This window comes from Pogoniulus pusillus, chromosome 18 (assembly GCF_015220805.1).
Source record: "Pogoniulus pusillus isolate bPogPus1 chromosome 18, bPogPus1.pri, whole genome shotgun sequence".
Taxonomy (NCBI): domain Eukaryota; kingdom Metazoa; phylum Chordata; class Aves; order Piciformes; family Lybiidae; genus Pogoniulus; species Pogoniulus pusillus.
In genome coordinates this window covers 14,301,837-14,548,694 of record NC_087281.1, presented here as the reverse complement: position 1 = coordinate 14,548,694, position 246,858 = coordinate 14,301,837, and the positions used below count along the sequence as shown (strand labels likewise).

The 246,858-nt window shown below is 43.2% G+C and overlaps 7 protein-coding genes and 2 long non-coding RNA genes across 15 annotated transcripts; 5 read left to right on the top strand and 4 right to left on the bottom strand.

The window, feature by feature from the left end:
- Positions 1-643: 643 nt before the first annotated feature.
- LOC135183471 (uncharacterized) lies at positions 644-6,501 on the top strand. The gene is made up of 3 exons (XR_010305575.1): positions 644-733; positions 1,805-1,897; positions 6,283-6,501. It is a non-coding gene; the product is annotated as an uncharacterized LOC135183471 (long non-coding RNA).
- Positions 6,502-41,747: 35,246 nt separating this feature from the next.
- Positions 41,748-63,652, top strand: COG2 (component of oligomeric golgi complex 2). 3 transcript variants are annotated; one of them, XM_064158500.1, is made up of 18 exons: positions 41,748-41,937; positions 42,675-42,836; positions 43,553-43,618; positions 44,587-44,667; positions 45,640-45,743; positions 46,933-47,041; positions 48,425-48,604; positions 49,990-50,114; positions 51,373-51,499; positions 52,293-52,432; positions 54,734-54,795; positions 55,589-55,740; positions 56,236-56,436; positions 57,254-57,326; positions 58,209-58,351; positions 59,847-59,986; positions 61,463-61,661; positions 63,225-63,652. In XM_064158500.1, exons 1-18 carry the CDS (start codon positions 41,866-41,868, stop codon positions 63,324-63,326), a joined length of 2,238 nt encoding a protein of 745 aa, XP_064014570.1. In that variant the 5' UTR covers positions 41,748-41,865; the 3' UTR covers positions 63,327-63,652. The 3 variants fall into 3 exon arrangements, with proteins under 3 accessions (XP_064014570.1, XP_064014571.1, XP_064014572.1); XM_064158501.1 differs by having other exon boundaries at positions 41,751-41,937; positions 61,463-61,643; XM_064158502.1 differs by lacking the exon at positions 41,748-41,937 and adding an exon at positions 42,293-42,569.
- A 356-nt stretch (positions 63,653-64,008) lies between these two features.
- AGT (angiotensinogen) lies at positions 64,009-78,353 on the bottom strand. 2 transcript variants are annotated; one of them, XM_064158503.1, is made up of 5 exons: positions 78,268-78,353; positions 71,821-72,640; positions 67,026-67,290; positions 66,419-66,563; positions 64,009-65,870 (listed from the first exon to the last, which is right to left on the bottom strand). In XM_064158503.1, the coding sequence occupies exons 2-5, from the start codon at positions 72,611-72,613 to the stop codon at positions 65,679-65,681; spliced, it is 1,395 nt and encodes a 464-aa protein (XP_064014573.1). In that variant the 5' UTR covers positions 72,614-72,640; positions 78,268-78,353; the 3' UTR covers positions 64,009-65,678. The 2 variants fall into 2 exon arrangements, with proteins under 2 accessions (XP_064014573.1, XP_064014574.1); XM_064158504.1 differs by having other exon boundaries at positions 71,821-72,637; positions 78,268-78,349.
- A 9,462-nt stretch (positions 78,354-87,815) lies between these two features.
- CAPN9 (calpain 9) lies at positions 87,816-126,016 on the top strand. 2 transcript variants are annotated; one of them, XM_064158211.1, is made up of 22 exons: positions 87,816-87,867; positions 88,568-88,717; positions 88,816-89,041; positions 94,236-94,305; positions 94,705-94,823; positions 95,615-95,748; positions 96,928-97,096; positions 98,811-98,894; positions 99,810-99,895; positions 101,747-101,824; positions 102,694-102,854; positions 103,533-103,690; positions 104,833-105,041; positions 105,667-105,703; positions 107,875-107,955; positions 108,458-108,515; positions 109,615-109,679; positions 112,325-112,393; positions 115,300-115,378; positions 116,144-116,260; positions 117,370-117,428; positions 125,948-126,016. In XM_064158211.1, exons 3-22 carry the CDS (start codon positions 88,829-88,831, stop codon positions 126,002-126,004), a joined length of 2,103 nt encoding a protein of 700 aa, XP_064014281.1. In that variant the 5' UTR covers positions 87,816-87,867; positions 88,568-88,717; positions 88,816-88,828; the 3' UTR covers positions 126,005-126,016. The 2 variants fall into 2 exon arrangements, with proteins under 2 accessions (XP_064014281.1, XP_064014282.1); XM_064158212.1 differs by lacking the exon at positions 125,948-126,016 and adding an exon at positions 118,215-118,548.
- Positions 126,017-129,064: 3,048 nt separating this feature from the next.
- On the top strand, positions 129,065-143,677 carry LOC135183467 (uncharacterized). Of its 2 annotated transcripts, none has more exons than XR_010305574.1 (5): positions 129,065-129,154; positions 141,783-141,896; positions 142,363-142,461; positions 142,665-142,928; positions 143,015-143,677. It is a non-coding gene; the product is annotated as an uncharacterized LOC135183467 (long non-coding RNA). The 2 variants fall into 2 exon arrangements; XR_010305573.1 differs by having other exon boundaries at positions 142,360-142,461.
- Positions 137,027-162,378, bottom strand: C18H1orf198 (chromosome 18 C1orf198 homolog). Its single transcript, XM_064158498.1, has 4 exons — positions 161,965-162,378; positions 153,919-153,969; positions 142,298-142,849; positions 137,027-139,528 (listed from the first exon to the last, which is right to left on the bottom strand). Exons 1-4 carry the CDS (start codon positions 162,310-162,312, stop codon positions 139,472-139,474), a joined length of 1,008 nt encoding a protein of 335 aa, XP_064014568.1. The 5' UTR covers positions 162,313-162,378; the 3' UTR covers positions 137,027-139,471.
- Positions 162,379-169,311: 6,933 nt separating this feature from the next.
- TTC13 (tetratricopeptide repeat domain 13) lies at positions 169,312-211,225 on the bottom strand. 2 transcript variants are annotated; one of them, XM_064158496.1, is made up of 23 exons: positions 211,009-211,225; positions 206,901-206,995; positions 205,019-205,094; positions 203,371-203,441; positions 200,923-200,988; positions 199,728-199,820; positions 197,532-197,648; positions 196,096-196,206; positions 195,468-195,550; positions 191,926-192,067; positions 189,805-189,979; positions 189,271-189,427; positions 188,031-188,161; positions 187,570-187,702; positions 186,850-186,942; positions 181,947-182,030; positions 179,829-179,913; positions 177,998-178,107; positions 177,049-177,184; positions 176,069-176,148; positions 174,579-174,657; positions 172,707-172,786; positions 169,312-169,469 (listed from the first exon to the last, which is right to left on the bottom strand). In XM_064158496.1, the coding sequence occupies exons 1-23, from the start codon at positions 211,223-211,225 to the stop codon at positions 169,346-169,348; spliced, it is 2,538 nt and encodes an 845-aa protein (XP_064014566.1). In that variant the 3' UTR covers positions 169,312-169,345. The 2 variants fall into 2 exon arrangements, with proteins under 2 accessions (XP_064014566.1, XP_064014567.1); XM_064158497.1 differs by having other exon boundaries at positions 177,998-178,104; positions 211,009-211,221.
- A 77-nt stretch (positions 211,226-211,302) lies between these two features.
- ARV1 (ARV1 homolog, fatty acid homeostasis modulator) lies at positions 211,303-219,588 on the top strand. Its single transcript, XM_064158495.1, has 5 exons — positions 211,303-211,579; positions 212,973-213,092; positions 214,422-214,575; positions 216,423-216,647; positions 218,205-219,588. Exons 1-5 carry the CDS (start codon positions 211,325-211,327, stop codon positions 218,309-218,311), a joined length of 861 nt encoding a protein of 286 aa, XP_064014565.1. The 5' UTR covers positions 211,303-211,324; the 3' UTR covers positions 218,312-219,588.
- Positions 219,589-227,438: 7,850 nt separating this feature from the next.
- Positions 227,439-234,511, bottom strand: FAM89A (family with sequence similarity 89 member A). The gene is made up of 2 exons (XM_064158494.1): positions 234,177-234,511; positions 227,439-229,405 (listed from the first exon to the last, which is right to left on the bottom strand). Exons 1-2 carry the CDS (start codon positions 234,426-234,428, stop codon positions 229,247-229,249), a joined length of 411 nt encoding a protein of 136 aa, XP_064014564.1. The 5' UTR covers positions 234,429-234,511; the 3' UTR covers positions 227,439-229,246.
- Positions 234,512-246,858: the final 12,347 nt, after the last annotated feature.

Below are 246,858 nucleotides of genomic sequence, written 5' to 3'. Positions count from 1 at the left end.
CTTAATGGAACACTATCAACATAGTTTCTTTTTCTCCTTAATCACTTACATTCATGTTTAGGTGCTAGAACATACCACTGCAGTAAATGAACTTTTGTGTCCATAGCAACCTGTATATCCACTTTTAATTTGTCCTCATTCCACTGAGATGGAATAGTATTTATTCAGGTTAAAAAAATAATATTGTCTAATTCTCTGTTATGCAAGTGTAGCCCAGAATCTGAATTTCAATCTGTCTTCCATGTCAATGTCTTCCTAAAAGAAATCTGTAGAGTCAGAGTCAATTGTTCATCCAGCATGAGGCCAACAGGTTCCAGTTCCCTTTTATGTTATTGCACATCCTCAGATAAACAGAGGAAACTTGAGAAAGAGGCTTCACCAAAACTGAAAGCAGCAATGACTTGGAGCCAGCACCTGGTTTCCTCCCAAACCCCTGAGACAAGGCAAGGAAGGGCTGCCCTGTCCCTGATAGAGAGTGTGGATAAGGCTGTTCCTCAGCACATAGCCATGTGATGTCCTTACTTAACAAGGCAAGAGATCTATACAGCCACAAGCAGTCATGTTACATTAATCTCTGCAATAAAGGCTTCTGTTATGTGCATGGCTGCATGGCATGGGCAAAAGCAGCTGTAGGAGTTGATTTGCCACTCTGCAGCCCTGCTCCTCACAGAGAGCTGTGGAGCTTTTTCTCCTCTTCCTACAATTCTCCTGTTGGAAGTAACATTTATAATAGGTGAGGCATTTTTCTTTTAAATTCATCAGGTATTTACAGAATATAAGATATTGGCAACAATAACAATGCTTATCTAGATATTTCCTTCTTGCTTTCTGTTTTTCAGCTTCTTTATAGTGTTTAAACCTCTTTCTTGGACTGGTATTTTATGTTGCTTAAATATGATGTTAACTCCAAGCTCAAGGGAAAAAGCAAGTTGCTGTTTTCAAGTGAAAGAAAGGGAACTAGTATGTTTTTCTCATAATGTAAAAGGGAGAGGTGATTTTTACACTTCTAACACTAAAAAGTGTGTCAGCTGAAATTTCAAATTTAGCAGAGAAATTAGTATTTTTCAGTTCTGATTTGCTTGGCTTAAGAGGCTTTGAAAAACATGTTTTGTGTATACAGAGTACATTTTTACCAAAGGCAAACCTCACCTAAGCTCCAAAGGGAAAGATAAGGTGTGTTGCTCATGCATGCATGGAAGATTAGCTGTTTCATCCATAATTTATGGAGATACTATAGGGTATGCTGCAACAGTCTGCTAAAGCCCTGTTTTGCTCTCTGGTGCATGCATGGAGCAGAAGCTGTATTGAGTAGACTCAAAACACTGAACTGAGAACTCTAATGCTGCACTTATTTTTCCACTGAAAAACATTCAGTTTTGAAGGGTTTCCCCCCCTGCATACACTTCACAGTAAGGCCTAATCCAGTAAGGCAGACTCTCATGGGAGAGCTGTTAAAGGCTGCAGTCCCTAAGCTTAAGCTCTACAGCAGCTTGTGTCTGCTTTTAATCAACATAGGAGTGGAACCTAGAAAGTCCTTGGGATTGGGAGTGTGGTAGCATCTGGAGGCTCTTTGTCTAGTTAATTCTATCAAAACGTACTACAGGATCATTAAGTTTACAGAGCATCATGGCCAAAAGTAGTGAGAGGAACTTTGATCCTCGAGACACACAGCTCGCAATCAGATCTCTTATAATACATGTTCACTTCTTACTCTAAAAGTCACGTATTCAAACATGCCATCTACACCCTTGTTTGCTGTAAATGATAAAATTGGGTATTCAGTAAAACATATAATCTTTTTCAGAGAAAGTCATGTTGGGGCAGTACATGAAGGAGATGCCTCGAGAACAAGATCCTGTGGGAATGCAATGCAAGCCAGAATAATAACAAGCACTGTGTGAGCATTTAACCTTCATTGCCATAACTTCAGGATGCCTCCCATGGGGGAGGAAAGATAGTGGGACATCTGGCTAAGGAGAAAAACAAAGTGTGATGTATGTAAAACACTGGGCTGTACTCTTCTAGAGTATGCTAATGTGTAGGTGTGTGATCTATGCTCTAGACTGTATAAATAGAGTCAGAACGAACACTAAAGGTCTCCGGTGGATTCACATTGAATCGTGTGGAGTCCATGTCATGCCCTCGCTAGCAGGATCCCATGTGGGTTTGTTGTCTTGTATAGCATTCGCTTTGCTGTAGCTGTCCTTAGTTTACTTAGTCTGCAGATTTCCAACATAAACCTTCTTGAGACCATACTGGAAGGATGCTTCAGTTGCCATTTGACCTGTCTGCCTAAGTGCATGGGCACAGCCAGATTATGGCTGCTTGCTCAACAGGCTACACCAGCATCTACTGTTCCCATTGTAGCTCAAACTGAGGGCTCTTGAGCTGCAGAATTTGTTCATTCATTTTGTGTATTGGCCTAGCGAATTTACCTCTCCAACACAGAACTATCATAGAATCAACCAGGTTGGAAGAGACCTCCAAGATCATCCAGTCCAACCTAGCACCCAGCCCTAGCCCATCAACTAGACCATGGCACTAAGTGCCCCATCCAGTCTTTCTAGAACACCCCCAGGGATAGTGACTCCACCACCTCCCTGGGCAGCCCATTCCAATGGCAAATCATTCTCTCTGTGAAGAACTTTCTCCTAACATCCAGCCTATACCTCCCCTACCACAACTTGAGGCTGTGTCCCCTCATTCTGTTGCTGGCCACACTGTTCCCGATACAGGCCAGGATGCCACTGGCTCTCCTGGCCACCTGGGCACACTGCTGAGTCATGTTCAGCTACTATTTACCAGTACCTCCAGGTGTCTTTCTGCCTGGCTGTTCTCCAGCCATTCTGTCCCCAGCCTGTAGCACTGCTTGGGGTTGTCATGGCCAAAGTACAGAACCCTGCACTTGGCCTTGTTAAATCTCATCCCATTGGCCTCTGCACACCCATCCAGCCTGTCTGTATTGGAAATTAATAATATGTTATTAATTATCACTATTAATTTCTACATGAACATTAATTTTTATTATTAATATTACAAAATTGGAAAAAATCCCTGAGATTCTTTGGATTTTTGGTCAACAGGAAGCAGTTGCACAGAACTAGACTGTTTAAACAATCAGAACTTGGAAAATAGGAATGCAAGAACAAGAAAAATTCTAACTATGCCTATGGAGTCTTGGCATTCACTCCAGCAGATGTACTCACGACTCTTTTGGTCCTTGAGTCTCCTGTATCAAAGACCCTTTCAAACTTGCGATGATGATCCCAGGGTAGAATAGAAAATATTCCAGGCAGAGGGGAGAGCTGCTGCTAAGCTGGTGGCTGAGCTGCATGCACCTGGCTGCCTCTAACAAGCTGCAAATGAGGAGAGGCAGGAATGCTCCCTGCTGAATGCAGGAAGGCAGGTGCAGACAGGCTGATCTAAAAAAAGTTTGGTTTTCTTAATCATTCCCCTTTAAATACTTCTGTTTGCAAATCCAACTGGCCAATAGGCACTAGCACCATTGTTCTGGCCAATGAATTCAAAGCTTCCTGCCTCCTTTGACCATGCAGGCACGGTGAGGGCAGCACAAGACACCTGACACGTGGTGCGGAGCCCCCTAGCCCCCAAGGCTTTGCTGGGGCCAAACCTTATTGTTTGCTCATCTAACTCACTCTCAGACACACAACAGGAGGAGGACAGCAAGGGTTAAACTGTCTTGGCAGGATTTGTACCCTACCAGGACACTGTCATGGTCCCTCTACAGGGCCCTCCAACGGATCAACACATGCTCCTAATTTAGAATCATAGAATCAGTCAAGGTTGGAAGGCACCACAAGGATCATCTAGTTCAAATCCCCCTGACATGGGCAGGGACAACCTACCTAGATCAGGCTGGCCATAGTCCCATCCAGCCTGGCTTTAAACACCTCCAGAGATGGGGCCTCAACCACCTTCCATTCAAGGCTCTCACCACTCTCGTGCTGAACAACTTCCTCCTCACGTCCAGCCTGAACCTACCTACCTCCAGCTTTGCTCTACTCCCCCTAGTCCTGTCACTCCCTGATATCCTGAAAAGTCCTTCCCCAGCTTTTTTTGTAGACCCCCTCAGATACTTGGTGTCATGGAGTGGTAATATCATTAAGTATTGCAAACATTCATAATTTACAACAAAATGTTGATAATAATGATTAGTTGATAATTATGCTATTATTATTAATAATAATAATAAAAATGTAGAATAACAATATGATAAAATAAGATGTTATTGAAAAGTGGCCAACATTATGAATATCTCTTCTTTGATAATGTAGCCCTTAAGTGACTCAGACCAGTTCCTTGAGTTGTCTATCCTTGCCATATGCTACTAGTTTGCTTTTCTTATGCTGAAATGCATTCTGGGCTTTAACATCTTTCTCTAAAACACCCTTTGAAGGCATCAGGGAAATACAGTATCCCTTTTGGCAACTGCCAAGATGCCTTGATTGGTGTTATCTAAATAGGCTCCAATCCATCAATAACCTATGCTAAACCTTCTCATAAGAAATAACCTCTTTATTTTCATGCAAGCAATTTGTCAGTTCTAATCATGCTGAAATTAGTAGTCTTTGCAAAGCTGTTAGCCCAGTAAATTTCAGCTGTGGCTACTGCATTTCATCAGACACTAAGCAGATTTGTTTATGTTTTGGTCGAAAAGCTGCCTCCTCCATTGCATTTTTCAGGAGATACAACTTCTCTCCAGAGAGAAGGTAAAGGAGACAAAAAAGACAAAATATCTTCTGTATAGGATGATCTGAATTGCTTGAGGATCTGAAATGGAATCACATCTTCCCACAAAAATTGAATATTGTTAGTCATAGAATATGGCAGATGGTTGTTAGTCACCATTAAATTCAAAGAGTTTGCCCAGTCTGCTCAATCAATGCAGCCACAAAAGAGACCAGTTCCCAATTAGCTCCTGCTAAAGAAGTCTTTTAGAAGTCAAAATGTGATCATAAAAGGGAGCAGTGTGGAAGATGTGTGAGGTGACATGGAAGAAGAAGGCAAGAAAGACTGCTTTCATTGATAAAAATAATGATTAATCTCAAAAATACCTTCTGTTTGACATCTGTTACCCCTTCAGAGATAATTTATTTTTCCAAGCAAAGGCTGAAAGTTCAGACGTCACAAAATAAGTGGGCTTTGCTTTTCAGGGTTATTGAACATCCTCAGCAGTGCATGCAATCATAGAATCATAGAATCAGCCAGGTTGGAAGAGACCTCCAAGATCATCCAGTCCAACCTAGCACCCAGCCCTATCCAGTCAACTAGACCATGGCACTAGGTGCCTCATCCAGGCTTTTCTTCAACACCTCCAGGGACTCCACCACCTCCCTGGGCAGCCCATTCCAAGGGCAAATCACTCTCTCTGGCAAGAATTTCCTCCTAACATCCAGCCTAGACTTCCCCTGGCATAACTTGAGACTGTCACTGGTTGCCTGGGAGAAGAGCCCAACCCCCACCTGGCTACAGCCTCCCTTCAGGTACTTGTAGACAGCAATGAGGTCACCTCTGAGCCTTCTCTTCTCCAGGCTAAATAACCCCAGCTCCCTCAGCCTCTCCTCATAGGTTTTGTTTTCCAGGCCTCTCACCAGCTTTGTCGCTTTTCTCTGGAATGTACAAACACTTCCTAGCTCTCAACATTTGGCCCATGAAATGGTCCTTTCAGGGCACATCAGTGGCTGCTGGCTTGGCACACTCAGAATTTCTGTGCTGAGGTGCACCCCTGGAAGCTACCAATTCCAGAAGCTGTAGTCTCTAAACAGCTTGTAACAGTATTTTACAGAGACATCCAGAAAAAAATACTTGTGATCCTCTGTCAGAAATGGTTTATGTGCATGCCAGTTTTTATCCAAAAGAGCAGTCAGGATTTGAAGGGGGAACATTTTTGAAGAGCATTTTCAAGACACAAGTCAGACTTCTTGGTACTGTGAGATGAAGAAAGCTATTATCTGAAAAGCATTTGGAGAAATTCCTTCTATCTGATGCTAAAAGTAATTGTACAAAAAATAATACAAATCACCATAGACACCATTTCCCCCCCCTTTTCTGTAGCTTAGATAATTTGGTTACTTTCATTCAGATGAACATGCCCTAACAAAATCCTTTGCTTTTTCACAGTTTGGTGACCTTGTTGTGTGTTGGGTTGATTACATTTTGAGGGAAGCTTAAATAAACAAGCCTGTTCCCAGTGTTTTAAGAGAACATGTAAAGACATTCTCGTGTGATGAAATCCTGTTCTGATCCTTTTATTTTTTTCAGGGAGAGGAAGTAGTCAGAGAGGCATTAAAGCAACGCTGGTGACTAGATGCAGCTACTTCAAGCCAGATCCCCACTCTTCCATGGATACCATATTATTGCTGTGTGATGGACTGCTGAATGAATCACCATTGCAGAGAGCTGCAGGCAATGCCCCAGCTATTGCATTCGTCTTCCTGACAGTGCCAACCAACAAATTAAATCCAACACATGAGTTATAAAGCCACTGTTTCTTGTTGTATCTCGCTTTATTGCAGCACATTCTCTCATAATATGGAACTACTTGCTGCTCACTTGGACTCAGACCTTGGAACATTTCCTAGTAGCTTTGCTTGGGGCTCTTGGCAGAGACTCGGCAACGAAGCTGGTGAGAGGCCTGGAACACAAAACCCATGAGGAGAGGCGGAGGGAGCTGGGGGTGTTTAGCCTGCAGAAGAGGAGGCTCAAGGCTGACCTCATTGCTGTCTACAACTACCTGAAGGGAGGCTGTAGCCAGGTGGGGTTGGTCTCTTCTACCAGGCAACCAGCAACAGAACAAGGGGACACAGTCTCAAGTTGTGCCAGGGGAGGTCTAGGCTGGATGTTAGGAGGAAGTTGTTGCCAGAGAGAGTGATTGGCATTGGAATGGGCTGCCCAGGGAGGTGGTGGAGTCATTGTCCCTGGAGGTGTTCAAGCAAAGCCTGTCTGAGGCACTTAGTGCCATGGTCTAGTTGATTGTCTAGGGCTGGGTGCTAGGCTGGACTGGATGATCTTGGAGGTCTCTTCCAACCTGGTTGATTCTATGATTCTATGATTAAACTGCTTGTAGGGATCACTTCAATCTCTATAGTCATTCTGCCACTGGCCAGACACTTGAGGTGAAGTTTATCTAGAGTATTACCACTGTGTTTGAGTTAAAGCACTGACCAGCTACCAGAACTCTACAAAAATCATGCACCAGCACAATAATCTGGAGTTGAACAGACACCTTCACTGCCATCAGAGAATCAGCCTTATCTGTTGTCTACTTTCTCAAAAAAGAGGCAAAGAAAATAATGTTGTTCATGTTCTTATTGGAAAAAAAAACAACTAATATTCCTGCTAGGTAAGTACTGCTTTGAGATTGGAGGGTTTTGGCAAAGCTATGTGTGCCAAAAGCAGCAGAATGTTCATGCAAATTCAGCTACTGCTGTAAATCTGACAATACTGTGTATGTCATGTCCTAGTCTGCTTAATTTCATGAGGTAAATGAGAAGTCACAGTGTGCAAAGACACAGAGCCTTCACTAAATTCTGGAGTGATATTGGTATTTCATAGAATCATAGAATCAGTCAGGGTTGGGAGGGACCACGAGGATCATCTAGTTCCAACCCCCCTGCCATGGGCAGGGAGAAATTACCTTAGATCAGGCTGGCCACAGCCTCATCCAGCCTGGCCTTAAACACCTCCAGGGGTGGAGCCTCAACCACCTCCCTGGGCAACCCATTCCAGGCTCTCACCACTCTCATGCTGAACAGCTTCCTCCTCACGTCCAATTGAACCTACTTACCTCCAGCTTTGCTCCATTCCCCCTAGTCCTGTCACTCCCTCATAGCCTATTTGTCAGATATTTTACTGTTAGACCTTCAACGTTTCTCTGTAGTGATCTAGTAAAATAGAAAAAGAAAAGAAACTCTCTGAGCACCAATTTAGTTACCAAAGCTTAAAACTGAGAGTATGAAAAATGTTCCAAATGCTTGTTGGCAAACCATTCATTTGTTCATTGCACTTAACTTCCCCTTCCCTGGGTCACCTGCCTTTTCAAAGCTCTGTCTAGGATCAGTCCCTGGAGGAGACTGCAAATAACATACAGACACATACTGTTGCTCTCCTGGTTTACACAGCATCTGCATGTTTCTTCATTTTCCCCACTTCATAGAATTGTTGCTTGTTCCTCTGTGAAGTGTGCCAAGACAGATGACTGTGCCTGACAGATGCCTTCACAGTCTGTAGGCTGAGGACACGCTGGTTCCCTGCATTTCCCATACAGATAGACCTGAATCATTCTCTCTGATATTATCAGTGGGGTTGGACTAAATGACCTTAAAAGGACCCTTCCAACCCAGTGCATTCTAAGATACTATGTTATGTACCACCCATCTCATCAGGACCAGCAGGAGTTTTGTCACTGGTTTATGTTTGTGGAGTTCACTTTTCTTATAAGGTTCTCCTGGCTGATTTTTTTATTTTAGGAGTCTTTTCCTCTTCCTCTCTTTTTTCTCATCCTTTCCAAGCTCAAAAAATAGAAACGAAATCACAAATGAAGATTGCTGCTTGGTTTCTATTTGATGTCCAGTGTGGAATCAGTTACATTATATTTAACTGACTCTACTGGCACTAAAGTATCTTGTGGTTATGGGTTTTTTATTTGTAGTGACTACTCTGAATAAAAGGATTGCATGGCTTGATTTTCATTCTGGTCATCCTTATTAGTGGATTGCTACAGAGGGAACACTGTCTTTCAACTACGGTTCACAGAATTAACCAGGTTGGAAAAGACCTCTAGGATCATTGAATCCAACCTATTACTCAACACCATCTAATCAACTAAACCATGGCACCAAGTGCCACATCCAGTCTTTTTTTAAACACTTCCAGGGCCAGTGACTCCACCACTTCCCTGGGCAGCCCATTCCAATGGCAAATCACTCTTTCTGCAAAGAACTTCTTCCTAACATTCAACCTAAACCTCCCCTAGTGCAGCTTCAAACTGTGTCCCCTCATTCTGCCACTGGTTGCCTGGGAGAAGAGACCAACTCCTGCCTAGCTACCTCTTTTCAGCCTTCTCAACAACCCCAGCTCCCTCAGCTGCTCCTCATAGGGCTGTGCTCCAGCCCCCTCACCAGTCTTGTTGCCCTTCTCTGGACACCTTCAAGCACCTCAACACATTTCTTAAACTGAGTGGCCCAGAGCTGGACACAGTACTCAAGATGTGGCCTAACCAGTGCTGAATGCAGGGGCAGAATGACTTCCCTGGTCCTGTTTGCCACACTATTCCTGATACAGGCCAGGATGCCATTGGCCTTCTTGGCCACTGGGCACACTGCTGGCTCAGTTTCAATCGGCTGCCAACCAGTATCCCTAGGTCCCTTTCTGCCTGGCTGCTCTCCAGCCACTCTGTCCCCAGCCTGTCGTGCTGCATCAGGTTGTTGTGGCCAAGGTATAGAACCTGGCACTTGGAGTTGTTAAAATTTATGGCATTGGACTCAGTCCATCTATCCATTCCTTGCCCATTAAAGCAGGAAAGAGCATGCTGCTTTGTAGGCACAGCTGTTCTGCAAAAGCTGTACTGTGTAAAAGTTTATTCTTCTCACAGGTATGAACTGAATAGCCACCAGGTCACCAAAGCATGTCATGGGTATGCTGTTAACCTAGTGATGTACCTATCTATATTCCCTGTAGCTTTAATCCTGCCTCCATCCCTGGATATCTCCCTTCCTGGGGCTTCAATTTGCTATGTTTTCCTATATAACCCATGTCATTACCTTCCAGAGACAAGACAAAATTAAGTTCTGAATTCCATCTTATCCTCTTATCTACTACTAGGTGTCTTTAACCACAGATCTCCAGGAAAACTTCTCAACTCTTTTGCATGCTGCATTGCTCCAACACTTACTAGCAAGGTGGTAACTCAGGAATATACTGCCAGAATTACTCCCCACCCCCAAAGACAACTCATCTTAGCAGTACTTAAAGATCAGTATGGAAATTACATTTCTCTGGAGCCTTGAACTCTGTAGTAGAATAGCCATTTGCTGCAGGCAGCTGCAGTACAAGTCAAACCAATTTATTTCATGTAGATGAATAATTTGATACAATTCTTTTTCAAGGACACTTATAGGGCTATTTTTGAATATTCACTCATTTCACAGCTATAAATCTGTGTCTGATGAACGTAGCTGTACTTACACTTCTGAGTCAGCTTTCTTTAATTTCAGCTCCTTCTTTCTAAACAGAGACTCTACAAAGCTAAGCAGAGGTCAGTTCATCAGCTGTTGGTTGTAACACTGTTCCCTTTCTCCCTTCCTCCTAGTTCAGTGAGCTCAAATCCCATACACCTCCTTGAGCTTGAAATGCACAAGAGCACAGTGAAAGCTGAAAGGAAAACCTGAGCATTTGGCTGTGCTGGAAATGTGTTTCCATATATATATAGTGCAAGATTTACCTTGCAAACCTGTTAAACAGATCTACTGGGCACCTCTCTTTCAGAAAGGCTCTTTAGATACAGTGTACAGCTGTTGGCTGGATGAGTTGTTTCATCAGTAAGAGCTAGCTCCACGTGACTGGTTGTATGCCCACCATGATAAATAAAGTATCAGTGCTATCCTTCTCTGGCATGAGCATGGAGCCTTCTTTCCATGAAGACTTTGATGGGCAGAATTTCAATAGTCTCCAGCACTGTCCTAAATTCTTCTGCATTAACTGAGAAGGAAAACTCAGTCCCTTGATCAATGCATTTACAGAGTGCATCCACCCCTCCCTCTGTCCCTCCCTCCCTCCCTCCCTCCCTCCCTCCCTCCCTCCCTCCCTCCCTCCCTCCCTCCCTCCCTTCCTTCCTTCCTTCCTTCCTTCCTTCCTTCCTTCCTTCCTTCCTTCCTTCCTTCCTTCCTTCCTTCCTCCCTCCCTCCCTCCCTCCTTCCCTCCCTCCCTTCCTCTCTCCGTTTTCTCCCTCTCTCCCTTTTCTCCCTTCTCCCCCTTCTCTCCTTTCTCTCCCTTCTCTCCTCCTAATTCTGTTTTTCTATTGACCTCTGCTATCACAGAAAGCTCTGTGAATCGTGGCCATGATATTATGAAGCCAGAAGACTCAGTGACATTACTTCATCTCTCAAAGTATTCTCAGCAATCTGCAAATGTTATTTTGATAACTGATCTCAAACCCCATTGATGTTTCAGTTTAGTTTGTGACATATTGTGCTACTTTGAAGCTAGCTAGAATGTTTTGGTGAGAAGAACTATATTACAGGCTGTGAAAGGGAAACAATGGTGATGCCTACTTCACCCACAGGTTTGCTGAGATGTATAAGAACAAGAACACAAGCACAGATACGGGAGTTGCTCTCTGTCTGGGCTTTGGGCTGCATTTTTTTCCTCTCTAACCTAACCTGCCATCTCTCTGCTTAATCCACCTGCTTCCTAATCCCCCTGGCTGACCCTCCAATCTTCCTTGGCCACAAGGCAACGTCTGGGGTAAGGTAGAGAGAGGTGGGAGAAGGTGGAAAGGCAGTTGAGAGCCCTTCTGGGGACTCTGGTTTCTGGGAGGGCTGTTGTGTTTCTGTATTACCTTTTAACTTGTATATATCTGTATATAACTGTATATATATTGTAAATACCTGCATGTGCATTGTGCTAAGCTGTAAATATAAAGCTTCATTCCATTTCCAGAGCTACTGAGTCTAGTCTGGGCTATTTCCAAAGTGACAAAGTGGGGGGGGGGGGGGGAGGCAGGTAACACCCAAACCATCACACATATATACTAAAGGTATAAAGCCAATTGGAATTTCTGGGAAAGGAGATGTAAAGATGAAAGATGAAAAAATGTAGCTATTCAGCACACAACTACATAGAGTCATAGAATCTAATTCCAACCCCCCTGCCATGTCCAGGGACACCCTACCCTAGAGCAGGCTGGCCAGAGCCCCATTCAGCCTGGCCTTAAACACCTCCAGAGATGGGGCCTCAACCACCTCCCTGGGCAACCTACTCCAGGGTCTCACCACTCTCATGGTGCTCCTCACGACTAGCTTGAACCTATCCATCTCCAGCTTTGCTCCATTCCCCGTAGTTCTGTCACTCTGTGATACCCTGAAAAGTCCTTCACCAGCTTTTTTGTAGGCCCCCTTCAGATACTTAGTGCCATGGTCTAGTTGATTGGATAGGGCTGGGTGCTAGGTTGGACTGCATGATCTTGGAGGTCTCTTCCAACCTGGTTGATTCTATGATTCTATGAAAGACTCCTAGGCAGCCTCCATACTCTGCACCAGGCTGGTGATGCTGGCAGTCTGCTGCCCCAAACAAAGCTCAAAGGGCAAAGTTTGAGACTTGAATGAAAAGCTACAGACTCTTTGTCTAGGTGTCTGCATGACTAGAAGAACAGAATCAAGCACAGACACAGCTCTGTAAATCAGGGCCTTAGTCCCTTTGCCCTACCCAAAAAGGAAGAGGTGATCCACTCTAGAAGCCCCTTCTTAACCTGCTGAGTCTAACCTGGAAAATGGCAAGAACTGTCTTAGAGCAGGAGAGACTCAAACAGGTGGCTGAGCTGAGACAGCATGCATTTACTACACTGCCTTCAGCTCAAAACAGAACTGCTCCCACAGATTTTATATGTCCTGGCCTAAGGAAAGAGCACTTTCTCCTTTCTCTCTGTGAGGAATTTTAGAAGTTTAAAACCCTGCCTTTGTCTTGTACCACCAACTACCCTTTATCTCCTTTCCTAACTGTCAGCAATACCTATAAATAAGAACAGAATAGGAGACTCCTGCTGGAGTTGGGTCAGATCATCAATGCTCAGAAATATCTTTGTAATTTCTCTCCATTTCTTCTTTGCTTTGTCCTCACTCCTTCTTGTCCCATTCACTGCCACCCCACACATTTCCTCCTTGTCTGTTGACAGAAGAGCAGAGCAGGTGGGCAGGAGCTATATGAGGAGTGTGAGGAGGGAGGGAGGAAGAGCTCCAGTGCTCAGGTTTGCTAGCTCTGCTGGCAGGATGAGTTATTTTTCAGATCCAGAGACATTTGTGAAAGAAACACTGGTGGCCTGGGAGACCAGTGATGCTTGACAGCTCTTTTTAATGCCCTAGATATTGCTAGGTCTCTGGAAAAGGACTCTGCTCCTTTCACCAGTAAACAGCCTTGGCTTGTAAATGGAGAAGGAAAGGGATAGCAGGAAGGGGATATGATATGGCAGTCCTCTCTGCATGCTGCTTCCTGGTCATGGTGGCATATGCTCCTCTATTGTACACTTTGGTCTGAATGAGTGTAGCAGTTCACTGCTCCCTGGAAAGCAGCCTCGCCAAAGACACTGCACTCCCAAGCCTTAGCTTCAGAGTACAGCAGTGCCCTGGAGACATGCAGCTCATCCGGATGAGCCTGGTCCCTTCTGCTGATCTGAAGACGAGATGCTAAGAGCCAATCAACCAGTAATTAGCACATAGGAAAAAGGCCTCTGTACTGAGCAGCCACCCTGCTCTCAGTGGGCACAATTATGCCAGCAGCGCAGCACGCAGCCACAGAATCAAGTGCTCCATTTACTACCCCAGTATTTATTTTTGCTTTACCCCTACTTGCTGATCTGGGCACAGCACTGTCACCTGGCTGTGCCATGCCCCTCAAGGTGAAGCTACAGGCAGCCAGGAAGCCATTTTTTGGCTAATATGCAACAAGAGCAGCAACTCGACAAGCTGTTTGAGACTGCAGCCCCAGCTGCTACCCAGTCAGTGAGATCCAGCACTCCATTTGGCCAGACTCAGATAGGTGTTTTACACCAACACCAGCCAGCACATCTCTGGCTCAGCCAAGACTGTGGTCCTGCAGCACTGTGTAATACAGCTTTGGACATAGCAGTGGTTGCTCCCTTTCCAACAAGTATTATAGTGAGAAGCAGGCTGAGCAGTGCTGCAGAGTCACAGAGAGCACTGGTTATGGCTCTGAATCCACATAAGTGCATGATCCCAGCTCACTAGGGGAAGGCACAAGAGATAATTACAGAGCAACCACTGCGAATGTTCTTTCAGCCACAAGCAGTCTGCTTCCTTAGACATCATAGAATCATAGAATTAACCAGGTTGGAAGAGACCTCCAAGATCATCCAGTCCAAAGTAGCACCCAGCTGTAGACAGTCAACTAGACCATGGCACTAAATGCCTCAGCCAGGCTTTTCTTCAACACCTCCAGGGACAGCGACTCCACCACCTCCCTGGGCAGCCCATTCCAATGCCAATCACTCTCTCTGGCAACAGCTTCCTCCTAACATACAGCCTAGACCTCCCCCAGCACAACTTGAGACTGTGTCTCCTTGTCCTGTTGGTTGCCTGGGAGAAGAGACCACCACCTACCCAGCTACAGCCTCCCTTCAGGTAGTTGTAGGTTCCAGGATGAGAAGGGCAATTACAAATGGAGATTAATTCAGTCTTGGTTAGGTATTTCATCTCTCTGCTATGCTCATGGAGTTGCTCACTTCAGAGTAAAATTTCTTTTTCAGCCAAGAGAAATGAATCCTGCCTTGCAGGCTGTAACAGGAACACATATGTGACTCTCATATATATCTGTCATATATATGTCTGGATTTTACACCCAGAGTTCTCAGGACCAGGAGATGCCAATCCAATAAACAGCAAAGGAAGACCACAGCCTTTTGCTCCTAGAAGACAGGCCATCTTCTGGAAGACAGATGAAAATTAGAGCCAGCTCTAGAGGGGCTTAGTCTGCCAAAGTGTGAGAGTGTGTGGAATGCTGATGCTACTTTGGAACCTGATGCTACTTTGGAACAGAACACAGTTGAATGACACAAACTGATCTTGTGATTGCCAAGATGAGGATGTGATCAACATAAAAAGAACTTAGAATCATAGAATCAACCAGGTTGGAAGAGACCTCCAAGATCATCCAGTCCAACCTAGCACCCAGACCTAGCCCATCAACTAGACCATGGCACTAAGCGCCTCAGCCAGGCTTTTCTTCAACACTTCCAGGGACAGTGACTGCACCACCTCCCTGGGCAGCCCATTCCAATGCCAATCACTCTCTCTGGCAAGAACTTCCTCCTAACATCCACCCTAGACCTCCCCAAGTACAACTTCAGACTGTGTCCCCTTGTTCTGTTGCTGCTTGCCTGGGAGAAGAGTCCAACCCCCACCTGGCTACAGCCTCCCTTCAGGTAGTTGTAGACAGCAATGAGGTCTGCCCTGAGCCTCCTCTTGTTATTAGTGGGTCATTTATTATTAGTGGGTCACTTATTATTAGTGGGTCATGTCTAGTCAGTGAGATGTCCATACAGTATGACTACAGATGCTTATATTTAATAGTAGAACCTGAGACTGGTCTTGAAGCTTTTAGCTGCAGAAATTTCCATGGTGCTAATTTTTGCTGGAGGGCTGAGAACAGCCTGTAGAACTCACACTGGAATTTTTAGACTTTTATTGTGTTTTTCAAGCTACAGACCAACTCCTGTCTGTTACAAAGTCTCTCATGGGCTTGATTCACCATCTGTAATTTCCTTATGGTGCTGAACTTTAAGACACTGGTTTCCTTCACAACTTAATCAGGCTCTTTTGGGGGAAAAAAAAAAAGAAGGTACAAATGAATATATTAGTCAGTGTTTTGAAACTGTTGTTCTGGCTTGCTTGTGTACTACATGTAGTTATATTCACTCAGGCTTTTCAAGGAAAACTAAAGATCTGTGTTCCAGGCCCCTCACCAGCTTTCTTGCCCTTCTCTAGACACGTTCCAGTATCTCAACATCTCTCTTGAATTGAGGAGCCCAGAACAGGACACAGCACTCAAGGTGTGGCCTGACCAGTGCTGAGTACAGGGGAAGAATAACCTTCTTGTCCTACTGGCCACACTGTTCCTGATGCAGGCCAGGATGCCATTGGCTCTCTTGGCCACCTGGGCACATTGCTGGCTCATCTTCAGCTACTATCTACCAGTACCTCCAGGTCACTTTCTGCCTGGCTGCTCTCCAGTCACTCTATCCCCAGCCTGTAGCAGGGGTTGTTGTGGCCAAAGTGTAGAACCCTGCACTTGGCCTTGTTAAATCTCATTTCACTGGCCTCTGCCCACCCATCCAGCCTGTCAGAGTCCCTGTGCAGGGCTCTCCTACCCTCCAACAGATCAACACCTGCTCCTAGCTTGGTGTCATCAGCAAAGTGACTGATGCTGGACTCAATCCCCTTGTCCAGATCATCAATAAAGATATTGAACAGGACTGGGCCCAGCACTCATAGATGTTGCTGCAGAATTATTAATATCAAAGTTAGATACTATCTGCATATTGGACTCACCATTCCTGGAGCTATCTAAAAGACATACAGATGTGGTGCTGAGTGACACAAAAATACTGGGCAATATTCTTGAATGCAGCAGCTAAGATGTGGACAATATTTCTCTGCTGCTGAGACTGTCATAGGTGGCTTCAGTCTCCCACATAATTCAAAGCAGCTCATGGGCTGCCCTGCCTTTCCACTTCCTTGGATCATCCCAGTTCCATTCCATGCACACCCTTCCTTCACTGACAAGCCCCAGCAGAGGCATCCCTGGCTGATGACAAACCCGTGACCATCACAAGGGGAATGGCATTGCTTACTGCAGTGCTTACTCCAGTCTGCTTGCCCTGCTCCGAGTTCTCAACTGGACTGTGGTGGTTGCAGCCCCTGGGATGCCATTACTGGCCTGTATGTCTTGTTGCTATTTGTGTGACTGAGAGGAATGACTCTAGCCAGGAAAAGGCATTAGCAGGGGTCATTAATGAAAGGTTCTGTGTATTCTTAGAAAATCACAGCATTAGTGGGATGACTTAAAATATTTATTAACACGGGGAATTACATCAGTTGGCCAATTTCTCTCCTTTTTAGCTTGTAGCAAGGCTACCAAGCAGCCCTATGAGGAATCCAGCAGTGGTATCTTCAATCATAGAAAGTGCTTTTACAAAACATTATGGTAATGCTCAGCACTAAATGCTGCTTGCCCCAAAAAGTAGAAAAGAGTCATGACAAAGAAAACACAGAGAAAACAGTGTTTGCTGCAGGAAAAGTACTTCTTCACTCTATCTGCAAATGTCTTTCAAATACAATATCAAGATAGCTTCAACCAACAAAATTCAGATGGCGAATAGTTCCCAGGCATGAACACAGGTAATGGGCTAGGCAGATGAGAAGACAACAATGTTGTTTTCATCAGTTCTCCTTTTGCTTACCAGCAATGTTTCAAAAGAAAGCAGGTAAGCATGGTTAAGGAACCAATATCTGGGGCAAATTTTGAGCTAGTTTTAAAAATTAATATCTAATATTCACTTGCATTTATCTGTAGGTACTGGTGAGTAGATGCCACTCACTTAAGATAGTTTACTGACTTTTAAGAGTCTTTCCTAACTACTTTCCTTAGCATCATTTGGAGTCATGACATCCTCTGCAGATGCAACTGATGCCTACATATAACTATAGGCTGGAGAAGTAGAAAATGTTCAGAGTCATGTTAAAGGAGAACCTTTTGAATCTGCATTCTCAAGGTCCATGTAGAATCTGCCTCCCGTAGGAGAACTGCCACCAGAAAAATCCTCTTTAAGACTTAAACCCATTCACCTAAACCCACTTGGAGAAGAGGAGGTTCAGGGGTGATCTCATTACTGTCTATAACTACCTGAAGGGAGGCTGTAGCCAGGTGAGGGTTGGTCTCTTCTGCCAGGCAACCAGCAACAGAACAAGGGGACATAGTCTCAAGTTGTGACAGGGGAGGTCTAGGCTGGATGTTAGGAGGAAACTGTTGCCAGAGAGAGTGATTGGCATTGGAATGGGCTGCCCAGGGAGGTGGTGGAGTTGCTGTCCCTGGTGGTGTTCAAAAAAAGCCTGGCTTAGACACTTAGTGCCATGGTCTAGTTGACTGGCTAGGTCTGGGTGCTAGGTTGGACTGGATGATGTTGGAGGTCTCTTCCAACCAGGTCTATTCTATTCTATTCACATGTCCACCTGAGAACAAGTGCCCACTCATAGTGATCTAAGTATTGATGGACAAGTGCACTTGTTTAATTGTTGTTGAAGCAATGGAGAGGTTTGTAAGAGTAATCAGACTAAAAGAAAAACGATGATAGTCTTCAAAGTGGTGAGAATAGTTTAGATGATTGGCACAAATAGGCAAAAGAGCATTTGTCATCTGTGCATGATGCCAGGCAGAAATTGCTAAGTGGTTTTGTAGTTTCACATATGTTGTTTTTTTTTGTGGTAATCTTAGCTTAAGTCAGTAATTTTGTTGAGATAAACACCTGAAATGCCAAAGGTAAATCAAAGAAGGAAAAGGCAAACATCAAAACTCCAAAACTGGAAAAAAAAAATCCCTCAGTGTAATATCTGCAGGTTACAACCTATAATGAAATAGTCAGTTCTGAGAAGAATGTGACTTACACTGAAAAACTACCAAAATATAAGAATCAACTACACAATAAAAAAAAAAAATCAAAAGGATTAGATCTTATTGCTGTTTTCATCAATCAACATAATGATTAATCATTTTCCTTTTCTGAATCTAAAAATATAAAGGTAATAGGGATTGAACAGAGATGGAAATAGTTGCATGAGTGTGGACTTCAGAAAATTTCTGTTAAACCCATTACATCCATTCTTCTTGTCAATGGGAGAGCACAGTGAAGAAGGAAGCACAGTATGTAATCATCATTATCATAATCATCAGCGTCATCCTAAAAGGTAAATTAAGGACCACAGAGCCTACAACATGTATCAACTATTTGAGTCATTAAGGGAACTCCAAAGGGCTCAGTCAGAGGGAAAAATACAGACTCAGGATTGCAAATCCATGGTAGGTTTGCACTAATACAAGCACAACCATTTCATTACTGATAAGTAGATTGTGTTCTATATTAGTAGCCAGAGTCAACACAATGGTTAAATTAACAAATCTTCACTTCAGAAAGTGTTTACAAAGCTGGACATGTCACTTATGTACAGATTGGTCAGCCACCTTCTTCAGTTAGAGAAAGGACAAAGACATCAACTGGACATGTCACTTATGTACAGCTTGGTCAGACACCTTCTTCAGTTAGAGAAAGGACAAAGACATCAACTGGACATGTCACTTATGTACAGCTTGGTCAGCCACCTACTTCAGTTAGAGAAAGGACAAAGACATCAACTGGACATGTCACTTATGTACAGCTTGGTCAGACACCTTCTTCAGTTAGAGAAAGGACAAAGACATCAACTGGACATGTCACTTATGTACAGCTTGGTCAGCCACCTACTTCAGTTAGAGAAAGGACAAAGACACCCTCTGATAACATCCTCATATAACATGTGTCATTAACTGTGGAGGCACAGAAGTCCAATGCTATTCTCTCATTCATTTCAGCAGAATCCCTCATGTGACTAAGTGCTCATCAGAAGGAATAAAGATTAATAAAGCCTCCTGCCCCTAAGAGATCTTCATGCTATTGTCAGACAGATTGTAAATTGTCAGACAGATTTTATTCTTGTACAATTTATTAGAAGTAAAAGATATCTGAAAGTGGAGCACTGCTGCCTAGGTTTAATTAGATATTTATGTAACACGGTAGATAGACTAGAAGTATATCACTTTTAGAATCAAATTAATAGAGAAATTATTCCTTTGTATAAGCATAAAATGCATTTTTTTCCCTTTTGGCTTATTATTATTAGTTTTGTTGTTAATGAAAATGTTCTGCAGAAAGTTTTTTTCAATTGAAACTTCCTGCACTATTTTTCCAATATAGATTTTATTGATTTACAGTGTATAAGGAATGAAAAAGTTTTAACATAGAATCATAGAATCAGCCAGGTTGGAAGAGACCTCCAAGATCATCCGGTCCAACCTATCACCCAGGCCTGTCCAATCAACCAGACCATGGCACTAAGTGCCTCATCCAGGCTTTATTTTGAACACCTCCAAGGATGGCAACTCCACCACCTCCCTGAGCAGCCCATTCCAATGGCAAATCACTCTCTTAGACCAGGATGCAGTCCCACAAAGGAAGTGAGAGCACATCTTGTAAGCATCTGTGCTTGGTCCAAGCACTGACACAACAGAGCTACTGGTACGTTGTCTATGAGCAGTCCCGTAAAACTCCAGATGTCTCTGACAGTCAACTCCCACTGACTGATGTTGCCTTGTGGCTCAGCATGTCCTCTTAACACATACTAAGAAACAAATTCTTCATCCTATTGATATAATGTTGCTGGTCGCCTGGGAGAAGAGACCAACCGCCACCCGGCTACAACCTCCATTCAGGTAGCTGTAGACAGCAATGACACTAAGCAAATTAAAAAGAGGGCCTAGAGGCAGCACTGTGGTACAGGTAGAGTAAAACTCAAGCTCACCACTTCCTGCAGGGAGTTTTGGAAATGAGCTGTTATGCTCTGTGCAGCTGAAAAGGTGAAACACTTCTCTTTTTGTTGCTTAATACTTTACTTTTATACCTTATGCCAAAAAAATCTTTCAGAACTGTTGCTCCTATTGTCCTGCACAAAATCCTGCAGCCTCAGGATGACCTCCCCTCTGAGTGGCCTCTAGGAATAACAGAGTACTCAAGTGTCTAAACTGAGTCCAACTGAAATTCATGTTAAAATGCCTTCCCCAGAGTCTTCACTTCTGAAGAACAGCACTTTGCTTCAAAGAGAACACGTGGCATTTTTCCTTACCTTTTACAAATATCTATTAACACTACAGAAGGAGCAGTTTGAGGAAGTGGAATTCTGAGCAATAGCAATGCATTTGATTGAATACCACAATTTTACTGCAGAGAAGGACAGTTTGGTAGCAGCAAGCCCCATGCCCCTTTACACAGATAGACTGGGCATGCAGCACGTCCAAAAAGCCACGGCTGGGGAATGAGAAGGTATTCCAAATGCCTCATGACTCCAAATTTTTCCAAAATCAGCTTTCAAGCACTCTCAAAATGATGTAATGTGTATAAATCAGCTAGGTCAGAGGTAAACTGTGGCATAAAGAGAAAACAGTAGGCTGAGTGAAGGATCTCACCAACCAAAAGTTGTGTCTTCAGTCATCAGTACAAGCCCATCAGAAATGAAGGAGTTTTTCCTCCTATTCAATCAGTCTTTGATTTCTCTGCTGGCAACCTTCATCACTAACAGAGAAACCAGTTTTGGGCTCTGAGTTGGTTGTGGGACAAGCTAAGACCTGTACCTCCACTATTTCCTTGACGAGCTATTCCCCCTCTGAATTAATCACCACCCAAAGAAGAGGAGTTTCTAATATGGCGTTTTAGGACAAAGTGTCAGTCTGCGTGATGCAAACTAGCCCAGGAACACAGTGGATATCCAGAGGAAATTCTATTTTGTCCCCATTTGAGTGAGTAACAAATGGAGATGCATGCTGTACTCAGATGGGCCACAAGATACTAATAAGTCTTGAGCAGCACAGCCTGATAGGGATTTGATCTGACAATCAAATAGGAATGAGACATGCAGCCTCTCACTCAAATCATCTAATCCTTTTTCTGTGACATGATTTTAATATGATTCTTTGCATTCACATAGCACAGCTTAATCTGAATTAGCTTTCTTAGCAAGACCTGATACAGGCTGATCATTTAGCCTCCCCAGTCTGTATTCTCTCAGCCATACCTAATTTTAGGTCTCCTTAATATCTTCTCCAGTTGTTTTGTCATGACTTTCAGCAGCTCTACCTCTCTGTGGCTGACCCAGATGCTTTACTGCTGTCATTCTAACCCTCAAATTTCAGATATCACCCCTGCTCCACAGCTGCTTTCTAATGTTTCTATAAGCTTCAATAGAAAGCTCTTATATGAATATATTTATCACTACATGGAAAAAAAAAGAACTCTTATCATTAAAATCTGCTTCAGTTTTCATAATGAAGGGAAACTAACAATTTTAATCTCAAAGGTTGTGTGCTGGGATTTGTGAAACAGTTACAGGTTACGGGGAAATAAGGTGCATGTAAACTTATTGTGATGATAAAAAAATGCTTTGGTAAAATCAGTTCTAAAGTTGACTGCAAAAAGTGGCTGAGGGATTTCACAACGCTGAATGGCTGCAAGATAAAATGGCAGATGAAACATAGGGTTAAGATCATTGTACCTCATAGAGGGAATACACTTCTAAGTATACATGAAAGTGAAGTGACTAATTCAGCTATTGACATTAGGGGAAAAGAATAGAAATCACAAATAGAAGGCATCATTAATTAGGCAAATAGACTGTGTGTTCACATTATTTCAAAGAAACTTTTTTCCAGGAAAGATATGGACAAGGGAAACAAGTCTTTTCAAAGCTGTGAAAATAGCTGAGAGGTTTTTTGCTTGCAAAAGAGATGACTGAGGGGAGAATAGGATTAAAGTCTATGAAATGATAATGTTTTGGAAAAGGACAGCAGATCTGCATCGCTTCTCGTAATGAAAAAGTGAAAGCACAGCACAACAAAATGTATCTCAGCAAATACAGGCTGGCTCTGGCCAGCCTGATCTAGGGTAGGGTGTCCCTGCCCACGGCAGGGGTGTTGGAACTAGATGATCCTCGTGGCCCCTTCCCACCCTGACTGACTCTATGATTCTAAGATTCTATGAAATAATACAAAAAGAATTGACTTTTTGCACAGAAGGTAGCTCAGCCATGGAACACTTTGCCATCAGTGTTAAGGAGACTAAAGCACGAACGGGTTAAAAAAATCTGCTGACATATTCATGAACACAGAAGTCACTCAAAGATTATTTATCATATACTCCAGTTAAATCTTTGAGGTGACAAAAATGCACTTGCTGGTGTCTTCACAGCTGAGACATCAAGAAATAGGATCATAGAATCAACCAACAGGTTGGAAGAGACCTCCAAGATCATCCAGTCCAACCTATCACCCAGACCTATCCAATCAACTAGACTGTGGCACACCTCCAGGGATGGCGACTCCGCCATCTCCCTGGGCAGCCCATTCCAAAGGGACATCACTCTCTCTGTGAAGAACTTGTTACGTGTCTGCCCTTTTTCTTACTTTCTCCTTCTAAGTTTCTGCTACTGGCCAATATCAGACATCATGCTGAGTTAGAGGAGTCTGTGTTCTGACTCATTGTGGACATCATACTGCAATTAAGGAGCAAAAGCTGTAAAGAAATTATTGACCAAAAGCACTTTTATACATTCACTGAAGAGAAATAAACATAGTGCCCAGCTCGGGTACTTCAAACAGGCAATCAATACAGCCTCCAAAGAGATTACATGGATAGCAATGATATTGGAAGTGTAAAAAGTGCATTTCCAAAGCAGAACCATCAAAGGAAAATTGTAGCCAAGGAAGAATTCTGTTCAGTTCTTGTGTGGCCCAGATACTTGGATGCTGGCTTTAATGTAAGCTCCTGTGCAAGCCATCCTGCTCAGGGTAAATTTTGTGAATCAACTTCAATGATCGGATACTCTGCTGCAAAAGAGATGAGCTGATGATGATTTCAAATGAGCTATAAATAAACTGAAGGACATTAAATAAACAAGTCACATGATGGATGTGATTGAGATCAGCTATTATGCAGAACAATGACAAATTCTCACAGAGGAAAAATAGAGTGCACACAATGATGATTTTGCTACTAGGCAAGGCTTTATATCAGGTGGAGAAAACAGATGGAGACAGAAGGAAATATGGGCTATGTGTATTTATTGCCACAGGCATGCTCTGAATGCAGCAAGTCAAAACCACCATAAGAGACAGGAGAAAATTTGTTTACATAACTACAGGGGAAAGGAAAAGGAAGCAAGAAATGATCCAAACAGGATTCTGCATTTCAGGCCATAAGGTGTGAAGTGTTAGTCACAGCACCAGGCATACATGTCTTCAGTCCAGTGAGAGGTGTGAAGGCACTGGCTCTGTTTTCCATAGCTATCTGGTACAGTGTGTTTTGAATGGGTGCAGTGAAAGATCATGAAACGAAACTTTGACTAGTGGGGCACATCAGATGGAAAAGTTCATCTTCCCCTTTGCTGCTGAATCACAATGAACAATCTCTCTAAAGTACCGCAGAGTCTCCACATTTCACCTCCTTGCGAAAACTGCATTCAATTCGCTTCTATTCAACCAGACTCAAGAAGTCACAACTTGCTTTTCCATTTTTTTTCCTTCTTCTTCTTCTTTTGTTTCCCCTCCCCCCTGAAAGGAATGCTACACAGAAGCTTGGGAATTCAGGAGATTTCTAAGCACCAAATAATTTCTTTTAAAAAATTATGAAAATCCAAAAGTAGCTGATATGTAAACCCAGGAAATCAGAGTGTCTGTGCTAGTTTGAGCCTAGCTGGGATATTTTAGTGAGAGGAATTAGATTACAGGCTGTGAAAACGAAACAATGGTGATGTCTACTGCACTCATAGGCTTGCTGAAATGTGTAAAAACAAGAACACAAACACAGATAACAGAGTTGATCTCTGTCTTTGGCTGCCTCCCTTCTCTCTCTAACCTGCTGTCTGTGTAACTAATCCCTCTGCTTCCTAATCCCCCATGACAATTCTCCAAACTCACCTTGAACATAAGTCAAAGTCTGAGATAAGGTAGAGGGGTGGAAAGGAGGTGGAAGGGTGGTTGGGAGCCCCTCCTGGGGACTCTGGTTTCTGGGAAGGCTGTTGTGTTTCTGTATTACTTTTGAACTTGTCTATTTCTGTCTATAGCTGTAGATATTGTAAGGATCTGTTGTATCTGCTTCTATAATTTCTTTTCTGTATTTCTCCAAACATAATTCTGTGGGTTTTTTCTCCAGTTTGAGAACTTCATTTCTGTCGTTTCTCTTCAAAACCTCGACACAGAGTAACAGATTATTGTTTTAAAATCATCTGTTTCAAGGTTTTTATGACCCAAAGTTCAGCATCAAATTAATATTTGAAAGCAAAAGCCACAAAATTATTCAAAATCTGGCAGCTCTTATCACTAACAGAAATTTCAGCTCAGGGTTTATTTATAGACCAGCACTCTGAATTCAGATATGACTGACAGATTTCTCAGCTTTCCTTAGCTGAGTTTGTAGAACTGACAAGAGTATCCATATAAGCTAAGTTTCCCTACTGTATGTTACATTAAAAATGTTACTTTCACCAGGATATCAGAACTCAAAAAGGAAATGTTTTCTGCATCACACAAGGACAAACCTGAGGGTTTTTTTCACTTTCAGTTGTTGTAGAAGTCCTTGAGAACATAAAAAGAAGGCTCAGCATTTCTTTAGCTTCAGAAGCCATGCTTAGAAAAAAAGTAGTGCTTTAGTGAGTTCATTTGTGTCATGACTAACTTTCTCAGTGTTTAATAAACCAAGGTGGGAGCATTTATTCCAAAGGCAGTGTGTCCTTTACACATTTGTACACCTTGTAATCATGTCAAAGAAGTGAGGACCAGTCCCTAAGGCCACTGTGTCTTATCTCCATGTTGCATGCCTCAGCTGGTTCATCATGCATTCCTCCATTCACTGTAAATGCAGTCTAGGTCTGTCATATGTTGCAAAACTGAAATTACCCTGCCAAGATCACAGATGCCTTGGGCAAGTATTCTTGTTGTTCGCTTTCTGCAGAAGGAGCTGGAACATTTACAGCAACAGAAAGGTCCATTCTTTGCAATAAATCAAAAGTGAGTGTTGAACAAAAGGGTGAACATGAACCTTAATGAGCTTTCATCAAGGTCAAGTGCTGAGTCCAGCATTTGGGTCACAACAACCTCATGTAATGCTGCAGGCTTGGGGAAGAGTGACTGAAAACTGCCTAGTGGAAAAGGACCTGGGGTGTTCATCAACAGCTGACTGAATATGAGTCAATAACGTGTCCAGGTGGGCACCAGTAGCATCCTGGCCTGTGTCAGAGACAGTGTGGCCAGCAGGATTAGAGAGCTGATTTTCACCCTATTCTTAGCACTGGAGAGACTGCACCTTTGAATGCTGTGTTCAGCTTTGGGACCCTCGCTACAAGAACGACACTGGGGTGCATGAGTGGGTCAAGAGAAGGGCTAAAAAGCTGGTAAAGGGTACAGAGAACCAGAAGCATCTGAGGGAACCAGGATTGTGTCTGACCAGTGCTGAGTACAGGGGAAGAATAACCTCCCTTGTCCTAAGATATAAGGCTTGATCCCTGTTCTAGCAAGTTTTAGAGTAATTGTATGTTTCTCTTGCCTATTGGTCACAGCAGGGATGAGGAATTAAATGCCTGGTAGACAAGTTATGATAGATAAATTCATTTAGTGTAAAAGGACAATTTTCAGAATCATTTGCAGGTTTCAGGAAAGAAATATCTTGTTCAAAAAAGCCCAAAATGGAATGGGTAGTGTCATCCAGGAAACACCAATACAGCTATACTATAACGTTGAGAAAGCCTGGGTGTTAAAATTAAAAGAGCTCTGGCTAATTCAGAATGGGGAAACATACATAAGGCCTTCTGATGGACTATATCTCTGCAACGTTAAAAAACAGCATATGGGACAGAGCTGCTAAATTCTAATGTGTGATCTGTCCTTTGGAAGAAGATACTGGATATGCCAAGCTCCCGTTCTTGTTGTTCTATTTTTGTCCACAGCTGCAGTGGAGAGATTTCTCTTGGTTAAAATGGGTTTTAAACCTATCTAAGCTCATTATTCATAGGATCTATTGGGCTGCCTGGGATATTCTGGGAATGTTGAAGAGAAGAATTGGAATGGAAGAGTGGAGAGAAAAGGGAGTGAAAACTGTTGGAAAGGAAGAAAGTAAATGAGACAGCTAGGAAATCACCAAAGATGTATGTCACCAAGAGACAGACATTCCACACACAGATGCTGAGGTACTGGAACACGTCCACAGAACAGTGATGAAGCTGGTGAGGGGCCTGGAACACAGATCTGTGAGGAGAGGCTGAGGGAGCTGAGGGTGTGCAGCCTGGAGAAGAGGAGGCTCAGGGCTGACCTCATTGCTATCTACAACTACCTGAAGGGAGGTTGTACCAGGTGGGAGTCTGTCTCTTCTCCCAAGCAACCAGCAACAGAACAAGGGGACACAGTCTCAAGTTGTGCTGGGGGAGGTCTAGGCTGGATGTTAGGAGGAAGTTCTTGCCAGAGAGTGTGATTGGCATTGGAATGGGCTGCCCAGGGACGTGGTGGAGTCACCATCCCTGGAGGTGTTCAAAAGCCTGGCTGAGGCACTTAGTGCCATGGTCTAGTTGATCGGCTAGGGCTGGGTGCTAGGTTGGACTGGATGATCTTGGAGGTCTCTTCCAACCTGGTTGATTCTATGATGTGATTCTATGATTCTAAGTGGGGGAAGGCAACAAACTGAAAGAAAAGAATCGTTCTATTCCCCTCTCTCTGTTTCCTGATAATGTCAGCAGGACAAGGCATTAGTCCTGGTAAGACTGTCTTACGGTTGTAGAAGGGAAGTCTGCTGGTACACCTCAGAAAACAGGCAAAGAATGACTGCATGTGTTTTGCATGGTTTCAACAACTGATTGATAAGAAATACTGGAGATACCCAACCAGCTATGTATTAGCTTTCAGGGCAAGGGAAACAGAAATAGAAGTGATAAGTTTTAGAACAGTTGCAGTTCTGAGTGTCATGAAGTTCTGATACAAAGACAGGACTGTAATTTGTCAAAAACGTGCTCCTGTCTCCTATGTGGCAGCATCCTATCAGTCACTGTGGCAGTGTTAGGACTTCTGTGTGCTCCTACAAGAATGCCTTGTCACAGGATTGCCATGTGACTTTGAGGAAAGGACAGTCACAAAGCAGGGATGCTTTTAAGGAGATTATATATAAACTTCAGGAATTGTTACCTTAAAACCAACCCTTATCTCAAAGAAGGGGGTTGAAAAACATGAAAATTGTAAATAGTAGATTGCAACATTAGTTAACAAAATATATTATTTTTTTTTTCACTGTGGTTGGATTTTTTTTTCCCCTGAATTATTTTGTTACTAAGATAAAACAGAAAGCTAACAAACTGGTAAAGCTCTGTGATACCACAGGTCAGTTCTTCACTGTACCACTTATTCTATGCTTAGTCATACACAGATATTATTACAATTTCTGTGCCTTGTTTTCCCTGTAAGGTAAGGAATAAGCAGGTACTCCTGCTAATAGCATCACAATTACTTTATGAGGCTTAAATGGCATTAGGGGTTTTCAGATCCACTGAGTGTAAAGATTAAAAAAATGTATTTCCATAGAAGACAATAAACAAGCTGCAAGAAAACAATACATGACAATGCTCTTGAACAACAACCTGACTTCACTAGATACAACTCCTTTAAAGTATGTTGGGACTGGGCTTTTAGTTTCTCTTGAGTTAGTATTCCTTCTCATCTTTGTTGCTGCACACATTATATCCAGACTCTTTTAGCTGCATAACCAAGAGGGTTGCACATGTCACACAAAACAACAATATGCCAGCTGGTACTATCTGGGCAGCTGATATCCTTTCATCTGCAGTGGTAAATCTGTGCTTTCTTGCTTTGTATTCAAGCTGTGGAGAGGCAGAAATAACTGGGGCAAAGTTCTTAAGGGTGGGATTTTGCAGCTTTTATTCCCGTGTTGCATAAGATGTTATATGAGTGCATGAAACATCAAGTTAAGACTTATCTAGAATTTAATGATGCAATTGTCCCATTCCATAGCAAACTGCAGGAATCACTAATTACATCTCTTAGAGGCCAAGCTAGTCAGCTCATGAAAAGACAGGCTGGAAAAAATAATTACGGTTAACAAGTGAACTGAAACTATTATGCAGACTTCCCCACCGTGCAGAAGAAGAATCTGAATGAGATGGAGAATAACAAACAGCAAATGTTGTTAGAGGACGTGGAAATTCCTGTGTCCTCTCTTTAAAAAAGTTTAGAGAAAATCTAAGAGGTCAATGGAAAAAATGTGAGCACAGACTTCTGCCCTAGGGTCACAAAGACAAATTGGGATGCAGATGAGACACTGCTTTCTGCAGAACCATTGAGCTGAAGGAACAAATTAAATTATTGCCATCAGCCAGGACAACTGAAGACCAGTTCAAAGTCTCCTTCCCCTTTCTCATTTATCTGCTTCCAGCTGGTACTGTCAGCTCAGATGTTGTGAAAAGAATTCTCCTTCTCTGGTGAGAAGTGAATGTGTGCTGTAAAGACTGTCTTGAAATAAAACTGGGCCACCTGCCAAACTTGGATTCAGAGCTCTAAGTTGTTCCAAAATAAGCACAAATACCTTCCCCTATGTGATGAGAGCCCAGTCCATGGCTGTCTTAATCTTTTCCACCTCTCCTATATTCTCTTTGCTCACATCCAGTGCCTCACCCCGTAACTGTAGCTTCCCAATAAGCTGGTCCTAACACTGGCTCAGTCTTTGCACAGGATTCTATAAAAGAGATCTGGGAGCTACAAACATACCATCTCCCACAAGAACATATCTACTGCTCCAGCACTGCTATCTAGTGCCACAGTGCACATCAAGCTGTTTTTCCCTCAACAGAAAGCCTCCAACTATCTTGTATCAAAGCCTCTATATCAGCAGCTGTTCTAAATGGGTGGCTGATAGGATGCAGGACTGGGAAGGGTAGCACATGGCAAGATCCTTACAAGCACGTGGTTATATTTGTCATTGGAATATTTATACCTGAGGCTGGATCTAACTGTAAGCCCAAAACTTGGTCTTTTGTTTCATTAATGGGGACACTTTGGGGGAAAAGAGATTTTTTTTTGACAGCTCAGTTATTTTGTTTGCTTTGAGGCATCTGAGTCCTTTTCAGTATTAGCTTGGGAGAGATTTCAGTAGAGTATCTTTAAGAGATTCAGTAAATATCCTTATTGGTTTTAGACAGCATCAAAGACAGAAAGCAGGACTAGATGAGCTGTCAGACAGACTTTCTGTAGCAACTGCTATCATTTTAAAAGATAAAAAGAATCCAAAAGCTAAACTGGCAGCATTTTTAATTTACTGAGTGGACTAGAGCAAACATTTTAGGAGAGGGATGTTGCAGAACAGGAGAAAGCTGGAACAGTAAAGCAGAACTGAAATCTCACTTGCCATGCTTTATGAGACAATGGGAGAAAATAGCAGTGAGTTTTACTGCTAGCAAGGTGACCTAAAGTGCTTTCACGGTTGAACTCACGACTTGCACAAAATAGTCATGGTTTAGGGCCTGTGAGACAGAAATAAATCTAAACCTTGTGGTTTTTTACGCTGCCAGCAGTACTCCTTTCTTTCTTCTGTATTCTCCTATCCTTGCTGAGTGTGACACTTAAAGCCTGTGATCTGCGGGACTGTTAGAGAACAGAAGCAGGTGTGATGATAGCTTTAGTCTATTTATATCTACACAAAATGCACTTCAACCTTGAAAATTCTCCCAGGCTCTTTTCTCTCATTTTCAAACAATGTCATTATTGTGGATGGCAACATAACCAGTTGGGACTCACTACAGCCATATGAAATACAGCTTCTGATGGACGCAGAGCCAATCAGGCAATCAAGGTAGATCTGGAGATACCTGGTCAAGTGGAATCAAGCTGTGAACAGCAAGGGAAAGCCATTGCAGAGCATTAGATGACACAGCACTGCCAAGAATTTTGAAGGCAACAACTTAGAGGTGGGCTTCAGAAAGACTTAAGAGTATTACAGACTCACTTTTTTCCTCATGAGCTTCTCCATGATTCAAACAGGAGCTATCCCTTTCCTTGAGTTCAGTCCACTTTCTTCAGCATTTCCCAATGTCCTGAACTCTCCCAGGTTCATTTCATGTGGTTTCTTTAATTCAAATGCTTCATGCAGCACATGCAGATAGGTTTACTGAGCAAGCTCAGACCATTCTGGCTTCTTCATTATACTTCTTCCACTGTTTTTGCTCACTTGCTTCCCTTAGCTGAGACACAAATATGCTAAAAACACTAAGTAGTGCCTAGTACGTTCTGAGGCTTTACCAGTGCCACGACATTTTTAAGAGAGCAACCTAGAGAGCACTCTCAAAAAACACCTCTCAGCCTAGCTCTGGGCTGCATCCCTATCTGGGAGATGTGAAACTGACCTGAAGACAGAAAGTTCTCCCAACTTCTGGAAGTGTCCATCAAATGTCTTCCTGTACATGCCCCTGGAGATTCATTCTGCTTCTGAAAAAAAAGCTCTTATCCATTCTGCTATTTGACTATTGCAAAGGAAAGTTAAACAGGAACTGAAGAAAACAAGTGCTGTGTTGTGGGACTTACAATATAAATTGCCAGCAAGTAGCATGTGTGGGAGCACTGGCTGCAGCTGACATAAATGCCTCCATCACACTGGCAATTCCTTGACAGTGAGGTGACTCAGGGGTAGCCACCGCTGTTGGATTAGCAGATAGGGCCACAAGTATTGTTGTGTGCACCCTCATACCCTGCCCTCCACCTCTGCATTTAATATGGGTGTGGGGAATCCTGGCAAGAGTACACCCTGTATCTAAAGCCACTCGTGCAAAATTTACAGAGTAGGACCACACATAAGCTGAGAAAGTGGAGAATGGCCAGTGTAGGATACCTGCCTAGCTTATTGTGGGATGGGAATGCAAGCTGATTTAGCACACTTTGGGATCAAGACCATTTACAATCAGCAGGTGCTTGTGTTAAATAAGATCCATGAAGCTGATCTGCCAACAGCTGAAGTGGGAAGTCCTGTGAAGATAAGACAGCCCTACTTTGGCTAACACTGATGAAGCAAAGCTAGATCAACAGAAACACCCAACTGCACAACAGATTCTGAGGGCCAGCATGCCTGAGAAAAGACCTTTGCCTAATTAACTGCAATTTTAATGTTAAAGTTATCACCTCCAGTATGCTAATGAACAAAATGGAGTACATGCAAAACATGTATGACTATGTTACTCAACTCTCCTCCCAAATCATGCTAAACATCATATAGAAGGCAGAGACAGATAGGGCTAGGGCATAAAACCCACATGAGGAACATCTCTTGGTATGCAAGTTTCGTGGTAGGCCTGATAGGCCCAAAATAGTCTGGATGGCCAACCAGACCCTGGGCTGCATCAGAAGTGTGGCTAGCAGGTGGAGAGAAGTGATTCTCCCCCTCTACTCCTCTCTGCTGAGATCCCACCTGGAATACTGCATCCACTTCTGGAGCCCCCATTACAACAAGGATGTGGAGATGCTGGAGCGTGTCCAGAGAAGGGCCATGAGGATGCTCAGAGGGCTGGAGCAGCTCTGCTATGAGGACAGACTGAAAGAGTTGGGGCTGTTCAGTCTGCAGAAGAGGAGGCTCCAAGGTGACCGTCTTCTGGCCTTTCAGTATCTGAAGGGGACCTACATAAAAGCTGAGGAGGAATTTTTTACACTATCAGGTAGTGATAGGACTATGGGGAATGGAACAAAGCTGGACATGGGGAGATTCAGAGTGGAGGTGAGGAGAAAGTTGTTCAGCATGAGAGTGGTGAGAGCCTGGAATGGGTTGCCCAGGGAGGTGGTTGAGGCCCCATCCCTGGAGGTGTTTAAGACCAGGCTGGCTGAGGCTGTGAGCAGCCTGCTCTAGGGTAGGGTGTCCCTGAGCATGGCAGAGGGGGTGGAACTGGATGATCCTTGTGGTCCCTTCCAATCCTGACTGATTCTATGATTCTATCACCCAGCCCTATCCAATCAACTAGACCATGGCACTAAGTGTCCCATCCAGTGCACTTGTTTCTAATTCATCTTTTCAGAAAGTAGGTCAGACTGGGCATTGTCTTCTTTGCAAAGTGATTTTTTTTTTTTTTTTGTTAATAACAAATGTTGATCACTTCATCAAGGCAAGTCCTTTTAATTTGTATGAAGAAGTCACATCTTGCCTCATGAGGAATTTATCTGAGCAGTGTTCTTTATTGCAAAGCAATTATCCTGCTGTGAAGGGATGGCCTTCATGACCAAACAGGTAATTTCTATTGCTAATTTCTTTGCTTATACCTCAGGAGGGAGCATGCTAAAAATTCTTTTTAATAAAAGGAGCTTTCTTAACCTAGTGCACATAATTACACCACTGGTAAAGCACACATACGTTCTACTTTTTAAATAAATGACTCATGATTTAGCTTGCCTTGCTTTTCAGGTCTTGAGTGTGATCCATCTTGTAGGGATCTGATTCTTAAGAAGCCTCAGGCACAGCATTCAAATATGTGGTCCCTTTGAAGTGGTATAATCTAAACAAAAAGCACCATAAAATTAGCTGATTGAAAATTCCATCTGCAATCACAATATCTTTCCACATTACAGCTGTGGTCAGGGGAAACAATTTTAGCAATGGTGTTTGGCTGCACAAGATCCATTCATTTACTTTAGATGGCAGAGAACAAGATGAGAATGGAGGAAGGACCAGAAAATATGAGCTCATGTCCGGTCATTTATTGCCATGTGTAAATTAACCAGTAGCCTAAGAGACAATCTGACAAAGCTGGCCTAAGGACAGAATGGGGATTGCAAAATCATAGCCTTGGGTTTTTTCCCTCCAGCTTTAACTGTACAATGTAAGACAATGACAGTGACTCACAGCCTCATGTGTAGTTCAGGTTCCATATGTCTCAGATACAGTCTCTTTCCATTGAAAAATTTTGCCTGGGCAGAATAAGTGGATCTTTCACATTTGCCTGTAATTTCTAAGCAGCTGGCATTATTTCTCACTAGGTCTGACCAGATCATTATTTGAAAGGATGAGATATTTCTTCACATCATCAATAAATGCTGGAGAGCAGCCAGGAAGAAAGGGGTACTGCTAGACAGTAGGCTGAACATGAGCTAGCATCCTGGCCTGGGTCAGGAACAGTGTGGCCAGTAGGACAAGGGAGATTATTCTGCCCCTGTACTCAACACTGGTCAGGCCACACCTTGAGTGCTGTGTCCAGTTCTGGGCTCCTCAATTTAAGAGAGATGTTGAGATACTGGAAGGTGTCCAGAGAAGGGCTACAAAGCTGGTGAGAGGCCAGGGGAGGTATGGTCAGGGCCTCATGGACAGAAAATGCTGATCAGACACCACATAAAATCATGATAAACTCAGACCACTCCCTTTAAAAATTGTCCTGCTATGCCATGAGAGGGCTTTGTGTAGAGAGACGTCATGCTCTGCTCAGACATCTGCTGTTCTGAACAACTTGACATGCCACAGTCATTGACCAATTCCACAGTGAAGTTTGCAAGAAGGTTGATATCTGGTAGGTTAGGTAAGTGGCACAAGTGGACCTGTGGCAGGGCAGTCACAGGTCCAGAGATAGGTGTTGCCAGGTATGGCCAGGGAGCAGTGGAATGCTTTGTCAGCATTCTTCCCTATGAGCTATGCCAGTGGAAGAGAGCTTTAAATCACCTTAGGTAGGTAGCCCTGCCCTGCTGATCCTCTTTAATTTTTGGGCTGGCTCCCAGCACCCTTCAGCCATGAGAGGCTGACAGCATTTTATGATGTTGCTCCCACTCCCCCAGGAGGAGATGGGAGCCAGAGGAAGATGAGGTGAGGAGGACAGGTTGGCCTCTTTGCATACAGAAATAAAATTGCAGACTTGGCAGGAACAGGAAAGATCTTGCCAGGAGGAGAGTAAGAAAGCTTTTTCATTTTTCATTTCCACTTTGATTCTGATCACTTGCTCTGTTACAGACTGAAGTGCCAGTGCATACTTCAGCACAGAAAATGGGAGGCTGAGATGGAGCCTGAACTCAGTCGTTGCTAAGAGAGTAACCTAATTTGGAGCAGATGGTGTTTATTGTTACTTCCCATCTGCATGGGGATTAAGAATTCTTCTCAGAATAAAACGATGCAGCCTGACAGCACTCTGGTAGGAAGGGGCAAAATTAATTCCAATTAAATACAGCTTTTCTCATAAATACATTTTTTTCCCTGATGTTTCAGGTAAGCTTAACTTAGAATTTCGGATTTTCTTTTTTTTTTTTTTTTTTCTTTTTTTAATAATATTCTTCTAAGTTTCTAACTCTGCAGGGTAATTTTTTGTTTTAAGTACAGGAATGGAGTCAAATAAAGGTTAAGCACACTATCTTTGATCAAAAATGAACTTCAGGTCAGAGCTGAGATTAAAGTTTCAGCTCTTCAAGGTCTTAGACCAGGATACAGTCCCACAAAGGAAGTGAGAGCACATCTTGCAAGCATCTGTGCTTGGTTCAAGCACCAATAAAACAGAGCTACTGGTATGTTGTCTATGGGCAGTCTCTTAAAACTTCAGATGTCTATCTTACGTTCAGCTCCCACTGACTGATCATAGAATGACCTAGGTTGGAAGAGACCTCAAGGATCATCCAGCTCCAACCTCCCACCATAGGCAGGGACACCTTCCACTAGAGCAGGTTGCTCAAGGCCTTATCCAACCTGGCGTTAAACACCTCCAGGAGGAAGCAGCCACAACCTCCCTGGGCAATCTGTGCCAGTGTCTCACCACCCTCACTGGAAAGAACTTCCTCCTAACATCTAGTCTAAATCTCCCCTCTTCCCTCTTCCAGTTTAAACACATTACCACTCATCTCGTCATTACAAGACCATGATGCTTCCTTGTGGCTCAGCATGTCTTCTTAACACATACTAAGAAACAAACTCTTTGTCCTATCGGTATAATCCATTTATTGATGATCTGGACGAGGGGATAGTTCATCATCAGTAAGTCTGCAGATGACACCAAGCTAGGAGCAGCTGTGGATCTGTAGGATTCTCCTACCAAGGGACCTTGCCAGGCTGGATGGGTGGGCAGAGGCCAATGGGATGAGATTTAACAAGGCCAAGTGCAGGGTTCTACACTTTGGACACAACAACCCCAAGCAGTGCTACAGGCTGGGGACTGAGTGGCTGGAAAGCAGCCAGGCAGAAAGGGACCTGGGGGTACTGGTAGATAGTTGCTGAACATGAGCCAACAGTGTGACCAGGTGGCCAAGAGAGCCAATGGCATCCTGGCCTGGATCAGGAACAGTGTGGCCAGTAGGACAAGGGAGGTTATTCTGCCCCTGTACTCAGCACTGGTCAGGCCACACCTTGAGTGCTGTGTCTAGTTCTGGGCTCCTCAGTTCAAGAGAGATGTTGAGATACTGCAACATGTCCAGAGAAGGGCAAGAAAGCTGGTGAGAGGCCAGGGGAGGTATAGGCTGGATGTTAGGAGGAAGTTCTTCACAGAGAGAGTGATTGGCATTGGAATGGGCTGCCCAGGGAGGTGGTGGAGTTGCCATCCCTGCAGGTGTTCAAGAAAAGCCTGGATGAGGCACTTTGTGCCATGGTCTAGTTGACTGGACAGGGCTGGGTGCTAGGTTGGACTGGATGATCTTGGAGGTCTCTTCCAACCTGGTTGATTCTATGAGTTATACTAAGGTGATTAGTACATTTAGCCTCATTATAGTCTGTCTGGGTGTTTTTTGTGTCCCATACTGTGAAACTCACACCCACCACTATCACTTTTGGTTGTGGCTGGGCTTTAATAAGCACACAAACATTAACAACTACGACTCAGAAACTGATGAAACATTAAAATGGAAATTCAAGCAACTGGCAGCAACAACAACAAAAATCCAAAACAGAGAGTGCAAAAGAGCATAGAATGAAATGATAATGTGAACAATTATGTGTTGGTGTATCAGGGCAATTTGTCTTAACATATGTGTCAGTTCCAAGAATACAACAGTTATCCTGTATGTACAATGTACTTATGCTTTCTGTATGCTTTCTTATAGATTAATTTTTCTGACTGGCATGCCCTCTTTACCTTCCTGAAGTTTGTCCTAGAAGAAAAATCAAATTTTGGCTAATTTTCTCTTGTTTCTAGAAATCAGATAGCTCTTGGAAAATAGCTGGTGGTGCATGAGCAGGTTGGCTAAGTATGTTAGGAAATTTCTGTCATTCCAGGCAACAGAGATGTGTCTGAGGCCAGTGGACCTGCCTAGACTGCAGCAGACAATCATCCCTTGTATTACAGCTGCACAGTTGATCTGTACATTCACAGCAAATCTAAAGCAGCTGGGATATGTCTGATATCTGGCATATCTGCTACATAAATATAAACCTCTGTCTAGGATTTCTTGAACAGAAGTCTGGAAGTCCTACACACATGTGTAGCAGGTATTGTAGTGGTTGCTAATTTAATGCAAAAATCACATGAGCATTAAGTCATTCACTATGTTGTCTTCTTGAGACTTGCAGTACAAAAGGATCAGCAGCAGTGGCACCTACATGGTGATGCTGGTGAGAAGTACATTTATGGAAATCTTCAGATGTGTATTTTTCCTCTTAACTGGTTTAGACAATTATGACACATCTGAGCCCTTTTCAGTACTTCCTCTTTCAAGATGTTATTAGGTGGAGTCTCTGTCTGAGTGTACATTTAAGTGCAATATCCATCATACCTACAGCACAACTCAGATTTTTTTTCCATGTGGAATTTCTCTCCCAGCTTGGTTATTCTCATGCCTGTTAACTGAGTTGTGCAAGAAACTGCAGGCTTTGTTCCTCAGCATCTTGTGTGCATTGATTTGCTTACATAAAAAGCGATCAAGTTCAACAAAACTGGGTGACCCCAACTAGATCTATGCTGATTCCACGCTGATAAAATGTTTTTCTATTTCGCACAGAAATGTTTCGCATCCAAACCTCGTGCTCTGCAAGTATTTTTTCCCTGTTTGGAAACTGTGCAGAGACTTTTATGCCTCTGCGAACCATTCCTGACACCCAGTGGCTACCAATGGAAGTGCTAAAAATTCATAACCTTTAGTGCCAAGGGGCACCTAAACTTCCACCTCTTTCTCTTAACAGATAGTTTTAAGAAAAAGGAGGAAGGCAGGAAAAGCGACTGTAGGCTTTAGATATGTGGTGCTATGACGCCTGGAGAAGGGAGGCTCAGGGGTGAGCTCACTGCTGTCCACAACTACCTGAAGGGAGGCTGTAGCCATGTGGGGGTCAGATCAGAAAGATCTGATCTACAGGAGCTTCTTTCAGATAAGGAATTGCCAGCACTGCTGGGGAAGGGGGTAGGTCTCAGTAAAATATGTGACTCCAGTCTAACAGTTGGAAAGGTACAGCACCCATCACTGACATCAGAAAAATATGCCTCCTGCTCAGTTTCAGCCTCCTTAACTGTATCAATTTACCTAGAATAAAACACTCAGAGCCATTTGGATGCTGAGATACTGGAACGTGTCCAGAGAAGGGCAATGAAGCTGGTAAGAGGCCTGGAACACAGCCCTGTGAGGAGAGGCTGAGGGAGCTGGGGGTGTGCAGCCTGCAGAAGAGGAGGCTCAGGGCAGAGCTCATTGCTGTCTACAGCTACCTGAAAGGAGGTTGTAGCCAGGTGGGGGTTGGTCTCTTCTGCCAGGCAACCAGCAATAGAACAAGGGGACACAGTCTCAAGTTGTGCTGGGGGAGGTCTAGGCTGGATGTTAGGAGGAAGTTCTTGAGAGAGAGTGATTGGCATTGGAATGGGCTGCCCAGGGAGGTGTTGGAGTCACCGTCCCTGAAGGTGTTCAAGGAAAGCCTGGCTGAGGCACCTACTGTCATGGTCCAGTTGACTGGCCAGGGCTGGGTGCTAGGTTGGACTGGATGAGCTTGGAGGTCTCTTCCAACCTAGTCAGTTCTATGATTCAGGAAAATGATGGCGTAATTATACTAAACATCATCTGTCACATCATTTCACATCCTTTGAACGTTCTTTGTTTGAGAACAAGAGAGTATGCTGGAATCTTTAAAAATCAGCACCCACACAAGAGTTAAATGTAGCTTTCTTACTCTCTGTCACTTATATGATCCCTATTCAGATTACAGAGACAGGCTTTCAGATGCCCTCTCTTCATTCATCTATTGGGTCTTTAATGACACACTATCAAAAACCTGCAGATTAAATAGTAAGTGTAGTTTTCACAAGAAATCATTGTGTTTTGTCTTCGTGCTTGGGAAAGGTTGATGGGAAAGGAATTTAAAACTGTATTTTCTAAGCCTGGAAATTTTGCCATGACAGTGATGAGAGTAAAGGAAAGGGATGAAGGGGTTTGTACTACAAATTCCCTAAGTAATCTGAGTGCAAATATAATAAAGAGAGCTTCATGTGACCCTTTGGAATGGCTAAATCCCTCATGGATTTGCTTGTCTCTTCTATCTTGGAGAAACTACTTTATGCACCACTGTCCTAGGTGAAGATGGCTGTTCAGAGATAGTGTGTGGAAATAACCCATAAATAACTCTTTATAGTTTTACTGTTAACTTACCTTCAAGTTCTTTAGAAGGGCTAGAACAGGGTAATTTCCTACCCAGGGTGGTTCTTTATGCTCCCAGTCTCTTTGACTTCTGTGACTTCGATGGTGTGGGTGGAGCACTTGCCATGGAAGATGGAGGTAAAAAAGTAATGGAGTACAACATTTTCTTCATATTTCAGGTAAATATGTCTTCCATTTCCTTTCATGGAGGGAGCAAATTTTCCCTAGTCTTTATCACTGACGTAACTGTAGAAGTTTTTCTTGTTGTCCTTTACGCCCCTACTTCAATACTATCAGGGCTTTAGCCTTCCTAACCTGATTCCTGGCTGCTTGGACAATTTCTCTGTGGCATGGCTATTTGTCCTTGCTTCGTCATCAATAAATCTGAAGAATGTAGAGTTCATCAGTAAACAAATTCAAGTGGAGGCATACTTCTCATTTCCTGAAGGATCTTAGTAATTAGAGCTTTGTAAACATAATCATAAATGGCAACAGTAAGTCTTTTCAGAGCAAAATTTGTCTTTGTTACTATACAAAACCTTAAAAAGGTAGGTGTAACTTCTTTGTTAAAGAACTAATGTTTAAAAATTATTAGTTTTAATTTTAAGCATCTATCTCATTGAATTAAAAAGACAGCTGAGCAGTAATGTAGTTTTGGTCCTGTACTAGAATGCAGACATTTAAACATCACACAATAAGAAAACCTTTTCTTATCCAGAGCTATCACAATAAAGCGCCAGTGTGGATTTATGTCGTGGGTCTATCTATTGTCCTCTCTAGCTGACAACACATGGAGGCAGCCAACATTTAAGATCTCTGAAAGGGCTGGGCACTGTGAAATATGCCAGTCTTGAAGAGCTTTCCTAAAGCATAGAGTGAAATCAAGCAGTGGTAATTAGCACGCATGGAGCCAGCCAGCATGTGCTAGTTTGAAGCTAGCTAGAATGTTTTGGTGAGAAGAACTAGATCATAGGCTGTGAAAGGAAAACAATGGTGATGTCTACCCCTCAGAGTCTTGCTGAAGAAGAAACGAAAACATTAGATAACACTCTCACCATTTTTCTCTCACTCTCTGGCTGGGCTGCTCTGACTGAGCTGCATCTCTCTAACACACTCTCCACTCACCTTTGCTTCTTAACCTCTTGGCTGAACCTCTATTCTTCCTTGAGACTGGCGTAAGGTTGAGAGGGGCAGGGGGAAGGTGTAGGGGTGGTTGAGAGCCCCTCCTGGGGACTCAGGTTTCTGGGAGGGGAGTTGTGTTTCTGTATTTACCCTTTACCTTGTATATTTCTGTATATAACTGTATATACTGTAAATATCTGCTTGTATACTGTGCTAGCTGTAAATAAACAGCTTCATGTATATTCCCAGAGCTGGCTGAGTCTAGTCTGGGTAACTTCTAAAGTGTGAGGAGGCAAGGAACACCCAAACCATCACACAGCAGGTGAACATGCCCACCATGTCCTTCACTGAACTGTTCATCTCTTCACAGTTCTAACAACTCAGCGAAGCCCTATGTAACGCAGCACCAACTGTGAGCCACTGGCATGGCTGGTTACAGGCCAGCCAGGCTCTGTGGCGGTGCTGGGAGAGTTACTGTATGCACTGGCTCTGCTAAACACTGGCTGCTCGGGATGGCTGCGATCTCTGGCCCAGCGTATCACTGCAATGCCACTGAACCTGTATCCCTCGGGCCCCAGGAGTCTTCTCTGCCGCTGCCCACTGGCAGCACTACAGTAGATGCAACCTTACAACTGTTTAGTAAGCACTACACTCATTCCTTATTTGAGCTTGCAGAGCTAAAATTAAATCCCTACGATGTGTGTGCAAGGAACAAGATCATTTGCTGTCTTCCATCCTGAGGTGGCAAACAGAAATGCAAGTGACAGCAGGGAGCCTTTCTAGAGCTAAATTTGTCTTTGCTTAGGCATAAGCAACCTTGAACAAAAGATTTGGAGACAGGACTGTAACAGAAGAGCGCTGAAAAGCAGAAGGATGGAGGAGGGTAAATTATGCTCTGACTCAATTCCTATTACTCAGGACCATCTGGGTGCAAATTGCAATCCATTTAAACACAAGGAAAAGCTTTTATGGCTGTTAATAGCAGTCAGATCCAGGCACAGCTTGCCTAGAAGAGCTGTGGGGCCTTCAATCCTGGTGATACCCAAACCCTAAGGGTACATGGCCTTGGGCCTCCACCTCTGGGTGACCCTGCTCAGGTGTGGGAGGCTGCACTGTACCATCCTTTGGATTCCCTTCCCACCTCCACAGCCGCGGGTCTCCACGGCTTGTGACACAGGCCTAAGAGCCAGCCCCTGCAGCTTCACGTTGCTGGGTCAGTTTTCTGTGCTGGCAGCCCTCCACAGAGCACAAAGCAGCTACTTGAAGAGCCCAGTCCACCTCCTCTGACTTCACAGAATGATAGGAACTAGGGACACTCCCCTGAAGAGCCTGGGTCGCCCAGCTTTGCAGGCCTGCGCTCAGCAGGCCGGCGAGCCACGCAAGCCTCGATAGCTACTCCTGCACGCCATCTTGAGCCGCCCCGGGCTCCCCTCGGCCTGCTGCCTCCTGCAGTGCCGCTCGGAGCCCTGTAGGGGGCGCTGCCGCGGCAGCAGGCGGCCGTGGCGCCGCTCGCACACGCTCTGCCCTAGCCCGGCGCTGCTGGCTGCTGCTGTGCTGGCGGAGGCGGTGGGCCGGTGGCGCCGCGTTGCTGCTGGCGAGCCGCGGCCGGCCATGGAAGCGAGGAAGATGAACCTGCCGCGAGGCCCCGAGAACCTCTGCTTTGACAAGGACGAGTTCATGAAGGTGAGTGCGGGCTGCCGAGGCAGTGAGGCAGTTAGGGCGCTGTGGGCCTGAGTGGCCTCCTGTGGAGGGGAGTGGCGGCAGTAGTGTCACTGAAAAGGGGGATCCGGTCCACTTGCAGAGCCAGGCGGCTCGCTTCTCTACGGCAGGGGTCAAAAGGGGGGGTTGTGCAGATCTGCTGGGACTAAAACGGAGTCTGAGCGGCGGAGCGGAGAAGGGAGGCCTGCCCCGGGGTAGACAGTGAGCAGGCTTGCAGCTGGGTGATTGGAGTGACGCCGTCCCGGGCCGGGGCCAGCTGCTGCAGCTCACCCCTTTAAACAGACCTGAGTCGTCTTTCCTGCCAGTCATACTCTGCGTGCTTTGAAGCCAGGTTGCAGAGAGACTGACGTTCAGGCCTCGTTTCTTGGAGAATTTAAAGTAGCTCTTAATACTATATTGCAACTTCTGATTGATTTTTTTAAATATATATATATTTAAGGTGTACACAGGGAATATACAGCCCTATGTTTTGGAGACTTAGTCTGTTAGTTACTCTAACCCACGACTTTGTGTGCTTTCGAGGTTAAAGACCAAGGCTTTGGAACGTTGGAAACTGCTCTGTTAAGTAGCCTTTTTGGCCTTAGAGCTTTAGTTTGGTGAGCTCACTGGCATGTGGAATACTTCGAGGAATAAGGGGAAGGGTGTGTTCCTGGTTTGAACTTTTTATTTACATACTTCTCTCTTCCTTGTTTAATTTTCAGCCAGATTTTGATGTTGATCACTTTGTATCAGACTGCAGGAAACGTGTGCAGTTGGAAGAGCTCAGAGAGGATCTGGAGCTCTATTACAAACTCCTTAAAACTGCTATGGTAGAACTCATAAATAAGGACTATGCAGATTTTGTTAATCTCTCAACAAATCTAGTAAGTGTTATTAAGTTATACTGTGTACTTCAGACTTCATGTAGTTTGGTAAGATTGTTATTTTTCACATGAAAAATATATGACTTTATTTTGGCATTGTTGGATCCAAGAAATCTTGAAAGTGTGACCCATTTTACAGAGAAACTGGAAGACCATTTCTGTAGAAACTAGTTACTGTACAAAATTGTAGTTGGCCTGTAATAAATGTTTTAGATGTATGTTCTTTGTCTTGGAAAAATAACTGATTATGAAATTAGACTCAAAGTATGCTTTTTTTTTTAATGAGTAGTTGTCACAGTGAAGGAAGTAAATCATTAGAATAATAATGATACAAATAAGGGCATTCTGAAGGATTCTTGTAGGAATCCTTAAGCTTACTATACCATCAAACTGTAATAATTTTCGTATTAAAATGTTTTGTTTCTTCCTGCATTTGCTTCACTTCAGGTTTCAATTGCACAGGTTCAAAGACTGACATTCAACATTTATGGGAGGAGAAAAATTTCCATAGGTCAAAGCTCTTTAATTTTTGGCTTTGTGTGACAAACAGTCTGATATGTTCATGCCTGAATTTGAGGTGACACATTTTTGCATGACATTTAAAATGAGACTGTAAATGGGAGGCACCTTTCTTAGTTTGTCTTCTAGTATCTGTAAAATGTTAGGTCTTGCCAGTAATTCACACATGAACTTACTCTTCATGGTATTTGCTTTAGGTTGGAATGGACAAGGCACTTAATCAGCTTTCAGTACCCTTGGGACAGCTAAAGGAAGAAGTGATGGTATGCTCAAAACACTCATAAGCAGTTTAGTAAACTTAGCTCACTTTTGTGTGACCTATAGAATATCTTTTACTCATGTTAATAATTGCTGTAATAAACTTCTCTTTGAAAGTTGGTGACTTAGAGTAGTAGTAGGAAGAGGCTTTTTATTTTCAACTACTTGTAGTAGCGGTAAATGTACTTTTTGTTTGTTTGTAGTACCTTTCAGCCAAGGGAAAGGATTCCCTAAATATGATGAAGGAATGGACACATCTGTGGTGAAATATTGAAACTGTTTTAATATCTGAGTAACTCAGTTGTTGTAGCAAATAATTCAGATGCACCACAGTCTCATTACAGGAATTTTAGATCAGTTGTGTGGTTTAACCATAAAAGATCAACCCTCTGGAAGGTGGATAGGTTGGACTGGATGATCTTGGAGGTCTCTTCTAACCTGGTTGATTCTGTGATCTCACTGTGAGTCTTCCACAGTGACTTGGTAGTTAGCAAAGGGCAATTTTTGATGATCCTAGTAGCCTATTCAAAAGAAGTGTTTGCTGCATAAGTGTGCCTTTAAAAATATCACAACCTTGGTGTCTAAACATAAAATAGGTTCATTCAGCATAGAAATATTTTTATGTAAAAATGATACTTAAATCTTATTTCTAACTTCTATTTCAAGACCTAAAAGCACATTGGGTTTATTGCCTATTTCTGGGTGAAAAGTGCTTTGTTCTCTGAAAGATACTAAAAAATGCTTCTGGTTGAAGTAATGGCACTTGTGATTGCTGTACTTAAGGAGCAGGTTATAATTTTTCATTGAGTTAGTCATATTTCTGGCTTTCATGTAGAGGGCAGTTAATGTACTGTAGGTTGCATTGGTCTTAGATTATTAATTTGTCTCCCGTTTTAATTTTACATTTTTGAGTTCAGATTTTTTTGAACCTGACTGGGCGGCCAGCTTTACATCCTGACTTTCTTTCTTGCAGAGTCTGAAGTCATGTGTCAGTGAGGGGATTCAAGCTGTAGATGACCGGATGACTAAACAAGAAGATATTAGAAGAAAAAAGGTAAATCAGATAAATTATTACCTTGAAAAAAATCCTCCTTAGGATGACTTTTTTTTTGCCATCAACCCAGAAAAAAAAAAATTTAGGAATTCCAGGCCATCTAGATCTTACCATAAAATCAGTCAGGGTTGGAAAGGACCACAAGGATCATCTAGTTCCAGCCCCCCTGCCATGGGCAGAGACACCCTACCCTAGAGCAGGCTGGTTCTCTACAACCGCCTGAAGAGAGGTTGTTGTGGGGTGAGCGTATTCCCAAGTAACTAGTGATAGAACAAGTGGGAATATCCACAGGCTGCACCAGCAGAGGTTTCAGATGGACATTTGGAAATGTTTTTTTCATTGAAAGGGTTGTCAGGCAGTGGAACAGGCAGCCCAGGGGGGTGGTTGAGTCACCATCCCTTGAATTGTTTAAAAGCCACGTAGTGGTGGCCTTGGTAAGAGGGTTGATGCTTGGATTTGATGATCTTGAAGGTGTTTTCCAACCTAAATGATTCTGTGATGTACACTGCAAATTTTATACTTATAAATTTATTACTGACATTTAAGTTGGCAGACATTGTTTTTTACAATGTCTAGTTGGTCATAAACCTTTATTTTAACCTATTTGCCAAAAATATATATTTGGCTGGCTTTTTTCACATCATGCTCTTGTTTCTGATGGTAGTAGTACATAAACCTGCTTATTATGAACGTAGTTGAAATACAGGAGTTTAATTTTTAAGTGGAAGAGACACTAACATTTGTCTCTGTGCTTAACTTGGAAAAGAATTGGGAATTTGAACAGCTATTCTACATCTGTGACAAACTTTTTTTGTGGGATTTTGCAGATGTATGTGAGCAGTACTTCAGCTGAGACCTAAGTAGTAAGGTGGATTAAAAAAACACCATCAAAACATCAAAGTATTGTCAGACTGCCTAGGTTACGTAGATTGGCATTGCGGTCACATGTGCAAAATGTTTCTTTAATTACAGATGTGTGTTTTGAGGCTGATTCATGTTATTCAGTCTGTTGAGAGAATTGAGAAGATTCTGCATTCCCAAGGAACTAAAGAATTGTCCTCATTAGAGGGAAACAGGTAAGAAAAACATGTAACGTTCAGTTTTGTTTGTAAGTGATGGAGCTGGCTTAGTTTCATGATACTCTTTAGAAATGTAACTGAAGAAACTATTTTCTCAGTTTTAATCTTCTGCAAACTGGTTGCTCACAGAACATGTAACTCAGTCTCCAAAGTAAATATGCTTTCTTGAAGTTTGCAAGCAATAATTTTTTTATTTTGTTTTCTTGGAAGTCACTCATCCTGTCATGTCTGAAATACTCTTTACAGTGCAGTTTATTCCAGTATCATTTGGAGGCAAAGTGAGAAATAACTTTAATTGTTTTCTTCGCTCACATACAACTGAAAGGACTGCAAAAATAATCTTAAGGCAGGAAAGCCACATGTTGTATTTCTGGTACAAGGAAGGTTTGTGCAAATTCCAGTCATGTCCCTAATTTCTGTTTTCATGGGAAGTGTCATCATCTGCTTTTGCTGAGGGTTGGAAGTTGTCTTTCAACCAGATTTCAAACTAATGCACCAGCCACATCACTGAAATATTTGACTGGGATGCAAGTGCAACTTGTTGGATTAAAAGAAGGCATTTTCATGAGCCTTTTTGAACATGAGACTCTCTCTTCAGTTTAGTATGCTGGATCACGTGACCATGTTTGAGGAGATAGAGTAGACAGCAGATAGAAGAATAGGTTGGTATCTAGAGGGACAAAGCATCTGTAGATGTTTTCAGTCAGAGTGAGACACTTTGCAGAATTACATTTGGAAGAAAGATTGTACTTGAGTGACTGAAAATTCAGCTAATTATTGGGACTGTGGACCTGAGGAGATTAGGGCTGTTTCTCTAGGGATGGCTATCATTAGTTCTACCACAGTACAGAAGGGGGAAGCAAGCAACAAACTGAACAGTGAATAGCACTTTCTGCAGTTTCTGAACTCTGTAAGACTGACTTTTCATGTGACAGCAAACAGCACTGCCATATGGAAAACAGTGTTTCATACTGCTAAGGTAAGATCTTATGTCCCTTTCAGCTTCTGCTTCATCCACTTTGTGGTTTTGTATCTTCAGAGCAAGTCTGATGTAGCCTGTGCCAGATTTATTGTGTGATTGCAGTAATGGTAGTGGTACCTATCAAAGTTCCACAGATTTAGATTAAACCAGAGTAAGTTGGTTTGAAAGAACCTAACTACATATTTTCTATCTTCTGTCTTTTAGCCCACTTTTAACTGGACAAGTTTTAGAAAGAATTGCCACAGAATTTAATCAACTACAATTTCATGCAGTGCAAAGCAAAGGAATGCCCCTTTTGGACAAAGTGAGACCAGTAAGTGTTGCATGATGGCTGGCTTAACACTTGTAGGACCAAGCAAAACCAGGATACTTGGCAGACAGGTGCCTGTTTTCACAGTTTTATTGAATTAGTTTGTGAGAGAGGATGGATTTCAAGTGATCATTTTTATCAGTTGACTAGAAACATTGCTTCTAGTTTATGCTTTGTTTGCTAACTTCCTTAAGATAAACTACATAGAATAGGAAATGCAACAAACATTTTGTCATGGTAGTGTATGTTGCAGTTTACTTACTGAGGCCTGTTTCCTGACAATTATGTTGGTTTTGTTAGGGTACAGAACAGATATAAATGGAATGTGCATATGGAGTGGCTGCTTGAATATATTTCAGTTTGTCTTTTGCTGAAATTTATTACCTAACTGGCTATTCAGGCTGACATGCTAATCTTCCTAATAACCTGTTTGTAGTAACTGTCTACTTGAAAAATATTAATTGATGTTTCGGTGGGTTTTGATTCTTTTGTTCCCTCTCTTGGAGAGAGAATAAATGAAAAACTGTTCCTTAAAGGTAGACATGAATATGGAGGTGGGGTAGTGCTTTAAACTGATTAGCATGGAGTTGTCATTCTCCTTTTAAGCTAGTGAGGTAGTTCATAGTTCCAGTTTTTCACTATCCACGTATGCCTATCAGCAATATAGGCATGTTTCAGGTCAAGATTTCCATAGTACCATGTGGATTAATGGACAGTTTACAAGACTCTTCTGGTCACTAATTATCAGACGTGGATAGTGATAGGAGTAGGCACAAGCAACAGAGTAGTTTTCACGGTGGGAGAATATTTACTACCTTATTGTGTGTTTTCTTAATAATGCTCACCAGGACTTCTGTCCTGTAACTGTTGTTGCTAACTAAGGGTTTCATGCCTGGTTAGCGGTTTGGTTACTGAGTTTGCATGTTCAGAGCAAATTCTGTGAAATCATTTCAGAATGGATGGACACAGTACAGAATGCAGAATGGCACGAAGGACATTTGACTGATTAAATTAGTAGTTCAGCTGTGGCTACATCAATGTGCGTTGCTGAACTTGGTTCAATTACGAATCATAAAGGACCGTCTTGGGCCAGGAGTGTATCTGCAGATAGTGTAACAATGAGTTGGATCTAGTGAAAGAGCAGGAGATCAGAAAAAATAGCAAAAGGAAGAACATCTGTTGACTGAAGCAGTTTGTGTTAATATTTGTTTAATGCTGACAATTATCAAAACATAGTGCTGACAATCACCAGAACTTGTGCACCTTTCAAATGAAGATGGAAAGCTGAAGTATTTATGGAAGAATTTACTTGGGCAATGACAGCAAGGATTTGGTTTTTGACTGTTTGGGTTTTTTTCTATTACTGTGCTTTGCTTGTTTTCCTAGCGTATAGCTGGAATAACAGCTATGTTGCAGCAGTCTCTGGAGGGGCTGCTCTTGGAAGGCCTTCAGACTTCCAATGTTGATATAATACGTCACTGTCTTCGCACTTACGCAACAATTGACAAAACACGAGATGCAGAGGCACTAGTTGGACAAGTGCTTGTAAAACCTTACATAGATGAGGTAAGATAAAATTAAGATTCATAAGAAAAGTAATTAATTTGCAATTTTTCCTGTTAACTTCCAACTTTCATTAGTAGCTTCAAAATGTGTATGTGGAGAGAGCAGGCAACCTGAGTCCCAGCACAGCGTCAGTTTTTGTTTGCTATTTGAGAAAACAGTGTGAAGGAATTCTCTGTTTACCTGTCACCAACTTCAGGTTATATCCAACTGGTACTCTTTCTTACTTGCATTTTTCTTGGAGCAAGGAATCAAAAATCTAAGAGCCTACAGTTATGGTAATTCTACTTTAAAACTTAAAGTAAAAATCTAAGAATTCATTTTATAAAGGTCTTTGATAGTCTGCAGTGTTTGCTTCCTTTTTTCATGTAGTAGCCATTTGCCATGGTATTACCAAACAAGGCAAGTGAAGAGTTAATCTGTATAACCATCAATGAAGTTGTTCTTCTAAATCAAGGAGGAGAAAACAGATTACTTTTTTTCACTCACTAATGTGTTCAGCAGCCAAGAGGAGATGGAATTATTACCATCTGATAACACCTGAGCTGCGTGTCATTATCAGTGGGATATTTCTTTTCTACTCTTGGGAAGGAAATATGTTAAATTATTCTGGTTTAAATCTGTACACATACAAATTTGAAAAGTAAACTCAGCTTTGGATGGGGCAGGAAGTCAAAGACCTCTCCACCTATGGAGAAAATTCCTTTGGATGCTTGCTAATTCTGTGGCAAATGCTACATTGAGGGTCAGGTTGTCTTCCTATCTCAGTTTTTGCTGTGTCTGTGCTCTTCCCCCTTCTGCACAAAAGTGTTCTGAGAGATGGAAGAATACCAAGAAACAGAAGCTATTGCTCTTCTCCTATATTGCCCAACTGTTGTCCACCTTCTCTTTATAACAGAGTTTATCCCGTTTTTATTGACTGAGATACTGTCTAGACAAACTGCTTTAAAGCTGTGTTAAAAGCTTAGCACTGTCACAGAAGTTTCTTAGCTATTGGCTTACCTGTCTTTGGGATTGGACCAACAACATCTACATTTAGAATATTTGTTTTATTTTATTCTGAGGTTTCACTAGCTTTTGCCAGTCACTTTTATAACTTCACAGACTGTCAGGTGACAATGAGAGATTCACTGGCTTGGGAACTAGGCACAATAACTACTATTTTAAAAGCAAAGAGCTCATTCTCATTCCTGGGGTCACTCTTGTCAGTTAATGCTGCGTTAAGGGAAGTAATAATGCCAGTTGGCAAGTTATACTTGGAAACTCTTGTATAAGAGAAGTAATGCACTATTCCAGTGTTTGAGGTTATAATGTTAGGAGCTTTGAGTGAGTAGACTGTGAGTCCTGCCTTACAGTAGTTGTTCACTATTCTGAATTCTTCCTGGTAGGTCATTGTGGAACAATATGTTCAATCTCATCCTAATGGCCTCCAGGCTATGTACAATAGACTGTTGGAATTTGTTCCTCATCACTGTCGTCTCTTGCGTGAAGTAACAGGCGGAGCTATTTCAAGGTAAATATCTTGGGGTTTCTTTTAGTTGCAGCCAGTTTACAGCAAGCCTCACCTACTATTAAATTATTTGCATAATTAAGTTCCATGTACAAAAATTACTTCTGTGGCCTTTCCTGAAGATTCATGGTCAAGTTTGGTTTCTTTCTGATGTCTGTGTTTCTCAAACAAAAGAGTGAATAAACTTTTTTGGTCCTGCAGTCCAGGCCTTCAGAGGATGAAAAGAAAATCCTGTATTTCAGTAGTACAGTTGAGTACTGTTCTTAATGTGTTGGATACCTCTTTTTTTTTTTGAGTCTGTGAAATACTACTGTACAATTCATCCAAGAAAAAGGGCATAATAGAGCCTTTGAAATATATGTGTTTAAAATTACTGGGTTGTTAGTGCACATTAGAAGAGTGGAGAAGGTTCCAAGAGGTTTTGCTGATTTAATGTAGGTACTAGAACTCCAGGTTTAAATAATGTGTGCTTCCACTGTATTCTCCGGAAGGTACTTAATTCCTTATGCAATTAAAATGCTTGGTTTGAGTTTAAATATTTCAAGTCTACTGAATTGTATCCTTTTATTCATCTGTTTGCAGACTGGTTAATGCAGTAGACTGCTGTAATTAGCAGAACTATGAATGTAGCCCTTAGGGACTGCAGAATTACTTTTCTAATTAGTCATCCATTGCTGAGCTTTTTGTGACTCCTAAGTTTTACTAACATTTCAGTTCTTTTAATTCCTCAAAAACTTTAAATCTTTTGTCTTAATAATGGAATGTTTCTACTTTGTACTGTGCTATAATGAACTGGAATTAAGTGCTTGTATCTGTTCTGCTTTCAATTTATGACTTTTCATAATCTAGGTAGCTTTTAGTCTTCTGCTTTGAAGCACAATATTGTGTATAAATACAGCTTGGAAAAGTTCTGTTTCTTTCCATTGCAGTAGTCAGTCCTCCTACTTGGTGTACCTCTCTGAAGTGTGGAGCTATTAAAATTTGAAATATATAAGTAAGAATAGGAGTTCTCTGATGAAATGTACAGTTTTCTAGAATGCTTTTGCAAATACATAACTGATAGATTCTTAGAAAAAAAGACCTTGCATTTGAGACTGTGGGATCAGGTAAGAAACCTCAGAGGAAAAAGAGTTTGAGGGAATTAGCGCACCTACTTAAATTATGTTTTGTGTAATGCAGTGCCCGTCTTTAGTTATCCCTACATCCAAACAGAAGCCTGGTGGTAAAGGATAATCACAGAATAATTGCAATTTTATTTCAGTGAAAAAGCTGATATTGTGCCTGGATATGACTTCCTAGTGAATTCGGTGTGGCCAGAAATAGTACGTGGTTTAGAAGAGAAATTGCCGTCACTGTTTAACCCTGGAAACCCAGATGTATTTCATGAGGTAATTGATTTTGGGTTTTTTCCATTTCTGATTCCTTCAACATACACATAAGAATTTAAGAGTCATGCTCTAGCACAGGTTTGTCCCTGAGTTATTTCTCTTGTGTGCCCGCAGTTCTTAGTACTGTGAATCATTGTTCCATTCTAGTGATTCAGCTTCGAAATACTGGTGCATCTGTACAGTTCTGCTTGTTCACTGAATCACAGAATCATTCCAGTTGGAAGAGACCTTTAAGGTCATCTAGACTAACGAACTGTGCCAGGGCAGATTTAGGCTTGATGTTAGAAAGAAGTTCTTCACATAAAGTGATTGCCCATTGAGGTGGTTGCATCACCATCCCTGGAGGTGTTTAAATGGAGGCTGGATGAGGCACTTGTCATGGTTTAGTAATTAGATGGTGTTAGGTGATAGGTTGGACTCAATGATCTCAAAGGTTTTTTTCCAGCCTGGTTAATTCTGTGATTATCTCACTGTACCAAGTCTGTTGCTAAACCATGTCCCTTAGCACTGCATCTCTGTGCCTTTTAAATACCTCCAGGGATGGTGGTACCTTCAGGGTACTTGCACAGTTTTATGGGTTTTAGAATAGTCTTGCACTAGCTTTATTAACAAACCCTACTAATTAATTGGTTTGGGTTTCACTGCAATCCAGGATTTTCGCCTTGTATGATTAGGTGATGGGGCAGTGTCAGTGCCCAGTCGGTCTGATACCACAGTTCTGCTGGATCAGTGGTGGCCTTCCTTGTTTGCTGGGACCCTGTGCATGATCAGAAGGCTCCTTCTCTATTTGCAGAAGTACACTACTAGTATGGATTTCGTACGGAAGTTTGAACGACAATGTGGCTCCCAGGCCAGTGTGAAACGGTTAAGGTCTCATCCCTCTTATCACAGCTTTAACAACAAATGGAATTTACCTGTATATTTTCAAATAAGGTTAGTCTGCATTTTTTGTTCCCTCTTAAAAGCAGTGTTCGGTGACAGCAAGATGATCTGGCTTAGGGCCAGTTCTCACTGTTTGAAGTTTCACTTGCCAGTAGATCAGAGCAGAAGTCAAACTAAGAATTTAATCACTAAGTCAAGTAACTGGTTGATAAATCTTTCAACAATTTAGCAAAATCACAGGAATCTTATGAATGTTGAAGCTAGTTGAAGATAAAGTGACAGGATCTGGGAGCAAGGTTTTAGTGGTTCACTGTGATTTGTAAAATGGTAGTCCTAGACTCTGACATCCTGGTTTCATTGGTTTTTGCTTGCACATCTGTTCACGCAGCTGTGTGGTGACCAGATAGGAGGGTCTGTTACCCAGGGCAAAAAAGGCTACCATTCTGCTCCAGTCTCCAAAACTGTACAAATATTTGTGCTGACTGAAGGTAAAAGGCAGGAGTACTCACTATAGCAATGCTGAGTGCACAGACTAAAGCTGTCTATGGGATTATGAACCTTTTAACAGATGTATACCATTAATAGGTCTGTGAATCTGCCCTTTTTTGAGGTACAACTTTCCTAATAATTGACCACTTCATCAAACTTTGTTGCTCATGAAATGGAAATGTAGCTTCAGCATGTTCTTCCTGTTCAGAAATGTTCTTCACTATTAAGTATTTTGAGCTCTGATTGATTAAAAACAAAAAGATCCAAAACATTCATTTCCTGTTAACCTGAGATTACCATACAAATAAATAACTCACTTTTTCAGTAAATGGTTGGATAACAACATAACAGCAGCTGTTTATTTTCTCACAGTATCTGATACTTTCAGAAGTGCCTGTGAATTCTTTAGTGCAAAGCTGTGAAAACAATGCAACATATTCATTCTATATATCAAGAAAACCTGTTTTTTTTTTTTGGAGTAGGTTAATAATATCCTTAAGTCATACTGAATTTTTGTTGATGTAAATATTAACTCACACTATGGCATTTATAGTTAGAATTGCTGGATTTTTTTTGTTTTTCAGTTACAGAAAGTATCCAGAAAATTCAGTCTTCACTAAAGCCTTTAAAACGATCCTTTGAGGAACAGATGACTGTACAGGCATTTCTCCTGTAGCAGAGCTGTTACAAATAGCTCCTGTAACTCTCTTCTTTGCCATTCAGTGCAACTGATTGTGGAGCTGTCACAAACCCCATGTTGGGGAAATTCTTTTTCCTATGTAAGAAACATTAATCAAAAATTGTCACTGTTTAAAAATTTGATTACATTCTTTAATCCTTCTCACCATAAGACTTTAGAACGCTGCTCTGATGGTGGAAGTTGTGCATAGGCAGGAATGAGGTTCTGAAACTATTTTTCAAGTGTTTCTAAAGCACATTTAGTTACTAAACATGTGTTTAGTCCATGAGCAGTTTGAACTAGGTGGGCCCTGGTTCTAATGTGGTAGTGATAGTTAAGGGACTTTGCAAAGCTATAGGGCTCCTCTTAATGAGTAAGTTTAATAGAAAGACTTAGTTAAAAAAATGTACATAAAAGCAATGAAGAGGAAACTGATAAAAGTAAAACTTCCTGTAGGGGAGCTCTACAGGGGAGCTCAAAATTATAGCTTCATTTGAGCATTTAAATGGAAAACCTGGTTTAAAAAAAAATTCCTGCAGCCCTTTCCTGACATTTTTTAGATGAGAGAAATGCTGTGTTGGTTATCCAAGGAGCTTTAAATACGGAAAAGTATCAGAGGTTATAATGTTAACTTTGCTGTTACAGCTAAAAAATCTGAGGAGATGGGATTTGGAAAAAAAAAAAGGGCTTTTTTTTTTTAAAGGTCAAAGTATTCTGTGAGGAACTATTGATTTTTATCATGTACAGAATTGTTTGCAGAACCTTATGCTGCAGTTTGTTAACAAACACCTAGAAAGCTGAAGCCTCCAGTGTCACATGACATATCTGAAGGTCAGCTAAAGCAAGTATGAGGCAATGGGTTGGCTTTTAGTTTAAAAACAGTAACAAAAAACTTCCTTCCTCAAAAGTGACAACTTGACACTTTGTGAGTTACCATTTTGATAATGTTTGCAACCATGACTTTAATTATTTTTCCAAAGTATAAGCTTGTTTTCTGCATCTGGAGTGTCCAAGGATCTCTTTCGAGTATTTGAATGTTGGTCTGGTTTATATCCCAGTTGTTGGACAGAAGTAAAGCCACATGTGAAATCTGAATATGTATATAGGTAGCACATTGAAAAATGTTTAGACATCAATTTAAGCATTTGTTGAATTGTGATATTCAAAACTTTTCTATCTCTCAGATTCAGAGAAATAGCAGGGGCCTTAGAAGAATCACTTTCAGATACACTAGAAGAAGCACCAGGTAAACTTTTATTGCAAGAAACAATTTCTCAGTTTTGAAGGAAATGGTGATATAAGTAGCTGTGGTTACTCTCTATTTAGAGTGCTTAGTAACATTCATCCCAGAGATTCTTGTGAGCTTTGTTTTCTGATGAATTGATTAAACAGTGTAATACATTATAGAGAAGTCAGTATGAGAGTTGTTTAGAATCATAGAATCAACCAGGTTGGAAGAGACCTCCAAGATCATCCAGTCCAACCTAGCCCTATCCAATCAACTAGATCATGGCACTAAGTGCCTCATCCAGGTTTTTCATGAACACCTCCAGGGATGGTGACTCCACTACCTCGCCTTAGCCTCTCCTCATCAGGCAATGCTCCACTTTAGTGTCGCTGTACTTAATAAAAACACCCCTTTTGGTAACAGCTGTTAACATATTTCTGATACTGTCCCTTCAGTGCAAGAAGGAATTCAATGGACATTTGGCGTGCTCTAAGTGACAATGAAAAGGTTATGCTGTGTTATTGGGGCATATTTTTCTTAGTCATTGTAGAGCTATGTAAATGTAAAGATGGGTGTCTGTTTGCAACATTGAAGCTTGCAATGGTTTATAGCATTGGTGGCTGCCCCAAAAGTATACATTGATTTATGAGCAGATGAGGAGGTATGCACAGGAAGGATTAGAGTAGAAGGAAAAATCTGGTGTGTTCTTTAGACCTGTACTGTAATCAGAAGAATTTACTTCAGTTAACAAAGTATGCTGGTGTTTAAAAATGTGCTTAGGAACTTGAGCTTTTTTTCTGTTTGATTCTAGCTGGCAGTGCATACTGTCTTTTGGCCACTCATATGGTCTGGATGAGCCTTCTGAAGTGCTGGTCAGATCAGATGTTTTTACCACTTCTAGCACATCGTCTGTGGAAGCTTAGTCTGCAGATTTTGGCACGCTACTCTGTGTTTGTTAGTGAGGTAAGAGAACACCAGCTAATGATTTTGGTGATCAATAAGAGATCTTTTTGGAACAAATATGTGACCTCCTTTTAAGCACCTTTTTTCTCAGTGATGAGTGAAGCATATGCTGACATCAGAGAGCTTGAGGAGGTGGGAGAAATAGTTTGTTTGACAAGGGTGAGGGGTTGTAACTTTTGTACCCCAGCATATGAAGGTAAACTGTGTTTCTGTGAAGCAAATAGCAATCACTTTTTTTTTTGGCGTTGCACATTTCCTCTGGTGCAGTAATTCATTTGAATGACACAGGTGAAAATTGCTGTAGGACTGGACTGCCCTTTGCTACAGGGTTTTGCTCCAAATCATCCTAACTCCTTAGGGAAAAAAACCCAAACCTTTTGAAAATACCTTTTCTAGTGCAATTCAGGAATACTTGCTATCCCTTGTAAGTGTGACACTGTAATGGTGAGAACTTGCAAATCCTTTATACACTGTCCAACTTTAACTGCCTTTCAGGTCTCTGTAAGGCCCATTTGCGGTGAGAGTACAAAAGAAATCAAAAAGTCTGTGCCAGTTCCTAGAAAGGAATCTTCTTTAAGCCTCAACCCTAATGAGGACCAAGGGAATGAGTCTTCTCCAGAAAGTCAGACATTGCCTTCTATATCTAGCGCTCAGTTGGTCTCTGTTGCTGCAGATCTGGAGAGACTTCAAGATCAGGTTCGTGCTGGTGACTTTGCTCAGTAGAGAATCTTTATTGATCTTTGGGATGTTATTGTTTGGCATATTGTTAAGGACATTAAATATTTTAAAGCAACATATATTTTTTTAATCTTAAATGCTAAAACTGGAGTAGCCTGATACAGAAAATATCACCTGTAATAGGTAGTCTAAGTAGTATTTGGAATAGCAAATTACATAGAATCCACTTGAGGTATTTCCCAGGTACTTTTCCCATCAGTAGCTGCTAGCCTTAACTTTTAAAGTAAAACTTCTCTTCATTTTCAGTGCAAAGCATCACTGTGCCAAAGTCTTACCTTTGCTAATAAAACCTTTGTTGCAGCTTGGAGTGTAGTGAAGTATTTAATGTCATGTTCTTTTTTAAGTGTTTACTGGTTTAGTCTTTGAGGTTGAAAATGGTTTTATCATTGTGATTGTGCTTTACTAATGATACAGATTCTTGAAAAGAGATGTGTGGTGTTTCTTCCAGTAGTGAGGACTTCTGTGTCTGTTTGCTCAATAAAGCTGAAATTCTCTAGTTTTGTGAAATTGTAATTGGGTTGATAATATTTTGTTAATAGCAAATTATTTCCCCTTAAGAAAGATAGTAAGATAGGGAAGTTAGTGCACAGGCATTCATTCTCTTGTACTGGTTACATTTAAATCCAGTAAAAATATGGAAAAGATTGAAGAAGTCTCTAAATGCACTGGAAACTTAAAGAATGTAGAAAAAGTAATTAAGTTAGGTTCATAGCATGGCTATATCTCTTTTGGATTTGAGTTTTTTTGGTTTGTGTTTTTTTTTTTTTTTCCCCAGATTCCTGATATCTTAGAAATGGTTAAGCCAAAACTTGAATTGATTGGCTTCAAGAATGTATCTTCTATTGCAGGTAAAGCTAGTGGACAAATTCAGTCTCTCCTCTTTCTCCCAAATCCTCTGTGCCAACCTAACAGAATCAACTCTTACACACACTTTCATTAATTACAATGAAAAAGTTTTTCTCTCTCTGGCCTGATCTGTCATCTAAGAAGAAGAGTTGGCAAGTTTCATAGTTAAATGCCATACATTCAGAGGACAGAAGCAATTAAATACTTGAGCCTCCTTTTTTTCTGTTGTTGGTTGTGGTTTTTTGTATGGTTGGTTTTGTTGGGGGGTTTCTGTGGGTTTGTTTTAATCTGATCATTCTTCATGTGAACCATGAAGTCTCTTTTGGTTTTTTGTTTTTGTAATTTAAAGCCAAGCCTGTAGCTGGGTGAGTGAACCAATCCCTATCTCTTTGATAGTACCAAAAGTTCTGCACTGTAAATTCCACTTAAATCTTCTAAATCAGGATTATTGGTAGATGTCTAAGAGAGGGAGGAGCTTGTGCACATCCCCACTCAGTAGATGGTCTGTTGTCAATCATAACTTTGAATTGAGCATGTTCCAGTCACTCCATAGGGAATTTAGATAATGTGAGAGAGACTTGATGGGTCAGAGCCTTTTGATTCAAGCCCCTTACTACATTCCTGATACTGATCAAGCTGTGATCATGGGCAGTGTTACCTTATCCCTTCTTTCTTTCCCTCCATCTATTTATCTGGCTGAGGAGTGGTTGACATTACTGGTGATATTTTATAAACAGCTGTGCATGTTTGCTCAGTAAGCATCCTGGTTTTGACACCAGCAGCCATTTAGATAGTGAAATTGGGGTGATGAGGGGATTCACATAATTTATGTTGTCACTGGACAGGGTAGCTCAGTTTAAAATTTAGCATTTTTACTTCAATAGGAGCCTTGGAAGACTCGAAGACTTCTTTATCAGCCTGTGTGCCTACCTTGAATAAGAGGATTATCCAAGATCTCAGTGAGTCCTCCTTCACTTACCTGAAGAGTGCACTGGAAGTTCCAAGATTATATAGGAGAACCAATAAGGTCTGTGCTGGTTGCAGATGGCAAAGTAAATCTCAGGAAGGCCTATACTAAGAATGTTAGCCAGTCAGTATATTTATGAGCTCCCAAGGCTTGTCCATATCTACTTGACAGTCAAGAAACCTAATAAATACCTTGAGATAACTTCATCATTTACTGTTTACCCCATTGCTAAAGGGGGGAAAAAAGGTATTTTAAATTTTAGGTAAGATAGCAATGATGAGAGTACAGACTTGAGATAGAAGGAGGGGCAAGGATGTGAAATGTGGAGATGCTGGAGTGGGTCCAGAGGAGAGCAACAAAGCTGATGAAGGGCCTAGAGAATAAATCTTATGAGGACTGACTGAGGGAGCTGGGACTGTTTAGTTTGGGGAAGAGGAGGGTGAGGGGAGACCTCATTGATATCTATAACTACCTGAAGGGATGTTGTGGAGAGGCTGGTGCTGGTCTCTTCCTGCAGGTGATTAGAGACAGAGCAAGGAGGAATGGCCTGAGGCTGGGTAGCTTTAGATTGGACATTAGGAAAAAGTTTTTCACAGAGTGGTCAGGCACTGGGATGAGCTGCCCAGTGAGGTGGTTAAGTCACCAACCCTGGCTGTGTTTAAGGGTTGTTTGGATGTAGTGCTTAGGGATATGGTTTAAGGTGAATCTTGTAGATAAGGTTTATAGGTTGTACTTGGTCTTCCTGAGAGTCTTTTCCAACCTGGATCTTTCTGTCATTCTGTGAAAACGTCTTTAGTTTGGGGAGGGTTACAAACAAAACCAGAAACCCTGCACTGCTTAGCTCAGTTATCTGAAAGCAGACTCTGTGTAGCAAATCGGTGGACTACCACCATCTCTCAGTTGTCCCTAGGATATTTGTTATCCTAAGAGCCTTCTTCTGAAAAATACATTGAGTATGCAGGACGATGTAATCATAGAGTGGAGGTTTGGGTTGGAAGGGATCTTAAAGATTATCTAGTTCCAGTCCCCCTGCCATGGACAGGAGCACCTTCCACTAGACCAGGCAGATGAAGGCCACATTCAGCCTGGCCTTGAACACTTCCAGGGGGTAGCTACGTCTTCCCATAATTGCAGAAGGAACAATGTCTTCAGTTTAGTGAAGTGTGATACACGGCAGTAGATACCTTTAACAAAGATGTAATGATTTGCTGTGGACACTGAATCTGCTCAGCTTTCTCCAAACTAACATGAGCAGAAAGTGTCTTCAGGGTCATGCTCTGGTTATATAGGAGTGGCTGGCTGGTGCATCTTGAGTTGTTTTGAACTTTGTTCTGTATTATATCACATAATATAACACTACTGAGTGATTTTTGTGATGGTATCTTTCCTATGCATGATGACCTCTTCATTGATTAGTCATGGATGGAGTGTGTTTCTCTTTGCACAAGTGCAGGCTTAGCATTTTATGCATGTGCTAGAATTCAGTGTTGGTACTTTCAGAAAGTAAATTACTTGTTCTTTTTCCCCCCAACCTTATTTCTCTGTCATCTACCAGGAGGTTCCAACTAAAGCTTCACCTTATGTTGACAGTGCTCTTAAGCCTTTCTACCGACTGCAGAATGAATATAAAGATAGACTGAAGCAACCCATGATACATGGGTGGTTGGAAGGTGCCCTCTCTGAAAGCACACAAAAGTAAGAGAACCATACAGTACATTCCTTGTCTTAATTAAAAACAACAATGTCCATCGAATGGGCACAGGAAAAAAGAAAACTACTGTGTATTTAGATGCCTCTTTAGGCAGGGTTTTATTTCTTCAGATTTCCTCTAATGATGTGCATCCAGAGAATTTTCTGTTGAATCCTGTTTTCATGATTTTTTGTTACTACTTTTTTACCAGTTTGTTTTTAAAATGTCTTATCTTTACCTAACTAAAGAAGAGATAAAGAAACTGTATTTCCTAAACGGAGGAACATTTTAGTGTCTTCCTTGAGAATACAGATTCAGGTAATTAATTGAATCTCCTACTGTGACAATACTTAGTGACAATCAAATTAGAAAGCCAGAAAAGCATAATCTGATAAAAAAAAACAACTGAGGACTAAATTTGCTTAAATGACAGAACTTTGAAGTACAGTAGAAGCAGAAAGACTTTACGAGACTTTAGTCCTATGGTACCTTGAAACAGTTTCTGTGACACTAGCAAGCACTTATTTCTTTAGCCATTCCTATCCTAATTTTCCCTTTAAAAACTTGACTGCTGTCTGTTGCCTCCCTGTTTAAGAGTGAAGATCAGGAAGGTTCTTTCAACTTCTTAATTGTTACAGTACTAGTTTGATCACTGTCACAGAGAGCCTTTTTGAAAATTACAGATTTTGGCAAATTAGAGAATATAGCTCAATCTGGTCACTTCTCTCCTAGCTCCTCTAATTTGCAGTTTGTTGGCCAGTTTGGTGTCCCGGGTATCTGTTAGTTATTTTTATGTGTCGTTATGCCCTTCCAATTTAAGCAGGGGGTTTCAATCCATAAGGCTTTTGTTCATTTGTTTACCTTATTTGATTCTATGCTTTCTTGTAACATGGATCCCAGTATGTTCAACGTGGTGTTTTATTCCATCTCTGCCATTTCCAACTTGGCTTTAGTGTTCCTCTGTCTTTTTCTGCCAGCTTCCTGAGAGTCCTGTTTAGATCTATTTCTAAAATAGATAAACTAATTTCTGGCTGATGTGTGTTTGCACATTATATGAATACATGTACACATCTAAAATTTGTCTAAAGCTATGTATTTTTTGGTTTGTCAGGCTGTTGTTCTGTCCTCTTAGTAAAAGGAATTTTACTTAGTGCTGTAAATAGAGACTGATTCATGCTGTTTGAAATTGAGCAATGGTATTCCTTTGTCTCTTTAATGAGTGCAAACATCTGGAGTGGGTCAGAAATGTTGTAATGAAAGGAGGCTTCAGTACTGAATAGTAATGTTCAGATTGGCCTGTAGAACTAATGATGGAAATACTGAATAGCTGATAATGATGGAAACATCAGTAGCTTCTTCCTTGCAAGTGAAAATATTCCTGACAGCATTGTTCGCAGGGTAGGTGGAGTGCTGACGTGTATCAAGTAGGCTTTTCTGTAAAATGCAGGCTTTTCCTTTCTCATCAATGTCCCTTAATTTAGGTATTATGAAACTGTATCTGATGTGCTAAGTTCTGTTAAGAAAATGGAAGAGAGTCTAAAAAGGTTAAAGCAAGCCAGAAGAACTACAGCATCAAACCCTGTGGGTACAAATGGGGGCATGAGTGATGATAACAAAATCCGACTGCAGCTGGCCCTAGATGTTGAGTATTTTGGAGAGCAAGTAAGTTACGAGAAACAGGTTTGTTTACTACTATTATTGTTTTTTTGGAAGGGAGGGAGATAGAGGAGGAGGACAGGGAAGCTTGACTTATTGTTTTGGTCCTGAAAGCTTGTTTGGTCCACTTTTGAGTTCTAGGATTTCTATCTTATTTTTGTCTGTATAACGGAGGTGACCTGAGACCTTGGTGCTTGTTGGTAGCATTTGGGCAATGCATGCTTTCCTGTCCTTTCTTCTACAAATGCAAAGTTTATCTTTCTGCTTAAAATTCAAGTACCCATAGTGCATAGAAGCACGAAAAACAAATTCTGTGTGGACAGATCAGAGGGCAGGAACCTTCCTGATTTCTGATGGAAACATCTTTTACGGTTGTGCTTTTGTTTGCCTTCTCTGGATTTTTCCAGCCTTAGCTTGCTGTATAGTCAAGGATCTCTTCTTAAGAGCTTTGAAGATGTAAGCCCTATTTTTGCTGCCTAACTAAATTCCTTTCAGTGCAATGTACACAACCTTAAAAGAATGAATTCCAGCAAATGTGTGCAGTGTCTACATCGAATTGGAAAAGCATATTCTTATATGCATCATCTATGCTCAGCATACTGAACATTATACCTAGGAGTAACCAAACTTAGAAGTGCAAGTCCCTATTACTAATTGCTAAGCAGTTGTCCTCAGTCTTGTTTATGAGCAGATGCTGTTGATGCATTATAACGAGTAGCTAAAGTCTGCCTGTGTGTGAGCAGATGCTTTTCTTGTATCTGAGACTTAATCAGAGAGAAAGATTTGGGTGGAAGTACATAAATCTTACGAACACAAATTACTTGGCAGGTTTTGGCTGGGATTGGGGTTTTGTTCTTTTATTCCTGTTGCATGAACTAAGATTACTGCAATGTGAATTTTAAGATGAAGTGGAATGGATCCATCCATAATCATTTAGGAGCTGTTTTGGTACATGTGAGCATTACACGCTTGTTCCAGCAGCAAACACCTTTTCTGAGTCATTTCATTCCAGTTTTATATAGCTCCATGTTTTTCAGTTCACTTCAGTTTTCTCGTGGCTGTATTTTTCTAATTGTGAGAGCAATAGATTTCCTGGGTAAGAAATGACTCGTAGCAACTTCTATGTTTGTAGAGTTCTTTCCATCACTTTAGAAGTTTGAGGCTAGAACCACAGGCTCTGGCAGCCTATTGAAATGCTTTCATCATCATGCTGTTGGCTGTCTGTGGAAGTATCCATATTTATCTGTGAAGTTTTGCCCAGAAACCTCATTTGAGGTTTGAAATCAGTGCATTAAAACCAGACTTACAGCCAAACTTCTCTTTTACTGTTTCACTGGAAAACTTCCAACTGACTTTAATTACAAGTTGACCTAGAAGACTGTTAAATATTTCCCTGCAAGATACTACATTAATTGGAGAGACTTAACAAAGTTGGATACAAATTCTCTACTGTATATGCAGTTGTGTGGTTTTTTGCCTGACATTGATGCAAGGCAGAACATGAGCTTTGCTAAATGTTTAAAGGAGAATAATTAGTGAGCTTTTGATGTTTTAAAACACCCTAATGTTTCTTCTATGTCTTTTTAGATACAAAAGATGGGACTGGAAACAAGCAGCATAAAAAGCTTTTCAGCCCTTACAGAGCTGGTTCTAACTGCCAAGGATCAGGCTACAGCAGAACAATCCTAGATATTTTCGAAGGCTTAAGTTTGAAGATAAACAATGTCTCTAAAAGAAAGAGAGAATTTAACACTTCTTTATTTTACCAAATAAGTAGAAACAGAGTGCTTCCTAATGTATCTTGGGCAACACATGGGTGCATCTTCTGTCAAGATAGGCTTGTTTCACTAGAAGACTGGGAATTTACCAGTGTTTGCCTTTGTATGGAAAGCAGTCAGAAGTTCTAAACTTTCTACTGTAGAATAAAAGTGTCTTTCTATTTTTGTTGTACATCTGAAAATGTAGATGAATGAACTTATATGATGAAAATAATATGTAATAAATTGTCTTCCTAATTTTTGATGTTCTGTATGTTTTTCAATCAAATACATTCATTGACTGTCAAAAGCTTCCAAAGGGTCTTTGTTCCAGCTCCTCTGGAATGAAGAAAGTGCTCACAGGAGTAGGAGTCTGTTTCTTGTTAGTGCTTGCACTTTATTGCTTTCCCTCATCATGGCTATGGCTTGCTCTTGACTTGGTGTTTAATATTTTCATTTTACTGATTTTTGTTCTTTTGTGGGCTGTGTTGGGGTGAAGTGATGCATAAAATAAGCTATTGAAGTACTTTTAAAACTAAAAAAGTCTATGGACAGAAGGAGCAAATTTCAGAAGCCAGTAACAGGGATGTAGGTATGGATGGACAAAAGCCCAATTGAACCATTGCAAAGCAGTTTGGAAGATACTTTTATTTAAATGCTTCCATCTCTGCATGTTTATTTGTAATTGCTTCTGTGTATAACACAAGTACAGAGCATCTGGAATACATACAGTAGTGTCACATCAATCCATGGGTGGTCTATTATAGCACTTGAAATCCCACTATTCTCAAGACTTGTGTTCTTTATTAGTGTTTTCCATTAAGCTAAAAGGATCTGTCATGTATCTACATCATTACTAGCAGGCTGCTGGCATTAGGGGTTATGGATTAGGCAGACATTTGGGCCCCTGTGGGTGGCAATGAGTTAGCATGCCCTGTAGGATACATCTGCTATCATATACCAAAGAGATATGTAGTTATCTTCTAAATGCCACCCTTGCTAAAGATGAATCTAAGGATGAGAGGTGAAAATCCTTGTTCCACTGAGAGGTTTTCCTTAGTACCAATATTTCACTCCCAATTCCTCACTTCCAAATTCAAGAGCTATCTCATAATCTATTCCTCTGTTTCAAACCTTTATAACTCTGCTAAGGGTTGGACTGGACCACTGAAACCTTTCACGTGTAGCAACACATCCACTGTTTATATTAGTATAGATATCTCCATTGATACTATTTTTTTAAGAACATATGTTTTAGATATGTTTAAGTTTACAGATCAGGGCTGTAAGCAGTAATGTGTTTGAGATTTGGGTTGGTTTTTTTCTGCGGGGGTGGGGGCGGGGAATTGTCACTATAAAGCTGTAATAATGACTTCTTGGGTTGAAAAGTAATCCAAGGAATGGAACTGGGTTGGAATAATAGACCTTTTTTAATTACAGCATATCTGATGTAATGCTGTCAGGTTGTGAGGATTTATTCATCATGGTTCATTGATGTTACTGAATCATATTTTTAGCTGTCCCATCAAGTTAAGGAATTAACATATCACAGGATATTAGGGGTTGGAAGGGACCTAAGGAGATGATGGAGTCCAACCCCCCTGCCAGAGCAGGACCACACAATCTAGCACAGATCACAGAGGAACACATCCAGACAGGCCTTAAAAGTCTCCAGAGAAGGAAACTCCACAACCTCTCTGGGGAGCCTGTTCCAGTGCTCTGGGACCCTTAATCTGAGCTGCAGAAAAAAATTCCCTCTATCGTGTTTTTCCTTTCAAGACAAAAAATCTTGCCTCACCAGGACAAGCAAAGCCTGCCTATGCTGTTGACAGCATTTAAAAGGAAAATCTTGCTGACAAAGTTTGATCTCTGTGAGTATCTGTAAAACATTCACTGTAATGTAAAAGTGAGGAGCCTGCCTTGCAAAACTGACCAAACTAATAATTTAAATGTAGCTCCTTTAAGAATGAAGATGTAATTTTTGGCTCCTTCTTATAGTAAATGCTGCTTATGCTTTGTTCTTACTATGCTGAAAATGAGCTGAGAGCAGAAGGGAGGCAGAGAAGAGGAAGAGAAGCTTGAGTCAGCTCAAGTAAAAAGAAGAACAAGGATGAAGTGTTGTAGTATTTTAGCCTCAAAACCTTTATGTTTCAAACACTACTCTGTGCTTCCTCTCGAAGCTAAGCAGAGCACTCCACAAGACCATAAAAACAGCCAATGAATAAGAAAAAGCTGATGGGAAATATGTATCATTGTCCTCCCTCCCCATCCCCTGGGTTTGCATTTAAATCCCAGGCAGAGGGTTTGTTACTCTGCCAAGGAAAAGCATTGCCCTTGATTTCTCTTCAAAAACAGCTAAAAGGAATGGTTTGTTCACTCTTATATCCAGGAACGCTGCATCTTGCTTCTGGGCTGCAGGGTCTTCCAGCTGGTCCGTTCCATCACCGCTCAGCTTGAAAAAGGCTTTATTTATTACCTGCAAGGCAATAACCGTGAGTAACTGGAGTCATCAGAGCATGGTAGTGAGTCTGAGTAGATGTTAAAGCACTTTACAGCTGTTAGCAGCACAGGAAAGACTCTATGGATGTTTAAAAGTAAACAGAAAGCTGGAGTACCTGTTCTATAATGTGTGAAAAGGACTTTACAATTGCTTGTACGTTGGGCTGTCTGAAATCCTGCCACCCTGAAATCCCCTGACAGAATCATAGAATCAGCCAGGTTGGGAGAGACCTCCAAGATCATCCAGTCCAACCTAGCACCCAGCCCTAGCCAGTCAATTAGACCATGGCACTAAGTGCCTCAGCCAGGCTTTTCTTCAACACCTCCAGGGACAGCTACTCCACCACCTCCCTGGGCAGCCCATTCCAATGCCAATCACTCTCTCTGGGAAGAACTTCCTCCTGACATCCAGCCTAGACCTCCCCCAGCACAACTTGACACTTACTCCAGGTAAACTGATAGAGTTAAGGAGGCTGAAACTGAGCAGGAGGCATACTTTTCTGATGCCAGTGATGGGTACTGTACCTTTCCAACTGTTAAATTGGAGTCACTTATTTTACTGAGATCTGCCCCCTTCCCCAGCAGTGCTGGCAGTTCCATATCTGAAAGAAGCTCCTGTAGATCAGATCTGTCTTCTACTGTTAACTTTGGCAGTGTTAATTTGATTTCTCTGCAGAAAGAGAGAAGAAAATGAGTGTTAGCTGTCCACTATAAAAGCATCACATTTAGGTAGCCCTAGGAAATGTACATATGAAAACAGGCACAAGAATTGTTGGTTATGTGGGGACAGACAGCTGCCAATGGCTGATGTGTGACATGTCACTGTTCCTAAGTGGGAAGTCACCCTAAGTCTGCCTTGGGTATGTATTCAACCCCACTTCATGGGTCACGTGCTGTCAGCTAGACACTTGCTCCTTTCCTTGAAATATCTCTAGATAAAAAGCTGATCCCACTAAAGTTGAGCTCCCTCGGAGCTGAGCCCCTCTGGATTTGCAGGTGCATCTTCAATTTGTGCTCAAGGGTGTTAAACCCTCCCTTGGTAGGATCTGACCTTGGTCAGGGAGCAGCAGGCCTGTGTGGTGCACCCTGTCTCATTCATTCCTATTGGAGGGTGCATGTGCCCGAGCCCTACCTTGGGGACAGCTCCTGAAGCCAGGCTGAGGACTGCAACGACAGCTGGGACTCCACATGCTCCAGGTCGCTGCCATTGATGGGCTGCAGCAGCACCAGCAGCATGGTCTTGCTGATAGGGACTTCCACCACGGAAAAAGTCCCACTGGCATCAGTTTTGTACTTGAATGTCCCCGTGACTGACAACATAGGGACCAAGACCTTCATGTTTGGATCCACCCAGAACTCCTGAGGCTCTCTGAGCTGGGAGACTTGCTTAGCATTCACTGAAAAACAGATTGAGAAAGAAGAAATTTATGCTCCTCTCTTCACTTCTCTGCCCATTACCAGTATGTGTGTTTAAAAACAACACACAGTGCATTAGACAAGGGCTGTGTGCATAAATTCATGTCTAGCTACTGTAAACATTTATCTTGCTTTTAATGTGCCTCTGGTAGCATCAAGCAGAGGCTGGTGCAGGTTCACAGCACAAAGACTGTGACCATCAGGACTGCAGATAAAGCTGCCTTTATTTCTGCTGGCTTTGTGGCCTTTGCTGGGCACAGTATTTCTGCTTGCTCCGTTGCCTGCCTCCTCACAAGCTACCTTGTGGCACACAGGCCTGTGCCTAGGGTCTACTTGGCTTTCCTCCTCATCTCTTACGTGGCAGCGATGGCACATTGCAGAGCACATGCATCAGGGCCAGCCCTTGCTGCAGCAGTGCTCTCAGGCAGCTGGGTGGGTTCAAGAGAGGGAAGGCAGCATGAGCTCTGGCTGAGGTCTCACCCATAATGATCTTATGAACCAAAACAATGGGGAAGACAGTAAGCATAGCTAGCACTAGGAGTGAGCCAAGGAGGTTAAAAAGGACATACCTGAACTCTTGCTAAAGCTAAATACGTATTATTCACTCAGTTCTCAAGTAAGGAAAGCCTTGCTCTCACCTCACTTGCTTCTGTGCACCTTTGCTTTTCACCATGTTATCTGCCACTGCCATAGAATCATAGAATCAACCAGGTTGGAAGAGACCTCCAAGATCATCCAGTCCAACCTAGCACCCAGCCCTATCCAGTCAACTAGACCATGGCACTAAGTGCCTCAGCCAGTCTCTTCTTGAAGACCTTCAGGGATGGCGACTCCACCACCTCCCTGGGCAGCCCATTCCAATGCCAATCACTCTCTCTGCCAACAACTTCCTCCTAACATCCAGCCTATACCTCCCTTGGCACAATTTGAGACTGTGTTTCCTTGTTCTATTGCTGGCTGCCTGGCAGAAGAGACCAACCCTCACCTGGCTGCAGCTTCCCTTCAGGTAGTTGTAGACAGCAATGACGTCAGCCCTGAGCCTCCTCTTCTCCAGGCTAAACACCCCCAGATCCCTCAGCCTCTCCTCACAGGGTTTGTGTTCCAGGCCTTTCACCAGCTTCATTGCCTTTCTCTGGACACTTTCCAACATCTCAACATCTCTCCTGAATTGAGATGCCCAGAACTGGACACAGCACTATGTACATAGATCAGTGTTGCTGCACAGTTAGGCTGTTAATCCTGGGGGCATTAAAGGGACTATTGCCACCAGTAAGAAAATCACAAATCTCAGAAATTGCTGTTTGCTGGAGTTAGGGAATTAGGAAAAGAGATGTATACATTGTGGTAAAGAAAGGAACTCCTTGCATTAGAGTAATTAATGTTGGTATAAAATAGGAGCTGATCTTGCTGTGCTGTTAACTAGTCTATTCTCCAATCAATCCATAAAAATGATGGACCCTAACACATTTAATTTGTAGTAAGAGATTTTGCATAAGAAGGCTTGTGTCTTAAATGAGCTTGCATAGGAAGAGCATTTAGGCTCTTTCAACTGCTGTAACTTCACCAAAAAGCAGCAGCATGTAGGAGATATAGAAGGTATAAACAAGACAAAGAATAAGGAAGTAGAGTTCATCCTCTTCTTTTATTGTGTAAGAATAGGGAGTGCAAGCAGAAAGCAGTAAGGAGCCACTACCATGGAGTCTGTATAACCTGCAGAATTTATTCTCACAGGACAGCACAAGTTAAGGCTGGAACATATAAAAGGAAAATAAGAACTGAGTATTCAGCTAACTGAATGCATCAAGGTGGAATAGCATTTGGTTTTAAATAGTCTTGAGAACGGTTCTGCAACATTTCAATGATTTGGGACTGAGTCCATTAATATTTTACTATTATTGAACCATCAGAAAACAGCAGGTTTGAAATTTCATGTTTGAAATGGCTCCCTGCTAGGTGAGGCTCTGGACATCCATGCCCTTGAAAGTGTAACTCGGTGTGTACTCCCCTGAAAGCACTATAGAAAGATGTTAGTAGACTTAATATGACTATTTGTTTCTTGCAGCACTTTTTTAGGACATTGGAGAAATCTATTTACTAAAGAAACCCTCCTCTTTTAATCTTTTGGGGTTTTGTTTTGTCACAGACACCTGGAACATAAAATGAGGAAACCTGAAAGATGATGAACATCCCTTCTATGGAAGGCACATTGGCAGAATTTGTTTCTTACAGTGAGATCTCCCATATCAGGGCAAAAAAACCTTCCATCAACCACATCAGAGCAGACAAGAAAGCTGTATCTACAGTAAAGGGAAGATAACTGAAGTGAAAAAAAGTCTGTCAATCACAAAGCAAAGATGTAGCCTGGGACAGTAAAAGGAAACTCTGCAGTTCTGACTTGGGAGTGCGGCAAAGAAATGTTGGACCTCTCTGCTCCAGGTAATGATCTCCAAGTTGTGTAATGCAGGTTTTTATGCCAGCCTGACAGTGGGATGATGACTTTCTGTGGAAAGCTATGACTTTTCACTTAGAAAACCAAAATACAGCAAAAAACATCCTAATAAATCTCTAGTTAAACCTGAAGCTGAGGGTTGTTGGTTCCAAAGAGGATTTTGATGAGAGATAGTAAGGGCCCTAAGATCAAGCAGTTTCATGGTGCTGTTTCCACTCACTACTTTGTATTTTGCATCTTCACAAACTTGAGTCTATCAGTAGAATTGGCACCTGATGCTCTGCACTGTGTTATGAATGACAGTCCCTGCTTGGCAGCAAATGTACAAATGTGAAACCAACTGTGGGCAAACAAAGAACAGTTGAGAACACTGAAATATTTAGCTGTTGTTTTGTATCTACTCCTCTCATTTTATCCATAATCACCTGTGGGCAAACAAAGAACAGTGGAGAACACTGCAACATTTAGCTGTTGTTCTGTATATATTCCTGTCATTTTATCCATAATCAACTGTGGGCAAACAAAGAACAGTTGAGAACAGAGAAATATTTGGCTGTTGTTTTGTATCTACTTCTCTCATTTTATCCATAATCAACTGTGGGCAAACAAATAACAGTTGAGAATAGAGAAATATTTGGCTGTTGTTTTGTACATATTTATCTCATTTTATCCATCTTGCAGGTGTTGATAATGTATCAGGAACACATTTAATGTGTCTCAGAGAAAAAAAAAATGTACTCTTTTCTTTCTACAGCTGTGGGGACAAGTTCAGCTGCTATCTACCAGCATCCCCAGGTCCCTTTCTGCCTGGCTGCTCTCCAGCCACTCTATCTCCAGCCTGTAGCACTGCTTGGGGTTGTTGTGGCCAAAGTGCAGAACCCTGCACTTGGCCTTGTTAAATCATAGAATCATAGAATCAACCAGGTTGGAAGAGACCTCGAAGATCATCCAGTCTAACCTATCCCCTAGCCCTATCCAGTCAACTAGACCAATCTCATCCCACTGGACTCTGCCCATCCATGCAGCCTGTCAAGGTCCCTCTGCAGGGCTCTTCTACCCACCAACAGATCCATAGCTGCTCCTAGCTTGCTGTCATCTGCAAACTTACTGATGCTGGGCTCAATCCCCTGTTCCAGATCATCAAAAAAGCTATTGAACAGGACTGGGCCCAGCACTGATCCTTGGGGAACACCACTAGTGACTGGCTTTTTACATTAGAGAGAAAGGTGGTGCTGACAGCTCCCTGGGGAGTTGGGATCAATTAATAACAGCACCTGCTTAGAAAATTGTGGCTCCCTGCAAATTACCTGAAATACAGGCAGTGGCAGGCAAACTGTCCTAAAGTGCACAGTCTTTGGTAGTGTATTCAGTCACAAGAACACTGAAAAGCTACACTTAGAAGAAGGTACTCAGTTGTGGTACAGGAGAACGTCTGGGACAGCAGCACAGAGTGACTCTAGGTGGTTAAGGGATTGCCTTACTTCTTTTAGTTTTATATATACTCCCTGTTTCTATAACTGCAGCTTGTTTGGTTGCTTCCTGAGCCAGAAGTTGCCTCCACAGTTCTGTGTTTAAGAGCCACTAGAGGAGTAATTTTTAGCCTTAACTGAATCTGTATCTCCAGCCTGTTAGACTCAGCTTCCCTGTGGATATACAGGTTCTGGGAAAGAGAAATATTTCATAGGTTTGCTTTAAACCTGATTACTTTTCCTGGAGGCTCCTCATGACTTCTAGTTCCTTTGTAGTCAGAAATACCAGGCAACCCTTTTTAATTCTCCTTTCCATGACTTTCTGAATCATTAGCTTCCTGAACAAGGAAAATTTCTTGGAGGACATCTCCCTCCTCCTTCTCCTTATTGCTCTTGCTGACATGTGTCAGAGTGCAGGCAAGACCCCTAGCACAGTGGTGGGGAACAGAGCATTACACATGGAGTAGTATTCCAGCCTTTAATTTGAACCCTTCCCTCTCACTGCTGGCCATGTTTGGTCTTGCTTTCTTTCCAGAATCAGGGCCCCATCCTCCACCCAAGCTGCCCCTGAGATGAGCGGCGTTGCCTCGTACCTGCCAAGCGGACGTCCACTGCAAACAGCAGGTCAGCTGATGGATCAATGTCTGCCAGTAAGCACTTGCTCTGGCCCTCGCTTTTGGCCTCCACAAAAGCATTTATTTGCTTTGCTGCCTCGCTGGGGTTTGTAAAGTCAACGGCTCGAGCATAGAGAGCATCAGCAGAGGGGAGCAAGTCCTGTATGAAGAGCTGGGATAGAGCTACGCCAGGGGCAGAGAACAGGCAGAGCATCTTGGCAAAGAGCAGCTCCTCATCCCCGCTCTTCACAAGGTTTTCAATTATCCTCAGGCTGGATAGGACTTTATGTCCATCCACTCTGGAGGTGCAGTCAGGGTCTCCAGATGGGGGAACAAATCCCAGCAAACCTTGCAAATCAGCAGCTGTCTGGTTTGAGGCACCCAAGTAGAAGGATACCAAGGTGCCATAAAGACTGGTTGGAGACAGGAGCAAGTTTTGGCCCCGGCGTGCTTCCCGCAGCACGCTGTAAAACCTTGTGCCCAGCACATACAGAAAGTCCTTCACATAGCTCAGTTGCTGCCTCCTCCGGGCATTCAGGCTTGGGGCTTCCAGCTTGTCCTTGTCATTCAGGTCATCTTCATAGGCAGGTGTGGTGTGGGACTCAATGGAGATAGGGAGAAAAGTTTTCTTTCCCTCCTGGACAAGACTTTCCATCTCCTCACAGGTACTCTTGTTGAAAGAAAACAAATTGAAAGGGTGGACATAGACTCGATCAGAAGTCACTGCAGTGAGGCACACCAACAAGCAGAGAAGATCTGCTACCAGGTTCATGGTGAAAAATTGATTCCACAGTGTCTGCTGAAAGAAAAAGTAGGGAAGAAAGAAGACTGGTCAGCCTGTTGTGCATACAGATTCACTTAGTCACAGAGTCAGGTGCTAGTGCTGCATTGGAGCTACAAAGGCAGGAATGTCAGTATTTAGCACTGGCTGCTCTGATTCTGCTCCCTGAAAAGCCCAGGATGAGCTAGCCACCAGTTTGAATGATAACAAGTAGGGAAATGCTAAGCACAGGCTTAGCTCTGTTACCCCCAGCAGTACCCCAGTGATTTAGCACAGGAGGCAATGTAGTTGTGCATGCCAGCTAGCTAAGTTTGCTTATTAGATGCAAAATATTCTAATAATGCAAATATATTGCTCCTGGGACCTGGTCACAGCTATCCTTGCACACTACTACACTAAATTGTGCTGAACACAGGGATAGGGTAAGTGATTTGCCTGCTGTGATGCAGGAAGTGGGTTTGGAAACCAAGTTTCTAAACGTCTGATTACTGAATGACCCCACTCTGTCTGTCTGTCTGTCTGGGCAGCATAATACTTGGCACTAGCAGAGCATTCTGTGTTTTCATAGCCCAGCACAAACATTCATTCTAACTTCTAGGAAAACATATTCAAGTCTCCCTTATACAAATGTGTTAACTCTGAAACCATTCTCATAGTACCTGAATCAGTCAAGGTTGGAAAGGACCACAAGGATCATCTAGTTCAAATACCCATGCCCAGGGACACTCTGCCCTAGAGGAGGCTGCCCACAGCCTCATCCAGCCTGGCCTTAAACACCTCCAGGCATGGGGCCTCAACCACCTCCCTGGGCAACCCAGTCCAGGCTCTCACTTCTCTCATGCTCAAGAACTTCCTCCTCACCTCCAGTCTGAACCTACCCATGTCCACCTTTGCTCCATTCCCCCTAGTTCTGTCACTACATGAGAGCCTAAATAGTCCTTTCCCAGCTTTTTTGTAGGCTTCCTTCAGATACTAAAAGGCCACAAGAAAGTCACCTGGGGGCATCCTCCTCTCCAGACTGAACAGCTCCAACTCTTTCAGTCTGTCCTCATAGCAGAGCTGCTCCAGGTCTCTAATCATCCTCATGGTCCCTCTCTGGACACGCTCCAGCATCTCCACATTCTACTGTTCATTTCTTGATTATTCTAACTCTGTTCACCTTCTCTTGACCTTTCCAAGTTCTGCAGAGCCCATTGGGTGGGCAAACTGCTAACAGCCTTGTCAGCCAAGCTCTGCTCTCCACTCCTTTCTCCAAGATTTTTGGTATTGTGCCAGACAATTGCAATTCTGGTATCCTGAGCCTTTGGAGAGGATGCAGTGCTGTCTCAGCAGCACTTTAATTTACAGCATGGAAGTGTCTGGGTTTAAATCTAGCTGGTCAAGACCTTACACATTTCCAGCATCATTTATGAAGTATAACCATATTAATTTCACTGCAGTGTCATTATTCCCTTGCAAATACAAAAACAGAGACTTGCAGGTGCTTGGTAACTAGGCACACCCTGCTAAGTGCATCTGCCTGCACATGGCTGTAGGCTCACATCCAAGAGCTTGGTTTGCAAATCAAATCAAATTTCTGCTGTTATGAAGGTCCCTCAGGATGTCTAAGCATCTTCCTAGTGGATGCATCCAGATCAAACCTGAAACTCCTTGCTTTGTGCCTCAATAACTCCCACCCCATCCTCCAAATGCAGATAGCAGCATTCAGTGCTGTTATCTCCTCTGCTCCCTGTCCTTTCTTTGACTCTCCAGACCCACTGGCAGCAGATGATGTGCACTGCAGAGCTTCTTTGTCCCTTGTGACCAGTTTAAAAATTATCTTGGGAGGTGCCTTCCCACCTTCATACTCACAGCTCAACCAGCTGCTGTGCCAGTGCATTTCTAGACTATTCACTGCATTTTCCACACTGGGAAAACTCAGGAAAACAAACCAAAGAGACACAAATTGAGGCAGTGCCTTTCATAGAATCATAGAATCAATCAGGTTGGAAGAGATATCCAAGATCATCCAGTCCAACCCAGCACCCAGCCCTGTCCAATCAACTAGACCATGGCACTAAGTGCCTCAGCCAGGCTTTTCTTCAACACCTCCAGGGACAGCGACTGCACCACCTCCCTGGGCAGCCCATTCCAATGGCAAATCACTCTCTCTGGAACATCCAGCCTATACCTCCCCTGGCACAACTTCCCACTCTGTTCTTTCCATCATACAATTCTTTTGAAGCATTCCTAAACCTTTCCTGTAGCAGCAGGGAGATTGACTCTTGTGGAACCCAGCCAGGCTGTGCCATGAGGCTTATTTTGTGCCCGATGGCTACTTCTCTATGGCTGCCAGAGCCACCATGCTAGCTCTTCTCCCAAGAGCAGAAGCAATAGGAGCAATTCTCACCAATGCTCACACTAAGCCACATCTGTGGAAAGCCAATGTGTCTTATTTCCCTGAAGAAGTCAGCCTCAAGCCTTTCAGAAAAACATGAAAACCTGAGCTAAACAAAAAGGCTTTCAGAGCAAATCCAGAGCGTGTTCTTACTTGCCTCTGTCCCGGTGTGTGCCGCCCCTCCAGCGCTGTCCTGTCTTGGGCAGGCTCCTCACAACACCTCTTCCCCCTGGACTGGGGTGGTGTGATTGCAGGTGGATTTATGCTCTTTCCACAGGAGGGATTTTTCTACATGTCTGCAGCAGCATTGCGCAAAGCTGCTTGCTTTACATCACAGGCTGGGGGCCCAAGAAAAGTTAGCTCAGGCCAGACAGGTCCCAATGAAACCTGAACACAGCTTAATATCAGCTGCATAGAAAGTTCCAGGGGTGGATACAACCTTTAACCCGACCCAGCACATCTGCATAGCCTGCAGTTACACATTTACTGAAACAGACACGGGCACTTACTGTGCAGAGAAACTCTTCATAGGAGCTGAAAACGATTCAGCTCATTTTCTGCTACACTGAGAGGAATGCAGACTCCTTTGAACCTGTATTTATTGTACAGTTGGACTAGAATTCGTTTTTCTTCTCAGATAAATTTCCTTTAATCTCTTCTTTGCAGACCAAGTACCCATCAGTGGGTGAGACATGTACCCCACTGCAGAGTAAAATGGTTAAACTCCCTGTTTTTACCCTTTCTTTCCCTCTTGATCTATCCAAAGATCAAAAGCTTTATTTTTTCCTCTTCAAAACAAAATGGGTTGAAAAGGAGATAATGAAAGCTAGACGGATTAGGTTGCCAGAACTAGATCACAGAGGCTTCAACCCTCCCAGTCTCAGCTTCCCAAGTCCTGCTTGAAGGCAGGCAACAAGATTTGGAGATCTTTCTGCTGCTATTGAAATAATCCTCTCACTTTGATGAATCTCTTCTTCCTCTTTAAGCAAACAAGCATTGAATTAAAATAGAGATGATGCAGCTGAGTCATACTAAGTCTTGTTCAGTGCCCCTTTTAGAGTTAGCATTTAAAATGCCACCATTCTAATGGGAGTAGGGCTGGTTTAACATGTGCACCCTGCTTTTAGAGGTCCATTCAGGTGTGGTTTCTACTGCACTGTCCAGTTACATGTTGGGTTCAAGGAGAGAGCTGCGAGAGATGGATGCTTTCAGTGCACATGACAGTCAGAGTGGTAGAGCTGGAAGTGGAGAGAGGGTCAGGTGAATCTTGCCAGCCTGAGTTCTGTGTCCCAGTTGTCTAACAACAAAGAGATGGGAAATTTCTGTCTCTGCAGCCCTACTTTTCATTGAAGCTGATTGTTTTAGCTCTGACAGCATCTGAAAGTCATTCTCAGCACAGACCCATATGACAAGCTGTCATGCACACAAGGCTTAAATAAACAGCTTGAAATATTCAAGGTGGTTTTTTGTGCTCTTACTGCTTGAGCATTTCAACTGAAGAAGCATCTGGCAACAGAACAGTCTCCAAGTATTTGCAGCACCTCTAGACAGCTATATAATGCATGCAGCCCAGCCAGGCAATTGGAGAAGCATTTCCTCTATTAAAAATTAAGAGAACAAGCTAGGGTTTGAGTTGCAGTACACCTTCTTTCCCATATCCCTCCAGAGAGTTGTTCCTGTAGGCAAGATATGTGAGAGTTGGCCCCTTAGAGGTGAGTGAAGGTACAGGTGGGATGTGTGACAGCTTAGCCCAAATCTACATTTCCTGCACCACTACCCATTTGAGTCCCCACAAGACACTATGCACCAGCAAAGTGCGTGAGAATCCAGTCCACACTGTGTGTAAGAGCTATAGCTGGTCTGCTACATCCTCTTAGGTGAGACTTGAACACAGGGGAAAAGCCAACCCAGCCTGATACTGTCAGTATTGAGGACATAAACCCCAACAGTGCTCTATAAAACTCTGAAAAGTATCCTTATGAACAAGAATTACTGACTTTGGTTATTCAGCTGTAAGTGATGCTCAGAACACGATGGCAGCCAGACTTCCATGTTTCCTATGGACAACAAACACTGGAAGGCAAAATCACACAGCCCACAGCCACTACAATCTTTTTCTTTAAGGTTTTATGTCTCTGTTCTGTAGCACTAGCAGGGTGTCTTCTGCTTGCAGCTCCCCCCCCCGGGCCATGACCAAGTCTTGCTGTAGCTGGTAGTCTCCATTTGCTATAGGCACCAGCTGTAAGTCAGGCATCCCTGGCAGCAGAGGATGCTGTCTCACGGAAGAGGACAATTCCAATGTGGTGCTCTGTCACATAAAGAAAGTTCAGCTTTTATTTGAAAGTTCTCAGAGTTGTCTTCCAAGTGACCTTTGGGACTCTTCTGGTGTTTGTGCAATCATATCTATCGTTTTCCTTCTACTGAGTATTGTCAATGTCTTTCAGTGGCACAGGAAACTCCTGTGCTCCACTCTTTCTGAGCAATTAAGTAATTGGATTAAAATACTCAGCTGTCTCCAGGAAAAAGGTTTCACCAGAAAATGTTCAATGACCTCTTTCTCCCCAGTGCTCCTCCTGCTTTGAACCACCAGGAAGTTGGCTGGCCTCAGTAATATAGGGAGAATCTTTGATTTCACCTTACATTCACATTCTACTACAAAGCTCAGACACAACACCCCACACACACCCCCTAATTTGCCAGTCACTTATGCTCCTTCAATTAACATTCCCCTATTAAGAAGAATCATGTACTAGCATAGTTCCTAGACCTTTGACTTTTATCTGCTCACAGATAAAGGAGAAGCTTTCATGTATGAAGACCACAGACTGCTACACCTGGAATGTGTTTTATCCTAGTAGGAGTCAACTACAGTTAGTCTGTCATTTTACTTCTGAGCCATTTCTAATCAGCAATGCATGAATATTTCTCCAATTACTGTCTGTGGAACCTGTTGTCAGGCTTTTTCTCTTCGTAGGTTGCCATGGTTTTAGGATGAAGTATGTGCTTAAAGACAGAGCTGCAACTTCAGACAGAAGGAAGTCTCTGTCCTGCCTTTCTGTTCCATCATCCAAGGATTTTTCTGTTCCAGAAACCCTGTTTTGAGCCAAAGGTAGTCAAAAAGCTTTCTTAACAACTATGAACGTAATAGGGTGAAAGCAAGGCAGTTCCTACAGGGATCCCCTGTGCAAAGTAAGCCCAAGGCCCATAAATGTTTCCTAATGAACCTCTCCCTGCAACAGCCACAGTAAAGGTACAAAGAAACACAGACCTCTCAAACTTGCTCTTCGGTGAAGATGTTCTTGCTCTCCTTTTTTCCCCCACTCTTCTCGATTTTGGAGGGGCATTTGACTCTTGGTTTTATACTCCCTCTTGCATAAGCAAGACCCTCCCTCCTCCCCCTCACTGCCCTCATTTCTCTTCAAAACCTGCCTCTGTTTTTCCTGCTTGTTATTCATGGTCACTGCTGAGAGAGAGAGCAAAAGGGGTGGAAAAACACTGGTGCTGCCGTTACAGGTTCTCTCCCAGACACGCTCAAGGGAATCAGATCTCCTGGTCAGCCTTCCTCTTCTGAAGCACTAATGGAGTAGCATTTCTCTTCCCACCAAAATTTCTCGGTGCTGCTGATGCTAATGCTTCATGTAAATACCATCCAAAAGGATTCAGAAACTTTAACCCTTTTACAGCCAGCAGCACGTAATTTGGTCTGGAATGGGAAAACCATTTTGTCCCAACTTGCATGTTGATTGATTGCCCAGGTGGCTATTCTTTTGCTGAAGAGCATCGAGTACCCACTCTGTCAAAAAGTGATTTCATTGATCCAGATCATTCTAGGGAAAGTATAAAACGAATCACTTTGTGCAGAGACAACAGTAAACATTTTATTCTGTTTTGTTCAGTTTGTTTTCCAGCCTTCCTAAATTCTGCTCTGGCATTGAAACTCAGAGGGGCTAGATGTATTCCTGTGATGATGCTCTTGTTTCCTGCAAGGCTGTGGTAAGTGTCATGGAAGAAGGATAACCAATTACTCTGCCCACAGCCTTGGAACTGTGTTTACACAGTTTATTTGTATATATATTATGCTAGTTTGAGCCTAACTGGGGTATTTTAGTGAGAGGAATTAGATTATAGGCTGTGAAAAGGAAACAGTGGTGATGTCTTCTGCACTCAAAGGCTTGCTGGGGTGTAAAAAACAAGAACACATAGATAACACAGTTTGCTCTCTGGCTTTGGACTGCACTTCTCTCTCTAACCTGCCATCTGTCAAACTAATCCTTCTTCTTCCTAACCCCGCTGGCTGCTCCTCCAAACTCACCTTGAATGTAAGACAAAGTCTGGGGTAAGGTAGAGGGGTGGAAAGGAGGTGTAAGGGTGGTTGGGAGCCCCTGCTGGAGACTCATGTTTCTGGGAGGGCTGTTGTGTTTCTGTATTGCTTTTCAGCTTGCATACTTCTGTCTACAGCTGTATCTATTGTAAATGCCTGCTTGTGTATTGTGCTAAGCTGAAATGTGTCTCTGTCACCCGACAGGCCTCTGGGCTGTTTTCACTTCAGCTGAGAGCTTGGTGACTTTTTCCAGAGTTAGTAAGCCGAGAAGAAGGGGTACAGCTCTAACAACATTTCAGGCAAGTGTTTTATACATTAACCACTTTCCCCACCATTCCCTGAGAAGGGTGGCAAGCTGCCATGGGCCTGATTTTGTTTATTTTTGCTATCTCTGGGCAGGAAAGGCTGTGCAAGGTGATTATTTTTTAAGTGGTTTAATAAAACTTTGATAAGAAATAAGTTTGCCTGTGTTTTTCCCCCCCCATGTTTTCTGTGTACACTTGACCTCTGTCCTTACTGGCTGGAACCACTTTTCTATGAAAGCAGCAGCTTAACATGGGGGACGTACTCAGCTTGCCCAATTTTTTTGTGTAAAGAGGATTGCAAAGATATTTTTTCAATAACAGCATTCAAAGTACAGATGATGAAACACAGAGAGTTTTCTAATTCTCCTGCAGGTTCTCACGGCAAGGAGCAATGGGGGGGGGAACGGATAATGCTGCTGCTACACATCCTGGTAAGATGTGTGCCCCCCTTGGACTGGGATGGAATGACACAGCGTGCCACCCTGGATGATGTCAAAATGCACTCAGTGCATGGAGAGTTCACTCAGATAGCTGGGGGCCTCCTTGAAAAAAGCACATGTGGCACAGTGCTCCCTCCCCACAGAAGGAGAAATGCCCTGGCTGAGCTGGCTGCCCCAGCAGCTGCTGCCTTGGCAGTGCTCAAATCCACTGTGGTGGAGGAAGGATTCCTACCGTGGCTGCATCGCATTCACTGTCTCAAGAAAATGCACCCTTGAAGAAGCTTTGTGCACTGACAGTCCCTTGTCTGTGGAGCTCTTCTAACAATTCAACATCCAAATGAGTTTATACTGACACTGGCATGTATTGTTCCAGCTTATAATTACATTTCAGTTGTTATGACTTCTGTTTCTGGGCCCCAAGTGTAGAAATGGTTTTAAATTTTTGTAACCCTGGGGTTTGGGGTTTTGAGGGTTTTTTTGTGTGTTTTTTGTTTGTTTGTTTGTTTGTTTGTTTGTTTGTTTGTTTGTTTGTTTTTTGTTCTCCTAGTGTGAAGAGTGAGAGACAATCCCAGACCGAAGCATCCAGGACAGAGCGAGCCTGTCCTAAGAGAGAAGGTGGACTTGTGATTCACCTCCACTCCCACTGTGGGTTGGCAACATTTCAAGGACAAGCAGCCAGGTTTCTCAACCTCCAGCCCAGTGTGCTACCTATTTGATCATGCTGTATTTTCATCCCTCCCATGGGGGCTAGAAGGCACAGCAGCAGGAATGACACTGCATGCACAGCAAGATGCCTACCTCAAAGATTTGGAGGCAGTTTTCTTATCAGAATTCATACAGTTTTCATTATACTCTCCTGATGGATGCCTTTATGTCAGGGAGAGCCTCGTCACTGTCCCAACATGTCCCAGATGGATAGGCCAGTGAAGTGTTCGAGCTGTTCCCCAAGGTAAGTGAAGGAAGCAGCCAGGTGATGGCTGGCTGGGAGGTGCCACAATATTCAGCTCCAAGAGGCTCTGCTAGCAAACATCCTGCTCCTCTCAATATTGCAAGGATGCTGCATGAAGCTCAGTGAAGATTTACTCCCTAAGGATTGTCTAAGTGAGGCCTTGGGAGGCTATTCCTTGCTGGCATTACTAGACTTTTGTGGCATCCTGGCCTGCATCAGGAATGGTGTGGTCAGCAGGAGCAGGGAGGTCATTCTGCCCCTGTACTCTGCACTGGTTACACCACACCTTGAGTACTGTGTTCAGTTCTGGGCCCCCCAGTTTAGGAGGGACATTGAGATGCTTGAGCGTGTCCAGAGAAGGGCGACGAGGCTGGGGAGAGGCCTTGAGCACAGCCCTACGAGGAGAGGCTGAGGGAGCTGGGATTGGTTAGCCTGGAGAAGAGGAGGCTCAGGGGAGACCTTATTGCTGTCTACAACTACCTGAGGGGAGGTTGTGGCCAGGAGGAGGTTGCTCTCTTCTCTCAGGTGGCCAGCACCAGAACGAGAGGACACAGCCTCAGGCTGCGCCAGGGGAGATTTAGGCTGGAGGTGAGGAGAAAGTTCTTCACTGAGAGAGTCATTGGACACTGGAATGGGCTGCCTGGGGAGGTGGTGGAGTTGCTGTCCCTGGGGCAGTTCAAGGCAGGATTGGACACGGCACTTGGCGCCATGGTCTGGCCTTGAGCTCTGTGGTAAAGGGTTGGACTTGATCTGTGAGGTCTCTTCCAACCTTGGTGATACTGTGATACTGTGAAACTTATACTGTGAAACAGGACAGCACTATTTTGGCTGCTCTTTAGTATTCCTCTGAGAAGACTGTCTGTGCTGGTCTCCTACCTCTCTCCAGGAGTGGTTTTAATCCTACAGAATTCATGCAGTTAGGCCAGCAGCAGCAGCAGCAGCAGCAGCGATTTTCACCCCTCAAAAAGCAACGTATAGTGTTAAAAAGACAGACCCATTTATGAGCCAAGATAAGGTTGTGGCTTTCACATTCACTGTCATTCGAGGGGGTGCACAACTGATGATAGCAAAGTTGTTGGCTCATTCCTGCTTTCAGATTCTGATAGAAAGGTGGAAAGGTAGAAAGCAGAGAGAGAGAGAGACTAAGCCAGGCAGCAGGACGTTAAGGCCGCCCTTGTTGCTAGAGCTCCACAGAATCAGGGCTGCTGTGCACACCCACGGCCTGCTTCAGCCACACCACACAGAGGTGGAAATCAGCTCCCCACACCCGGCCCTACACAGCACCACCCTCAGGTGGAACTTCAGTGAAAGCAGGTGAGCAGCCTGCAGCAGCAGTGCAGGGCTGGTGGCAGGTCATCTCCTACCCAAAGCTGCCTCCATGGTGGCAGGTCATCTCCTACCCAAAGCTGCCTCCACGGTGGCAGGTCATCTCCTACCCAAAGCTGCCTCCATAGAGGCAGGTCATCTCCTACCCAAAGCTGCCTCCATAGAGGCAGGTCATCTCCTACCCAAAGCTGCCTCCATGGTGGCAGGGCATCTCCTACCCAAAGCTGCCTCCATGGTGGCAGGTCATCTCCTACCCAAAGCTGCCTCCACGGTGGCAGGGCATCTCCTACCCAAAGCTGCCTCCATGGTGGCAGGTCATCTCCTACCCAAAGCTGTCTCCATGGTGGCAGGTCATCTCCTACCCAAAGCTGCCTCCATGGTGGCAGGTCATCTCCTACCCAAAGCTGCCTCCATGGTGGCAGGGCATCTCCTACCCAAAGCTGCCTCCATGGTGGCAGGTCATCTCCTACCCAAAGCTGTCTCCATGGTGGCAGGTCATCTCCTACCCAAAGCTGCCTCCATGGTGGCAGGTCATCTCCTACCCAAAGCTGTCTCCATGGTGGCAGGTCATCTCCTACCCAAAGCTGCCTCCATGGTGGCAGGTCATCTCCTACCCAAAGCTGCCTCCATGGTGGCAGGTCATCTCCTACCCAAAGCTGCCTCCACGGTGGCAGGCCATCTCCTACCCAAAGCTGCCTGCATGTGGGGAGCATTTGTGGTGCCACTGCTGGTGGCGCCTGGGCCCTCACGTCCGAGTGCCAGCAACAGCTGGAGAGTTCCCCAGAGCTTAGTTTTGGAGCTGGTTCTCTTTAATACCTTTATTAATAATCTGGATGAAGAAATTGAGTGCATCCTCACTAAGTGTGCATATGACACTAAGCTGGGAGGGAGTCTTGATTTGCTTGAGTGTAGGAAGACTCTGCAGAGAGACCTGGGCAGGCTGTCTCAAGGGGCCAAGGCAAATTGTATGAGATTCAAAAAGGTGAAGAGACTGTTCCTGCACTTGGATCAAAACCCCATCCAGTGCTACAGGCACGGGTGAGAGTGGCTGGAAAGCTGCCTAGCAGAGAAAGACCTGGGACTGTTGGTCAACAGGTGGCTGAATATGAGCCAGCAGTGTGCTCATGTGGCCAAGAAGGCCAACAGCATCCTGGCCTCTGCCTGGAACAGAGTGACAAACTGGACCAGGGAAGTGATTGTGCCCTGTACTCAGCACTGATGAGGCCACATTTTGAATGCTATGCTCAGTTTTGAGCTGCTCACTATGAAGAAAGACATGGAGGTGCTGGAGTGGGTCCAGAGATAGGTAATGAGGCTGGTGACGTGTCTGGAGAAGAGGTGTTGTGAAGCTGAGGGAACTGAGATTGTTTAATCTACAGAAAAGGAGACTGAGGGGAAACATCACTTTCTAAAACTACCTGGGAGCAGTGAGGTGGAGGCTGGTCTCTTCTTCCTAATAACAAGTGATAGGAAGAGAGGAAATGGCCTCAAATGGCAGCACAGGAGGTTTAGATTGGCTATTAGAAGAAAGGTCTTCGCTGACAGGGTTCTCAAACACTGGAATAGGATGCCACGGGAGGTGGCTGAATCATCATCCCCAGGGATGTTTCAAGGACACACAGATGTGGTGCAAAGGGTCATGGTTTTAGCACCAGACTTGTTAGATAATGGTGGAACTTGATGATCTTAAAATAACTTTTCCAACCAAAGTTATTCTAGGACAATCTAAAATGATAATGAATATTCACCATCATTTTAGGATCCTCCTTTGAGTGAGAATTTTATATCCTGAAATTTCTTCAGGTTATTTCTTTTTTTCTTTAATCAGCTCAGGGCAAGACCTAAGGAGGTTTCTTAAAGCCCCTCCCTTGGTTTTTCCCAGTACCCATTTTCTCATTGCTCTCTGGCATTTTTCACTAGGCACTCAAGAACCTTTTGTAGGGCTGTTCAGTCCCGGGGCATGGCTTGCAGTCCTTGCACAGCCCCTAAAGCCCTGCATGACCTTTTTCACATGACCTCCCTCCACTGCACTTCTGCATTTGGTAGTGAAGGAGAGAAGGATGCTCCAGTCCCTCTGTAGCAAACCCTGGAAATTCCAGAGAAAGCTTGTGTTACCCTTTTGCTGGAAGCAAGGGAAAGCTCCCTAGAAAAGCAACCCCAAGATAGGTTCATTTCCATCTGGTCTCAGTTGGTTCTTAGAGCAACATAACATGTCCCCAGTTAGCAAAAATGTCTGCAGGAGCATGTGCAAAGCCCGACAGGCTGCAAGTCACTGGGCAAAAGTCCATGCTCCTCCCTGAGCCAAAATAATGGGAAGTATAAAAACCAGCATGGTTTCATATGACTGTGACTGTGGCATTTGGACTCAGATCAATGCAAGGTTCAGAGGGCACCAAGCAATTTGAAAGGACACTAATCTCAGAGACAGAACAAAGATGTTTTATATAACTTCATATAAATTCAGAGGGAGAAGGAAAGACAGAGAGAAGCTCAGCTTTGCAGCTGGCACCTCAGTCCACACAGTAACATCTACTCCTGAATCTTTGCAAATATAAGGAGAGTTACAAAGGGACCACGATAAAATCATTCATCTCTCTCAAACCCCTGGAAAAGGAGTGCAAGAGAAAACAATCTAGCCTAAACCAGTCCCTTGAAGAAGGTCAGATGACACTGAAGGGGCTTAGCCAGCAGGCAGCAAGCGCTGGAAAACATAGGATCAGTCAGGTCAAAGGCTATGGATAAACCATCCAGTGTTAAACTGGTGATAGGGCATGAGGTGTAATGACAACAAGGTTATGAAATCATGTTGCTGTGGTTTAAATAACCAACTTTAAATCCTGAATTACCAGGGTCCACCTGACATTAGTGAGGAATTACATAAGTGTGACTCAGAAAGCACTTGCCAGATGCTGAACAGTAAAGGCTGAACGCCAGAGCTGTATCATGACGCAAAGCAAGGAGATCAAGAAGTGGAAATCATAGTTTCCTACTTTATCTACTCCATGAATTACAACTGGGGAGAGAAAGAGTTTCTCCTAGATTAAATAGCATCTGAAAACAGAAAACCAAATCAGATTTTCTGCCTTCTCGACAAAAAGAAGGTCTAGGGAAGTCTGCACTAACAGCAGTGATGATAGAAAAAGAAATTACATAAGTTACTCTGCCTCTGTACCTAGTATTAGTAACTAAGGCTCTGCTCTTGGCAGAGGATGCTTGCCTTCTGCCAGTGCAATACCCCCCCAGTCTCCTTTGTGGATGTCATGGGATGAGCAGCGTGGCTGGGTAGAGGAGCAGTGTCTAGACAGCTGCAATTACACTGGTGTTCACACTCTCTGTGCGTTGTGGATCCATGACTGAAAGTAACAGATAAAGCTTTGGTTGTTTCAGGAACAGGCATTTAATGATGGTGCCTGGAAGAAAACAGCACTCGGCTTTAGAGCAAGTTGCCATTCCGTGCATCACCCATTCTGCTACACTGTCTCTTTGAAATCTTGCCTGGTGATACGACTCAGAAAGAGATCTCTGCGGACCACAGGACCTTAACGGTGCCTAGAAGTGGTTTGATGTGAATTAGTTGCATTTGATCTGACATCTATCTCTTGGCTGACTGCGCCTTCACACACTGACAGGCACTCACTTCACAAGGAAAGGACAAACCTGTCCTATTGCACCTTCTAGGAGAGGGCTGGTGGGCTGGAAACCTGCTGTGTCCAGCACAACGTAACTGTGAAAGAAGGGCTTCATTGCTCAGGGCTGACTTGTATTGCGCTAATGTTACAATATATCTGTTGCAGCCAGATGCTGAATGCAAACGTACACAGCCTGGGGTCACAGCTTCCTATCTCTGTGTTCACCTGTTGTTTCAGGGAGTGTTACAATCTACCCAGCTTTTACTCAGGGAACCAGCACACCTAAGCTGTAAAGCTGTTCTAAGTTGGTCGTTCAAAGCCTGCCCCCTGCTCTTATGAGCTAGTTAACATGTTGCTGATGTCTGTCTATAACAGATGACCTGTGTTTCACTTTCTTCTCACCTGAGAACCTGCAGAGAGCACCAACCAGCAGCAGCAACAAGAGCCATCGTAGGGGAGAAATGCACTTCTCACTGCTCAAAAGGGATTTCATTACTTCAAGTCCCTTTCCTTGTAAAGCACTTCACTGTGGCAAGTCAGTGATACATAAGTTTATATGTTTCTGCCCTTCCAGACCAGAAAACCTCAGCAAAGAGCCCATGATTCTTAACACAGAACTGGCAAAATTTTGCATTGTAATGAAAACTGAATCTTTGTTAGTATTTCCTGCTTATCTCTGCTCTCCCTAGGCACCACCTCTCTTGGGAACCTTCAGTGCCTTGACACTGAGGCCGAGATATATCAAGGACATTAAGTTTCCTTGCAGAGTCATAACTTGAAGCAGCAGGGTGAGGAGAGGCAAGAGCTGTCCCTGTCCTCTGAGAGAAGGGCTGCAGCATGAATACATCCCTTACTGCACACCAGAGAGTTCACATCAGAAACCTCACAACTTCTCCTGCAGCAGCATGCATACCCATGAAGCTCAGCCTGCAGATTTTTGTATGCAGCTAAACTCTGAAAAACAGAAATTCCCTGAAATGACATATGGCCTTTCTTCTTGAGTCATAGAAGGTATGGAGGCTGATGAACATCTCCTTCCTCTGTCTGGTGTATGAAAACATGTCTTGCCCCACATAGAGGTATTGTAGGTAAATTAAGTTCCTAGCTTTGCCACTGACTGAATGTGGGATATTAGATTCATAGTTTCCCTGATGTTGTGTTGGCACTTGAATCCCTTTCACCTGTTCTAGCTCCTGGACTGGGATTCCTCTCACTTGGCTACATGCGTTTAATAGCTGAGCATCTATTCTAAGCTAGTCAAAGAGAGTTTGTTTATAGGCAAATAAAAGACACATTCATCTCCAAAGGGATCTTATGATTAAGCATACAGTGGATGTTCCACACTGACTGTAGAAAAAAAGCTGGTGTGAGTAGCTTGGACATCAAGTTTGGTCAAATGATTGCCTTATTTGGAGAACCAAATCTTCCTCTTCTTGTATGTTTGAACAACATCCATGCATCTGGACAATGCAAACTGGATCTCAGCAGGGAGCCTGCAGGCATCAACAATAGAAGTAATTATGCAGGATAGATATGGGAATATGTGCTTGGGGGAAAAAAATAGCTTTCCTCACAACACTACTCTGAAAAATAGCAGAACAAAATGGAACTAATTCACCTAATTGTTCTCTATAAATCATCTCTTGGCAGCAAGCTCAACTGGTCCACCAAGGGCCAGTTAGAGCAAAAGGAGCCTGAGTGCCTTTTATACTTATACTCTTGTACTACAAGAACTGTAAATAGCTCCAGGAGGGTAGCACTTTTTCACTTTCCAAGGAGAGAAGAACATCCATGTTCATCTGGCACTGAGCCCTGCCTTCAGAGCATCCACAGCAGATGGATTGGTGTCTTCTTCAGCCCAATGTTTTACTGCCCACTAGTGAGATACATTGCTACAGGTAAAAGCTGGGCAGTGCAAGAAGCACAGCAACAGATGACCACAGTCATGAAACCTGGAAATCAGTGGCAGATACATGTGAATCTGATTTTTAAATCTCATGTTACAAAGTGCACAGAGCTCCTTCAATGTGCAGTCCACTAAAATCCCTTCCCGGGGCACATTTCCTGACACTTTGCCTGGGTTTGCCCTGCTGTGCCCTCCCCAATAGCTACTACCAGCCCTCCTGCACATGTCCAATCATTGCCCTGTGGCCAGACTTCTGTTGGCAGAGTGGCCTTGGCCACAACCACCTCTCAGCCCTGCTGTTCCTCCCCCATGTCATCCAGTGGGGACATCTACTAGCCAAGATGGCCCTGCCACCAGTAATGCCAGGCTGTTCTCCCACATGTGAGAGACAGGGCAAACTCACACAGCAGCTGCACCCTACTGTGTGGCTCTGGTTTCTTTCCCAGGTCTCACCACCCTCGCATGATTCAAGGGCTCTGGGTGGGTGGTGCATACCTCAAAGCCATCCCAGGCCAGATGGCAACCTCCCACTCCACCCGTGCCCACTGGGGAGTGGTGCCAGGTCCTGTGCACACCCTTACCCTCCAGGCAGCTGCAGAAGCTCTGCCCAGGGGAAGGACAGGGCACCACCAGCCTGCTCCTGCTTCTGGTGTGGCCAGGGCTAGCCACCTTTCTTCCCTGTTTACTTTCAGGGTGTTCATCTCTACTGGTGTTCAGGGCAGCTGGCAGATCATTTGCACGCTGCAGCTCAAGGAGGTACAACAGAGAAGGACTTGGAGGACATTGCTGACTCCCCTACAGAACACTCCTTTTGTCTCCTCTTCCTTCACAAGTTGCTAGAGGTATTATTTCACTCCCTCTTCTTTTTCCTCCTGTTCCCCCAATTCTTCTGCCCCCACTGCCTGCTAAACCTTATTTCTCTGGAATCTCTCTGTGGTAGGCAGGAGGGAGCCATGCCCTACCTGTACCAGGACTCAAAGCCGAGGCCACCCGTGCTGCCCGGGACAGCTCGTGCCACCCACAGCTCAGGCAAAGCCTATCAGGAGTTGAAGCAGGAGTGTCTGCTCAAGGGGGTCCTCTTTGAGGACCCTGATTTCCCTGCCTGCAACTCCTCACTCTTCTTCAGTGAAGAGCCACCTATTCCCTTCATCTGGAAGAGGCCCAGGGTGAGTATGCCATTGTGTTTTCTCCTTTCATCCCACCAAAACTCAGAATGTGCTTTGGGATCCCTCCAAACACATGGCTTGTTCAAAGAGATGCAAAGTGCAAGTGTAACCCTTCTTACTCTAGGGGCAGCAGCATGGGATGGGGGTGTCAGCCACAGAGAGCTGGAGCAGCGGGACTGGAAGGTTCACCCCATGTTTTAGATGTAGGTCATTGCATAGCCATGCTTGCTGCACATGTATTTATGAATATGCATAAGCAACTTGTAACCAACCTTCTTTTTTTACATCAGTACCAAACAAAAGCAATGTTAAGATGAAAATTGAGACAGCATGCAAGGAATTAAGGGTAAAATACACGATGATGACGCTCTATGTAAAAATCAAGTGCTGTTAATGTCAGCAGTTGGTGATTACAGTTAAACTCAAAAAAATTAGAGACTTCCAGCATTTAGAGCATAAGAGTCTTGTACTCAAGAGACTGGCTCACTTCTTCCATGAAATACTGAGAAATGACAGATACATGCCATGGTTACTGAGCCATTCAGCAGTAGCCAAGGGCTTGGTGAATATTGTTTAATGCATCTTGCATAACAATCATAAACAACATAGTGAGAGCCTGAAGCTTCACTAGCTGCATGCTCTCAGATCACAAACCCAACACCATTTCAGGTCCCTTCTCCTCATTTATTTCACAGCAGAAAAGTTGTGGCTATATTTTTTTTAATTGCTAATGACTGATGTTTACTTTCTTTTTCTTCATAGTTCTTTCTAATAAGCTTCTCTCTTAGTAGAAATCTTTCTTTTGGTGACACTGAGAAAAATTCACAATGATAGGCACTCAAATACCTCAGTGTTTGATAGTTAACAGAGTGCCACTACAGAGCAGAGTTAAAGCTATTACTTCTGGTCAACTTTCCACTATTAGAAATAGGAAATCCCCACACGCTGTAAGTGCAACTACTGCAGGCACTTCGACCTGCCTTGCCTATGTATATCCCAAAAGCCAGGTGGGCTGAGAGGTGCCCAACAGCACAAGGCAGGTGTGTAGAACTGAGAGGCTTTTAATGTAGTGAGTCTGGAGTGCTGCAGGGCATGAAAAATGCAAGTGCCTGTGACAGGAGATCAGAGAAGAACTTTGTTCCTTCAGACAGTTGGACAGCCACTAGGTGCTAGTTTGTCTCTTTTCCATTTGGGGTTTCACAACAGGTTTTCACATCTTGAGTGCTGTGTCCAGTTCTGGGCTCCTCAGTCCAGGAGAGATGTTGAGATTCTAGAACATGTCCAGAGAAGGGCAACAAAGTTGGTGAGAGGCCTGGAGCACAGCCCTGTGAGGAGAGGCTGGGGGAGCTGGGGGTGTGCAGCCTGCAGAAGAGGAGGCTCAGGGCTGACCTCATTGCTATCTACAACTACCTGAAGGGAGGATGTAGCCAGGTGGGAGTTGGTCTCTTCTGCCAGGCAAGCAGCAACAGAACAAGGGGACACAGTCTCAAGTTGTACTTGGGGAGGTCTAGGCTGGATGTTAGGAGGAAGTTGTTGCCAGAGAGAGTGATTGGCATTGGAATGGGCTGCCCAGGGAGGTGGTGGAGTCACTGTCCCTGAAGGTGTTGAAGAACAGACTGCCTGAGGCACTTAGTGCCATGCTCTAGTTGATTGGTTAGGGCTGGGTGCTAGGTTGGACTGGATGATCTTGGAGGTCTTTTCCAACCTGGTTGATTCTATGATCCGATTCTATGATCTGATAGTTAAATTTTACTGTAAAATATGGCCAGGAACAGCTAAGAGCTTGTGTGTCCTTGTGTGTGGCACCCAGGGACAGTCAAGAGCAATCTGATGGTTGTAGTTGTCACAGTCTTCTTCAGGATCTTTGTGCGCTGAACCAGAAACCTTTCCAGGATGAGTAAGTTACCTGAAAAGGAGTCTGCCTTTACACTCCAGTTCTTAATGTCCTAAAAGGTGAACCTTCGTGAGCTGCACAGTGACAAATAGAGCTCAAGGAGGCTGAGAGGACGTGCAAGGACAGAGATTTAGTTATGCACTTCTCCAGCTTCTTAGCATTTGAACTAAATCAGTTTGATCTGTACCATCCATCAGGAGCATCAGCAAGATGGAGGCACTGCAGCACCATTTCAAGTAAACACTTTTTACTTTGCAAGTGGGATACAGGTCTGGTGCTTATACAAGGTTATCTGCCACAGCTCAGCTGGCAGAACTGGAGAGGTTGAACACAAGAGCATAGCCCCTGTGCAGCATATCTGTGCTTAAACTGTTTTTCATGCTGATTGTTTTTTACTGCCTTTCTTACTAATATTTTATAGTAGCTTTGAAGTGTAGCACAATACATGTGGGCAACTGCAGGGCCAAATTATGTCTCTCCTTATCTCTCCCTTTTTCTCCCGTTCCCCTCCCTTTCCCCTCCCATTCCCCTTCCTTTTCTCCTCCCATTCCCTCTTCCCTTTTCCCGTTTCCTTTTCCCTTTTCCCTTTCCTTACTGTGTTAGTTGAAGATCTAGCAATATCCAGCTCTGGGTTTTGTTCTTTAGCATGCTGAAAGCCCTAATATACATTATTATACCATTCAGCCTGAAACCCCCCATAACAATATTCTTTCTACATCATTCACTCAATAACCTTAGAGAGTGTGTGTGTGGAGGGGAGGGAAGCTGTGTAGCAGAGAATGTGGCATAGATCCAGTCAACATTTTTTCCATTCCTTGTTATTTATTCTGTTTCATTATTTGTGTTTGCTTTAGGCGTAGGAGACTGAATATTAGTTGTAGAGCTGTGCACTAAGCAATGACCTATGAATCTAATGTTCAGACTCATGTCAGTGGAAAGGTTTTTTTATGTCATCCCTTGCTAACACATGGAGTTTCTTGGTAACAGCTAAATACAGGTCTTGGTAGCAGAATTATGCTTCCCAGAAGCAATGAAGCTGAAACAAGGCATCAATGATGCTAAAACAAGGCACATTATTAAAAATCAGGTGCATTATCATCTGATTTATGTGTAAAGGCAATGACCTGTGTTTTTTATTGTTCACATCCAGTCCCAACAAGGCTGACTGTATTTAACAAGCAGGCGGGCCAGGTAAGGAGGAGCTGCTGTTTGATTTCCCTTTGCTCCACACAATGGGAACATGATGTACTGTGGTGCACCTGCGGATGAGTGACAACCTGGGTGCCACTGCCTCCCCTGCAAATGCAAACAAAAACATAGGCAAGCCAGCTTCCCTCCTGAATATTATCACCTTTGCAGAGTGAGCTTCACAGGAGCAGTGCCTAGTCCCCGAGGGAGGATGTTCTGTCTGGCTCCAGCAGTGGCCAGCAGTAGATACTTTAGTAATAAGTTGAGGAAGCTAAACAAAACTATCATTATCCTACCCTGATAGCCTCACAAAATGCAGTGACATGAACCAAAAAGCAACTCAGTTTCCTTCTAGGCAAATGCAGGTGTTAAATGACTGAATATCTTACATTTTTCCCCTCTTAATTTTCATACTTTTTGCCCCCACACATTTCTGCCACTTAGGCAGAAATGTCTTCTTCATGCCATAGAGTCTGCAATTACAGATCAGATTTAACTACAGGCATATTCCTCTAGTAGTATATTAGATACCCTCCTACATTAGGTATCCTTCTCCTCCCTTTTTGGTTCAATCAAATCAAATGCACTGTTAATGGGAAAGGAAAGAAGAGCAGGGAATTCATAGAATCATAGAATCAGCCAGGTTGGAAGAGATCTTCAATATCATCCAGTCCAACCTATCACCTAGCCCTGTCCAATCAACTAGACCGTGGCACTAAGTGCCTCAGCCAGGCTTTTCTTCAACACCCCCCAGGGATGGCAACTCCACTGCCTCCCTGGGCAGCCCATTCCTGACACATTGGTTGGCTTAACACTGTAATTTTTCTCTCCAGCTGATGAAAGTGGTCAAATGAATGCTTGAGAATTGCTTTAATGCCACTGTGAGCTCCAGTCTCTCAGAGCACACAAGGGTGGGTAGTGTCAGCTCGTAATAAAAATGACCTCTGTAAAGCAAACAAGGCTGGAGTCTACCTTTGTTGTTTGCTTATTTGAGGAGGAAATGGTCTCATGGTTATTATACACTGTATGTTCAAGGTATTATATGCAGGTAAAGAAAAGGCTTAATAGTGCATTTAAAGGTAAATTGCCCATTCTGCTTTTCTACTCATTGAAGGTAAACAAGCAAGCAAACAAACAAATAAACAAAAACTCTACTAACCAGGGTTGTAACCTGACATGGAGGTTCTGGACAAGGTTCATGAGGATGATCAGAGGGCTGGAGCACCTCTCCTATGGGGATCAACTGAAAGTGCTGGGGCTGTTCAGTCTGCAGAAGAGGAGGCTTTGAGGTGACCTTCTTGTAGCCTTCCAGGATCTGAAGGGGGCCTGCAAAAAAGCTGGGGAGGGACTTTTTAGGCTCTCAGGGAGTGACAGGACTAGCAGGGGATGGAGCAATGCTGGAGATGGGGAGATTCAGACTGGACATGAGGAGGAAGTTGTTGAGCATGAGAGTGGTGAGAGCCTGGACTGGGTTGCCCAGGGAGGTGGTTGATGTCCCATCCCTGGAAGTGATTAAGGCCAGGCTGGATAAGGCTGTGGGAAGCCTGATCTAGGCTAAGGTGTCTCTGCCCATGGCAGTGGGGTTGGAACTAGATGATCCTCGTAGTCCCTTCCAATCTGACTGATTCTATGATTCCAAGGTTGTGCTCTGGTGTTTTAACAATTGCCTGTGGATGACAAGAAGAACTCTAGAACTCTAGCCTTTTATTAGCAGCCAACTCATTCTGAGAAACTGAGAATAGCTGATTCTTTAATTGCTCTGCGCTGCAATTCGTTTGCAAAGATTCACCACTTGTGCAATTAGCACAGATTTGCCAGTTTTTGTTGTGGCTATGCTGCTGCAGGATAAATTAGCTCATGGCACACACCTCCCCAGAGAGGTTATGGAGTCTCGTACTCTGGAGACTTTCAAGGTCTGCCTGGATGCGTTCCTCTGTGATCTGTGCTATATTGTGTGGACCTGCTCTGGCAGGGGGGTTGGACTCCATGATCTCCTTGGGTCCCTTCCAACCCCTAACATCCTGTGACCATGCTGCATGTCTGGGCTCAGTGGTGGTGATTTTTATCTGGTCTGTTCTAAGACATTCCTGTATCTCTCTCCCACTCCCACAGGACATTGTCAAAGACCCCAAGTTTATTGTTGGAGGAGCCACAAGAACTGACATTTGCCAAGGGGATCTTGGTGAGTAATGTCCTCTGGATGGACATGTTCATGTCTACACCCCTTGTGGAGCAGGGGTTGTCCTTCCTGAACTTCTGGAAACAGTGAAACTGGAGGTATCACCCATGCTCACTATGTCTGCAGCCACTGCTTTGATGGCAGCCTCCCACCTGTGTCAGGGACCATCCTGGCACAGTGAGATTCAACACCAGGGAAGGATTTCCACATGAGGGTACTGTGAGCCCAAGGAAGTCTTTCATCTACCAGTGTGTCCAAACAGAAGCACACTCTGCAGACATGCTTCTTGGGGTCCCATGATCTGTCTTTTGGATTTCAAGAGAGGTGGCAGCCCCTTTACCACCTTCTACTCTTCCTAAAGTGAAGAAAATGAGGGTTTTTTCTCCACTTCTCCATTCACAGGTGACTGCTGGCTATTAGCAGCCATAGCTTCTCTTACATTGAATGAAAAAACACTAGCAAGAGTGGTGCCACTGGATCAAAATTTTGGGCCAGATTATGCTGGAATATTTCATTTCCAGGTAAGATGCACATCTGGCACAACATGAACACATTTCTGTCATAACATACACCATGGTCTATTTTGCAGAGGGATTGCCAGTTACAGCAAAGGAAACATTGAGGGAAATAAAAAACAACACTATTGTTGAGCTTACACTGTCGTTTGTGTTGAGAAACAGCCTAGAGGGCTATGACAGCCTCCCACAAGCATCTGCAGAGCAACTTCTGCCCTGTGAAGAAATACATGGCTTTAGAAATCATTTCATATTTTCCTAGGCACAAAAATCCCACTTATTAAGGCTTTAAAGGAGTTGGACTGGGATCTGTAAAACATGTTTGTCTTAAAGATCTCTTGATTCGCATGGTGACTACTTGTGTGTAGCTGTATGAGTGATGTTATTCCCTCAAGCAGATACAGTACAGCTCTACATTTTCATTCTTAAGATAGATGACCCTTCCTTCAGAGCAGTCTAGCATGCTATATGAATGGGCATGGATGATTTACATAGGATTTAAGAGAGTTGCCATTGGAGTGGGCTGCCCAGGGGGGTGATGGAGTCACCGGACATGAAGATGTTCAAGAAGAGACTGGATGAGGCACTTAGTGCCATGGTCTAGTTTATTGGCTAGGGCTGGGTGCTAGGTTGGACTGGATGATCTTGGAGGTCTCTTCCAACCTGGTTGATTCTATGATTTCTAATCAAGCCTGTGATAGCCACTAACTTGCAATTAGAAGTGTTGAGACACCAGAGTCCAGTGCTCAAGGAATAACATGAAGTCAGGAGACTCATGGCCCCTCCCTTCTCACTAGTTTTGGCAGCACAACGAGTGGCTGGATGTCGTGATTGATGACAGATTACCCACCTTCAAGGGCCGCTTGGTTTTCCTGCACTCAGCTGAACACAATGAATTTTGGAGTGCCCTGCTGGAGAAAGCCTATGCCAAGTAAGTCACACCGCGCACGCAGAATTCGCTGTCTGTGCATGTATTATTCACAACTCATACATGCATTATTCACAGCTCGACTGAGCAGCTCCTCTCCAGTGTGATTTGTTGCTGCTGCCACTTGGGTGGTTTGGTTTGTTTTGGTTTTAGTTCTTTTGTTTGGAGTTTTGTTTGTTTGTTTGTTTTACATTTGCTGCTGCCCTAATCTAAGGACATTGTATCTATTACTTCTGAGCTGGGTCAGCTTCCTGCACTGGATTAGATACAGTCCTTGCTAATAGCAATAGAGTTGGATCAAAGCCTATATCCTGCCATTTGTGTTTCTGCTGTGACCTCCATGATTTTGGCTAACTTGGTCTTTTAAAACTATTTGGCAGGTAGTGAGCCACTGGCACACATCCATATTCAGCCCTTGCTAACCTGACAACTGACAGTGCAGAAAGAAAAGTCTTAGGCCTTAAGAATATGAATGAATCAATTAATTAACACTTCAATTAATAGGGAAAGTAGAATGATCACATCTTTGAGTACTGTGTCCAGTTCTGAGCTCCTCAATTCAAGAGAGATGTTGAGATACTGGAAGGTGTCCAGAGGAGGGTGACAAAGCTGGTGAGGTGCCTGGAGCACAGCCCTGTGAGGAGAGGCTGAGGGAGCTGGGGGTGTGCAGCCTGGAGAAGAGGAGGCTCAGGGGTGACCTCATTGCTGGCTACAACTACCTGAAGGGAGGCTGTAACCAGGTGGGGGTTGGTCTCTTCTGCCAGGCAACCAGCAACAGAACAAGCAGACGCAATCTCAAGTTGTGCTGGGGGAGGTGTAGGCTGGATGTTAGGAGGAAGCTGTTGTCAGAGAGAGTGATTGGCATTGGAATGGGCTGCCCAGGGAGGTGGTGGAGTTGCTGTCCCTGGAGGTGTTCAAGAAGAGACTGGCTGAGGCACTTAGTGCCACGGTTTAGTTGATTGTCTAGGGCTGGGTGCTAGGTTGGACTGGATGATCTTGGAGGTCCCTTCCAACCTGGTTGATTCTATGATTCTATGATCTCAATACTCCTTCCATATATCCTGGGTACATTCTGGGGTACTTCTTTTGGCTTCAGTGTCATTGCTGTATTTTCATACCCATGTAAGAAAGCTCTCAATCAAGGGTATCCTCAATGTCTCACAGCTGCCATGTGTTTTCCAGGCTGAATGGCAGCTACGAGGCTCTGAAAGGAGGCAGCACAATAGAAGCCATGGAGGACTTCACTGGGGGTGTAGGAGAAATGTATGAGGTTAAAAAGGCTCCTGACAATTTCTATGAAATCCTAGAGAAAGCTCTGAAAAGATGCTCCATGGTGGGCTGCTCTATTGATGTAAGTAAGAAATCCAGTCCAAATTTCTTGGTTTAGCTTTGTGGTTTCTCTGTTAGAAAAAACTACTTTTAATGACAAGTAGATGGACATGCACTTAACTCCAGAAATAATAGGTATGAACTGATAGTTATGTATGATATTTATGTAGATTATGGTCCTGTTCTGGCAGAGGGGTTGGACTCGATCTCTGGAGCTCCCTTCTAACCCCTACCACCCAGTGGTCCTGTGATTCTGTAATACTGATACAGTCTTAGAGCAGTTGTTTAAAAGAAAAGGAAAAGATTCATCAGTTTTCAGCAGGTGATGGCCTCTGTATTGAATGCAATAGTGACATAAGTATGAGCACTCAGTGAGTGTGAACGTTCCCAATTGGTATGGTCACTTTTAACATTAAAATCTGCCATACTTTTCCAAAGACTTACTGGTTACAGAGAATACAAAATTTGGGTTTCCTTCAGCCCTGAATTCTGTAACAAACGGGATGCAGCACTCCAGGTGGGGTCTCACCAGAGCAGAGGGAGAGAATCACCTCCCTCCACCTGCTGGCCACACTTCTCCTGATGCAGCCCAGGATCTGGTTGGCCCTCCAGGCTGCAAGAGCACACTGCTGGCTCATGTTGAGCTTCTCATCCACCAGCATCCCCCAAGTCCCTCTCCTCAGGGCTGCTCTCCAGCCACTCACTGCCCAGCCTGGATTTGTGCTTGGGATTGCCTCAACCCAGAACTTTCAGAGGTTCCTTACACTGCTCAGCCAGTGTCAGATCCAGGGTAAAAGGAGCCATCCTTGTATTCTTAGACTTCTAGTGAAAAATGTCTAAACCTCTCAGCAGGAAGAGTGAAAGCCCCATTGCTCTTCCTTGCTGGCTGTGCTCAGTGGGAAGGGCAGAATGGAAACTCCCCCAGAATGAGCAGCTGGAGGAAAGGGTTTCAGAGTAAATGAAAAATACCACCAAACCCAAAAGACTCCTTTGGGTGCTTGTAATGAAGGCAAAGCAAGTGCCCAGGCTGGAGGAGAAGGAAAGAGGCTTTTTGCACTCTGCCCAAGAGCCTCATCATTTAATATGTGGCCAGGCTGAGGGAGACTTGTCTCAAACCCAGCATCTGCCTGTCTGAAAAGAGGCCTGTCTCACAAGCTCTCTCTTTTACTCAAGACTGTGCCCTCAGCTTTAAAGACTGTCATTTTCTGACAAATCAGTTTCTCTTCTGATGAAGCTTTGCTGCTTGCAATGATGAATTTTTTATTGAAGTAAAAAGAGAGCATGAAACTCATCTGGCTAATGGGAGCCTTCAATGCCATCACTGCTCCATCAAAGTCTTTTTTACAAGAAATGAGACTATATGAACATCTGATCTCAGTCTGAAATCACCTTTTCCCTTCCCTAAGCTGACACAAACTGCATTTGAGCGGGAGTTAAAACTGAGATCCTGGAAGTGTAGATGATGTTGATGTAAAATCACAGTGACAGAGAAAGTATTTCAGGATGGAACCATATTATTTTCCCTCCTAAAAAAAAGACTACAAATCCTTTTCTTTCCTCAAAGGATGCCATTGCACCATCACTGCTTTGAGCAGCCAGGTTAAGTTCCCTGTTCACAGTACATAGTTCATAGTCAGCTAGCTGCCAACCTTTAACCTGATGCTTGGAAGGAAGGTGGCACCACTTGTGATCTCACTCTGAAGAGAAAGATTCATACTTTTCCCTCCTTATTTCAGACCAGCAGTGCTGCCGAGTCAGAAGCCAAGACGCCCTTCGGCCTCATAAAGGGCCATGCTTACTCCGTGACTGGCATCTATGAGGTATGCTCCTCAGCGTGGGGTAAGGAGACACCTGGGGGGAAGATAAGAGAATGTCCCCCAGGTGTCAGGTGACAGGAGGAGTTATCCTGGGGGATTTATACAAATCCCACATGTCCTGTAGCAGTCTGCACCCTGGGGACGGAGTGGTTGGAGAGTAGCCAGGAAGAAAGGAACCTGAGGGCACTGGAAGATAATAGGCTGAACATGAGCCAGCAGTGTGCCCAGGTGTATCAGGAACAGTGTGGCCAGCAGGACAAGGGAGGTTATTCTTGTTCTGTACTCAGCACTGCTCAGGCCACACCTTGAGTCCTGTGTCCAGTTCTGGGCTCCTCAATTCAAGAGAGATGTTGCAATACTGGAATGTGTCCACAGGAGGGCGACAAAGCTGGTGAGGGGCCTGGAGCACAGCCCTGTGAGGAGAGGCTGAGGGAGCTGTGGGTATGCAGCCTGCAGAAGAGGAGGCTCAGGGCTGACCTCATTGTTGCCTGCAACTACATAAAAGGAGGTTGTAGCCAGGTGGGGATTGGTCTCTTCTCCTGGGCAACCAGCAACAGAAAAAGGGGACATAGTCTCAAATTGTGCTGGGGGAGGTTTAGACTGAATGTTAGGAGGAAGTTCTTCCCAGAGAGAGTGATTGGCATTGGAATGGGCTGCCCAGGGAGGTGGTGGATTGCCGTGCCTGGAGGCATTCAAGCAAAGCCTGGCTGAGGCATTCAGTGCCATGGTCTAGTTGACTGGCTAGGGCTGGGTGCTAGGTTGGACTGGATGATCTTGGAGGTCTCTTCCAACCTGGTTGATTCTATGACTATGATTTTGCCCAGCTGTTACAGCAGCCTGGCCAGTCTGTGCACACTGGAGAGGTGTTGCTCTACAGCTACTGACACTTGTTCTTCTCTCAATTTCTTTCTTCCCCAGGTGAGCTATCGGGGCCGGCGAGTGCGGCTTATAAGGATACGGAACCCCTGGGGACAGGTGGAGTGGAACGGCCCTTGGAGCGACAAGTGCGTACGCTGAGCCATACACACTGGCCTCACAAATGCCAAACCCCACAGCTCTGCCCCACAGCCAGCTTCCTGCTGCCCCACTTACCCACAGAAAATGAAATCAAGGGTATGAAGATGTATCAGAGTCTGACTGCCCTACTAATGTGTCACCCTCCCTAGTGTCAAAGCTGGTCAGTTATGGGGACACTCTCAAAATTGTTTACACCCCATCCCCTGCCCCCAGTCTAACATCAGCCAAAAAAGCATTTATTAATATAGAAGAGGTAAGTGAAATTTAAGACACTCCCAGATGGATAAATTATACATTTGGAGTGACTTACTTTATTTTTTGCAAGAGTGTTTCTGTAGTCCTTGTAATGCAACATCCGTACTTTGTCCTACTGCAGATGAGATGGAAACTGATATTTATAGAATCATGGAATGATTTGGGTTGGAAGGGACCTCAAAGATCATCCTGTTCCAACCCCCCACTATAGACGGGGACACCTCCCACTAGCACAGGTCGCTCAAGGCCCCATCCAACTTGGCCTTGAACACCTCCAGGGAGAAAGCAGCCACAACCTCCCTGGGCTACCTGTTCTAGTGTCTCACCACCCTCACTGTAAAGAACCCTTTCCTAACACCTAGTTTGAATCTCTCCTCTGCCAGTTTAAAAAAAATGTGGATATTTGACATGCATAATGAGTGATTAAATCTAAAGAAAAAACAGTGAGATTAAGGTAAGAAAGAACAGGCATCTGGCAATTTGAGACCTGAGCAACCAGCAACAGAACAAGGGGACACAGTCTCAAGTTATGCTGGGAGAGGTCTAGGCTGGATGTTAGGAGGAAGTTCTTGCCAGAGAGAGTGATTGGCATTGGAATGGGCTGCCCAGGGAGGTGGTGGAGCTGCCATCCCTGGAGGTGTTCAAGCAAAGCCTGGCCGAGGCACTTAGTGCCATGGTCTAGTTGATTGTCTAGGGCTGAGTGCTTAGGTTGGACTGGATGATCTTGGATGTCTCTTTCAACCTGGCTGATTCTATGATTCTATGATTATGAATTCTGCACTTAGGATGTTTTCCATCCCACAGGGGCCCACAGGTCAATCAATACAAGAATCTATGCTAACATTTCGCAGTGGTTACTGGAATTAAAACCTCAACGCAATGTGCCTTCTACTCCCTGATTATTATATTGGATCAGAAATGTAGTAGGACATCTCCAGCTTTTCCAAAAAGTTTATAACCAGGTTTTTGTTTGATTTTGACCTGCTACAACTGGAGGTGTAGGGGCGAAAGAAAAGTTCCTGAAAGTACCTGAAATCCCAATTACTTCAGCAAATCTCCCTGTGCAGGAGAAGGAGCTTATTCAGTTCCCATTGACTCCAATTTGAAGAAATATCTGGCCCTAAACTACTGACAAACAGAAAAAAGGAGATGGTGCTACAAATGGAAAAAGTGTGAAACTCCTGAGGCTTGCCAACAGCCTTACTCTACCCAACATCAACACTTGAGAGCAATCCCAACTCTCTATTGCAGGCAGTAACTTACACAAAATCAAGCAAAGACTGGATGGGACACTTAGTGCCATGGTCTAGTTGACTGGCTAGGGCTGGGTGCTAGGTGGGACTGGATGATCTTGGAGGTCTCTTCCAACCTGGTTGATTCTATGATTCTATGGAGCAGCCTTGGGATCTTTGGCCCTGTACTGCTACCAGCAAGATTAGCTGGGTCTCTGCAACCATAAGTGATTTAGGAAACCTCTTAAATGCACCTGTGTTTATGTGACACAGGCAAATAAAACACTTCTGGAAGAAGACCAGCCTGCTGCTGTGTCAAGTTGTTCTGAGCCAGGGTTTGTTTGCTTGCAGCTCTCTGGAATGGCGTTCAGTAAGCCCATCAGAGCAGAGGCGCCTGTCTCAAGCAGCGCGGGATGACGGAGAGTTCTGGTAAGCCACAGGTTTTTAACGTGTCAGAAACCAAGGTCTAACTGGCCAAAATGAGCAGCAAGGAAAAAGCTCAGCTCCTGCCTCAGAGAGGGCAGGTAGAATATTCCCTTGGATTTCTGAGGGTTTCATGTCCATCCATGCCTATTTTAATAAGAAAAAGCACTTTAAATGCCATGTTAGAGAGGAAGGAGAACGTCCCTTGATCTGCTGCACACACTCTTCCTAATACACTCCGGGATCCCATTGGCCTTCTTGGCCACAAGGGCACACTGCTGTGCCATGGATAACTTGTTATCTACCAGGACCCCCCAGGTCCCTCTCCACAGGGCTGCTCTCCAACAGGTCACCCAGCACTGATCCCTGGAGGACTCCACTGGTCACAGCTCTCCAACAGATTACCCAGCACTGATCCCTGGGGGACTCCACTGGTCACAGCTCTCTAGCTGGACTTAGCACCATTGATCACCACTCTTTGAACTCTATCTTGTAACCAGTTCCTAATCTACCTCACTGTCTGCTCTTCCATCCCGTACTTTCTGAGCTTGCTCACTAGAATATCATGGGAGACAGTGTCAAAGGCATTGCTAAGGTCAAGGTAGACTACATTCATTGGTCTCCCTGAATCTACCCATTTGTTTATGTCAGAATCAGATGTCAGAATCAGACTTAGACAATAAGGGTGCTTGTGTTTTACACCACTGTGGGTGACAGATGAGATCTGTCTTCTCCCCTTGTGTACAATGGAGTATATCCACAGTTACTGAAACTATTCTGATTCACACAAGTTAGTGATCAGGTACTGGGGCCCTGGTGAGTGAGTGCTTCTGCTGGATAACCTTCACATGTTCTTTCCCATGTCTTTCACTCAGGATGAAATTTGAAGACTTCAAAGTGCATTTTGATAAAGTTGAGATCTGCAACCTCACTCCAGATGCCCTGGAAGACAGCACTGCCCACAAGTGGGAGGTGACCATCCACCAGGGCAGCTGGGTCCGGGGATCCACTGCAGGAGGATGTAGAAATTTTCTAGGTAAATAGATACTGCTTTGAAAATGAGAAGCAGGCACTGAAGTCTTTACTCCACCCTCAGCCACCTCTCCTGTTGTCTCATAGCCAGAATTGTGTGTGCAGGCCAAGCCAGCTGAGTCTCAACCAGCAGAAACCAGCCAAGGGGACAAATATTCATACGGTCACAATTGAGACTTTGTGGTGAAAGAACTGTTTGCTTTGCTCTCAAGTTCCTTGGCTCTGATTAACCTCTCATTTACATCTGCATAAGCAAGACTGGCTCAAAATAGGCTGCTTAAACTGCAGCAGTAAGTGTAAAATGAGACAAAAATCCATCTCAGCCAGCATGTCGGTGTGGCTCTGAAGTTGCATGATGGGTCTAAACTGTGTCACTCCAGACTGGCACCATCACTATGGGAACACTGTAGCTAAGTACATTTAATAAAAGCTTCATTTAAGCCATGGAAAATTTAAGAAAATATCATGCCTAAAATCTTTTTTTATACCTAATTCCATAAAGGATTTTGGGATTTGGCTTATTTTCTGCAGAGCTTAATGGAAAGAAGCATGACAGAGGATGGAAAAACCTAAATTTGAGTAGAAGCTCAGCTTAAGTGTCCTTTTTGTTGTCTCTCTATTTTTCCTAGTAGTAGTGTTATTATCCTGAGGCAAGACACTCTGGTGTTCTTTACATTGGCAGAGACTTTCTGGACAAATCCACAAATCAAACTACATTTGACAGAGAAAGATGATGGAGAAGATGACTGCACATTCATAGCAGCACTGATGCAGAAGGATCGCCGCAGACTCAGGAGGCTTGGAGCTGAAATGCTGACCATTGGCTACTCTATCTATGAGGTACTCCCCTGCTTTGATGGCACAGCAGCTGCACTCTCAGTATCAACAGCTTTCTCTGGGTTTGTACTCCTGCCAGTCATCATGGCTTTTTAGGGCTCTTGCATTTAAAATACCCTTCTCAGTTACATCAAACCCCCAAATCAATTTTCACTTGGTTGGGATGAAGTCCTCTCAGAGAAGGATTTAGGCATCCTTAAATGTGTTCCCAGAATGGACTCAATAGCCCCATGAGTCTATAATCCTCTGCTTGTCTCCCAGAGAGAGAACTTTACTTCCTATGAACCTCTTGGGGCACATCACACACAGGAGTGCCAGTCCATGAGTGACAAATTTGTTGTCACTGCTCTGTGATATGCTTCCTCAGATGATGGTATTTAATGGCTTGGAATGTTAAACACAAAGGCAATGTCTCAGAACATGCTAGATTGAGCCTAGCTGGGATATTTCAGTGAGAGGAATTAGATTACAGGCTGTGAAAAGGAAACAATGGTGATGTCTACTTCACTCGTAGGTTTGCTGAAATGTATTAAAACAAGAAGACAAAACCAGATAACACAGTTGCTCTCTCTGGCTCTGGCTGCATGCACTTCTCTCCCTAACTTGCTGCCTAACTAATCCTTCTGCTTCCTAACCCCCCTGGCCGATTCTCCAAGCACACCTTGAACATAAGGCAAAGTCTGGGATAAGGTAGAGGGGTGGAAAGGAGGTGGAAGGGTGGTTGGGAGCCCCTCCTGGGCACTCTGGTTTCTGGGAGGGCTGTTGTGTTTCTGTATTACTTTTTAACTTGTCTGTTTCTGTCTATAGATGTAAATATCTGCTTGTATATTGTGCTAAGCTGTAAATATAAAGCTTCATTCTTTAATTCCCAGCCACTGAGTCTAGTCTAGATTTTCTTAAGTGTGGGGGGGGGCAGGTAACACCCAAACCATCACACAGAATCATCTTGGACTGAGTAGGAAAGGACTGCCAGTATCTGGTCTTTGCCATAAGGTGGGAGGTAGGCTGCAGTGAGCACCTGAATGAAGGCATAAGAATTAGTGTCACAGCCAGGGGTGAACTTTGTGGCAGGCAGAATTTGGTTCTGTGATTGTGAAGGGAGCATGCCCCAGCCAGCACAGAATTGCCTTTTTTTCCCCTCCTAGAGCCCCAGCAGAGACGGACACTTGGGCAAAGACTTCTTCAGGTACCACCCCTCCAAAGCCAGGAGCAAAACCTACATCAATTTAAGGGAAGTATCTAACCGATTCAAGCTGCCACCAGGTGACTACATTCTTGTTCCGACCACATTTGAGCCGCACCAGGAGGCAGATTTCTGCCTGAGAATCTTCTCTGAGAAGAAAGCCATCACTGAGTAAGTCAGAAGCAAGCCTCAGGCTGTCTGGTGCTTGTCTGCATGTGAGGCTGCTGGGGAGAGTCTGGCTGCCAGGCACCCAGCCCAGCAGCAGGGCCCTGGTATGGAAAGTTCCTGGTGGCTTTTTTGCATTTGCCCATTTTTGCTAAACCTGACTTTTCTTGGAGAGGAGTTTAGAAGGTGGGCAAATAAGATTTGCCATGGTGAATGTGCTGAAAGCTTGACAAAGAGTTGCTAGCTACCTGATACTGTTTAGGAATTTGTGAATGCAGAAGTGTTTGTTTCCTGCTTATTTCCTCACAAGTTTGACAAATGACAAGTCTGTATTAAAACGAGTATGGAGGGGAAAGTGTGTGCACAGTGAATAAAAATGAGACTCATTCTTCAGCAGAGAGCCCACACAGCTATGCCTTATCCGAGTCCAGCAGGAAGTCTGCCTTAAGAGCTTCTGACAAAATTTAAACAGTACAAAAATTTGATTATCTGATGAATTTTAGCTAAACTTAACCTGTCCAGTAAAAACTCACATTTTATCTTTAACCTCTGGAAAATGTAGTAAGCAAGCTTCCACTACAAGCAGACGTTGAATGTCTTCAGCTACTAAATAAGTTTCTCTTTTCTCCAGGGATCTAGATGAAAATGTTGCCATTGATCTCCCTGAGGTAAGACTGCAGAGTTAAAAAGGCAAGAGAGTAGTGAGCAGCAGTGTGCTCAGGTGGCCAAGATGGCCAGCGTCATCCTGGCCTGTATCAGCAATGGTGTGACCAGTAGGAGTAGGGAGGTGATCATGCCCCTGTACCCAGCACTCGTGAGACCACACTTGGAGTACTGTGTCCAGTTTGGGTCACCACAGTATAGGAGGGACACTGAGGTGCTGGAGCGGGTGCAGAGAAGGGTGATGAGGCTGGGGAGAGGTCTGGCAAACATGACCTATGAGGAGCAGCTGAGGGAACTGGGGTTGTTTAGTCTGCAGAAGAGGAGGCTGAGGGGGGACCTTATTGCCCTCTACAACTACCTAAAAGGAGGTTGTAGTGAGGCTGGAGCTGGTCTCTTCTCCTGAATTACTAATGATAGGACAGAGGAAATGGCCTCAAGTTGTGTCAGGGGAGGTTTAGGTTGGATGTTGGGAGGAAGTTCTTTCCTGAGTGGGTGCTCAGGCACTAGAACAGGCTGCCCAGGGAGGTGGTGGAGTCACCATCTCTGGAGGTGTTTAAAAGGTGAGTGTATGTGGTGCTCGAGGCTATGGTCTAGTGATGAAGGATGCTGGGATGAAGGTTGGCCTGGATGCTCCTGGTGATCCTTTCCAGCCACAGTGATTCATAGTGATTAGGTGTTGTGCTGAGGGATTTGGTTTAGTGAAGGACTTGTCAGTGTGAAACTGATGATTGGACTCCATGATCTTGAAGGTCTTTTCCAATCTAAGAAATTCTGTGCTTTTGTAGCTCAGCAGAAGCCAGCACACTCTGCTTTTGCTGTCTTTGGCCAAAGCAAGTTCATTTCACAGGAATGTTACATAATCACTGTCTTTGTGTATGTGACTGAAACAATCAGTTCCGCTGGGTATGGTAAAAGAGTCGTAACAATCAAAACAATAACCACTCCTTCTTCATCCTCTTCAAGGCTGTGTGCATCAGAGGTGCCTACCAGACACCCTTCAGCACATATGGCCAATCATAGCTTTTAAATTTTTATTATTAAAAAAAAAAAAAGAGGCAAGAGATATCCACTAAGCTACATTCATTTTGCATACAAATATCTTTAGTTCACTTCTGAATATCTGCAGGTCTTGATCCGAGCATATGGTTACTGAAATGATTCAATTCTTTTTGTTTCTCAATGGCCTGATCTGCCTGCTAAGTGCTAATTGCAGTCTGAGTCTGAGTCTGAGTCAGCTCCTGTTTAAATGTATCCCTGCTGCAAATAAACCATTCATTGTGGTGTGCCTTCCCACGGAAAAAAGCTAAGCCAGGATCTCACATGTCCATCTTTAGCAAAACTCTCCTCCAGGGATGAGCTAACAAGTGCATCTCCATTTTTGGGATATCAGGGCCATGCTCAGTAGAAAAGCAAATCTGTCCATTAAGTATCATTAAGGCACTGCATCCAAACTGGAGCAGAAGTGGGGAACATACCTTTGGTCAAAGAAAGTCAGTGGGCAAGCAGAATCACCAGGGCCACTTTCATTGCATCTTCTGTGGGTGGAGAAAACAAAACCAGATCCTTTACTTTCTGTGCTGTTGCCTTCTTTTTCTCTGATTTTTTTTTGGCCCAAGACCTCCTCTCTATTCACATGGTCACCCCAGCTGTTGCTGTGGTTCTACACTATTGCATGTCTCTGCTCAGCACGTACTGAAGCCTGGACTCCACCCCTGTGTCTACATTGAGCCACATAGCTGGCAGACAGCTGAAAGAGCCTTCAGGCTCAATACGGTGCTGGGTAATGTGTCAAAGCGCAGGCAGTTCTGGCTGGTGCCCTCAAGAAGAGTGAGAGGTTCCTGGATGACACAGTTGAAGAGTGCTCAGTAGAGATGTGGTTGTTCAAGGACAAGGGAAGCAGAGTGGTGCATGGGTGGGATGAGAGGGGAGATGGGAGGCACTCTCAGTTTTGACATAGCCAAGGCAATAGCACTCTACGCAATTGCAAAGGTGAAGGAAATGAAGTGATGAGACTCCCTCTGAGCAGCTCAATAGTAGGGAAGACTCGGGTCTAGCAATGTTCAGGAGCATGTGCACCCTTATTGTAAGATATATATCTGATGCACAGAAGGGCTACATGCAGGAGAAATGTCACGTTTCACAGTTCTTATAATGACTTCCATGGTTGGTGTTGCAGCCTATAAATCCAACCCCAACCTCACAAGAAACTGAAGAAGAAAAGCAGTTCCGGGCACTGTTTGAGCAGATTTCAGGAAAGGTGAGTGCAAAGCCTTCATGTGTGACAGCAAGGTGCAGAAAGGAGACACTTGTGCCTCCACCCAAGGCCAGGTGAAAGCAAAATGACGTGTTTGGGGAGCAGGCTTGGTTGCAGTGCGTTGTCTGGGCACCAGATGTCACCATGCCTTATGTCTAAGCGGAGATGGGCGCAACCCGTGGTGAGCAAGCAGGAGGACCAGCGCTAGGGCTCCAGCTCTGGGGAAGCCTCTCGGGTTCAGTGTCAAGCTGCAGTTTGTTTTCCTTTCAGTCAATGGTTCCTGCTTTGGACCTACTTCAGACAGCCATGTGCGCTGCAGCACTCCTGTACTTTGCCAGTCCTTCAGTTTTTAGCCTTTCCTGCATTTTGTTTGGTTCTCTTTTCCCAGGTTACAGCTGAGTGCAGATGGGTGGTGGTTGTGTTTTCTGAGGATTTGGGTAGGTCTGATTACAGAAACATTCAAGTAACCAATGCTGCATTTGTTTGTTTGTTTAATTTACTTTAGGACATGGAGATCTCTGCAGAAGAACTCCAGTATGTTCTGAATGTCGTGTTAAAAAAAGGTAACTGCTATCAACCTTAAACATAAGGGTGGTAAAGATCTCTATAAAAGCTGCCATTAAATTCATCTCTTGGTAGAGAAATATAGACTGTGCTGAGAGTTCTGCCTGGTGTATTCCAGCCAGCTGGGGCAGAAACAGAAACCATCTGATTCATGATCCAACAACAAGCTTGCCCTGCCTCCAGCATGATCCATGTCAGCTCAGTAAGGCCATCTCTCCAATGCACTGCTGCTCTGCTGGGGAGAGACAAGCACTAGGCTTGAACTTGTAAGACGTGGATGTAGCTCATGACCCTGCTACAGACCCTTTATGCAATGGGGAGCTTATTACTCTGGATCTCATCTCATGATCTATGAATTGTCTTCAGTGTTGGCGTAGGGAGAAGAGGTGCCATGGGCTGGCACAGGTGCTGGGACAGGGACATGGGCTGGTGGGGGATGGAGAGGTCATGGTCTGGTGGATACAGGGAGATAATGGACTAGTGGGGATGGAGAGAACATCTGTGGACCAGATGTGGACTTCTGGAGCTGGCAGGAACATTGTTTATGGCAGCAGAGTCAGGACATGGATTTAAAGGGGCTGAGGTCATTGGGTGGTGAGGATGGAACATGCACTTGTGGGGCTTGCACAGACATGGGATGGACAGGATATGGACTTGAGGGTCTGGGGAGCAGGAGGGGCATGGACTGCTGGGGATGGAAAGGGTGTGAAGCTACAGGACCAGGCTGTAGGACTGGATGAGACATGGATTTGTGGGGCTGTCAGGAATGGATCTATAGGGCTGGGGGGGACATTGGCTGTTGGGAATCAACCAGACATGGACTTATGGGACTGGCATCGAAATGGTCTGTGGCAGGATGGACAAGAGGTGGACTTGCTGATCTTGGAGGTCTTTTCCAACCTTAATGATTCTATGATACTTCCATCTGAACTGTGACTTCTCTATAACGAGGGCTATCTTCATCTTCCAGTGCACAGCTTCTCCTACAATGGGGACTACAGACCATCTATCTCTGCTTATGAAATCCTATTTACTACTTTCAGCTTCTAAAATGCAGATTTACTCAAAGACTTCTTTCCCAACATTGTTCTTTTTCAGCAAAGCACATCAAATTCAAGAACTTAAGTCTCATCTCATGCCGAAATATAATTTCTCTTATGGATGTATCCTTTTGAATAAGTGCTTGTGAGGCTAAATCAATACTGAATATAATCACCCACAGCATATTATGTCAATGTGGATGTGGCAGTGCCATGGCAGAACACTACCAAAAGAAAAAAAACAGTAATTGTGTGACAGTTGTATCCTGAATTTTATTTTAGAAGATTTGTGTTAGGGGCTTCGTAGAATCACAGAATCAACCATGTTGGAAGAGACCTCCAAGATCATCCAGTCCAACCTAGCACCCAGCCATAGACAATCAACTAGACCATGGCACTAAGTGCCTCAGCCAGGCTTTTCTTCAACACCTCCAGGCACGGCAACTCCACCACCTCCCTGGGCAGCCCATTCCAATGCCAGTCACTTCCTCTGGCAACAACTTCCTCCTAACATCCAGCCTATACTTTCCCTGGCCCAACTTGAGACTGTGTCCCCTTTTTCTGTTGCTGGTGGCCTGGCAGAAGAGACCAACCCCCACCTGGCTACAGCCTCCCTTCATGTAGTCATAGGCAGTAATGAGGTCATCCCTGAGCCTCCTCTTCTCCAGGCTAAACAACCCCAGCTCCCTCAGACTCAGCCTTCAAGACAGACCATTTTCTGATGCAGATTTAGTGGCAGCTGCTCTAAAGTTCAGCACTTTTAAATCTCAAATTACTTCTGGATAGAACAATGCATTTTTCGAGCCACAGTTTTAGTTGAAAAAGACTTAGAAGCGATAAGCCAAGAAAAGTTTATTGTCTGAAGAATTAAATTCACCAGACAGAGTTGTGCATGCAAGTTATGGGTTAGAAATGAAGGATGGTTAGAGTGGTGAAAATTACCAATATCAAAGCTTTGGGGTTTTTGACAACTAGACTAAACTGGAAAATCTGGTCTTTCAGCTAGGACCTGGAGCTCCAGGAAGCAGACATGTGGGCGTGAGTTGTCTGCCCAGATTTAGGCATTTGTAGTGTAGGTGTCTACATCTAAACTAGCTTTCCAGACTTCCTTTGTAGATAGTGAGAAGGATGGTGTAATTATGCTTGTTCTGGATGCACCTGTGAGGGATGCTAGATGGCTCCTCAGCTATTAGGTGAGATTTATCACAGCTGTGCTACTTTCCCACCAGACTTCTCCTTTGCAATGCTCTGAGTTTGCTTTAGCATGACTTCTCAGGTAAAGCTGTTTTTTGCAGTACACTTTCCTGACAGACAAATTTTGTTACAAGTATGACAAAACAGACATAGTCCTAATAGGGAGAGCACCTAACGTTTGGTATGTCTTGTTTGTTCAGCTGAGAAATTCTTATCTTTTGCTTATGCTGATCCAGCACATGACAGAGGTAACATCCTCTCAAGCTTTTGTAACAGAAAACCTGGCTACAACTACCTGAAGGGACATTGTAGGCAGGTGGGGGGCGGCCTCTTCTCCCAGGCAAGCAGCAACAGAATAAGGGGACACAGTCTCAAGTTGTGCCAGAAGAGGTCTAGGCTGGATGTTAGGAGGAAGTTTTTGACCGAGAGAGTGATTGGCATTGGAATGGGCTGCCCAGGGAGGTGGTGGAGTTGCCATCCCTGGAGGTGTTCAAGAAGAGACTGGCTGAGGCACTTACTGCCATGGTCTAGTTGATTAGATAGGTCTGGGTGCTAGGTTGGACTGGATGATCTTGGAGGTCTCTTCCAATCTGGTTGATCCTATGATTCTATGTCCATAATGTAACAATTCAGCGCAGATTAGTCACTGTGTATATGCAATGAGAAATGGAGCCCTAAACTTCCTCCCTTAAAACCCAAACTTCAACATTTGCATCTCATCCTTACATGGCATTGGAAGAGAGCCAGGGCATGCACTCGACCCAGGAGCATGGCAACAATCCTAGGTTTACTATTTAGGATATAATTGAATAGTTTCCATGATGTGCAATGCTTCTAAGCAAACCTCTGCTTAGTTCTAAACAAATGGGGAAACAACTCTTCCTCTGCTCTGGAAGCACAAGGAATGCAGAACAATCATCCCACTCTGGACATGGTATTTGGAGCACAATGGAAGAGCAAAATGACATAAATGTAAACCAAACTCAGTGCTGGCAGAGCTCCTTCTGTGTCATACACCACCAAATTTCCTGCCCTACAGTCTCCACACAGTGGCACAGAGGAGGGAAGATTTTTAATTCATAGAAGCCCAAGGAGAATTGTCAGGTTGGAAAAGACCTTAAGAACATAGAATCCAACCATAACCTAATATCTTCCTGTAAACAGCTGTTAGACCACGTGTCTAGGCACCTCATCCAACTGTCTTCTAAATACCTCCAGGGATGATGACTCCACCACTTCCCTGGGCAGCCCATTCCAATGGCAAATCACTCTCTCTGGGAATAATTCATACTCCATTTACATTTAAAACTGTTCTTGCCTTAAAACAGCTTGTCTTTTTTTTCCTCCTGTGGAGCCTGCATCGCTCAGCTGTGGTTTTATGCCACACAAGGTTCCCCAAGTACCACAGTCACATCCATGGTTATAACTGCTGGAGATGCAGCTCCTGAGAAATCCCAATATTCAATTCAGTGGCACCACAGGATTTCCAGACAACTTAACATTTTCTGATGGTAAATACAAACTGAATTGGGACCATCATGTAGCAAATAATTTTCCTTAATTCAGATTACCAGATCAGTGGCAATGGGAAACTGGAGTTTCTTGAATTCAAAGTTTTCTGGGAAAAACTGAAGAAATGGATAGTAAGTGACATTATTCACTGTATTCCTTTCTCCACTTCATTAGCTAGTTCCTGCATAGTTTGTTGTGTACTCAGAGACAAAAATGGGGACAAGAGTGTTTATAAGCCACAAAATTTAATGCAAAATTTAAACTATAGGGGTTTGTTTTGGATAGTCGAAGGCATTCTTAGCTTTCCATGATGCTAAACCATAATTGTTTTCTGGAAATAACAGAGATTTTTGTAAGAAAGTCAACTATGTTTGGATAAAGATTGCAATGGGTACTAATAAGTAAGCCTTAAGTAAACTTAGGGAGTTTCCATTCCTGTTGTACAGAACAAGGTGATGATTTATGACTAGTAGGAAACAGTCTTCTATTAAGTCGCTGCATTTCCATTATTGATCTCTCTGGAGTCATAGAATAATAGAATCAACGAGGTTGGAAGAGACCTCCAAGATTACCCAGTCCAACCTGTCACCCAGCTCTGTCCAATCAACTAGACCATGGCACTAAGTGCCTCAGCCAGGCTTTGCTTGAACATCTCCAAGGACAGTGACCCACCTCCCTGGGCAGCCCATTGCAATGCCAATCACTCTCTCTGCCAACAACTTCCTCCTAACATCCAGCCTAGACCTCTCCCACCACAACTTGAGTCAACTGTACCAAAGTCTGGGAAAGTGCTGGTTCTAATTTTAAACACATTTCTCTGTCACTCTATATGGCAGTAAGAATGAGCAAGGCTGCAGAATCAGGCCACAGGCTGAATATTCACATAAAGGCATCATAATTGTTTCCTCGTGGTCATTAATAGCTTTTTGTGAATTCATACTTCACACAAGCATCCAAAATATGCTGTTCTCTGCTTCTTGTCTAGTCTTTTTCTGGGTACTGATGCTAGATCTCTTTTAACAAAGGCTGCATTACACTTTAAGAAGGGTGCTTGAGAAATTCCTATATCTTGTAGCAAGATTGTACATCTATTTGGTGGAAAATTTTAAGCTGAACATAACATAGCTCTAAACATGTCCCAAGCAAGAATCATGTTTGTCATCTCACTAAGAGGATGGAATTTAACTCCACCTTAATCATTATTTAATATTTAAACCAATATTTAAACTGTTTTAATATTTAAACCAGATGTCTTGTCTGTATCATGAACATGATGTAGAGAAAACTAATAATCGGTTATTAATTATTACTATTAATTTCTCTATGGAAATTAATTTTTTATTATTAATATTCAAATATCCAGAAAATTCCCTGAGTTTCTTTGGATTTTCAGTCGACAGGAAGCAATTGCACAGAATTAAACTGTTTAAACAATCAGAACTTCGAAAACAGTAACATGAGAACAGGAGGTGGTGGAGTCGTCGTCCCTGGGGCAGTTCAAGGCAAGGTTGGATGTGGCACTTGGTGCCATGGTCTAGCCTTGGGCACTGTGGTAAGGGGTTGGACTTGATGATCTGTGAAGTCTCTTCCAACCTTGGTGATACTGTGATACTGTGAAAAATCTGTGCCTATGGAGTCTTAGCATTCACTCCAGCACACACTCATGACTCTTTGGTCCCTGAGTAAGTCTCCTGTATGAAAGATGCTTTCACACTCGTGATGATCTCGGGGTAAAATACAAATATTTCAGGCAGAGGAGGAAGGAGATGCTGCTAAGCCACTGGTGTGAGCTGCATCCAGGTGGCCACCTGTTAACGAGCCGCAAAGGAGGAGAGACAGGACGGCTCCCTGCAGACACAGGCTGGATGTAGACAGGCAGGGTGTAGAAAAGGCTGGTGCAGAAAGGCACGGTATCTAAAACATCTCCCTTTATATACTTGATTTTGAAATCCAACTGGCCAACAGGCACTGGCACCATTGTTCTGGCCAGTGAATGCAAAGCTTCCTGCCTGCTTTGACCATGCAGGCATGGTGAGGGTAGCACAAGACACCTGACACGAGGTGCTAAGCCCTCTAGCCCTCAAGGCTTTGCTGGGGCCAGACCCTTACTGTTTGCTCATCTACTCGCTGCCGGACGCCAGCGCGACAGGAGAAGGAGAGCCAGGATTAAACCTGCCGGGCAGGATGTATGCCCTACCGGTACAAGTGGCTCTTTAGAGGTTTTATACCTAAAAGCAAATGAGTAAGTAACAATCTTAACTTTATATTAAACGATTAGTCTCTGGTGTTCAGGATTACAGAGGAAAACATAAAGAGAGGTTAAGAGAATGCATCAGTTAAGAGTTCAAAGACAGCCTGGAGAAGAGGAGGCTCAGAGGTGACCTCATTGCTGTCTACAACTGCCTGAAGGGAGGCTGTAGCCAGGTGGGGATTGGTCTCTGCTGCCAGGCAACCAGCAACAGAACAAGGGGACACAGTCTCAAGTTGTGCCAGAGGAGGTCTAGGCTGGATGTTGTTAGGAAGTTGTTGGCAGAGAGAGTGATTGGCATTGGAATGGGCTGCCCAGGGAGGTGGTGGAGTCACCATCCCTGGAGGTGTTGAAGAAAAGCCTGGCTGAGGCACTTAGTGCCATGGTCTAGTTGACTGTCTAGGGCTGGGTGCTAGGCTGGACTGGGTAATCTTGGAGGTCTCTTCCAACCTGGTTGATTCTATGATTCTATGAAGAAAAACGTGTCCTTACATATAATCACTTAAAAAAAAAGATTTTTTTTATGAAGGGCAACTCATTATTTTTGATTGCTTGGGTTTGGCAGTACTTGTTTAAGTGTCACAGCACCCTATTCATATGAAAAAGAAAGTTTAGATCCAGATTGCCTCCTCAGTTACAAAATCAGGCCAGGTCTAGAACAAAAGTCTTGTCAGCTTTCTTAAATACTATGCTACACAGTCAGGGATAAATACCTTGCTTTTTTATTCCATATCTGTGCTCCAGTTCATATGCAAATACTGAACTTTTTATCTGCTCCTTTCATAACAGAATATCTTTCTTCAGTTTGACTTTGACAAATCTGGCTCCATGTCCTCCTATGAGCTTCGCAGTGCTCTTAAAGCTGCAGGTAAGACAAGCATTGCATTTTATCTGGGAAATCTGTTAGACAGATGACTGTGGGCAAAGAGGGCTGCAGGCCAGTGGTCACTGAAGAGAGAGGAGGTCTAAATCCCAGAGAGGAGCTGAGGTGGATATTGAGTAGACTGATTTTTGCCCCAGGTACCCAACACCGCATGTTCCAGTATCTCAACATCTCTCTTGAATTGAGGAGCCCAGAACTGGACACAGCACTCAAGGTGTGGCCTGACCAGTGCTGAGTACAGGGGCAGAATAACCTCCCTTGTCCTGCTGGCCACACTGTTCCTGATCCAGGCCAGGATGCCATTGGCTTTCCTGGCCACCTGGGCACACTGCTGGCTCATCTTCACCTACTCTCTACCAGTACCCAAAGTCCCTTTCTGCCTGGCTGCTCTCCAGCCTCTCTGTCCCCAGCCTGCAGCACTGCTTGGGGTTGTTGTGGCTGAAGTGTAGAACCCTGCACTTGGCCTTGTTAAATCTCATCCCATCAGCCTCTGCTCAAATCATTTTTATTAAAGCATCTAGTTTAGCAGAAATCCCTCCAAATTTCAAGGAGACAGAGAGGTCCCTCACACATCAAAATGTCTTGTTCAGAGTTTGTTAGTCATTGTGAGATTATGGAACTTTGATTTGTTTCTAGATGGAGGCATGCCACAGGTTTAACTGGTTTGTGGATTAGTTAGTAAAGGTCTGTATGCTCTCCCCTGGCCTGCAAGGTTGCTCACTATTGCTTTGCACACATGTCTTTGAAAAGGATACCAACTCAACAATTACCTGTTGCAACTGATTGTCCTCCGATACTCTGATGAGCAGTTCCAGATTGGATTTGATGATTTTCTGAACTGCTTAATCCGCTTAGAGAATGCAAGTCGTGAGTATCTCCTTCCTCTGGAATTTCTTCCTCTTGAAAAAAGATAATCTTCTGCCTGCAGCTGTCATTGATCATGTTGCACAACATCTGAGATCAAATGTGTAGATAGCTAACAGAATGGAGCTGTGTGTAGCATTTGTGTGTAGGGTGCCTCTTCTCCTGGAAAGTGAGAAACGTTCTGCTGCTAAGGAAGGTTTATCCACGTGAACAGAGACTGCTTCATAAACTTTGCTGCACTGTAAAAGACATGAAGAATGTTTGCAAAGTCCATGTTAGAGCTTTTCTTTAACTTGGCATTGCAGAAGTTCAAGATATGAGTATTGCTTATGCCTCGTGAAAACTGGCACACATTTGGGCAGGTATCTCCTGTATCTTCTGCTGAACTTGTCCACCTTGGGCTGAAGATATGGTTCCCTGTACATCAGGGCACACTTTATTTGTGTTCAGGGTCAGTCATGGTCCAGAGCAGGAGTAGCAGAGATAGAACAGCTGCATCAATGCCAGAGTGATCATTAGTGTGGCTCCAAATTCAAATCAAACACAGTTCTGTGAGGAGCAAAATAACTTTCTTGACTGATTTTCTTTTGGTTGGTAGGTTTAGTTTTGGGGGGGTATTGGCTTTGTTTTCTTCTTTACTTTCTGGTTTGATCTGTGGCAATAGAAATATTGAACTACTGAGAGTGTAAAGTTAAATAAGATGCATCAAGAAATGCAAAATGGTTGACTTCATTCATAGAATCAACCAGGTTGTAAGAGTCCCCCAAGATCATCCAGTCCAACCTATCCACCAGCCCTATCCAGTCATCTAGATCATGGCACTAAGTGCCTCATCCAGTCTTCTCTTGAGCACCTCCAAATCAAATTGTTTAGAACATCCAGGACATGCCCCTCTAGTCAAGTCCTGAAGCTTTAAGACAGGAGGATATTTTCTCTTTCAAAGGCTTTGTTTTGTCAGAGCAGCTACCACCAACAAGTAATCCTAAGCAAGCTGCCTCTGTGCCAGACTTCCCTCTCCTTGTCATGACCACTCATCATTGTGGGATGGGGAGCTCATGTATGAATATGAATGAGATGTATTTATAGAACTGGTGTCCTGTTTTTCATTTCAGGAGTGTTCCAAGCACTGAGTGTGAAAAACAATGAGTTCATTAACCTGAATATAGGAGAGGTATGAGCTTCATAAACACTGAGACATTGATGGGGCTTCTCTAGAGCTTTGTCTTCTTGTAAGAACTGATGTATTTCTGCATGACACTTCATATGATACCTCTGTCTATGAGACTGCAACAGGCATCTGCCATAGGTTTCAGTAGGGCTGGGATTTTACAGCACATGGGCTGATTACGTCTCCTTTGTGCTATTTCTTTCCTTCCTCACCCTGTAGCACATAGCTTCCCAACCCCCTTTCTTCCTTGGGTGCCAGTTCTCAATAGGAGAAAGGGGAAGCAGCAGATGGGGACAGGAGGGGTCTTTTACTCTCTCTGAGTCCCCTAGGAGTTCAGATCAGCCTCTACTGTTCATGTCCACCATCTGCTTCTCACACTGCTCAGCACAGGCATCGTTTGCTTGTGCTCTCTTTGTTTCCCTTTTGCATATATGAGCTGTCTCTCATTTTACACCAACCCAAAGCTTCTTGGGGCAAGGCAGAATGAATTCCCTGGCATGAAAGCAGTGGGAGCCCATGTGGACTGCTGGGATGCAAACAAAATCACTGTCGTTATCGGCATCTAGTGCTTGCAGAGCTCTGTCTCCTTCCCCCCAAACACAGAACTAAATGGTGTCTGAGATCTCTCCTTAGTGACAGCCTAGTAAACACAGATCATCTTCCCTGTGTGGGATCAGTTCAGAGCAAGGCACTTCTTTTGAACCTCTCTCTTTCATTTGGGGAAAGTGAGGAGGAGAGAGATGGGCTTGAACTAATTTATTTTAAAATTGATCTTTCTTCCAATATTAGTTTATCAACCTGGCAATGAACATTTGAAGAAGCCTGACTTGGATGCTGTGAATTTCTTGTGGCATCGTTGCTGAGACTTCTGTTCCCAACGGCTGGGGTCCTCTTCTCACGTGAACTGTGTATGCTGCCCACTCTTTCTGGTCCCCAGCCCCATTGATGGGTTCAAAGGCCAGACCATATTTCAGTTTTAATTTTGGTAAAGTTTTATATTGGATTTGCTGCTCTGAGAGGCATCTGGATGAAGCACACACACCTCTCAAGCAGGCTGAAACTGATGTCCCTGAGCAACCACAGGCTTTTATCAGATAGGATTGTATTTAGTTTCAGTACAACATAGACTACACTTAATAAAAGTCTGTATTGTTGCTTCACTACTGATTGCTGTCAGGTGCTCTGAAAATAGGAAGCTGTTAAAACTTTGCTCAGTTTGGAACTTATTTCCTGGCATGATGTGTGGCAGCATAACAAGTGCCCTGTTGCAGCTACACGAACTGCTGTCTGGTGGATTGTGAACAAAGGAAGACTACAGAATGTACAGACGGAAGTTCACCCTTGAGTAGTTATTTCCACTCAGGAAGGTCCAGGCTTCCTTAGAAAGATGTTTAAGCTAAGGTGGTGCATTAATCACAGATTTAATTGATGGGAAAATCATGGAATCATAGAATCAACCAGCTTGAAAGAGACCTCCAAGATCATCCAGTCCAACCTAGCACCCAGCCCTAGCCAGTCAACTAGACCATGGCACTAAGTGCCTCAGCCAGGCTTTGCTTAAACACCACCAGGCATGGCAACTCCACCACCTCCCTGGGCAGCCCATTCCAATGCCAATCACTCTCTCTGCCAACAACTTCATCCTAACATCCAGCCTATACTTTCCCCAGCACAACTTGAGATTGTGTCCCCTTGTTCTGTTGCTGGTTGCCTGGGAGAAGAGGCCACCCCCCACCTGGCTACAACCTCCCTTCAGGTAGTTGTAGACAGCAATGAGGTCAGCCCTGAGCCTCCTCTTCTCCAGGCTGCACACCCCCAGCTTCCTCAGCCTCTCCTCATAGGTTTGTGTTCCAGGCCCCTCACCAGCTTTGTCACCCTTCTCTGGACACGTTCCAGTATCTCAACATCTCTCTTGAATTGAGGGGCCCAGACTCATCATGTCTAACCTTCCCTTAATCTTTCCTCTGCTACCAGCAAAGCTCCTTTGCGACTTGCTTTGCTCTGTGGAAGCAGAATGACAGAGTCTCTGCAGAGTTGCACACAGCTTGCCTTTATCTTCAGGGACACTCATGTCCCCTGGGACACTGGGCTCTTGTGCGGGGCCATTTCACTCCAGGCTGTTTGAGATTGCGTCCCACATCAACCATGCTCCAGAAGAGCAAATGTAATCACTTTAGATGATTTAAATGTACTCATAGTGGGGCCCTGATCTCTGCAGCTATTGCTGTTTCATGTCTCTGACTCACATTGTGATACTCATGATTCAAGTAGCCAGTGCTGACTTGAAAAATAGCAGTAATAGCAGCCAGGGACTTAGCAGGTCTTCATAGGATTTGTTTCCATGATTATTTTCATAACTTATGTCTATCTTATAATGAATCAGCTGTCTAGATTTGTTTTCTAAAACTTTTCTTGCAGTGAAACAGATGGCCCCTGAATAGCCTTACATTCCCTCCTGTTCAGGATCACTGACACAGCCAGTTTTGGTGGGCTTTGGGTGGTTTTGGTTGATTGGTTTTGCCTGGTTGCTTGCTTTCTTTTGTTTTCTCTAGCTTTAGACCTAGAGAGCAATTCAGGAAGTGTGATGGTCTGAGTGTCACCCATCCCCCCACACTTAAGAAAATCACCCAGGTTAGACTCAGCAGCTGGAAATTAAAGAATAAAGCTTTATATTTACTGCTTAGCACAATATACAAGCAGGTATTTACAATATATACAGCTATAGACTGACATAGACAAGTTCCTTTCTGCCTGGCTGCTCTCCAGCCACTCTGTCCCCAACCTGTAGTGATGCTTGGGGTTGCTGTAGCCAAAGTGCAGAACCCTGCACTTGGCCTTGTTCAATCTCATCCCATTGGCCTCTGCCCACCCATCCAGCCTGTCAAGGTTCCTCTGCAGGGCTCTCCTACCCTCTAACAGATAAACATCTGCTCCTAGCTTGGTGTCATCTGCAAACTTAACTGATGCTGGACTCAATCCCCTTGTCCAGAGAGATTTTGAGGTACTGGAACATGTCCAGAGAAGGGTGACAAAGCTGGTGAGAGGCCTAGAACACAGCCCTGTGAGGAGAGGCTGAGGGAGCTGGAATTGTTTAGCCTGGAGAAGAGGATGCTCAGGGGTGACCTGAAGGGAGGCTGTAGCCAAGTGTGGGGTGGTCTCTTCTGCCAGGTAAGCAGCAACAGAACAAGGGGACACAGTCTCAAGTTGTGCCAAGGGAGGTCTAGGCTGGATGTTAGGAGGAAGTTCTTGACAGAAAGTGATTGGCATTGGAATGGGCTGCCCAGGGAGGTGGTGGAGTCACCATCTCTGGAGGTGTTCAAGAAAAGCCTGGATGAGGCACCTAGTGCCATGGTCTAGTTGATTGGCTATGGCTGGGTGCTAGGTTGGACTGGATGATCTTGGAGTCTCTTCCAACCTGGTTGATTCTATGATTCTATGATCATATGGCATGGGATACCCCTTTGGCCAGTTTGGGTCAGCTAGCTTGGCTGTGTCCCCTCCCAGGATCTTTTAATATATGGGTTTGTGGTGACATATGATCTCTCTTGCACCTCAGTTTCACAACATGGACATCTGAAAGAACAGATCTTGCTCCTCTGAGTAGAGATATTCTTGATCTCTGCTCTCTGGACCTTGCCAGTGGTTCACCCCAGTTATAACAGCTGTGGTTTCTTCCAGTCACAGAAATTAAATATTTGTGAATAGATACTGAGTTATCTAAATAACTTTAATTCCAACTGCATCATCCCTCTGCTTTCCCCCCTCCGCCCCCGCCTCTTCCCTGAACTATGTGAGTCCTTGTGCTTTTTGACTTGTGGCAGTGTATGCTTTGGAAGCACTTCAGAGCGCTGGGGGCAGTATGCAGTGTTCCCAGTGAGGCTGGAACTTCAGCCTTGTTTGATTAATTACAAACACGTGCTGATTGAGGTAAACACACAAGCTGTCAGCAGTCACCAACAGCCATTTTTTTGCACATCAGCCACTTCTAAGGGCAAGTGTGTTATAAACTGGTCTCCTAAAAACTCTAATTCATTTTCATCTCTTGCCCTTTGCAAGGCCCTTCAAGGGAAGTCAGCTCCACTGAGCAGGGTACAGCCTCTGGGGTAGCCTGGATACCTCTTTGAGTTTTATATGCAGAGGCAGAGGAATGAAACAGGGCAAAGACAGCAGCAGTTGCTGCTCACATGCCTGTTCTTCTTCTGGCCCAAAGAATATAAAGTCATAACTCTTGATTGTCATTTTTTAACTCTGGTTCTATTTAAAACACCACGAGCCAAAGATGGTGTAGTCAACCCCAACTCCCTAAATGCAGTAAAGAATAGTGAGTATTGTCATTTTCAACTACATTTTTGGCCCTTCACAAGAATACTCCTAGCATACTTTATTCCCTGGTCTTTCAGAGACAAAAAAATGTTTATCCACTCTCCAAGGAGGTGTTGGTACCATGATCTAGAGCATTGTGCTTTGTAGAATCATAGAATCGACCAGGTTGGAAGAGACCTCCAAGATCATCCAGTCCAGCCTAGCACCCAGCCCTGTCCAGTCAACTAGACCATGGCACTAAGTGCCTCAGACAGGCTTTGCTTGAACATCCCCAGGGACAGCAACTCCACCACCTCCCTGGGCAGCCCATTCCAATGCCAATCACTCTCTCTGACAACAACTTCCTCCTAACATCCAGCCTAGAACTCCCCTGGCACAACTTGAGACTGTGTCCCCTTGTTCTGTTGCTGGTTGCCTGGCAGAAGAGACCAACCCCCACCTGGCTACAGCCTCCCTTCAGGGAGTTGTAGACAGCAATGAGGTCAGCCCTGAGCCTCCTCTTCTCCAGGCTGCACACCCCCAGCTCCCTCAGCCTCTCCTCACAGGGCTGTGCTCCAGGCCCCTCACCAGCTTTGTCGCCCTCCTGTGGACACATTCCAGTATTGCAACATCTCTCTTGAATTGAGGAGCTCAAAACTGGACACAGGACTCAAGGTGTGGCCTGAGCAGTGCTGAGTACAGGGGCAAAATAACCTCCCTTTCTTTCTGCCCCTGGGGTGCCACCTGCTCTGCAGGCTGTGGCTGGGGGGGGAGCTGCAAGTATGCCTTGCCTGAAGGGCAGCATTTGCGGGCGTGAAGACCAAACTCCCTCACACCTTTGGGACAGCCCACTACATGAGTGCTACATGGCCACCTCACCTGGCAGACATCTCCCCCGGGGTCACAGCCCAGTCCTTGCCCTGACCTGGTAAGGAAGGCACTGGCAGCATTTTGTGACAATTTTATCCGGTTGCTTGGTAGCTGGGTCCCAGGGACACAAATACAGTGAAAACAAACTGCCCCGGGGGAAAACGTCTTTGCTGCTCTGAGAAGGCACTGCCTGCTTCAGACCAGTGTCCTCCTCTCCCCTCCTTGCTCAGACACACAGAGTTTTGTGGAGTGGTGCTGGTGTCTGATCCAGGACCCGAGTGAGGAGGATCGCATGTGCAAGACTTTGGGAAGAGGCCAGGGTCCAAGCTGCACTGCCTTCCCTGCTCAAGGGGGTGGCAGCCCACATCTGCCTGCAGAAGGCCGATAGCTCAAACCTGTCTCTTCCAACCCCCATAGCTGCATCTGTATCTCTGCATGACTTCATTAAGCACTGCTGGGGCAAAGCTGTGTTCAAGTCTCCAATCTGAAACTCAGGGCAGACACTGCTGGGATGTAATTTCTGCTGCTCTGCACAGTTCAGTGTTCTATGGCAGAGTTCTCCCTCTCTGACCAGCAGGACAAGCAAATCATACTTCTAAGTAATGACATACTCCCTCCACCATCCTTGACCTCTCAAAGGACTACTTTGTTTCAGTGGAAAGCAGAGCAGCTCCAGCACAGGGGACTGAGCCACACTATATTGTCTCATATCCCAGTGAATAGGCAGAAAGAGACGACCTAGGATCAAAACCCTCCAGCAGTTCAGATAATATTCACCTTTCTCAAGTCCTCTCAGCTTTTCTGCTTCAGTTTTCTGCCCAGAAACCTTCCAGCATCTAGGACTTAACCTGTGGAGCCTTTAGAATGATACACCAATTCCATGCAGTGTGCAAGAGTGGGATGTGCCATGCCACAGCAGGGCATTTTAGGACACAATACTGTGCAGCAAAATCATTTGTTGTACAAGAGGGAACAACAGAAGTCTTCAGCTCCATTGCACTACAACCCCCTTGGCCATCCAACAGTAGGCTGCCAGGAGAGGCATCTCATCATCTGCTTCAGCTTGAAAAGAGATCATCTGGTGCCACAGAGAACGGATTTATCATGACCAATCCCGTTCATTTCCTAGAGGACACGCCAAGTGACTGAAATAGAAATGGGGTCAGCAATTAATAAGGTAGCTCTCAGTCACTGTCACCATATGTTCTTATGTTGATGGCTGGTTTATATATTTACCTGATAAATAGATTACTGAAAGTTTTAGCAGGATACAGGTCAAGGAGAGTGGAGACAAAATTCAAGGGGCTGCTGTACAGAAGCTGCGATCCTCACAGACTTCTTCTCCAGTGTGGAAGCATGCATAAATATTTCCCCCATTTCACAAAGAGTTTGCTCATGTTACTGAAGAAAGGGAGTTGAATGAGTTTGCAGTCAGCTGCAGCCTCAGCTCAGCTTTCTGCCCCAGGCTCAGCTGAGTTTCTGCCTCACAAGGTCATATATGCTATATTTTCTTGAACTGGGGTAAACAAATATTCGAGCACAAGAAACAGAGTGAGAAGTGTCTTTATGAGAATGCCACAACGACAGTGAGGCAAGCTGGAGCCACGAGCTCTGGGACATCTTTAGTACTGGCAACTTAAGAGCTGTTTCAGTTTCTGATCTTTATAATAAGTCCAGCTTTCTCTGCAGCTCGTGGGTAGTACCTCTCCAACAGAACCCACAGTGGTCTTTTAGAGAGATGTTATTCCTTCTTGAGGCAGGAAATGTCAAGCTTGTCGAAGCCAGCAAGAGCTGCAGTAGAAAAATGTTGATTGGAAACAGGTGTGTGGCTGGCTGGCCAGCTGAAAAAGAGTGACAGTGCAGTTTGCATAACCACAGGGAAAAGGGGAATGAACACTGGATTGGCTGTGACACGGTAAGCCTGCAAGGAGGCAGGAGTGATGGCTCCTTCAGCAGCTCACACTGCAGGCTGCAAACATTTCTTTGCAAGTGTGGCTTAACTGGGTGGCAGTCCAGAGTTTCTAGGGAGAAAATGTGCTGCTCCCTTTTGCCAGCAGGATGGAAGTGTTCAAATCACAACAGTTGTGATGGCCACGGATTTAAAACCCAGGAACCAGAAGTGAAGTCTCCACCCCGAAGGATTTGAGGAGAGGAGAGTTGTTTGTCAGGAGTCCTGGTTAGGCCACACCTTGAGTACTGTGTTCAGTTCTGGGCCCCCCAGTTTAGGAGGGACATTGAAATGCTTGAGCGTGTCCAGAGAAGGGCGATGAGGCTGGTGAGAGGCCTTGAGCACAGCCCTATGAGGAGAGGCTGAGGGAGCTGGGATTGGTTAGCCTGGAGAAGAGGAGGCTCAGGGGTGACCTTATTGCTGTCTACAACTGCCTGAGGGGTGGTTGTGGCCAGGAGGAGGTTGCTCTCTTCTCTCAGGTGGCCAGCATCAGAACGAGAGGACACAGCCTCAGGCTGTGCCAGGGGAGATTTAGGCTGGAGGTGAGGAGAAAGTTCTTCACTGAGAGAGTCATTGGACACTGGAATGGGCTGCCCGGGGAGGTGGTGGAGTCGCCGTCCCTGGAGCTGTTCAAGGCAGGATTGGACGTGGCACTTGGTGCCATGGTCTGGCCTTGAGCTCTGTGGTAAAGGGTTGGACTTGATGATCTGTGAGGTCTCTTCCAACCCTGATAATACTGTGACACTGTGATACTGTGACTAACAACGGATGGGGCAAGGTCCTCTGGGAAGAGAGGACCATCTGTGTGCAGTTTCTGGGGATGTGATACTTCACCAGTTTAGTCTATAAAGACCTCCAGTAACAAACCATTTAAGCTGATTAGTCACACACCTGTGGATAGTATGGGAAAGAAACTTTCCCAGTTGTTGTCTTGGAGGCAGGGAATTAACGTGGCCAAGTCAGGGTGCAAAACCACAGCCAACCACCAGCCTGATTCCAGCGTGGGCTTCCCCACGGGTCAGCCCACATGCAGAAAATCACCTTTTGCTGTTCCTCCTTCGAGCCCACAGGGCAGGGTGGGGGAAAGCAGTTTTTTGTGCCTTCTTCTCCCATTCAAACCTGCAGAGGGGGAGGAAGAAGAAAGGAATTTGGGGTACCCCAGGACAGTTGTGTATAAAAGTTTGTACCCAAGCTGGCCTTATACTCTTCCAGGTGTAACCTGGAGGGCAGCTGTGTCCCCTTGTTCTGTTGGTGGTTGCCTTCATACCAAAGACGCTGTCCAAGCTCAGCCGCTTGGTTTGCCTCTGGATGGGAGCCAGTCTTCGAACTACCGATTAAGTGGCTGGGCCAAGCAGGCAACAGTGAATGCAGAACTCTCCAAAACATGCCTTTTTTTTCCCAGTCAGTCCCTTTGCTGAGTTGGTTGGTGAAGCCTCCACAATGCTGTTGGTCTTCTTGAAACAAGGAACCAGCTGTTCCTGGTATCCACCATACATCTGACAGATGATCTGCACCCTGAAGGTATTTGCTGCTTATTTCCATACTACTTACTTTCATCCTGCATATACATTGCAGATGTAGATTTGTTCTCACTCAGATTTGCATTAAGTAGCAAACCAGAAATATTCCAAGCATTTTTGCCTCTTCCTGTTGTCTCTCTTAACTTCCAGTCTCTGCAAACCTCAGATACCCTGGGTAACTGTACACTGAAGCCAGACACCTTCAGCTTCAGTTAAAATGATGTTTCAAAATCAGAGCTCAGCCTTTCCCATCGAAAGGCAGCTTTAGGCCAAGCTGCATCAATTTAAATGATTTATCAAGGTATGATGCAAATGTAGAGAGCTTTCAGTGCTCCTGAGGCTAAAATTAGACATCAGCTACGTTTGGCACTGACAGTGCACAATGGTATCTATCTCTACTCTGATCCAGTTGGCCCCTGCCAGCTGTTGTAACAGAACGATGTGCTCAGCAGAGGTGTAACTCCAGGAGTCTGGCACTGGCTCCCTGACCCTAAGGGATCTGCTCTGCAGATCACCTGGAAAGCTGTGAAACTGGCTTTCTGTGGGACATCATCAGAGGAGAGATCTTGTGTCATCTTCAGGCATAAGACACAATATTTAGCTGTGTTTACAAAACAAGCACAAAGAAATAGATCCATTCAGAGAGATGTTGAGATACTGGAACGTGTCCAGAGAAAGGCAAGAAAGCTGCTGAGAAGCCTGGAACACAAACCCTGTGAGGTTGTGGGGTTTGTGGGGTTGTTTAGCCTGGAGAAGAGGAGGCTCAGGGGTGACCTCACTGCTGTCTGCAACTACCTGAAGGGAGGCTGTAGCCAGGTGGGGGTTGGTCTCTTCTGCCAGGCAAGCAGCAACAGAACAAGGGGACACAGTCTCAAGTTGTACCAGGGGAGGTCTAGGCTGGATGTTAGGAGGAAGCTGTTGGCAGAGAGAGTGATTGGCACTGGAATGGGCTGCCCAGGGAGGTGGTGGAGTCGCTGTCCCTGGGGGTGTTCAAGCAAAGCCTGGCTGAGGCATTTAGTGCCATGGTCTATTTGACTAGATAGAGCTGGGTGCTAGGTTGGCCTGGATGATCTTGGAGGTTTTTTCCAACCTGGTTGATTCTATGATTCTATGAGTAGGAAGTGGATCTAAAAGGGGCTTCAAGGCTGGTCCCTGGTGTGTGCTGTGACAGGCACTTCAGAGGTGCTGCCTCACTTTTTGCAGATGGTCAGCAGAGGCACAGGTGAAATGCCAGATCTGTCCTCCCTTGGAGGCACAATAAGCCCCAGTTTTCTAAATGCAGGATCCAGCAGCTGCCTGCAGAGAGGCTCCTTGTTACTGCCCTTGCTGAAAGCTGGGGAGTTCTTCCCCAGAAAAGGGTCACCAGGCATGCAGAGCCAGGATGAGTCCTGTTCCACTTTGGTCCTGATCCCACTACATATATGCCCTGAAAGACTCACGAGGTATTGAGAGCTCCTTTTTGGGTGTGTTTGGCAACTGAGAAGGCCTTTTCTGTTCATGGGTGTGTTTTGAATACATGTCTTTCTACACACTGCACTGAGAACGACTTGCTCCATCAAACACTTGATTTTATTGCATAGCAGTGAGTGCCACCTCTGCAGGACACCTCCATTTGGGAAATGATTTTGCACTGCTGATGACAAACTGGCCATCCATGATTGTGTACTGTGGGGAGCATCCCTGTGCCAGCCCCAGCAGGAAGCTTATTAAAGCGTGGGGACATTAACTCCACTTTTGACCCTGCCATCATGCAGCATCCACAATGTCACCATCTCAAATGACTTGAAAAGGTTTACTTCTTGCACTTCCCACCGTGAGTTTGCTTCCAAGTGTCTTCATCTGATGCTTTTTTCGGGAAGTTAAGATGAGGCTTTGAGTTGTGTGCCAGTGCTCAGCCTCAGGTGGGTGTTAGCACTTGATACTGGGATCAGAGCCTCCTGCCTTCACTGGAAGTCTCAGAACAGAGGTTTTGATGTACTTTCCATTATCAAGAGAACATCTGAAGGATTTCAGTACAGAAAAGCTCTTTGAAATAACTTCAGTGCTGGAACAAAATGGTGTCCTGTAATAACAAAATTTGCAAGTTCATTCATTAGGGTACAGCCCTGTCAACTGAGAAGGAGTCATCCTCTTTGGCTCTTCACAGCAAGTGGACTGGGAGTAATTTGGGAAGGGAGGCACTGCTCTCTCTAGTCTCACTGAGGCCGAGATGGGCCATGAGAAGCATGAGCACACAGTCTTTAGCACAGTTACTACAAGCCACTTTTGCCATAAGGTCATTTTCTATTTCTATTTTCATTTTCTACTTCTAAAAATGCCCAAGCACTGGCTCCTATGGTCTTTATCTAGCTGAGCCTCAAAGCACGACAACAAAAGTCAACATTTCTGTCCTTAGGCTCCTATGTGCTGTACACACACGTGACCAGCATCCCTGCAGGACAACCTGTAAGGGCATCTTGAAGTCAAGCAAGTGATCTGAGGTCACATTAATTCTGCATGCAAAGACTTGAGCAGAAGTACCCCACAGCAATGCTGTGATCAGCAGCTTGGCTGTCAGCAGCTCCTACCCCAGGTCTCCCCTTCAACGCTGGAGGAGGACCTTCAGGTTGAAAGACCAGCTCTGCTGCCAGAAGGGACAGCAAAGAGATCTGATCTGGAAACAGTGTGACAGATGGAGCTGGCCTCAACCCACTAAGGCTTGCTGAAAGAGGAAACCCTGGGAATTGAGTCCAGCGTCACTAAGTTTGCAGGTGACACCAAGCTAGGAGCAGGTGTTGATCTGTTAGAGGATAGGAGAGCCCTGCAGAGGGACCTTGTGTAGAGGCTTAACACTCCTTAGTGAAATGGTCCTGAACCTGATTCCAGGTGGTCTTGACCCCTCCCCAGGGGTGGGTCTGAACACCACTAGGTGATTCATGGTTAGCCCACTCCCTCTTACTGTGTAAAGACCTATAAAAGCAGGGGGACCTCCTACTCTCATTCTCTGCCTTCCCTGCTTGCATCACCATTTCTGTCTCCTGCTGCTTGTTGTTTCACCACGTGGCCATCATCACCATGAGGCGGACAAAACCCATTGCCATCAGAGTCTGGTTGTATACTTACATATTTTATATCTAGTTTTCTCTTCTCTACACCTTTGTAACTTCCCTCCCTCATATACCTTTTATTTATTGTTAAACTCCTCTTCTTTTAACTTCCAAATCACAGTGAGATTCTTTACTTAGGTCTGTGTAACTTTCCTCTCTCTCCATCTAGTCCCTTTTCATTTGGGAGGGAAGAGGGAAGGGCATCCTATAAATTGTTATTGGTTCTATCAACTATATTTGAGTTTCTGGGGATTTAAATTAGAACCAAGACACCTTGACAGGCTGGATGGGTGGGCAGAGGCCTCTCTTGGCCACCTGGGCACACTGCTGGCTCATCTTCAGCTACTATCTACCAGGACCCCCAGATCCCTCTCTGCCTGGCTGCTCTCCAGCCACTCTGTCCCCAGCCTGTAGTGATGCTTGGGGTTGTTGTGGCCAAAGTGCAGAACCCTGCACTTGGCCTTGTTCAATCTCATCCCATTGGCCTCTGCCCACCCATCCAGCCTGGCAAGGTCCCTCTGCAGGGCTCTCCTACCCTCCAACAGCTCCACAGCTGCTCCTAGCTTGGTGTTATCTGCAAACTTACTGATGCTGGACTCAATCCCCTGGTCCAGACCATTGATAAAGATATTGAACATCCAGAGTCTCCCTGTGATGGACAGAGCAAGGAGACTGCTTTTGAAACCCTGAGTGCAACGCATCCTACAAAAACATTTTTTTTTTAATTGGAAGTTTAATGTTTTCTTCCCTAAATAATTCTACTGCCAGGCTAAAATCAGTGTCTAAAATTAGCTTCCTTGAATAAAGGCATTTTTGTCATAGTTGGTACATTCCTATCCATACACTGAAAGTCAGCTGTTTGGGCTGGGTCATGGAGGCCACTCTGTTTGTAGCTACACTGATCTGGCATTGTTAGTTCTAAAATTAATAGCTTATCTGTCTGCATCCCATGCTCATATTTTCCATGCTTAAGAGAGTGCCAGAGGAAGCATTATGAAGGCTCCATAATTAAAAGCAGAAGTGCCTCCCAGTGAACTTGACAGTAAATGCTACTGGCACGCCTTGCAAAAGCAGAGCCCGGGGGGACTCGCCGCAAATGAAGTAGGAAGGACTCAGAGCTCTTGGCTGTGTGGATTTTAACTGAATCTGTGCAGTCAAGAGCAGTCAGGATTAGGAACTTTTTTGGGTCATTTGTAACGTGCCATGAGGCTGTGGTCACTGTCTGCTGGGTAAAACCTGTGAGGCTGGGTTCGGAAGCCACTCCTGATGCTGTTGTTCGTCATGGTGTAACTTTCCTTACCATGTCTGTGTTGTAGCCCAACACTTGAGGAGCAGTGAGTTGACAACTTAGATAACCAGAGGGTCTACCCCCCTTCTAGGCTGAAAACTGTGTACTCAGCTGGGTCTCTGCAGTGTTTACACAGCAATGCAGGCAGCACGGGGAATAAACAGGAGGAGCTAGAAATCCATGTGTGGTGCCGGGGCTGTGACCCGGTGGCAGTTACAGAGCCATGGAGGGACAGCTCTCGTGGCTGGAATGTGGTCCTGGATGGCTGTGTCCTTTGTAGGAAAGACAGGTCAGCAAGGCCAGGTGGTGCAGTTGCTCTGTCTGTGAGGGAGCAACCAGAATGTCTTGAGTTCTGCTCAGCGGCAGATGAGGGGCAAGTCCAGAGCTTGTGGGGGCGAACTAAGGGACAGGCTGGCACCAGTGATACAGCTGTGGGTGTCTATTAGAGGCCACCTCATCAGGAAGCTGATGAGGCCTTCTACAGGCAGCTAACAGCAGCCTCCCAACCACAGGCCCTGGTTCTCATGGGGGATGTTGACTATCCAGATATTTGCTGAAAGGACTACTCAGCCAGACACAGTCCAGGAGGTTCCTCCAGTGCATCAGTGATAACTCCTTGAAGCAAATGGTGGAGGAGACAGCTAGGAGGGGAGCACTGCTGGATCTTATCCTCACCAACAAGGAGGATGTGGCTGAAGCAGTGAAGGCTGAGGGCAGCCTTGGCTCTAGCAATCACGAGGTGCTGGAGTTCAAGCTTTGGTGAGCTTGGTGTGCTCCTGTTATGTTACAGATGAAATCTCAGTGACTAGGAGCTTCTTGGGGGCTGACCCAGATTTCCACACAGTCAGTTGAGTTGATGCCACAATTACTAGGCTGACCAAAAGCTTGGCTCAGGGCTGGTGGTAAAGGTATGGTGCAACTTAACAAAAAGTTGGGCACTCAGAATGGCTTGATCTGGGATTTCCAGTCCCTTCCTCAACTGCCTGGGACTTACCCTCACCTTCTTCAACTCCTTTAAGTTGTTTCTGGAGGAAATACAGCCAAGGTCTGCATGAAATTTAATATGCCAGGTATGTCTCAGTGAAAGCAAGTCCCTGACACCAGCTGTATTATTAAAATGCCTTGCAAATGTGCATCTTGCAAGGATGGCAATGCAAGACTTCAGTGACAGCAAGGCCATTCTCTGGGTGAGATGAGGGCCAGAAAGGGCAAAACAGAGAACAAGCAATAGTAAGCAGTACTCCTGTGTTGGCAGGGCAGTGGGCCAAGAAACTCTCATCTTACTGGTACTTTTACTGTGACTTTGGCCAGACTTAGCTTCAGGAGCCAGCTCAGTGTCTCAGACTGCGGGTCATGGGATCTGCTGAAGGGCTTAAAGGCAGTGGTGCGGTGCTGGGCAGCAACTACCAGCAGCCCAAGTGCCTCCAGCAGCCACTGATGGCTGCCTGCACTGCTGCCAGTCTGGTGAGTGCTCTTAGGTACCTTCAATCACCTCCAGGATGGAGAAGTGAAAAACAAGCTGCAATTACTGGCCACAAGCAGATGCAGTATTCTGGAACTCAGTTGCAAACAGAGGTGGAAGCCAAAGAGTTTAAATCAAAGCACAGGCCAGAGTAAGGCTTCTTAAACATAAGCTTATAGGTACACACCAGAAGTTTCCTTCTTGGCAGAAGTAAGCTCTGAAAAATGTGGCAAGGAGAGCAGGATGTTCAGTCAACTCTTTAATAACAAACAGCTGTAATACAGCCTGGGCTTCATACAAGTAAAATAAATTTCACCACCAAGCTAAGTGGAGCCAATGCCTCAGCTCATGCAGCTGGGAAATGTCAGCATGGAGAGGACCCATGCAGAGAATTTTCTCCTTCCATTTGAACTTTGTTCCCTCTTCTGCCTCATTTCTTTCCCCTGTCTGTACTGCGATGCTGTGTGCCACTGCATCTCTTTGGAGCAGCTGGCATTTTGCAGCAACAAAAAAAACCTCTTTGTCAAACACCTAGCCACAAGCAGGACATTTTCAAAGGCTGCCTTCACTCTGGGTATTTGGCTTCAGAGCACAACCCTGGGAGACAACTGAACTTCAGGGTCACAAGAACACTCAGAATCATAGAATCAACCAGCTTGAAAGAGACCTCCAAGATCATCCAGTCCAACCTAGCACCCAGCCCTGTCCAGTCAAATAGACCATGGCACTAAGTGCCTCAGCCAGGCTTTTCTTGAACACCTTCAGGCACAGTGACTCCACCACCTCCCTGGGCAGCCCATTCCAATGCCAATCACTCTCTCTGCCAGCAACTTCCTCCTAACATCCAGCCTGGACCTCCCCCAGCACAACTTGAGATTGTGTCCCCTTGTTCTGTTGCTGCTTGCCTGGCAGAAGAGGCCAACCCCCAGCTGGCTACAGCCTCCCTTCAGGTAGTTGTAGCCAGCAATGAGGTCAGCCCTGAGCCTCCTCTTCTGCAGGCTGCACACCCCCAGCTCCCTCAGCCTCTCCTCACAGTGCTGTGTTCCAGGCCTCTCAGCAGCTTCGTTGCCCTTCTCTGGACATGTTCCAGTATCTCAACATCTCTCTTGAATTGAGGAGCCCAGAACTGGACACAGGACTCAAGGTGTGGCCTGAGCAGTGCTGAGTACAGAACAAGAATAACCTCCCTTGTCCTACTGGCCACACTGTTCCTGATGCAGGCCAGGATGCCATTGGCTCTCTTGGCCACCTGGGCACACTGCTGCCTCATGTTCAGCTACTCTCTACCAGTACCCCCAGATCCCTCTCTGCCTGGCTGCTCTCCAGCCACTCTGTCCCCAGCCTGTAGTGATGCTTGGGGTTGTTGTAGCCAAAGTGTAGAACCCTGCACTTGGCCTTGTTCAATCTAATCCCATTGGTCTCTGCCCACCCATCCAGCCTGTCAAGGTCCCTCTGCAGGGCTCTCCTACCCTCTAACAGATCCACACCTACTCCTAGCTTGGTGTCATCTGCAAACTTACTGATGCTGGACTCAATCTCCTGGTCCAGATCATGAATAAAGATATTGAACAGGACTGGACCACTTTTGGTAAGGAGAGAAGCAAAGGCTGAGGTCAAACTCTTGTATAAACCCCTGGTTGGTTATGGAAACCACTGAACCATCAAAAAACCACAGAAGAATCTTTACCTCTCTCACTCTTCTTAAAAAAAAGATATTCTGCCATTAATTTTGGAGATCAGCATTGAAGGAAAGCTGCAGTGAGCTATTTTTGGAGCAGCTACGTGTTTTCTAACTTTTTGGGCATCCTGATCTGCCAAGGGCACTTGGCCCTGTATCTTGGTGCTGTGTGAAGGCCAAGATTCAGAGCCATTAGGCAGCAGATCAGATAAATGCTATGATTTAGAGGTTACCAACTGGAATCTTTTGCCTGAGGAGATATTCAGAGTAAAATTCAGGGTGGTGCTTACACAAAAATGATCTCTAAATGTAACTTGTTGAGGTGAAAGTGAGTAGACTTGGCTGGCAGACCTCAGCCAAGACTGGCTCAGGTGTAAGAGGCAGTTGTGCTCCCCAGCAGTTGTCCTGAGAGAAGGTACCTTTACTGCACTGGACACATGGAATTGTCCTGGTAAGAAAATCAGGCTGCTGGGGAACAGCAGGGCAAGCTGTGGTCTGTCCCTTGGCAACTTCACTTTCAACAGCTGGGAGAACAGGAAGGCAAAATGCTCCTGGGAAGAGGATCTACAGTACAGAGGGTCTGTTGCAAGAAGGACAAGCTAATTGTGATAGTTCCTTCTTTGCTCCATTAGAATGGAATACACTTGATCTTAGGTAAGGGTGACAAAGCTGGTGAGGGGCCTGGAACACAGCCCTGTGAGGAGAGGCTGAGGGAGCTGGGGGTGTGCAGCCTGCAGAAGAGGAGGCTCAGGGCTGACCTCATTGCTGGCTACAACTACCTGAAGGGAGGCTGTAGCCAGGTGGGGGGTGGCCTCTTCTGCCAGGCAACCAGCAACAGAACAAGGGGACACAGTCTGAAGCTGTGCCAGGAGAGGCATAGGCTGGATGTTAGGAGGAAGTTGTTGGCAGAGAGAGTGATTGGCATTGGAATGGGCTGCCCAGGGAGGTGGTGGAGTCACTGTGCCTGAAGGTGTTCAAGAAAAGCCTGGCTGAGGCACTTAGTGCCATGGTCTAGTTGACTGGACAGGGCTGGGTGCTAGGTTGGACTGGATGATCTTGGAGGTCACTTCCAACCTGGTTGATTCTATGATCCTTTGGGAGCCATTCAGTACCTCTGGGGAACCCCTGGATTAGGGATGCAAAAAAATCTTGTGATCATCTCCCACCTCACGTTCATTGACTCTCTTATAGAGAGTGCTGTCAAAGATGGTGGAAGGTCAAATGAAGATGCAGATCCTCATGCTATACTACTTGGTTACGTCATGTTGAGGTGTAAAGCTCCTTTGTGAAAAGGTGATGGTAACAGATTTTCCATAGAAATGTAGGAAGTGTCCTGCTGAGAAGAATCAACTGTGCCCACTTTATCTGCTCTGTAAAGGCTCTCTTTGACTTACAAATGTAGGACAACAAAATGACTTGTTTGCCCACACAGTAACAAGAGCAGACTGATTCATGTGGGTCATGAGCAAACTTGGATAGCAAAGCCTGTCTGTGATTGATGTCGACAAAGTCAGGTTTGTATCCTATGGATACAACTTATGAGCTCTTTGGAGGATGCTTTTGCTGGGCAAACAGCAAGACTATACTTGCTGCATGCTGCTCCAGCCCTTGCAGCTGTGACCTCTGCGGCAGCTCTGTGCTGTCTGAAGCTCAGCAGCTATTAAGTCACCAATAGATAAATTGGTAGGTGCTCTTCTGCAGGCAGTCACAGTGCATTTTCTACTCTGCCTTAACTTACCTTCACTCAGTCGAGACTTGCAGAGTCCACGTGCAAAAGGCAGTGCCCACATGCTGTGGATTTGTCTTTATCAGTGTGCTAGTTTGAGCCTAGCTGGGACATTTTGGTGAGAAGAATTAGATGATAGGCTGTGAAAAGGAAACAGTGGTGATGTCTACTGCACTCATAGGCTTGCTGAGAGGTATAAGAACAAGAACACAAACATAGGTGACAGTCTTTCTCTGGCTTTTGGAGCTGCATGAACTTCTCTCTCCCTAACTTGCTGCCTGACTAATCCTTCTGCTCTGCTTCCTAACCCACTGGCTGACCCTCCAAACTCACCTTGAATGTAAGGCAAAGCCTGGGGTAAGGTAGAGGAGTGGGGAGAAGGTGGAAGGATGGTTGAAAGCCCCTCCTGGAGACTCTGGTTTCTGGGAGGGCTGTTGTGCTTCTGTGTTACTTTTTAACTTGTCTATATTGTAAATACCTGCTTCTCTATTGAGCTAAGCCCTAACTATAAAGCTTCATTCAATTTCCAGATCAGCTGAGCTTAGTCTGAGTGATTTTCTTAAGTGTGGTGGGCAGTTAACACCCAAACCATCACAATCAGAGAGGATAGTTAAGGCAGTGCTTAAGCAAGACTGAAGCATAAATATAGTTGGAACATCACCTGTTCATCAGCTGTTGAGTCTCTCCAAACCCAGTTCTACTTCAGATGCATTTCCAGTTGTTGTTAGAAGTTCAGTATAAACCGAAGTGAGTTGTTTTTGTGAAACACTTCTGAAAGAACTGGCTGAGGGCATGCAGAAGGAAAGCTGTCCTTGTAGCTGCATGTTTGAGTCTCTTACACTTTGAGAACTTGCTGCATAAAAAGCAGAACTCTAAGGGTAACTAATGGCTCTGACAGCTTCTTCCTTCTTGTGACATGCTTTTAAAACCTGTATGTAACCATCAACCAACAGAAAAATGGCCTGAAAGTTTGTCATTGCCAGTTCTGGTCACTTGCACTAAGTAAAGTGAGCCTGCTGAGGGGAAGCAGTGAATTAATACCTCATTTTGCTCTGCTTGCATGTGCAGCTTTTGCTTTACCTATTAAGCTATCTTTAATTTAACCTATGAGTTTTCTCACTTTGACCCTTCCAACTTTCTCCCTAATCCTGCTTAGGGGAAGTGAGTGGCTGCATGGTATTTAGTTGCCAACTGGGGTTAAAACACAACACACAAATTTCACATTGCTCCTGCAATATTGATCCAAATACTGTTTTCTGCAGATAATGAGGGCTGGGGAGACATCAGGTTTCAGTCTATTACAGTGAAGTACAAATAGATTTTGGTCTTTACAAAAAAAGCTCCCAATCTCATCCTGTCCCCAGCTGTCAGATAAAATGATAAAGCAATGATAACTACCCAAACCACCTCATTTAAAACCTTGGAAAACAGGTGCAGTGTGTTGATTTTTTTTTTGTTTTCTTTGACCTAAAAAATCCAGTGTCTAAATTGTAGACAGAAACCATTCTTAGTTGCCTCTCAGGCCAGATTCAAGATGCCCCAAACAACTCCAATGGCACTGAGGAAAGCAGAGTATAAAGGAATTCAGTGTCTAAATTGTAGACAGAAACCATTCTTGGTTGCCTCTCAGGCAGATTCAAGATGCCCCAAACAACTCCAATGGCACTGAGGAAAGCAGAGTATAAAGGACAATACAGAAAGCAGCACAAAAGCCTTGAACGTTCTATTTAAAGTGACTTTATTAAAACATTGTTAATATAAAATGTGACCAAGTACATTTTTTTATATAAGAATGTTTAATAAAAACATATTAAAGAAAGAAGGAGCATCAACTCTTGTCAAAGCACAGGAAAAACCTACCAGGATAAGTAAAAAGTTCTGCAGCATGTTCTACCAGCTGGTCCCAATGTGTACTAGGGTTGAGTTAGTCGATGGAAGAGACAAGCAGCCCACCTTTTTCCCTAAGAAGCTTTAAGGTAGTTAGCAGAGGCTTAAAATAGTACTCCTCAATAGTAGGAGACTTTGCTTTCAGCTCTCCCCATATCAAAGTCGGATTAGAATGTGCATCTTCACACTGGATTTGTAACTTTTCAGCAGTTGAAGGTACAGAAAATGAGATCCACTGGTAACTGTAAACCCCTGGGTTAACATTTATCAGCTCTGAAAAGAAAGTGCGAGTCAATACTGATTATACACCTAAAGTTGTTCTAAGCTGTCTTAATGCTGGATGCTTCTAGCAAATGCTAAAGAAGGTTAGCTAAGAAAAAAACAGTGAAGTCCAGGCTGGTAGAAACGGCAACTATTGTCTCAACTGCTAAATACAGGGACAATATTCATGACTTAACAGAGTTTGTGCTTATCAGGAAGCATGTAAAGAAGCTTGCAGAAGCTTAGTATACAGTGACTTACAGTCTGTGTCAATCCTCCCTTTCAGCTAAGAAACCTTTCCAAAAAATATTAGGAACAATGGAGAGTTTGGGCTTGGTACTTTATTTTTTGTTTGGTTTTATGTTTTGGTTTGTTGTTGTTGTTTGGTTGGGGTTTTTTTGTGTGTGTGGTGGGTGAAGGTCAGGGAGAAGAGAATGGCTTACAGCATTTTCCTTGATCAACAGTTTTTAATGGTCTACCAGCATCCTCTGCTTGGTCAGGGCAAGCAGGACACCAGTTAGAGGAAGGAGACTTCCAAAATGTCTCAAACTCTCCCTGTACTAGGCAGAAGAAAATTCTGCAGTGTCCAGCTCTGCATATTTAACTGCCCCTAGTGGTGAACCAAGTGTCAAGTGCCAATCCATGAGAAGCTGAGCACAAGTTCTAAGAGGTGGTGACCTTCCTATAACCTTGGCTGGGATCCATTAGAGCCCTGTGTTTTACCTTCTACCCCAAACAAATGCTATGAGACTATTGCTGAGGTAAAGGGAAAGGCCAAACCTTTGGCATTGGAGCAGTCCGGTCACTGGCTGCGCGCAGGGGGAATTAAGGCTTCAAGGTGAGGTAAACACAGTGAGAGTCAGTGTGTAAATCATGCTGCATTTCAGAGACAATAGAGTCAAACGACAAGCTAGTCTTCTCTACATTTTAAACACCAAACAAAGGTCATTCAAATCCAGAACTGGAGGCAGTTCTGCTGAGGGCCACCTTGAGGTGCCTCTCTGCACCTCAGAAACAAATGTAACCCAGGTGTTGAGCTCTTAAGAGAATGTACCCACACAGAGGAAAAAGCACCAATGTTGATAAGTCCTTGAGACGATAAGCTGCTTAAAAAACAAAGAAGCTTTATACTGCTGTGACCTCCCATGAACATAGTGGTTTCCTGACACACAGGTAATCTACACTCCAGCAATTCCCAGTGCCGTACTCTCAGCACAACTCTAAGTGAGGAGGCAGCGTAATCCTTAGGCTTGTGTTCCCTGAAGAGAGTTTTCTGCCATTCGTTAGGTGTTGTCCCATTTCCTTCCACCCACTCCCAGGTCTCTAATCTAAAGATCAGAAACACCTCTCATTTTTCCCAGGTCATTTTTCTAATACTCTAAAGTTATTTTAGCAGATTTGTAGGGTACAAACACAGTGCTTCTTTGCATTGCCAAAATGACAGATCCCTTTGCCCTCTCAAAAGAAGAATAAAGGTTTCAAATAAGTGGTACAAAAGTTACTTTCAAACTAAATGAAATATTGAAATCAATGCAGTTCTTTTGTATGTTTATTTTCCATACTGGTTTGGGTTTGTTTTGCTTCCTATTTATCTGACCTATGGAATTATTGGCTTATTTGGAACCATTGCATGTGCAACGTTACATTTTACAAGCCATGCCAGCAAGGTTTTGATTGAAAACATCAATCTGGTCCTGTAGTTTCCATTTCTAAGATATGGAGACTCCTGTTTTTTTGTTTAACATGTGCATGGTAACTTCTCTCACTCTCTCAATACAGTAGCTACTAAAAATCGTAACAGATATTAAAAGAAAAAAAAAAAACTCCAAGTGAAACCACACTTCTATCACTGGTTAAAAAACAAAACTGCATATGGTATTACAAAAGTTGATACAAAGGCAACATTTAAGAGTTTGAAAGTTACCTCTAGAAAAAGACACAAATGCTAGTAAAGTAACATACAAAGAGAAAGATGTACTCCACTTCTTCCCCAAAATTGGTTGGATCTAAAGTATCTTTTACCAGTTGTCTAGAAAATCAAAGCCAGTCTTCAAGATAACATTGCTTGTACTAGTCTGTAAGGAAAAAATAAAGAAAGAAGATGTGGTTGTTAGTTATGACATTACAAACTTAATAGAATCATAGAATCAACCAGGCTGGATCATCCAGTCCAACCTAGCACCCAGCCCTGGTCAGTCAACTAGACCATGGCACTAAGTGCCTCAGCCAGTCTGTTCTTGAACACCTCCAGGGAAAGCGACTCCACCACCTCCCTGGGCAGCCCATTCCAATGCCAATCACTCTCTCTGGCAAAAACTTCCTCCTAACATCCAGCCTAGACCTCTCCCAGCACAACTTGAGACTGTGTCCCCTTGTTCTGTTGCTGATTGCCTGGGAGAAGAGACCAACTCCCACCTGACTACAACCTCCTTTATGTAGTTGTAGACAGCAATGAGGTCAGCCCTGAGCCTCCTCTTCTCCAGACTAAACTCCCTCAGCCTCTCCTCACAGGGCTGTGTTCCAGGCCTCTCAGCAGCTTTGTTGCCCTTCTCTGGACACGTTCCAGTATCTCAACATCTCTCTTGAATTGAGGAGCCCAGAACTGGACACAAGACTCAAAGTGTGGCCTGAGCAGTGCTGAGTACAAGGGAAGAATAAGCTCCCTTGTCCTACTGGCCACACTGTTCCTGATACAGGCATGTTCCTGTATACACATGTTCCTGATACTTCACTGCCTATCTAGAAAACAAAGTTTAAAATGTTGTCTGTCAATATTTCAAATTCTTAACCTTCCCTTAGGGCACCTAAGATACACATAAAAAAAAAAAACCACTCACATCAGAAAATGCTAGACATGGAAAAATCCTCACAATGAGCAAAAAGGCAACTTCAGCTGAAAATAAAATTCTGGTAGTGGTCTGCAGGCAAAATGTCATTTTTCCTCCATAAAAAAAATGTGCTAGTTTGAGCCTAGCTGGGATATTTTAGTGAGAGGAATTAGATGATAGGCTGTGAAAAGGAAACAATGGTGATGTCTGATGCACTCATAGGCTTGCTGAGATGTACAAAACCAAGACCACGAACATAGATAACAGAGTTGCTCTCTGGCTCTGGCTGCTTCCCTTCTCTCTCTAACCTGCTGTCTGTTTAACTAATCCCTCTGCTTCCTAACCCCCCTGGCCGACTCTCCAAACTCACCTTGAACATAAGGCAAAGTCTGGGATAAGGTAGAGGGGTGGAAAGGAAGGTGGAAGAGTGGTTGAGAGCCCCTACTAGGGACTCTGGTTTCTGAGAGTGCTGTTGTGTTTCTGTATTACCTTTTAAACTTGCTGTATTTGTGTATAGCTGTATCTATTGTAAATACCTGCTTGTATGTTGTGCTACCCAGAAGGTAAGCATCTCTCATTCAATAGATTGCCTGCTGCAATGGCAGCCAGAACACTAAACAGTTGAAACTTTGCTGACAAGTTATTTACTATACTATCAAGAACTTGCTCACTCCTGCAGGGCTGCACTTTTAGCCATGACATTTGGAAGTGATTTCAGTGTTCAGGAAGACTATTCATGAGATAGAGCTGAGTCTCTGGATTCTCTTCCTGCAGCATGGCTCTCTTCCCCAGAAGGGGGAGGAAAAGAAGAAATGAAGAAAATTCCATCCAATCCTCTGCTGCTCTGTTCACTTTTTCACATGGGAGAGTATTCTTCCACAGAGAGAAAAAATCAGGCTTCCCAAACTATTTCAGCTAGCTAAAAACCACTCACAGATTAATTAAAACTGCAACAGACCATTAATTTGTAGGAAAACATAATAAAGCCATTAATTGATATTAAAGGACTACTGCAGTCACAATTTGTAGCAAAATGGCTCAAGAAGTTTACAACTTAGCTTCAGGAAAATACTAAAATGGCTCAAATTTTCTTCTAAGTGTTGCCACTTCTTCTTTATTTCATCTTTCTGACCTTACATCATCTAGTTTAGAATCTGAGTTGTTAGGAAATACAGTGGAGAAAAGCAATGCAGCATGCTTTAAGCATACAGTAACACATCAGGCTTCTGCCAGAACAGTGCTACAAACTGCACAGCTCCGTTTGAGGAACTATTCCTCCACAGCTTTTAAGCTTCAGCTCTCTTCTTTCCCTCACCATGTCATATCCTGTGATTCCTTTTCTCACAGATCAGCATCTGCTTTTTTAATAGCTTCAACTGGCTATTGAGCTCCTTAAGGTTATTTTTTTTTTGCAGCTGGGTTGTTTGGGTATTTTTATTTAAAAGAAACATTGCAGAGGCTAATTCTGGAAGCTCATTCCATTTCCATTTTGGACTTGAAGAGAAAACACGTTTGAAAGCAGCCCAGCTGTCTGGGACAAAGCACTGGGAAGTGGTTGTTGGGCTACCACTTAAAACACCTGAGAAGCCAGCTTGCCATTCACTGTACCTGACGGGTATCTTAGACTTAGTACTTTTATGTACTTTTCAAGTTAAAACACTTCTTTCCATTAAATGTTTTGTTGTTTCAAGAGGAAAAAAATGTAAAAGTCCTCCTTGAGTAGCAAGCTTTTTACCCCATGCTGTTAGGTTTTGCTGTCAGTCAGCCACTGGATGCCATGTCAGCATTGGTGGTATTACATTTAAGTGTCTTTATCTTTTACTACATTACAAAATACTCGATTGAAACAAAAAATGGCAGTTAAGATTTTGATCAAATAAATCTATTTAAATTTGCAGGAGCAAAAGCCAGCAAGCTTAGCTATGGCTCAATGCTTTACAGAGTAGCTAATCTTCCAGAGCAGCACTGTCATATTTTAATGTGCTGTCTAGTTTTTAAATATATAGCAGTTCTTACCTGTCCAGGCATTTGTGGATCTGTAAGTACAGTACCATCAGTATCTTCCTTGTTTGTCCTAGAAGATGTCAGGTCCTGCGGTGGGTCAGGAAGAAAGAAGTCATCTAGAGAAGTAGCAGGGAGTTGAGTGTGTGGAGGTTTCTCCCATTCGAGAGATGCAGAAGGTAAGCTGGGGGCAAGAGACTTCTCTGCTTTAGCTGTGCTGGGCTTCTCAGCTTTCACAATCTCCTTTGGAGTAGACTCTTGTCTGTAAAATGAGGGAAGGGGTTTCTCGCCTTTCTCCATGGACTTGATCTGGCTGGGGGTCAAGGACTGGAACTCAGACTTGTCTCCTTCCAATTTTGAGCGCTCTGCACTTATCTTCCAGAAAGAGGACTCCTCTTCTTTTCTGGATGCTATCAACCCATCAGAGCCAGGGGTCTTACTGGCCTGAGAAGATTTTGGGACTTGAACACCAGGTGCTGCTTTAACGGGCTGCCTCTGTTCATTTTGCAACGGGGCACTACCTTGTTCTTGTATGGACAGAGATGCCACACTGAACTCCATCTGACTCTGTTCAGGGTTAAAGAAAAACAGTATTTCAAATCCCTTCACAAAGACAGTTTTGGACGTCGGGTCTTCATGTACCCAGGTAACCCTTTTGACCATGGCTAGGCAATTCCCACACAGATACCACAGCAAAGCTAACATTTTCTCTGCAAATGCTTCTTTTTGCAGCTACATGAAACTGACCATTTTTGAGTCTGAAGTGCAAGCGAACCTGAGTCCTAGACCTGCTGCAGAGGAATCAAAGAAATCAATTGCATTGGAGTTACTCAGTGCCATTCGAGGCATCAGTGTGCAGCACACACAGCACTAAAACACTGGAAGAGCTGCACCAAAGCATTAGAACAGTTGTGAATGCATTTTGAAAGCCGCAGATGTTTTGCATGAAAATAGAAAGCAAAAAGCTTTACAGGGTACTTTAAAAGGCAGTCTTCCATTGTCGTCCATTAGAGAAGTAGTTGGCAACACACTACAACTCCAGAAGGATTAGATGTAATCAGCACATTCAAATCTGTGGGTTTTACAAGTCTAATGCCTCTCTGAAGGCATTCCCCTTCCTTCCTTTGAAGGAGGAGGAAACAATCCAGCAGGACCAGTTTTTCCACTTATTCCAGAGTCCTGTTGTATTTTCACTTGCAGTGCAGGTAGCTGTACTTGCTTCTGAGAAGCAACACCAGATCAAAGGGAAGCAAGTGGTCACAGTTACAGAACAATACAGACCTTGGAAAAGAAAACACTGCTGCAAGACGTTCATTTGATTTACCACCGCTTCAGTAATCTTGATTGTCAACTAGGTGGACACTCTTTAGGCTAATAAAACTTTAGTCACTCTGAGGAAGATGTGTTACTGTATTTAGGAGCACAGCACCATCACAAAAGCTAGAAGAGAACCACCAAATGTTTAGAACTCTTTTTTTAATGGTAGTAAAATCAAATGAATAATGAAAAAAATCCACTAAGAAGTACATTTACTGTTAGAGCTATACTGTTTGTCTTTACAGACACGGTCACTTATGAGAAATTTCAGAGACCATTTCAAATTCTACCTTTGCAACAAATTGCTAATAGAAACTTCATTAGCAAAGTGTTGTTTTCCCCATTCTGCTCCATTATCTGACTTTTCCTGGATAAAACAGCAGTAGCATCTAAAGAGCCAGAGTCTAAAACAAGTTCTAGTTGCATATCATTTTCACTAGAAGTGGTTGATCTCAAGTCCTTCCTTACTGGACAGGATAAATTCGAAGGGATTCTAAATCTAACAGGTCTCAGATGCCTACTGTTTAGAAATGTCTCACTGAAGCACAGATCAGCAATTGATCATTTAGAAAACAACCTCTTTTTTTAAAGTCAGCAGCTGCCTATACACATTCATGAACTAACCTCTGACCATTTTAAAGATTCATAGATTCGACCAGCGTGGAAGAGACCTCCAAGCCCAACCTAGCACCCAGCCCTGTCCAATCAACTAGACCGTGGCACTAAGTGCCTCATCCAAGTCTTCTCTTGAACACCTCCAGGGACAGCGACTCCACCACCTCCCTGGGCAGCCCATTCCAATGCCAATCACTCTCTCTGGCAACAACTTCCTCCTAACATCCAGCCTAGACCTCCCCCACCACAACTTGAGACTGTGTCCCCTTGTTCTGTTGCTGCTTGCCTGGCAGAAGAGACCAACCCCCAGCTGGCTACAGCCTCCCTTCAGGTAGTTGTAGCCAGCAATGAGGTCAGCCCTGAGCCTGCTCTTCTCCAGGCTAAACACCTCCAGCTCCCTCAGCTTCTCCTCATAGGGCTTGTGTCCCAGGCTCTTCACCAGCTTCACTGTCCCTCTCTGGGCAGTTTAGATATGTTTTCCAACGTTATAGACAAATACTGAGTTCTGTGTTTTCATGAAGAATGAACTGTGCTATCTCAAGGTGCAGAACACAAAACAAGCTGCAAGTAATTACAGCTTAGCTAGACTAAGGTGAGTGCCAAGGATACATGCAACTCTTACCAAACAGCTACACACCCCACTCTGCCTACTAAATGCTAAGAGAAGAAACCTTAGTGCTGCAATTTAATTAAAAAAATAACAATTAAGAAACCATGATGCAAAAATGAAGAGGAGGAGGTTTTCCCTTAGCTAAATTCTGCATAAACCAACTGTGGGTGCAGTGATGCTGAGAATTATTTACAGTAAATGACATTCCCTATTTTAAAGTGTAGGGATTTATTTCCTAAGCTCATTTGGCAGTATTACCAAATAGAGATTTACCACCCTGAAGTTAAGATGCTTTAAGACTTTAGAAATGAGAAAACTCCCAGCTTAAAATCCCCACAATACAATATGAAATAGGCTGGCGCTTCTCCAGTATCCAAGGGGGAAAAATAAAAGACATTTAAAAATGCCTTTCTTGGAAGACTTAAGTACTGTCTCATGTAGTAAAATAGGGCTACTTTCTGTCCTCCAGCAATCTTCCTTCTTATGAGTAGCCTGGCTCAGGGCTTACACTAGAGATGACAGTAGCTCAAGGCCATCACAGGCAGCAATTATTTTCAGTAAAATTCCTCCTTCACCCCCCAACCCAAGAGAGAGAAGGTCAGTGCCCAGAGGGCAGAGAGGCCGTCACAGCCCCAGATCCACCAGAATAGCACTGGGAGAAAAAATTCAGGAAAAACACTGATAGAAGGGAAGCAGAGGGCTGTTAGAAGAAAAATTAGAGAAAAGAAAAACCAAGAGGATGGCTTTGCCTTTCAGCAACAGACAAGCAAAGCCAGGTCTCCTTATGATGTGGAGCAAAAGCCACTGTCTGTGTTGTGTTTTATGTTCTTGTGTACGAGTCCAGATATCAGCTCCAAGATCTAGCTGGAAGTCACAAACCACTTCTAGTGTAGAGAAAAGTGTGACAGTGCAGCACCACTTCAGGCAGTTGCACCCTTTTCAACCTACTCGTGGATGCATGCTCTGGAGAGGATGCCATTTATGTCCTTTTAGAACAGAGACCCTGGGCTGTACCTTTTGATTTCAAAAGACAGGACCACCCTACCTTTAAGATTGCATATTTGTTTCTTTGGAGATCAAACCATTCACAACCTGGCACAGCATGATCTCATTGAAAATATCTCTTCAGGAGTTTGCTTTTCCCCCCCCCCCCAAGTAAGGCAAAGAAGACAAGGCTGACAGCTTCTGAAAGGACTACATCTCAGCATGATGTAAACACTGCCTGGAGAGTTCAGATGTATAATTCTGCTTCTAATATTTAGCTTCAAAAGTCAAGAACTTCTGTACCCCAGTCAGGAGTTACTCTAATTTCCTTCAAATATATAATGCTTCTATTTTACTTCCAAAGTTACTTAAGACATCTCCATCCATCAGAACTGTGGCTGATGAAAGAGAAGTATTAATGTGCCTTATCTTTCAAGTTACAAAATTGGCAATAAAATACTAAAGACACCCTGCTTCTCCTCCCCAAAATAAACCAACACAGCAGCAGTATGAGTAGGGGGAAAATTTCACATAGAGATGGAGAAGACCCATGTGTGAGACACCCCATGCTGACATCTAAGCCATGTGTAGTAGTGTACATTGTAATGAGTCACTAGACATTGGAAATGTAAGTTTAATTAGCGTTCTGCTCATCAGTTCTCATATCAGATGGCAAGCTGGCAACTGATTGGGAAGGAGACAACATTTAGCACAGTTACTCCAAAGAAAACATGTCCTTTTCCTTCAGGTAGGCCAGCTGTGAGATGCACATAGACTCATAGAATCAGCCAGGTTGGAAGAGACCTCCAAGATCATCCAGTCCAACCTAGCACCCAGCCCTAGCCAATCAACCAGACCATGGCACTAAGTGCCTCAGCCAGGCTTTTCTTCAACACCTCCAAGGACAATGACTCCACCACCTCCCTGGGCAGCCCAGTCCAAAGCAAATCACTCTCTCTGTCAAGAACTTCCTCTTAACATCCAGCCTACACCTCAAATCCAGTGAGATCTCTCCTGGCCCCTGCTAACTTTTGGTAGCAGCTGGTCCATAAAGGGCTGTACTGCATGCTTGCTTTCCTCAGGCTGAGGCAGAGCTGCAGCTTCACACAGCAGAATTGCACTTGTGGCGCTTTACTAGTTGTCACCTCGGGGAAGCCAACACTGAACACTACAGTAAGATTTGATGTTCAAAAGTTAATTGTTATTTTGGCACAGTTTGGAATTCCAGAAAGAGAGTTTCAGTCCCCAACTGTTTTCATAGATTTTGTTACTCTGAATGAGCTGCAGTTTCTGTACTTTATGTACCATGTATGGTATAAAAGGCAAATATTTTCTTTTTCCTACCATTTGTCCAAGCTGTAATTCTGGAAACTGTTCAGCCCAGAAAGTCTTGAGAGTTTACAGAGAGAGCAGCAGAGTCCCAACTGCAATTTCTAAAATTTGTCAGAAATAAAAAAAGGCAGCTATAAACAGCAGGAGTATTTTCAAGATATTGCACAAGCTCGTTGTTCTCACAGAATCACCATGGTTGGAAAATACCAACTCCAACCATCCACCCAACATTGAGTCCAGCATCAGTAAGTTTGCAGGTGACACGAAGCTAGGAGCAGCTGTCGATCTGTTAGAGGGTAGGAGAGCCCTGCAGAGGGACCTGGACAGGCTGGATGGGTGGGCAGAGGCCAATGGGATGAGATTGAACAAGTGTTCTGCACTTTGGCCACAACAACCCCAAGCAGCACTACAGGCTGGGGCCGAAGTGGCTGGAGAGCAGAAAGGGACCTGGGGGTGCTGGTGGATAGTAGCTGAAGATGAGCCAGCAGTGTGCCCAGGTGGCCAAGAGAGCCAATGGCATCCTGGCCTGCATCAGGAACAGTCTGGCCAGCAGGACAAGGGAGGTTATTCTGCCCCTGGACTCAGCACTGCTCAGGCCACACCTTGAGTGCTGTGTCCGGTTCTGGGCTCCTCAATTCAAGAGAGATGTTGAGGTGCTGGAATGTGTCCAGAAAAAGGTGACAAAGCTGGTGAGGGGCCTGGAACACAGCCCTATGAGGAGAGGCTGAGGGAGCTGGGGGTGTGCAGCCTCAAGGAGGCTCAGGGGTGACCTCATTGCTGTCTACAGCTACCTGAAGGGAGGCTGTAGTCAGGTGGGGGTTGGTCTCTTCTGCCAGGCAAGCAGCAACAGAACAAGGGGACATAGCCTCAAGTTGTGCCGGGGGAGGTATAGACTGGATGTTAGGAGGAAGTTCTGGACAGAGAGAGTGATTGGCATTGGAACGGGCTGCCCAGGGAGGTGCTGGAGTGGATGATCTTGGAGGTCCCTTCCAACCTGGTTGATTCTATGATTCTAACACCATCATCTCTACCAAACCATGTCCCAGAGTGCCATTTCTACATGGTTTTTGAGAACCTTCAGGAATGGTGATTCAACCACTTCCCAGCAGAGTCTGTTCCAATGCTTGACCACTCTTCTAGTAAAGAAATTTTTCCTAATAGCCAATCTAAACCTGCCCGGTGCAATTTGAGGCCACTGCCTCTCATCCTATCATGTCTGTTTACTTTCCACAGTGCCAAATTGAAATAATGAGGTGAAAGCAGAAATAGTTACAGGATGTAAGGATGAATTCAAACAATATCTCAACACATTAAGAAGGAGAACCTGTGTGAAAGCACGTGTGAAGTTGTATCTTGAAGCAAAGCAAACCTTTAAGTCTGTGTTCTTCCCAGTCTTAACCCTTTGTTTGTCAACCACTGCAAGAGTTAAACTGAAGGATGCCTTGATCTTTCTAAGAAACACAATATTAACATTTTAACAAGTTGCATGTCCACCTTTCCTTAAAAAGAACCTATTAAACTATTTAGCAATTTTATTTACTGGATTAAAATATTTAGACCTAACCTCAGTCTCAAGGCAGGGATAATTCACTAAATCATAATACTGACTGTATTCTACTCATGGGAAACAAAGTACTCTCAAAGAGAGGCACCATGCACTAAGAAGCTAATGATCTAATAATCCTTATCAGTCTACCTTGAAAATCAGAAGATCACAAAGAACTCAGTAGCCTTTTAAAATTTTCTTTTAGGAGTCTTATTCACTCATCAGGAATGTGTAATGTTTTACTGACCAGCCAAGCAAACACAGCCAAAGCATATTGTTTTCCTTGGCAGCCTGGAAAGAAAAAAAATCAACATTTTTAAGACAAAGACTGCAGTAAGACTGTAAGAGCAACTTGCTTTAAGCACAGACTGATAGATGCAGGAGTGACAAAGCCAAGTTCAAAATTATTTAGAAGATTACTTTGCTGAATGGATGAAACCAAAATAAATACAGGACCCAAAGTAACTGCAGCCCTTGTTTTGTTTGCTGTGCACACTCTGAGTGTTTTCAAAATCTTTCCAAGCCAAAAAAAAAAAAAATCCTTAAGTCAGCAGAGACCAGTTTGAAGGGAAATAAAACAGAGCAAAGTACTCAAACCTGAAGTTTTTAGCAATTTTAGTCCACACAGAAAGACAACACCACACATACACAGCTTGGAGCTCCAGAAAAGACATCACAAGCTACTCTTAGGTGATATGAACAGCATTCTAGACTGCCAGAGTTACAGGTTAGCCTGGGCAAAATCACACTGACACTATCTGGTATGTGCATGGCTTTGCACAGAAAACAATTGTCTAAAGATTGATGCATGTAATTGAATCCTTAGCAGAGAACATCTGACTGTGCACAGCTCCTATTACCACAAATTGAGGGTTTTTTGCTCGTGAACTAATAGTCAATAGTAGTCTTGCGGCACTGTGGTTTAAACATCTGTAGTCTAGATCAAAAATGGAATGGGAAACTCAAAACCTCAGGCATCACTCTGCTTTCCTTCCAAGGCAGCACTGCCATTTATGCCAGCTTGATAAAAATAATCACACTGAAGCACAGTTTGTAACAAGCAGTTCTAATATCAGGCTCCTAAGAAAAGGTAAAGGGAAAAAAATTCTGCCACTTTCTTCCTATTAAAAAATAAACCAAATAAAAGTAGAACTTGTACAAAGGACGATGTTGAAAACTGTCTTTTAGTTTTGGCTAAAGTAGACAGTTAGCAAGTCAGGTTTTTGTAAGTGCAGGGTTAACTTTTTTTGCTTTCTAATCACTGGGATTAGATCGCTTCTGTAGAGAGGGAACTGGGGGATTCAGACAGGGGAGGCAGCAACCTGATTACTGAAGAGATTGACACCTCACATTTTCACTTTTTAGCCTGTTTTCTTATTTGTTTTCTTTTGAATACACACTGAAGGCTTCTTTTTAGTTTGTTTGTCTGGTTGATTTTTGTTTTATCTCCTTACAAATACCTGAGGCTACTGAAAGCAGAAGAGAGTTAAAGCAGAATAAAGGCAGGACTTAGAAAGACAAAAAAAATACACTAAGGACTCCTTAAAGCTACCTTCATAGCTATTCTTCCACCTGTATTAAGACCAATAAACTTTTAGATCTGCATGTGTCAACTTCAAGCATTTGGAATAAAACCTACTTTAGTTAACACTGTTAATTAGAATTCAAATAGATTCCAACGTACTCTCTTTGCATTCAACATGGTAGCTGAAACGACAGAAGAGAGTAGTGTTCTCTGTCCACTACTAAATTGATTTTAAAAGAGCACAAACAACAAAATACACCAAACCCCAGAAAGTGCTGAGTTCAGGAATAGCTGCAGAGAAATTTCATTTCCAAACCCAGGCTTGACACTTGTTTTCCATTTATATCTCAGAGTCGGTGCTAAGTTTCACTGAACTTTTACTTCAAATAAACCAAGAAACCTCAAAGGCTAAACTCAGCCAAAAAATGTCAGCTTTCATCTCACTTAAACCTGAAGCCATAAATAGAATGCCCTAAATTCATAAACCTGGCTTTAGCTCCAGTTAAAAATGCAACCCACATTTCAAGACGTGTTATGTGCATGAGGGCTCCACCCAGGAACCAAATCACTGCCTCCAGTTCAATCTCTAGTTTTCAAATGTCAGCTCATTTGCCATGCCATGAAAACTTCTTTCTTGAGTAGTTTTCCTTCTGAGAAGTTTTCTATCAAAATTTTTATTATTTTAAATGCTTTCCAACAGGTAACTTAGCAATTTTCTTTGCATTTCTGCTTTGTTTGCCATGTTTAAAGGGTTTAAAACAAAAAGTTAAGAACTTTCAATACATATCAAGCTGCTAAACATGGTGGAAGTATTTCATACAATCATAGAATCAACCAGATTGGAAGGAGGTTGGACCACCGAGATCGTCCAGTCCAACCTAGCACCCAGCCCTGGCCAATCAACTAGACCATGCCACTAAGTGCCTCAGCCAGGCTTGGCTTGAACACCTCCAGGGACAGTGCCTCCACCACCTCCCTGGGCAGCCCATTCCAATGCCAATCACTCTCTCTGAAGAAGTTCCCCTTAACATCCAGCCTAGACCTCTCCCGGCACAACTTGAGACTGTGTCCCCTTGTTCTATTGCTGGTTGCCTGGCAGAAGAGACCAACCCCACCTGGCTACAATGTCACTTCAGGTAGTTGTAAACAGTAATAAGATCACCCCTGAGCCTCCTCTTCTCCAGGCTAAACAACCCCAGCTCCCTCAGCCTTTCCTCATAGGGTTTATGTTCCAGGCCTCTCACCAGCTTTGTCACCCTTCTCTGGACACATTCCAGCACCTCAAAATCTCTCTTGAATTGAGGGGCCCAGAACTGGACACAGCACTCAAGGTGTGGCCTGACCAGTGCTGAGTAGAGGGGAAGAATAATCTCCCTTGTGCTACTGGCCACACTGTTCCTGATCCAGGCCAGGATGCCATTGGCTCTCTTGGCCACCTAGGCATACTGCTGGCTCATCTTTAGTCTACTGGCTATCAGTACCTCCAGGTCCCTTTCCTCCTGGCTGCTCTCCAGCCACTCAGTCCCCAGCCTATAGTGCTGCTTGGGGTTGTTGTGGCCAAAGTGCAGAATCCTGCACTTGGCCTTGTTAAATCTCATCCCATTGGCCTCTGCCCACCTATCCAGCCTGTCCAGGTCTCTCTGCAGGGCTCTCCTACCTTCCAACAGATCATGCATTCTGCAAGCCTCCATTCATTACAGAAATACAAGAAACTGGAGCATGTATCCATTCCCTCATTTTGAGACACCAGGAGCATAGTAAAAATACTCATCAAGTGATAAACTACAGGCTAATTTGAGAAGCACTTCACCAGACATAGGAGCATTTAAAAGAAAAGACAACTATCAATAAGAGAAAATCCATTTGAGTGAAGATCCTCTTCAAGGCTCTCCAGTTTGTGCATCACACAAAGCACCATCCCCAGGAAGTTCAAGTATTCTGAACCTAGAAAATCTGCTGAGGCAGAGCTTAGAAATATGAGTACAATTGCCATGTGCCCAAAAGAGTCTTAGGGTTTGCACCAAAAAGCAGAAGAGAAGCAATACTGTTATCTCCAATATATGATTTATTTCATTTTACTGGTAACAGGGTCCACATTCTTCCCACTATTTTTCTTTCCTTGATGGCTTCACCCTAGTACACTCATGCTAAAAGCCTCTTTAGTACTACACTGTAAGACTCTATCTGCTTCTTCTAAGGATCCTGAAAGACAGGAAGGCTTGCCTGAGTTACCACGCTTCCACTGCCTCTTGAACCACCACAGTTTATGAGGGAGTTTTAAGGCAAGTTAAGAGGAACAATTGTTAGCCTTCAAGTGCAGCACTGTAGGCTGCAGGCCCCCAGAAGTTACATCAAGTTCTAGGTTAATCAGCATTTACAAAGCACAGATGGGATGCTAGCTACAGGCAGTGTGACCTTGAGCAGGGAAGGCTGACAGCAAGTCTAGGGTCAACTGGATTAATTTAGTGTTCACTGGCATTTCCAAATAATTACTCTGCCACTATACTAAGATTATTTTCAGAAGCTCATACACGATTATCTACATAGTTCAAGGGCAAAAAAAACTGGAAGAAATAGGGCAGAAGCTGCCACCTCCAGCAGGTTAAGCCAGAAAATACAAAATCTGAAATGTGTGATAAAACTAACATGCCCACCATACCCCAATGAGAAAGGCAGAGAGTCATGTTTTTGCACTCCAGGTTTCTTCAACGAGAATGGAACTTGATTTCCCACCACAAATATGGCCAATAGTAATTCCTCAGACTGCAGGTTCGGAAAGATGGAGAACTCTGGCTCTGTGCTAGTCTTAGGGCAATCCTGTCATAAATGTTGTTTTAAGAAAACACCAGAAGTAAAGCGGGGGGGGGGGGGTGGGCAGAAAAAACAACCAAACCCCAAAACAATCTACCATAGAAAAATACATTACAGTTTGAGAGATTCGCCTTTTGGAGATGAAGAAAGGCAACCAAACAAACTCTAAAGCAATCTACCACAGAAAAATACATTCTAGTTTGAGAGATTTGCCTTTTGGAGACGAAGAAAGGCAACCAAACAAACTCCAAAGCAATCTACCACAGAAAAATACATTATAGTTTGAGAGATTTGCCTTTTGGAGATGAAGAAAGGCAACCAAACAAACTCCAAAGCAATCTACCACAGAAAAATACATTATAGCTTGAAAGACTTGCCTTTTGGAGATGAAGTAGTACAATGCTTCTAGCACAGTCTCAGGTTATCAAGTTTCATTGCATTCTAGTATGTAACTTAAAGATGAAGCATAGCGCAGGCTTTAAGAAAGTGAAGTTACTAGATGTCTGTTCCTGTCTCACCCCACCCTTCCTAGCTACTTCACTCTTACCTTTAAAAGTGAAGTGCATTAATGCTTATGCAATATCTGAGATCCCTGTCTTGCCAAATGTGGAAAGCCGTTTGAAAAGGTTTACAACGGAAAACGCAATCGCTGGTAATGAATCAGTTTTACAGCTGCCCTTGAGAGTATCAATGCATGAGGTACATTTTGTGTCTCTGTTGATGTAAACCAAAGCGCACCAGTCCCCATTTCATTTGCAGAACAGTAACTTCACAAAGGTCTCAAAGAATAAAGGTGGCATTAGGCTACCGAGTTTCAAACTTAAAGCGGCATAAATGCACAAGCAACAGTGTAAAATGACAAACCAAGCCTAAAAATAGAATTGCTGCATATTTACCTTCGTTTCCCAGGAGAAGGGAGCAGAGTGTTCATCTTGCCAAGTTATGTCCTGAAATAAAAATCAAGAGTGACTAAAAATCAGAAGAGCAGTTTCATGCACTCAGAAGCATCACACAGACGACATTATGTTGCGCAGCTGGAAGCATAACAACCACTGCCACAGAACCCGCCGAAAACTGGGAGCGCTACTTAAAGATGGCACTGATTACATTTTGATGGTGACCAACGGCAAATTCTCTGAGGGGAAGATTGTAAATTAGTATACCAGTTTAACCTACCAAGTATATGAAGGCTTAATCTCATCTTAACCACTTGAAAACAACCGTTTTAGGGCCACGAGGACAATCAGAGGGCTGGAGCACCTCTGCTATGAAGACAGACTGAAGGAGCTGGGGCTGTTCAGTCTGGAGAAGAGGAGGCTCCCAGGTGACCTTCTTGTGGCCTTTCAGTATCTGAAGGGAGCCTACAAAAACGCTGGGGAGGGACTTCTCAGGCTATCAGGTAGTGACAGGACTAGGGGGAATGGAGCAAAGCTGGAGGTGGGAAGATTCAGACTGGAGGTGAGGAGGAAGTTGTTGAGCATGAGAGTGGTGAGAGCCTGGACTGGGTTGTCCAGGGAGGTGGTTGGGGCCCCATCTCTGGAGGTGTTTAAGGCCAGGCTGGCTGAGGCTGTGGCCAGCCTGATCTAAGGTAGTGTGTCTCTGCCTATGGGGGCAGGGATGATCCATGTGGTCCCTTCCAACCCCGACTGATTCCATGAAACTGTTTCTCTACAGATAGCTTTAAAACATATTAAAAAAAATGCCTAGCATTTTCTTTACTAGCAATACTCTGGGACAGAAATAATAAGAGCAGGGGCTTTAGAAAAATAAAGTCCTATTTCCACCACTTTGTAGACCAAAGAGCTTAAGTACACCCAGGTAATCATGTGGCCGTGGAACAGCTGTGCATTCACCAGGCCAAGTCACAACATTCTGACATCTGACAGCATTCTCCTGATTGGCCATCTCTTACTTCACCCTAGGCAGATTTTGCTGGCCAAGGGCTTGAAACCATCTCCTAAACACGAAAACATGGCATTCTCCAACTATTACTCATTTGTAAATTGCAAAGTTTCCAGCAGTGAAAAGGACTTGTGGAATGTATGAAGGTGATCCTATGCTTTTAAAAAGACCTAAAAGGAAAACCCTGGGCTCTGCTGGACCACATATTCTGGCTAAAATGTAAATCAGGTACAGGAAGTTTCAGGTTCTCTTATTCCAAGAAGTGGATACTTATATTTATTATCATTTAGGGGAAACAAGCAGAGTAAAGGTCTTGCTTTTTAGCCTCTGTTCTAACTTCTATTGGCACTTGGACTGTGGAGTGCTGCTGACCATGTGGGAATGCCACACCACTTAAGTGAGATGCCTCAGTCAACTGAGTGTCAAATTATTTCAAAATCATTTTAGAACAGATCCTTTGCCTATGAAGCTGGTGAAATTGCAGCATGTATGACAGGAATCATGGGCCACAAGGGAAGGGATGGGAGAGCCCAATGGCTACATCAAGCCTCACACCATAACCAGATGGGGTCTGGACAAATCAGTACTTGACTATAACCACAGCAGCAGAGGACAGAAAGTGAGTCCAGAAATTTTAGTTAACACTTCTGCATGCTCAAACAGCATCTTAAAGCTCCAGAAACATAGGCATAGCTGTCAGCAGGTTTTACATAAAAAGCTTAAAGGAAAATCTGCCTTATTGTCTGCTGGGGTTTCCTAGATTGTGCAGGGAGCAGAACGACACTGAAATGCCGATATGATGCATGTCGAACCTTTATTGCAGCTAAGAATCATGCTTATAGAGAGCACCAATACAATGTGTATAATTCTGAGAGGTTGCATAACAGAGTTTGGGCTGTCCACATGCCCTAGGAGCAAATTTGACTGGCCAGCCCCCTTAGTCCTCTCGCACAGCTAACTTTGCAGCTTCTCTGCCAATTTCTTCAAGGTTGTTTTCCTTGATGCTGCCCAACAATTATCTTTCACAGGCCTGCAAATCAGCTGTGACCAGATTTAAGTTTATAAGCAAGCCAAGACTATCCTTAACCTGGATCTAAGAAAGGCAGTTCTTTATTTTCCTGTATAAAGGAAAATGTATACAGCACTTCTTCACCTAACACTCTGCACATCCTCAACTCAGTGGTACTGTGGCTGTAACAAGCCTTTATGACAAAAGGCCGTCTGCAGAAGCAGCAGAGGGAAGGCAGAGTGACCATATATTGTGGTTGTGCACATGGATACACCACTTCCTACAGGCCACAGCAAGACACCTTCCCACTTAGTAGAACCTGATGTCTTCTCAACCACCACTGCTCCTGTTGGAACATGAACTTGTAACCTCAATCTCCATTTTAGGCAGGAAAAAAACTGAAACGAACTAAAAGTATTTTGGTACTGGTTGCTAAAAAGTACCTGTCAGAGACAAAACCTAAGACTTTTGTAGATTATTTCAAAAGATGAAAGTAGTAGTCCATTGTTAGGCAGGAGCAGTTCCCTGAAAGAAATGAAACACAGATATTTTTTGTCTCAGAAGGATGACTCATTTGTATCTCAGGCTGCACAATCTAGAACACCTTAGAGCCAGTAAGTCTGAGGAGCGCTTCCCACATTCAAGAGATTTTCCATGGGGTCTAGCAAAGGATAAAATAGGATAAGACATGGTTTGAGGACACAAATCTTCAAGTAGTTCATGTCTATGGTTATTTGAACATCTTTGAAGCTAGGATGAAGGAGACAGTTGTTAGGTTCCATCCACTATCAGGGAAGGAAGTTTGTGGCCTCCACCTCTTGTCCTCTCACACAGAATACATGCAGAGGATCAAATGAGAAACAGAAGAACAATATAATTCAACAGAAAGCAAGGTCTGATGTGCCTGATTTCTGTTTACCACCACTAAAATCAGTAACTCTGCTTTCTGTAGAAAATACAAGTTCTCTCACACCTGAAGAAAATAGGAGCACCAGCTATTACGATATTCACAGAAGTAAATTATCAGTGAAAATTCTACAGAAAAAAAAAATCAAGGCTATTTCTCTTAAATACAGATTAGAAGAAATCCATATCTGGTTGGCTTTTGTTTTCAGCACACAACAAAGCCTTCTTCCAGAAAAAGGCAAACAAATCAACCCTTGTTCACCAGTGGCAAAGAATCTATTTGTAAGAAAAAGGGCCTCATGCAACGCTTTTCAGAGCTAAAAAAAGAGGAGAGAATGAGAGGCAAAAATCCAGTCATGCACTTGACTTCAGCAACAGCTGCAGAACACACAAAAAGGAATCACAAACTACAGTTGCTATATGTAGACAGTTTGCTGCAAAACAGCACCTGAATTTCAAAATGGAAGACACTGGTAGAAAAGTGCCAGCACATCTGGCATGCACACTGCTTAGAGTAGTTGACAGTAACCAGTCTGTTTCCAGACCTCTCACCAGCCTTGTTGCCCTTCTCCACACCCACTCCAGCACCAGAATCAACCAGGTTGGAAGAAGACCTCCAAGATCATGTATTCCAACCTAGCACCCAGTCCTGTCCAATCAACCAGACCATGGCATTAAGTGCCTCATCCAGTCTTTTCTTCAACACCTCCACAGATGGTGACTCCACCACCTCCCTGGGCAGCCCATTCCAATGCCAATCACTCTCTCTGGCAAGAACTTCCTCCTAACATCCAACCTAGACCTCCCCCCACACAACCCGAGACTGTGTCCCCTTGTTCTGTTGCTGCCTATTCCCCTATTCCTATTCTACCTATTCCCCTCAGAGTGGCTTATAATTTATGGTTTATTCCAAAAATAGCCCTTTTATATTATACCAAGCAGTACTGGATTATATTTACAGATTTTCCTCTTCTCAATTAATCTTATTTTTTACCACTATGAGCATTAGACATAAAATAGAGAAATGCTAGCAACTGGAGACTTGTTGGGAAAGCTCTGTTTGGAGGTTGCAGCCTCCAATAGCCCTCAGTCAGAAGGGCTAGGTGGTTTAAACAGGATATGATGGCGAAGCAACAAACAGTCTCTTGGTGCTGAGCTCATGTGCAATGACCAGCCAATGATCAGCCAACACGACACAGTTTCTTTCATGGTAGTGTTAAATGCCTGGAAGAGCTCAAAAACACATGCATGACCTAGAGCACATGACTCTGGAAAACACAACAAGATAGAGAAGCAAGAGATGTTTGGTTTCACTAGAAGGTGGTGCTGGAAAATAACAAGGTCTGTAACCCTATCAAGAGTGTTGAGCTGATTTCTGTAGTTCCATTTCTTTCATCAAGACTTTGGAGACTTTTTAAAACCACCTTTGGTTCTTTGGCAGCAAAACGGGAGACTAAGAAAGAAGCTCTGATGTCCTGGCACTGACCCTCTTAGGCACTGCATTTACAGCGCATGTAGAGCTTCAATTATTAACTTCATAACTGGCACTGCTGCAATGAGGGGACGATAATGGAGAAGGCACAGTAACTCAGTTGACTCTAGGTATCTGCTAAGAGTCATACATGATGCTTGCTGCAGTGCTCTAGCACTATGAAATGATGGGATTATGGCTACAGGATGCCACAGTCCTGTTAGTGCACATCTATCTTCTGTCATGGCCTTCTCACACAGCCAACATATTGAAAGGTGTTTTGAAAACCTAAGAGATGCCTATACTTTGAGAACTTCCTATCCTGGGCTGCAAGTTGAGGAGATGAGCTTGCTGTCAGGAGAAGATATGTGGGAAACTGGGAGGGATAAGAAAGAGGCAACCAATTATCCTGCAATAAAAGATGATTAGCATATATCTTCTGAACCATTTTATCAAAGTGGTAATGTGCATGAAACTGGGAGTGAAACAGTAAGAGTCTTGGACGGGTAAATCTGTACCTTCATCACTCACCCTTGTTTTGCTTTCTCCCAGGTCCTCCAAAGAGCACAAGGTGAAAGAGATCAACTTTCCATGCTTAAGCAAGCACAGGTAGATCACTACAGATTTCAACATCAGTTAACAGGGAAGATGAGCTGTGGCTGGAAACATGAAGCTTTTGGAGCAGGTGTCAGCAAGATCATCAGGCCAAAACACTCACACTGAAAGCGCTGCAACATTAACAAGTGATTCTGAGGCACACAGACTACTCTCCATTTCCTTGCCTCGGGACACCATACAACTTGAGCCACGGACAGCAGCCAATCCAACTGCCCTGAGCAAGGGTTGAGTGACCACAGTACATGCAGCAGATACATCTTACAAAGAGGGCAGCAGTACAGCTCGCTAAGCCATCAGACCAGAAGACAGCAAGATAATAAAGCTCACTATAGAGAACCTAGAAATATGAACCAAAATGGCAAGAGATCAGCTGCAGTGGTGTGTAACAGCAGAACAAGGAGCCATGGCAAATATCCAAGAATTGGGTCAAATGCCAGCAAGGCAGCAGGGAGAGAGGAAGCTATCAGATGAGGAGTCAGGAAAGGCTCCAAGGCTCAACAGTGCACTTGGAAGAACTAAAATGGAAATGGAGGATGCCAAAACAAGTAGAATCTCTTTTCTTCAAAAATTCAATCTATATTAACTTCAGCTTAGAAGTCAAGGAGGAAGTCAGTTTGGGCAGATGTTTCCATAATTAAAGAGTCATCAAATATTTTGATGAAGCATGCTTTATTTGGTTAATGGCTACACAAATGCTAACAACACCACTACATGTATCATAGCTGTATTTCATGGCAAGAGGGGAAAGAACAACACTTGCCAAATTTCAGATGGGCTCTAGCTGTTCTGTCAGGCAGGAAATTATTATTTCCACACAGTGCAGCCCAACAACCTACAACATGCTTGCTTTCCTTCCTGATCCATGTAATTCAAAGCAGAAACTGCAGCAGAACTAAGACCAGGAAAGCAGAACATACTTACGTTATACATTCACTAACCTAAATCCTTTCACAACTAACTTCAGGTTCAGTTTTCCTTTCAAAGAAAAACTTAACAAAATGTACTGTCTTCCATTCCTCTCAATCTCATTTCCATCAGTGGTTATGGTCAGTTACTACCACGTATCTACCCAGAATTTCTGGTATTGTGGACTTAACAAGACTAAGCTTGACTGCATGTTCTCTAACGGTAGACATGATGTGTGTGTGGCACATTGTCACACCTTCCTGACAGGTGAAACACAGCCAGCAGTCTTCTAGCACAAAGCTGATTGGGAACCATGATGCTGGGAATCTGCATGCTTCAATCACTTCTCACAGCAGTGTGGCCAGGAGAGCCAATGGCATCCTGGCCTGGATCAAGAACAGTGTGGCCAGTAGGACACGGGAGGATATTCTGCCCCTGTACTCAGCACTGCTCAGGCCACACCTTGAGTCCTGTGTCCAGTTCTGGGCTCCTCAATTCAAGAGAGATGTTGACATACAGGAACGTGTCCAGAGAAGGGTTACAAAGCTGATGAGAGGCCTGGAACACAGCCCTGTGAGGAGAGGCTGAGGGAGCTGGGGGTGTGCAGCCTGGAGAAAGCTCAGGGCTGACCTCATTGCTGTCTACAACTACCTGAAGGGAGGCTGTAGCCAGGTGGGGGTTGGTCTCTTCTGCCAGGCAACCAGCAATAGAAAAAGGGGACACAGTCTCAAGGTGTACTAGGGGAGATGTAGGCTAGATGTTAGGAAGAAGTTCTTCACAGAGAGAGTGATTTGCATTGGAATGGGCTGCCCAGGGAGGTGGTGGAGTCATCATCCCTGGAGGTGTTGAAGAAAAGACTGGACAAGGCACTTAGTGCCATGGTCTAGTTGATTGGCCAGGGCTGGGTGCTAGGTTGGACTGGATGATCTTGGAGGTCTCTTCCAACCTGGTTGATTCTATGATTCCTATAAATCCCATTACAAGATATATTGGTGAGGATGCTAAAAGCAGCACTGCTCTCTTTAAATTTGGTTGATTGCACAAGCAAAAGCAGATTAATTTTTTTTTCCTGGAAGAAAACATGTCAGCTAATCACCAATAAGTTATTTTTAAGATAGCCTAAGAATACAGTGAAAAAATATTGGCTCTGTAATCATACCAAGATGTAAAAGAAAGGAAATCTCATACACAGAATAAGACAGATAGAGTTATCAGAAAAGCATGGTCAGTAAGCACTATTAGACCTTTCTCTTCCACAGACCACACTCAGTAACACTGCACCGGACCAATACATCCTACTGCACCGGACCAGGCATCCTTACACCAATGCACTTCTAGAAGGGCTGCCACGCTGCACCGTTAGTTAAATGTTTCTCAGAAGGTTCAAAACCCACATTTTTTGCCATCTATCTTTCCACACCCTTGTTTTTCCTGGCATACGACATGGAACAGTCCACGGGTTTTTTTTTAAGGTGTCAAAAATATCAAGAGCTGTAATGTTTTCAGGGTTGTATTTTTAACTGTGTCTAAAATTAGAAACAAAAAGGAAGAGATTTAATTCAGTGTAAACATTCCCTAGCGCCCATTTACAGCAGGGGGCTATCTGCAGAGCCAGGAATGGCCATGCCTCTCTCTCGGGTGGGAGCTGGCCTCTTCTCCAAGACTCCCGCTTTGCAAAACCCACGGCAGAGTTACTTCTGCTTATCTCGGACAAACTCCAATTCGGTGCCTTTCCTGCTTTTACAGTCTGACCAAGTGCCTCTCTTACAGTGTAACACCCTGCCCTCCTGCATAACCGTGGTGGGGAAAAAGAGGAATCAATCTCATCACTAAGGCAACTGCCCCCACCCCCGCCACCGCGATCTCCACTAGAGCCGCCCGCTCCCTGCCACAGCCGATCGCCGGCTCGGCGGCGCCACACGCCAGCAGGAGTTGTGAAGCCGGGGCAAGGCTGCGGCCACCCCACCCACCGCCGGCCCGTGTGACGGCGACGGCAGGGCTGAGGAGCGCCCCAAGCCCCGCCACGGCAGACCCCTTCTGGCGACCTAGAGCCAACGGCCCCCGCCCGGGCACTGAGGCGAGAGGGGCGGGCCCCGCCAGCGTCCCTTTCCGCCCGCCCCCCGCCGATACCTCGTCTCCGAAGCGCACCACCTTCTGGCCCGTGTTGAGGCGGAGGCTGGGGTAGCAGGCGGGCGGCGCGGTGGTTCGGGCGGCGCTGCGGTGCGCGGCGTAGCGGGCCTGGACGTGCGGATCCACCAGGCACTTGTCGATGATCTCGTCCTGCTGCCGGGGCGGCAGCCGCTCCCACTCCGGCCCGTACCGCTCGCGGATCCGCTCTTTCTCCGCCATGATCTTGCGCGCCATGGGGCTCAGCGAGGAGAAGTAGCTGAACCGCTTGCGCTCCCGCTCGTCCAGCGGCCGGTTCCCGTTCATCACCGCCGTGCGGGAGGCGGCAATCGCCGCCGCCATGGAGGCCATGGCCACCTCACCGCCGCCAGCCCCGCACACACCGAGCTGGGCGCACTCACACGGCGGGAATGGGAATGGGAATGGGAACCGCCTCCTCCGCCCCCCTCCTCCCTTCGCTGCTCTGCTCCGCTCCTCTCCTGCAAACACCGCCTCCACTCGCTCCCTATAAAGGCCGGCCGCCGCCCCATATACCCCGCCTCCCGCACGCCCAGCGCCCGCTGCTCCTCCTGCTGGCCTCTCCCGCGGCGCCGGCCGCCGGGCACTCTTGGGGGGTAGGCGGCCTCAAGCGCACTGCCCCGCAGCTGGCCAGCGCGGCCGTCCGCCTCCCGAGTTCGCTTCAGTAGCGTAGCTGTCAGTAACGGGGGACTGAGCCGGCCAGAGCCAGCCAAGGCGTGCTTAGCCGGAACCGAGTCCCAGGCTGCAGCCACCGCCATGCCCTCCAACGACCCACGGCCTTCAGTGCCCCCACTGATAGTCACCCACTCTCGAGGAGCCAAGCAGTAGCAGTCGCAGGCTGCCGAGGTCAGGAGCTCCAGCATAAACTTGCCCCAGTTGACAAAGCACTGTCAAAGCCCAGAATCTGCCTTCCCAACTCCTAAACCAAGTAAAATAATGTACTTAACAAGGAGAGGTTGTGCTGAGTCAACCTTCACTCCAGCATCCTGCCTCTTCTGGCCCTTCGCCATGGCTGGTGCTGTCTGAAGTCATCTTTATTGACCATGGGTGGGTGGCTGGAGTTGTCTGCCGCAACTCTAACACAGCAGTATCGCAGAGGACAGCCCATCAGCGCTGTGTAACAGCTTAAGAACACATAGACCAAGCAGAGCTTTCTGCATATGCAGGGTTCCTAGATGCATTTTCCACAGCCACTTGCTTATAGCCAATTAGCTGCAGCTTCTATTAGCCAAACATGGAACTCAGTATTTGGAAACTGGAAAATAATTTGGATGAAATTGCACTCAAAGTCATTTCAGGTACTTTAAAAATACCGTGTCCTCCCTCCTTGCTTCTCTGTGCCTTGTTTTGTTATCACCACACCTAAATCTTCCAGAACGTGCAAATTTCATTACAAATTACACTACTGACCTCAGCTTGCCAGGGAGTTCACCACCTTGCTTCTCCTTTTCAAATAGCTCCTCACTGTACAAATGCTCTCTTTTCCTGCATCAAGTCCTAGCTTTGTGTGTGGCATCTCAGCAAATGCTTTGTCAGATTCCCAAAAGACCACCTAAGCCTCCCGAGGAAAGAAGCATGGTTCCAGTCACTAGTGGTGTTCCCCAAGGATCAGTGCAGGACCCCATCCTATTCAATGTCTTTATTGATGATCTGGACCAGGGGATTCAGTCCAGCATCAGTAAGTTTGCAGAGGACACCAAGCTAGGAGCAGTGTGGATCTGTTGGAGAGTAGGAGAGCCCTGCAGTGGTACCTTGCCAGGCTGGATGGGTGGGCAGAGGCCAATGGGATGAGATTGAACAAGGCCAAGTGCAGGGTTCTACACTTTGGCCACAACAACCCCAAGCAGTGCTACAGGCTGGACACAGAGTGGCTGGAGAGCAGCCAGGCAGAAAAGGACCTGAGGGTACTGGTAGATAGTAGCTGAAGAAGAGGCAGCAGTGTGCCCAGGTGGCCAAGAGAGCCAATGGCATCCTGGCCTGGATCAGGAAGAGTGTGGCCAGTAGGACAAGGTAGGTTCTTCCCCTGTACTCATCACTGCTCAGGCCAAACCTTGAGTGCTGTGTCCACATCTGGGCCACTCAAAGAGAGATGTTGAAATGCTGGAACATGTCCAGAGAAGGGCAACAAAGCTGGTGAGAGGCCTGGAACACAGCCCTGTGAGGAGAGGCTGAGGGAGCTGGGGGTGTTTAGCCTACAGGAGAGGAGGCTCAGGGCTGACCTCATTGCTGTCTACAACTCCCTGAAGGGAGGTTGTAGCCAGGTGGGGTTGGTCTCTTCTGCCAGGCAAGCAGCAACAAAACAAGGGGACACAGTCTCAAGTTGTGCTGGGGAAGGTCCAGGCTGGATGTTAGGAGGAAGTTGTTGGCAGAGAGAGTGATTGGCATTGGAATGGGCTGCCCAGGGAGGTGGTGGAGTCGCTGTGTCTGAAGGTGTTCAGAAAAGCCTGGCTGAGGCTGTATAATAGGTTGGATGGGATGATCTTCGAGGTCTCTTGCAACCTGGTCGACTCTATGATTCCTTTCCACAAAACCCAAAGTAAGCTTACCAAAGATGGGTAAATAAGTCAGAGAATTTCTCTCTGGCTAAATCTATTTTGGCTTTTTGCCCTAGGTAGTTGCATGGGAATTTTTATTACCTTCAAAATATATATTACATGTTGAGGTTCAAATAAATGAGTTTCCATTTTTCCTCATTCTGCTTTCTTTAATATCATTAATAGATTAATGGTTGGGGCTGCAACACATTAATGCTCCCATTGAAGAGTTCAATTGATATTGCTAGATGAGCTGTCTGAGATGACACAGAAAAAGATGAAGAATGGTAATTAGATTTCCCCATGTGTCTGGTTCTTAGGAGGCAACTGCAGTTCTCCAAGTCATCACATACCAGCCCAGTTATATAATCCTGTTTTGTTTGTTAAACTTGTTTGAGAGCATTTGACTTGAGCAAGCTTAGTCATCTGTATCACACCCAGAGAAACGAGCCTTTGAAACACGTATACACACACACACTCACACCTACCCTCTTCCCTACATCTCCCACGAATACCATCTTTTTGTCTGTCAGTGGGGGAATGGGTATGAAGTCAGTCATAGGAGTAAGAAATGAGAAGGAAACCTGGGCAGCTATACATGGTTGGTTGGTTCAGGGAATCATCTTCTTCCCCACCATCCTTCTGGTCTAATCCCTGAAACCGGAATCCTCTTGTTGTATAGTTCCAAGACCTGTCTGGTCAGTGGCAACACATCCCCATTCTCAATGAGTAATATGCAGTGCAAGAAAACTTTACAGGCTTCAAGGAAAGATCATACTATTGGAATAGAATCACTGCATGAAGTTAGGTACCTCCTCTTGGCTACTGTACCCATTTCTCCATTACATATGCAGAAAATAACAATTTTTTTCCTCCATAATGAAATCTAATACAGGTTTCTGAAACTTCTAGACCTTTAAATGGAAGCAAATAGTGCTTATTTCTGCTGGGGAAGGGGAAAGTATTCAAGCAGAAGGGTGGGAAAATACCTTTGTCATGACTGGACAGCAACCTAATTCTTTCAAATGAAAACTCAAAAGCCTTTTTTGTACTTACTTGGAAAGTAACACTTTTGTCCTTTGCATAAATTCTGATCAGGATGAACTTTCTTTTAGCTCTGCTTGTGAAATTCTGCCTTTTTATTTTTTCTTAAAGGGAGTTGTGCTGACTTAAAATTATACCTATCCTTAGCAACTTTACAAAGTGCATTAGTGCTCAATGTTGGCTAACAACTAGAATTCCAAGCAGGTATTTCCCCAACTTTCTAGATTGCCTTGCATTTTGTCCACTTAATGAGTTATTCATCCCTTGATCAGATATACATACTTCAATTTCGTGTTTTCCTCTGCAAACAAGCAGAAGAGAAAAATAAGCTTAGGAAAAATGGGCTCAGTCCTGGGCACAGCAATTGCTTTGCTGACATTTGCAAAATGTTGATTTCTACAGCTCAAATATTGCACATCAGATCAATTCTTCCTCTGGCTGGGTGCTGGGTCACTATTTTTTAATCAAATCTAATCATGTTATCCCTGTAGCTCCAGTACAGTTCACACACACTTTGAAAGAGATTCTAGGCCTATTCTCAGGCATACCAGAATTAGGATTAAAAGCATCTCACAGAAAAATCTGCTTTCTATTACTTGTCCTGCCTTCATACAAGATTACTTCTGCTATGCTCACAAGTTTGGTAACAATACTGTAAGATGGTATGGCAAGAAATTAATTCTGTAACAGTGCCCATTCTTAAGGAGGACAATTTACTACACAGACAGCAACATTTGTTTCAGCAATAGATGGCAAAAGACATTAACTGGAAGGAAAGCAATTCTTTCCCTACCCTTGCCTTTTCAACATCTTGGCATCTAAGAATGTAAGATCTTGAAGCTTAGAATATAAGAGTTCATAAAAGGAAGCTCCCATGGCTATATATGTACAATTGGTTTAATTTGGATCAGGAGCATACTTTTGAAAGAAGCAAATCTTACTTTCTCCACTTAGCACATTTTGGTTTACAGTGCAGAGGGATTTCAGAATACATGTTGTTCCATCCATGTGCTAGTTTGAGCCTAACTGGGATATTTAAGTAAGAGGAATTAGATTATAGGCTGTGAAAAGGAAACAATGGTGATGTCTACTGCACTCATAGGCTTGCTGAGATGTATAAAAACAAGAACACAAACATAGAGAACAGAGCTGCTTTCTGGACTCGGGGGCTGCATGAACTTCTCTCTCTCCCTAACTTGCTGTCTAACTAATCCCTTTGCTTCCTACCCACCCTGGCCAGTTCTCCAAACACAACTTGAACGTAAGGCAAAGTCTGGGGTAAGGTAGAGGGGTGGGAAGGAGGTGTAAGGGTGGTTGGGAGCCCCTCCTGGGGACTCAGGTTTCTGGGAGGGCTGTTGTGTTTCTGTATTACTTTTTAACTTGTCTATTTCTGTCTATAGCTGTATCTATTGTAAATGTTTGCTTGTATATTTGCTAAGCTGTAAATATAAAGCTTCATTCTAATTTCCAGATCAGCTGAGTATAGTCTGGGTGATTTCTTAAATGGGGGGGGGGCAGGTAACACCCAAACCATCACAGTCCAAACGATGTCCAGACTAGAAGATGAATTGCTAACATGCATTTCAAATGCAATGAGCAGCCAGTTCATAAACTAGACAAGCAGACAAAAGTAAGAGCTCTGAAAGGCATATAATATAGCAAGGAAGCTACTCCTACTGGGTGGGATGCAGTTTGCTTACTTAGACATAGTGTGCATCCAGGTTCCAGGATTCATTTTCTGTCTCTGTGAAAACTCTTCACACATGTCAACACTTAGATCTCTATTCTGCCAGTGATCAAGGTGACAAGTATTGAAATGTAACTTTAAATCACCAGGGCTTGTCTTCTAATGGATGTCAGAATTCACAGCAGCTAACAACTCACCTTGTCACACTCTCCCACCCCCAAATGTAAATATGCACAGAGAGAGACAGACAAAGCCCACTTTGAACCCACTAAATACTTGTGTGGAATACCCAAGAAAAGACCTTCCATTCAATAAATTCACCTTGTTCTACTATTAAAGTAGGTCACCATTCTTGATATTTTGCTGTATTTCTTTCTTCATTAAAGAAGGGATTGAGATTGCTGTAGGCAGAGAAAAGTAACCAGTGTTACTTTTGGCACACTTGTGATATGCAAGGTGTTTTCCCATTTCCCTTGGTAAATAAATTATTCCTGAGTAGCTCTCATGTTGCAAGGTTAGGACAGATATTTGCAATTATCCAGAGCCTGGATCTCTGGAAGATTAGAAGCAAGCAAGAAAAGAATACATCTGTGAAAGGTGCCAGCAACAGCATCCCATTTTAGATCATCAGTATTAAGCATGCTGAAAGTTGTATCTAAAGCAGAACACCTCTGTATACTTTTTGAAATGCTAGATATTCAGGCAAGGGGAAAAAAATGTTGGTCAAAGCCATCAGACACTTGCCTAACCTCAACATCCCTTCACTTGACAACAAGCTCTAAAGTCACGGAGCTTAAGCTAAAATGAATAATATTCAGTTAGTCACAACAATATCATTATTACAATCAGAAATTGGCTTATGGTACTGTCCATGTTGTTTGAACTGAATTAGTCTTGCCCCACAGGAAGCCTGCCTTTCCAGAATGCTGCCAGGCCCTTTCAACAGCCCAAGGAACTTTCCCAACAGACTGTCAACTTGTTGGTATATTTTGACAATGCCTCCCCCAGGGATGCATACTTGGAAAAGGAGACTGATGCTTTTCTGACATTTATTCACCAAAAATCTAACTCCAAATAAGTCATTTGTTTGTTTTTGTTTCCAAATGATGTTTTCCTGAAACTCATTCTTTTAAGCTGACATCTGTTCAGTCATTGGATTGCATTACATGAAATGCCTGTGTGTTTACCAGTTACTCACATGTGTACAGCCTAAGAAGGCTTCCATGCAGAAGACAGAGGGTTTGAAAAGTACCACTGTAGTACTTCCCATCTGTGTTTTCAACAAAGACTGCTTCTTTGTTTGTTTTTTTTTTTCAAATACATTTTCAACTGCAGTCTGTTCAGGTAACTGTGATCCAGGTTTGCTATTTCTCTTCAGTTTGGCCCCTGAACAACTGTATTTCTTGTTAGAGTATAGATCAATACAAGCAATTATCTGTGTTATTTTTTTCTTTCCCTATTATTAGTCACAGAAAGATTAATCTTAGGAGGGATAGGGATCTGCTGGAGAGGGTCCAGTGAAGGGCTAAAATGATGATTAGGGGACTGGGGGGAATGCCTTATGAGGAGAGGTTGAGGGACCTGGGGCTGTTTAGTCTGGAGAAGAGAAGACTGAGAGGGGATTTGATAAATGTTTATAAGCATCTGAGGGCTGATCAGGATGGGGGGGACAGGCTCTGCTCACTTGCTCCCTGTGATAGGACAAGGAGCAATGGGTGCAAGCTGCAGCACAAGAGGTTCCACCTCAACACAAGGGGGAACTTCTATACTGTAAAGCACTGGTACAGGCTCCCCAGAGCAGCTGTGGAGTCTCCTTCTCTGGAGAATTTCAAGGCCTGTCTGGATGTGTTCCTCTGTGATCTGTGCTAGATAGTACTGTCCTGCTCTGGCAGGGAGGTTGGACTTGATGATCAAACTGGGTCCTTTCCAACCCTTAACATCCTGTGATCCTTATTCTAGTGATAGCTAGTTAAGTCAGCTTATTTTAGTTAAAAAAAAAAACAAAAACAAAACCAACCCATTAAGGTTGTAATTTCCTCTTCAGAATAACTTATGAAGCAGCACACCTTGGCCTTTTATTCTGGGTCTTTTATTTTATAAATTATACAACAACTATAGTTTTTTTTAGACAATGAGATGAGTCTGTATTTAGTACTTCAATCATCGTTCTCAGGGTTGGAAAGGTCTCTGATACTGATGGTAGGCTCTTGTAAGAAGGTGAAATACTGAAAGAGGAGAAAAAAAAGAAAATTATTTTCTTTTGCTGAGTGTTTTGGTTTCCTTGGAAGTTAGCATCTTAGCTTGTGCTTTTCTTCATCCCCTTCTCCAGCAAATTTGAGTCACCAAGTCAAGAATCTGTTGCCCACAGCCAGCTTTTGTTTCTCATGACTCCTTACTCACAATATAGAATGAAAATAACTACAAAAAAGAGACTTTGTAAGTAGCAGACACTAAAGCAAAATTTCATTGCTTTAAGTTCAAGCCTTACTTACCTTACCCACACAAATTAGCCGCTCGAGTTAATTACCATCCTACATTACTTCAAGTGTGCTTTGGGCTGTGGTTCTACAGAGAACAACTTTAGCATTTTCTCCACTCCAGTTCTTTCCTTGCTCATTATACATCTCCCAGCAATACTGTCAGCATCACTATGCTATGAAATGGTCTTGGTTAAAAATTAACTTTGGTTTTGGCCACTAGATGTGGTCCTGGGCAGCTTGATCTAGTTGAAGGTGCCCCTGCTGACTGCAGGGGGATTGGGCAAGATGAACTTCAAGTGCCCCTTCCAACCCAATGCAATCTGTGAATCTATTTAGCACACATCACTTCCTTAATTTGGCTTGCTGTAGATTCCCTCAAATTTCAATAGTGCAACTGAGGAGGTCAGAAACACACAGGCAGGGTAGAAATAGTTTAAGATGACTTTGCTCACAAAAGAAAAGTTCTGCTTTGGTAAAGATGTATCTTAAAAAAGACAACATGAACAAGGGATTAAGAAAGAAGTTGAGTATGTGAACTGGGAGATTTGTAGTAAAAATATTGTTTGAACTATAAATGTTTTATATTTCCAGGACAACCAAGTCACAGTATTTGTGCAGACAACTTTTGATGAAAACTGCAACTTGCTAGAGTACAGTTTAAAAATCTTCCTCCTCAATAGATGTTGAATTTGACTTCATTTGCATGCTGATTTTTAGCTGGAGTCTGACAAAGATATACTTGAGTATTTTTAAGAGTCTAGTGAAATCCACCAGGCTGAGAACCACTGATAATAAAGTTAAACATTGATAATCAGTATGAGATATTTGTCATTAATAGCAGTTGTAGAGTGTTTTCAGCCTTGCAGAGTAACTCAGGTTGGAGCCAAATTCAGGAGGTCTGTGACCTAACAGAGGAAGGTCAACTGTGAGGTCAGAGTTTTATCCTGTCAGGTCTGACAAATCTTCAGGGATGGAGACTGCACAGCCTCCCTAGGCAGACTGCTCCACTGTTTGATTACTTTCAGGCTGAAAAGATCATTCTCTGTCTGAATCTCATTTCAACTCCCTCTATGCACTGCCTAGCTCCAATACTCACAAGCACTACAAAGCTTCTGCTAGGGTAAAGCCTTCTCTAGGCTGAATATATGCCTGTTAAGGCATATGCTCCAGCCCCCTGACCACCTTGGTGTCTCTCTACTGAATTTGTTCCACTTCATCAGTCTTTACTGCAGCTGCCCTCAAACTGGATGCAGTATTCTAGGTGTGGGCTAAAGTGCTGAGTATGCTCTAAATCTGATTATCCAAACAGCTGTATATCCATCTAGCTAGATCATAATGTGCTATCTTGGAATTAAAGTATTGTAGCAGTCCTGCCTGAAGTGAAAACAAACATCTATTACTCCTTCCCATCCCCAAATCTAGTGATTTTATCACAGAAAGGAGTCAGATTGGGTCACACAACATTTGTCAAATCCCTGTTCAATGTCTCTAGTCACTTTCTTCTTCGTATATCCTGAAATGCTTTCCTAGCGGATTCATTTCATGACTTTCCCAGGGACCAAATTAAGGCTGACCAGCATACAGTTTCCCCAGGTCATCTTTCTGGAGTTCTTGAAGAAGGAATGCACAATTTCCTTTTCTGAAGTAATCAAAAATGCCCCCTGATGTGCACAACCTTTCGGAGATTGTATATGGCCTTGTAAGGACATTGGCCAGTTCTCTCAGCACCCTTTAAGTGTCCTTGACACTGACTTGAAGGACACTAAAACTGGTTTAATCTCTGGCTCCATTTTTAAATGTTGTATGGGGAATAACCACAAAGGGACAAATTATATGCACCAAATTAATACTATTGACAAGGAATTAATGTGTTCAGCATAAAAAAAAATCAATTAATATGTAAATAATTTTTAAAGCATTATTAAAAATACATGCAGTTGTATTAATTTAATTCTCTATATTGACAACTTCCATCTACTTTGAAAATATTTTCCCAGTTAAAATAGCACTAAAGGATAAATGAATGAATTTTGATATATTAGTTTGAAGACACAAGAATGGAAGGTAAAAAAGTAGTCAAAAATTTCCCTAGCTTTATTCACTAAACTACCTACTTCTTCTTATTCACTACTACTACTACAACATATTAATGATAAAATGTTGGGCAGAATTGAGCAGTCTGAAATAAGGAGAGCAGGAAGGGTAATGTTAGGTTATTCTGATAAAGAAGTGCAGCTGCAGGGAAAATAACCTTGAGAAGGCTGGCAGAGAAGCTGCAAAGTTAGCTGCTATCTGCAGAGATTAGCTATAGCTGGCTGTGTGAGAGGGATTTAGGGGGGCTGGTCAGTCAGCTCTGCCTCTAGGTGTGTGGACAGTCCATATTTCTGCTATGTAAGCTCTCAGAATTATACATGTTGTATTAGCCACTATGTCAACATCACTCTTAGCTTCAATAAATAGGTACTGATTTATGCATCCTATTGGTGTAAGATGCATCCTATTGGTGTAAGATGCATCCTATTGGTGTAAGATGCATCCTATTGGTGTAAGATGCATCCTATTGGTGTAAGATGCATCCTATTGGTGTAAGATGCATCCTATTGGTGTAAGATGCATCCTATTGGTGTAAGATGCATCCTATTGGTCCCCACACGGATTTGAGGAAGCCAGCAATAAAAAATAACCCTAAAAATGGAGATTTGACCACTGGACAAAAGGAAGAAGATGCTAAGACAAATATTTTTTCTCAGAGGATAACATATAAACACATGTTTAGGGTACTAACTACTCTGTTAAACTACCATGTTTGTAAATTCAACTCTTGTCTTTTCAATATCTAGCTAGTGTTTAAAAAAATACAGCAAATCATTGATTCAACTCATAGTTTCTAAGTAACCTTTTTTTTTAAGTAGACTTTGAATTTTACATATAAAATCTTTCATATTTTATTTCCCCACACTCCATCTGAACAAAAAGATTTACCTTTTTAGATTCATCCAACTCTTGGCTATTTTGCTAAAAGCTTCAGACCCTGGTGCTGTCATTGCTTCAAAATCAACCAGCTGAAAATGAAAAAAAAACAAAAACCAAAAAAAGACCTTAAGAAATTAGAGAAGTTGTAAGTTTCAAGAAGTTAATCCTCAAATATTCTTAACATATAAATTCAACTTTAAAAACAGCCTTCCTTCTGTGACAAAATATAGCTTTTCTTCTTATCTAAGTTCTTTATACTCATGAGTTAGTGCCAGAAAATACTGTCTTCAACCCTTTACTACAATGTCCAGATGAAATGGGGATATTTCTGATTTCTAATCTGCAAAAATTACATCACATGATTTGGTAGATTTAGAGCAGATTTCAGGCATTCTGTATCATTTCTTTCCACAGTGGGTTTTCAGACACCTTGACTACATACAGCCAAGAATTCTTGCACCTTCTTAACTACAGCTCAAAGGAACAAAGTTTTCAGGAATACAACAAAGAAAATAAAAGACTTGGTGAAATTGGGCTGAATTCAAGGAAGGGTTTTGAGAGCATGTTCACAGGATGTTAGGGGTTGGAAGGAACCCAAGGAGATCATCGAATCCAACCCTCCTGCCAGAGCAGAACGATACTATCTAACAGATTACAGAGGAAAGCATCCAGACCTATGTTACCTATGCTTTCAGACTAAGGTGGATAACACAAGAGTAAACCTACCAACTATTCTGTGTCTCAACTATTTTGTCCTTCATCACCAGCCTGGAAGTCTGCATCCATGCTGGGCAGTAAAACTCTCTGTGGGTTTTGTAGGTTTGCATGCTGGAGAAAACAATTTCTTCCAGCTGGTGGAAGCTCCTCCAAAAATGGTTTTGTTTAAATGCAGGCATTCACTTCCAGGTAAAAAAAAAATCTAATGTAAAAATGTGTAAAAAGGTTCCTGCAAGTCAGAAATGCTGGTTTTTAGTAATCCTGAAACTCTGCTTGCCTGCACAATAAGATGCATATGAAAACCCATTTAAGTGTTTTTACCTTAGCTTGAACTCCCACGGAATGGTGGGAGATACCAATTTAACATCATAATGAAGATTTTTTGCTACTAGGCAAGTGCAGTGTGCTCTTAAAAGCTACTAGGAGTTCATTATCCTGAAACGACAAACTTCATTGTCTTCACGGCTTTCTATCTAGCACAACAGGGAAAGGCTCCTTCTTCCCTTATGCCAGATACTCTCTTCAACACCTTTGAGGCTCACTGGAGTTTCACACATTGTTTTGACAATGAATTAAAGGAGAAAGAGGTGCTCTCACTCCTTTTGTGCTGAAAAGGTAACACAACTAACAGACTAGTAGTTGAAGAAGGGAAACACCTTTTTGAGCAAGGTGGTAAAATATTCAAATGCACTTACTAAAATACTGAGACTTATTTTAAATTAAGCAGAATATAGAAGACAAAGAAATCAAAAAGGAAGTTCCAATACCTTTCTACCGACTAAGCCCTAAATGCTCTGGAGTACATTGAGAGAAAAGAGAAAATTTCTGTGGTGTGTCAGAAAATTCACCAATTCCACTGTATTTCCAAAAGAAAGCTGGAAAAGACAAGCTCAGCACACTAGAAGTGCTTCAGTTACAAGTACCTAACTACTGTGGGACATAAATTGCCACAGTCCAACTAACCAGAATTACTGCACAAACTATCTCTAAATTTTACATACTGCCAGGGCAGCAAGGCCATTTTCAAAAGTGTCTCAGGCTGCAAGAAACTGTAGCATGCAGCTAGCCCATCTCCAGTAAAGAAGTGTGCAACTTCTGATCATTCTTACACCTTCTCCACATCTACAAGTATCACTTCCTACCTCGAGCATATTTGATGCTTACCTTTCCTTTAGGGATTTTTCCTGATACTTCTTTTCCACTTGCCATTAGTGCTCCCATGATCACCGAATAAGCTATCACACTAAAATAACATTTTAAAACCCAAATTAAGTACAATAAGTCTTCCCATAATGTAATGTTAGACTCCAAAGCAGCATTGTTTCAAAGAAGGTTCATCAAAAATTACTGTACTAGTTACTTTACTTTAGAAGCAAAGCCAAGCATAAAACACAAAGTAAAATCACTGTTACTTTCCAACATCACTGGAATGAAGTTGTGATCCTATGGAGTTCAACTCCTGACAAACACTCTTTCTACAGTTGTCAGAATAGTCATTTCACACAAGTTAAGGCTCCACAGAGCAGAAAACAAAGCAAACTTCTGTTCCTAAAAAGCTTAGCTGTAGCCAGAAGTTCATGAACTTTACTGCAGTAGAGCGCGAGGCACTGTTCAGCTATATCTTTTCTTCCTTTTATTTTAAACTTAATGTTTTACTGTGAAATTCAGACAGAATTTCTGTTTATTCTTACATTCTGTTAGATAAAGGCTGATTATAAAAATCAAGTCTCAGGATTTTTTTTTTTCTACTGAATTTCATTCAGTAATAAGCTTAAAGTCTTAAGTGCTTTGTGGAACAGAGATTCCTAACGGTCTTAGAATCATACAATCAACAAGGTTGGAAGAGCCCTCCAAGATCATCCAGTCCAATCTATCACCCAGCCCTGTCCAGTCAACTAGACCACGTCACCAAGTGCCTCAGCCAGTCTTGAACACCTCCAGGGACAGCGACTCCACCACCTCCCTGGGCAGCCCATTCCAATGCCAATCACTCTCTCTGCCAACAACTTCCTCCTAACATCCAGCCTAGACCTCCCCTGGCACAACTTGAGACTGTGTCCCCTTGTTCTGTTGCTGGTTGCCTGGCAGAAGAGACCAACCCCCACCTGGCTACATCCTCCTGTCCGGTAGTTGTAGACAGCAATGCCAGGTTTGAATTAAAGCAGAATTTTAGTTAAAGAGACTTGTATCCTATGGGGCTTTATACTTTCGTTTGGTGACCCTGATACACTTGCAATAAAATACTAAAATAATGTTTCAGTGTATTTTATTAAAGCCCCTTATCTCAAAGATGTGTTTTGGTAGAGCTTCTTGAGTGAAATTACAGTGGTGTAACATTATATAGATTGGGAACCCAAGCAACTACAATTTAAAAATGACACTTCTCAATCTGTGAGCTGAAATCTACAAACTGACTACTCAATTACACATATATCTATGCAGAGAGCAATAACTATCACCAGCAATTACAAACTAACTTTCAGAACAGTGCCCATTGCCGTGGCAGCACAAAATGAGACACTGTGCAGGGCACAGAGCTCAACCCAGAGCTTTTTTAGCTTCTATTTACTAAGAAAAAAATTAAGATATTGCAAGAGATGAACATTTTACTGCATGCATTCAAGATAACATACATGATAAGGACAATCACTAACCTAGATCCTCTTGAAAGTGGCATTAAATTATAGAAGTAATAAACTAATGACAAGATCAAGTTGCAAACTGCATCCACTTCCTAAAGAAGAGAAGAAAAAAAAAAGTGAATCAAAGAATTTCATAGCCAGGTAATAACATATCAAGGAACACACACTGGAAGTCTGACAGTACCTTGATCTTTTTTTAAAGATTCATTTCAAATGTGAATAATGTAAAGCTGAAGTCCCATTAAGAGATCTTCAAGCAATTCTGTTTTGTCATTAAAATTTAGGTGGAATAGCTCACCTACACTGTGTTAAAGGATGAAAAACGGAAAATGCAAGCTCAGCTGCAGTCAGATTGTTACTGCAGTACAAATCAACCACACTTATAGTGCTTCCTATGAATTTGTGTTACTTTCCATATGCAACCACCATGAGTCAAATCCTAAGCAGTGGTTATAAAGATGATGAATCAGTGTACAGAGAGCCATGAGAACAATACAGAAAATAAGGTGGGGACAGTGTGGAGGTAAAGTAACACACTGTGATACCAAGACCTTGTTCAGTCTCTTTCTATCACAGGAGCAAAGAGTAACAAATTTTAAAATAACAGAATTCATAGAATCAACCAGGTTGGAAGAGACCTCCAAGATCATCCAGTCCAACTTAGCACACAGCCCTGTCCAGTCAACTAGACCATGTCACCAAGTGCCTCATCCATTCTCTTTCTGAACACCTTCACGGACAGCAACTCCACCACCTCCCTGGGCAGTCCATTCCAATGGTCTATACCTCCCCCAGCACAACTTGAAACTGCATCCCCTCATTCTGTTGCTGGTTGCCTGCAAGAAGACATCAATCCTCACCTGGTATTAAGCAAGAAGTTGATTTTAAGATCTGTCAAAAATTATTAAAACACTGGACTGTTAAACAGAAGGTAAAAAAATATATACAGGATTTTATTGAGGAATTTACCAATTCCATTCAAACAGCCTTACCCCTAACTCTGCAGACAGAATGAGAATTTTTCCTTTAGCTGTAAGATCCTTATACAGTGCATCTATTTCTGCATGATACAGCTGGGTTCTTTCTTCTGTTGTCTGAGTTTCTACCGAAAATAGTATGTTCCCCACTCTATCAAGATGAAACAAAAAAGGGAGATTAGATTTTTTTTGAGCAGAACTTGATGCATAATCTAATATCCAGGGTAAGTTACAAATTACTACAGTTAAATACAACATCATAAAAAAAATTACTAACATTTTTCTTTAAGCAAGATATTGTGTCCATTATCCCCTTTTCATCAAAAATGGAATTAAAAATTATTAAATTAAAGAACTGTTTTGTCACATTTTAAGCTTGTCTGAGAGAATACAGAAAGACTGCTGTCAGAGTCAACCAGGTTGGAAGAGACCTCCAAGATCATCCAACCCAGCAACCAGCCCTGTCCAATCAACCAGACCACAGCACTAAGTGCCTTAGCCAGGCTTTGCTTGAACACCTCCAGGCGCAGCGACTCCACCACCTCCCTGGGCAGCCCATTCCAATGCCAATCACTCTCTCTGTCAAGAACTTCCTCCTAACATCCAGCCTAGACCTCCCCTGGCACAACTTGAGACTGTGTCCCCTTGCTCTATTGCTGGTTGACCGGGAGAAGAGACTGACTCCCACCTGGCTACATCCTCCCTTTGAGTAGCTGTAGACAGCAACAAGGTCACCCCTGAGCCTCCTCTTCTCCAGGCTAAGAGACATAGATGTTACCCATATTCCCTCTTTGTTAGGGAACATAACAGGAATCATAAGTCCTCAAATGAACAAAAGTGGTATTTACAAAGATACCACTAGTCAAAAACAACTTTATGAAAGTAGAAATGTCATTTGAGAAGATTAATTGCTAGTACTTCATCATCACTTAATGCAGCTGAATGCCTGAAAAAACAAACATACTTATCTCCTGTTATTGTAATTGTGAATCCATCATATTCTTTCCCTTGATCCTTGAGGCTGGGGACTTTTGTGTTCACAGTAAACCCATCCCTTGTTTTACTGTTAAACTGCTTTCAAAAGGCAAAAAAGAGAAAAAAGGAGAGAAATTAGCTTGAACAGGGACAGACTGCCTAGCTATTGTTTTGAAACACCCAGATTATATGGAACAGAAATGAAAATAGATGAAGTGAGAGCACAGGATGAAGAGTAACTGTCAACTACATTATTTAATATATACTTTATTACCTGCTGAACAGAATTGTATACTGACAGTCAATTTTATATAGCATACATGGAGTGGCACTGAATATGAAAAACAGCTGTACAAAGCAGTTTTGACTTGCACAGAATTTTCCCCAAGCTACGTGTGGAAAGCGACCTTGTGGTGCAACAATGTAAATGCAAAAGCAGAAGTCTGAGAGCCTGTCTTATGTTTACACTGAGAAACATTTGGATTAATCCAAGTGTGGATTCCAGAACACAGCTTGCTGCGACAACTTTTAAACTCTGGTCCAGTTTCAATTAACCTTTATCCTCACCAGAAGGAAAAATAGCATAAAGTTAATGTATCTTTGTAAAATTTTTAACCTAAGTGTAACACTGCAGTCAAATTGTTATATAAACCAGGCAAGACTGTATTTAATTAAAGCCAAAAGCCCAGCTTTTGACATACCACATCTTCCAGCTACCCCAGCAACCAAACTACATCCGTATTAACAGACATTCGTTTTACACAGGCACTATTAATGTCTATTATGCAATAGTGTTGAATGAATTACTCAGGCAATTATTTAAGATGGATTTTGTGATCCAGAATGTTTTGTTTAAAGAGAATCTGTGTTTATTTTAAAGAAACAAATCTGAAAGCCTCTAATGAAAGGCAGCATTCCACTTCAACATAACTCAGAATGGGACACAGGAGATTGAAACCATGGCAAAATGTACAGGTTTTGAAACTCAGAAAGAATATTTACTGCCACCTGAGACATTTGTGTCTATATATCTACATCATCCTCTTGGAGTAACATGTTATTTTTATCTCCACTAACAGCATCTTTTCTGGCCTGTAATTCAACAATAGCCATATTGGATGCTCTGCAAGGCCCTGTTTGCAATTTGTGTGTCAGTAGTGAACACTTAATTGTCTATCCACTACGGCATCTACCACCTCTTCAGCACAATAGAATCAGTCAGGGTTGGAAGGGACCACAAGGACAATCTAGTTCCAGCCCCCCTGCCATGCCCAGGGACACCCTACCCTAGAGCAGGCTGGCCACCTGCAGGTTTTCCCACTTTTCTGACTGTCTTCCAAAGGACAAAAATGTCAACCCAGACTTCATTTCAGATTAGCTACCAGTCACTAAGGACAGCTGTTCCCTCATTTCCCCCTGCCAGCCCCACGACGTGCTGAGCGACACCAATGAATCTAAGGTAAAAAGAGCTTCCATGTTCCTAATTTTTCAGGCACACACCTTTAATATTTTCTTTTATACTATACAGGCATCGTGGGAACCCATTACAGTGCATCTGACCACAAAGCCTCCCACAGCAGATAAAGCCAGCTTCAAAGAACTACATTCAACATTTTGTTTTCCTGTCATTTCATTACCACTTCACAGTTAGGCCAAGCGTTCAAACATACATCACACATCTGCATCTATCAAAGGGAGAGTCACACCCTACACATGCAGATTAGAAATAATCTGTTAGTGTTTGCAGTTATTAATTCCAGGTTCCAGAACTGGGGAATCTCCTAGAATTTATCATATTTTGAACACTTTATTTAATTTACCTTCATTATGGGAAGAAGATCTTCTACTTTATGTACCTTTTCCAAAGCTTCTCTAACTTCTAATAGTCCTTTTGGGTTATTAGCACTGGAAAAAAAGAAATATGGAATTACAATGGTTGAACACAAGTTCAACCTAATTAGTCATATAGGGCTTCAACCTAATGAGTCATAATGGGCTAAGTTACTGAAAGTTACTTCATTATTTCCTATCTGAAAATCAGTTTCTTCATATTTGGCCACACACTTTCCTCCTATTCAAAAAGCCATTTTCTCCTGTATTGGCTCAGTTCATTTTTTCAGCTTGAAGGAGCAACTTTAAGCTTCACATTTATCCTATTTGCTGTTGGCAATTAATGCCAGAAGATGGAAGAAAAATGAGAGTTAATTTTAGCAATGCTCTTCTCAAAACGCACGCATCTGTGTGACAAAATCTACTGAGCTACTGCTCTAATATTTATTTGTGATTGCACCCAGATTTTAATAACAGAATTATTTTTAAAGATCACAGCAGAGATTGCTCTAGTTTAAGGTCAAATGCTGCTGCCTCACTCTGAGCAAATATTCTCTCAATGGAGGATAGACTTCCCAACTATGACAGAACCTAGATACTTCCAGCAACTATCATAAATCCACTAAAATTTGAAGTTCTCAACGGATGTAAAGATTTGCTGTGATTTAATGTTTTGGCAGTTAAGTAGCATAATGAAATTGAAAACTGGAACTTGGTATTTAATAAATATTACTAAGAGAAAAACAATTACAGAGTTTAAAGCTAAACTAGTTTCTTCATTTTTAATGCTATGAGAATACTGTTGCCACAAAAAAGCCACAGGTGGGGAAGAAGTTCTACTCAAAAACCAATACAAACCAAACAGTCAAAAAACCAAAACCAAACAACAACAACACAACCACCAAAACCCCCAAACACACACAAAAACCCAAAGTTCAAAATAGATGCCAATAATTTTTAGATTACCTTTAGTCACATCTTCCATTAAAGATTCTAAAACTGCTTTCACTTTCAGGACAAATCCATCTATGTAAAAGGTACTAAACATTTTCTGGTCCTTTAAATCTATTTGTCACACACCAGTTGCAATTAAAGTTACCTTTCATATCTTCTTTTGTCCTCATTTCTATTTTTGATAAAAGTAATCTCAAGCTTCAGAGACACTACTTTATCATAGAATCAACCAGGTTGGAAGTGACCTCCAAGATCATCCAGTCCAACCTATCACCCAGCCCTGTGCAATCAACCAGACCATGGCACTAAGTGCCTCAGCCAGGCTTTTCTTCAACACCTCTGGGGATGGCGACTCCACCTCCCAGTGGACCAGTGCTGAGCACAGGGGAAGAATAACCTCCCTTGTCCTACTGGCCACACTGTTCTTGATCCAGGCCAGGATGCTATTGGCTCTTGGCCACCTGGGCACACTGCTGGCTCATCTTCAGCTACTATCTACCAGTACCCTCAGGTCCCTTTCTGCCTGGCTGCTCTCCAGCCACTCTGGCCACAACAACCCCAAGCAACGCTGCAGAGTGTAGAACCTTGCACTTGGTCTTGTTCAATCTCATCCCACTGGTCTCTGCCCACCCATCCAGCCTGGCAAGGTCCCTCTGCAGGGCTCTCCTACCCTCCAACAGATCAACACCTGCTCCTAGCTGGGTGTCATCTGCAAACTTACTGATGCTGGACTCAATCTCCTTGTTCAGATCATCAATAAAGATATTTCTGTCCTGTGCCTTTACAGCAAAGAATCCCACTGATTCTATTCTACCAGGAGGAAACCAAACACCTTTAATAAATCCTATTCTAGAAAGAATTGAGACCCGCTCATGCCAAAACTCTAAGTACAAATTCAACATCATTATTAGCTTCTGGGTACACTGTAATTCACAATGTTTTTTCCTATTAGTTTAACTTATTTTACATGTCAATGAATAAGATGTTGCATTTCCAATAGGAAATAAGACAAATGTAGACAACAAGGAAACCAGAACTTACTGGAATTAAGAAAGTATCTCTTGGATTTTATGAAATTAATATCATGAAAACTGCAAATCAGTATTAGCAGAGGAGCAAAGTGGGGGAAAAATAGAAACATATCAGTGATTTACCCATGATAAACAAGGATCCTGTCTTTGATGAAGTGAAGAATTTTCTCAAAATATTCCAGATACCTCATGTTGATTACCTGTCCCCTAAAAAAGAAAGAAAAAGTCTTTTTGAAGTATTGTTTTTCAACTCGACATTACAGGGCTAAAACACAAATATTTCTCATTAGCATTTGGCAGAATATTATCCACTGATGCTTTGTAAATTAAAGGAAAGCCCTAGGTTTGTCTCAGTTTTGAATACAGATGCCATAGGTTTGTCTCAATTTTGACTACAGATGCCATAGTGAACTTGCAAAAGCTCATGTATCATTAGTATTTGTGCTAGTTTGAGTCTAGCTAGAACGTTTTGGCAAGAAGAATTAGATTATAGGCTATGAAAAGGAAACAATGGTTTCCTTTTGAGCCTTCACTCATAGGCTTGCTGAGATGTATAAAAACAAAAACATAAATATTGATAACAGAGTTGCTCTCTGGCTCTGGCTGCATGCACTTCTCTCTCTCTCTCTTAACCTGCCATCTGTGTGACTAATCCGTCTGCTTCCTAACCTCCCTGGCCGATCCTCCAAACTCATGCTGAACGTAAGGCAAAGTCTGGGGTGAGGTAAAAGGGTGGGAAGAAGGTGGAAGGGTGGTTGGGAGCCCCTCCTGGGGACTCTGGCTTCTGGGAGGGCTGTTGTGTTTCTGTATCCCTTTTTAACTTGTCTATTTCTGCCTATAGCTGTATCTATTTGCAAATATCTGCTTGTATATTGTGCTAAGCTGCAAATATAAAGCTTCATTCTTCAATTTCCAAATTGGATGATTCTACTCTGGGTGATTTTCTTAAGCGTAAGAGGGGCGAGTAACACCCAAACCATCACAGTGTTGTTCTCTGATATACATTTAATGCATGTTTCCCCACTTTGTGTGCCTGTGTCCAGCAAATTTTATCTGAACATTACCAATTTGTACATGGATATAATATCAGTTGTTTACTCTTGTAGATATTACAGAGCTAGGAGAGAATTCTTAGTCTGCACACAGATTTACTCTGAGAAGCAACACTCTCCAGTTTACATATTTGCCAATATATTTACTGGTCTGGTCTGACAGCCCACATATATTTTTATTTATTCACTTAAAAGCCTCTACATGGAAGTGATTTTTTCTTTGACTCCCAACAGTTACAAGTAGTAATCATTAAACAAAAAACATCAAAAGGGGGGGGGGATTATTTTTCCCCTTGGACTACTAAGGAAAAAACTACACATTACAAATGTGGTAGAAACCTGCTAGGATTAGAACCACTCTGAGAGTAAAAATTTACATACCATTATTGTATTTGTAGGAGTCCTTCCTCTTCTCCCAGTCTACAAAACAAGATTTTATAAAGCAAGTGTTATTGCTCTCCGAGGAAGCAAAACCACTGTCAATCACAGGAAGGTGTATATACCTATCTGTTTCCACTCTCAGTGATTTTTGGTAGCTGAAGTCCCTGTTTGATACTAACTCAGCCTCTCAGTCAGTCTAGCCTCAGAATCATGGCAGACTCAGTCTTTAAAATCAGAATTAGAACATATACAGACACCCATATCTACACATAGGGAAGGGAGGTAGGGAAAGCAGAAGGATGAAGACAAACCTACAAAGATAATTTGCCCTTGTTGTACGTCCCATCATTTTCCATCTGTATTTAAAAAAGTGTCTGTACAACAGGCAGCATGTCAGGACAAGGAACTGCATCTTCCTTTAGTGGCATCTTGGCAAATACCTCCAAATCAGACCTAACATTCCATAAGACCATCCAGAAGCAGTAGCACCAAGAAAAGACTTCAGGTGGGTGGTCAGAAGTGCTTTGTGGTTTTTCCCCCCTAACTCTTTCTCCTTGTTTAAACAAGCACTCCCATCAAGAGGTCAAAAGTAGCAGTGTTCCAGAGAGTACTGTTGGTTTTTTATCAGAATATAAAATATATCATTAATGTTTAGCTGGTCTCAAATCCTTGTTTTGCCTGTGAAAATAACACAAGCTTTCAGAAACATCTTCTTTAATTTAAACTTGGCCATAAATTATCAAAGCTACCAGAAGGAGATAAGCCAAAGTAGCATTAGTCTGTAGACTCATGAAGTAGTGATATCTGATACACTTGCATTTTAAGAACGTTAAGATCTGGAAGTCTAACAAACATTGCAAAGTGCAATATGTTTCTTACACACTTTTTACTAAAGGTCCCCAAATTGACTCAAAACACACACACAAAAAAAAAAAAAAAAAAGGCAAAAGATTTTGTTTTCTGACACTCTCCAAACATTTTGCCAGTGTGGAAAGGAATCCTTAATTCAGCAGTCACTGAATGCTGGTGCCTTATTTGATAGGAATTACTGAACAACAATGGACTTTAAATGCAAAGAATTCCAAGTAAATACAAAGGTTATCTAATCCAAATACTCTGGCACACAGAAATTACTGAGGTACAATTTAGACCAAACAAAACCAGAGACAACTTGAGCTCAGCATGACTATATCTGTTGCAGATACTAAACTAACACCAAAGTGTTATTGTTACACTTCTGATTTGACTGAACAGCTGTTATCTTTGTATGTTTAATAAACCATGAAAGCTGCCACTTCTCTGGCTACAGAATTTACTGTTACATCTGTTTCATAGATAGCCATGCTATAGAAAAAAATTCAGCTTTAGTCATACAGGCTTAGCTATGAAAATAACTTCCAAATCATGAGCCAAGTATAAAGCAATGTATTAAGTCTTCCTTAAATAGTGAGAAGACCATAAAATGATCAGAGTTATCAACAAAAAGGTATGAGCCCTGTGGTTTCTACCTTCAATCACCAGCCATTTTACATTGGAGTAGTGCAAGAAGGAGATTACCCAAAACTATGTAACCCATTAAGAGTAAACTGCCATTTAGAAATTGTAATGGACTTGAACATGCTTCAAAAGTAAATAAACCCCCCACTGCCACTTAATATATTCATTTATTTTATCCCTCATCTCATATGAAATGATTGTGAGGGAATCCATAAGCAGACAGAAATCACTACAGAAGAGCTGAGTCTTGGAGAAGACTGAGGAGTGACCTCATTAATGTTTATAAATATGTGAAGGGCAAGTTTTGAGGGGACTGAGCCAGGCTCTTCTCATTGATGTCCAGTGACAGCACCAAGGGGCAGTGGGTGCAAGCTGGTGCATAGGAGATTCCACACAAACACAAGGGAATACTTTTTCACTGTGAGGGTGACAGAACACTGGGAGCAGGCTGCCCACAGAGGTTGTGGAGCCTCCTCCTCTGGAGACGTTCAAAACCCATCTGGACACATTCCTGTGTGACCTATTCTAGGGGATCTTGCCCTGGCATGGGAGTTGGTTTAGATGATCATTCAAAGTCCTTTCAAAACCCTAACATTCTGTGACTGCTTGTAGTGCAGAATGGGTTTCCAGGTACAGAAAGGATGAAATCACCATCTGGTACTAAACTATGATCGATCCTTAGGCAGCAGTAATTTGTTGATTCAAATTATTGTTCCTTCAAAAAAAAGTTCCAGATGAGTAATTTTCAGAGGAGCACTACCTGGGTGTCAAAAAAGCACCACCAAAATGGTGATGAGATACCCATAAGTCAAGGATGGACCAAACTCAAAGAGTCAGAATTAGATTCAGTGTGGGCCTACCATTCTGAATATTCATTAAGCTTATTTCAGATTTTATCACTAATTATAGCTGGAACAGTAAATCATGAGTTTTCGTAGCATTCTCTGTTGTGAGGAAAACAGGTATAGTATGTTGGCCAGTGAAAAACACAGCTGTGGGCACAGAGTTTCTGTACAGATCCTGGGACACAATACCTCAGATCAAATTGTTCAATGATATTTTCAGCATCATAATTGAGAGTTGTTACACAAATGCCCTTCTGCCAGCACAGCTCACCTAGAAATTAAGCTTCTACTCTGCCATGTAAAATGAAATCAAGAGATGGGAGCATGAAACCCATCCTTGTCTCAAAGTACAGATGGTTGTGGGGTTTGCTGCGTTGTACACGTGAAGAGAGAAATATAGCAACAGCAAAGATGGACAGAGCTTGGAATGCAAATGTGACATTTAACTTGGGGGAAGGCAGAGGCCTGAGCATAAGACTGTTCAAGAAAGCAGCATAGCCTGCAGTGCACCTACAGATCCAGACTGGGGCTTAACACTACGTTGTAACCACGTCCTGAAGTAAAGCAGAGGCTGATAGGATCTAATCCAGAGTGGAAAGAAGAGCATGGAAAAATTCTTATTAGCCTTTGTGTGTGAATGTTAGAAGAATACTGATTTTCACTGCCTGAAATATTTCTTGATGAAGCTTTGCTTCCTTTATGCCTTTTCCACACAACTTCTCAACAAAAGAAAGAAATAAAAGCAGAATGACAGATCAAAGATTCAACATTTCCTGCAAGGGAGGTGGAAAGAACAACAGAAAAAGAAAGGGAATTAAGATAAAACCTAACTACGTATTTACTTAAACACACTCTGCTCCTGTGATTGACAGTGATGTTGCCACACTGAGTCTTTCACACTTCTACCACGTGATGGGAAGAAGCACTATCATGGCTACAATACCGAGTCTTGCAGCATGGGAGAAGATGGAACGTACAACAGTGGTTGAATCTTGAAAATGTTACCTTGGTCTGCTTTGAATGCAACTATGTTTTTCCTCTCTATTTTAAATTGGTATTAAAGCTAATAGAGGAACATTGTTTCATTACTAAAACTTTAGATGCAAAAGATCCAAATATTCCACTAGAAAATAGAGAATAAATAAGTACAGAAGTACATTCAATGCTGTAAATTTGTTTCATGAACAGTTTTTAGGTTTTGGTATAATCCCTCAGTGTGTGTGGGAAGGCTACTTGGTAAAACTCTCATACCTGATTAAGTTAATGTGATTATTGAAACCTCTGCTGAGGCTTCGGGCAGGCATTTGGTCCAACCAAAGCACAGGTTGGTCAGGGTCAGCTATCCTGCAAAGACAAAGGATATTAATATCACCACAGGTTTCACTCCACATAATATTTTTTAACTGAACATTGTTCACACACAGAATAATTTCAGGCAAAAGCTAGAATTGAGAGAAAAAAAAAAAGAACTTTTAATTGAAATGCACGTACAAATTCCTTAAGGAAAAAAAACAACTCATAACATTTTATGCTGTAGGCATTTGAAAACAGTAGTTTTTGTTAACTTAAACTGCTGTGTACCCTATGGTCTGTCACAGCTTTGCTTCAGTGACAAAAATGCTATTCCCAAGTCTTAGCCTCTTTTCCAAAAAGAAGAAAAATGGATTATTTTTGGAAGGGTGCTCCCTGTACCAGTACCAACCTCCTGTATCAGAACACCTTTCAGTTACAGAGTAGCAGCAATCATTAATTTTATTCTCTGTGACTTCATCACTTTAGCTAAGTGAAGCATGCATCATTATCCTAGAATCAAGCAGGTTGGAAGAGACCTCCGAGATCATCCAGTCCAACCTATCACCCAGCCCTATCTCATCAACCAGACCATGGCACTAAGTGCCTCATTCTGTCTTTTCTTGAACACCATTACCACAACCAACACAAGGCTTGCTTTCTATCTCCTTTTACCATTACCTTCGCCACTTCACAGCAATATCAAACATATCTCTCCACTGCATCAGTCTGGTTTTGCCATTCATGCGAACTTTAGAGTTGGCCCACGTCCGCTGCACAGCTTGCATCACTTCTAGAGTGGCCAATCCCATTGCTTGGGGTGAGGGAGGAGGAGAGAGGGACAAACAACAACAGAAAAAAATCAGAGCCAAACATTTGGGTGTGTACAGAAAGGAAAACTGAAGCAGGAAGTGATGTATTTACAAAAACCTAACTGCTAACATAATAAAATCTGAGAGATCATGATCTCCAGTACCCAATTTGGTCAAGAAACTGCTGATATATTTTAACTTCAATTTTTTTATCTGATCTGAAAGAAAAGCGCATAAAACTAATTTGCAGGTAACAAAGGTACAGCTTTAAATTATCACCACATTGATTTTTCCTTCCCCCCACGAATTTACAGTACATTTTCAGCATACCTCTATGTATTCTTTTATTTGGAAGAAATCCTGGTGTCTCATACTGCATCATGGAACCCAGATGATCAGCTACACATATGAGTTCTTGCACATCAGGCTTGTAGCTTTCAAAATTCTGAAACAACACATCTCTTAAAGAGGAGAAAAACGTGCATCAGACATAGCTTGGCAATGAAAATGCTGAAAGTTGTAAAACACAATGTTTGTCTTATAGTCAGCATGATTTCTGTGACAAACACTCAAAAGCAATGTAAAGAGCACTTGTTCCTCCTCCTAACCCACTGAACATGCACTGTACGTTGCAGTTGCACTCAACATCTCAAATGAAACCTTAGTCTTACTCTATTCAGTAGTAGATCTTATACTGCCACACCTTTCAGACTTGCTCATAACAAGTGGCATCAAAAATAGTTCAACAGACAATACATTATCCTTCAGTGTTATGCTTGCCCTAAGGAACTTTAATACTACCGAAGAAAACAATGTGTAGGAGTGAGAAATCTTATCCCATAACTTGTCCCATAATTGTGTAAAAGCTTCTGGTGATAAAAAGATGAGTTTTATTTCATCCAGGCAAAAGGCCATGCATTTTTAGCTCTGATTTTTTTAATACACAGATACAGAAACACATATGTAGAAACTAGTTTACAGCATGAGAAACTGCTGTCTTTCCTTCATCCACGTTTTTGAAGCCTATTCAAATAAATCCTCTGCTTTGCTGATGGAAATCACTCTCCCTCCTAAAACACTGCTTATCTAAATTACTCCCAAGAATATTTTTTCCCAGTGAAAACCATCTGCCATTAAACTGAATGTATTAAGTTCTAAGAAATTACACATATAACAAAATAATAAACACACAAGAAGAAATTGTAATAAGGGTGCTACATAATGCTACACTGAACATTCCAAACTCATCAATTCCTTAATTCAAGACAAAAGAAAAACACAGCAGAACCACAGAATGTGAAACATTATGTGAATATTGTTGATTATATGAAGACAGAAACCAAGAAAATCATCCCAGATTTCATTCTTCCTCTTTTATGAGCTAAACCAACTCCAATCCCTATGATTTTGAAAAGGATTTCCACACTCAGTGGATTTCCACTTTCACATAGTATTAAACATTAATTAAAACATGCTCTAACAATGAGTTAGTATAGCATTTTAAAAAGTCAAACTGAAAAAAAGAAAGAGCCATATTTGGAGTAGATATAAAAATAAGTAACTTACTCACTTTATATGTGGCTGTAACCCTGGCTGTTCTTCATAATTTTCTATAAGAAAAGGAAGATTTTTTGCCCAGTGATCCTTAAAGTTTCCAGGAAGATCCACATCAATATTGTACTCTGTAAGAGGAGTATCCAAATGTGCGTGCAAGTACCTAGAATACTCTGGGGAAAAGAAATAAAATGAAATACTGTTTGCATAATCAGCCAACTTATGTAATTACTGACCAACAAAACCAGATTATGCTTGTCAGTTATCCAACATGACTTATTGAAGTCATTACTTTCAGATAATCTAATTTTGCCATTAGCTGGTTTCCAAGATAGAAATAAGTTTATTTCAACTAAGCACTAAAACACTCTTCAGCATTACACAGAGATGTGTATTTAATTTGTGGTCCTAGCTTAGCAGTACGAACAAAAAAGAATCAGTGCACAGATTTTAAACCAAATGTATACAACAGTCTTCAGGAGAACGTACAAAAGGCCATAACTGCAGGGCACTCTCAGGGTTCTTGGAAGAAAACCCAACTCTAACTTACCTCGGAGGTATTTAACCTTCAGATATTCTGGGCTGGCCTTCTGACCTGGTAGTGGATCATTTAACATAACTTTAGTCTGAGCTTTTATGCCTTCATAAAACTGTCCCATCGCAACATGGCTGAGACCTTTCATGTATTGGCATACTTCATTATATGGTTCTAGCTGTAGACATCTCTAGGAGATTAAAGAAACAAAGGACCCATTAATCAAGACAGAGAATAAGTATCTTTGAGTAAATTGACCTTCTTGGTCAGAAGCCTGTATGAAAAGATTTACTGATTATTAAGATCTGCTTTCATCACAATTTTCTTTCAAATGATGCTGAGCACTTAAATTGGTAGCAAGTGTAAGACAAAATATTTCCAGCTTCACTGAAGGGCAGGGGAGAAAAGAACCGCTAGTGCAAATATGCTTTTGGTCATACTTTAATTGCTATGAAAATAGAACACATTTCTCTAATGATACTAACACTATCGAAGTTTCAATGTTAGTTGAATGAAATTAGACAAAACATACCCCTGGCAATATTAGTAAGAAGTCATTTTTTGCTAGTTCAAGATATATATTGTGCTATTTCTTCCATCAATATCTTCACTTGTTGTTGCAGTAGTACACTTCATTCTGTTAGTCGATTATTTGTTACACATAAATCACATAGCAAATACTTTCATTTTTTCTAATGACATGCTCAGTTTTTTCAAGTGAGCAATTGTGTGTCTTTAGAAAAGCATTTCCATCTTAAAAGCTAAGATTCCTTTATCAATACACCAGTATCAATGAATCGTATAGAAGGTAACTACATAATGCACAGAAGGTGTTCACATGTATTCAGAAATGGATGCAATTGTTTCCTGGGTGGCAAATGGCTGGAGAGCAACCCTAAGGAAAAGGACCTGGGGGTCTGGGTTGATGAAAAGCTCAACATGAGCAGACAGTGTGCACGTGCAGCCTAGACAGCAACTGTGTCCTGGGCTGCATCAGAGTGTAGCCAGCAGGGCAAGGGAGGGGATTCTCCCACTTCACTATGCTCTTGTCAGACCCCACCTGGAGTACTGTGAACAGTTCTGGAGCCCCCAACACAAGAGGGACATGGAACCGTTGGAGTGAGTCCAGAGGAGGGCCATGAAGACAATCAGAGGAATGGAGAATCTCTGCTATGAGGACAGGCTACAAGAGTTGGGGCTTTTCAGTCTGGAGAAGACATATTCGAGAAGACCTTATAGTGGCCTTCCAGTATCTGAAGGGAACCTACAAGAAGGCTGGGGGGGGGACTATTTGCAAGGTTTTATAGTGACAGGACAAGGGGTAATGGGTTTAAATGAAGAGGGAAGATTTAGACTGGATAATAGAAGGAAGTTCTTTCCAGTGAGGGTGGTGAGACACTGGACTGGGTTGCCCAGGGAGGTTGTGGCTGCTTCCTCCATGGAGGTGTTTAAGGCCAGGTTGGATGAGGCCTCTCACCTCCCTCTAGTGGGAGGTGTCCCTGCCTGCAGTGAGGGGTTGGAGCTGAATGATCCTTGAAGTTCCTTCCAACCTAGACCATTCTATGTTTCTATGTGGACTAACACACACCTTTATTGTTCTGCCTAGAAAATCAGACCATTATTTAATGCCAGTGGAAGGAGACAAGATTTTATTTACCTACAGAACCATGCACATTTTCACAAGCTCAATGACCTGCAACATATACCAAGTTTTTCAAAATAAAGGAAATATCTGAAAAAATTACAGAGACATTGGAACTTTGTATGCTTATTATAAGCTTAAAATACAAAGAAGCCTACATTCCTTCATCTGTCACATGAAAAATCTGTAGATTTTAACTCAAACTAGAATATTAGCAAGAACACATCTATTAGTTAAAAAAAAAGATAAAACATTTCAATCAGAGCTTGGGTTTAGAAAGCCATAAAAAACAACTAGGAGAAGTATCTTAGTTTCAGAAAAACAACAATTAAAACAAGAGGGTTTTATATCATTCTAAGGCTTCAGGAAAAATAATTTCAGTTCAGATGCACATCAGGTTCTGAATTAAAAACATTGACATCTGTTCACCTTATTGCATTTGTTGAACACTAGTTCTTGTTAAAATATTTTGGTTTTACTTAGGGTCTGCTTACCTTAAAATTCTTCAGTGCTTCATCTAAGCTACCATGATGATAAAGCATCATTCCTTTGAGCTGTAGTGTCTGAACATGATTTTGATTTAGCAGCAAAGCCTTCTGGAAGCTCTCTGTAGCAGCGTCAAAGTTGCCAAGTTCTCTAAGTGATTCCATAAAGTGGGAAGCGAGTAATATAAAAGGTAACAGGAACAAATGAAATTGTTAAAAGCTGTTTGAACACATCCAGAGAGGATATAATTAAAGAAGAACACAGTACCAATGGGAAATTTCTTTAACAAAAGCAGTAATCCTGCAACTATACTTCAATGGTAATAACAGAACAGACGTACAGGTTTTCACTCCCAGAAGTGTGTGCTCTGAAATATAACCCTATAAGACCACAAATTTTCACAATCCTCAGTGGACATAAACCATAAAACCCCAGACCTATAGTATTTCTTCAGAAACTAGAAGAAACAATTTCCACAGAAAGAATCTTTGGAAAAAAATCCCAATTTGTGACAGGTCTTTTTAACTTCAAACTATGAACGTGTTTTAAAAGATACACTAACTACTTAAATGCTGAATAAGAAGAAAACATTTGGTGTTTGAAAGCTGAAACTAACTGAAAACACATCAACTCCAATTACTCCATCTGCAGGACAACTTTTAATATAAATATCACAGAGAAACTATAAAGAAAATATTAAAATAGAAGTTGTATGCAATTTTCCTTCAGTTTACCCAGTACACCAAATTTAAGACCACAAAAGTCTTTCCATGTCAAATTATATGAGATGGAATTAATTCAAATGAGCAATGTTAGAAAGAACAACCAAGATTTACTAAATACAGTTGCCAATTTTTTTTTTTTTGACAGAACAGTGATTAACCATAGCTTCAAATAAATGCACAAACATTCTTTTTTATAATGGAAATAGACAAATCTTAGTCTGATTTGTGTTTCTGTGTAACATAAGTTACAGCATTTTACCTAATCACTGTATTTCAATCAGGAATCACTAGGTAAAATGCTGTAACTCATGTTACACAGACAAATCAGACTAAGATTTGTCTATTTCCACTATAAAAAGGTATTCCTTAAAAGTCATATTTTAAGTATTGTATTCAAAACTTATCTCATGCACAAGAAAGCATGAACATAAAATATAAGATTTTAGAGCACAAGAATTTGTCAGCTGAAGTTAAATGACCTGGTGAAATGAGATTATTACTTCTGCCTGTTTTAAGACCTCAGTGTTCATGGTTATGGAATTTAAACTTATAGTTGGACATTAGTGTCCTCACTTACTAAATAATATTCTATTAAGTTCCTGACCTTCTCTGACTGCTAAGCACTCATAAAAGTCAACAATAATCATGGTCTGTACATAGATTGGGTTTGGTTTGGGTTTTTTGTTGTTGTGGGCTGGTTTGTTTGTTTTTAAAATAAATAAAGCAAAATCCTCCCACTATTTCTTTCCAAAAGATCAGAGAATTTTCAGAAGCAAGGGCCAGTGAGATGGAATAAAAGCCACAGATCTAAGCTAATTAGGAATACTCCAATTGAGTAAGTCTTCTGTTTTGTAAAACAACAATTCAGTGCATAATTAAATATTTTAAGGCTTGCTTTTTTCTCTCCTTCAAAACAAAACTTATTCAGATTAAGGTTTCTTGGGAACAGCTGATCACATGGAGAGGGAGTCTCACATATAAATACAAAATAAAAACGTTAAAGCATGTATTGGAAACGTAAGAAGGCAAATGGCTACTGTTGAGGCTAAATTGCTATTATTTATCAACTACTTACACACCAAAGAGTCACAGAAAAACTCAAGAGGAAAAGAGTAATTCTGCACTGAGCTCAGAATTTAGGTACTGTGGTAAAGAAGTCCAAGAGGATGGATTTAGGCTGGATGAGGCTGTGGCCAGCCTGATCACACCAGCAGTGTGTCCCGGCCCATGGCAGGGGAGTTTGAACTAAATGATCCTTGTGGTCCCTTCCAACCCTAACTGATTCTATGACTCTAAGGCTAAAAATAACTGTAAAAGATTGCCACTGTCTTCGGTGACTATTGCATGGTTTGTATGCCAAAGGATGCATAAAGCTTAAAGAAAGATCACACTATCATGTAATGCCTGCATATTAACTCTACTCAATTTAACCCTCATTACACAAAACTCATTTATGTTTCAGCAGCATCTATACTGTAGATCAGCACTCTGCAAACACACAGAAATGTAGAAGAGGAAATAAAAAGCTGAAGAGACAGAGCAGGTTATAAAAGTAACTACAATGGGAAGAGATATTCAGTTGCCGACTTAACGTTCTTGTCTTGTTATATACAAGCTGTATCTACTCTTCTCCTTAAAAATTATCTGCAGACCAGCTTTACAGCAGTGCATTTTATTCAACTACAAATTAGATTTGATCTTTATCTTTATATTATTGAAAAAGTGACTAGTAATCTTCCTAGAGATTGCTTTTTGAAATTATTAGAAATTTGATAGGAAGGAAAGTACACATTTACATTAAAAATACCTGTACAGGGTTAAGCCTCCTGAGGGAGTGATCTTGAACCTGACCCCAGGTGGTCTTGACCCCTTCCCGGGTGTGGGTCTGAACATTATCAGGTGTGGTGGTTAGCCCACTCCCCCTTCCTGTCTAAGATCCATAAAAACAGGGGTGTTTGTTCTCTCTCTCCCTGCCTCTGTTTGTTCTCTCTCTCCCTGCCTCTCCTGCTTGCCAGCAATTAACTACCATCCTATTTCCTGCTGCTCTGTTTCACCACGTGGCTATCACCCAAAAGGTGGATAAAACCCATTTGCCATCAAATCTGGTTGTATATTTATGTATTTTGTATCTTGTTTCCCCTTTCCTATATCTTTGTAACCTCCCTACCTCATATACCTTTGTATTTATTGTTAAACTCCTCTTCTTTTAACTTCCAAATCGCAGTGAGATTACTTATTTGGGTGCGCTTACCTCTCCTCTCTCTCCATCTAATTCTTTTTCTTTTAGGAAAGAAGGGGGAAGAGGGAAAGGCATCCTATAAATTGTTATTGGTTCTATCAACTATACTTGAGTCTCTGGGAAATTTATATTAGAACTGAGACAATACCTCAAACAGGAAATTAGCTAAATCCTCAGACATGTAAATCTCCTTGGCAAGAGATTGATAGATATAAGGGTCCACTTGTTGTATGCAATGAGTTTTTCATATATTTAAGTAGCATAATAGTCTCAGATGGCAGCTAATGCCCATACTAATCAACAGTTTGTATTAAACATTTCCACTACTTAAAAATCACTCAGCATACCTAAAACACGTCTAACTGAAAACTGCCATTTACTTCATCTTTGAGTTTAGCAGGCTCAAAGAGCTACTGGAGACTGCATTCAAAAAAAAAACAAAGCCAATCTAGAAATGATGTATATTGAACATATCCAAATTTACAATTCTGCAGTTCTGTAACAAACATGCAAAAATTAGATTACAATTTAAAGAACACCATCAGATAGAAAACTGATTTTTAAAACTATTTCTGAATGTAATTACCTGTAGGCTTGCCCTAGACTTTTATAAGCATCTATGAAGTCTGCTTTCTGTTTCAGAGCTTCTTTGAATGATTCAATGGCTTCCTACAGAAAAACAACAGAAGAATTTGTCACTGATTGTAGTCATTTAATTTTAGTATCCTCAGTATTTGCTAGCCATGGATTTGCAGTTACTCATCAAAACATTTGGAAGAAACAAAAGAAGGTGTAAATTTATTACAAAATCTATAGAGTAATAATCATAATTCTTTACAGTAGTGATCAATTTAGGTGGAATTCCTTTGTCTCATATGCTATAGCAATGAGTGATTCTTTCAGTATTTTAGCATAATTCAGAGATTAAATCCCTTCAGAGTTCACTGCCAAAGCTGAGTCTGGTCCCTAAGGCAAAGCAGTCTCTCCTTACAGTCTTCTTTCTTCACTCATAATGCACCTCCAATGAAATGATATTAACTTATCCACTGTTGCCATTATATGGCCTATCCCTAGAATGTTCACCTCTCCCCTATGCCCGAGTTAGAAATCTAGCTAAAATGGCCACAAAATAGAAATTATTTCTACTGTTATACAGAAGTCACTTCAAAGAGAGTGCATTGCTCTAGATAAACTATTATTAAATGCAGCTTTACCTTCAAAAGTCCTCTGTGAAAAAAGGTTAAGCCTTTATAAAGCATAGCTATAGGCTGATTTTTGTTCAGCTCCAATGAGCGCTGAAAATCTTCATGGGCTGTTGCGTAATCCTGTGATAAAGCAGATTTTAAGTATTAGAGAAAGCACCATACAAATACAGAAGAATACATATATTATTTTCCTCAAAATTAACTACAGAATTTTGTTTAATATATTAGTTCAGTCTCAGGGCTAATCTGTGAGAATTGACAATTGCCAGTCAGACTATTAAAGGATAAGGAATGAACAACACACTTCAACTCTTACAGCAAGTGCAATGTAAAACAGAGCAAAGTGGGAAAATATCTGTGTGCTAGTTTGAAGCAGGCTAGAATGTTTTGGTGAGAAGACCTAGATTACAGGCTGCAAAAAGAAAACAGTGGTGATGTCTACTTTGCTCACAGTCTTGCTGAGATGTATAGGAACAAGCAACAAAAACATTAGATAACCACGCTGGGGCTGCTGGCTGAACTGCATCTCTCTAACCTCACCCTCCATTTTGGGCTAATCCACTTTGCTTCTTAACCTCTGGCTGAACCTCCATTCTTCCTTGGGACTGGGGTGAGGTTGAGAGGGGTAGGGGGAAGGTGAAGGGGTGGTTGACAGCCCCTGCTGGGGACTCAGGTTTCTGGGAGGGGAGTTGTGTTTCTGTATTACCTTTTACCTTGTCTATTTCTATATATAACTGTATGTATATACTGTAAATATCTGGTTGTATATTGTGCTAGCTGTAAATATAAGCTTCATTCAACTTCCAGAGCTGGCTGAGTCTAGTCTGGGTGATTTCTAAAGTGGAGGGGGGAGCAGGGAACACCAAAACCATCACAAGCTGGAAAGTGACTGAAATCAAAAGATTAAAGTGGGAAATCAGCTGATTCAATATTCACATAGTCTTCAAAGATAAAGTCATTTGTTTCACATTAAAGTGCAAGAACCACATTCACTTACTACACAGCAAAACAAAATGTTAGCATTTTTGGTAGGGTCTTTATGTTTGCTTGTTGTGCAGACTGGATTTGTTTTTTGCAGGGTATATGGCAGTTACTGCCTTGACCAAAACGGTTTTCCATTTCAGTCTGCCATTCAACAATACTACTTTATATGGAGCTGTAGGTTATAAATTAAGTCTATCCTCAAGCACCCAAAACAATCTGAGAATGTGCCTGCAAGGTATTTGCATTCTGATTCTCTACATAAAGTAGATATGCAGATGGAATACTTGAAGAAATACCTCTGATTGTCAAAAATTCAACCATAGGAAAATCAGGGCTTCTGCTGGTTTAAGAGATTTAAGAAATAAACTCTTGAACAGAAGTAACAATTGGCACAAACAAAGTGACAAAAACCCACATCACCCAGACAACCAAAACCAGAGGATGCCCAAAAATCTACTAACCTCAGATATGAAGTAAAGAGTACCTCTGTGCCTGTAGAGTCGTGCTGATGGCTGTAGCTGAATAGCTTTGGTGAGATCTGATAATGCTTCACTGATCCGTCCTAGAGGGGACAATATCTAAGAATATAAAAGCATAGTTTAGAGGAAACAGGTTGAAAACATTGTTTAAGAAGTATGAAGATTATTCTTTTCCATGCTCAGCTGTAACACAAACCTATTTGCTAGAACAGACTGGAAAGTTCTACTACAAATCTCAGTTTTTAAGCCTATCAAGGGAAAACCTAAATTATTTTTTCTCCCAAAAAACCTGCAGCATACAAAACCATTCCCCTGTATCACCCAAAGTAAAATACTGTCTTCCAAGTTATTTCAACACAATCAACAGAAAATATAACTACTCTCATAAACTTTTTTTGACAGAATGTAACCCCCACTGAAAAATGGTCTCCTTCCTGAATTATTTCCAAGTCTTTTGCGTTTTAAATCAAGATTAACAAAAGCATTAAAGCAATATTAAAACCAAGAAAATTGTGAATTGCAATTTTATATTATGGCAGTTATTACACAGTATGCTGAATTCAATAAATATTTATTCTTTCGATTTGTTGTGCTAGTTTGAAGCTAGCTGGAATATTTTGGTGAGAAGAATTAGATTATAGGCTGTAAGAAGGAAACAATGGTGATGTCTGCTTTACTCATAGGCTTGCTGAGATGGATAAAAACAAGAACATAAATTTAGATAACACAGTTGCTCTTTCTGGCTCTGGCTGCATGCACTTGTCTCTAACTTACTGGGTAACTAATCCCTCTGCTTCCTGCTTTGGCTGATTCTCCAAACTCACCTTGAACATAAGGCAAAGTCTGGGAAAAGGTAGAGGGGTGGAAAGGAGGCGGAAGGGTGGTTGGCAGCCCCTCCTGGGGACTCTGGTTTCTGGGAGGGCTGTTGTGTTTCTGTATTACTTTTTTAACTTATATATTTCTGTCTATAGCTGTAGATATTGTAAATATCTGCTTGTACATTGTGCTAAGCTGTAAATACAAAGCTTCATTCTAATTTCCAACTCAGCTGAGTCTAGTCTGGGTGATTTTCACAAGAGTGGGGGTGGTTGGTTAACACCCAAACCATCAAGTTTGTCTACAGAGCAGCTTCTTAAATTACAGGAAATTGGGTTTAATTGGTGAAATTATTACTTTTTTAACTTATATATTTCTGTATTACTTTTTTAACTTATATATTTCTGTCTATAGCTGTAGATATTGTAAATATCTGCTTGTACATTGTGCTAAGCTGTAAATACAAAGCTTCATTCTAATTTCCAACTCAGCTGAGTCTAGTCTGGGTGATTTTCACAAGAGTGGGGGTGGTTGGTTAACACCCAAACCATCAAGTTTGTCTACAGAGCAGCTTCTTAAATTACAGGAAATTGGGTTTAATTGGTGAAATTATTACTTTTTTAACTTATATATTTCTGTATTACTTTTTTAACTTATATATTTCTGTCTGTAGCTGTAGATATTGTAAATATCTGCTTGTACATTGTGCTAAGCTGTAAATACAAAGCTTCATTCTAATTTCCAACTCAGCTGAGTCTAGTCTGGGTGATTTTCACAAGAGTGGGGGTGGTTGGTTAACACCCAAACCATCAAGTTTGTCTACAGAGCAGCTTCTTAAATTACAGGAAATTGGGTTTAATTGGTGAAACAAAGCACTACTTTCAAAATGAAAAACTTCTGTGTATCTGAACATAAATGCCTGAATATAAACCCAAAACCCACTTGATTAAAACCTCATTCTTTACAAGTCTGGCATCTTACCAACTAGCCCTAACAATACATTTACTAAGGTGACACTAAGTGCAAACAGTGAAGTTTGAGTGATATTTTGACTCATTATATTTAAAAAAACCCAAACCACACATGATCTTGCTATACAGTATGTCAAAACCTAACCACTTCAACAGAACATATGCTATACTATCAGCTATAGTAAGGTCATATGGTGTATGTTTCATTTTAAAAATAAGCATTCCACAATTTACACTGTTTGAGAACAAATATGCATATTTTAGAAGAAAGGAAGACTGTTCCCAGCAAAACAGGGTAAGAGCTTCAGTCATTAAGTCAGGGAATAAACACTTGAAAACACTGTATAAAGGCAACTTCTCCAAAACTGAAAATAAGATTTGAAAAGCTCACTTCTGCTCGTTGTTCAAACACTTCTGGATGATCTGGTTCTAGGCTAACCACTCTACTGAGCTCAAACAGAGCAAGTTCAGCATTTTTCATATCCTGAAAAACAGAAAAAGAAGGTAAACAAATGTGCATACTTAGAGTAATATACTCCAAAGACTAAAGGACAGCTACATTAAGTTTTTGAAAGGGTATCAGTTTACACAAAAAGCTCTTCACTGTTACTAAGACACTGTATGCCACAAACAGCTAAAAAAAAAACAAACCCAGTTGTCCTCAAATTGTAAGATGGGTTAATCAAGTGGCAGTGAAAAATCCACACTGGTTATATAGCAAGTCCTGTACTAGATTGCAGTGATTTCTTTTTTTTTTTTTGTCAAGACAAAGAAATTTTGCTTGTGCTTAGTGAGCAAACTTTTTTTTTTTAGAAGTGAAGCTGTTCAGCATCAAACTGAACTGAGAAAAACTGATGCTGGTGAAACATGGGTGTGATGAGTGGACCACTAGATGGATAAAGAACTGGCTTGATAGCCACACCCAAAGAGTGGCTGTCAGTGGGTCTGTGTCCAAGGGGAGGCCAGTGACAAGTGTAGTCCCTCAGGGATCAGCCCTGGGACCAGTCTGGCCATTCAGAGGGACCCGGACAGGCCGGAGGGGTGAGCACAAGCCAAACTCATGAGGCTCAACAAGACCAAGTGCAAAGTCTTGCATCTGGGTGGAGGCAACTGCAAGAACAAATCAAGGCTCGGCAGTGACTGGCTGGAGAGCAGCCCTGAGGAGAGGGACTTGGGGTGCTGGTGGACGAGAAGCTCAACATGAGCCAGCAGTGTGCACTTGCAGCCCAGAAAGCCAACCAGATCCTGGGCTGCATCAGGAGAAGTGTGGCCAGCAGGGGGAGGGAGGTGATTCTCCTCCTCTACTCCACTATGGTTAGACTCCATCTGGAGTACTGCATCCAGTTCCGGAGCCTCTATTACAAAAAGGATCTGGACATGCTGTGTCCAAACACCTGTGGTTTGAGCAGCATGATCCATCCCTCTGTTACAGAGAACCTATCAAGGGATGAACACACTACAGTAGGGCTGCAAAATTACTCTCAGATGTAGCTATCAGGTTCTAATCAAGCTAACACCTCTTGTTACAGGCCTTCTTATAGTTTGGATACAAATAATTTAGATATTAATTTAAATGATCTACTCACATGTAGTCCTTTTTTTCCATATGCTATCCCTCGTCCATAAATTGCACTGACCAGATCTGGTTCTTCCTGTTAAGATTAAAAATACCAACATCAGTTGTGGCTTGTTAGGTTTCTGGGAGGGCTGTTGTGTTTCTGTATTACCTTTTACCTTGTATATTTCTGGATATAACTGTATATACTGTAAATATTTGCTTGTATATTCTGCTAAGCTGTAAATATAAGCTTCATTCAAATTTCCAGAGCTGTCTGAGTCTAGTTTGGGCAATTTCCAAAGTGTGGGGGGGAACACCCAAACCATCACAACATCTTACCTAGCAAATCTACTTTTTAAAACCACAGAATTGCTTCAGTTGGCAAAGACCTCTAAGATCTCTGAGTCCACCCCTCAACCTAAGACCATCACAACCATTAAACCATGTACCTAAGTGCCACATCTACAGGCTTCTTGAACACTTTCAGAGACTATGATTCTACCACCTGCCTGGGCAATCTGTTTCAGTGGGAGGTGGTGGCATCACTATCCCATTCTTGTTCAATGTTATTTACTGTAGCCATGGTTTTCCGTCCAAGTTTTAAGAACTACAACAGCAAAATGGTTTTCTTGGCACAACAATGCCTGTACAGTTAATTTCCCTGAAAATCAGTCAGAAATTAGTCTTCACAACTGCAACCAACATAGCCGAGCTACAAAAGCCTGTACCATAGGCCTGGTCTCATTTAACTGGGACAACTGCCAAAAGACAAATGCTTCCACTGACAAAACAACAGATACACCAAGGCACACCAATGCTGGCAGCTTGCCACACATGAGCTGATTCAAAGTCTACTCTTGCCAACATCAACTTAGGTAACTTCCCTACTTTTAATACAGTGACTAAGCAAGGCTGTTTTCTTTTGTCAAATGTTTTAATTCTCCTTTCATATGTATTTAAAATTGCCTGATGGAAGAGAGAGCAAACAATCATAAGCACTTTACAGCATTTGAGGCATATAATTAAAGTCAAAACAAAACACTCTACAAACATTTTAGTCCTCCGATAAATGCTCCAGAACAATTCCATTAAATTGTCACACTTTTCACTTAAGCACAGCCCATATGATATTTGAGTTTTATATATATATATATGCTAGCATTTGCAATACCTCTTTCAGCTTGCATTTATGTACTATAATGAGTCTAGTCCTAACAGCAGGTGCATACTTCCATATAGTCCCAGATTTTTAGACATTAAAAAAGCCAGCTCTAGTTGAAGCTTTTAAACTGTTTCAACTGTTTTAAACTGCTACTATCATATTAAAAGTAGCTGTCTTGTACTTCACAGAAGAAGATTCTGAATTCAATGGTCAGGAAAAAAAAAGTTAAAATGTTAGTTATTGTGCTAGTTTGAAGCTAGCTAGAATGTTTTGGTGAGAAGGACTAGATTACAGGCGGTGAAAGGAGAACAGTGGTGATGTCTACTTCGCTCATAGGCTTGCTGAAATGTATAAAAATAAGAATCAAAACATAAATAACACACTCAGCACTTCTGCTGGGGAACTGGCTGAACTGCATCTCTAACCTCACCCCTCTCTGCCATTTCTTTGACTAATCCACTTTGCTTCCTGACCCCCTGGCCAAACCTCCATTTTTCCTTGGGATTGGGGTAAGGTTGAGAGGGGTAGGGGGAAGGTGAAGGGGCAGTTAGGAGCCCCTCCTGGGGTTTCAGGTTTCTGGAAGGGCTGTTGTGTTTCTGTATTACCTTTTACATTGTATATTTCTGTCTATAACTGTATATACTGTAAATACTTGCTTGTATATTCTGCTAAGATGTAAATAATAAGCTTCATTCAATTTCCAGAGCTGGCTGAGTGTAGTCTGGGTGATTTTACAAAGTGTGGGGGAGGGCAGGTAACACCCAAACCATCACAGTTATATTTTACTTATATATTAAATTCACCAAATACCAGTGAAAAAGAAGAATGACCCCAGTATACAAAGCCATTTATCAGAAGCAATGTAGTACTTCCCATTAGTGAGAAATTATTTCTGTCAGGGCTTCTTTTCTGATGTTACCATCACTATGCTAACAACTGACAAAAATAAAGTATCTCAGACTACTCAGTAAAAGGACAACTACAGGAGCATCAGTTCTGCACATCAGGTTTCTGAAAATTCTTTTTTTTTTAAACCATGTGTGTCAAAGTGTCACAAAAAGTTTACTCCTACAAAAGAGAAAAAAATAGTCACCAGGTGATTCAGTATCTCAGTTTTTAAGAGCGTATCTGTGTACTCTATATCCATACATTGTTTGTATGGATAAAAAATAAAAGGAACAAATCATGTAATAATTACTCTCATAGAATGATTACTTTAATTGAAGCTCTTCATTGAATCTTTGTTTCAGTAAAACATGTTTTGATGTATAGTTTCACTAAGGTGATTTTTAAGGGTCCAAACAGAAAACTTACCTGCAGCATGGTTGAAAAATGTCGTATGGCTTCATCATACAAGCCATTGCCAATCAACACATATGCAATTGCTACAAAAAAATTACAAATGTAAATAAAACAGAAAAAAAAAATATACATTTTTACAGTTTGCATTTAATGTAAGTTCTTACATTTCACCAAAGTTTAAAGCAGTCAAATGGCTTCTGAACTGCCACTGAAATGACCTCCCTCAACCATTACCTAGCATTCATTATTATTCAGTTCATAGTGTGCTCATCAGAATTGGCAGAAGGTTGTGTTTTGGCATTTTCCCCTCTACTCTATTACAAGTTGTTCAGGAAAAGGTCTATGTTTGCTTCAAAAGTACTTAGGACCAGAAAAGGTACCATAATCCCATTCAGTGGCCCTAGATGCTTTCTCAGTTGCAAGTGAGGTTGGCTAACACTGGATAACTCTTTTTGACAGTTCATTAGGAACATTTGACTGTACTTCTTTATACACATCTTGCAAACTTTACTAGCTAACAATAAGTTTTTCATTCATTTGAATCATCTGGAAAAACCTCAACTGAAATACTACAGAATCTTAACTCATGTTAAAATTATGAAAAGATTTAAAGTTTCTGCCTACCCTCTCAATTCTGGAGTAGAAACCAAGCATTTGAAAATGAAACAGAACACTGGTTTAGAAGCGTATCTCTGTAGTCTCCACGAGATGTGAGAACACAGTCAAGTCACAAGTTGTGAAGTTGTGGTTGTGCTTGCAGGTTTGAAGTTTAGTTCTGACAGCTGAATCTCTTCAGATTGTGTCATTTAGCATGCATTAATCTCTCACAGTTCTTAACTCTGGACTAAGCTGTCTACACCACCCACAAAACCCCAAGAAATCCATGAAGGCAGTAATTACATAATTTAAAAAAAAACCCTCACTTGTTTTAATTTTGTTAGACAACTCAAGAGTAAAGTCTCCTTTTGCTCTTAGATAAAAAACTGTCAGTTGTTTTCCTAGACATACACCCTCAACAATCATTCTGCTGCCTCTGCTTCCTATAAAGTATATCAGTTTGGGGAAGCACTTGCAACTAACTCCTTGCTGAAGGAATAGTGGCCACACTGTTCCTGATACAAGCCAGGATGCCACAGACCTTCTTGGCCACCTGGGCATACTGCTGGCTCATGTTCAGTCAGCTGTCAGTCAGTGCTCCCAGTTCCGTCTCTGCCTGGTTGCTCTTCAGTCACTCTGTCCCTAGCCTGTAGTGCTGCACGGGGTTGTTGAGGCCAAAGTGCAAAATCTGGCACTTGGACTTGTTAAAACTCATGGCAATGAACTGTACCCATCTATCCAGGTCCCTCTGCAGAGCCCACCTACCCTCTAACAGATCAACACATGCTTCCAACTTGGTGTCATCTGCACACTTACTGATGGTGGACTCAATCCCCTCATCCAGATCATCAATGAAGATATTAAACAGAACAATATTAAACAGGACTGGGCCAAACACTGATCCCTGGTTGACACCACTAGTGACTGGTGGCCAACTGGATGTGGCACCATTCACCACCACTCTCTCAGCCCTGATTAGAATGACTTTAAAATTAATGCATCACTAAGGAGTCAGTTTATTTCAAAAGCACTCAGTGCACAAACCTTATATAAGGCATCTTACCCAATTCTTCATTTGTGCTGTCATTATCAGTAGCAAATGGAAACCGTTTTTGCTCTGCAAGCAACTTTGCTTGACTCTGTAAAACATCAGAGCTGTTTTAAATGTTCAGCAAACAACAGCAAAGAATTTAATAGAAATCCCATCCCTCACATACTTAAGACAATGCCTTAAAACAAAAAGTGAAGACTAATTTGATTGTTACTTTAAAGCAAAGTCATTCCTAGCCTTCTATAGGGAGATAAATTACCTTCAGTTTGGTGCTGCTATTATTGTCTCTAACATAAGACTAACCAAACCTTTCAGATGAAAGGGCATCATCAGCGTTTGACCAGTGGCTGATTTTCTGTATGATATCTGCTTAACATGAAAGTTTGGAAGTCTTTAAGATACATGCTACTTCATATGAAAATTTATACTCTTTACCTCATTAATTATTCCTTTCTCTCTTGCAAAAGTAATAACACTACAGGGGAGTAAAAGACTGAAAAAGAAGCACTGAAAAAAAATAGCACTCCAGCAATAGACAAGTTTAAACTTAACAGTGCTGCACTAAATTAATAAGGCTGTCCTTTTAATAATGACTATCAGCTACAGACTTTGTTCAGCCAGTCATAGCCTAACATTTCCATTCCCCAAGTAGCACATCTACAGAAAACAATACTGTCCAAGACAACCACTCAGAAATACAGAACCACTCTGCTCTGTTCATTATCATAAGTGGTTTCCACAGAAAGCTGTAAGCCTACCAGAGTAGTTTATGCTACAAAAATACAAAACTGCTCATTTAATAGGTCTTTTCACTGTACAATTCTCTTTTGATTCAGCACATATGTACATCTTTAATTTCTGAGAAGACAAAGACCGTAAACTTCAGATAGTATATTTGATTGATCATTTCCTCTACTGAGAGGACTGTACTTTGTCCCCTTCCTATCCTCATTACTTGTGTCCATGATATATACATTTCAATGACCAACAAAGAGCAAGGCTAGACAGAAGATCTAACGAACATCTGATGAAGCAATGTGTAAAGAGAATATTCAACCTAAATAATTGGCTTGGTGGTTTTGCAGTAGAATGGTTTCCAGCCTCCACCTTTGAATAAATAACTTCAAGTTGGAACTTTGCTTTCACGGTCCCCATAGCTAGTAACCTCCACAAAATTTCCAAGGCTTCTTTGCATATTCACATGGGAATTATTTAAAGATTTTTAATATCTATGACTATAGTGGACTGAAGAAGTAACACCAAAACTGTTTTCTGGTGTAGACTGAAGGTTACATTTGTTCAAAATCAATAGATTAACAGTAGTATTGCAAGAAAAGGCCGATTTCAAAATAATGCTCTGGAAGTCTCTCTACCAAGAGGTATTCTTCTTTTGCTAAAACACTCTCCACACACCATGCCTGCATTACACATAGTGAAATATGGTCTGGAGCCTCCAACTCTTATCATCTGTGCACAGTGTTATTTCTGTAGCAATTGCAAGTTGTTACTCGTACATGTACACTTTCTTGGGCAGTTAACACAAGTAAAAACTAACACATCTTTCCCTTTTGCAGCCATAGCCCCTGCACCTCTGAAAATAAAAAGTTAGTAGAATAATCCAGTTGATTAGCTTTCAGTTAAGTATCAGCTTTGATCAGTAAAAACTGCTGACAGCCATACAAACTCACGATGGAGCACAACAAAATCATACATTCATAAGCAACTCAAGATTATTCATACTTAAGCCTTTTAAAGGGCTTATGCCTACTGATTAATAAATTCAATCTGATGCTATCTGCTTGAACTTTATTCTAACTGGCCATGCAGCTAAAGGGATCTACAACTTCAACAATCTATTAAAATTTGTTTTGTACATTATATTCTTAATACATACCACGATTTTTTCTGTGTTGAAAGACAGCACAGATTCACAAGATGAAGACCCTCCTATGTCACAGTCCGATTCATGGAAGTGCAAAAATGATGAATCTGGGGGGAAAGACAGAAAATACTTTTAGGAGCTCAAAGTATTACAGGTATGTTTTGTTATCACATCTCACACTTGCTCGTGTTCATCTGAAGAGCTTCTTCACTGAGCACCCCACAGGGCAGAAGTCTCTGCTCACAGCCTTACTACCACATAGCCAGGGAAGCAATAGGTGACTGCTTTTATATAACTAGTTTTAGCACCACTTTTGTTTATGCTTTTGGCTAAAAATACATAGGGAAAAAGAGCACTAAAAAAGGAGTGAGAGGAAGGATAAAAAGGAAGGAAGCTGGAAGCAAATAATATTTGGGATACATGTATCCCCATTTGGCAGTATGATTCTGTATTCTGACCCAACAAATCCAAGACAAGAGTGTAATTCCAGTTCCAAAGAATGGAATAGATCATAGAGAGCTAGGGCAAGATCTGCTGCTGCTGTCCAGGAAACAGAGGTATAAAGAGTGTAAATAGCAGACAAAATAGTAAACTATAACTGATTGAACATATACAAAGGTCACCACAGGTATACTACAAAGAAGGCCACTATAAAAGATTGATTCAAATTGATAAAAAAGTCAAACATGCCTCGTTGGCACAGCAGATGAAAAAGGTTAACAAATGAAACAAGCAGGTACCAACAATATACTATAGAGGTGACTGCACGTACATAGTGCTTTAACTGTTACCTGAACAGAATTGTTAGCTTTTAAATATTTGGGTCTTAAATCTCCTATTATTTTGAAATATTTCAAGAGTAACAATAAAAATCAAACAGTATTATCTCTTTGATTCCACATCAGAAACATCAAATTTTACCATCTCCCTTATGTTAGCAAATATAAGCTTAATGTCAAGCTTGAAATGCCAGTAATCAAAACATATTTCTAACTCATTTTTAAAGGTAGTGCTATTCTTAAACTTTGCTTACATGAGAGCTGCTGTTAGTTAACTCCTCATTTCTCAAATACAGTGCTTTAAGAGAACAGAGTCTTCTAATACACAGAAGTCACAATACCATCTAAAATAATTCCCTGTAAATAGAAACTTGGAACTAAGTTGAGCTGGGAGAGGTTTTACAACAGAAGAAAGAGTGGTGAAAAGCAGAAGGTCAAAGTTTAAAATCAGGAGGTCCTGTAAAGAATAATGGCTCACTACCCATAGCTTCCAGAAGAATCATTGCCAGGTTTCAACACAGCCCTTTGCTCTTCACATTGGCCAAACCCTCCTGTGCTATGGCAAGCATTATCAACACATTACTTGTTCTGTGTTGGTATTCATAAGTCAGTGACAGTTAACAGCCACTCCTGTGGACTCACTGAGCTATTTTTACTTCATGAACCAAGACAGGTTTTGTGAATGCACAGCAGAAGAATTTTCTGCATAATACCAACAATTCATTGACAGAGTTTTTAAATGAAGTGGCAGTTAATAAGAACACCCTATCTGTTACAAGTTATAGCGGGAAAAGGACCATCAAATCTTTCAATTCTTCAGGCAACAAACTGCTGTACTCATGGAGAAGAATGGATCCACCTTTGCAAGTTAGATACAGTCAAGCCTGTACCACACTGCTTCCCTAATAACTTTATGAAAAAGCAGAAACACCAAACAGAAGAATTACTCTGGACCTTGCAGTAGGCTACACGAGAAACTAGACGAGATAACAATATTCTCAGCTTCTGGAAAAGCTATACTAAAACAAAAAGTGAGGACTTAAGGGAATGTTTCAAATGGCAATTTATGTAGCTACAGGATTTAAAGAGCAAGGCGTGAACTATTTCAGGGTAAGTATGCTCTTCTGTAATTAAGGGCTATCTTTTTATCAGTGTATGCAAAGTAGCTGAGGTACCTGGTGATTTAAGCAGAATTCCTTGCACCAATCCCATTTACACCAGTCTCTTTAAAACAACATCCATTATTAAATCAAAATCTAATCTTTCAAATATGAGTATTTGTGTCCTAGTAACAGAAGGCAGGATTGGACGTGGCACTTGGTGCCATGGTCTAGCCTTAAGCTCTGTGGTAACAGGTTGGACTTGATGATCTATGAGGTCTCTTCCAACCTTGGTGATACTGTGATACTGCAAAGAGATATAATCAAATGATTTGCCATTTATTAACTTGCATGGCATACAGATTTTATTGCAACACTTTTATGTTCATGTTATGTGTTTTATGCTTAAACTTGAATGATTTGAAGCAATGCACACTTGAGAGAACTTTCACTCTTATTTAGTGTTTACATACAATGGCTCTCAGCCACTACAGCCACCCAAAAAAAAAAGCTGTTGATGTGAAATACCTATCTAACACCGATGGTACAGGTAAAAATTAACCAAAGAATTTTAAGCTGTGAAGACAAAAGCATACACACCGATGGAAAAAGAAAAATCAAACTGATGCAGAAAACTCATCACAAGGTATTTCTAGCAAATTTGCAATCACACTAGCTTTATACTGCCCTTAGCAACAACAGCAGGTGTTGACACAAGCACAGACTTTACAAAAAAGGGGAGAAAAGAAAAAAAGGCAACCTCAGGACAGCTAAGGAGACATGACACATCACTGGTTATTCTCATATGAATAATTTAGTGTCTATATTGAACTGACAGAATTGTTTTCACCTATATTATACATACACTGTGATTGAGGCTGGCATAGTTGTATAGCACATTCACACTATGTTCCTGATAAAAGATCCTTACAGACTACTTAAACCACATAACCCTCATGCAGCAGATACTTAAGGGAGATTCTTCTCCTCTTCTACTCTGCCCTGGTGAGACTTCACCTTGAATACTGCATTCAGTTTTGGGCTCTCCAGTTTAAGAGGGACAGGGATCTGCTGAAAAGGGTCCAGCAGAGGGCTAGAAGGATGATTAGGGGACTGGAGAGCACGGCTTATGAGGAGAGACTGAGAGACTTGGGAGTTTTCAGTCTGGAAAAGAGATAGTATTGTCCTGCTCTGGCAGGGAGGTTGGACTCAATTTCCTTGGGTCCCTTCCAACCCCTAACATCCTGTGATCCTGTCATTTAAGCACATAAAAATAGTTTGAACTGTGACTGTATTACAACCCATCAATTAACTTGAAAAAGACCAGAAGATCTGCTACCTGAACTTGGCACTCATTAAATAAAAAACATTCAGTACACCAGCAAAATCCCTGCAATTATAAAATCATAGAATCAACCAGGTTGGAATAGACCTCCAAGATCATCCACTCCAACCCAGCATCCAGCCCTATACAGTCAACTAGACCACGGCACTAAGTGCCTCATCCAGTCTCTTCTTGAACACCTCCAGGGACGGCGACTCCACCACCTCCCTGGGCAGCCTGTTCCAATGTCAGTCACTCTTTCTGTGAAGAACTTCCTCCTGACATCCAACCTATACGTCCCCTGGCACAACTTGTGGTGAAAATGAATCAAGTCATACTCGGCTCATAACATGAGCACAAGGCGTTGGCATGTTTGTGTACTACCGAGTGTAAGGATTAAAAAGCACGCAGAGTCCAGCAGCTTGGCAGGTCGGCGAATGGGACAACAGAAATCCTCCTGCGTGACCCTATAGGCTCTGCGGTTTACCCGTCGAGGGGTAAGAGCTTTCCCCACGTTCACTGCCACAGCGGCAGTCTCTGCTTCAGGCTACACAACGGCACCACGTTACCCGCGGGTGCAGCTTACACAGAAGATGCCTCAGTATGAGTCAGCTAAACAGCAGCAACGTGTACAGCCCGTCCTCCCGCCGCCAGAACCCCGCACCGCCCCGGGCTGGCGCTCCTCGGCCACTCGCGGCTCCTCACTGGGAAGCGAGGCCCGGCCCCACTTTCCTCTTCTGCTCGAGCAGTCCTCCACAGGACTTTGCTGCTGAAGGGGCGCCCGCCCCAGCGGTCTCACGCCCCAGCCCCGGCGTCGATGCTCCGCACGGCCGGTCACGATACGCGGCGCCGCCGGGCTAACACCCTCCTCGCCCTAGGTCTGGGGGACAGTCACCCTGGCAACGCCCCCGACTTACCGCACTCTGATGAGTACTGCTCTGCCCACTCTCCGGCCGAGGCACAGCCCCCCGCCGGAACCTGTCGCTGGTGCAGTTCCTGCTTTAGCAGGGACAAGGCCGGGTACTGCTCAGTCAAAGCAAGCGCGGCGCAGACCAAGGCCAGGACGGCCAGTGGCACCCACAGCCCCCTCACGGCCACGGCGCCGCCGGCAGGTGCCATCTTCCCAGGGCGCATGCGCACCGCTGCCCTCTTGGCCAGGGACAGAGGGCACCCCCAGCCCCTCCCACAGGCCCGGCGGGGGAGGGGGGGCGCCGCCGCGCTGCCCCCTGGGACATGGAGTTTCGCTTCGGCGCAGCCCTGCCGAGAGCGGCAGCAGCAAACCACAGCTCCCAGAGCGCACCGGGGTGCGGCGCCTGCCCGGCTTCGTCCCTGAACGCGGAACTGAGGCGGCTTGAGGCGCTGACAGGCCGGGGCGTGCTCCGGCAGGCCATGGCAACGCTGGGCGCCTATCGCTGCATCGAGTGCAGCAGAGAAGCGGCGGAGCTGTACAGGGACTACCAGCGCGGGGTGCTCCGTATCTCCATCTGCGTGAGTCGGGCCGGCGGCCGGGCAGTGGGTGAGGGAGGGCAGAGGGGATAGGTCCAAACAGGAGGCTTGAAGTCAGCTGCTTGCACGCTAGCGCCTCGGTGCCGGCGGACTCGGCGGAAACTGCCGCTGCTTGCCGCGCTTTTCTCTGGCCCAAGTGCAAGTTTCCCGCCTGCTGTGCTTTCCGCCGCCAGTTGCTCTGATCCTGCGAGGGCAGCTGTATGGTAGCACAGTCCCAGCTGGCCTTTGCGTTCCCGTACAGTGTTTTACGATGGGCCCGCGGCAGTACTCACTGAAAGACAACTCCGAGCAGAGATCTGTGGTTAGACAATTTAAGTGCAGTTGGGAAACCGTTGGACCTAAGCGTCATGTTTTGACATGGTGATCGTTCAGTACACATGCACAAACTCCTGTAAAGCTTGGCCAGCTGCAGTGGTTGTTCTTTACAAAGTGCACCAGCATGCTCTGGGCTGTGTGCCAACCAAACCCAAAACATTTACCTTTTAAGCAATATGTTCAACTATTTCAATTATGTCATGATTTTGTTACCGTGGATGACCTCATTGCTGTCTACAACACAAACCTGAAGGGATTGCTGTAGCCAGGTGGGGGTTGGTCTCTTCTGCCAGGCAACCAGCAACAGAACAAGGGGACAGTTTGAAGTTGTGCTGGGGGAGGTCTCAGCTGGATGTTAGGAGGAAATTCTTCCCAGAGAGAGTGATTGGCATTGGAATGGGCTGCCCAGGGAGGTGGTGGAGTCACTATGCCTGGAGGTGCTCAAGAAAAGCCTGGCTGAGGCACTTAGTGCCATGGTCTAGTTGATTGTCTAGAGCTGGGTGCTAGGTTGGACTGGATGATCTTGGAGGTCTCTTCCAACCTAGTTGATTCTATGATAAAGCATTTCTGAAAAGAAGGAACTGATAGAAGATTTTTTCTTTTTTCTTTTTTCTTTTTTTTTTCCAAAAAATACCAAAAACCCTCCCAAAATACCCACTAGATGAGCTGTGATCAGTTTACCTTTGACAAGATACTGGTGCATATCTTGATTCTTGGGAAAATAGTTTGTTTTTTGCATCTGCAGGGCACAAAATTATAACTAAAACCAATTTTTGTTAGTGTATTATCTTTGTTAATTAGATGCCCCTAAAAAGCTGTCATGTGTCTTTATGTTTTGTAAGGGAAGTCTGTGTTCGCTGTAGGGTCAATTTCTGGATGGATTAAAAACTACTGAAACTGAAGATTAAGGAAAGAATAATAAGAACTGAAGTGCTAGCTTGGATTTACACAGTTGTGCTAAGATCAAAGGAACTTTTTTGGAGGATTAGTTGTTTTTTTCTCTTTGGTTTTGTTTGTTTGTTTTTTTCCTTCCTAATTCTTGTTATTTTCTAACTTTCAGAAATCGTGCCAGAAACCTGTGGACAAATACATTGAGTATGATCCTGTTATCATCTTGATTAATGCTGTCCTATGTAAAGCACAAGCATACAGGCACATTCTTTTCAATACAAAGATAAATGTAAGTTGCTGTGTCCCTGCCTTGAGAATTTTTTTTTGTTAAAGGTATATTTAGATTTGGTAAGGTGAATTTAATGGTTGTAAAATTTTAGAGACTGTTCTTTTCCTGCCCTTTCCCAGGTTCCAGCAAACCAAAGCAGTTACATCATGAATACACATGACATCTCAAACTCCTGCTGTTACTAAGAAAATTACTGCCTCCACAGTAGTGATGCCCCAATAGTAGCAAATACAGCAGTCATCTTACATATTAAAGAGAAGGAACTGTTCATGCAGTTTCCTACACCCTTTATCATTGGAAGAGAAAGATGTAATTTCCAAAGTACATTTATGTTGGAAACAATTAATTCTGGAATGAGCTGTAGTAGTACAACATACCATATTGACAATACTGGGCCAATTAAATCTACTGTACTAATTTCTCATGAGTTTCTTCCTCAGGAATTAACAATGCCCTCAAAAATATAGCCAAATAATAATGGCTTTCATATGAAGTGTTCATGAAGAGTTACAAGGTTAGCTTAGTTATGCTGGACATGCTGGAGTGTAGAGATCATAGAATCATAGAATCAACCAGGTTGGAAGAGACCTCCAAGATCATCCAGTCCAACCCATCACTCAGCCCTGTCCAGTCAACTAAACAGTGGCACTAAGTGCTTCATCCAGGCTTTTTTTGACAGAAACTGCATATTTTTACTTTAAAGACTGATATCTCAGAAGGGTGGGGCTAATGTAGAGCACACAACCCAAGCTTTAAGCGTAGGCTGTGGTCATCTTGATGCCTCTTAGCTAGTCCAGGTTAAGCAGTGTAGATAAATATACTTGCCTTGTCCTCCAAGTATAAATCTGACTAAAGATTTTTAATTAATTCAGTGCTTCTGGAGACTGATTATGATGTCTTCTGTGAGACTTCTGGAAGAACTCTTCCATCTGTGGAAATTTGCTAATCTTTTTGCTCAACCGAAGTAATTTGCTTGTATTTCTGAACAAAACCAATAAACATACAGTGATTGTTTGTGTAGAGATGTTGAAATATATTTCAAATACCCATTTCATACTAATGCTTAGTCACCGTCCCTGGAGGTGTTGAAGAAAAGCCTGGCTGAGGCACTTAGTGCCATGGTCTAGTTGATTGGATAGGGCTGGGTGCTAGGTTGGCCTGGATGATCTTGGAGGTTTCTTCCAACCTGGTCAATTCTATGATTTATTTTGTCCAACTAGTCTATGGTAGCTTCCTCAGTAAGGTGATTTGTAGATCTCACAAGTTGATTCTATGATTCTATGATTTATGGTGATTTATTACTAATGCTTTTGTTCTTTCATTTACCAGATTCATGGGAAGCTCTACATATTTTGCTTGCTCTGTGAAGCATATCTCAGGTGGTTGCAGCTACAGGATTCAAGCCAAAATACAGATCCTGATGACTTAATCAGATATGCCAAGGAGTGGGATTTTTATAGAATGTTTGGTATAGCTTCTTTAGGTAAGATTGATTATTACTTCATGTCACTATCTACTCTTTAAGCATTGAATAATTTAATGAGTCTTTCAACAAGCCCATACTGCAGAAGTGGATACAGTGGATTAAATAATTAAGCACATACTCTCTAATTTGCTTTCATTTAATCTAAATATATATTTTGGTCCTGACTACAATTCAGACTGATACCATCAACGTTAGGTGCCAAAACACTACAAATTGCTGATATTCAGAAATCTTTGTCTGATTCAATTTATGTAGTTTGAAAGATAATGTAGAGCTCAACTTTTTTCTGTATTTCATGTTGACTTAAAGTTTTTTTATTCATTAAGGTGATACAACATTATGGATTATCTTAGCAGAAGTAAACAATAATTGGGAAAAGCCATATCTGGGTTTTTTTGGGAATTGTAATGAATACAAAAAACACAGAACAGTGTCATCACTAGTAAAGACTAAATACTTCTGTGTTCTAAGACTACATCTACATCATCAGGAACAGTGTGGCCAGTAGGACAAGGGAGGTTATTCTTCCCCTGTACTCAGCACTGTGCAGGCCACACCTTGAGTGCTGTGTCCAGTTCTGGGCTCCTCAACTTAAGAGAGATGTTGAGATACTGGAATGTGTCCAGAGAAGGGCAGCAAGGCTGGTGAGAGGCCTGGAACACAGCCCTGTGAGGAGAGGCTGAGGGAGCTGGGGGTGTGCAGCCTGGAGAAGAGGAGGCTCAGGGCTGACCTCATTGCTGTCTACAACTACCTGAAGGGAGGCTGTAGCCAGGTGAGGGTTGGTTTCTTCTGCCAGGCAACCAGCAACAGAACAAGGGGACACAGTTTCAAGTTGTGGTGGGGGAGGTCTAGGCTGGATGTTAGGAGGAAGTTGTTGGCAGAGAGAGTGATTGGCATTGGAATGGGCTGCCCAGGGAGGTGGTGGAGTCTCCGTGCCTGGAGGTGTTGAAGAAAAGCCTGGCTGAGGCACTTAGTGCCATGGTCTAGTTGATTGTACACGGCTGGGTGCTAAGTTGGAGTGGATGATCTTGGAGGTCTCTTCCAACCTGGTTGCTTCTATGATTCTATGATCTAAGACCAGGGAAGAGTTTTGGGGTTTTTATTCTGGTTGATCTTTTATTCTCGTACTTTTTCTGGTAATAGCATTTAAATCAAACCCACAGACTAAAAGTAGTATTTCTCTTAGACATTCAGAGATTAACTTAAGCCGTTTATTGCCTTATGTTACTCTTAGCACATTTTCATAACACAGAATCATAGAATGTCAGGGGCTGGCAGTAAAAACTTTTGAATTCATTCTTCCGTAGTAATTAATCTATTACATTTGTGAGAGTTGCTTTAGCATCCACATTAATTCCAGTGTTACACAGGATGCAGTGTCAAAAAATGTCAATTAGCTAAATGATGTTTTCACCTTAATGTTCTTTCTCATTCTGGATGAGAAGTGTTCATTGATGGTGACCTTTTCAAGGAGGACAAGCATTGATCTTGTTTTACAGGCTAGCAGACAGTTGACAAAACCCTCTTTTGTTAAAAAGGAAAAATAAAGAGGTTCTTAACACTAAACTTACTGTGCTGTATGGTGCTAGATATTATGGCAGTCCTGCAGAGAATTCTGTGATAGAGTTATCTGAATGTCATGATAGTGAATTACTTTAAGTAATGATAGTATTTGCCTATTAAAAAGATCACAGGAGACGGAGACCATGTTCATATTTATTTATCTCTTTAAACAACAGTGGCTTGGCTGCATTTGGAACATGCCATTTCACTGAAAGTCGTCCAAAAACCCCTTGATTTTGGCATTTGATTCACTTTTTCCAACTCTTCTTATTTCTTCTTAGAACAAACTTCATTTTTGGTTGGTATTTTTATTACCTTGTGGTGGATGAGACCTGAGATGCTGAAGACAAAGTCTGACTTCATTTTACTTCTCAAAGCACTGCTGTTATCCAGCTATGGAAAGCTTTTGCTAATTCCAGCTGTCATTTGGGAACATGACTACACGCCTTTGTGCCTTGCATTTATAAAAGTTTTTGTCTTGATATCAAATTCTCAGGCAATTAGAGGTATGTTTTTGCTTTTTCATAACTAGACTACTTGTATAAAATGTTTGTGAGAGAATGCAGTGATTAATAGAAATCATTATTATCGTTGCTGTATTTTTTTATTGTTATCAGATATATGCCAGAAATAGCTCTGTCTTAAAATTGTGTTATTTAGACTAATAGAAAGTGAATAAAACAAACCACTTCATGAATAAAAGGAAAAGCACCTCTTATCTCACCATCCCTCTCAAGTGTGGGATGGAAGAGCAGACAGTGAGGTGGATTAGGAGCTGGTTAAAAGACAGACTTCAGAGAGTGGTGATCAGTGGTGCCACATCCATCTGGAGAGCTGTGACCAGTGGTGTTCTCCTAGGGATCAGTGCTGGGTCCAGTCCTGTTCAACATCTTCATCAATGACATCGATGAGGGCACAGAGAGTCTGCTCAGCAAGTTTGCTGATGACACCAAACTGGGAGGCTTGGCTGAGACAGCTGAAGGCTGTGCAGCCATCCAGAGAGACCTGGACAGACTGGATTGCTGGGCACAGAGGAAGCAGGTGAAGTTCAACAAGGACAAGTGCAGAGTCCTGCACCTGGGGAGGAATAATAAACTGCACCTGTACAGGCTAGGAGGTGATCTGCTGGAAAGCAGCCCTGTGGAGAGGGACCTGGAGGTCCTGGTGGATAACAAGTTAACCATGGGACAGTAATGTGCCCTTGTGGCCAAGAAGGCCAATGGGATCCTGGGGTGTATTAGAAAGAGTGTGTTCAGCAGATCAAGGGAGGTTCTCCTCCCCCTCTACTCTGCCCTGGTGAGACCCCATCTTGAATACTGTGTTCAGTTGTGGGCTCCCCAATTTAACAGGGACAGGGATCTGGTGGAGAGGGTCCAGCGGAGGGCTATGAGGATGATGAGGGAACTGGGGCTTATGAGGAGAGGCTGAGGGACTTGGAGCCTTTTAGTCTGGAAAAGAGAAGACTTAGAGGGGATTTGATAAATGTTTATAAGTATGTGAGGGTTGGCCAGGAGTGGGGGGACAGGCTCTGCTCACTTGCTCCCTGTGATAGGACAAGGAGCAATGGGTGTAAGTTGCAGCACAGGAGGTTGCGCCTCAACACAAGGGGCAACTTCTTTACTGTAAGGGTCACAGAGCACTGGAACAGGCTCCCCAGAGAGGTTGTGGAGTCTCCTTCTCTGGAGCCTTTCAAGGCCTGTCTGGATGTGTTCCTCTGTGATCTGTGTTAGATAGGATTGTCCTGCTCCGGCAGGGGGGGTTGGACTCGATCTCCTTGGGTCACTTCCAACCCCTAACATCCTGTGATCCTGTGATCTCTTTGTATATGCTGTACCATATCCATCAGATCCATGAGTGAGAATTTTAGACAACTCACGAATCATTGAAACATAAACCAGAATTCTTTATCTGCCTGGAAAATGAAAAATCCATTTTAATTCTCTGCATGGCTTTGGAATGCACTTTTAACAGACTGTGTGATTTCTTGCACATATAAATTCTCACGTGGTTTCTGTTATCTTCTTAAATGGTAAATGATAAATCCATTCTCTTTTCTTTTGCAGTTACATTGAACTTGAGCCGAATGCTCCCTTGGATGGCAATCTTCTTTGGATTAGTTTTGGAAAATGGAGCCATCTGTTTCTTCCAGAAAATGGGATGGGATGTTTGAAATGTTAGTGCAGATATGAAGAAATACCAACATACATGATCGCTTTCTAAGAATGATCCCTGCCAGCAGGCTTCAAAGGCATAGTGATAAAGAAGGTCATAGGTAAAAACATCTTACATTATTGATGAATGGACTTTTTTAGGGTGAGTTAAAATGAGAAACTTCAGAAGTTTGGGTGTTTACCATGGTAAGCCATAAAACTTCAGCCTTAGGTTGTTTATTTTCTAGTTTAAAAGTATGAATTCGTTACTATCCTAATGGCTTTGTAAATCTGCAACATAGCCATGGCTATACCAAAAAAAGAAAAGATACACTGAAAAAGTTCAGCACTGCTACCAATCACCACGTTCTTGCAGAAAGAGGAGGAAGAAGTCAGTAGAAGAATGTAAAAGCCAAGTTTGATATTTCCTCATAAAACAGATTTTTCAGACAGAAGTATGTGCAAACAACTTACCCTGGCTGCCTTTTCTCTAGTAAAACTACAATGGGAAACTAAGTTGCAGTCTCCAGAATGTTGATGTGGCAATCAAAAGTAATAAAATACCTAAGTTCCAGAGTAATCTCTAGAAAGTAGTTTTAACTGGGATGGAATTTTATGTGATGTCATAAATGCTGCTTTGTCCTGAAAACTGAAAAGGTTGTGGGCTCTCCTTCTGTAGAGACTTCTAAGGCCTGTCATGATGTGTTCCTCTGTGATCTGTGTTAGATAGTATTGTCCTGCTCTGGCAGGGGGTTTGGACTTGATTATCTCCTTGGGTCCCTTCCAACCCCTAACATCCTGTGATCCTGTGAATGGACTAAAAAGAAGCAATACTTTTCTGTTGTGTCACATGCCAGTAATATATCAGTCACATACTCTGCAGTGCTATTAGAAGCCACCATTGTGCTTATGCAGCTTTGAGGATGGAGAAGACAATTGAGATCTATGGAGCTGCAGAATGAAAGCAGATGTTATGCAGATTTTCAGTCTTCAGAGCCATCATTACTGTATAGCAACGTAGGGCACTCTGCCTTGTGTGGTTTCATGGCTACTCATTTGCCAGAACTAACATAAAAAACCCAATGATATTTCATAGATCTAGGAGGAACTTAAGAATGCCCTCTGTGTGTGGTGGCAGGTTAAGTGTGCATTTCTGATGCCTTTGGAAAAGGGCTCTGAAAAAGACTGTTTAAGGGCCTGCCTGTTTAGAACAGTCATCTCTCTTGCTCTTACTCTTTTTGGTCTTGAGTTACTCCTCTTTCATAAACTCCTTGTAATAAAATAGTCTTCTGTGATAGATGGTGTATGACAAATAGCTTGTCCTTTCCCTGTGTCTTCAGTTGCTTCATTAACTTGTGGGAAAGGAATTACCTGGGTTAAAATGTAGCAGCCTGCAAATGAATCCATATAGACTGAGTTTTGCTTCGAATCAAAAGGGATATCATGGCCTACAGAAAATCTGTAGCCCTGTGGACCAAAACCCAGAATTCTATTAGATGAAATGCAAAGCAGAATGACTGAAGGAAGAATATTATTTATTGTAGATGTTTTTGTAATAGTCTAAGTGGTAACATGAAATGGTAAAGGATATCTTCCAAACAGAGAAATCTATGAGTTTCCATAGAAAAGTTATTGATAACCTCATTACACTGGAGGTTTGTACCCCATCCTTGAAATACAATTCTAACAGCAGAATTAACAAGCGTACAGAGATATAATTTGTCACTGTGAATGGGAAGAGCTGTGTAAAAAGGGAGCTTCTCTACTCTACAGTAGTGTGCACTGTGTTAGGTTTTGCTGGTGTAAGCAAGGGCTGCTACCCCCATTGACCTCACATCCCTGCAGAGGGACCTTGACAGGTTGGATGGGTGGGCAGCAGCCAATGGGATGAGATTTAAGAATGCCAAGTGCAGAGTTCTACACTTCGGCCACAACAACCCCAAGCAGCACTACAGGCTGGGGACAGAGTGGCTGAGAGCAGCCAGGCAGAGAGGGAGCTGGGGGTACTGGTAGATAGCTGAACATGAGCCAGCAGTGTGCCCAGGTGGCCAGGAGAGCCAATGGCATCCTGGCCTGGATCAGGACCAGTGTGGCCAGTAGGACAAGGGAGGTTATTCTTCCCCTGTACTCAGCACTGTGCAGGCCACACCTTGAGTGCTGTGTCCAGTTCTGGGCTCCTCAACTTAAGAGAGATGTTGAGATACTGGAATGTGTCCAGAGAAGGGCAGCAAGGCTGGTGAGAGGCCTGGAACACAGCCCTGTGAGGAGAGGCTGAGGGAGCTGGGGGTGTGCAGCCTGGAGAAGAGGAGGCTCAGGGCGGACCTCATTGCTGTCTACAACTACCTGAAGGGAGGCTGTAGCCAGGTGGGGGTTGGTCTCTTCTGCCAGGCAACCAGCAACAGAACAAGATGGACACAGTCTCAAGTTGTGGTGGGGGAGGTCTAGGCTGGATGTTAGGAGGAAGTTGTTGGCAGAGAGAGTGATTGGCATTGGAATGGGCTGCCCAGGGAGGTGGTGGAGTCTCCGTGCCTGGAGGTGTTGAAGAGGAGACTGGATGAGGCACTTAGTGCCATGGTCTAGTTGACTGGATAGGGCTGGGTGCTAGGTTGGCCTGGATGATCTTGGATGTCTCTCCCAACCTGGCTGATTCTATGCAAGTGCCAACAAGTGAGTCCTTTCTTCCACACCAAGTAATATCTTAGGCATATAAAATGTTAGCCCAGTCTTCAGCGTACTGAAAGTAAAATAGGACATCTACACTGGAAAACTAATAGCAGCTATTTCTCATAAAACAAGGAATCCGTTGTTTTCAGGAGCTTGGGTGGCTTTTGCAACCCAGCTTTCCCTGAGCTCGTTAGTGCTAAGCACCACAGTGCCATCTGGAGTTAAAAGGTAAAGCACTCGTTTGCAAAACTGGAAGGAACGTGAGTGCCTATCCTTTCTGATTTTTACAAAATAAAATTTAAGCTCTTTAAAATCAACATTTATTTTCAATTTGTCGAAATGTTAAGCTGATGTCACAAAATATTTGTTTTGGTGACTTCGTATCAAGGTCAATTCAATATATGCACTGTGAAAGCTGTAAAATGCAAAGTATTTTAGCACAGCGTCTCTTTGTTTAAGACATAAACAGCCTTGCAAGCTGGGGTTGTTCTGAGTAGTCTCACTGAGCCCTGAGAAATCTCACGTGGCAAAAGGCATGATGAGTGCGGTCCTCTGCTGATAAAAATAAATAGGAGTTTTGCTGCTGAATTAATTTGAAACTAAGGTTGCTGCAGTTCGAATTTGGAGGAAGAAGGGAGGTGGTGGAGTCGCCGCCCCTGGAGATGTTCAAGAAAAGACTGGATGAGGCACTTAGTGCTGTGGTCTAGTTGATTGGACAGAGCTGGGTGATAGGTTGGACTGGATGATCTTGAAGGTCTCTTCCAGCCTGGTTGATTCTATGATTCTGTGGTCTGGTTGATTGGACAGGGCTGGGTGATAGGTTGGACTGGATGATCTTGGAGGTCTTTTCCAACCTGGTTGATTCTATGAGTCTATTCTATGAACTGCTCCTGAAGGCTCAGCTCTTGGTCCTGAGCTAGCAGCTGCCTCTGATACCATGGATAGGAAAACAGTTCTGTTTTCACAGAATCGACTTGGGCTGGAAGTGAATTCAGAGGTCATTTGGTCCTTCCTCCAGCTGTTATGCTGGATGGTCTCTGTTGACAGATGTTCTCACTGATAGGCAAAGATTCTGGCTCTGAGAGGCCAAAGCTTAGCTGCCCTTCCTAAATCACCGGACTTGTTAGCTGCATGCAGTCACAGTTTAATACTCTGTTGTTTTTCAGCCATTTGTTCAAGCAATACAATTTTGTGAAAATGGAAGGTTTCACTTGAGGAATCCGTAGTGTACAGTGGCTTGATCTTAGTAATTTTGTGTCCTCTACTTTTGTTCTTCAGGTTGCATGTTTCTAAATCCCTGCTATCCCCTGCAACATCCTTGCTAAGCCAGCAACATGAGAATCCATTAGATTTCTTGGATGACAGAGCATTTAAGACTTTTCAATCAGTAAGGTAGCTTGTACCTCTTCAGATCTACTACATGCTTTTTTAAAGGAGTTACACACTGGGTTACATACAGTTAAAGTGAAACAAAAATACGATCACAGCCCACAAACAAAAGCATTTAATTCAGAAAGTGAGAGAAGGGGCATGGTGAACTGAGAAGTTGTTCCTGTGTGATTTCCATAGTGGGCACACTGTCAAGCAGATGCTCTGACACATTAATGCCTGCAGCAATAGTGAGCTGTGCTTGGCATCTCTAATACTGACGGACGTATTCTGTCCGTACACATTTGCACGAAAAGCACAGTAAACAGTTGTTTTAGTCTCTATGAGAAGAAGACACTGAAAGCCCAGAACAGTCCTACATTTGCAACAGAAATAGAAAGGACTTTGGCTGGCTAGTGATAAGTGGCAGAGGGTAAAAAAGATCTTATTGTGTAGCCACATAAAGGACTGGAGACAAGACAAATCTATTTACATATGAAAAAGACCTCAAGCAAATCCTATGGAAAAGGACCTGAGGCAGCATAAAAGAAATGCATAAAACTGAATTCCGCCATCCTCACAAGCTACTGCAAATTTCTACCTTTTATTTATCATAGCATTTTAATCCTGTACACAAGTGCAATGACAGTGCCCAAAACACACTAGAGCTTTGTTCATAAATGTCTGTCCTCTTCTAAAAATGCAGAGAGGCTAAAGTTGTATAGTGAATAGATGCCACATATTCCATTTCTCTCTACAGACTACATTGCATGATGCAAACTATTTAAGAAATGCTTCTCCAATTTGACCAAATGTGACCAAGCATCTGTCAGAGCAAGGGAGATCCAAATATACAAGCCAAGACTGTGAATGATCTGTAGAGTAGTAAACAGAAGAAAAAGGAATATCAAGATTCTTAGACTAGAGTTCTTTTCATCTGATTCTGATGAAATGTCCTTCCCCTATGCCAAACAGCTCTCTTTTTAGAAGTTTACCTTATGCAAAATGTAGCATATAAATAATTTTATTCCATGCTATGAACAGCCTATGATGTTATTTAGTAGTAATGGAATAAGTTAGAAATGTGGTCCTTTTTAAGCTTGTCATTTGCCTGTTCAAAACTTTACATCACTCCTTATTCATTTGCTTCTCTGGATGCACTGTGTGAACTTCCCAGTATCTTAACCAACCCTAACAAAACTATAGGCCCAGAGGGGGTCAATACAAATAGTTAGTGCTACAGGTTTTTGTTAAATTCTAGATTCAGTTAAACTAAAGATACTGTAAAGGGTTGAGAGAGGAAATAATGAAAAGTACTGTCCCTATCATCCAGGTGCTTTTAGAACTGAATTAATGACTTTATTGTGTTGCCTTTTTGTAAATCATTAAAAAGGTTCTGCTCTTTGATGAGTAGAAGTGTTTAAGCAAGAGTTGGTAGAGCTTAAGTAACTTCATTGTTTGTGACAGTGCCTGGTATCCTGAGCCAAGATGACCTCTCAAACTCTTACTCATGTGTCTAGCCAGATAATCACAGGGATGTGATTTGTTGGTGACATGGACAGAGGCATTGAGTGCACTCTCAGCAAGTTTGCTGATGACACCAAACTGTGTGGTGCAGCAGACACCCTGGAGGGCAGGGATGCCATCCAGAGGGACCTGGACAGGCTGGAGAAATGGGCATAAGCCAATCTCAGGAGGTTCAGCAAGACCAAGTGCAAGGTCCTGCATCTGGGTGGAGGCAATGCCAAGCACAAATCCAGGCTGGACAGTGACTGGCTGGAGAGCAGCCCTGAGGAGAGGGACTTGGGGGCGCTGCTGGACAAGCTGCTCAACATGAGCCAGCAGTGTGCACTTGCAGCCCGGAGGGACAGCCAGATCCCGGGCTGCATCAGGAGAAGTGTGGCCAGCAGGTTGAGGGAGGTGATTCTCCCCCTCTACTCTGCTCTGGTGAGACCTCACCTGGAGTACTGCATCCAGTTCTGGAGGCCCTATTACAAGAGGGATGTGAGGATGCTGGAGTGTGTCCGGAAAAGGGCCACTGGGTTGATCAGAGGGCTGGAGCAGCTCTGCTGTGAGGAAAGACTGAAAGACTTGGGGCTGTTCAGTCTGCAGGAGTGGAGGCTCCCAGGTGACCTTCTTGTGGCCTTCCAGTATCTGAAGGGGGCCTACGAAAAAGCTGGGGAGGGACTTTTTAGGCTCTCAGGGAGTGACAGGACTAGGGGGAATGGAGCAAAGCTGGAGGTGGGGAGATTCAGACTGGATGCGAGGCAGAAGTTATTGAGCATGAGAGTGGTGAGAGCCTGGACTGGGTTGCCCAGGGAGGTGGTTGAGGCTCCATCCCTGGAGGTGTTTAAGGCCAGGCTGGATGAGGCTATGGGCAGTCTGCTCTAGGGTAGGTGTCCCTGGGTATGGCGGGGGGGTTGGAACTAGATGATCCTTGTGGTCCCTTCCAACCCTGACTGATTCTATGATTGTGACCCACATGAAAAATATGCTTGTGATTTCTGAAAGAGAGCAGCAAGCATTGCAAGGAGGATTGAAGTACTTCTGCTAACATGATTGTGAGGCAGTAATTTGTCATAGGCTCCAATTCTATGCACTAACAATTCTAAATAGTCTGCTTTGGTCACATGTTTAAAACCTTCTAATAATCCATGATTTGCATGGGATTTCTCAAAGCTTACATTCTTTTAAAGATATTATCTTAATAATGTTTTGGCATGAATGTCTTTAAAATCCGTAGCAGAAGCTGAGTGAAGACTTGAATTAGTCACAAGCCTGTGTATTTTGACAGCAAATGAGTTTGTCTGTTTAAATTGCATACCAACCTTATCTGAAAAATGTAAATTCTACTGCTAAAAGCACATTCCTGTGAAATCAGATTTGGGCTTCATTACTCAGGCCTGGTTGTTTCCACATCTAGCTAATGAATTTCCTGAATGGAAGGGAGGAAAGGGAGCCACAGAAAAAAAAATTGTAAGGAAAATAGATTTCAGCAGTGAATATTCATCTCCTCTAAGTTCCTCTTCATTTAAAAACAACTAGCCAAACTCACTGCTGGTCAGCTGGAGCGAGAGCTCTTTGCTAATCCCACTGCTTCCTAACCAGGCATAATTGTCCCTCAAGCTGCAGGCAACAGTCCAGCACTTACTGATCCTTACCTACTACTTATTTCACCACATCTGCTTTGAAGCACATCTGTTTTCTGTGGGACCACCACCATTCTTCCAGACAACCTCAGCTTATCAGAGTTTGTCACTGTGCACAGACTGTGCCTGCACAGGTCCCCCATGGTTCTTATAGACATGGCAGAAGCTAGCCCTCACAGCAGACCTTGGATGCATCCAAAACTTGTTGTGGAGTTGGAGTGACCAGGATCAGAGAACAGCTAGTTAAGAAGCTTCAGCATGTAGTCTAGGGAACTTTGATGTTCTTAGAAAATGCTAAGATGACTTTGCAAGTAAGACAGACATTTACCTAGTTCGCCAAGAAATGCCTAAGTGATTCTCTTAGGTGATGCCAGAGTTAAATTTAGTAGCTGTAAATAAACCAAAGATAACAATGGATGGAAAAAAACACACTTCTGAGGAGTTGTTTTCTGAGAAAATACACATAGTATATGAAAAGGAAATATGAATCTCAGTCTGCTGTGGTAATACATCCTCTACAGACAGGCACCACAAAACCAGGAATAAATTCTTTCAAAGTGGCTGAAGGATGCAAAGCTGCAGATTGGAGAAGAAAAGGCTTGTTGATAGGGTGCCCTTTGGCACATATCCCGCTAATCCTCCCGTTTCACATTCCTCCACAGCGGTCAGCAGAATGAGAGAGTTAGGGGAATTTGTTGTTCATGAGGGACTAGACTGTAATTCAGTTAGAGCTGTAGGACTCTGCAGTTGGAGCAGTAGGATCCTCCCTGTCCTTGTTTCCTTGTGAGACGGTCTTTTCCTGTGCTCGTCTCAGTACTGTCTAGGTTGGTTAAGCAGCATAGGACTGAAAAGATTGTGTAGTATTCACAAGAGAGGGAAGTTTTAAGAGTTTCTTTTGTTATACTCTTAAAAGGTTACATCTAATTCAAATTAGTGTTACAGTGTGAAAATGGAAAAGGAATTGAGTTCGGTACGTGGTTTGGGCCAAGGGTAGCAAGCTTCTTTAGTAACACAGCTTGTTCTACCGTGCACACAACCAAACTCTGACTTGAAGCTGCATGTAACAATTACTCAGGATATAACCTAAAGTTTCCTACCAAGCACCTCTCTTTCAAAGCAATTTCCCTACTTCATGCTGTTACACTGTGTAAAGAAATACAATTCACAACTCAAAACACCAGGCACAGAAATCTGCCTCATTCTGGAACAAGTGCTTAGTGACTTAACAAATGTACTGGTTTTAAAACCTTTGCCTAGCTAGGCAGCCTTTGCAGCATTTGAATTTGCCTTAGGAATACAGCTTCTTGCATGGGAGAGGAGTTATTATAAGGGGCAAGGTGTTGAAGACTTAACAAGGACTAATATTACATCATTTTTTCTAATGCTGATAATGTTGTGGAGTGGTGCCTGGAGACTTCTGTGCTTCTCTTGGTACAGAACATACCAAACAAGTATTCCACATTCCCCAACTCACCAGCAAACTATAGTAAAAGTAAAAACAAATAGTTTTGCTTCTTGAGTTTCATTTATATAAGTGAAAGTACTGTGAATTTTTCCTCAAGTCCATTCTCACCAGTGGCACTATTAATAAATGCCAATGTGTAAGGACTTGTAGAGTAATTAGTTCTCAAATACAGGATTTTCTCAGTTGAATTAAAGCAAACAAACAAAACCCCAGCAAAACAAGTAAAATTCAATTAAACCAGTGAACTAGGAAATTCTCATTCCAAATATAGGCAAGTAGAACCTTTTTACACTGCAATTTTAATATTGCTTGCTTCAGCCCAGGCATAATGACTAGTCATAGGATCCCTAGGGGGAGGCTGGGGAGGAGGGAGGGTTTAGAGTCACTGAAATAGTGATAGGTTGGATAGGGTGCTAGGTTGGACTGGATGACCTTGGAGGTCTCTTCCAACCTGGTTGACTCTATGAAGTGGTAAATTAAAATACACACAACATGAAAAAGTTCTGCTAAACACCATGCTTTTTATTTTTCAGGAAAGAGCAAGAAAATAGCAGTACTTTACCAGATTAGAAAAAGCTTCATCTAAATACCAAAAGCACATCAAACTATACTCAAAGCTGATACATTCTTAAGTCAAAGTATGAAGCTGCATATATATATATGTGTGTGTGTGTGTAGTCATACATATACACACATACTCTTACAACTTCTTAAATACAGATGTAGCCTTTTGAGTTGTATGTTTGCCTTATCCTTCATGAAGTAATTAGACCAGAATTAATATAGTAAAAAAAAAAAATCCAACCATAGTCACAAATCAGATGAAGAATTTATACACATACACAATTACAGCACAGTCTTTACTCTTGCAGTCTTTAAATTCCACTAAAAGAAGCCAGTTTTAAAGAGAATGCACAGAAGTTCCACCTTGGAATCCTCTTGGCTTTTATCACTGCAACATCCTAACTTTTGCTAAAAACTAAGAGAGAACCTCTGCCAGAAAGTGTTCTCCAATACTTTCTGTAAGCTGTAAGCTATGCCAGATGTGAACCATGCAAAAACCCTTAGAGATTTCAGCCTTAAGTTACGAGTTTGTATCATGATTCAGGCACTGTGTTTTACAGCAATCTGTAGAATTAAGAAATGAAAATTGCATTGGGAGCTCTCCTTTTCCAAGCCAGTTAAGCATTACATGTACACGCTATGAAATAAAAAAACTTAACTGAGTGCTTTAGTAAAATCTGGAAACAAAAATAAGCTATACTTTCAAAGAGCAAGTTAGTATAAAAAGTTTTAACATGCAGTGCATATGCTCAAAATACTTACTTTGCATTTTTAAAAAGAGCTGTGGTTTACCTTACAGAAACAAAGTTCACCCAGTATAAAATATTGCAATTTGTCCCACTGTGTCATATGAAAGGTTTTCTTATTCTTCATATGATCGAGAACACTTGCACAAGAGTTCATGTTATTCCAAGCCACACAGTGGCAGACAGACTATGTGTGAATCTGTGCTTTTACTATGCAGTGTAGTAAAAGCTAAGCAAAGCATTTCAGAAGAGAGCTCAGCAAGTCAAAGAGCTATGCTGATGTGAGGAATCCAGACAATAGTATAAAAGTTAATGCCAAGTGCCAGTACCAAGGAAGCAAATTAGATCAACACTAAAAAAAAAAAACTGCCAACATCCACTATCACATGTACATCTTGTAAGCTAGGACTATGAAAAAGTCAAAGTTAGCTTATGGAGGAAACAACATTAAACTGTGTAAACAATTCACCCAGTACAAAACTGGATGCAGCTGGTAAAAGCAAAACAGGCTTAGCAGAGCTAAGGATGTGAGTGAATCCACACGCCAGTTCAAACTGCATTTATTGATATTGTTGACTTAAAAAAAAACCAACACAAACACCCACCTATAGCTATTTACACCACAGCAGAGGCTTCCCTCTCTCTGTACAAAGTTACTACAACTCAGCAAGTCGCTGCTGTCTTCCACCATTAAAATTCCAGTTATAAGCTACCAATGTTTGTAAGCTGAAAACACCCACCTTGCAAATTAAATTGAAAATGCTTGTCAAGCATGTCTGAGGACTCTTCAAAAGTTAGAGTACAGCACTTTCCTCAAGTGGTATTTGCATGAGTAACTTGTACTGACAACTTGTTAAAATAAGTTAACTTAACACTACTCAGGATAGCTGGGGGTTCCTCCAGAGGAGGGTCCATACACATTCCAGTTGTTCTTGCTGAGGTTTATTAGAGGGAGAGAAGGACAGAAGAACCTCAGTCAGCCTGGAGGTGATCTTCCTACTAGAAGAATTCCTCCTCTTCATCAAAAAAACCGTTTTCCAGAGCATACGTGCAGTCTGCGTTAGAGTCAGCTTGGCAGGCGCCTTTGTATTCTTGAATCGATTCATAAAGGGAGTACAGCTGACACAGTAACGACATATCCAGCTGCCGGAGGCCAACCTGAGGTGGGGAGGATTCAAGCAAACAAGCAATATTTACAATGGTGATTTTACTGGCTGTACAATGCTATGTATCTTTCATTGTTAAACAAAAGCATCGAATTTATTTCCGCCTTGAACAGTAATGAAATAATGATGCGAAGTTCATTTTCTCCCGTAAGATAAACCAGACAAAAGAACAAAGTGCAATGTGATGCGATAGAGCAGAACACGAGCAAAGTGTTCTTCAAGATCCTGTCACATGACAGCACCTTACTTAACTTCCAATAAGCAGTTCACCCCTATCCAAAGCATTACAAGCTCTATAATCCATATTATGCAAAAGACAGACTTTTCCAGCAACACTGTATGTCTTTCACACCCCTTTCTCACACATTATCATAGGCTCTCTGGTTTGGTTTAAAATAGTCTAGCCTAAACGTTGCAAGTGGCTGTTTTCCACTTCCCAGTTAAGTATCTTCTACCATAATTTTCTATGTTGATATACACAGGCATCTGACAAGGCCAGGTATGTATAGCACAATACAGCATGTTACTTCTCCAGTTTAGGAGGGACACTGAGATGCTTGAGCGTGTCCAGAGAAGGGCGACGAGGCTGGTGAGAGGCCTTGAGCACAGCCCTACGAGGAGAGGCTGAGGGAGCTGGGATTGTTTAGCCTGGAGAAGAGGAGGCTCAGGGGAGACCTTACTGCTGTCTACAACTACCTGAAGGGTGGTTGTGGCCAGGAGGAGGTTGCTCTCTTCTCTCAGGTGGCCAGCACCAGAATGAGAGGACACAGCCTCAGGCTGCGCCAGGGGAAATTTAGGCTGGAGGTGAGGAGAAAGTTCTTCACTGAGAGAGTCATTGGACACTGGAATGGGCTGCCCGGGGAGGTGGTGGAGTCGCCGTCCCTGGAGCTGTTCAAGGCAGGATTGGACGTGGCACTTGGTGCCATGGTCTAGCCTTGAGCTCTGTGGTAAAGGGTTGGACTTGATGATCTATGAGGTCTCTTCCAACCTTGGTGATACTGTGATACTTGAAGGCAGCAAAACTACATCAGAAGTGAGATAAGGGCATACCATGTAGCCTGCAAATCTTCAGAATATCTTCAGGTGCTACTCAAGCACAGACTTGATCTATAAGTAAGCACTCACTAATATTCTGGTCCACAAACTTCTAAAATATTACTTTCAGAGCTAATGAAGATTTGAAACAACATTACCTTGTAGCTTGCATCTCATATATCAGGTACAAACCCTAAATATTGCACCACAAAGCAAAATAAAGCTTGACACTTAACTCATGACAGTTTTCATCTCTGGCAACACAAGGGAGAGTTCATTTGATATTGTTACCTCTCCAAGTCAGATCAAACTAAATCAGATTTTGTCTTGTAGTTTAACATTTTCAAGAGGCAGACATTTCTCCCTGAATTTTCAAGTAAGTGTTAAGCTGACAGGCTGTTCCTAGCGAAGCTCAGTTTCAGTGAAAGGTTTTGCTACAACTGACATCCAGAGGAAAAACAACTCCCAAACAACAAAACAATGTTAGTAGCCTTTCCTGTAGTCTGAATGCCAGCCTACCATTTTACCCAGAATGAGAATTCTTTCTTCAGAAAAAAAGTATCTCATGTTTCAGTTCTAAGGACAAATACACTCAGCACACATGAAAACCGCAAGAAAAAAACACATGAGGATCTTCTTTGGTACTGCTGAACTATCCTATTGGTCCCTTTTTCTGAAGAATGGAAGGAGGAGAAAAGAAGGGAAAAAAAGTATTATACACCACAATGCCATTCCAACTCAGAAAAATAGGGCATGGGATCTATCAGGAACAACACAAATCACTTGGTGAGGTGAGACATGTTGTCCCAAACAGACCAAACATGGACTTTAGGACAAGATGTCAAACAAGATGTAGAAGGCTGCTTTAGCTTGCTGGGAGACTGCAGACAAACCTTTCCACCACCATGGAACTAGGCTGTTTTTCTTACTCATCTCCAGTTTCCTCTATAAGGAACACACAGACTTTCTCTACCCTTGTTGTTTAAGCATGCATTCTGCAGAAAACACACTCTACTCTTCCTTGTTCTCTATTATGTAAGAGGAAACCAGCACTTGTGCAACATTCCTGCCAAAATGTGTCAAACAAAAATTAACCAACCAAAGAAGACTGCTGGAGAGAAAACAAAAAGGAGGTATTTGTACCACATCCAGATCCCTCTATCTAGCCCTGCCGAAGTAATTTCTTCAGATTAGTTAAACTAACAACTGTTACCTGCCCAATAATAAAGTCCGAACATCAGCCTTTGGGTGGCAGTCTGCAGGCAGTCTTACCTGCTCGCCTCGAGTAAGAAAGGATGCTGTGAAACTGGACTTAACACTATGATATGCAAACACGAGACCCATCAGGCAGACTTGCAGTAGAGCTAAATGTTTGAAGGACAAGAGTGCAACGAAGAACTGTTCAAAGAGCAATTAAGAACGAGTTGAGCTAAAAAAACTCAGCCTAGAGACAAACAGATGCTTCATCTCCTGAGGAAAGCAGAAGCATTTTCATCAGCAACTCTCCTGTTTCAGCTCTGTAAAGTACTTCAGCGCTTTCTGCGAAGATCAGTTCCATGTCAAGTGCAATCTCCAAGATAGAATTGCTTAGCAGAATTAATTTAGCATGCCTTGACACCAAATAGTTATGTTTAATATTTTTCTGTAGCTGCCATTAGTGTTCAACAACCAAGAAGAATAAGTCTACTGAGGAAAAGGCAGCCTCTAGCCATTCACAGCTTTCAAGTACAACCCCTGAGGCAGCAAAAGCCTGAAGAAACGTCCAAACTTGCTAGCAGAAGCATAAACTTTTCCCCCCAGCCAATGTGCATTTGACTCTAGAGTTTTACCATGACACCTACAAGACAATCCATAATAACACAGTCCCATGCAATCGACTCTTGTTACTCAGGATTATTGGTTCTGAAGTGACCTCTCACTTCCTCTCTCCACCTCTAAAGCACCTAAATGAATCACTTTTTCATCTTCAAAGATTTACATACGTGGTACCTTGCTTGGTCATGTGGGGAAGGATGCTGCAATGCATTTCTTCCTCCTTCATTACTGACAATTTAAAACAGGGTCATTACTCAAGAGGAATGCTATCTTTGACTGCTGCAAGGAAGTGTTCGATTTAAAGTGCTATCATCTACTTGATGAAGGGCAGCTTATTAGTACACAAGAGTCTCTCTAATTTTTACAGGCCACAAGTAAGTATGCCTGGAAGTGAGGAGACTGTTGCTTTCACGTCTTTGATGTGTTCAGAGGTAAACTATTTTTTTTCTTCAGAAGTGTTATCAAATTATCATCAAGGATAACATACCAAAGGGGAAGTCTAGCTGTCAGATTACTTCAATCAGCATTTCATTTAATTTTTCATTAGGAAAAATAGATCAGACTTTTATAATGAGTTATCTTTGCCTTTTTGGAAAGGATTAAGATGACTAATAGGATGACTCCTTGTTTCACAGAGTCATAGAACCAGTCAGAGTTGGAAGGGACCACAAGGATCATCTAGTTCCAGCCCCCCTATCATGGGCAGGGACACCTTACCCTAGAGCAGGCTGGCCAGAGTCTCATCCAGCCTGGCCTTAAACACCACTAGGCATGGGGGCCTTAACCACCTCCCTGGGCAACCCAGTCCAGGCTCTCACCACTCTCATGGTGAACAACTTCCTCCTCACGGCCAGTCTGAATCTCCCCACCTCCAGCTTTGCTGCATTCCCCCTAGTCCTGTCACACCCTGAGAGCCTAAAAAGTCCCTCCCCAGCTTTTTTGTAGGCCCCCTTCAGATACTGGAAGGCCACAAGAAGGTCACCTGGGAGCCTCCTCTTCTGCAGACTGAACAGCCCCAAGTCTTTCAGTCTGTCCTCATAGCAGAGCTGCTCCAGCCCTCTGAGCATCCTCATGGCCCTTCTCAGTCCCAGTGGCCAACAGCTACTTGTGCTTCCTGTACCTCAGTGCGACCCAGCAATTCTAAAACACAGTTGCAGTAATATCTCCAACCGTATTTGAACTACTTGTTGGAACACTAGTGGCAGCCTAAGATTTCACCACACTACACTGTCCTTTGAAATCCATGGAAAGGTCTTTCAGCAAGAGTTTCTTGTGCTCAAACTGCGTGAAGAAGACCTTAAAAGGGGCAGATTTTCAACAGTATCATAGTTTGTGTATTTCAGAACACTAAGTGCGCAGTGCTTAGGTTATTAATGGTTCTTACAACTGCAGCTGGCACCAGTAAATCACCAACACCCAAATTAGCGTTTAATCAAAAGGTGTGCCAGGTCGCCCGGAGGAATTTCACTAACACCACCACGCTATAGACTCAAAACAAAGTCCTGACGAAAAAGATGCTTAATTGCACTTCACTTGAAATGAATGAATCAGTATTGATGCTTTTTTCCCCCCCTTAAACGGCAGCGTTTCCAAATGGGTGTCAGGTTCAAAGGGATGGCAATCCGCGGGAGGAGAAGTCCCACCATTACAGACGCAGCCTGGGGGATACAGAGCTCCTGACTCTCCCCTCAACCTTACCCATGCGTTTCACGCTACCTGCAGCAGCCCAGCCAGGTTATGTGCGGCTGTACCAGCCCGGCCCCGAACCCTCTAGGGCTGCCCACTCTCCGCCACCGCCACCGGGAGCTCTTCCGGCCCCGGGGCAGCCGCTGGGCGGCGGCGGCAGCGCCCCCCGCCGCCGCTGGCCACGTCTGCCGCCCCCGCTGAGGCCCGGCCCACCCTGCCCCGCTCACCATCTCCTTGCGGAGCAGGGCTAGCGCCGCGTCCAGGTTAGGAGGCTTCGGCGGCCGCGGCGAGCCCCGGCCGCCGCCGCTTAGCTCGTCCTGGATGCGGGACTTCTGCGCGTAGAGGCGCTCCAGGTCTCTCCAGCGCCCGCCCTGGCCCCCGCCGCCGGACGAGGAAGAGTTCAGCAGCCCGCTCAGGCTCTTGGGCAGCGGCGGCAGCCCCGAGACGCCACCGGGCCCCAGCAGCCCCGGCCCACTCATGGTGCGGCAGCGGCGGAGACCGACGGAAAGAGCCGCCTCAGCCCCGCTGCGGGAGGCACCGCCCGGAGCCCGCCCCGCCTACGGGCCGGGGCGGAGGGGAGAGGCCCGGCGGGCGGGGCGGGGGCGGAGGAGCCGGTGCGGGGGCTGGCGGAGGGAGGCAGGCAGGGAGGGGAGGGGAGCCCGCGTGGGGCCGAGCCGCAGGTGGCCGGCGGTGCGGGATGCGGCGAGGGCAGGCCCGGTCGCTGCGCCGCGGCGTGGCGGCTTTGTCTGAGACAAGGTGCGGCGTGGCGGCTGGCTTTGCCCCGGGCGAGGCCTGGCTCGCTGGCGGCAAACCGGCCTGCAGCCTCAGCCCGGGGCTCGGGCCGGGACCGGCGGGTCTGTTCCGCAGAAACATCCCCCGCGGTCACCACCTCGGGCTGGGAGAGGCCGCTGTGGCGACGGGGCTGAACCTCTGGGCTTGGTCCAAGGGTGCTGGGAGACAGTCAGGGAGGGGATGAAATGCAGTGAAAGCACGCATGAAAGCGGATTAAATGCTGCAGGCGGTAGGCGGCCGGTTTCTCTGCTGCGATAGTGTTGTTTCCGTCACCTGATAACACAAAAGTACTCTTCCCATTAAGATATTTCCCTTCACATTCTCACAGCAGGCTTTGTTACAAAAGTCTTCATCTTTGAGCATCGCAACTACACGAACTGCAGTGCACCTGATCTGTGAGTCTAATCTCTCAAGCAGGGAGTTAGCGCTCTGGTTTTGCAGCAGGGCTTATTCACAGAGCAGTTTATTGCGCTGGGTTACAGAAATACCCAGGCAGTTTCGTGAAAGAAAAGGTTCCACGCTGCAGGACAGGGTGGGTTTGGGCAGGGGCAGTGCGGCGCGGGAACCCCTGCAGCCAGCAGCGCGGATACAGTGCTGGTGTGCGCAGGAATAACTTCAGCGTGCAAGCTCTAAAGGCGTTTCTGTGCCCTTACACATACACACGCTTTGACATGTTTGTGTCTCTGGAGTCTCTTGGATAAATCACAGCAATTTTGAGTCATTCAACATCCCAATGGAAGCAGGGTATAGAACTGGAGGTCTGGAAATGTGCTGCCATTACAAAGCCAGATGGTTTAAAGATGCGGTCCTATTACTGCCACAACCCTGCTTGGGGAGGGGATGGGAAGGAAATTTTTGTCAATCTTTATTCATATTTACACACTACCGTAGGGATTGATCTTTCAAATGACATGGTATGGGTTTTAATGCTGTTTACATTGCAATCAAGAAGACTTTTTTGCCCCTTCCCCCCACCCCCCATTTGTCATGAATCCCCTTCTGCCTAGGTCAATTGTGAAAGATAAAGCTGATAACTTTTATGAAACTCAAGGTATTTTAAACCTTCACTATTGGAGATCAAAAAGCATCAACAAACCTCTCGTCCTTCCAGGTCAAGGGTGCCTGACAGCAAAAATACTGATTTGGTTTGGTGGAGATGTAGGCAGTGTATTATCCCCCAGCTTATTAGCAAATGCATTTATTTGGTCTCCTTTTAAACCACCCTTCTCTTTTTATCCCCCAGATGGCAGCTATATGGAAAAGCTTGTGAATATTTTGACCAACTTAATTATTTTTTTCAGCTTGCCTGATCTCATTAGATTCTAAATTCATTTTCTTCACACTTGAGTCCTTTAGGTGTATTTTCCTTTCCTCGTCCATTAGGAGGATGCACAATGCCTGTGTATCATTTGTATATTATTTACTAACATTCCTCTCTCCAATGTGGTGATCTATATCCACTATAGCATATCTTTATCTGATGCATTAAGACTGTTTCATGCAGCATTTTCTATGATGCTTTCCCCTCTAATAACTGACTTACTGCCCTAGTTTGAATGAAAATAGAACTAACTCTGTTCAGTGATTTTATTCTTCTAAGTAACTGCACTTTCTGAAATTAACAGCATTTTTTTCTCAGACAGTGTCTGCTTCTAGCAGTGATAGCACTGGATGTTTCTAGTTAACACCTGAACCAGGATCACCGCTAAATCTTGTATATTGCATTGAGGGTGCAAGTTAAAAGGAGGAGCAGGCAGTTCAGGTGATCTAAAGAAGGTATTTCATTTCTTATACATCATACTGGATCACAGGGGTCAAGTTCCTCTTATTTCTCTTCCTCAGTGCCTGGCATTCAAGAACTATGTCCATTCTGCCTTCAGTTTCAATCCGTGAGTTACTGAACCTGGTTCTCATCTGCTGCAGAGCCTTCTGTGGGACTTCTTCCACAGTATCAGTGGTGACTGTGACTATTTGCCATTGGGGGTTGGATTCAATATTGGGTTTGTACATCAAGGAATCATAGAATGACTTTGGTTGGAAAGAACCTTAGAGATCGTCTACTCCCAACTTCCCTGCCATGGACAGGGATGTCTCTCAACTAGACTTGGCTGATCGAGGCCTTGTCCAGCCTGACCTTGAACACCCCCAGAGAGGAGGTATCCACAACCTCCCTGGGCAACCTATTCCAAAGTCTCACCACTTTTGTTCTGAGGAACTTTCTACGCTCCAATCTAAACCCACTTCTTCTTAGCTCAAAACCCTTCTCCTCTTATGAAAAATCCCTCTCCAGTTTTCCTGTAGGATCCCTTCAGGTATTGGAAGGGATCTGTAAGCGCCCTCTCCCCTGACTCTTCTCTAGGCTTAACAGTCCCAGCTCCTTTAGCCTATTCTCATAGCAGAGGTTGTCCTGACTTTGGATCATCTTTGTAGCCCTCCTCTGGACTCATTCCAGCAGATCTGTGTCGTCGTTATGATGGAGATGCTGGAACTGGACACTATGTGTGTATATATGTATATGTGTGTGTGTGTGTGTATATGTGTGTATATTATGTATTTATTAAAGTTTGTTTTCCAAACCTAAAGTCTCTCTTAATCCTTTTCCCTTCCCTTTGGCAGGGGAGCAGGGGTTATTAGCATCTGGCATTCCTTCAGTATCCATCCCAGCCCTGACACTTATGTACAGACATTGATAAAGGCTTTATTATGACAACTCTGAGATAGAAGTATTAATTTCCACACTGGAACCAGGACACAAGGAGCTAAAGATAGGTCATGGTTAAAAAACATTACTAATTTAAAGTGCCTGGTTTGTGATTTCTAGAGATGATGTTCTGCCTGACAGAACTGTTCAAAGTACACAAGTTAGCCTCTACAGAGCAGCACCTGTACTTAAAGACATTTTCACTGCAGATTTAAAGTCATATTTTGCAGTGACATGGCTAATGTAATTTTTTTGTCCACTGTGCATCAGGGATATCTTAAATCTTGCCAGACAAGACATCCCAGAGCTCATCTGTCAGTGCCATCAATGTTAAGTCCTTTGCATGTTTGCAAGATGTTTCTCTTGGGTTAACTTTCAGATGGGATTGCTTGTCAAGGGAAGGTCAGGATCTGGTTATCAGAAGCTAGGCACATACAAGATAAATTAATAATTGATGACACTTGCTTTACTCCTCCATTTGTTCCTCTAGTCAGAGTGCCTGAACATACCCTGCTTCTCATGAGGGCTACTGTTTCTTATCACTTGTGGAGGAAGACAGATCACATTTTTCTGTGGTGCTCTGAGAATGGCATGAAAGGTGATCCTTTGGGTCAGTAGAATTTAGAAGACATTGGGTATAATGGGCACCTGAAATACGATGCCACACACTGGCATATCCAAACAGAAAACAGATTTTCTGCTAGCGATCATTAAATTCTTGAGCATCACTTTTCATCTGAGAAGTGGTTTTAAATAAAAATGATCAATTCCTAATTGTGTCACTTTTCCCACTCCCCCCCACCCCCAGTATATCTCTATATATTTCTACACTTTAAAAGTGTACATGCACTTTAAAAGTCCAAGTAAATTCTAACACACAGAATATCACAGTGGCTTCCAGCTAGGTCCCTAGCAAAGTTGTATTCTTAAATCCAGAGCAGAGATCCACCTATTTAAGGTACCTGAGTAAACAGGAGCAATAATGGGCTGTTATTTTCTTAGAGATCTGCTACCCAAGAAGGACACCTCAGCCTTTGTTTGCTGGGTTCAGAACTGCTGGAGACAGAAATAGGGAGATTTGGGAGTCCAGACTTCAGTTTAAAATTTTTGATGAAATGTGGTTTTGTGGTTATAAACCACTGTGCATGGCACTTGCTCTCACAGCCTGTTCCTCTTGCCTTTCTTACTGATTTTTCACCAGTTCCTGTCCTTGTCCTCACTTGGACCCTGTTGCCAAGCAATTTTCTTGCCTTTTGGATTTGTCCTTCTTGTTTCAGTGGCCATGCTGTTGCTTTCCTCAGCTTCTCTTCAGTATCTTCTGCTGCCCATTGGCCCTATGCAGCGAAGTAAGGCTGCTAATTCTTTCATTTTCCAGGAGAACAAAAAAAAAGAGGGAAATTTTGATAACAGGAGAGGAAGAATGTCCAGCATGTGGGGAGTAGGCATGACAGAAAGATGATTAGGACTGGGCAGACCAAGGACAATAGATTCAGAAAGAAGCAGGAATCAGAGGTTACAGGAATGAACTGGTCTGTAAGTGTGTGTGAGCAACAGTTCCACCACTGGCATGTTCCAGACAGCAATAACTGGCTGCCAAGTACTGCTGGTTTGTGTTGCAAAGAGGAGAAAAAATACTCAGAGTCTGTACTTTTGTGTCAGAAATTCTGATTCAGGATTAAATTCTTCCCAGAGAGAGTGATTTGCCATTGGAATGGGCTGCCCAGGGAGGTGGTGGAGTTGCTGTCCCTGGAGGTGTTGAAGAAAAGCCTGGCTGAGGCACTTAGTGCCGTGGTCTAGTTGATTGGACAGGGCTGTGTGCTAGGTTGACTGATCTTGGAGGTTGATTCTGGTTGAATCTATAATTCTATGATTACCTTTATCTCCTTTTACTGTGTCAAAAATACAAAACAAAAGGACTTCAAAGTGCTTTTTGGTTGTGTTTTTGGCTTGTTATTTGTTGCCTTTCTTGTGAGTTCATTATAGCTCTGATAAGCATTTGCCTCTTCAAAAAGATGACTTGGGGGAGTATTTATTACTGCTGCTCCACCATTAGTTCTGTTTGTTAGCCTCACAACACCTCGCTTCTTACTCTTAGCAGTACTGCCTTGACTTGCAGTAACAGCTTTCCAGAATCTGATTACTGAAAGCAGATAGCTGGGGAATCAGAGCTACAGGCTTTAAGGGTATTTGTCTTATTATCTTAGTGACACTGAGCAGACCCTTTACTTTAGTGAGATCTACAATGGGGTCAGATCTGGAGGATGCTGTCTAAGCTGGGCTGAGGTCATTTGAGGTAAAAATGATGAGAGTTCTAAATCTGCAGGCAGAACTGCGTGACAGAAAGAAAGCCCTGCTGAACAGGGATGGCTGTGGATATGCAGAAGAAGAAAGAGTTGTGATGTCAGATTCCCCAGGAGTCTGAAACATTATTGAGTGAGGTGTAGTAGTCAATCATTTTTTTTAAGAAGAAGTATTTATTTCTCTGTAAAATAGTCTGTTGTAAGCAAACATGGGAGTTTCTATATGGTTTAACATTCAACTAATGTCAATAAAGAGTTCATATTTCTTGCTTCTTGCATTCTCTCTTAATATATGAGATACTTTTTTTCCCAAGCAGAATATCTAAATATGTCAGGTAACATATCTCCATATGACAGATGCAGATTACACTGCTCAGGAGATAAATACTTCCTTTCAGCTGTGAATGGCTCTCAGGTTTCATAGAATCATAGAATCAACCAGGTTGGAAGAGACCTCCAAGATCATCCAATCCAAGCTATCACCCAGCCCTATACAATCAACTAGACCATGGCACTAAGTGCCTCATCCAGGCTTTTCTTCAACACCTGGGAAGTTTGCTGGGAAGTGGGACATATTTTCATATTCAGATGTACCTGTGTTCTTGACAAATGACCTTTCTCTCCCCAATGCAAGTAGACCAATTTGTGCTTGAACTGAACTGAGCTTTCCAGAAATAAAATGAACTACATGTTCTATAATTCCTGCCTCGTTAATTGTCCCAACTAAATCAGTGGCACTCAAACGGCAACAAGTCTCAGCCTTATTTAGTGTGGGCAATCAACTTTCAGAATGGTATAGGCAAAAGAATAACTTAAAAATACTGTGAGCATTTAAATGTGAGTATTTAAAATTACAATATATTCCACACAGCAAACATGATGCTAGGAAATAACTTCTTGGTGTAAGTACTTATGATATAAGATTTTACCTGGCATGAACCTGTCAGGGAAATATTTACTCTGTCCAGTTCTGGGCCTCTCAATTCAAGAGGGATGTTGAGATACTGGAACATGTCCAGAGAAGGGTAACAAAGCTGGTGAAAGGCCTGGAACACAGCCCTGTGAGCAGAGGCTGAGGGAGCTCAGGGTGTGCAGCCTGCAGAAGAGGAGGCTCAGGGCTGACCTCATTGCTGTCTACAACTACCTGAAGGGAGGCTGTAGCCAGGTGGGGGTCGGTCTCTTTTGCCAGGCAACCAGCAACAGAACAAGGGGACACAGTCTCAAGTTGTGGTGGGGGAGGTCTAGGCTGGATGTTAGGAGGAAGTTGTTGGCAGAGAGAGTGATTGGCATTGGAATGGGCTGCCCAGGGAGGTGGTGGAGTCGCTGTCCCTGGAGGTGTTGAAGAAAAGCCTGGATGGGGCACTTAGTGCCATGGTCTAGTTGACTGGCTAGGGCTGTGTGCTAGGTTGGGTGGATGATCTTGGAGGTCTCTCCCAACCTGGTTGATTCTATGATTCAAAGCAGTTCACATTTCAAATAGCACAAAAAGCAATATTCTCTTTTCTTGCTTTTGTTGTTGTTGTTGTTGTTAGAAATACCCTTCTCAGACCCTGCAAACTGTGTGGTTGCTCCTCTGACTCCTACCCCAGAACCGTCACAGTGCCAGCCAAAAGGGAGGATGCTCTCTCTCATCATGTGCTGGGCTCTTATGTGCTTCATAACACAATCACTCTTCTCCATTTATTGCAGCCAGGCATCACTGTCCCAGACAATAAATTACAGCTGGGGGATGCTTCCTCCCTGCTTACAGCTGGAGCATGCTTCCTCCAGCTTTTATGTTGTTCTTCCTTGTCAGAGCTGTTGGGGAAGAGCTGTACTGCCAGCAGCCATAGGAAATGTGTTGAAGTGCTATGATTCCCCTGCCCGCCTTAGGCACCTGTTGTATTGTTGGAGGCAACTCACACATCTAGCAAGATCAAATTATATGATAATGCAGTCATTCCTTTACAACTTGGTGCTTTCTGGAGAATGGCACCAACAGAGCCTAAAACAAAAAGCAGTCTGTCCTCTCTGTAAAGCTGCAAAAAGAAAGTGTATTAAAAAAATAAAGCAAACCAAACCAGAAGAATAGAACCCTGCAAGGGGAAATGCAGCCACAAATATCCACAGAGAGGGGAAGCTGCATGAAATAAACATCTGTGCTGGAAATGAGATCAGATCAAGTGAATCCCTGCAGCCATAATCACTTGATGACAGGAACAAATAGGTACACAAACAAGTTAGAAGGAAAGAATTGGGGTTTCTGAAGTCTGGAAGAATAAGAGTCCTTCTGCCTGGGCAAATACAAACTGAAAGATTCCTTGTCTTCTTTTGCTGATTTTACTGAGGAAGACAGAAGCAGACTGCCTGAATAGGAGCCATCAGAAATACAATTGCTATTGAGTCCAACACTCATCAGGCAAATGAACTTTTGATAACGTGACAGCATATAAGCTTATTGTTTCATAGACTCCTGCTTCTTTCTAGTCAGGGTTGAAAGGGACCACAGGGATCATCTAGTTCCAAGCCCCCTGCCAGGGGCAGGGACACCCTACTCTTTATTTTTCTCTTTCCTGTATGCTTAGTGTGTCAGTATCCAGTGGCTCTGTACTGATACATGAATGTAGGTAAAATGTAAAAGAAAATATGCCCTAAAAGTCAGTTTTAGGGCCCATCAATACCTTGCTTTCCACTTGCATCCCTAAAGATTGCTACTGAGGCGAAAGTCGTGGAGATCTTTTTCAGTTTTGAGTTTACAGGTCGGACAGGTAAAAGGAACTCATCTCTTCTCACTCTCCTTACTCTCATCTTCTTTTTAAGAAACTCTGATAGAGCAAACCAAAAGTCATTTACACAAGGCCACAAACCTTTGCAGAGTGAGAAATAAGGCTTGAAATGCAAAGCATGCATGCTTTGAGTTCAACTTGACGTTTTTACCTGGTCACTTTTCAGAGTTCAGCTACTTTTTAATTAATTATGAGCTTTCAGAACTTTCTGGAATATCAGCGACCTGAAATAAATGACAATGTAACTTATAAGGCATCTTACAGTTTCTGTCAACTTGGAACTGTAGTCAAAAAGAAACAAGGACCAGCTCTTCTATGTTTCAACTGTTAGGAATTTTTGTATAATAAAATTAACATAATTTCAGTCAGTGCTCTGAACACAGATTACTTGCATCCTGTGGCACTCATTCTTTTGGTACAACTGGAAGTGTTTAAGGCCAGGCTGAGTGAGGCTGTGGCCAGCCTGAACTAGGGTAGGGTGTCCCTGCCCATGGCAGCGGGGTTGGAACTGGCTGATCCCTGTGGTCCCTTCCAACCCTGACTGATTTTGTGATTCTAACTATTTATACTTAGCACCTTTATTTTTGTCAACTCCTTCTTTGTTCTGATGCTGCTTCCAGGCAAAGAAAGAGAGGTAAGGTGATCAGGAGCATATGACCTATGAGTAGTGTCTGAAGGAGCTGGGGTATTCAGTCTGGAAAGGAGGAGGCTGAGGGAACAAGCAACAGGACTAGATGAAATGGTTACAAGCTGGTTTAGGCTGGGTTATCAGAAAGTGTTTCTTCACATAAAGGGTTATTGTAAAGGGTTAACCCTCCTGGGTGAGTGGTCTTGACCTTGACACCAGGTCCTCCTAACTCCTCCCCAGGGGTGGGTCTGAGCCTTACTCCAGGTGTAGTGCTTAGCCCACTCCTGCTTCTTGCCTAGCCCCCTATAAAACCAGAGGAACTGCCTGTTTTGTTCTCTCTTGCCCTGCCTCCCTGCCTGCCACTATTCAGTGGAGGCAACAGCCTGGTTGTCAAATGCATCCCACTAGCAGCAGTAACTATTACAGCTGTCCATGATTCATAAACACAATGCAGCATAGAACCACACCAATGCACAAAGGACAATTTTGGAACCAGTGTATTGTTAAAGGAGGTATGGCCTCTTTACCCTTTCCTGCATGATAACTTGGACTCTTTCTGGGGGAAAATGAGCTTCTGGGGCTAGAGCAAACCTGTGGCATGAGGGCCTGAGATAAATTCATGTAGCTATGCTGAATCAATGCAGAAAGGGTGTGTGTGGCTTCTAGTTAACCACTGGAAGTCAAAAGGGTAAATTAAGTCACAGAGATCATTGTGACCAACCACTTCCTCCTGTTCTTAAGAAGTGATTTGATGTCTGTGGTGTTGAAGGTTTGAGAGAAGAAATAACACACTTGCTGTCATCCTTTTACTTACAGGAACTAAGTCCCTCTAGAAACACTGATTTACCAAATAAATCTGGGAAGTGCATAACATAAGGACAAGGATGGTGGTGTCATTTGTAATACTGGCATGTGTAAAGGACACCATCAGATAGCTTTGTAACAGAAAATGTAGGGGACTTGAGGAAAGATTTCATTACACTAAGCATTAATAGGAATGTTTTATCACATTTCACAAAGGGCCACTAAAATTTTAGGATATTTTTTTTTTTTTGCTGAGGGTAAGCACTTAACAGGTGATTTACAAATGCTGTTTCCTGTAGTGGCAGTGATGTGAGATGATCTGAAGGACAGTGAAGGTGACTGTGCCCTGAATTGTTGGTGTATGATAACGTAACTGTTTTGCTGCCAAATGCTGAAGCTGAGCAAGAAATGTGTCTTTTGTCTTGCCCTGATTGTTTTTCATGCTGTTACTCTTTCTTGACCACACAATTAAGTGTACTTCAGCCTTTCCTCGGGTCTTTTTCTTTTTTTTTACATAGCCATACAAAAATATCTTTATGTGCTAGTTTGAGCCTAGCTGGGATATTTTGGTGAAAGGAATTAGGTTATAGGCTGTGAAAAGGAAACAGTGGTGATGTCTGCTGCACTCATAGGCTTGCTGAGATGTATAAAAACAAGAACACAAACATAGACAACACAGTTGCTCTTTGGCTAACTTGATGTCTAACTAATCCTTCTGCTTCCTAACCCTCCTGGCCGATTCTCCAAACTCACCTTGAACTTAAAGCAAAGTCTGGGATAAGGTAGAGGGGTGGAAAGGAGATGGAAGGATGGTTGGAAGCCTCTCCTGGGGACCAGACTAGACTCAGCAGCTGGAAATTGAAGAATGAAGCTTTATATTTACAGCTTAGCACAATATACAAGCAGATATTTACAATAGATGCAGCTACAGACAGAAATAGACAAGTTAAAAAGTGATACAGAGACACAACAGCCCTCCCAGAAACCTGAGTGCCCAGAAGGGGCTCTGAACCACCCTTCCACATTCTCCCCACTCCTCTACCTTACCCCAGACTTTGCCTTACGTTCAAGGTGAGTTTGGAGAGTCAGCCAGGGGGGTTAAGAAGAAGAAGGATTAGTCACACAGACAACAGGTTAGGTTAGAGAAAGCGAGAGAAGTTCAGCCCAAAGCCCAGGCAGCAACTGTTATCTATGTTTGTGTTCTTGTTCTTGTACATGTCAGCAAGCCTATGAGTGAAGTAGATATCACCACTGTTTCCCTTCCACAGCCTGTAATCCAATTCTTCTCACCAAAACATTCTAGCTAGCTTCAAACCAGCACACCCAAACCATCACACTTTAACACTGCAGATGGAAAGTCCTGGTTCAACATAATCACTCCTTATCCTCAAAGCTTCTCTTAGAAGGGTTAAGTGTGCTGCCACATCCATTCGAGCCTCAGCATAGCATGACTACAGCAGAGCAGTAAGGTTGCATAATGCACTTCTCTAAATCAAGTTGAGCAGATGGGAAGGAAAATAGCTTCAGCTAGCAAAGCGTAACTCCCCTTGGGCATTTTTCAGATGGCAATGAAAGTGCAGCCTGGCAATGCCCTACTGTCTTAATTTTGTCCTCTTGGATGGCAGAGGCAGCCCAGCCTGAACAAAGGATTACTCCCCTCTGGCTCTTTCTTTCATCCCAGTTTATAGGCCATTCAACTATATACATTTAAACCTTGTTTGTATGGTAAACTGCTATGGTAACTCTGCCCTGGCGAAACCTCAGCTTGAATACTGCATTCAGTGTTGGGCTCCTCAGTTGAAGAGGGACAGGGATCTGCTGGAGAGGGTCCAGTGCAGAGCTACAAAGATGGAGGGCATGCCCTTTGAGGAGAGGCTGAGAGACCTGGGGCTGCTTAGTCTGGAGAAGACTGAGAGGGGATTTAATAAATGTTTATAAACATCTGAGGGCTGGGGGTCAGGAGAGGGGGGACAGGCTCTGCTCACTGCTCCCTATGATAGGACAAAGAGCAATGGGTGTAAGTTGCAGCACAAGAAGTTCCACCTCAACACAAGGGGGAACTTCTTTACTGTAAGGGTCACAGAGCACTGGAACAGGCTCCCCAGAGAGGTTGTGGAGTCTCCTTCTCTGGACACTTTCAAAGCCTGTCTGGATGTGTTCCTCTGTGATCTGTGCTAGATTGTGTGGTCCTGCTCTGGCAGGGGGGTTGGACTCGATGATCTCCTTGGGTCCCTTCCAACTCCTGTAAATTTTCCTCAGTCACCACAAATTTCCTTCATTTCTACTGGTACTTAGGCAAAAAAAAAGAAAAGTGTAAATGAAAATTTACACACTCAAGTGAAAAATAAATAAGAAGAACATAACTGAAAAGACAACTGAAAATAGTGGTATCAGTAAGTCTTGGGGTTTGGGCATCGAGTAGGCAGCCCACAGCTGTAGTGAGAAATTAGACCTTGTGAGTTTATTAAAAACCCATGATCACAACTGGTTAACTTCTGAAAACCAGAAGGCATAGAACACTACCAAACCAGGCTAAACACAGCCACTTAATTCAACTCTGCTGAAGTCATTAAGGTCATACTAGCCTAAATCTGTGTTTAGCATGCATGATCTGTTCCCTGGTGTAGAAGCAAATGATTATATAAAACCAGTGGAAAAGTCAAGTTAAAGCTGACTGTTGCAATGGGGACCATTCAAAGAAACAAGCTGTATTTTAAGACAGTTGAAACAGACTTGATTGGTTTTGAACAGAAGCTTCACCTGCAAAATTTTTAATGCAAAAATAGCTGCATACCTGATTGTCAGTGATGGTGTCATGGGTTTTAGAGTCTTGTGTCACTTGGTCAGTGAAGCAGGGACAAACTTATGATCTGACTGAAGATGCTGTTTCAAGCTGCCTCCTGCTAAAACAAGGATGAG

Bases quoted from the DNA above. Each gene is read 5' to 3' on its own strand.
- ARV1 (XM_064158495.1), top strand. From the start codon at position 211,325: ATGGAGTTTCGCTTCGGCGCAGCCCTGCCGAGAGCGGCAGCAGCAAAC. The intron at 211,580-212,972 runs GTGAGTCGGGCC...TCTAACTTTCAG, and splicing joins TGCTCCGTATCTCCATCTGC to AAATCGTGCCAGAAACCTGT. The intron at 214,576-216,422 runs GTAAGATTGATT...ATTTCTTCTTAG, and splicing joins GTTTGGTATAGCTTCTTTAG to AACAAACTTCATTTTTGGTT.
- AGT (XM_064158503.1), bottom strand. From the start codon at position 72,613: ATGAACCTGGTAGCAGATCTTCTCTGCTTGTTGGTGTGCCTCACTGCA. The intron at 66,564-67,025 runs GTAGGGCTCGGG...CTCTTTCTGCAG, and splicing joins CTTCAGGAGCTGTCCCCAAG to AGAAATCAAATTAACACTGC. The intron at 65,871-66,418 runs GTACAGTACCCA...ATTGCCTTGCAG, and splicing joins CCAATTTAACAGTTGGAAAG to GTAATAAATAAAGCCTTTTT.
- CAPN9 (XM_064158211.1), top strand. From the start codon at position 88,829: ATGCCCTACCTGTACCAGGACTCAAAGCCGAGGCCACCCGTGCTGCCC. The intron at 94,824-95,614 runs GTAAGATGCACA...CCTTCTCACTAG, and splicing joins CTGGAATATTTCATTTCCAG to TTTTGGCAGCACAACGAGTG. The intron at 108,516-109,614 runs GTAACTGCTATC...GTTCTTTTTCAG, and splicing joins GAATGTCGTGTTAAAAAAAG to CAAAGCACATCAAATTCAAG.
- FAM89A (XM_064158494.1), bottom strand. From the start codon at position 234,428: ATGAGTGGGCCGGGGCTGCTGGGGCCCGGTGGCGTCTCGGGGCTGCCG. The intron at 229,406-234,176 runs GTGAGCGGGGCA...TCCCCACCTCAG, and splicing joins CCCTGCTCCGCAAGGAGATG to GTTGGCCTCCGGCAGCTGGA.
- C18H1orf198 (XM_064158498.1), bottom strand. From the start codon at position 162,312: ATGGCCTCCATGGCGGCGGCGATTGCCGCCTCCCGCACGGCGGTGATG. The intron at 153,970-161,964 runs GTATCGGCGGGG...TTTTTATTTCAG, and splicing joins TGGTGCGCTTCGGAGACGAG to GACATAACTTGGCAAGATGA. The intron at 139,529-142,297 runs GTAAGAACTGCT...TTTTCCTTACAG, and splicing joins ATCCACAAATGCCTGGACAG to ACTAGTACAAGCAATGTTAT.
- COG2 (XM_064158500.1), top strand. From the start codon at position 41,866: ATGGAAGCGAGGAAGATGAACCTGCCGCGAGGCCCCGAGAACCTCTGC. The intron at 50,115-51,372 runs GTAAATATCTTG...ATTTTATTTCAG, and splicing joins ACAGGCGGAGCTATTTCAAG to TGAAAAAGCTGATATTGTGC. The intron at 58,352-59,846 runs GTCTGTGCTGGT...GTCATCTACCAG, and splicing joins TATATAGGAGAACCAATAAG to GAGGTTCCAACTAAAGCTTC.
- TTC13 (XM_064158496.1), bottom strand. From the start codon at position 211,225: ATGCGCCCTGGGAAGATGGCACCTGCCGGCGGCGCCGTGGCCGTGAGG. The intron at 195,551-196,095 runs GTAAAGCTGCAT...GTTTTTCTGTAG, and splicing joins TTCACAGAGGACTTTTGAAG to GAAGCCATTGAATCATTCAA. The intron at 187,703-188,030 runs GTATGCTGAAAA...CCTCACCCCAAG, and splicing joins AAATAAAAGAATACATAGAG to CAATGGGATTGGCCACTCTA.